A 288,358-nucleotide genomic window follows, 5' to 3' on the forward strand; every position below is an offset into this window, starting at 1 on the left:
TCCAAATTTGCTGGCATATTGAGTGCAGCACTTTCACAGCATCATCTTTCAGGATTTGAAATAGCTCCACTGGAATTCCATCACCTCCACTAGCTATGTTCTTAGTGATGCTTTCTAAGGCCCACTTGACTTCACATTCCAGGATGTCTGGCTCTAGATGAGTGATCACACCATCGTGATTATCTGGGTCATGAAGATCTTTTTTGTACCGTTCTTCTGTGTATTTTTATTCATTATTTAATATTCATTCTTTAAAAATACACATGGATCATTTATCACACTCTTTTATCACAATGCAACACAACTGGAATTTCCAGAAACAGATGATAAAAAAGAATGCAGTTGGAAATTAAAAGAAAGTTATAAAACCAGTTTGTGTGTTATCTTCCTATTTGCAGAAAAACAATATCTATATTATGCATTAGAAAAAAAGGGTTAGAAAGAAGCATTAAAAATGGTTAAGAGTGGTTATTTATGGTTTGTTTGCTTACAGGTGATTTTAATTTTTGTTTTATTTTTTCCTTTCTTTTTCTAAAAGAAAACTAAAACTTTCCGACCACACCCTCTGTCCCAGGACTAAGGGCTCTCTGCACCAGACCCTGGTCCCGACCTGTGGTGGGAAATTTTTGCTTTATTTTTGAAGAGCTTTTCTGTATTGTTAAAGTTTCCTACTTGGACTGTGTGCTGCTGCTGCTGCTGCTGCTAAGTCACTTCAGTCGTGTCCGACTCTGTGCAACTCCATAGACGGCAGCCCACCAGGCTCCCCCATCCCTGGGATTCTCCAGGCAAGAACACTGGAGTGGGTTGCCATTTCCTTCTCCAATGCATGAAAGTGAAAAAAGTGAAGTGGCTCAGTCGTATCTGACTGAGCAGCAGCAGCAGCAGCAGCAGCATCTAGAAGCCCTATTACCTTCCTTCCCTCAACACTCTTTGCATGGTTAAATTCTATGTATTCTCCATGTTTGAGCTGAATATCAAATCTTTTGGGAAGCCTTTTCTTCTCTCCTTTCCCAGACTAGGTTTGGTTTTTCTGATATTCTCAAAAGCACCCTTTCTTTTCCTTCATACTAATAATAAATTTGAAAATGTGTTTATGTGTTTACTTGATTATTGTTGGGTCTCCCTTGCTAAACTACTTGCTCCATGAGGACAATGACCACATCTAGTCTGCTCATTGCTATATGCCTAGCATCTAACATAGTGCCCAGCATGTGATAAATGCTAAGTAAATATCTGTTGAAAGAATGAATTAATGAGTGCATGAATGAATGAATCTGTACAAAGTTAACCAGAGATTATAAAACCAAAAAGGGAGGTAAAGTTCATGAAGGAGAAGGTTAATAATATGCCACAATCCTGGTTTTAACTTCCAGTTCTCTGGGTCATGGCTGAGAGGCCATGAAAAATTCTGAGAAGATAAATTTCCTTTTATCTTCTCTTTATCTACATTTGCTTTAGTGGAGGATTCCTATTTAAAGGAGAAAAGTCCTGTGAATTAGTTTAAAAACAAACAACAATGATAACGAAGTTGTTACTTCTGAAGCCAAAGGCAGTGAAGTAGGATGATTCCTGGATGGGTATAAATTACTGGATCACGTTTCATTGTCTTGAAGCTCTGTTTCATTATAAAACTGATATACTATCGCATAACCAAAGCCTGATTCAAGTTGACCTGGACATGCTCTATCTTCTCTTCCAGGGACAACTTGTACACATTGTCAGTTTGAATAATAATGGTCTTTGTAATTAGGGCCAGTACACGGGAAAAAAAGATACAATTTCCACTGACTCACTGTTGCTCTCTAGAGAAGAAAATATTGGTTACTGTTTAGGCTTATTCCAGAGTTTAAAGTTTAGGGTGTAATCTTAAATTCTTAAAATACAGTTTTTTAAAAAGATATTATGAAAGCAAAGTAGGACACTCGATTCTGTAACATCATGGACTTAAATTCACAGACACTAATTTCCTTTCAGTTAATACCACCCTCAACTCCTGCCTCCACAGAAGAAAGTCATAGTGGTAATTTCAAAGTCAAATTCTCTGCAAGAATTTAGTGTTTTAACACAACCACTTTTCCTAAAATCTCAGTCTTTTCCTTTTACTTGATCTGGTCACAAACTAGATGCTTAGTTGCTGCTGCTGCTACGTCACGTCAGTAGTGTCTGACTCTGTGCGACCCCATAGACGGCAGCAGCCCACCAGGATTCCCTGTCCCTGGGATTCTGCAGGCAAGAACACTGGAGTGGGTTGCCATTTCCTTCTTCAATGCATGAAAGTGAAAAGTGAAAGTGAAGTTGCTCAGTCGTGTCCGACTCTTAGCAACCCCATGGACTGCAGCCTACCAGGTTCCTCCATAGTTGTCTGTATAATTAAGCTTAGAAAATATCTGCTTGAGTATTTAGCTCACATCACATCATAATAGCTCACATCTTTCCATTATCTCTTTTCAAAACTTACCCCCAGGTAACTCCAGATTTCTGCAATGATGTGTGAGACTGTCACAAAAATTTTAAAATATGATTTATTCATAAATAATTCTAAAATAAACTTATGATATATAGTACAGAAGAGGCAGGGCACATTGACATAATTCATAAAATAAGTATGTCCAATTATGAATAAATATAGGAAATGAGAGATAATAGTATTTGTAAATGCGCCACATTTTCTTTGTATTCAAGCATCAAGGAATTCAACTACTAAATATAAACACAGTACCCCAAAAGGCATTGTTAATAATTAGTGCACAGAAGGAAAATATTTTAACCTAAATAGATCCAAACACTGAGAACAAGACTGAGGAAGCCGAATAACACTGTGTGTTCAAGAGTATTTCTTATTCAAGTAAAACAAGTTGTTAGTATACGGTGCATCAAACTATTTATGTGTTAGTTATGTGTGTTAGTCGCTCAGTCATGCCCGACTCTTTGTGACCCCATGGACTGCAGTCCACCAGGCTCCTCTGTCCATGAGATTTTCCAGGCAAGGATATTGGAGTGGGTTGCCATTTCCTTCTCCAGGGGATCTTCCAACCCAGGGGTCCAACCCTGGTCTCCTGCACTGCAGGCAGATTCTTCACTGACTGAGCTACAAGGGAAGTCTTATATATTTATAATCCTCTGTTACTTGTATGTTCCTGAACAATAGTGAGAGCCTAAACAAAGAACACTAGAAATCCTTTGATTAAATAAAAAAGGAAACCAATTAAACTTTTCTGGTGATAATAATGACCAATTCCTATGTTACTGATTGTATCATGGTATAATCAAATGGCTTAAGACCTTTAGACTATTGAAGTAAGTGGACCAACCATTTCATGGTCATATTTCAGTTATTTAATTGACATGTAGCAATCTAACTGGTTAACCTGTAAATTCCATCCAGCTATCACTATAAAAGTGGGATAGCTTATTAGTATGAGAAAACACTATTTCCTACTAGATTAATAGAAATGACTGTAAATGATCAGAATAGCACTAGAATTGAATATAAGCCCTTTTTTCAATATGTCAGAATAATAAAGAGAAGACAGAAAACATTAACTAATTTTCTCAAAGTTTTTTATTTTTTAATCAGTGTTATTGCCACTTTTCATCCTTGTCCATACTGTTTCAGAAGAAATTAACGAAATCCAACTCTCGTTTCATAGTCATAGTGACTTCGAGAGTCTCAGTATCAAGTATATAGAAGGCGTTGGCACTGCTGCAGTCCACAGGATGGGGAAGGGTTACCAGCAGCTTCCTGAAAAACAAAATAAAAACCTAGAACCAGTGACATCAAGAAGATACCACTTTTAATAAAGGCAATGGGAAGCAATATATATCATCACAATGTTAGGAACCAAAAAACTAGACAGTATGAATACTGTATCAAAAATATGCCTGCTGCTGCTGCTGCTAAGTCACTTCAGTCGTGTCCGACTCTGTGAGACCCCATAGACGGCAGCCCATCAGGCTCCTCCGCCCCTGGGATTCTCCAGGCAAGAACACTGAAGTGGACTGCCATTTCCTTCTCCAAAAATATGCCTAATTAACACAAATAGTATACCATTTTGGGGGGGGCCCTAAAAATCCAAGCAGCGGTTTGGACCACCCCTCAATGCAGGAGACTTAAGAGATTCGGATTTGATCCCTGGGTTGGGAAGATCCCCTGGAGGAGGGCATGGCAACCCACTCCAGTATTCTTGCCTGGAGAATCCCATGGATAGAGGAGCCTGGCAGGCTACAGTCCATAGGGTCACAAAGAGACAGACAAGATTGAAGTGCCTTAGCAAGCAAGCAAGCTTTTTTTTCTAAATTGACCTCATTTTGCATTATATAAACGTAGTCTCAGGCTATGTTTATTGGCATAGAAATAGAACCACTGCAACTTTAAGTTGTTTGGATAGGTCTGTTGCCAGTCATCCTTATGTGTAGAAGAAATGTGACTGCCTAACAGAAATCTGAAATTCGAATAGTTCTACAATAATTCTGCTAACATTACTTTAAACTGAGTCTCTACTCCAGGTGTAGTTATTGAAATTCAGGCCTGCAGTGATTTCAATACCGAATCAATGAAAGTGCTTTCTTTTGTTTGCCTCTGGTTCTTTCTATTTTACATTGACAGAAATTTCCTGTGAGAGACTGCTGAGTGTAGTTTGTAGTTTATGGCTCAGTTGCTGGATAGCTGTATGCTTCAGACGCATGGCTGGGATGAGACATCCATAAATATGTCATAGTGGTATGAATCTGAATTATGCATGGGGTCAGCACATGCTGGTATCTGAAGAAAATTAAATACATGAAGCACTTGTTACCTCACATTCTCAACAGAGAAGCCTTGAGGAGTTCTATAAAAAGTGGTCTTTTGGACTCTGAGGGAAAGGGAGAGGGTGGGCTGATTTGGGAGAATGGCATTGAAACATGTATACTATCATGTAAGAAACGAATTGCCAGTCTATATCTGATGCAGGATACAGGATGCTTGGGGCTGGTGCACGGGGATGTCCCAGAGAGATGTTATGGGGAGGGAGGTGGGAGGGGGGTTCATGTTTGGGAACGCATGTACACCCGTGGTGGATTCATGTCAATGTACGGCAAAACCAATACAGTATTGTAAAGTAAAATAAAGTAAAAATAAAAATTTAAATTAAAAAAAGTGGACAGAAAAGCTCTTTTAGGAGGTATAAGATCCAAATTGGTAAAGGAATATGGTAATTTGGGTAACTTTTAGGGGTTACTTATTGAATACTTGTACAAAGAACTAGTATTTGAAAACAAAATCCTTGAAAATCAATCTCCTCATTACTCATTTGCAAAGACCTAAATTCAGGAAACTGGGCGCATTAAGTATTTATCACACAGCTCTGGAACCTAAAGGAGAAGTTTTCTGTTACTTTTGTTCCATTCCAGATATTTGGGGTAGGAGGAACAATTCTCTCCACTTGAAGTAATGAAACCGCAATGTATTTTAATATACCCTGTAATATTTGGAACCTTAAAAAAAGTGGGTGCAAAAACCATGTAGAGTCTATCTTTTTTTTTTTTTTTTGACTGTGCCATGAAGCTTGCAGGATCTTAGTTCCCCGACCAGGGATTAAACCTGGCTCTTGGAAGTAAAAGTGCCAAGTTCTAACCACTGGACAGCCAGGGAGTTCCTGAGAGTCCATCTTTTTAAAGTTGTTTACAACATAGGTTGTACTAGAGTTAGATTTGCTTCATCCCTTATTCTACAAATGATAATATATTCACTTTTAAAAGAAAGCAAAGCTCAGTGGTGACAGTTTCATTGCACTAAGAGACAACTATAAATCAGCTGAAGAAGTTCCAATGATAATGTGCACTTCTCTGTCCAGAGAGAAATAACTTAAAAAAAAAGACAGTGGCCATTGGAATGATGCATCCATCCCTGCATTTTTGTCTAGTCCTTAGTAGCATAGCTTCACATACAAAAATTTTGAGTAGAAACTGTTTAACTTATTTAGGCTCTTAAAAGAAGGAAAGTATTATTTGTTGAGTGAATGAATAAATGAATGAAAAGCAAATAGGTCACTACAAAATGATATTTGAATAACTAGTATAGGTCACTACTATAATAAAATATGAATGAACATTTAAACCCAATCTCTCTGCCTTTACATTGAAAAATATTTGCTTTTTAAGAAGCTAAAGTTTAGTCACTGATCAAATGTTTATCCAGTGTTAAATGGATAACCAACAAGGTCCTACTGTGTAGCACAGGGAGCTCTGCTCAATGTTATGTGGTACCCTGGATAGGAGAGGAGTTTGGAGGAGAATGGATACATGCATATGTTTGGCTGAGTCCTTTTGCTGTCCACCTAGAACTATCACAACATTGTTAACTGGCTATACTCCAATACAAAATAAAAAGTAAAAAAAAAAGTCTCTCCAGTGTTGCTTTTCTTTAGAAATTATTTAAATGCAAATAATAATATATGAAAGTTAAAACAAAAAAATTATCTATACAGTGAATTCTAGTTTAGAGACTTACATGCTTACATTTATATTAGAGAATTCAAGTTGATGTTTCTTGCCAAGAGATTTAAATATACAACAACCTTGTTCTGTGCATTATCACATAATGCACATTTTATTTTATGTAGTTTATGAATTATTTGATTTACATATCTGGGCTTAAAAAAGATATGGCCTTTTTAAGGTTTCCTGTTGGAGACATAACTATTTTCAAAGAAAGCAGAAACAGCTACTGAGCTGCAATTCACTATTCCATTTAGAAAACTTTTTTTAGGTGTTTATGCCTTTGAATATCAGTCAATTCAATCTAAATCAAAGGAGCACAGCAAAGGTGAGATAATCTAAAGTAACACACAACCAGAAATTAACTCATATTTATCTTTAGAATGTGTTTTTATTATCACATTCAAGGAATTCATTGAAGATATTCTTAGAATCCATCTTAAAAAATAATGAAACCCCATATGAAGATAAAGTCTGGAGATTTTGAGACATTATACAATTTCCCCTATCTTTCCTCCTTTCTGTCTACCCTGTTGGGAATCTATATGCCAAAACAACAAGTGTTTTAAAATGAAGGATTCAGCAAACATTTCTTTTCATTTTATAATGCTAAAAATCTGGGTTTTATTCATAATTTCAATGCAACTGACTCTCAATAGACTGATATCTAGTCAATTTAGTTAAAATAATTCCGCTCATTTTCCCTTATAGGTACATGAACAGAATGTCCACTGTTATGCTTTTTGAAACCAGTAAGCATAGTGTTACAGGGTGTCAAAGTTAGAAACTAAAGAAAGTAGACGTGAATATCGGCAAACTCAAAGCAAGACACATTTCCAATAACACAAGTTCAGATAATAACAGGGCTCCAAAGAATGTTCGAGTTTTTAGGAAAAGTGATAAGAATTTTAATTCTCTCTTCTATCTTAATTAATGACCTTTTTCTTAACAGACAGTACTTTTATGTGCTGAGCATTTAATATATAAGTACTGTATGATCCAAATGACCTACTGCAGCCCACATTCTATTTGGAAAAATATCTCTGTGTGAGTCTTTCATTTAGGGGCTTTGAAAGATATCTGGAATGACAGCATAGCCAGAGCAGCTGCCTAAAGATTGATGGAGGCAGTGAGAACCTCTATGGGAATGGAAATTAACTCCATGGTGTGTAGATGTGTCTGTGCTTTTAACAAGTGCACAAATATCATGGAAGATTGACTGCTCATTTAACCAACTTCCCTTGCAAAGGTTGTGTGGAAAGAGTAAATGTGTGTATAGCATGTAATGAAAAAATTACTATACTCCTTGATGTCAATGGTGAAAAAAGGAATGTGATTTTCATAACATGAGACAACTTTTGAGTAAATACATTTAAAAAATTACATTAAGTAAGGAGAAAATATTTGATATGCATTCCTCTGTAGGTCATTTGTGGTTAAATTCCTCTATTATAGAAATCAAGGTTAAGCTATGCATGTACATTGGTGTGTTTACACATAGAAGTCTTTTGTAGCAGAGATCTAATTTTGTTATTTTCTCAAAGCCCTATGATTAATAGAGAAGAACTATAGGTACTGACAAGGGAAGGAAGATAATATGCTAGCATCTGACTGCTCCCCACACCCATTTTGAAATGTCTATGAGTTAACAGAGAAAGGACCACTGCAGTCAACCAAGTGTGCTAACTGCTATACATCCAGCTGAAAAGTGAACAAAGCAGTGAGATATTCAGATATTTTATCTAGCACATGCCAGGTTCTATCAATTCCTTCCTTATATAGTTAGTTTTGAGAGACAGGGTTGATTTATCCAGGTTTCAGGGTAAACATTTTATCAGAATTTTATCTTATATATTGTATTTGGGGAACATGATTTGAACTTGTATAATAACAAGACTATTTTTGAAAATATCAAGTGTTTAATTGAATTATTCCATTATCATCTGCATTAATTTAAAATGTATTCATGCAACTTGAGGATCCAGTGATAAATTAACTGTTAGATTTTTGTTTTAAGTAATAGATAAGATTTTCACTGATTTTTAGATGAATATAATCAACCTTAGAGCCCCACAATATCTAAAATGTTTAAAGATTGCTTCTTTCATGCCATCACTGTACCAAAATATCACACACAAGACTTACAACTTAAAGAGATTTTCACCTCTAGCTATTTTTCATCACAGATAAGCAAACTGTATCTGAATGTCAGGACTATATTTTGGTGGCATCAACCTACTCCAAATCTATGCATGCAAAGTGGTAAAAAAAAATCTAGGTATTTACAAATATATTTACGTTTATATTAACCAGATCAAACATCTGAATGATTAACTGACTTTTTCACTTTTCTTCGGACTTTGGGGGTGATACAAAATAACTACATACACTTTTATAAAGGATATTGACTAAAGATTCATTAATATTATAACATTCATTATTCTAGCTCCAAGTTTTACTCACTTATTTGGAGTACGGAGGTCAAGGATCGTCTCCTGAATGTCAACTTTAATATCAGCAGGGTTGGTGTTTGGTAGTTTAATTTTCACCTGAAGGAAAAAGTGAGAAGAAAAATACTGTTGTCTTGAAGAACAATTTGAAGAGTCCAATAAAATAAGAGGGAATGAGAACTAAAATTTATTTAAATGCCGACTATGTACCAGACTCTGCTCTTTTAACAATCTTGAGAAGCAGTGTTTATTATCTTCATTTTACAGATGGAGAAACCAAGATACAGAGAAGTTTAGTGAGTGAACCAAGGCAACCATCTGTAATTTGACTAAGATTATCTGTCTTCAAAGTTATTATTGAAACACTTTGGTTACATGCCAGTACCTTCATTCCTTGAAGGTGCATGCTAGTACACCTGCTAGAGCTGGGAACCTTCCACTGCCTTTATATCATTGAGTATTTTGTATAAAAAATGGTTAGTTCTCATGTTGGGTGTGGGTTGGTGATGCTATGTTGTAGTCTCCTGGCATGAACTCCCATGCCACATTTCCTAGAGAAATGTAGGAGTCCAGAAAACTTGCTAACATAACAAAAGAGAAACAACAATATGACCACTACTCAAAAAATGAGACTATTTATTGATTTAGTAAGATTTCAGTCAAAACTGTCTCATCTCAATTACCACATGGCCCAGCAATTCAACTCCTGAGTGTATATATATATATATATATATATATATATATATATATATATATGTCTGTGTGTGTATTCAACAGCATTAAAAACAACCACTCAAACAAAAATAAATACATAATGTTTTTGTTCAGGGCAGCATTATTCACAATAGCCAAAAGGCATAAAAAACCCAAATGCGCATGAACCGATGAATGGTAAACAAAATGTAGTCTATCACTACCGTGGAGTATTATTCAGCCATAAAATGGAATGAAATACTAGTACATGAATGATCCTTGAAAACATTAAGCTAAAAAGTCACATATTGTAGGATTCTAGTTATCTGGAATATTCAGAATAGGCAAATCTATAGAGAATGAAAACAGATCAGTGGTTACTGGAGGGACTGGGGAAGGAGAAAAGAGGTGTGACAAAAGGATTTCCTTTTGGGTTGATGAAAATGTTCTTGAATTAGATACTGGTGATGGTTGTGCAACATTCTGAGCACCCTACATGTCACTAATGGTAAATTGTATATTATGTGCATTTTATCACAATACAAGTCTCATCTCTAACTCTTAATTCATTCTCTTTTCAATAGAAGTTGATCTCTGTCTCTCTCGGCATATAGTTTTCTCAAACAACTTTAAGTTAAATTATGAAGTCTTCACTAATATGAGCTAGAAGACTTGAAATTATGAACATCTGTTAAGTTCAGAGCTGGAATAGCAAGGATAAAAGCAACACATTAAGAAGGAAATACCTATCAAATAAATAGTGGGAAAAATCAGAATTTCTTCAGTTCAGTTCAGTTCAGTTCGGTTCAGTTGCTCAGTCATGTCCGACTCTGCGACCCCGTGAATCACAGCACGCCAGGCCTCCCTGTCCATCACCAGCTCCCGGAGTTCACTCACTCACGTCCATCGACTCAGTGATGCCATCCAGCCATCTCATCCTCTGTCGTCCCCTTCTCCTCCTGCCCCCAATCCCTCCCAGCATCAAAGTCTTTTCCAATGAGTCAACTCTTCTCATGAGGTGGCCAAAGTACTGGAGTTTCAGCTTTAGCATCATTCCTTCCAAAGAACACCCAGGACTGATCTTCAGAATGCACTGGTTGGATCTCCTTGCAGTCCAAGGGACTCTCAAGAGTCTTCTCCAACACCACCACAGTTCAAAAGCATCAATTCTTCGGCGCTCAGCTTTCTTCACAGTCCAACTCTCACATCCATGCATGACTACTGGAAAAACCATAACCTTGACTAGACGGACCTTTGTTGGCAAAGTAATGTCTCTGCTTTTGCATATGCTATCTAGGTTGGTCATAAGTTTTCTTCCAAGGAGTAAGCGTCTTTTAATTTCATGGCTGCAGTCACCATCTGCACTGATTTTGGAGCCCCCAAAATAAAGTCTGACACTGTTTCCACTGTTTCCCCATCTATTTCCCATAAAGTGATAGGACCGGATGCCATGATCTTCGTTTTTGGAATGTTGAGCTTTAAGCCAACTTTTTCGCTCTTCTCTTTCACTTTCATCAGGAGGCTTTTTAGTTCCTCTTCATTTTCTGCCTTAAGGGTGGTGTCATCTGCATATCTGAGGTTATTGATATTTCTTCCGGCAATCTTGATTCCAGCTTGCGCTTCTTCCATCTCAGCGTTTCTCATGATGTACTCTGCATAGAAGTTAAATAAGCAAGGTGACAATATACAACCTTGACGTACTCCTTTTCCTATTTGGAACCAGTCTGTTGTTCCATGTCCAGTTCTAACTGTTGCTTCCTGACCTGCATACAGATTTCTCAAGAGGCAGGTCAGGTATTCCCATCTCTTTCAGAAGTTTCCAGAGTTTATTGTGATCCACACAGTCAAAGGCTTTGGCATAGTCAATAAAGAAGAAACAGATGTTTTTCTGGAACTCTCTTGCTTTTTCAATGGTCCAGCGGATGTTGGCAATTTGATCTCTGGTTCCTCTGCCTTTTCTAAAAGCAGCTTGAACATCTGGAAGTTCACAGTTCACATATTGCTGAAGCCTGGCTTGGAGAATTTTGAGCATCACTTTACTAGCATATGAGATGAGTGCAATTGTGCGGTAGTTGGAGCACTCTTTGGCATTGCCTTTCTTTGGGATTGGAATTAAAGCTGACCTTTTCCAGTCCTGTGGCCACTGTTGAGTTTTCCAAATTTGCCTGCATACTGAGTGCAGCACTTTCACAGCATCATCTTTCAGGATTTTAAATAGCTCAACTGGAATGCCATCACCTCCACTAGCTTTGTTCATAGCGGTGCTTTCTAAGGCCCACTTGACTTCACATTCCAGGATGTCTGGCTCTAGATGAGTGATCACACCATCGTGATTATCTGGGTCGTGAAGATCTTTCTTGTACAGTTCTTCTGTGTATTCTTGCCACCTCTTCTTAATATCTTCTGCTTCTGTTAGGTCCATACCATTTCTGTCCTTTATCGAGCCTATCTTTGCATGAAATGTTCCCTTGGTATCTCTAATTTTCTTGAAAAGATCTCTAGTCTTTCCCATTCTGTTGTTTTCCTCTATTTATTTGCATTGATTGCTGAGGAAGGCTTTCTTATCTCTTCTTGCTATTCTTTGGAACTCTGCATTCAGATGCTTATATCTTTCCTTTTCTACTTTGCTTTTCACTTCTCTTCTTTTCACAGCTATTTGTAAGGCCTCCTCAGACAGCCATTTTGCTTTTTTGCATTTCTTTTCCATGGGGATGGTCTTGATCCCTGTCTCCTGTACAATGTCACGAACCTCCGTCCATAGTTCATCAGGCACTCTATCTATCAGATCTAGTCCCTTAAATCTATTTCTCACTTCCACTGTACAAGAAGCTTAAAATTGGCAATAGTGTTTTCACAATATAAAGTATGTGAATAAATACATGTCTGCGAGTTATATTTTACTTTATTAAATCTGTATATAAACAAACATTTGTAAATAGAACTCTAGAGATCCTACCATCTAAATGTATCCTTTGGTTCATATTTTCATTAAACAAAGAATTACCTCCTAATTTATATTTTGAAAATCAAATCTAAAATAGAGATGCTTTTAATGAGAGAAACAGAACATTTCTCAAAGAGGTAGTTATAGGGGCTCAAATTAAATGTGCAGTCTATTGGACCAGAAAGACCAATTTTTACCACAATATCATTCAGATAGGATAGTTGGGTTGAGATGTTCTTTAGTTGCCAGATGACTCATTTCACTTGGACTCAGAAATATAAAAATTTTTCTTTAGTTTGAAATGTTTATATCTTTCAAGGTAAAAGATTATTTCCCCAGGGTTGAAATGACATTTGAGTTTTAAAAAAATGACTTACATGAAATTTTGATGCAACTTTTGGGTAGAAACTTCAAAGTGGTTCTTAAAATTGTTTGCAAGTCTAGTTAAGGGTAATTCAGAAACAACTCAGTAATTTTTCCTTTTGAGGAAATTAAAATTGTGTACTAAAATGGCTTCACAGGAGAGACAAGAGAAAGAACAAATTAAGTGGACTGGTACACATTAATATCTCATAAAGTAGAAGATTCAGTGAAGAGTCAACAGAAAGACTCCTCCTGAAACATGAATCAGACTTCTTCAAAAATACTTTTAATGAATACCTGGAAAATAGTCATGGCTATTATTGACTTAGAACTGACTGTACCAAGACCTAACGTGTCCAGTATTAGTAAACACAGTATTTCACTGACCAAAGGAATTGATGTTCCTTTCTTTACATAGGATACAAATTGAATTCATTAAAAAATTATTTTAATAGGTAACTAAGGAAAACTGATAAAAATTTCATTGGCAAATTTTCGACCTTTTGGGAGATCAACCTTTGGAGTCAAATTTGGGCTTGAATTCTGGTTCTGTCACCTATTGTTAGGGTGTTGCAAAACTAATTGTGGTTTCAGACTGAATTTTAAGTCATTATAACTAGGCTCAAACTCATCTTTATTAATCAAAATAAGGACCATTACAATCAACTCATTTTTGCCAACAAGAAATAAGTTGATTTAATCCTGTAGCATAAAAATCCATGCTTTGAGATTTGACAAACTCTTGGAAAACATTTTCTACATCCTACTGGTTGTGGAAGCATATTCCCTGAAAAAAACTGTCAAGATGCTTGAAGAAGTGGTAGTCAGTTGGCAAGAAGTCAGGGGAATATGTCAGATGAGGCAAAACTTCATAGCCCAATTCGTTCAACTTTTGAAGTGCTGGTTGTGTGACATGCAGTCAGGCATTGTCGTGAAGAATTGGGCCTTTTCTGTTGACCAATGCCACCTTCAGATGTTGCGATTTTCAGTGCATCTCATTGATTTCCTCTGAGCATACTTCTCAGATGTAATGGTTTTGCCGGATTCAGAAAGATGGATCAGGCTGGCAGCAGACCACCAGTGACCATGATCTTTTTTTGGTGGAAGTTTGGCTTTGGGAAGTGATTTGGAGCTTCTTCTTGGTCCAACCACTGAGCTGGTCATTGCCAGTTTGTCATATAAAATTCACTTTTTGTCACACGCCACAATCCGATTGAGAAATGGTTTGTTGTTGCAAAGAATAAGAGAAGACAACACGACAAAATGATTTTTTTATTTGCAATCAGCTCATGAGACACCCACTTATCAAGCTTTTTAACCTTTCCAATTTGCTTCAAATGCTCAACGACCGTAGAATGGTCGATGTTGATTTCTTCAGCAACATCTTGTGTAGCTGTAAGAGGATCGGCTTCAATGATCCTTTCAATTGGTTGCTGTCAAATTCTGAAGGGTGGCCACTATGTTCCTCATCTTCAAGGCTCTCATCGCCTTTGCAAAACTTCTTGAACCACCAGTGCACTGTACATTCATTAGCAATTCCTGGGCCAAATGTACCATTCACATCGTGAGTTGTCTCTGATGCTTTATGACTCATTTTCAACTCAAATATGAAAATCGCTTGAATTTGCTTTTTGTCTAACATTATTCCCATAGTCCAAAATTAATATAAAATAAACATTAAGTAATAAGTCATTTCCCTGGGTCTTTAAGATTCCCTGGAGAAGGGCATGGCAAGCCACTCCTGTATTCTTGCTTGGAGAATCCCCATGGACAGAGGAGCCTGGTGAGCTGCAGTCCATGTGGTCACAAAGTCATTAGCAAAAAAAGCATAAAGTGAGAAATGCACATTGAAATGATGTACAACATAACCACATTTATTAAGAATGTATTTTAACATCAAATGGCAACTTTCAACAATGCAAAAACTGCAGTTATGTTTGTACCAACCTAATAGTTACTGTTTATTAGTTATCTATTGTGGTATAACCAAAACCAATTATACATCCTCCCTCCTTAATTTATGACTCAAAAACAACAATAAACATTTATTATCTTATATATATTCCATAGGTTAGGAATTCAGAAGTGGCTTAGTTAGTAAGTTCTGTCTTAGGTAGGGTCTATCATGAGTTTGTGTTCAAGATATTGGCTGAGCTGCAGATATCTGAAGATTTTATTGGGGCTAGAGAATCTGCCTCCAGATGACTCACTCACATATCTGATGGCAAGAGAACTCAGTGTTAAGGGAATCACTGATCAAAACAACCTACACTGGCTAGGCACCATAGTAACCACGTGTATGAGTTATCTTACAACAGGAGGTCCTGGTAAAGAATGTGGAACTAACAAGCTACCACCAACAGGAAGAATTCAGGAAAGGTCAAAAGGAGAGAGGAGATGCTAGTTCATATGTCCTACCAACCTCCCAGAATCCTCACTGGAATCCATCTTGGCTGAGCAATACACCATTAGGAAGGACCCTGAGTCAGAATGATTGGCCAGAGACAACCCAGAAACTAACTCCATTACTATAAACCAAAGACTGTGAGCCACATGGCAGAGAAGTTCTTCTATGTTCCCTTACCCTGCTACTCTCCACCCAGGCACCCCTTCCCAATAGTCTCTTGCTTTGTCAGCATGTGTGTCTCTTCAGATAATTCATTTCCAAGCATTAGACAAGAGCCCACTCTCGGGCCCTTGAAGGAGTTCTCCTTCCTGCAACATCAGTTCTTCACCACATGGACTTCTCAATAGGACTTAGGGCCTTGACTGTCCTTATGACACAACAGCTGTCTTCTCCCCTGAGTGAATGATCCAAAAGTGTGAGACAGAAGGCATGCCTTTTTCAGAAATGTAGCCTCAGAAGTTGTATACTTTCATTTCTATAATTTCCTAGTGGTTATACAGGTCAGCCCCATTTGATGTGAGAGTGGAATACACAAAAGGAAGAATATCAGAAGGTGAGAATCATTGTGGGCCATTTCAAAGCCTGACTACCGCTGTACCCAAAACTAACTTCAGTTTACACTTCTCCTTTCCAGCCATGCGGATAAAACAGGAAAAGAGTCCACTAATTTAAAGTTTGTGAGATTCCTTCTTTCCACTTTCAGCTTGTCTTCAGGAAAGTAGTCAAAACTACTTCTTCAGGCTCTTTAGGAATTCACTTTGAGGCTTTCCTGGAAATGGGTAAATGTAGGTCAAATTGCTTACCAATTGTTTTCACTGTCATTCATTTATTCTCTCCTATGTGTTGTAACAGAGCTAGCTTAATATGCCAAAGCTTTTGGGAGTGGGGTCATTAATGTGAGTTTTCATTTTGAGGTTTAAATTTCCTCTTTATTGTCTTATTCTTATGTTAGATTTATATGACAAGATGGTTCTTAAAGACAGTATATTCCTATAATCTGTAAGTGATTAACATAGACTTTCCAGGTCCTCTAATAAGTGTCTTTGATCATATTCTAAGTTGTTTGAAAATCAAAATGAGAAAGTCAAATAGCAAGTGTTTGTTAGAAATCAACCATTTTAGGCTTTCTCCTGAACTATCACTTCCTGAATGCCAGAAGTGATACATACCTTATATATGTGACTTGACTAATCTATGAGATGTACTGAAATTTTAGTGAAGCTTAATATATACAGAACAATTTGAAATACAGCAACCACCTCCAGTATATTTGATTCTCAACAAAGAAGTTAGGACTATATGAGTTTCCATTTGAAACACAAAAATATTAGGAGATTTTCATTAACAGAAATGTTTGGTTAAGTCTCATTTTGAATTACTTCAGTGATTTAACTTCCCATTGTTTACCTATAGAAACACATGTGAGATATTTTTCCTAGTGCAACCACAGTATTTTATAAAAACTCTCAGGAGCAATGATAATCTATAGGAAAATGAAAAAAAATTAAAAGGGATAGATCCCCGTACTTTGAAACTGTATAAATATTTACCTCTGGAGAATAAAAATATGGAGGTATATGTTCTCAAAAACTAAGATATGAAACCAACAGATATCTTTTAAAAGTAGTGGATACATTTTCTATAACATTCCGGTACCATATGGCCATGTCTGTTTCATAAGATCATGAACATGATTCCTCTCCCTTCACAGGAGTCCAGAGTAAGCCCAGCTCATTCTGGAGTAAGAACACTCATCTAGAGGACCTTCATACTTCTATTGGTACCCACATTTATCCCCAAACACAGCCTCACTGCCATTATCTGTTTTGAGGCTGTTGGAACTAAATTCATTATACTTTTTATCTCTGCTGCTGCTAAGTCGCTTCAGTTGTGTCTGACTCTGTGCAACCCCATAGATGGCAGCCCACCAAGCTCCCCATCCCTGGGATTCTCCAGGCAAGAACACCGGAGTGGGTTGCCATTTCCTTCTCCAATGCATAAAAATGAAAAATGAAAGTGAAGTTGCTCAGTCGTGTCCGACTCTTAGGGACCCCATGGACTGCAGCCTACCAGGCTCCTCCATCCATGGGATTTTCCAGGCAAGAGCACTGGAGTGGGTTGCCATTGCCTTCTCCCTTTTTATCTTTATTTGTCAATAAACACAGGAAGCCTCAGATTTCTAAGTCTTTCCTTATCACCTAATAATTACCATCTGGTCTTCCTAGCTTCTATTTTGTTTCCATTTCCTACCCCTTACCAACTCATGAAACCCTTCTGTTAGATCTTCTGGAACACTAGTACAACATCCCTTATCTCATAAGCCTCTCTTAATATTCTCTGCAATTTTTCATAGTTTAACTGATGGTTTACCTTAGTTTATTTTGATGACACTGATTCCCTTATAGTCTTCTCAATTTGTGCCTGTCTTTTTTTTCCCATTCCAATTCCCGTATATCATTAGGCCTGCCCCCGCTTCCTTGCATCTTTTTAAAAATAAATCTCATGTCTTCATACTATACCACCAATTACCCTCCTTGTTGGCACCATCTACCAATTCCTGAGTCAGATCTCCTATACCTATTTTTCTAAGAATAGTTCTTTGTTCTCTATTGATATTTCTAACATTAACTAGTATCTTAAACATTGGTGATTTAAATATCCACTTAGATAACCTTTCCAGCATTCTAGCCTCACTTCCAGATGGGGAGAGATGCCTTCAAGTCTTTGTACAAATTGTCTTCTCAGTAATGTCTTCCCTGATCACAGTATTTAAAACTGCAGGCACTAGCTTCCCTAGTACATGCTATCACTTTGCCTTGCTTTTTCCCCTTCATAGCATTAATCACCTTCCAATGTAAAATACAATTTTGCATTTATTTTGTTCATTTAACTATCCCACTGAAAGTATGCTTTGTGAATACAGTGATATTTGTGTTTTGTTTATTACTATGGGATCTCAATGCTTAGAACAGTACCTGGAATATCATAGGTAATCAATAAATACGTGTTGAGTAAATGAACTTATACAAAGATGTTTCAATATTAAGAAACTGAATATACCAATAGATCAAAAGTAAAACTATCATAGATCTCCATAAACATTAAAAAGGCAATCAGAATAGAAGAACAAGTTCTTAACACACAAAACAAAAGTTACTATCAGGGTGAATGAGGAAACATCAGAAATATTCTAAAGGGGAGAAATAAGAAATAAAACCATCATTTAACTACTATTATGTAACACAGTTCTGGAGGTACTAACTCATGCAATTCAACAGGAAGGAATTAGGAGGTAATTATCACTATCTGAAGGAAGAGTGGCAGCGGCTGTGCAGTGCTGGAACTGCTGCGACTGCGTGGTGCTGGAGTGACTGTGAGGAGATACCCCACGCCAAGGGCAGAGAAGCCCCGGCAAGACGGTAGGCACTGGAGCAACTTTGAGGAGATACTCCATGTCCAGGGGCAAAGGAGAAGCTCCAGCAAGATGATAGAAGGGGTGAAATAGCATTTAGAGTTAAACCCCATACCCGCCAGAGATGCTCAGAGGGCTCAAACAAACCTTGTGCGCACCAGGACCCAGAGACACCACAGAAACCAAGACAGAACTGTGTTTGAGTGTCTCCTGTGAAGGTACGGGTCAGCAGTGGACTGCCGCAGGGGCAGGGGCTCTGGGTGCAGCAGACTTGGGCTGGGTGCAGCTGACTTGGGTATGGCATAAGACCTCTTGGAGGAGGTCACCATTAACCCCACCACAGAGTTGCCAGAACTTACACAGGACTGGGGAAACAAACTCTTGGAGAGCACAAACAGAACCTTGTGCACACCAGGACCCAGGAGAAAGGAGCAGTGACCCCAGAAGAGACTGACTCAGACTTTCCTGTGATTGTCCAGGAGTCTCTGGTGGAGGCGTGGGTTGGTGGTGGCCTGCTGCAGGGTTGGGGGCACTGAGTGTAGCAGTGAGTGCATGGGACCTTTTAAAGGAGGTCGCCATTATCTTCATTACCTCCACCACAGTTTGGTCCCAGGTAAACAACATGGAGGGAACACAGCTTCACCCATCAACAGAAAATTGGATTAAAGATTTACTGAGCATGGCCCCGCCCATCAGAACAAGACCCAGTTTCCCCCTCAGTCAGTCTCTCCCATCAGGAAGCTTGCATAAGTCTCTTATACTTCTCCATCAGACTAAAAACTACAATCAGAGAAAACTAACCAAACTGATCACATGGACCACAGCCTTATCTAATTCAATGAAACTATGAGCCATGCCATGTAGGGCCACCCAAGACGACAGGTCATGGTAGAGAGTTCTAACAAAACATGGTCCACTAGAGAAGAGAATGGGCAAACCACTTCAGTATTCTTGCCTTGAGAAGCCCATGAATGATATTAAAAGGCAAAAAGATAGGGCACTGAAAGATGAACTCCCCAGGCTGACAGGTGCCCATTATGCTACTGGAGAAGAGTGGAGAAATAACTCCAGAAAGAATGAAGAGATGGAGCCAAAGCAAAAACAACACCCAGTTGTGGATGTGACTGGTGATAGAAGTAAAATCCGATGCTGTAAAGAGCAGTATTGCATAGGAACCTGGAATGTTAGGTCCATGAATCAAGGCAAATTGGAAGGAGTCAAACAGGAGATGGCAAGAGTGAATGTTGACATTTTAGGAATCAGCGAACTAAAATGGACTGGAATGGGTGAATTTAACACAGATGACCATTACATCTACTACTGTGGGCAAGAATCCCTTAGAAGAAATGGAGTAGCCATCATAGTCAACAAAAGAGTCTGAAATGCAGTATTTGGATGCAATCTCAAAAATGACAGAATGTCTGTTCATTTCTAAGGGAAACCATTCAATATCACAGTAATCTAAGTCAATGCCCTGACCAGTAATGCTGAAGAAGCTGAAGTTGAATGGTTCTATGAAGACCTATAAGACCTTCTAGAACTAACACCCAAAAAAGGTGTCATTTTCATCATAGGGGACTGGAATGCAAAAGTAGGAAGTCAAGAAATACCTGGAGCAACAGGCAAATTGGCCTTGGAGTACAGAATGAAGCAGGCCAAAGGCTAATAGAGTTTTGCCAAGAGAACACACTGGTCATAGCAAACACCCTCTTCCAACAACAGAAGAGACGACTCTATACATGGACATCACCAGATGGTCAACATCGAAATCAGACAGTATATTCTTTATAGCCAAAGATAGAGAAGCTCTATACAGCCAGAAAAAATAAGACTGGGAGTTGACTAGTTGGCTCAGATCATGAACTCCTTATTGCCAAATTCAGACTGAAATTGAATAAAGCATGGAAAACCACTAGACCATTCAGATATGACCCAAATCAAATTCCTTACGATTATACAGTGGAACTGAGAAATAGATTCAAGGGATTGAATCTGATAGGCAAAGTGCCTGAAGAACCATGGACAGAGGTTCATGGCAATTTACAGGAGGCAGTGATCAAGACCATCCCCAAGAAAAAGAAATGCAAAAAGGCAAAATGGTTGTTTGAGGAGGCCTTATAAATAGCTGAGAAAAGAAGAGAAGCTAAAGGTAAAGAAGAAAAGGAAAGGTATATCCATTTGAATGCAGAGTTCCAAAGAATAGCAAGGAGAGATAAGAACAACTTCCTCAGTGATCAGTGTGAAGAAATAGAGGAAAACAACAGAATGGGAAAGACTAGAGATCTCTTCAAGAAAATTAGAGACACCAAGGGAACATTTCATGCAAAGATAGGCTTGATAAAGAACAGAAATGGTATGGACCTAACAGAAGCAGAAGATATTAAGAGGTGGCAAGAATACACAGAAGAACTATACAAAAAAGATCTTCATGACCCAGATAATCATGATGGTTTGATCACTCACCTAGAGCCAGACATCCTGGAGTGCAAAGTTGAGTGGGCCTTAGGAAGCATCACTATGAACAAAGCTAGTGGAGGCGATGGAATTCCAGTGGAGCTATTTCAAATCCTGAAAGATGATGCTGTGAAAGTGCTGCACTCAATATGCCAGCAAATTTGGAAAATTCAGCAGTGGCCACAGGACTGGAAAAGGTCAATTTTAATTCCAATCCCAAAGAAAGGCAATGCCAAAGAATGCTCAAACTACCACACGATTGTACTCATATCACATGCTAGTAAAGTAATTCTCAAAATTCTCCAAGACAGGCTTCAACAGTACGTGATCCATGAACTTCCAGATGTTCAAGCTAGATTTAGAAAAGGCAGAGGAACCAGAGATCAAATTGCCAACATCTGCTGGATCATGGAAAAAGCAAGAGAGTTCCAGAAAAACATCTATTTCTGCTTTATTGACTATGCCAAAGCCTTTGACTGTGTGGATCACAATAGACTGTGGAAAATTCTGAAAGAGATGGGAATACCAGACCACCTGACCTGCCTCCTACGAAATCTGTATGCAGGTCAAGAAGTAACAGTTAGAACTGGACATGGACCAACAGACTGGTTCCAAACTGAGAAAGGAGTACGTCAAGGCTGTATATTGTCACCCTGCTTATTTAACTTATATGCAGCATATATCATGAGAAACACTGGGCTGGAAGAAGCACAAACTGGAATCAAGATTGCCAGGACAAATATCAATAACCTCAGATATGCAGATGACACCACTCTTATGGCAGAAAGTGAAGAGGAACTAAAAAGCCTCTTGATGAAAGTGAAAGAGAAGAGTGAAAAAGTTGGCTTAAAACTCAACATTCCAAAAACGAAGATCATGGCATCTGGTCCCATCACTTCATGGGAAATAGATGGGGAAACAGTGGAAACAGTGTCAGACCTTTGTGTTTTTGGGCTCCAAAATCACTGCAGATGGTGACTGCAGCCATGGAATTAAAAGACACTTGCTCCATGGAAGAAAAGTTATGACCAACCTAGATAGCATATGCAAAAGCAGAGACATTACTTTGCCAACAAAGGTCCGTCTAGTCAAAGCTATGGTTTTTCCAGTAGTCATGTATGGATGTAAGAGTTGGACTATAAAGACAGCTGAGGGCCAAAGAATTGATGCTTTGAACTGTGGTGTTGGAGAAGACTCTTAAGAGTCCCTTGGACTGCAAGGAGATCCACCCGTCCATCCTAAAGGAAATCAGTCCTGAATATTCATTGGAAGGACTGATGCTGAAGCTGAAACTCCAATACTTTGGCCACCTGATGAGAATAGCTGACTCATTTGAAAAGACCCTGATGCTGGTAAAGATTGAAGGCAGGTGGAGTAGGGAAGACAGAGGATGAGATGCTGGATGGCATCACCGACTCAATGGCATAAGTTTGAGTAAACTCCAGGAGTTGGTGATGGACAGGCAGGCCTGGTATGCTGCAGTCCATGGTGTTGTAAAGATCAGACATGCCTGAGCAACTGAACTGAACTGAAGGAGGAGCCTTCCAACTGGAATGAACAGCAAGAATCAGGAAATAACATACTGAAGAAACAGAAAGAAGGCCAAGGTGGCTAGAACATAATGAACAAGGAATAAAATGTGGCATTAGATGAAACTGAAGAGTATGCAGGGGCAGATCATCTAAGACCTCAAGGATTAAGATAAAGAATTTGGATTTTGTCCTAAGTGCAATAAGAATCTATCGGGGGTTCTGAGTGAAGAAGTGATGTGATACACTTCTTTGTTTTAATTTTACTTTACAATACTGTATTGGTTTTGCCATACATCAACATGAATCCGCCACGGGTGTACACGTGTTCCCAATCCTGAACCCCCCTCCCACCTCCCTCCCCATAACATCTCTCTGGGTCATCCCAGTGCACCAGCCCCAAGCATCCTGTATCCTGCATCAAACCTAGACTGGCAATTCGTTTCTTATATGATATTATACGTTTCAATGCCATTCTCCCAAATCATCCCACCCTCTCCCTCTCCCACAGAATCCAAAAGACTGTTCTATATATCTGTGTCTCTTTTTTGTCTCACATACAGGGTTATTGTTACCATCTTTCTAAATTCCATCTATATGTGTTAGTACACTGTATTGGTGTTTTTCTTTCTGACTTACTTCACTCTGTATAATCGGCTCCAGTTTCATCCACCTCATTAGAACTGATTCAAATGTATTCTTTTTAATGGCTGAGTAATACTCCATTGTGTATATGTACCACAGCTTTCTTATCCATTCACGGCATACACACCGAGGGAACCAGAATTGAAAGAGACACGTGTACCCCAGTGTTCATCGCAGCACTGTTTATAATAGCCAGGACATGGAAGTAGCCTAGATGTGATACACTTTTTAAAAGGATTTCTCTGGACACTGTGGGAAGTTTCCAAAGGAGCAAGAGTGGGAGCAGGGAGATGAATCAAGAGAGAATCATAATGGTCCAGTTGAGAGGTGATGGTGGTTTGAAAGATGATGGTAGTTGTTGCAGTAATAACAATTAGATGGATTTAGAATATATTTTGAAACCAGAGCCAATAAGACTTGTTGATGAATTGCACATGAGGTATAAAGAAAAGAGAAATAAGGAATAATTTAAATTTTTAGCTTGTGCAATTAGGGGAATGTTGTCTTCTCTTGAGATGAGTAAGATCAATAGGAAATAAGCTTGGAGAAGAGAAGAGTTCTGTTTTGGACATGTTAGGTTTGCACTGCCTATTAAACAAGTGGGAGATGTCAAGGGAGAGGTTGGTTATAGGAATCTGAAGCTCTGAAGGAATTAAGACTACACAGATAAACAGCATTTAAAACCATGGGACTAGATAGAAATATATTAGAGAAATAATACATAGGTCTTTTTAAGAGACCTAGAGAACTTCAGGCAGGAGAAGAGCCAGTGATCTGGAAGCAAAGGAGATGAGGAATGTCCAGAGATTTTGGAGGAAAACCAGAAGAGTGAGGTCATTAAAGAGAAAAAAACGTGTTGAGAGTAAAATAGAAAGTGTCTTGCTACAGGGAACTAATGAAAAAGTGGTCAACCACAGTCTTTAAGAAATAAGAAATTCTCTACCATCTGAAAGTAGTTCTTGTTGGTGCCTTCATTTTAAAAAAGCACTCTTTAAAGTGAAATGTTTTCTGACAAAATAGACTTCATTTAGTTACAGAGTCTTAATATAAAACAATTACAAATTGAATACTGTTTGTAAAAGAGCAACATCAAATCAGCTAGAGAGATAAATGTATCGTGTTTTGAATTAGGTTTTGTGAGTAGAGAGATTAAAAGTCTATTTTAAATATAAAGTTTATTAAAATAAATACTTTTGTATTCAAACAAAGAAGGAAGGAGTAATCAACAGGGTAGAATATTGCTGAGTGGTCATTCTCATGTCTTCAACCTCTCTTTTTCTAATTTTGTCTAGGACAACTCTTCATTTTTTAGGATTGTTCCTCTTATTGCAGGATTTAGAGAATCCCTGGCCCCTGAGTACTAAAGGTCAATAACATCCTGTAGCCAAAAATGCCTTTACCCATTTCTGTGTGTATGCTAGTCATGTCCAACTCCTTCCAACCCCATGGACTGCAGCCTTGCCAGGTTCCTCTGTTCATGGAATTTTCCAGACAAGAACACTGGAGTGGGTTGCCATTTCCTGCTCCAGGGGATCTTCCCCACCCAGGGATCAAACCCGAGTCTCTTGCATCTGTTGCCTTGGCAGGCAGATTCTTTACCACTGAGCCACCCGAGTAGCCCCTACCCAATTCTAGAAGTCCCCTAAAGGCCTGTACCATGACTACTTCTTTATGGTTTGTTCATTAAGTCTAATGTCACATAGTAGTCACTCAATAAATATTACATGAGTAAGTGAATGGATTCCTGTCATTAACTGAAAAATATTCTTTTAAAAATCCCTAAACCAGGCCTCCTCTTCACCACCCATCTCCTCTCTTTCCTCCCTTTCACTGGTAAACTGTCTCAAAGAATAATCTACATTTACTGCCTTCTCTTCCTCATTTCTTCTCCGCTTCTCAGCTTTCTGCAACCCAGTGTTAACCCCTATCATGCCTCTGAAGCTGTTCTCTTTCAAAAATCACCAAAGACTTCTTAATCCTGCTTTACTTCTCTGCAGCAATAGATACTATTATGGTTTTCACCATCTTTGCATATCCTTTTCTGTTCCTTTCCTTTATCCATCCCTCAAATATTTATATTTTCTATGGTCTATCTGTGAATCCACTTGCATGGATTCAGAAGGTTCTTCCAGTTCTGGTTCAAGAATTCTGGAACATATAATTAAAATATTTGATAAAACCTCCTCCAAATGACATAATCAAAATAAAATTACTGATTTTGCTACCAAGTAATATATATAGGACATCTTTCACCCTTATTTAATCCATGACCTTAAGACCATCTCAAACTCCCTCCCCCCCGCCATCTCTCTCTCAATCTATCTATACCTTTCTCATTACAGGGGACTTTTTTTTTTTATTACATACTGCAGCTTATGGGATCTTCCCTAACCAAGGATCAAACTTGCATTCCCTGCAGTGGGAATGAGGAGTCTTAACTAGTGGACCAGTAGGGAAGTCTTATAGGGGACTTTTATTTTCAACTCTACTAATTTTGGTATTATTTAAAACTTTAAATATATATAATTTCCATCATGAGATATATATTAAGTCTATACAGTTAGTTTAGCTATTAAGGAGGTATTCATCCCCCTACCATCATTGTGGAAAAATATTATGATATTAACCATAATGTATGTATATTACTGAAAGAAGTATTAGAACTTTAATTGAAGGTTTACTGTGCTGCCTGGAGCTGATAATGAGGAATTATATTACAGCTTAAATATCTTTCTCCTTGCCACACAGTCTGATATGTAACCAATCAAGTAAAGTTAGCATAATCAGAAAGCCTAGAAAAAAAGATGTCCATTCTCCAGAATTTTAAATGGAAAGGAGAATCCATTCCATTATCAAGCAGCCAAATCTATTTATTTATAAGAAGTAAATGAAAATAACTGTTTTAACCTTAAGAGAGAAATCAGGCTTTGAGAAGCATACCATTCAAAAAACAAGTGAATTCTCAGAGGATGTGCAGACACTTTGCTCAGAATGATTGCTAGCTCTTTCTGAGATGAATACGTGTGATAAACATGTGACTCCTGATTGTGTCTGCCAGATGGTGACTGACTCCCATCCTATCCCTGACTTCCACTCCATTCCCAGTTAGATTTAGAGATGGAGTAAGGCTCATATCCCAGTGAGGAGGTGACAATGAAAAATAAAAACAGGCTTAATGGCTTGTTTTCAAAGTCACATCAGCATGTTTCCTTATCAATAGAGATCCATTATAGTAGGAGCACCAAAATATTATATATCCATTGCAGCTCAAAAAGAATATGAAGCCATCTGCTGGCTTGTCCCTGCTCCTAGAACAAATGGTGGGCCATTTGGCAGAAAATCAAGAAACTTAGTCATTCATTTTTGGATTTTAAAGATAGTGCGCTGTTAAACACCCATGGGTGAAGATGGAAATCTGCTGACCTACCACTCCACTGCACCCATCCTCATTCCTGCAATTAACAGTCCTATGGGGAGGCCTCCTTACACATCTTTAATATCTAAAATTCATTTTTCACACTCCCCAGCTGACACCCAAGAAGTCAGGTACCACAGACATCCCTGTTTGTCAGAGGTAGGCAGGCTCCCATTCTTCTCACCTTGTTTCTATGACAGTTTCCTGGCTTCTCCATCATCGTTTGTATCTCCAAAGCCATGCCACAATTCCAACCTTTGATGGACAGGGAGGCCTGGTGTGCTGCGATTCATGGGGTTCCAAAGAGTCAGACACGACTGAGCGACTGAACTGAACTGAACGTCTCAGTTTTCAATACCTAGCCTGGAAACTGACTGAGAATTTACAATGTCTGTTTGAACTTTGTCTCTGATTATTGAGGCTTCCCAAGGGGCATCTATTCTGTCTTCAATTAGTCCCATTTCTGCAAGTTTCCTAGTATCCCCCTCCATACTTATCCCTCTCCAAACACACATACTTACTACTTAAAAACAGTTCTACTTCATTCCAAGCCAGAAACAAAGCCAGCAAGCAGTCTGTGGTAGTATATTCTAACCCCTACAGAGAACAAACACCAATCTGAAAATCAACATCTCTAGTTTCTATCTTTGAATTCCATACATATTTGTATTTCAAACTCAGTATAGCCCAAACTTAATATTTTTGTTCTAGAACTTTGTCTTCTTTCTCTTGCACTCCATGCCCGATCCCTAAAAAACAAATAAAACCACCCTTTCTTTACTCTCATTCCAGAAGTAATACAGAGTAGTTATAAAAAATATAGAAAATTCAGATGAGCAAATATGAATTAAAATAACATAAGCCTGCTATCCAGATATAAACCACTTTACCTTCCCATATCTTGATTAATGCCATCACCATTCACCCAGTCACCCAAGCTAGAAATCTGACTCTTGTTTCTCCCTTACACATCACATTCGACCACTTTCTAAATACTATCAATACTACAATTGAGAGCTTCCCTGGTGGCTCAGTGGTAAAGAATCCGCCTGCCTATGCAGGAGACACAGTCCGATCCCTGTCTGGTAAGATCCCACATGCTGCAGAGCAATGAAGCCCACACGCCACAACTACTGAAGCCTGCCCACTTAGAGCCCACACTCTGCTACAAGAGAAGCCACCTCAGTGAGAAGCCTGCACACTGCAATGAAGAATAGCCCCTGCTATCTAATAGTAGCAACTATTAAAAAAAAAAAGCCCACGTGGCAACAAAGACCCTGCACAGCCATAAATTAATTAATTCAAAAAATACTACAATTGATCCTTGAACAACATTGAGTTTGAACTGTGCGGGTCCACTTATCTGTACATACATACTATAGGACTACACATCTGCAGTTGGTCGAATCCATGGGTGCAGACTGACAGATGTAGAGGGCCAACTATAAAGTCAGAACTAGATTTTTGACTGTATGGAGTGTAGGCACCCCAAACCCCCACATTGTTCAAGAGTCAACTGTATCTCAAAAATGTCTACTGACACCATTTTTTCCTCTCTGTCCCCACAGCCATAGTCCAGGCTCTTATTTCTCTTACCTGAACTAGTGCAATTGACTATCAGCTGGTTTTCCTATCACCATTCTCCCAAACTCACACTCATCTGTTACCATGCTGCTGCTGCTGCTGCTAAGTCACTTCAGTCGTGTCTGACTCTGCGCAACCCCATAGACGGCAGCCTACCAGGCTCCCCCGTCCCTGGGATTCTGCGGGCGAAAACACTGGAGTGGGTTGCCATTTCCTTCTCCAATGCATGCAAGTGAAAAGTGAAAGTGAAGCCGCTCAGTTGTGCCCGACTCTTCATGACCCCATAGACTGTAGCCTACCAGGCTCCTCCGTCCATAATCTCCACCAAATTCTCCACCATAATCTTCCAAAATAGAGTTTTTCTGAAATATACATCTACTCATTTAACTCACCCACTTTAAAACATCTAAGAACTCTAAATCCCACAGTAAGCCCAAATTTCATGGCATCTGAGTCTGCTCAGGCTACCAAAACAAAGTACTATAGGCTGGAAGTCTGAGTATGCCAGACATACCAGCATGATTGGCTTCTGGTGAGAGCTCTCTTTCTGGCTTATAAGATGGCTACCTTTTCGTTATTCTCACATGGCAGGGATAGAAAGCAAGCAGAGAAAGTGCTCTGGTGTCTCTTTTATAAGAGCACTAATATCATCATGATGGCCCTACCCATGTGACCTCATCTAAACCTAGTTACCTGCCAAAGGCTCTAATCTCTGAATACCATCACGTTGGGAGTTAGGGTTTCAAGATACAAATTGGGGGGGGGGCACAATTCAGTCTGTAACATATGGTATGATATTCAAAGTCTTTTACAACTAGCTCTAAGCTGGGTATTCTGTTTTATTACTCCAAGCCAAAGAATTCTGGGGCTCGAAGACCATTGCAAATAGTTCTCTAAACACATTGTATATTATACTCTCACAGCACTACACCTTTGTTCACTCTATTTACGCTTCTTAGACAGCTCCAACCTGGCAAACCATTATGTCCCTCAAATGTCATCAGATGCCACCTGTATTGTGAAGTCTACCTGAATTTCCTGTTTTTTGTACCCAGATCACTTTGCATACACTTCTATTAAATTCAAACTGGGCCTAGTTTCAAACTGTACTTCTGCCAGAGTCTAAATGCATGACCTTAAGCAAGTTACTTAACTTCCTTGTGCTTCAGGAACTGTATTTATAAAACAGGAATAATAGCACTTATTTCATCAAGTTTTGGTGTGAAGATTAATGAGTTACTATGTGCAAAGTTCTTAGGGAAATGCCTGGCACATAGTAAGCATTGTATCAATTGTTTGTTATTATATCATGTTAAGTAAAAACAATCAGGATAAAAACTTTTATTTACGGACTGCAAATGTAGGGAAATGGCTCCACTATGGCACTCTGGCAATCTTGCACTATTCACATAGGCCATGTAGGCAAGGCTCAGCTGCAGTCTGCCCGAGGTCTTGGCAGAACATCCTGTAATTGATCTTGGAGCATGAGAAGACAGGTGGTCTTGTGAGGAGCTATCTCAAGGCTGTTTCTTATCTGTCTTTCTACTTTGTGGGAAACTCCCTATCTTACAGGAGGCTGTCATGAGGTTCCAACAAAGCAAAGGACTTTCCACCTCCCTTTCCCTGGGTATAGATGCAGGCTATAAAACAGCTTAGCTGCAGTCTAGAGTTGGTTCTTCAGCAAGAGTGTCTCACTACTCATGTTACCTGTCATCAGGCTCCTGTAGTTCACTGTCGTCCTGCGGGGCAAAGGGACATGGGGATCTGACACCCGCTGATTCTGCTTATGCCATTTGTGTAAATCATAAACTATATATTTTGGGGCTTATTTCCTTATTGGATGGATCTATGAAAATCTGTGCTGCTTATGGACTGTTTGATCTCTTAACAGTAATCACCTGGAGAGAAGGAGAACCTTATATTTATTTTGTTTAACACTGCATGTCAAGTATCTGGCCTACAGTAAATGCTCAAGAAGTATGTGTTGAATTTTAAAAATTACAGAAAACAATGATAAATATGTATGCAATAATATGTATCAAATCCACTATAGTAGAAGTCTTGTGGGGAGGAATGGAGAGTATAGAAGATAAAAGATAAAATATGATTTAAGATAAAATAAAATAGAAGGATTCTACTCATGAGGATTAAAGAAAAACATGCATGCCATCTAGGAGAAAAGGCCCTCTAGACTCCCTTACGTTAGTATAAGAGACCTTGTAAGCTTGACCTTATTTTCTCAACTGTAATATAAGGAGGAAATCCTAAATCAACATCTTTCAAACTGTGTTCCAAAGAGCCCCAATTTTTCTCCTAGGAGCTGTGTCATGGATGATAGTACCCTTTTAACTAAGGCAGCAGTATTTGTTTCATATGTTTGGCTTTCTCATAGAATTTTGCTTGAAGAAAAGGGTTGGCAACCCAAAACAAAACAAACATGCAAACCACTGGCCTAGTTCTAGCTCTAAAATTAATGTACAGCATGATGATAATAGTTGATAATGCTGTATTGAATACTGGGAAATTGCTAAGAGAGTAGACTTAAGGTGCTCTCACCACACACACACACACATACACAAATGGTAGGCAAGGAGATGGTATGTTAATTAGCCTGGCTGTAGGAATCATTTCACTATGTCTATATATATCAAATCAACATATTATATGCTTTAAATATACACAATTTTTATTTTAAAATAAGATGCCTAAATATAGATTAAGGCAAGGGAAGCTTAGTAGCTACAAACTCAGAATTGGAGCAGCAGGCATAATTTGGATAATGGAACTCTCTGGTTGGGGTTAGAAGGAAAGGATGGAAGGTTTGCTGAAAACATACATATTCCTAACTCTGATTTTTGTTTAGGACTCACTCTTTGATTTAGGACTCATAAATGTTGCTTTCTTATAAGGAGTCTGGAGAGGGTAAAGGAAAGGTGGTTCTTATAAATTTTTAAAACCCAAATCAGTCCTTGTATTTAAATAGATTGTTTATGGTCCTATTATTGGGTTGGCCAAAAAGTTCATTCAGGTTTGTCTGCAAGATGATGGAAAACACGAACGAACTTTTTGGACAACCCAGTACCTTCCTCAGCTTTAGCAAAGGGCTTCTTCTTTAAGTCTCTGTGTCAGATTGTTACACAGAGATCAGATCCAGGCCCCAAACATCATATTTAGCTAATCCTAAGGTGCTATTTTCCTCACATTTTTATGTTTCTGTTATTGGGATGAATCACACAATCAATGTTCATATTTAATGCGGTAGTATACCTATTTTTCCTTTGTTGCTAAACAAATAGCATATCTACAATTTGATGATGTCTTACAGTTGAGAAAATGTCATATTATTAAAAGAAATACTAAGCTTAAAATTTGTGCAAGAAATATTTGAGATGAGATCATCAACCTCTGCAGTCACAGCCTTCCCAGAGGGGTTAAGTAATGACAGTGGGTGTCATCATAAAATTCAAGCTACAGATTGTTTTTTTTTTTTCTTTTTTGAGAGCTTACCAATACACCACTGTCCACAATTATTCTTTATTCTTGCTTACACTCAATGCTTACCCAAATAGGCCATGCTGTTTCATGCCTGGATACCTTGCCATGTGCTCTTTCTTCTGCTTGGAATGCTCTTCTTGGAATGTTGTCCATTGGAGAAATCCTATCCACCCAATGTTGATCCCTTTCTACTTTGTCACCACATACCTGGTAAATGCCTCTAAATACGTACTTACCACACTGAACTACAATGATTTATTAGGTTTCCATTCCCTTAACTGTAAATTCCTTGATGGTAATTGACTGTTTATTATTTGTCTTTGCATCCCTAATACTTAAGGACAGTGCCTAATAAGCAGTAGTATTCAGTAACTATTGAAAGATTGAATGTATGAATAAAAAGAATGCTATACATGTGGTAAAGTGCCATAGCATGAACAAATATTTCATTTGTTGCTGGCATGCAAAGGTATTCATTTCTTGTGCAAACCTTCTGGACTCCTGGTAAAATTACAGTCGTCAACACAGAGCATAATTGTTACTAATAAAATGAGTTAATTTATGCTAGTTTTATTTCTCCAATCGATTATAAGATCATTAGAGGGGGAAATCGAGTCTTTTTCTACATACCTGTTTCAGATAAACTATACACTCCTATTCTGAGGTGTGATTTAGTTTCCAAGATTTTTCACTCAGAATACCTTTATTATTGATGCTAGTCAGGACTGGAAAAGGTCAGTTTTCATTCCAATCCCAAAGAAAGGCAAGGCCAAAGAATGCTCAAACTACTGCACAATTGCACTCATCTCACATGCTAGTAAAGTAAGGCTCAAAATTCTCCAAGCCAGGCTTCAGCAATACGTGAACTGTGAACTTCCAGATGTTCAAGCTGGTTTTAGAAAAGGCAGAGGAACCAGAGATCAAATTTCCAACATACATTGGATCATTGAAAATGCAAGAGAGTTCCAGAAAAATATCTATTTCTGCTTTATTGACTACGCCAATGCCTTTGACTGTGTGGATCACAATAAACTCTGGAAACTTCTGAAAGAGATGGGAATACCAGACCACCTGACCTGCCTCTTAAGAAACCTTTATGCAAGTCAGGAAGCAACAGTTAGAACTGGACATGGAACAACAGACTGGTTCCAAATAGGAAAAGGAGTATGTCAAGGCTGTATATTGTCACCCTGCTTATTTAACGTCTATGCAGAGTACATCATGAGAAACGTTGGGCTGGAAGAAGCACAATCTGGAATCAAGATTGCCAGGAGAAATATCAATAACCTCAGATATGCAGATGACACTACCCTTAAGGCAGAAAGTGAAGAGGAACTAAAAAGCCTCTTGATGAAAGTGAAAGAGGAGAGTGGAAAAGTTGGCTTAAAGCTCAACATTCAGAAAACGAAAATCATGGCATCCAGTTCCATCACTTCATGGGAAAAAGATGGGGAAACAGTGGAAACAGTGTCAGACTTTATTTTGGGGGCTCCAAAATCACTGCAGATGGTGATTGCAGCCATGAAATTAAAAGACGCATACTCCTTGGAAGAAAAGTTATGACCAACCTAGATAGTATATTCAAAAGCAGAGACATTACTTTACCAACAAAGGTCCCTGTAGTCAAGGCTATGGTTTTTCCAGTAGTCATGTATGGATGTGAGAGCTGGACTGTGAAGAAGGCTGAGCGCCGAAGAATTGATGCGTTTGAACTGTGGTGTTGGAGAAGACTCTTGAGAGTCCCTTGGACTGCAAGGAGATCCAACCAGTCCATTCTGAAGGAGATCAGCCCTGGGTGTTCTTTGGAAGGAATGATGCTAAAGCTGAAACTCCAGTACTCTGGCCACCTCATGAGAAGAGTTGACTCATTGGAAAAGACTTTGATGCTGGGAGGGATTGGGGGCAGGAGGAGAAGGGGACGACAGAGGATGAGATGGCTGGATGGCATCACCGACTCAATGGACGTGAGTCTGAGTGAACTCCGGGAGTTGGTGATGGACAGGGAGGCCTGTCATGCTTCAGTTCATGGGGTTACAAAGAGTCGGACACGACTGAGTGACTGAACTGAACTGAACTGAGCAATTTTCATGAGAGAAATAGAAAGGCTCAAAACAGTTTTATTTATTTAGGGCCTAAAATTTCTTTAGAGTTTAGAGTAATTTGCAATATCAAACATCAAAAACATAATCTTACAGTCATTTAAGAGAGAGAAATTTGAATATTAGTGGTAAAACCCTGGGAGCTAATTACTTCAAGATCACTTGAAACCTAACTCATTAGAGTTTGAAAAATCTCCTGAGGTCCTTAAAGATGCTATTCCCATTATGTTTTTGATCCAATTGAATGTCTTAGATTTTGTTAATAAGAGAAAACCTGAAATTTATGCAAAAGAGAATCCATTTACCATTTGCTTAAGGAAAAATATTAAGCATCTCCTATGGGCACTTCAGTATTCTATGTCAGAGTATTGTAAGAGAGGGATGGGAAAATACAGATGCACAGCCTCTACTCTCAAAAAATAAACTCCCAGCACCAAACATCAGAATTACTAGTGTATGTTGCCAAAGTGAGTTGCATATCACACTCTTGGTTAGATCCAGTAAGGTAGTCTCACTGATATCACTGGTATCGCCATTGTTACAGAAAAACAAACATCCTTTGCTTGGCAAAGGATGCTCTCCAACATGCTGTACATCATTCAGATAAGGGAGCAAAGCAACAATTTGGATGTCTTTTTAGAGTGTTAAGTCGGTAGTTCAGATCCAAAATTTAAGGGGAAAAAAAAATCTCCTTTTACATTCCCTAATGTAAGCTGAGTCATTAAAAGATACAGATATAAGAGATAAGACAGATTCAGGGAAGGACATATTTCATTCTGATTGACTGTCAACTCATCAGAAATTAATAACCAATCAGTTGGTATGGATAGGACAGAACTAGGATGAAAGAAAATTCAGTCTAGATTGGGTGGTGTTATTAAGCTAGAAATAGTGTGTTACATCATATGATTCTATTTATTTGTAAATCTTATCCACATGTGTAAACTTATTTTATTTTGTACATGTTTACCAATTTTAAACAAACAGTCTATTCTATTATTCCCTTAGTGCCTCAGACATAGCAACCACTATTTCTAAAGGGCTTACAGCCTTGAATAAGTCAATTTAACTATAATGGTCATATGGAAAATGGGGAAGAGGGGAGAGGCTTACCACTAGATCCTTGCAGCATGCAGTTGACGCATCCTTTCTGGTCAATCCTAGGAACATATCTTCTGTTCCCACCTGCTGTTTGAATACAATTTCATATCTGAAAAAAAGCCAGTGATATAGAGACTCAAATGAAAGAGCAATTTCCTGTCACAGAGCAGAAAACTAGAAACTTATGAGGACATATTATTACAAAAAATAAAAGGACAAAATAAATAAAGTGCTTGCAGTTTTTCAGGCATGTAGCATAACATAAAGAAAATAGAAGTCAGAAATTTAGTCAAAAACACCTAAAACTGTAAAGCAGGATTTATGCTGTATATACTTAATTGTCTAAAAATAAAATTTAACTGTTTCAGAGCTATATAAACAGTAGAAATAGAAGGAAAAAGGACGGTCCTTTCCTGGAAAACAATGGCTCAGAAGAATAGTGGGCCCATAATCCAGAGTTTCATGAATAGAAAGAAACCTTCTGCCAAATTTAAGCCACAGATTAGAGTGAGAAAAATCCAGGCTTAGTACTCTTTCTGTCATTAACTGTGTGATCTTGGTCAAATCACAAACTCATGTGGTCTCAGCTTCTGGATTTGTACAATTTATGGAAAGGGGTGAGTTTGAACTAAATGATCTCTTATTTAGATCTCTTAATTGTCTTTTCCACCTCAAAAATTCTGCAGTAGAAATACTGATCATGTAGACAGCACAGCTACAACTACAGTGTTTAGAATCTATAGAATCCTTAGTTCAAGGAATGATTTTCCTGGTATTTTACCTCACACAAGACAATCCACAAAACTTTCCTAGGCCCCAAATTTTGGACCCTAGGGATACAGTGGTTTATAGAAACCCCCAGCCATAAATGAACCCTATCTTTTTAGATGGAATGAAGTAAGCAAACATTTACATATAATCTTATCTGTTTAATTCTACTCTAATGAAGAAAAGGCAAATCTCTGGATAGAAAGACTAAAGGACGACATTGAACTTCTGACCACTTGTGAACCGGAATACCCAAGGATGAAAGAGGGATTTCTCTGAGTTGGAATAGGACTAAGAGTAAACAGCATTTTGAGATGGAACACTTTTTTCTTAATAGACTATAACAGCTCCCAGGTATTTACACAGGTGAAACCAGGTTAAAACAAAACAGAAAGATATTGATCTACATGCCCTGGACTCCCACATGGATTTGCTCTGGCTGTTGCCCTTCCCCTCATCTCCAGATGCAATTTTCCAGCTGCCTTCTATATATATTTGCCTGAAGGTCCCACGGCACCTCACGATCCACACACCAAACTCCAACTCCCACCAGTTCTACTTCACTACATTCCCAATCGCAGTTAATGGCTTCACTCTTTACCCAGTCACCCAAGCGACTAATCTCAGCATCATCTTTGATGTTCTCCTCTTATTCATCATATATAATCAAGTACCAAATCTTCCTTCAAATATCTCTCAGATAAATACCCTCACATTTCTCTCTAAGGTCAGTGACTTAGCTCAGCTTCTTCTTATTTTTATTTGGTAACTTGTGATGCTTCTTTTGTGATCTGCCTGTTCCCATTCTATATCCATTTTGTTCTTTATCAACTAGGACATTTTGAAATGTATTTGCATAAGATAGAAAGGAAAGATTAAAAAATCTTATAAAGCAATTTTCTTCATATCCTTACTGGAGTTCTTTTTCATTTAAAGTTTCGAGGGATATTCTTTTGACAGAACATCAAACATCAGGATGAAAAGTAAAAATTTACTCAGATTTGGAGCTTGCCACATATGGCTGTTTGACATTCACTAAACTATATGACAAACGAATGATTTAATTCTTACCTTTCACAGGAATGTGTGGGCACTGTATAAACATAACCTGGGATTCGCTCCCTTGATATTTAAGATGCAGACGGAAATGTTTTAAAATCCCCCTTTGATTTCTCTTTTTATGAGATTTACTTTTTTTTAAACATTGTTTATTTGAAAGTTGACTACTTTTTTCCAGTTAATTATCTGCAGCCTCCCACTGCTTCTATTTTCAGAACTGAGGTAGAAGATAGAAGCATAGTTTTTTTTTTTTTAATATTGGACACAGTTTTATAGTCGGAATTAAAAAATTTCTCAGATCACTTACCATAAAAGTTTTCAATAAAATTTAAAGTACATTGTAATTCAATAAGTATTGCTTTTGTTTTTCAAGCTATTCTAAATATTCAACCAAGATTTTATTTTAAAATACATATATTTAAAGCTTAGTGTAATCATTAATTTCAATTATGTATGTAAACATACTTTAATCTTAAAAGAATGAGTGATTTCATTTATTAGTATGCAAGGCTTTTTATGATAATTCTAAAATTCATATTTATGATTCTTACTGAAAAGGCTAGAAAGCAAGTCTTTAATCCTGCCTGCAAAATATACTAAACACAATACTAAAATAAGTAGTAAATAAGTCCAGGTAAAAGCTGATAATTGGTGGGAGAACACAGCATTTTACTCAGATTATGGAACACTGAGTAATTAAAAGCAAGTCTTTGACACAAAAACATGGCATAATAATTTAGTTTGTATGAATGCTTGTAATTTAACGGGCTGGTTTTACCCACTGGTACTTAAACACTATACAACTAAATGATCCTAAATATAAATTTATAATGGAAGTGACTGTATTTTTCATCTTTTGCTAGATAATAACGAAAGAAAGGTATTATGTTTTATTGTTTCTGCACTAGAAGGAAAAAAATAATCAATTACACATGCCTTCTGTGTGTCACCATAGTTTTACCTTTTATGTGGTAGAAATTACTTTGTGAATCTTGTCAAAAATAGAACAGCATTAGATGACACATCTAAAACTCCCAAACATGTACCTGACTTCATTTGACTTACTCTGGAGTATCTCTAACATCCCATACATCATGATGCTCTGCTCCTTCCGAAACTTCCTCTGGATTCCAGATTTCTTCACAATTTTCACTACTAGTTTGAGGGATGACTGTGAAGAAAGGGGAGATAAAGCTGAACCTCCTGCTCCTTTTACCCCTTGAAATTCCTCCTGTCCTTCTTCACATTAAATTTGGGATCACTGAAGTGAAACATTTTCTTTTTGTAATCACTAGCTTGTTTTTTGGTCAAAGGAAGTTAAATTAGTAACAGTTGACTTAAAGTTTTTAATTAACATACAACCAATACATTGAAGAGTTGTAATAATATATGTAGAAAATTTGGAAAAGATATATAAGCAAAAGAGAAGAAAATAAAATAATCTACAATCCAACCACTCATAGATAGTCAATGATAGCATTTTGGTGTATATCTTCCTAGTCTCTCTCTGTATACGTGTATATACACACATCTCTCTATATCTACAAATATATATATACACACACATATATGTGTATGCTGCTGCTAAGTCACTTCAGTCGTGTCCGACTCTTAGCGACCCCATGGACTGCAGCCCACCAGGCTCCTCCATCCATGGGATTTTTCTAGGCAAGAGTACTGGAGTGGGATGCCATTGCCTTCTCTGATATATGTGTATATACACATATAAAACATATAATATATAAATATTTAATACATAAAATAACATTGAATATAAAATATATATTACATATGTAATATATTGCACAACATATATGCAAATAAATATTATGCTGTTTTTCAGAAACAAATAGGATCATATGTAAAATATTTTTATATCAAAGAACAAATAAAACAAGCAATCAAGATGATTTGGGTAGAAATATTTTATCTTGTACTAAGCTATATTATTGAAGGCAGGAGAAGGGGACAACAGAGATGGTTGGATGGCATCACCAACTCAATGGACATGACTTTGAGCAAGCTCTGGAAGTTGGTGATGGACAGGGAAGCCTGGCAAGCTGTAGTCCTTGGGGTGGCAAAGAGTCAGACACGACTGAGCAACTGAACTGCATGCAAGCCTGACATAATTCTTTAAAAATTCTATCAGTGAAAGAAATTGAAAACAGTTGAGACAATGATTGTTTTTAATCCAGTATTTTCCTCATGTAGACGTGAGCTCTAAAGAAAATGTCTTTTACTTGTCTTTTATGTCAAACTGAGCATGTTCCTGGGTTTCTACATGTTATATTCGAATGTTTAAAAGTAAATAAGCATGCGAAATCCTAGCTTGAATTTGTTCCAACTATTGGGGCAGCAAATGGCAACCCACATTAGGTGCAGAACAGTATTTTGAGTCTTTCAAGCATTCCCAGAAATGTACCTGGTTGTCAGGTTTTCAGTTCTGCCAGTTCTTTTCAAATGATCTGTGTCTATCCAACATGGGCTTTGTAAAGCATAATTACAGTTTTATATATAAAGTTTTACGTATGACTCATTGTTCTCAGAATTTCGGGATTATTAGACGTAACATTATAAGAAATACAGGCAGCACAGAAATACATCCAAATTTGAACTAGTCTTCTATGAAGTGAATATCTCTTGAATAAGGCAAATATACCCTTGAGTATGTAGAATAATAACTAGTGAAATTTAAAAATTGTCCACTCAGACATCATTTTAGTCATTATTTTAAACATTTTTCCAGACAAAATTTTTTACAATTACCTAAGTACTTCATTTCCTTTCCCAGTCTACCCTCTGGTAACACGACCAATAGAATTAGAACTTTCTAGATTTTCTAAGTTGTGTAAAATGTTCAACTCTGTGAAAATGTACAAGCCAAAACACAAGTAAAACATCCAAAAAATATCTATTCTAGTTTATTGGACCCATGACTTTATAAGTCACCCTATGGGCTTTAATTTTTTTCAACATTAGATGAAATCTTGTGGTTATTTGTTTTATTGTGTTTTCCAGAAGACTATTAGTTCAAAGGGGGAAATGACTCTATTTTGATCTCCATTATAGTCTCAGAGATGACCATACTACTTGGTACATAATAGGCTCTCAACAAATATTTATTTAATGAATTAATGAGTGAATTCTGTGAAACTGCCAGAATACAGCAGCATAGAAGGTGAAGAAGCTAAGCATCTTGGTAACTAGACCCTAAATAATTTTTAAAAAGTTCTCTAACCACATGGACTTTCTTGTTTTTCCATCTCAGGAAACATGCCCCAAAATGTGAATAACTCAAGGCAAATTAACTTCAATTACTAGAAAAACAACTTACCTGCAACATAGAGTAAAAACTGCACCTTTATATGTAAATAGCTGTTCATCATCCCTACAATTATTTGAGTTAATCTTTGATAAGTGCTAGTGTTAGCATTACTCTCCCTATAATTTTGCTCCCAAAGAAGAGAGTATACTGATTATATTGATCTATATGCTATACTTCTTATAGCATAACTTACCTTCATGCTCTTCTGTTTTTGGTGGTCCAATATTTCCAGGTCCCATGGCTCCCATTGCTGATGAACTATTTAACTGGAGGAGAAGAAAAAAGTCCAATGTTCTATAATTACTACTTGTATAACTTATATGACCAGTAATACTTTAATTTGATAAGCTTTCCAGGTACAATTTCATTGAGCTACCCAGTTTAATTATCCATTGTTGTTATACAACCAAGAGACAGATATCAAGTATTATTTTAAATGTGTTTTCCTTGTCCTTTCGAAAAGCACTTGGTTTAATAGACCCTAAGGTAGAATTGATCTTTGATCAGAATAAATCCCCAGTTTTAGCCCAGTGAATCATGTATTTCTGGGGATAGGGGGATGAGCGACATTCATCTCTTTGAAGATTATAACCAAGCATTAGTATAACATGGATTTTGGATTTTTGGCGGTTGTCTAGTCATAGTTAGATGGGGAACAGAAGGATGGGAAAGTTTTATAGAAATGGAAACAAACAACTAAATAGAGTCCAACTATTTAGACATCAAACAACTCATTTAAAAGTCTTAATAGCTTTTACTTCTTTCCACCGTGGGTATGAAATACTTCATCTCACCACCTCATGATACTAAATGAGTGAATTTAAACAGCAATCCCAAAGTGTCAAACACATGATGAACCACTTCAGTCTTCAGGCAAATTCAGATTTACTTTGCCGTCTTCTGCACAAGCATACATATCCCCCAACACACAGCTTACAGGACTGCCTCTGGCTCACCAGTAGAATAGTTTTCTTTTTTCAACTAAGTATAACACACATTCAGTTCAGTTCAGTTGCTTAGGCGTTTCTGAATCTTTGCGACCTCACAGACTGCAGCATACCAGGCTTCCCTGTCCATCACCAACTCCTGGAGCTTATTCAAACTCATGTCCATCCAGTCGGTGATGCCATACAACCATTTCATCCTCTGTCGTCCCCTTCTCCTCCCGCCTTCAATCCTTCCCAGCATCAGGGTCTTTTCCAATGAGTCAGTTCTTCACATCAAGTGGCCAAAATATTGGCGTTTCAGCTTCAGCATCAGTCCTTCCAATGAATATTCAGGACTGATTTCCTTTAGGATGGAATGGTTGGATCCCCTTGCAGTCCAAGAGACTCTCAAAAGTCTTCTCCAACACTACAGTTCAAAAGCATCAATTCTTCAGCGCTCAGCTTTCTTTATAGTCCAACTCTCACATCCAAACATGACTACTGGAAAAACCATAGCTTTGACTAGATGGATCTTTGTTGGCAAAGTGATGTCTCTGCTTTTTAATATGCTGTCTAGGTTGGTCATAGCTTTTCTTCCAAGGAGCAATTGTCTTTTAATTTCATGGCTTCAGTCACCATCTGCAGTGATTTGGAGCCCCCCAAAATAAAGTTTCTCACTGTTTCCATTATTTCCCCATCTATTTGCCATAACACACATTACACCTTCAATATACCGGAAACCACTTCATTGGTCCCTCTCAGGAGTTCTTCGATATTTCAAGAAAATCCCAAATTTTTTACTAATTGTTCTTGCTGATGTCAGATTCTGTGGCTCCAATTCACTCCGTTGCTGGCAGTCAAAACTTCTTATCACTTGGCCCTGGCCAACCAGCACCTCTAACTCTTCCTTTCCAGGATCCTGCCCTTATCTCCCAAGCTTTCAGACAAGTACAAAAGTTAAAATGTCCTGTTTGGGCAAGAGAAATAGGGTTTGTCCTTGAAAGCTGGTGGAAAATCTCACCTGTCTTTATTATGCTAAATTATTCCAACAGCTGTAGGTTATTAGTTATAAATTAATCTATAACATTTCAACAGTTTCTCAGGCAGTAACTATTCCTTTCCAGAGAGTTGCTTCAAAAGTGCTATGTCTGTGGTTAAGGTGTTGTTGTTTAGTTGCTAAATTGTGTGATTCTTTGCTCCTCTGTCCATGAGATTCTCCAGGCAAGAATACTGGAGTAGGTTGCCATTTCTTCCTCCAGGGGATCTTCCTGACCCAGGGATTGAACCCACATCTCTTGTGTCTCCTGCACTGCAGGCAGATTCTTTACTACTAAGCCACCAGGGAAGACCTTAAGGTGTTACAAGCATTTTAATGTGCAACTCCCAAGATAATTTTCTGTACTTTTTTTTTCTTTTAAATCACTAAAGTCATATAAAATTGCAGTGCTTTTCTTAAGTTATTAATCACCAGAATACAAATAATACTAATAGTCAATCAGGGTAAAGAATTTTTTGGAACATGAGGGCCTCTTGTTTTGTTGAGTGCTTCCTTCCATAGCAAATAAAAATCCATAGAAATAAAAACTTGAACATTCCCGACAAAAATTGGTATGCCCTCTATGAACACTGATGATTGGATCAGTATATCAGAACAGAGGGGGAGTTTAAGTTGATTAACCTAATGAAAATAAATAATTAAAAATAAAATTTTCACTTGAAAAGATGGATCAGGATAATAAAAAAACAGTAAAACCACCTGGCAATTGTTTTTATAAGATTATCATTTTGGCCTCTACCATGAATCTACATCCAATTATCTGAGCAATTTATCACTGCAATTCATGCCACCCTGCAATATGTAAGAGAGTTAGAACATCCTTGGTATGTTATCTGTGCAAAGTGGTGAACCTTATTTCCCAAGGTCTTAAAATCCCCTTGTGAGTTTAAAAGATAACAGACATATTCTTTCCCAATCTCCTATATTCTTAACAATTCATGGTGAGGATAGTGTAAATAAACCAATGTGTATGCAACAGTTCTAAATGCTGTTTACAGTAAATGTATTTTCAAAAACACATCACTCTTGTAATCATTCTGCAGTTCCCAAGATTAATGCATGTTAAAAAATGAAAAGCTATTTCTCTCCTGGAAAATTTAATAGTTCATTAGAAACATTAATTATTCTCCCACTGTTCTGATACTCCAATTCTATATCCTCTAATGATATCTGTACTGTGGCGTCTGAATGACCAATTATCTCAAAATTGCTTATAACCCAGATATACAGAATTGTACATTATTATAGTAATTTTCCTCTATAAATTGTACAATTTGGTAAAATGATTCTAGTCTCTTTATTCTCATAAGCACTCATCTTTCCCCTGAAAATGCCTCTAGTTGCAAATAAACATCACCATGCATAAATGCCAAAGGAAACAGGCTTTGTAACCAGAATAAATTCTTATCTATGAATCTGTTCCAGTTACAAGTTCCATTTCACTTTATTCAAGATCACTATTTCTCAAGCACTGACTATACTTTTTCTATATGGCATAACCTTACCTTTCCCGGGATGTACCACTCTATCTCAGCTAAGGTAGCAAAAATGAGTTTGCCTTCCCAACTTATTGGTATATTGCTCTTAACTTTTTCTTCTGTGTCTTATTTGTTGTATATCTTCAATGCTGTTACTAATGACCTGATTTTTCTTTCTTTGGCCTCTACTAAGAATTTTCCCTGATTAAAACTTCTTGGTTACTAATTCTGGTTCCAAGCCAACTCAGTTCCCCTCCTCTACAAATTTTATTTCCATCTGCAAGTCTTACTTGCCCTGTTCCACCTAACTTCTTCCTGGAGGGTAGAAGCTCAATCCAGTGTCAACCTGAACCATTGAATTGGCTGCCTATTTAGATTATACTACTTGTTTTTCCACACTATGGGAAAAAAGAATTTGGGGAGGAGAAAATTGATATGTATGTTCATGGGAGATGGTTTATTCATGGTAAACTGGCCATGATAACAAAGAACATTAAAATAATTTAAAGCAAATTGATATATTCTTCTATACTAGGAGACTTCTGCCTTCAAACAAATTTTGTGTGCCTTCACATTGGCAGTCTGATAGTCAAAGTTTGCTAATATCCACGGAGATGGAGAATGGAGAGCAAGGGGTTACATGGAAGTATTTTGAGTATTCTGAGCATACTGGCAGTGAGTGTGAAATAGTCAAAGGTCAATTCATGCAACTCTCCTACCCAAAATGAAGCCCATCTTGCTGCTGCAAGACACCCCGAGGTTCCCTTTCCTGACCCCAAATGCTATTTGGCTAACTAGATTCCGCAGCTCTATCTGAGCATGCAGCCGGAAGCCAATTTTAATAGGCTGAAGCTAGTTTGTCCCATTATTTGGCTCAAAATATTTTCTGTTCTGCTTTCATGTGTAGACAAATCAAAAAAATTAAGGGTTTGGGGGGTTTAATTAATACTGCCTAATTAAAATTATTTGCTTTATAGAAATAGTTGTCTAGGCTTAAAAATCCTAGCTACCACTCTTTGCATTGGTTGTCAAGCATTCTCTGGCCATAAATATAAATGACAAACATTTTGAAATGTGGCTATTGCTACCATAGTTACAGAACTATTTTCCTATTCAGTGTTCAGGTAGTTTAGAAAAAATATAATTATGTTTGCTAGAAATGTACTAGAGGTTATACTCTCATGCATAATGAGCCCTGCAACCTCCTGTGAATGTATTAGATGACACAGCCCTGCTCCCACAGCAAGGTTGGAACAAGTTGTTCAAATACAGTTTCACGACTTGGTGTGATCAGAACTAATTTATCTGTAAGTATACGACCACCTGTCCGGACTCAAAGTCATCCTCTTCAGGATAAAGTAGCTTAGAGAGAGCCTGTAATGCTGAAACTGAAGACATTGTTTCAAAATCCATATTTTCTGTTTCCATATTTTCAGATTCCATATTCTGAGGAAGAAGATAATCAGAAAGAGGTATTTTAGTTTTCTATTTTATTTAAGACATGAAGATTTTTCTAAATTGTCCTATCTCCCTTCTTTCCCTGGGTCGCTCCATTCTCTTATTCCTCCTTGAAAGTCCTTGTAAACTGCTTCAAATATATATATTATGCTGACTCACAGACTCACAGGGCAGCAAGTAGACAGAAGTATTCAGCTTGCTTTATTAAAACTTCATGCTCAATCTAACAAGCATTTCTTGAGCACCTACATAGTGGTTCTCAGGTTTTAGTGTGCTTAAGAATCACTGGGGAGTTAACTAAAATGCACATTCTTAAACTCTACCTCTAGAGAAAGGGTATGTCAGTGTCATGTAGAATGTACATCATTATTTAGAAATGTACTTATATAGACTACCTTTTTACCTTATCTCTTTTATGCTGTCTAAGCTGTATATTCTATTTAGTGAACTGAAAAGGATGTTTGCTGGGGTGAATGTCTCAAGGAAAGTTACTCATTTCACACTTTCGCCTCAGGCAGCCCTGTACTTTCTGTTATTTAAAATTTTAATCAACCCTTGATGATGCCTCGCATTATACGGCTGTTTGAGGCCTCTAGTGAGTTGGTTCATTAACTTTAGTGAAAGTTCATGGAAATAAATTTTCTCTTGATTATAATAGTGATACTATGTATGTCTGTTGTGGAAATTTTAGGAAATAATACATTAAAAGTAGAAATAAGACAATCACAAATACCTGTACTCCTATCAACCAGACATCAGTCTTTTAAAATACTCTCTACCATTGTATTTAGAGTAGGAGTTCAGGATTTTTAAAAATCTTGAAAGTGTCAGACTCTAATGAAAAACCTGAATAAAGACTGTAGAATTAGGTTTATTATTAGTGATTTGGGCATAAATATAATAGGAATCTTTTCTACACTTCTGCTGATATTTTTCAAACATTATTCTATAAAATTAATTCATAGGAAAAATTTCTTTAGCACTTATATTAAATGATCCATTAAAATGTTTCTATTGTGCATAGAAAAGTAATATACAAGGATTCTCAAAAGAGTGCTGGTACAATCTCCTGGCAAAATCAACTGTATGTAATGGCAGTTTACAAATCTATTGTTTTACTCTTATGTTTTACCATTATTATGACTTTCCTTTTTAACAGGAAAACTGATCTGAATACTTATTGGAGATGTCAAGGGTATGAAACAAATGTTAAATAACTCTGTACATCTAGCATAGAGGCAAGTATATCACAGTGGTTAAGAGTAAGGGCTCTGGAGTCATGCTGCCTAGGTATGTATCTATCATTTACTTCCTAGCCTGCGACTCTGGACACATCATTTAATCTCTCTATACCTCATTTTCCTTATCTATAAAATGGGAATGATAATAGTGCTACTTCATAGGGTTGTTACAAGCATTAAGTAGCTTAATACACATAAAAGAGCTGGGAAAAGTGCCTGGCACATAGCAAGTACTCAATACATGTTAGCTATTATTGGTTCTTTAAAATTTTAATTTTGCTGGGCAGGAATATCATTTCTAATAATGATGTCAAATACCTTAATAATAAAACTCATTACACTGAAAACTCATTAAATTGGAAAAAGTGAAATAAGAGGCAATAAAACAATCTTCTCTCACAGTATGGTCTGGTAGTCTGCTATGGAAATGAATAATTGACACATTAAATTAAATGAAGAGGCTCCTGTTTATATTTTTAAAGTCCTAGCTGATTATATGTCCATTAAATATTTACTTAACATCAAAAGCAAAAAGTTTACTGAAATATTTTCTACCTTAGACAACGAAAGGGAAAAATGGATCCAGATATCAGATGCAATGATATAAGTGGTATTTTGAGTTGAGATTGTACAATGAGACTTTAAAAAAAAAAACAAATATAGCAGAAATTGCTTTATTATTCCAGCATTATCTGCCTCACAGTATTGTTGTGATGGCTATATTATGCAATGTGGGTGAAAGAGTTTGCTAAACTATGAAAAGCTTTCTAAAAATATCATTATTATTTGGTACATAGTGCCAGCACCACAGGTACACAATGATGAGGATTGCTAGAGATCAACGGTGGGCTGGTGAGAGAGGAAGAAACTGGAACCAGCAGAGCTAATCCAGAAGAAGGGCATTCAGAAGTCCCAAATACAGCATCTGAGATAGCAATGAGAACTGCTATTCATGCATACTCATCAGCTTGGCAGTGACATGGCAGCAAGAGTTTCAGGACATGAACAGTGTTTCAGCAGAAAGGTTGAATAGCCATGATTACAGCGAGGTCTATTTAGGTAAAGCAGGACCCTGGTCCACAGGTAGGGGTACAGGAGGCAGGGTGGGGTTCTTGAGGTGGGAGTTGGAAGCCAGAGAAAGGTTCAGAATATGGTAGGGTTCAACATTACAGCTAGAAAAGAGAAGAGGAACCAGACACTCCATCAGAGGCTTTCTAATGTCCCAGGAGAGGTTATGAAGGAAGGCTGCAGTTCATTAGGTACATTGGATACTGTATTTAGGAAAAGCAGATTAATTCTAAATGCGCATCAGTGGGGAAGTACCTCTGGCCTTGTTCTCATTTGGTGAGAAACAGAGCAGTGTGGGCAATGGGAAGCTACACCTGGAAGCTGAGTGTCTTCAGTAACTAGAGCTGGCATGTAGTCAGCAGTTGGCGAATACTGAACAAAGCATGATTAAATTCATACAAAAGTTGATTTCCTAGTCATCTTGGAAGGTTATACATTGATGGAAGTTATGCTATCAATGCTCAAAATATTTTGGAATTGCCTTCATATGTATCACCAAAAAAAACCAGGTGTCGTTATGGTATCACTCCACATCAGATTTGTCTCCAAGTGATTTCTAGCTATATCTAGATATCACATCTACTTTCAAACTATGAAGATCTGATATTTGAGGATATTCAAAAGAATGAGCTACAAGCCTTAAGGCGATTCTAAAAGAGTAGTTTCAAAGGTAATTTTAGCAATAACAACAGCATTATAATAAGTGGATAGTCTCCCAAAGCGACTGCTTTGAAGGGAATACCACTCCTTGGGATGTAATACAAATCACAATAATTTTTAATAATGCTCTTTATATATGAAGTATATTAGGAATCAGACTTCTTAAATTCCAAATCATGCTGGCATAGAATGGCATATATTCATACTTAGATAGATTGTAGTAGAAATATCATAATGAAGTTGGCATGCCAGCAAAAATAATTTTTACCATAGCAACTATAACAATCACCTATAAGCACAAAATAATAAACCATGACAAGCTTCTCGATATTGTATTCCAACAAACAAAAGAATCAGCACTATTAATCAAAGAACTAAAAGTGTCTAAAGAGAAAAACAAGAATTTGAATTGTTAGAAAACTATATTCTAAGTTCAATGGAAATGAAGATTCTACTAGCTTTTTTTGAAGTCTAACAAATCAAGAATAATTCATTAAGCTATTAAAAACCTATTGTAATTCATTTGATACAAATAGATCACACTGGAAAAATTAGAGCAAGATGCCTTTTTATGAGTTATGCACTGTTATTTATTTGTAGGACTATCTTTTATTTGTAAATTTGATATAAAGTTCATTTTGAGCCTGGCAATCAAGGACCTTCAGGATATAACCCCAGCCTAATTTTCTGCCTTTCCTTCCTATTATTCTCCTACACGTAATCTGCATTCTGTTAAAAACTGAACTTCTAATTAAACATACCCTATAATCTCCTGCCTTTGTACTTTGGAATGTATTCTTCCTTTTGCTTACAGTAGTGAGAGCATAGTGATTTTTCTGGCATTGCCACTTAAACAGTCCAGGAATAAATTTAAGGCCAGTTTAACTAGGAATTTCATTTAAAAAATATATTGCTAAATGTTTTCTTTGAAGTTTGGTTATATAGAAAATAAATTTTCTAGACCTCTCCCCCTTTTGTTTTCTCTCACTCGCTTTTCGGAGAAGGCAATGGCACCCCACTCCAGTGCTCTTGCCTGGAAAATCCCATGGACGGAGGAGCCTGGTGGGCTGCAGTCCATGGGGTAGCGAAGAGTCAGACACAGCTGAGCGACTTCACTTTCATGCATTGGAAAAGGAAATGGCAACCGACTCCAGTATTCTTGCCTGGAGAATCCCAGGGACAGAGGCACCTGGTCGGCTGCCGTCTATGAGGTCACACAGAGTCGGACACGACTGAAGTGACTTAAGCAGCTGCAGCAGCAGTAGCAGCACTCTTTTGCTGGCCAGTTCCAGTGACAGGGTTTTCTAGACAGTACCTTTCATTTTTCCCACATCAACTTGAAACCTTAGGGCCTTCACAGGTAATGGGGGGATCTCTCTTGTTACTAGCCACAGTGAGCTAAAGGGGCAGAGTTTTAATTACAATGCTTCAGTATAAGCTCTTTAACCAAAATATTGGAGCCATTTAGGGACTAAACAAGATCAAATAGGATTACTCCAGACTGATAGTACTGAAACAATAATATCGATAACTTGAGATTAGACTGTAGTTAAGAGGGCTGGGGTCATGCTTCCTTTTTATTTTTACCTTTTATTTCTTTTTATTTTTACAGTGTCAATAGGAATGGCTCTCTGACTTGAACTAATCGCAGGAAAGTTTAGGTTAAATTGGTGAAAACTCTGAACTACACACTATTCAAAAAGAAATGATATCTTATTGATTCAAGTTTATATAGCAAATAAAATTAGAGTAATAAACACCAAATATTATCATTTGGGAACCTGTTTAATAGGTTAACACATATCCCCATGCAGAGTGCTGTTTACAGCTGAATGATTTGAAAGTATTAAAAATTCGTTTACTCTCTTAAAATTGGCATATCTTCTGCAATTTTATTTACATAGTGCCTTATTTAATGATTCCTGTATTAAAATTCTTCCAAAAAACACAAAAGTAAGCATCATTGCTGCCTATGTCTGAGTTAAATTATAATGTACTGGTTAACTGGGTTTTTTTTTTTTTTTTTTTTACATTTTTGACAACTATACACTTCAATGCTTCCCTATTTTTGTTTTCCTTCTTTTTTGGCTGCACTATGCCTGTGCATGCTTTAGGAACTTCCCGACCAGTGATGGAACTGGTGACCCCTTCAGTGAGAGCATGGAATCTTAACCACTGAACCACCAGGGAAGTCCCTCCCCGACTATTAAAACTAATTCATTTTGACTTTGTTTTTAAAATACCAAGAATAATTTTCTTATTTTAGGTCTCTAACTTTCACTGCCATCAAGTGTACTAAGTCGGAAGTAACTATGGGGACTTAACAGAGTTTTAATTACAATTTAAAAATATTTAATGGAAGATGATTTTTGAAAGTACCTGGGATATTTCATAAACATTAAGGTCAAAAAATGAGCTGCTTGATTTACTATTTCCTATATCCACTATTTTTTATTTTAGCCAAACTTAATACACTTGCCAATAATTTTTGTTGTTGTTTCTGTCCCATTCCCATACTTCACCTTTATCTGAAAAGTTGATATGGCTCATTGTCCTTTAGTACTTTTAAATTTTCTCCCCAAGTCAACAGGTCTGTTTTATTCATTTCTTCAGGAAATAGTCTCTGTTCTGAATCAAAGCTCTTAGGAGGAATGACCCCTAACTCTCGGCTCAAACTCTATTCTCGACCCTCACCCAGATTTTTTTTTTGTCACAGTCTGTTACCTTTTGATGCGAACAGTTCAACAACAATATAATGCTATCTCAATCAGCCCTTGGTGAGTAGCAGGTTTGGTAGGTACAAGTAGTCTTTTACACACCACGCTCCAGACCCCCAAGTGCCGTCTGACCGCTTCTCACTCAACTGATCTGACCAACATTCCTTAGAGCTCTCAGGCCACAGCATTCACATTCCCTCACACAGGGCATTGTCCACGTAGCAAGGGACAGTCTGAACAGCAAAATATCCCCTAAAAATATATCGCAACCAAGCATGCTGGTCCAAGATAAATCATGCCTATACGTGTAAAACAAAAAGTACACTGGCTGCTCCAACTTGGAGCACCCAGATCTACCTACAAGGAAAAAGTTTTCACTCTCAGATTAGCGATACAACCATTAAGTGCGTGTGAGTGTCTAAAGACGTGGGTAAGGCGTCACAGGCTCATTTTGGCCTTCTGACATTCAAGAAGCATCCATCCCTTGTCTAGTAAAACTGGCTCATATCACTCACATTCTAATAGACTGAGTTTTGTTAAAGCTGAATGCTGCTTCTAGCACCAAAGGCTGGGGGGATTTAGAACAAGACTGTTTTATCTGCAACTTGTGGCGTTTGCGGGGTATCTCAGCGCCGTTAGTATTTAGAGGCCTCCCTAGTTTCTCGGATAGCTAAGGTATCTGAGGACCCCGTCTTTTCCCCTCCTAAGGGTCAGGTTTCCTCACCTGTGTCACTTTTGGGGTGGCTCTCTTGGCTCCGAAAAGAAACCGCGGAGAGCTCTGCGTCGCTCTGTTGCCTGGGTAACAACTTTGTTTCCCAACTCCCCCAACCCCCACCTCCGGGTTCCCGCTTGACTTTGCTGGCCAATCATAGAGGAGTCTTCTTTGACCCCTCGTGGGAATCAACCAATCGGAGCCCGTGCCAGTTGGGGTCCGTAACCGCCCTTTCTAATTAACTAGGTCTACCCCTTTAAGCGTCGGTCTCTGTGAGCGTAGCTCCAGAGGGGACGCGCCCACTGTGGAGACCGGTTTTTTCCGGCCCCAGAAGGCCCCGACCCCGCCTCTCGCAGTCTCAGCCGCTTCACGATTTACTTCGAAGTGCCACCAGGGTAAGTTTGCAGGGTTTCGTTTGTTCCGGGCATCAGCCAGTTCCCTCCTTACTTTTTTCCTGAGCGTGAATTCTAGGTCGGACTGCTTGTTCTCCCGCCGATCTGGAGCAGGGGGACGGAAGGGTGGGCACGGTGGCCCGGGGATAGAGATTTTGCTGCGGATTCACTCGCGCTCTCCACGCCCCCTTTCTGGCCAGTGTTAGAGACGCGTGTTGTGAGTAACATCCCAACTTAAAACGTTTGTGTGTGTTTGTGTGTATGTGTGTGTAGGGTGGGATCGCATTCCCCCCTCCCACCTCCTGTGGTGTGCAAGCCTTCGGGATCCGGAGCCACAATGGGGAGCGCCTCTTCTGCTGCCCTGAGGCTACTAGAGGGCAGGAGCTACGTGTTGGTCCCACTCCCTGGAACGTCGCGGGACTCCGTGCCCCCGCGTTTCCCGCCTTGGAGTGGAGAAACGCAGGCGTTCCGCGGGTTTGTCATTGCTTGACTATCGGAGTGTTTGCCCTTCGTCTAGAAGTTCCGTTGTGACCCTCGTTTCTCCAGAGTCCTGTGGTTTGTTTAGCTCAATAAATATTTCCAGTGTTCGGAAACGACCGGCTGTGTTCGCTAGTGGGTCGCTTCATACAGTATTTGTGTGTTGTAAACGAGGAGAAACAGTGGAAACAGAGTCAGACTTTATTTATTTATTTATTTATTTATTTATTGGCTCCAAAATCACTGCAGATGGTGATTGCAGCCATGAAATTAAAAGACGCTTACTCCTTGGAAGAAAAGTTATGACCAACCTAGATAGTATATTCAAAAGCAGAGACATTACTTTGCCGACTAAGGTCCGTCTAGTCAAGGCTATGGTTTTTCCTGTGGTCATGTATGGATGTGAGAGTTGGACTGTGGAGAAGGCTGAGCGCTGAAGAATTGATGCCTTTGAACTGTGGGGTTGGAGAAGACTCTTGAGAGTCCCTTGGACTGCAAGGAGATCCAACCAGTCCATTCTGAAGGAGATCAGCCCTGGGTGTTCTTTGGAAGGAATGATGCTAAAGCTGAAACTCCAGCACTTTGGCCACCTCATGTGAAGAGTTGCCTCATTGGAAAAGACTCTGATGCTGGGAGGGATTGGGGGCAGGAGGAGAAGGGGACGACCGAGGATGAGATGGCTGGATGGCATCACGGACACTCGATGGACATGAGTCTGAGTGAACTCCGGGAGTTGGTGATGGACAGGGAGGCCTGGCTGCTGCGATTCATGGGGTCCGCAAAGAGTCGGACACGAAGGAGCCTGAGAGACTGAACTGAACGGAACTGAACTGAACTGAGGAGAGATAGGGCGGCTTTAATGAATGGTTACTGTTGGTTTTCCAGGGCTTGGAATTCAGTTATAAATTAACTAAATTGTTTTCCTTCTTTCTGCTCTCTGGTAAATAGTAAAGCTTGAGTAATTTGTCTATTCTACTTGTTATTACCACAGAAAACAAAAAGTGAACGTAGAACATTTAAGTTTTGGCTAAATTTTTGGCTTTTTGGCCAAGTTCAGTTCAGTTCAGTTCAGTCGCTCAGTCGTGTCCGACTCTGCGACTCCATGAACCTCAGCACGCCACACCTCCCTGTCCATCACCAACTCGCGGAGTTCACCCAGACTCACGTCCATCCAGCCATCCAGCCATCTCATCCTCTGTCTTTCCCTTCTCCTCCTGCCCCCAATCCCTCCCAGCATCACAGTCTTTTCCAATGAGTCAACTCTTCGCATGAAGTGGCCAAAGTACTGGAGCTTCAGCTTTAGCATTATTCCTTCCAAAGAAATCCCAGGGCTGATCTCCTTCAGAATGGACTGGTTGGATCTCCTTGCAGTCCAAGGGACTCTCAAGAGTCTTCTCCAACACCATAGTTTAAAAGCATCAATTCTTCAGCACTCAGCCTTCTTCACAGTTCAACTCTCACATCCATACATGACCACAAAGGAAAACATAGCCTTGACTAGTCAGACCTTGGAGAGGGGAATGGCAACCCACTCCAGTATTCTTGCCTGGAGAATCCCATGGATGGAGGAGCCTGGTAGGCTACAATTCACAGGGTTGCAAAGAGTCAGACACGACTGAGCGACTTCACCTTGACTAGATGGACCTTAGTCGGCAAACTAATGTCTCTGCTTTTGAATATACTATCTAGGTTGGTCATAATTTTTCTTCCAAGGAGTAAGCATCTTAATTTCATGGCTGCAGTCACCATCTGCACTGATTTTGGAGCCCCCAAAATAAAGTCTGACACTGTTTCCACTGTTTCCCCATCTATTTCCCATGAAGTGATGGGACCGGATGCCATGATCTTCGTTTTCGGGATGTTGAGCTTTAAGCCAACTTTTTCGCTCTCCTCTTTCACTTTCATCAAGAGGCTTTTTGGCTCCTCTTAACTTTCTGCCATAAGGGTGGTGTCATCTGCATATCTGAGGTTATTGATATTTCTCCTGGCAATCTTGATTCCAGATTGTGTTTCTTCCAGTCCAGCGTTTCTCATGATGTACTCTGCATATAAGTTAAATAAGCAGGGTGACAATATACAGTCTTGACATACTCCTTTTCCTATTTGGAACCAGTCTGTTGTTCCATGTCCAGTTCTAACTGTTGCTTCCTGACCTGCATACAGATTTCTCAAGAGGCAGGTCAGGTGGTCTGGTATTCCCATCTCTCTCAGAATTTTCCACAGTTTTTTGTGATCCACACAGTCAAAGGCTTTGGCATAGTCAATAAAGCAGAAATAGATGTTTTTCTGGAACTCTGTTGCTTTTTCCATGATCCAGTGGATGTTGGCAATTTGATCTCTGGTTCCTCTACCTTTTCTAAAACCAGCTTGAACATCTGGAAGTTCATGGTTCAAGTATTGCTGAAGCCTGGCTTGGAGAATTTTGAGAATTACTTTACTAGCATGTGAGATGAGTGCAATTGTGCGGTAGTTGGAGCATTCTTTGGCATTGCCTTTCTTTGGGATTGGAATGAAAACTGAGCTTTTCCAGTCCTGTGGCCACTGCTGAGTTTTCCAAATTTGCTGGCATATTGAGTGCAGCACTTTCACAGCATCATCTTTCAGGATTTGAAAGAGCTCAACTGGAATTCCATCACCTCCACTAGCTTTGTTCGTAGTGATGCTTTCTAGAGCCCACTTGACTTCACATTCCAGGATATCTAGCTCTAGATGAGTGATCACACCATCATGACTATCTGGGTCGTGAAGATCTTTCTTGTACAGTTCTTCTGTGTATTCTTGCCACCTCTTCTTAATATCTTCTGCTTCTGTTAGGTCCAGACCATTTATGTACTTTATCGAGCCCATCTTTGCCTATACCGTAATTCCCTTTATTACTGTAGGTGATCGGAGTTGAAGTATATTAAATATTAATTAACTCAGATACTTGTGGAGCTAAAGTTATGTAAGCTATGATGTCTCTTCTTTCATGATTGCTTTTATCTTTCTTATTCTCCCTCCAACATGGAGCAGGGGGACTGAAGGGTTGGCTCGGTGGCCAGGGGGGTAAGGAGATTTTGCTGAGGTTTCTTTTTTTTTTTAATTTAAATATATTTTAGTTGGAGGCTAATTACTCTACAATATTGTATTGGTTTTGCCATACATCAATATGAATCCGCCACAGGTGTACACGTGTTCCAATCCTGAACCCGCCTCCCACCTCCCTCCCCGTACCATTCCTCTGGGTCATCCCAGTGCACCAGCCCCAAGCATCCTGTATCCTGCATCAAACCTGGACTGGCGATTCATTTCTTATATGATATTATACATGTTTCAGTGCCATTCTCCCAAATTTTCCCACCCTTGCCCTCTCCCACAGAGTCCAAAAGACTGTTCTATATATCTTTGTCTCTTTTGCTGTCTTGCATATAGGGTTATCATTACCATCTTTCTAAATTCCATATATATGCGTTACTATACTGTATTGGTGTTTTTCTTTCTGGCTTACTTCACTCTGTATAATCGGCTCCAGTTTCATCCATCTCATCAGAACTGATTCAAATGAATTCTTTTTAACAGCTGAGTAATACTCCATTGTGTATATGTACCACAGCTTTCTTATCCATTCATCTGCTGATGGACATCTAGGTTGTTTCCATGTCCTGGCTATTATAAACAGTGCTGCGATGAACATTGGGGTACATGTGTCTCTTTCCATTCTGGTTTCCTTAGTGTGTATGCCCAGCAGTGGGATTGCTGGGTCATAAGGTAGTTCTATTTGCAATTTTTTAAGGAATCTCCACACTGTTCTCCATAGTGGCTGTACTAGTTTGCATTCCCACCAACAGTGTAGGAGGGTTCCCTTTTCTCCACACCCTCTCCAGCATTTATTGCTTGCAGATTTTTGGATCTCAGACATTCTGACTGGTGTGAAGTGGTACCTCATTGTGGTCTTGATTTGAATTTCTCTAATAATGAGTGATGTTGAGCATCTTTTCATGTGTTTGTTAGCCATTCGTATGTCTTCTTTGGAGAAATGTCTATTTAGTTCTTTGGCCCATTTTTTGATTGGTCGTTTATTTTTCTGGAATTGAGCTTCAGGAGTTGCTTGTATATTTTTGAGATTAGTTGTTTGTCAGTTGCTTCATTTGCTATTATTTTCTCCCATTCTGAAGGCTGTCTTTTCACCTTGCTTAGAGTTTCCTTTGTTGTGCAGAAGCTTTTAATTTTAATTACATCCCATTTGTTTATTTTTGCTTTTATTTCCACTATTCTGGGAGGTGGGTCATAGAGGATCTTGCTGTGATTTATGTCGGAGAGTGTTTTGCCTATGTTCTCCTCTGGAGTTTTATAGTTTCTGGTCTTATGTTTAGATCTTTAATCCATTTTGAGTTTATTTTTGTGTATGGTGTTAGAAAGTGTTCTAGTTTCATTCTTTTACAAGTGGTTGACCAGTTTTCCCAGCACCACTTGTTAAAGAGATTGTCTTTAATCCATTGTATATTCTTGCCTCCTTTGTCAAAGAAAAGGTGTCCACAGGTGCATGGATTTATCTCTGGGCTTTCTATTTTGTTCCATTGATCTATATTTCTGTCTTTGTGCCAGTACCATACTGTCTTGATGACTGTGGCTTTGTAGTAGAGCCTGAAGTCAGGCAAGTTGATTCCTCCAGTTCCATTCTTCTTTCTCAAGATTGCTTTGGCTATTCAAGGTTTTTTGTATTTTCATACAAACTGTGAAGTTATTTGGTCTAGCTCTGTGAAAAATAACATTGGTAGCTTGATAGGGATTGCATTGAATCTATAGATTGTTTTGGGTAGTATAATCATTTTCACTCTATTGATTCTTCTGATCCATGAACATGGTACATTTCTCCATCTATTAGTGTCCTCTTTGATTTCTTTCACCAGTGTTTTGTAGTTTTACATATATAGGTCTTTAGTTTCTTTAGGTAGATATATTCCTAAGTATTTTATTCTTTTCGTTGCAATGGTGAATGGAATTGTTTCCTTAATTTCTCTTTCTATTTTCTCATTATTAATGTATAGGAATGCAAGGGACTTCTGTGTGTTGATTTTATATCCTGCACCTTTATTATATTCACTGATTAGCTCTAGTAATTTTCTGGTGGAGTCTTTAGGGTTTTCTATGTAGAGGATCATGTCATCTGCAAACAGAGTTTTACGTCTTCTTTTCCAATTTGGATTCCTTTTATTTCTTTTTCTGCTCTGATTGCTGTGGCCAAAACTTCCAAATCTATGTTGAACAGTAGTGGTGAGAGTGGGCACCCTTGTCTTGTTCCTGACTTTAGGAGAAATGCTTTCAACTTTTCACCATTGAGGATAATGTTTGCTGTGGGTTTGTCATATATAGCTTTTATTATGTTGAGGAATGTTCCTTCTATTCCTGCTTTCTGGAGAGTTTTTATCGTAAATGGATGTTGAATTTTGTCAAAGGCTTTCTCTGCATCGATTGAGATAATCATATGGCTTCTATTTTTTAATTTGTTAATGTGGGTATTACATTGATTGGTTGGCAGATATGAAGAATCCTTGCATCCGTGGGATAAAGCCCACTTGGTCATGATGTATGATCTTTTTAATGTGCTGTTGGATTCTGATTGCTAGAATTTTGTTAAGGATTTTTACATCTATATTCATCAGTGATATTGGCCTGTAGTTTTCTCTTTTTTCTGGCATCTTTGTCAGGTTTTGGTATTAGGGTGATGGTGGCCTCATAGAATGAGTTTGGAAGTTTCCCTTCCTCTGCAATTTTCTGGAAGAGTTTGAGTAGGATAGGTGTTATCTTTTCTGTACATTTTTGGTAGAATTCAGCTGTGAAGCCGTGTGGACCTAGGCTTTTGTTTGCTGGAGGATTTCTGATTACAATTTCAATTTCCGTGCTTGTGATGGGTCTGTTAAGATTTTCTATTTCTTCCTGGTTCAGTTTTGGAAAGTTGTACTTTTCTAAGAATTTGTCCATTTCTTCCAAGTTGTCCATTTTGTTGGCATATAATTGCTGATAGCAGTCTCTTATATCCTTTGTATTTCTGTGTTGTCTGTTGTGATCTCTCCATTTTCATTTCGAATTTTATTGATTTTTTTCTCCCTTTGTTTCTTGATGAGTCTGGCTAATGGTTTTTCAGTTTTATTTATCCTTTCAAAGAACCAGCTTTTGGCTTTGTTCATTTTTGCTATGGTCTCTTTTGTTTCTTTTGCATTTATTTTTGCCCTAATTTTTCAAATTTCTTTCCTTCTACTAACCCTGGGATTCTTCATTTCTTCCTTTTCTGGTTGCTTTAGGTGTAGAGTTAGGTTATTTATTTGACTTTTTTCTTGTTTCTTGAGGTATGCCTGTAACTTTCCCCTAAGCACTGCTTTTACAGTTGCTGCGGTTTCACTTACGCTTCCCACGTCCCCTTTCTGCCCGGTGTTAACAGGTGTGTGTTGTGGAATTCTGGAAAAATTCTCTGAAACTTCCAATTTTATATGTGTGTGTGTATGTATATATATTTAAATGTGGACCACTACCCACTAATGAATTATCATTCACAGTTTGAAAACTCTATTCTTAGATCATTGGTTTTCAAACTTTTGTGTGTTTAGGAATTATTTACGTTGTTTGTTACAAATGCAGGTTTCCCTGGCTTACTACAGGAACTGGCTCTTTCCCTCTGTGGTGGGCTCCCCGCAAAGGTTCATATAGCAAATATAAAGTGCTGGGCAAGGCACCAGATGCACAAATATTTAATAAATAATATTTTTCTTCTTGGGAAACAAATGCTATTTATGTTTAAGGCTATAACTGTCTCTTCATTTTGCCCCTGCAAGGTTGAATCCATCAGTTCAGTTCAGTTGCTCAGTCGTGTCCGACTCTTTGCTACCCCATGGACTGCAGCATGCCAGCCTTCCCTGTCCATCCCCAACTCCCGGAACTTGGAAATTATTCAAATTCATGTCCATCCAGTTGGTGATGCCATGCATCTATCTCATCTTCTGTCGTCCCCTTTTCCTCCTGCCCTCAATCTTTCCCAGCATCAGGGTCTTTTCAAATGAGTCAGTTCTTCCCATCAAGTAGCCAAAGTATTCGAGTTTCAGCTTCAGCATCAGTCCTTCCAATGAATATTCAGGACTGATTTCCTTTAGGATTGACTGGTTTGATCTCCTTGCAGTCCAAGGGACTCTAAAGAGTCTCCAGCACCACAGTTCAAAAGCATCAATTCTTTGGCACTCAGCTTTCTTTGTAGTCCAACTCTCACATCCATACATGACTATTGGAAAAACCATAGCTTTGACTAGACAGACCTTTCTTGGCAAAGTAATGTCTCTGCTTTTTAATATGCTGTCTAGGCTGGTCATAACTTTCCTTCCAATGAGTAAGCGTCTTTTAACTTTATGGCTGCAGTCACCATCTGCAGTGATTTTGGAACCCCCAAAAGCAACGTCTCTCACTGTTTCCATTGTTTCCTCATCTACTTGTCATGAAGTCATGGGACCGGACACCATGATCTTAGTTTTCTGAACGTTGAGTTTTAAGCCAACTTTTTCACTCTCCCTTTTCACTTTCATCAAGAGGCCCTTTAGTTCTTCACTTTCTGCCATAAGGGTGGTGTCATCTGCATATATGAGGTTATTGATATTTCTCCCGGCAATCTTGATTCCAGCTTGTACTTCTTCCAGCCCAGCATTTCTCATGATGTACTCTGCATAGAAGTTAAATAAGCAGGGTGACAATATACAGCTTTGAAATACTCCTTTCCCAATTTGGAACCAATCTGTTGTTCCATGTCGGGTTCTAACTGTTACTTCTTGACCTGCATACAGATTTCTCAGGAGGCAGGTCAGGTGGTGTGGTATTCCCATTTCTTTAAGAATTTTCACAGTTTGTTGTTATCCATACAGTCAAAGGCTTTGGCGTAGTCAATAAACCAAAAGTAGATGTTTTTTTCTGGAACTCTCTTGCTTTTTCAATGATCCAGCGGCCTTTTCTCAGTCTAGCTTGAACATTTGAAGTTCACAGTGCATGTAATGTTGAGGCCTGGCTTGGAGAATTTTGAGCATTACTTTGCTAGCATGTGAGATGAGTGCAGTTGTGCGGTAGTTTGAACATTGTTTGGCATTGCCTTTTTTTCTGGCTTTGACTGCTAGTTTGGTCTTAAAGTAGGGAAACTTGAGAGATTCAAAAGATAAAAAAGACAACTAAATGTTTTTCTGTGACTTATAGGTGTTACAAAGCGATATAATTTAGCTAATTCTAATTATTTTATAATATATAAACTGTTTTAAAACACTAATTAAATAATTTATTAAGCCAGAAGTAGAAGAAATTAAAGATGAAAGATTTCCCTCAATTCTATTACCAAGATAGAACTGATATTTCTGTTTCTTTCCTATTTTATCCAAATGTATTGATTTTTTTTGCACGATCTTAATTCCTGTTTATACAATGCTTTGTTCCTTTTATTTAATACAGTTCTGGGAATTTTTTCTGTGTTATTTATAGTCCTCATGTTTTTAATTATTGATGGCACCTTGATATTCCATAAAGTGAGATGTCCATAATTTACTCAGCCTAAACTAAGCCAACAGCAGAAGATTTAGTTCTGATTATTCCATGTTATTGATAACACTGTAAAGTCTTGGCTATTTAAAACCATATGTATAACTTTTACCTTCCATACACTCAAGAGGAATCCTAACAGGAAGGCCAGTGATCTGGACCTGAACTGTGAGTTTTTGCCCTGTTGAATGTATGGATTTGCCCATCTATGTTTCTATGTGCTGGAGTAGCCGTTATCAACCAGGATATTCATTATATGCATGAGTTAGGTTGAATGTATTTTAAAACTAATAAATATGGACATTTTTAAAAGGATACACTTTAAGAAAATATATGAATCAAAGCAGATTCAAGTGCCATAATAACAGTCATGGTGATTAGCTTTCTTTTTGAATATCTTTTTCAAAGATTATTTGAGTGTGTATTCATTTGTAATTTAAATTTTTATAAAGGAATCAATTAAGTTGACTGGGAGAATAAAATCTATAATTGGTCTGTATTATTAACACATTCCCTGTTTTCAAAGCATACAAACTGTCTTGTTTTCTGTCATTCTAAAACATTAACTAGCCCCACTTTCTAAAGTTGTAAAATATTTCAAACAAAAAAGTACAGATTGTTATACATTATCATCCATGTACTACCAAAGATTTAGCAAGTGTTAACCTTTTGCTATATTTTCATTAGGCACTGTTTTTTTTAAAGAACCAAACATTACACTAAAATTAAACATAAAGCTAAAACACTACCTCTTTGTACCCCTTCCCAGCCACATTTCCTTCCCATCCCAGAGATATTTGTTCTTCTGAAGTTATTAAATATTTTTCCTTGTTTTTAAGTGCTCTCAAACATAGATGACCATAATTGATTTGTAATATATTGTTTGTATGTCCTTTAACATTTACAAAAACAGTCTACTGTGTTTATTCTTCTGCAAATTTTTTAAGGTCAACATTGTTTTTGAGATTTATCTGATATTTATCAGATTTATACTGATAAATGTAGGTAAAGTTAGGTATCTGGGGGGAGGATAGATTGGTAGATTGGGATTGACTTATACACACACTACTATATATAAAAGATAACAAGAACCTGTTCTATATACAGCACAGGGAAATCTATTTGGTGCTCTGTAATGACCTGTATCAGAGAAGGCAATGGCACCCCACTCCAGTACTCTTGCCTGGAAAGTCCCGTGGATGGAGGAGGCGCGTGGCCTCAGTCCATGGCGTTGCTAAGAGTCGGACACGACTGAGCAAGTGACTTCACTTTCACTTTTCACTTTCATGCATTGGAGAAGGAAATGGCAACCCACCCCAGTGTTCTTGCCTGGAGAATCCCAGGGTCGGGGGAGCCTAGTGGGCTGCTGTCTATGGGGTCACACAGAGTCGGACACGACTGAAACAACTTAGCAGCAGCAGCAGCAGCAGCAGCAGCAATGACCTGTATGCTTCCCTGGTGGCTCAGAGGTTAAAGCATCTGCCTGCAATGCGGGAAACTTGGCCTTGATCACTGGGTCAGGAAGATTCCCTGGAGAGGGAAATGGCAACCCACTCCAGTATTCTTGCCTGGAGAATCCCATGGATGGAGGAGCCTGGTGGGCTACAGTCCAAGAGGTCGCAAAGAGTAGGACAGGACTGAGTGACTTCACTTTCACTTTCACTAATGACCTGTATAGGGTTCCCAGGTAGTGCTAGTGGTAAATAACTTGCAGGTTTGATCCCTGGGTTGGGAAGATTACCTGGAGGAGGGCATGGCAACCGACGGCAGTATTCTTGCCTGGGAAATCCCATGGACAGAGGAGCCTGGCGGGCTACAGTCCATAGCATCACAAAGAGTTGGACACCACTGAAGCGAGAAATCTGTATGCAGGTCAGGAAGCAACAGTTAGAACTGGACATGGAACAACAGACTGGTTCCAAATAGGAAAAGGAGTACATCAAGGCTGTATATTGTCACCCTGCTTATTTAGCTTATATGCAGAGTACATCATGAGAAACGCTGGACTGGAAGAAACACAAGCTGGAATCAACATTGCCAGGAAAAATATCAATAACCTCCGATATGCAGATGACACTACCCTTATGGCAGAAAGTGAAGAGGAACTAAAAAGCCTCTTGATGAAAGTGAAAGAGGAGAGTGAAAAAGTTGGCTCAAAGCTCAACATCCCGAAAACGAAGATCATGGCATCCGGTCCCATCACTTCATGGGAAATAGATGGGGAAACAGTGGAAACAGTGTCAGACTTTATTTTGGGGGCTCCAAAATCAGTGCAGATGGTGACTGCAGCCATGAAATTAAAAGACTTTACTCCTTGGAAGAAAAGTCATGACCAACCTAGATAGTATATTCAAAAGCAGAGACATTACTTTGCCGACTAAGGTCCGTCTAGTTAAGGCTATGGTTTTTCCTGTGGTCATGTATGGATGTGAGAGTTGGACTGTGAAGAAGGCAGAGTGCCGAAGAATTGATGCTTTTGAACTGTGGTGTTGGAGAAGACTCTTGAGAGTCCCTTGGACTGCAAGGAGATCCAACCAGTGCATTCTGAAGGAGATCAGTCCTGGGATTTCTCTGGAAGGAATGATGCTAAAGCTGAAACTCCAGTACTTTGGCCACCTCATGGGAAGAGCTGACTCATTGGAAAAGACACTGATGCTGGGAGGGATTGAACTGAACTGAACTGAAGTGACTTAGCTCGCAAGGACCTATATGGGAAAGGACTCTGAAAGAGAGTAGATATATATACACTATCAGTTCAGTTCAGTCACTCAGTCATGTCCGACTCTTTGCGACCCCAGGAATCGCAGCACACCAAGCCTCCCTGTCCATCACCAACTCCCGGAGTTCACTCAGACTCACGTCCATCGAGTCAGTGATGCCATCCTGCCATCTCATCCTCTGTCGTCCCCTTCTCCTCCTGCCCCCAATCCCTCCCAGCATCAGAATCTTTTCCAATGAGACAACTCTTCTCATGAGGTGGCCAAAGTACTGGAGTTTCAGCTTTAGCATCATTCCTTCCAGAGAAATCCCTGGGCTGATCTCCTTCAGAATGGACTGGTTGGATCTCCTTGCAGTCCAAGGGACTCTCAAGAGTCTTCTCCAACACCACACTTCAAAAGCATCAATTCTTCGGCACTCTGCCTTCTTCACAGTCCAACTCTCACATCCATACATGACCACAGGAAAAACCAAAGCCTTGACTAGACGGACCTTAGTCGGCGAAGTAATGTCTTTGCTTTTGAATATACTATCTATGTTGGTCATAACTTTTCTTCCAAGGAGTAAGCGTCTTTTAATTTCATGGCTGCAGTCACCATCTGCACTGATTTTGGAGCCCCCAACATAAAGTCTGACACTGTTTCCACTGTTTCCCCATCTATTTCCCATGAAGTGATGGGACTGGATGCCATGATCTTCGTTTTCGGGATGTTGAGCTTTAGGCCAACTTTTTCGCTCTCCTCTTTCACTTTCATCAAGAGGCTTTTTGGCTCCTCTTCGTGATGCTGGGAGGGATTGGGGGCAGGAGGAGAAGGGGACGACAGAGGATGAGATGGACGTTGAGTCTGACTGAACTCCAGGAGATGGTGATGGACAGGGAGGCCTGGCGTGCTGCAATTCATGGGGTCACAAAGAGTCGGACACAACTGAGCGACTGAACTGAACTGAACTGAATAATAATGAGAGATTTAAAACACTTTTGTCAGAAACTGGTTAAGCAAAATAGATTAAAAAAAATTTTTTAAGTACAAGGATGTGACAGATATATGATCTTAATGAGATGGAAGGGAAATAATCTCTAACTCCAAATTCTTAATGACAAAGAGACATTTTTAATCCAAAGGTGATTTTCATTTATTTTATTTTTCAAATTCCTAAGGAAGAGAATATTTGAATGTACATGCTACGTTAAATAGAGAAATTCTAATAACAAAGTAACTCTTAAACTACTTCCAAATGAAAAGAAAGTCCAGAAATGCCAGAGCACAGAAAAATTCCACCCTTTGATGGCTACCAGAAGTTTTAATTTGATCTACAGTATCACATTGATGACAGTACCCAGTCTGAAAGGATCAGTTTCTATGACAGTAGCAGAACAATGGTTTGACAACAGTAGTTTTTCTGTCAGCATTTGTAATGTTACCATATACTTGCATATCATAAATATGTATATATAATCATATAACATGATAATGTAATATTATAATTTATAACATAATGCCTATTCCCAACAGAATAGAATAGGGAATAGAAGACTAAATCCATGAGGACTTCCCTGTCAGTCTAGTGGTTAAGACTGCACTTTCAGTACAAGGGACACAGGTTTGATCTCTGGTCAGAGAACTGATTCTACATGCTGGCCAACAAAAGAGAAAAATAGAAAATACAGCAAGGGCCCTTATTCTGTACAGAATACCTTTCTTTCTATTCCTTTCAGGACTGAGTTATTACATCATTGAAATCACCCTTTGGAGCTCACATTTTAAAAGTTTAAAGTTTTGATATGTGTATGACATAAAAATAAGCATGTCATATTAACACATTTAGATAAATTTTGTCCCTCAGAGTTCCCCTTGGGTGGGTATTCACTTGTAACACTAACACTACTCAAGATACTGTGTTTCATCAATTTTAAGAGGTACAGTTTTCCCTATTTTAACATCTCTGAAATTGAAATGAGTCTTAACAGTTGATGGTATCTTACAATCCCTTTTGGCTTGGTGGCAGTTGTGAATGTCATAGTTGTTTCCATATGCACATGTAATATCAGCACATTTAGGATCAAAACCTGCATAATGGTTGGCTTCAGTGAAAATCCCAGAGAAAATAGGCAATCGCCTGAAACTCCTAGAAACAAGTGGTTGTGGGGAGTCAATGGAGAAGATGGTTAATCAAGTTTAGTTATTGATTATGATGAAGTGGAAGACAAAAGGAAGGTAGTCTACATACTGGCAAAGCTGGCTTGAAAGCAGAGCAAAAATGGCTTTTAGTTCTTTTGTGAGTTCTTTTAAGAATTGCTGCAGCAACAATGCTCCTGGTGGCACCGAAGACCTCAAGAAATTTGAGTTAAAAATTGTATTCTGAATATTTTTCTTAATGTATGCACATTTGATTAAATCCATGTCTACACTGAAAGGAGCTCTTTCAAAAAGTGTGAAAATTTTAAATGATAAGAAATTGTGACAGGTTGGTATATTTTTTTTTCCTTTTTACTGGTGCATAAAGTAATGGGGCTCTTAAATTTGATGAAGTATTTTTGATAATAATTTCTTAGAATAGCCTTTAAGAGCTATTGTGTAAAAATTGTTAGTCACATCCTATTTTATAAATTTTGACTGAGATAGAGTTATAAGTACACAGTGATTTTATCCTTACATTTTTAAGGATATTTAGAGATATTATTTCATCTTTTTCTAACATTTATGTTTGCTAATGAAGAGCCTGCTGTCAACCTGGTTGTTACTCCTTATTAGGTAAGTGTTTTTTTTTCTCTTTAGTAACTTTCAGATTTTTTTTCTATACTTAATATTCTAGGGTTTCACTGTAAAGGCTGTGTGTGTGTATGGGAGGGGTTACTTTCTTGCACTTGGTGGGTCTAAACGTGAGCGCTCATTTTTGTTTAGTTCTAGCAAACTCATTTATTAACTCTGAATATTGTCTCTGCCATTCTGTTATTTTCCTTCTGACATTCCTTCTGGGTATATATTGAAACTTCTCTTTTATATTCTCATTATCTCTTTATCTCTCTCTTCTTTCCCATCACTTTATCTGCCCTGTGTTCTGGCAGGTTTCTTCTGTTCTCTCTTCCTGTTTAATGATTTATTTTTCCTCTTCAGTTATGTCTAGTCTACTATTTAAACCTGTCCTTTGAACCATTTTATTGCTAATACTGTAACCATTTCTTGGATATCTCCATGGTCCTTTTTCACGTTTACTTGTTTGTTTTTATGGATATTATTTCTTTCTTGAGCTCCTTGAACATATAAAACATCTTAATATGCCATTCATATTGCTCTATTATCTCTAATTCCTTAGATGAGAATTTCCTCAATTTTCGGGTCTATAGACTACTTACTTAGATGTTTTGTAGTCCTTTTTTTTTTTTAGCTTATTATAGCTTTTTTTTTTAGTTTTTTTTATTTTTTTAATTTAAAAATCTTTTAATTCTTACATGTGTTCCCAAACATGAACCCCCCTCCCACCTCCCTCCCCATAACATCTCTCTGGGTCATCCCCGTGCACCAGCCCCAAGCATGCTGTGTGCTGCGTCAGACATAAACTGGCGATTCAATTCTTACATGATAGTATACATGATAGAATGCCATTCTCCCAAATCATCCCACCCTCTCCCTCTCCCTCTGAGTCCAAAAGTCCGTTATACACAGCTGTGTCTTTTTTCCTGTCTTGCATACAGGGTCGTCATTGCCATCTTTCGAAAATCCATATATATGTGTTAGTATACTGTATTGGTGTTTTTCTTTCTGGCTTACTTCACTCTGTATAATCGGCTCCAGTTTCATCCATCTCATCAGAACTGATTCAAATGAATTCTTTTTAACGGCTGAGTAATACTCCATTGTGTATATGTACCACAGCTTTCTTATCCATTCATCTGCTGATGGACATCTAGGTTGTTTCCATGTCCTGGCTATTATAAACAGTGCTGCGATGAACATTGGGGTACATGTGTCTCTTTCCATTCTGGTTTCCTTGGTGTGTATGCCCAGCGGTGGGATTGCTGGGTCATAAGGTAGTTCTATTTGCAATTTTTAAAGGAATCTCCACACTGTTCTCCATAGTGGCTGTACTAGTTTGCATTCCCACCAACAGTGTAGGAGGGTTCCCTTTTCTCCACACCCTCTCCAGCATTTATTGCTTGCAGATTTTTGGATCGCAGCCATTCTGACTGGTGTGAAGTGGTACCTCATTGTGGTTTTGATTTGCATTTCTCTGATAATGAGTGATGTTGAGCATCTTTTCATGTGTTTGTTAGCCATCCGTATGTAGTCCTTTTTAAATATAAATTTATTTATTTTAATTGGAGACTAATTACATTATTGTATTGGTTTTGCCATATATTGAAGATGAATCTGCTATGGGTGTACATGTGTTCCCCATCCTGAAACCCCCTCCCACCTCCCTCCCCATACCATCCCTCTGGGTCATCCCAGTGCACCATCCTCAAGCGTCCTGTATCATGCATTGAACCTGGACTGGTGATTCATTTCACATATAATATTAGACATGTTTCAATGCCATTCTCCCAAATCATCCCACCCTCTCCCTCTCCCACAGAGTCCATAAGACTGTTCTATACATCTATGTCTCTTTTGCTGTCTCACATACAGGGTTATTGTTACCATCTTTCTAAATTCCATATATATGCGTTAGTATACTGTATTGGTGTTTTTCTTTCTGGCTTACTTCACTCTGTATAATAGGCTCCAGTTTCATCCAACTCATTAGAACTGACTCAGAGGTATTCTTTTTAATGGCTGAGTAATACTCCATTGTGTATATGTACCACAGCTTTCTTATCCATTCATCTGCTGATGGACATCTAGGTTGCTTCCATGTCCTGGCTAGTATAAACAGTGCTGCGATGAACATTGGGGTACATGTGTCTCTTTCAGTTCTGGTTTCCTCAGTGTGTATGCCCAGCAGTGGGATTGCTGGGTCATAAGGCAGTTCTATTTCCAGTTTTTTAAGGAATCTCCACACTGTTCTCCATAGTGGCTGTACTAGTTTGCATTCCCACCAACAGTGTAAGAGGGTTCCCTTTTCTCCACACCCTCTCCAGCATTTATTGCTTGTAGACTTTTGGATAGCACCCATTCTGACTGGCGTGAAATGATACCTCATTGTGGTCTTGATTTGAATTTCTCTGATAATGAGTGATGTTGAGCATCTTTTCATGTGTTTGTTAGCCATCTGTATGTCTTCTTGGGAGAAATGTCTGTTTAGTCCTTTGGCCCATTTTTTGATTGGTTGTTTATTTTTCTGGAATTGAGCTTCAGGAGTTGCTTGTATATTTTTGAGATTAGTTGTTTGTCAGTTGCTTCATTTGCTATTATTTTCTCCCATTCTGAAGGCTGTCTTTTCACCTTGCTTAGAGTTTCCTTTGTTGTGCAGAAGCTTTTAATTTTAATTAGATCCCATTTGTTTATTTTTGCTTTTATTTCCAGTATTCTGTGAGGTGGGTCATAGAAGATCGTGCTGTGATTTATGTTGGAGAGTGTTTTGCCTATGTTCTCCTCTAGGAGTTTTATAGTTTCTGGTCTTACATTTAGATCTTTAATCCATTTTGAGTTTATTTTTGTGTATGGTGTTAGAAAGTGTTCTAGTTTCATTCTTTTACAAGTGGTTGACCAGTTTTCCCAGCACCACTTGTTAAAGAGATTGTCTTTAATCCATTGTATATTCTTACCTCCCTTGTCAAAGAGAAGGTGTCCATAGGTGTGTGGATTTATCTTTGGGGTTTGTCTTTTGTTCCATTGATCTATATTTCTGTCTTTGTGCCAATACCGTATTGTCTTGATGACTGTGGCTTTGTAGTAGAGCCTGAAGTCAGGCAGGTTGATTCCTCTAGTTCCATTCTTCTTTCTCAAGATTGCTTTGGCTATTCAAGTTTTTTTTTGTGTGTTTCCATACAAATCTTGAAATTATTTGTTCTAGCTCTGTGAAAAATACCGTTGGTAGCTTGATAGGGATTGCATTGAATCTATAGATTGCTTTGGGTAGTATAATCATTTTCACTCTATTGATTCTTCTGATCCATGAACATGGTATATTTCTCCACCTATTAGTGTCCTCTTTGATTTCTTTCACCAGTGTTTTATAGTTTTTTATATATAGGTCTTTAGTTTCTTTGGGTAGATATATTCCTAAGTATTTTATTCTTTTCGTTGCAATGGTGAATGGAATTGTTTCCTTAATTTCTCTTTCTATTTTCTCATTATTCGTGTATAGGAATGCAAGGGTTGCTGTGTGTTAACTTTATATCCTGCAACTTTACTCTATTCATTGATTAGCTCTTGTAGTTTTCTGGTGGAGTCTTTAGGGTTTTCTATGTAGAGGATCATGTCATCTGCAAACAGTGAGAGTTTTGCTTCTTCTTTTCCAATTTGGATTCCTTTTATTTCTTTTTCTGCTCTGATTGCTGTGGCCAAAACTTCCAAATCTATGTTGAACAGTAGCGGTGAGAGTGGGCACCCTTGTCTTGTTCCTGACTTTAGGGGAAATGCTTTCAACTTTTCACCATTGAGGATAATGTTTGCTGTGGGTTTGTCATATATAGCTTTTATTATGTTGAGGAATGTTCCTTCTATTCCTGCTTTCTGGAGAGTTTTTATCATAAATGGATGTCGAATTTTGTCAAAGGCTTTCTCTGCATCTATTGAGATAATCATATGGCTTTTATTTTTTAATTTGTTAATGTGGTTAATTACATTGATTGATTTGAGGATATTGAAGAATCCTTGCATCCCTGAGATAAAGACCACTTGGTCATGATGGATGGTCTTTTTAATGTGCTGTTGGATTCTTATTGCTAGAATTTTGTTAAGGATAGTCTTTGTCTTTGAGTTAATTTTCTCAGGGCTTTTTGGATTATGAAAGTAGAGACACAGGAAGTGGAGATACCTCTGGTAAGTGATGTCATGCACAACCTGCTTGGGCCCTGAAAGTTTCATCAGCTCCTAACTAGTGTTTATGCTAACATCTTAGTTTGAAGTTTCCACACCACAAAGGTAAATTGAATTCAGGCCGTCTGTGTATATCTTCTGTATCAGCTTGGGGTTCCTATGTGTCTCCATTGCCTTTTCCATCCTTCTATACAGATTTCCCAGATTTAAGCTTCACCACGGCTCTGTTGATTGAAGATCCTGTGACCTTATGCTGCGGCCTCAGATTTACCCTCAGTCTAGCATAATTCCAGTTTTTAGGGCACATATTCATTCAAGTCACCCCCTTGGATTAAGCAGCTTCAGCTTCTGCTCATAGATATGAATTCCCTGTCTGGCACCTGGAAATTTGTCTTTCTTTCTTTAAAAACTCTGCTTTGTATTTTTAAATGTCTTTTAGTAAGTGCATTTAAACTGATACTTCATGGAGTTTGGAGTATGAGAGAGTTGATTCCAGTGTGGATCCTAAAAGTCTCCTTGATATCTCTAGAATTTTTCTTTTTCCATTCCTCTCTTACTCTCATTTAGGGTTTAGAGTCAGGTGCTGGTTTATTTTTGGAGGAACTGGTACCCCTACAGTTTGGTTTACTTCTGGCTCTGCAAAGACAACCACTTCAGCTACAGGGTTTGCTTTCTCTACTACTGGTATAGGAAGATTTAACTTGGGGACTCCATTCCAAACAGTTTCATCTTCTACCAACCTGTTGTCATTCAGTAACACAACTCCAGCTAGGCAGAATACAGGATTCAGCTTTGGAGTACCAGTTGCGTCAACTCCTATCCCAGTAGGAACTTGATTTTCCTTAGGGTAAGAAGAGGAATATGATTCTTTTAGTAGCTACAAAGGTAATTATCTTTGAAAGACAAACTTTCAATTCAGAGTGTAGAGAGAGGGTAAAGGGATGGTATGGCATTTCTAAGTCAATTATTAGGAATTATGTCACTCATTCCCAAGATAGCCCTATGTATTGAAGTCATTTCTGATTTGAGACACAAGGCACATTGAATTCTGATCTGTAGTATCCTTTCATTTAATGTGAGCCATAGGAAGAGTACTCACTGGTTTTGAACATATATCATCTTGAAATTAGACTGCTTCCTTGTTAAATGTTTCTCTCTAGAGATATCTTTGTCTATTGATCATTGTAATGACCTTGGATATACATTCTTCCTTCCTGCATCTCAGAATTTTTAAAGGGAGCATTTTTTAAAATGACTTTCTATGTAAATTCAGTTGGATTCAGCCCTTTCTTTCAGTAATACCTGATAGCCTGATGAAAACTGTAGTATTCCTGCTGGAATTCTCCTCTATACTGTTAGTTATCTAATAACTTGTAATTGAGTTAAATAACCTTCCTTAGGATGGGTAATTTAAATACTGAAGCACTTTTTTTCATGGGTCATGGAATACATTTAAAGTTTTCTAGAAACTCTATTAGAGGTATGCCTCTTGTATGACTTCATGATTCAGTGTCTAAAACAAAAAATTACATTTTTAATAAAATCTGTCAGACTCATAGAAGGAGTGTAAGTTCTTTTGTTACTACTGAAAATAAACATTTCTTCCCCATTAAAACCTTTAAATCTTTTAGTTTACCTTAAAGTAGACCAAATTAGGTAACCTTTATCTGTGGATGAACAGATAGGGAGCTCTGTACATGTATTCCTGTATTAGTATCTGGTTGTCTTTCCTTCTGTATTGAGATTAAATAACCGATAGAGTAAAATCTTATAAAATGTTCATATTTAAAACTTAATTTGGAAGGGAGAACAACATGGTGGAGGAGTAGGTGAAAGTGGAATACATCTCTCTCCACAGATACATCAGAAATAAACCTTCAGACACAGAAGTGCATGAAGAACACCAGCTGAGAGAGGACAGGAGTACCTGACCAGCAGAAAAGAATATATAGACCCATGCAAAACTTGGTAGGATGAAGGAACTAGGGGGAAAAACAGGAGTGTTAGTAGGACTAGACGTGCCCTTGGCAGGTGGGGGAACTGAAGCAGGGGTCCGATCCCCACAGCGGGGCAACTGTCTGAGTCAGAGGAGAAGCATTTAAGGCTGAGAGTGAAATAGCTGATCTGTGGCACCCTAAATGGAAGGAGAATCAGACAGTCCTTGCTGAAGCCATACATATCCCAGATGGCACAGTGGCTGGGAGCTGGAGTTTAGGGATTGTGGAGCAATCCTAGGGAGAGGGCTGCTGTTGACTGTGGAGAGATGGATTGAGGGGATGTGAGGGAGGAGATCGTGTTGGGAAATGCCTTTGGAGGAAAGCCAGGCAGCCATGGAAGCAAGGCGATACTGCTAAGTCACGCATGGGAGTGGAGCCATCACCATAGGGGGAGCTTAACCTTTCTCCCCCAACAGGCCAGCACTGGCAGTTGAACAATGGAGAGGCTGGCCCATCAAATGCCTGACACAACCTGTAGGGTTGCTTCAGTAGTGTTCGACTCTTTGCGACCCTGTAGACTGTGGCCTCAGGGAAGGCAATGGCAACCCACTCCAGTACTCTTGCCTGGAAAATCCCATGGACTGTGGAGCCTGGTGGGCTGCAGTCCATGAGGTATCTAGGAGTCAGACATGACTGAGCGACTTCACTTTCACTTTTCACTTTCATGCATTGGAGAAGGAAATGGCAACCCACTCCAGTGTTCTTGCCTGGAGAATCCCAGGGACTGTGGAGCCTGGTGGGCTGCCATCTATGGAGTTGCACAGAGTTGGACACGACTGAAGTGACTTAGCAGCAGCAGCAGCAGCAGACTGTGGCTTGCCAGGCTTCTCTCTCAGGAATGTGGGTTCTCCAGGTAAGAATACTCTAGCGTATTGGCCATTACTGGTTGCCATACCCTTTTAGAGCACTATATTCCTTGCTGCCCTAGCTGCCAACTCCCCTGAGGACTTGGTGCTGCCAGAACCCCTGCAACCCAAGCAACTGCACCACCTCCACACCTGGCCTGCACAGAGGCAAACTGAAGTCTTCCAGGGCAGCCTCAGGAGCAAATACCAGTGGATGACCCACATACAGAGGTGGAAATAAACCACAGTTGAAACCCAGGGTCAGTGTGACTAAGGAAGAAGACCCAACACCCTCACACCAGCTGTGTCAGTTCATTCGTGTCCAACTCTTTGCATCCTCACGAATTGCAGCATGCCAGGCCTCCCTGTCCATCACCAACTCCTGGAGTCCACCCAAACCCATGTCCATTGAGTCGGTGATGCCATCCAGCCATCTTATCCTCTGTCGTCCCCTTCTCCTCCTGCTCTCAATCTTTCCCAGCATCAGGGTCTTTTCAAATGAGTCAGCTCTTTGCATCAGGTGGCCAAAGTATTGAAGTTTCAACTTCAACATCAGTCCTTCCAATGAACACCCAGGACTCATCTCCCTGAGGATGGAGTGATTGGATCTCTTTGCAGTCCAAGGGACTCTCAAGAGTCTTGTTCAACACCACAGTTCAAAAGCATCAATTTTTCTGTGCTCAGCTTTCTTTATAGTCCAACTCTCACATCCATTCATGACCACTGGAAAAACCATAGCCTTGACTAGATGGACCTTTGTTGACAAAGTAATGTCTCTGCTTTTGAATATGCTGTCTAGGTTGGTCATAACTTTCCTTCCAAGGAGTAAGTGTCTTTTGATTTCATGGCTGCAATCACCATCTGCAGTGATTTTGGAGCCCAGAAAAATAAAGTCAGCCACTGTTTCCCCATCTATTTCCCATGAAGTGATGGGACCCAATGCCATGATCTTAGTTTTCTGAATGTTGAATTTTAAGCCAGCTTTTTCACTCTCCCCTTTCACTTTCATCAAGAGCTCTTTAGTTCTTCACTTTCTGCCATAAGGGTGGTGTCATCTGTATATCTGAGGATATTGGTATTTCTCCTGGCAGTCTTGATTCCAGCTTGTGCTTCCTCCAGCCCAGAGTTTCTCATGATGTACTCTGCATGTAAGTTAAATAAGCAGGGTGACAAGATACAGCCATGACGTACTCCTTTTCCTATTTGGAACCAGTCTGTTGTTCCATGTCCAGTTCTAACTGTTGCTTCCTGACCTGCATACAGATTTCTCAAGAGGCCTGTCAGGTGGTCTGGTATTCCCATCTCTTGAAGGATTTTCTGCAGTTTGTTGTGATCTACACAGTCAATGGCTTTAGCATACTCAATGAAGCAGAAGTAAATATTTTTCTGAAATTCTCTTGCTTTTTCTCTAATCCAGCTGATTTTGACAATTTGATGTCTCTGCCTTTTCTAAAACCAGCTTGAACATCTGGAAGTTCATGGTTCATGTATTGCTGAAGCCTGTCTTGGAGAATTTTAAGCATCACTTTACTAGCATATGAGATGAGTGCAATTGTGCTGTAGTTTGAGCATTCTTTGGCACTGCCTTTCTTTGGAATTGGAATGAAAACTGACTTTTTCCAGTCCTGTGGCCACTGCTGAGTTTTCCAAATTTGCTGGCATATTGAGTGTAGCACTTTCACAGCATCATCTTTTAGGATTTTAAATAGCTCAACTGGAATTCGATCACCTCCACTGGCTTTGTTCATAGTGATGCTTCCTAAGGCCCTCTTGACTTCACATTCCAGGATGTCTGGCTCTAGGTGAGTGATCACACCATCGTGATTATCTGGGTCATGAAGATCTTTTTTGTATAGTTCTTCCGTGTATTCTTGCTGTATAAGCTACAGATTAAATCCACACGATCAACTAGGCAGACTCTGTGTCTATGGAATATATAAAATATCATTGAGAGCTCCCACAAAAGAGAACACACTAGTTCTGATAGCTGTGGACATTGGAGGCAAGAACACAGAGGAGTAGGACAAGAACAGAATCTGAACTCCCCCTGCCACAGCAGGTCCAGAGATCAGCACAATGTTAGATGGTATCCTAGGGAGGTAAACCGGACTGTGACTCCCAGCGAGGGAAAGGAGTCTGACAGTAGTGGCTCAAGAAAAACATTTATTATTCTTATGTTTTGACTTGTTTTATTGATTTATTTGGAATTTTTTCCTCCCCTCTCACCACTGTAATTTTCAATTTTATTGGCTCTATGAAATCTAATTAAGCTTTTGAGCTTTCTTTTTTTCTGTTTTTTTTTTTTTCCCCCTCAGTCACATTTTTTATTGTTGTTATAAACCTCTGCCTCTATCTTTTGCAGTTCTAGGGACTTTTTTGGTTCCCCCCCCTCTCTTTTTTAATTTTAATTTTTAAGTTTTTAAACCTATTATTTCTTCTGCATTTATTCCCTTGTTTGCTTTTCCTACTGTTCGTTTCCCCTTGCAGTTACTCTTTAATATATATAAATCTTCTTTATCTACCACTATTTAACTTTACATATCTATTCTTTCTTTCTTTTCTTTTTTTCCTTTAGTCTCAACATATTTGTTAGTTTTATTTTCATTGCTTTATTCCCCAGTTGACACCTTGCTTTAGTTTTGTTTTCCAGTTTGTGCTTAGTTAGTCTTGTTCTTCACTGGTAAATATAATTTTTGATTTCCTTTGTTTGCCATGTCAATCTATTATACTTTATTTTTGTTGGTCTCTTTTGACTTTGCTCATGGGTGTATATGTATATGTGTATGTTCCATTATTTTAATTGTTATTTGCCTCATTTGTAAATGTCATTTATCTGGGGTTCATCTTTGGTTTCTCATTTTTGGATATTTGTTTTAATTTCACTTGATGCCATAACAAACCACACTTGGAATCTTCATTCCTGACAAGATCAAGCCCTGAGCCTTTGGAGTGGGAGCACTGACTCTAAGACCCTAGACTTCAGAGAACTAACCCTAGGAGGGTATCAAATAGTGAGAACTCACACACAGGAAACCGCTGGAATACAAGACCTGGCATCACTCAACCACCAATAGCACTCTGTGAAGGACGCTTCATCTAAACAGCAAACAAAACAAAAATACAAACCCAATCATCAGCAGATGGGATTACCACCTGACTCAGCATTGCCCATCAGAGAAAAAACAAATGAATAAATAAAAACCCAGCTTACACAAACCACTGGACCAAGCTTAGTAAGGCAGAAACCAAAAGGAAGAAAGAATTCAACCTTGAAGTCTGGGAAAAGGAGACCTCAAACACAATAAGTTAAAAAAAATAATGAAAAGGCAGAGAAATACTACACAAATGAAGGAACAAACTAGAAACACAGAATTCCAAATAAATGAAGAGGAAATAGGCAAACTACCTGAAAAAGAATTCAGAATAATGATAATAAAGATGATAAAAAAAACCTTGAATGCAAAATGGAGAAAATGTGAGAATCAATTAACAAAAACTTAGGAGAATTAAGGTATAAACCGGAAGAGACAAACAACACACTTAGTGAAATTAAAAATACTCTAGAAGGAATCAATAGCAGAATATCTGAAGCAGACAAATGAATCAGTGAGCTGGAAGATAAAATGGTGGAAATAACTTATGAAGAGCAGAATAAAATAACAAGAGTGAAAAGAACAGAGAATATTCTCAGAGACCTCTGGGATAATATCAAACACACCAACATTCGAATTATAGGGGTCCCAGAAGAAGAAGAGAAAAAGAAAGGGTATGATAAATTTTTTTAAGAGATTATAGTTGAAAATTTCCCCAACATGGAAAAAGAAATAGTCAATCAAGTCCAAGAGGCACAAAGAGTCCCATACAGGATAAATCCAAGGAGAAACATGCCAAGACACATATTAATCAAACTAACAAAGACTAAACACAAAGAAAGAATATTAAAAGCAGCAAGGGAGAAGGAACAATAAACATACAAGGGAAACCCCATACACTTAACAGCTGATCTTTCAGCAGAAACTCTGCAGGCCAGAAGGGAATGGCAGGATATATTTAAAGTACTGGAAGGGAAAAAATCTACAACCAAGGTTACTGTATCCTGGAAGGATCTCATTCAGAATTGATGGAGAAATAAAAAGCTTTTCAGACAAGCAAAAGTTAAGAGAATTCAGTACCACCAAACCAGCTTTACAACAAATGTTAAAGGGACTTAGTCAAGAAATACAAGAGAAGAAAAAAGATCTACAAAATCAACCCCAAACAGTTAAGAAAATGGCAATAGGAACATATATATCAATAATTACTTTAAATGTAAACAGATTAAATGCTCCAACCAAAAGACACAGACTGGCTGGCTGGTTAAAAAAAATAAGACCCATATATATGCTGTCTACAAGAAACCCACTTCAGACCTCAAGACACATACAAACTAAAAGTGAGAGGATGGAAAAATATATTCCATGCAAATGGGAAGCAAAATAAAGCTGTAATAGCAATCCTCATATCAGACAAAATAGACCTTAAAGTAAAGATTACAAAAGATAAGGAAGGACAGTACATAATGATCAAGGGATCAATCCAAGAGGAAGACATAACAATTGTAAATATCTATGCACCCAACATAGGAGCACCTCAATACATAACACAAACACTACAGACATAAAAGGAGAAATTGACAGTAACACAATAATAGTAGGAGACTTTAACACCCCACTCACACCAATAGACAGATCATCAAAACAGAAAATTAATAAGGAAACACAAGTCTTAAATGATACATTAAATGAAGTGGATCTCATTGATATCTTTAGGACATTCCATCCAAATGCAGAAGAATACACCTTCTCGAGTGCACATGGAGCATTCTCTAGATAGACCACATCTTGGATCACATATCAAGCTTCAGTAAATTTAACAAAATTGAAATCATATTAAGCATCTTCTCCAACCACAACACTATGAGACTAGATATCAATTACAAGGAAAAAAGTGTAAGAAACATAAACCATGGAGGTTAAACAACATGTTTCTAAATAACCAATAGGTTACTGAAGAAATCAAAAGGGAAATAAAAAAATTTTCTAGAAACAAATGACAATGAAAACACGACAACTCAAAACCTATGGGATACAGTGCAAGCAGTTTTAAGAGGGAAGTTTATAGCAATACAATCCTACCTCAGTAAACAAGGAAAACATCGAATAGACAAGCTAACTTTACACCTAAAACAACTGGAAAAAGAAGAATGAAAAAACCCACAAAATTAGTAGAAGGAAAGAAATAAAGATCCAAGCAGAAATAAATGAAAAATAAATAAAAGAAACAATATTAAAGATTAATCAAACTAAAAGCTAGTTTTATGAGAAGATAAACAAAATTGACAAGCCTTTAGGCAGACTCATCAGGAAAAAAGAGAAGAATCAAATCAACAAACTTAGAAATGAAAAACGAGAGGTTACACCAGACAATGCAGAAATACAAAGGATTATAAGAGACTATTATGAACAACTATATGGCAATAAAATGGATAACCTGGAAGAAATGGACAGATTCTTTGAAAAGTTCAATTTTCCAAAACTGAACCAGGAAGAAATAGAAATTATGAACAACCCAATTACAAGCACTGAAATTGAAGCTGTGATCAAAAATCTCCCCCAAAACAAAAGCCCAGGACCAGATGGCTTCATAGGAGAATTCTATCAAACATTTAGAGAAGAGCTAATGCCTATCCTTCTAAACTTCTTTCAAACAATTGCAGAGGAAGGAACATTTCCAAACTCATTCTACGAGGCCACCATCACCCTGATACCAAAACCAGACAAAGACAACACACAAAAAAGAAAACTACAGGCCAATATCACTAACGACCATAGAAGTAAAAATGGTCAACAAAATTTTAGCAAACAGAATTCAGTTACATGTCAAAAAGCTCATACACCATGATCAAGTTGGGTTATTCCAGGTCTGCAAGGATTCTTCAATATATGCAAACCAGTCAACATGATAACACCATATAAACAAACTGAAAGATAAAAATCATATGATCATCTCAATAGATGCAGAAAAAGCCTTTGACAAAATTCAGCACCCATTTATGATTAAAACTCTTCAAAAAATGGGCATAGAAGGAACCTACTTCAACATAGTAAAGGGTATATATGATAAGCCTATAGCAAACATTATTCTCAATGGTGAGAAACTGAAAGTATTCCCCCTAAGATCAAGAACAAGACAAGGATATCCACTTGTGCCACTATTATTCAGCATAGTTCTGGAAGACATAGCTACAGCAGTCAGAGAAAAAAAAAAACAAATAAAAGGAATCCAGATTGGAAAAAAAGAAGTAAAACTCTCACTGTTAGCAGATGACATGGTACTGTACCTAGAAAACCATAAAGACAGTATCAGAAAATGACTAGAGCTAATCAGGGAATTTAGCAAAGTTGCAGGATACAAAATCAATACCCAGAAATCACTTGCATTTCTATATACAAACAATGAAAAATCAGAAAGAGAAATTAAGGCATCAATCCCATTCACCATTGCAACAAAAAGAATTAAATATCTAGGAATAAACTTACCTAAGGAGACAAAAGGACTGTACACAGAAAATTATAAGACACTAATGGAAGAAATCAAAGACCACATAAACAGATAGAGAGATATTTCATGTTCCTGTGTAGGAAGAATCAATATTGTGAAAATAACTATACTACCAAAAGCAATCTGCAAATTCAACATGATCCCTATTAAATTACCAATGGCATTTTTCACAGAACTAGAACAAAAAATTTCACAATTCACATGGAAATACAAAAGACCCCAAATAGCCAAAGCAGTCTTGAGAAAGAAGAATAGAGCTGGAGGAATCAACCTTCCTGCCTTCAGATTATACTACAAAGCTATAGTCATCAAGACAGTATGGTACTGGCACAAAAACAGAAACAGAGACCAAGGGAACAAGATAGAAAGCTAAGAAATAAACCCATGCACCTATTGGTACCTTATTTTTGACAAAGGAGGAAAGAATATACAACAGGGCAAAGACAGCCTCTTCAATAAATGGTGCTGGGAAAAGTGGACAGCTACATGTAAAAGAATGAAATTAGAACACTTCCTAACACCAGACACAAAGATAAACTCAAAATGGATTAAAAACCTAAATGTAAGACCAGAAACTATAAACAACTCTTAGAGGAAACATAGGCAGAGCACTCGATGACATAAATCAAAGCAAGATCCTCTATTGACCCACCTCCTAGAGTAATGGAAATAAAAACAAAAGTAAACAAGCGGGACCTGATTAAACTGAAAAGCCTTTGCACAGCAAAGGAAACTCTAAGCAAGGTGAAAAGACAACCCTCAGAATGGGAGAAAATAATAGCAAATGAAACAACTGACAAAGGATTCATTTCCAAAATATACAAGCAGCTCATACAACTCAATGCCAGAAAAACAAACAACCCAACCAAACAGTGGGGAAAAGACCTAAATAGACATTTCTCCAAAGAAGACATACAGATGGTTAACAAACAGATGAAAAGATGCTCAACACTGCTCATGATTAAAGAAATGCAAATCAAAACCACAATGAGATATCACCTCACACAGGTCAGAATGGCCATCATCAAAAAGTCTACAAACAATAAATGCTGGAGAGGGTGTGGAGAAAAGGGAACACTCTTGCACGGTTGGTGGGAATTGGTGGGAATGTAAGTTGATACAGCCACTATGGAAGATGGTATGGAGATTCCTTTAAAAACAAGGAATAAAACCACCGTATGACCAGCATTCCCACTCGTAGGCATATATCCTGAGGAAACCAGGGGTAAAAAAGACACACATATCCTAGTGTTCATTGCAGCACAATTTACAATAGCTAGAACATGGAAGCCACCTAGATGTCCATCGACAGATGAATGGATAAAGAAGCTGTGGTACTTATACACGATGGAATATTAATAAGTATAAAAAGGAACACAATTTGAGTCAGGTCTGCTGAGGTGGATGAACCTAGAACCTATTATACAGAGTAAAGTGAGTCAGAAAGAGAAAGAGAAATATCATATTCTAACGCACATATACGGAATCTAGAAAAATGGTACAGAAGAATTTATTTACAGGGCAGCAATGGAGAAACTACTGCAGATGGTGACTGCAGCCATGAAATTAAAAGATGCTTAGTCCTTGGAAGAAAAGTTGTGACCAACCTAGATAGCATATTAAAAAGCAGAGAGATTACTTTGCCAACAAACGTCTGTCTAGTCAAGGCTATGGTTTTTCCAGTGGTCATGTATGGATGTGAGAATTGGACTGAAGAAAGCTGAGCGCTGAAGAATTGATGCTTTTGAACTGTGGTGTTGGATTAAGACTCTTGAGAGTCCCTTGGACTGCAAGGAGATCCAACCAGTGCATTCTGAAGGAGATCAGCCCTGGGTGTTCTTTGGAAGGAATGATGCTAACGCTGAAACTCCAGTACTTTGGCCACCTCATGTGAAGAGCTGACTCATTGGAAAAGACCCGGATACTGGGAGGGATTGGGGGCAGGAGGAGAAGGGGATGACAGAGGATGAGATGGCTGGATGGCATCACCGACTCGATGGACGAGAGTCTTGGTGAACTCCGGGAGTTGGTGATGGACAGGGAGGCCTGGCGTGCTGCGATTCATGGGGTAGCAAAGAGTCGGACACGACTGAGCGACTGAACTGAACTGAACTGAATGGAGAAACAGACATAGAGAATAGATTTATGGACATGGGGAGAGGGGAGGAGAGGGTGAGATGTATGGAAAGAGTAACATGGAAACTATATTACCATATGTAAAATAGATAGCCAACAGGAATTTGCTGTATGGCTCAGGAAAGTCAAACAGGGGCTCTGTATCACCTACAGGGGTGGGATGGGGAGGGAGATGGGAGGGAGGTTCAAAAGGGAGGGGATATTTATATACCCATGTCTGAGTCATGTTGAGGTTTGATAGAAAACAAAATTCTATAAAGCAATTATCCTTCAATTAAAAAAAAATGACAGGAGCTATGCTATCTAGCTGCCATTTAATGTGTCAGAGAACTGCTTTATTTTTTAAAAATTATTTATTTATGGGTGTGCTGAGTCTTTGTAGCTATGCCTGGGCTTTCTCGGCTTTCTCTTGTTGCAAGGACGGGGCTACTCTTCATTGCAATGTGCCAACTTCTCATTGCAGTGGTTTCCCTTGTTTTTGGAGCATGGCTCTCAGAGCACATGGGATTTAGTAGTTGTGTCATGTGGGCCCAGTAGTTGCAGTTCCCCGGCTCTAGAGTAGGGGCTCAGTAGTTGTGGCCTACAGGCTTAGTTTCTCTTTAGCATGTGGGATCTTCCCAGACCAGGGATCAAACCCATGTCTCCTGCATTGGCAGGCAGATTTTTAACTGCTAGACGACCAAGGAAGTCCAGAGAACTATTATATTAATTTTTGTCCTTTTTTCTATTTAGAATAAATGCACAAAAACTAAATAGGCAACACGGTTTTCACACAACCTACAGTAATTATAGGGGCTTTTAGGCTGGGTGAAGTGAATTGAAATGAAAGTCACTCTGTCGTGTCCGACTCTTTGCACCCCCATGGACTATACAGTCCATGGAGTTCTCTAGGCCAGAATACTGGAGTAGGTAGCCTTTCCATTCTCCAGAGGAAAAGCTTCCCTACCCAGGGATCAAACCCAGGTCTTCTGCCTTGCAGGCAGATTCCTTACCAGCAGAGCCACAAGGGAAGCCCAAGAATACTGGAGTGGGTAGCCTATCTCTTCTCCAGCAGGTCTTCCCGACCCAGGAATCAAATCTGGGTTTTGTGGCTCACCTGGTATAGAATCTGTCTGCAGTGTGGGAGACATGGGTTCAATCCCTGGATTCGGAAGATCCCCTGGAGAAGGGAAAGGCTACCCACTCCGGTATTCTGGCCTAGAGAATTCCATGGACTGTATAGTCCATGGGGTCACAAAGAGTCAGACATGACTGAGTGACTTTCACTTAGGCTGGGTGCCAGCATCCATACTAGTACTATAACAAGCAGAGCCCTATCACCCCAGCTAACAGCATCCACTCCTTTTGCTTTTGGCCCTGCTAGCTCTGTTACTCAGTTACTCAGTGTGCAGCTGCAACAGGCTTCTTTTTCACATTGGTGGAAGTGCACTGCAGACTGGTTGCACCAGTTTCAATATAGTCTTGATGAAGAATGCAGCATTTGCAGGATTACTCTTCACTCCTGCTACATGGGCATCTAGTGGAACAATTGCTACATAATCAATTGCTCTTTTCAACCATAGTGTTCAGTCCACTGGTAGGGTTTGAACTGTGCTGTCTAATGGAGAAGCACAATATTGGATAATGGAGAAGAAGATTGATTTTGAGATTCTAATTTGATTGACTCATCCAAATATGATTTCCTTCCCTTGTTGGAGATTAGTAGTATTGAAAAATGTGATAGAAATTAAATCTAAACTACTACTTCTGATTTTGCAGTTTTAGGTTTAGAACCAAGGAATGTTTGAGGGGGAAAGTTACAACCATCTGAGAATGAGTAGTCTAGAGTCTAGACAAATTGGCTTCTAGTAATAATAGTTACCCTGAAATGTTTTGTTCAACTTGCTTAATGCTTGTATTTACCAAGTATATATTTTTTCACAATCTGTTGCTGTGTTCTGTTTTACTTTATAAAAATGAAACTTCCTAAATGACATTTATCAGGAGGTACAATAGAACAGAAAAGAACATTTTTTGCAGTAGTATAAAATTTTAGAGAACATTAAAATAATGATGCAATAATAAAGTGAGTTATATGGCATAGTTGGGAGATGGTAAAATATTTAGGCTAGTAGAGACATCTTACATGCATGGGTTATAGTTTCTAGGTAAGTAGAATTCAGTAAAATACATTTAACCTAACTGGAAATTAATGAGAAGACATTTAAGATCTTGCTAAAGCAAAATGCAATTAATAGAGTACTGATTTATAAGCCATATAAGCATGGTCTTATTGTAGATGCCTCAGATATTTTTTTTTCTCACCAACATTATTTGACAATTTATTCTTTCTTTTTTTTCCCAGTAGACTGTGAAATTTTCCAGTTTTTATTTTTTATTTTTATATTTTTACTTTACAATATTGTATTGGTTTTGACATACATCAACATGAATCCGCCACAGGTGTACACGTGTTCCCCATCCTGAACCCCCCTCCCTCCTCCCTCCCTGTACCATCCCTCTGGGTCATCCCAGTGCACCAGCCCCGAGCATCCTGTATCCTGCATCGAACCTGGACTGGTGATTCGTTTCACATATGATAATATACATGTTTCAATGCCATTGTCCAAAACCATCCCGCCCTTGCCCTCTCCCCCAGAGTCCAAAAGACTGTTCTATACATCTGTGTCTCTTTTGCTGTCTCGCATACAGGGTTATCGTTACCATCTTTCTAAATTCCATATATATGCGTTAGTATACTGTATTGGTGTTTGTTTTTTTTTTTTTTCTGGCTTACTTCACTCTGTATAACTGGCTCCAGTTTCATCCACCTCATTAGAACTGATTCAAATGTATTCTTTTTAATGGCTGAGTAATACTCCATTGTGTGTATGTACCACAGCTTTCTTATCCATTCATCTGCTGATGGACATCTAGGTTGTTTCCGTGTCCTGCTGAGTGAGATATTTAAGCATTTTACTTTATGGTATATTTTATTAAATTACATATTCATAGTCATGATTTCAGAGCTTTTAGAATCAACCAAAAAGGTAAAGTATTTTTACAATTATAGGTAATAGAGAAATAGCTTATTTATAATTTGTAATAATTGTATAAGAAGTATTTTCATACCTGTGATTTCTGTTGGTGACAAAAATCACAGGTACTGCTAACCTTTGTAATTTGTTGCCTACCTTTATAATTAAGGGAAATGCTCAATTTCTGATAGACATTAGTGAAGAGAGATGTAATTCCCCTCCCCCCAAAATAATTATTTTCCCCCATTTGTTTGTTTTATTTTTCTTAGAATTTTATGGATATTAAAAGATTTTAAATTTTTTAATTAAGCTTTTTATTTTGATATAATTATAGATTCTCATGCAGTTGAATGAAAAAATACAGAGATCCCACCCACATCCTCTTTGTCCATTTTCTTCTGGTGGTAACATATTGCAAAACTACAGTACAGTATCACAACCAGGATGTTGATATTGGTAGTCAAGATATAGAATAGTTCTTCTCACTACTAGGATTCCCCATTTTACCCTTTGATAGCAACACCTGCTTTTCTACTGCTCCCATACTCTTTAATCCTGGCAGCCATTAATCAGTTCTCCATTACTATAATTTTGTCATTGCAAAAATGTTGTATGGGGCTTCTGTGGTGGTGCAGTGGATAAGAATCCACCTGCCAATGCAGGGGACACGGGTTCGATCCCTGGTCCAAAAGATTCCACATGTCACAGAGCAACTAAGCCTGTGTGCACCACAACTACTGAGCCCATGCTCTAGAGCCTATGAGCCACAACTACTGAGCCCCCACATGCCCTAAATACTGAAGCCCATGAGCCTAGAGCCTGTGCTCTGCAACAAGAGAAGCCACCTTAGTGAGAAGCCTGCACACCACAACAGAGAGTAGCCCCCACTCGCCACAACTAGAGAAAGCCCCCACACAGCAAGGAAGACCCAGTGCAACCAAAAATAATAAATAAATTTTAAAATGTTGTATGAATGGAATCATATGGCATAAAATCTTTGGGGAATGGCTTTTTTCACTCAGTGTACTTTTCTTTAGATCATCCAGATTGTTATATGTGTGTTTTTTGTTTTATTGCTTCATGGTGTTCCATGGTATGGATGGACCTCAGTTTGTGTAACTATTTGTCATTCAAATAATTTTTCCTCTATAGATCAGATGCTGTTTTTCTCTTGCTGTTTTCAATATTTCTTCTTTGTCTTTAATTTTCAGAAATTTAATTATTATTAAGTGTCTTGGTGTGGATTCCTATCATTCTGTCATCAAATTCACCAATCTAGGATATCCCCTCTAGTTGACTGCTGAGTCCTTTTGCTTAGCTTTAACTTTGTATTTTGCTTATTGGTTATCTGGTTATCTCAAATTCCACTTGGCTCTTTTTTCTGTCTTCTGTTTCTCTCTAGAGATTTTTATTTCTTCTTCTTCTTTTTTTTTTTTTTTGCTAAGGCTATTTTTTCTTGTGTTTTAAGTGTGTTCGTAATTTCTTTTTGATGCATTTTTATCATGGATGCTTTAACATTTGTCATCTTGGTATTGTCTTTTAAAACTCTATCTGAGATCTTTCTGGTTCTTGGTAGGATGAGTGATTTTTAACTGAAACCTGGACATATTATATTATGAGACTCTAAATCAGATAGAAGATTTTTGCTTTAGCTGGGTTTATTTGACATGAGAAAGAAGGGTTTCACTGTGTTACTGTGAGGTGGGAGTAGAACTTTGTTTTCCCCAGTTCATCTCCATTGCTACACGAGGCAAAGGTCTGCTAGTTCCTGCTGGGCGGCAGTGGGAGTTCCTGCTTCTGATGTGGTTTCCCCTGACACTGTGAGGACATGGTTCATTAACTGCTGGCAGAAATGACATCCTGGCTCCCTACTTGACCTCCTCTGATACTATCCTGGCTGGGATGTTGAGACATCTCATTGTAGCTTCACAGTGGCAGAAGTTTAGACTCCTCACTTGCTGTTCTCTGGGATAGGTAGGTTGTGGGGCCACATTTTTTTCCTGTGGTATTTGGTTACTGGAGAGTGGTTATTCTCTACAAGTTTTCTTATTGGTCTGTCTCTTTCTTTGTCTTTTGTCTAAAGAGCAGGCTTCTGTTGGGTTTTGTTTTTCTATACCCATTGTTGTTTCTTGCGGGCCAGCCTATTCGACTCCATGCCTGGGAAGTATGAGACAGAAAGAAAACCTATGGAATTCGTTACCACAATGTTTCTTGGGTCTCAAGATCCCTAGCTGATTTGCCTTCTTCTCTCCACCTTTCAGGGTTTTCTTGTTTGTTTTATATATAATGTCCAGGGGTTTTAGCTGTATGTAGGAAGAGGAATAGGGAAAAGTACATTTTTCTGGAAATGGAAATCCTTAAGATTTAAATTTTCATGTTTTCAAATCTCTCATTTTTCTGAATTTCTCTCTCTGGACTTCTTTGTATAGACATTTTTCATCTTAAGATTTAATTCTTTTTGTTCTTTTATGGTTTATATTTTTAGGAATTTCCTGCCTCCCTATTGATTACTTGAACATTTTTAGGAATCTGATTTTTTTCTAAATGATCAGTGAATTAAACCATTTTATTTCATTAAATAGCCTTTCTTTCGCTACTGATTTAAGATGCTGCCTTCCTCATACACCAAATTATTATATATGGTTAGTTCTGCTTCTGGGTGTCCTATTTTGTTCTATTGATTTGTCCTTTCTTGTTCTAGTATCACCATTTTGTTATTGTAGCAAGTGCCACTGTCTTGTAAGGTATGGCCACCTTCCCCTATTCTGTTAAAAAAAATCATGCTTACTTTCTGTGGTCAACAATTTATTAAGATAGTTGATATTTTCCCGTGTTCATAAACATGAAGACATTAAAGCTGATTTTCTTATCCTTATAATACTAGATGGAGAAAATTGTGATATTGAACTCTTCCTCTTGTCCAGTGGAGGTGATTTTCACCCCCTCTCCCAGAGGATGTTTGGCATTATCTGGAGACAATCTTTTAAAATAATATTTCTTTCTTTCTTTTTGGCCACGTCGAGTCTTATTTGGGGCCCTGGGGCTTCTCTGTAATTATGGGATGCGAGCTTAGCTGCCAGAGAAGGCAATGGCACCCCACTCCAGCACTCTTGCCTGGAAAATTCCATGGATGGAGGAGCCTGGTGGGCCGTAGTCCATGGGGTCGCTAAGAGTTGGACATGACTGAGCGAATTCACTTTCACTTTTCACATTCATGCATTGGAGAAGGAAATGGCAACCCACTCCAGTGTTCTTGCCTGGAGAATCCCAGGGACGGGGGAGCCTGGTGGGCTGCCATCTATGGGGTCGCACAGAGTCGGACACGACTGAAGCAACTTAGCAGCAGCAGCAGCAGCAGCAGCAGCAGCAGCAGCAGAGCTTAGCTGCCATGCTGCATATGGTATCTCAGGCCCATGACCAGGGATCAAAACTCTCGTCCCCTGCATTGGAAGGTGAATTCTTAACCAGTGGACCACCAGGGAGGTCCCTCTGGAAACATTTTTGGTTTTCCAAACTGTGTAAGTGTTTTCTGCGTCTAGTGGGTAAAGCCCAGGGATTCTGCTAAATATTTCACAGTGCACATAAAGGAACTTTTTACTGTCTTCGACACACGACACTTTTGACACCAAATATGTAGGGGTTCTTCCTGTACCAACTAATTCTCTCAACTCTCCAGACACCAGCTGGATATTCTACAGTTCAGTTATGACACTCACCACCTCAAAGAACTCTGGAAAACACTTGACTTACAATTTCTGGTTCAGAAATGCTGCAGTTTAGGAGCAGCCAAATAGAGAGATGCTGTAAGGCTCAGTATGGGGAGCAGCACAGATCTTTCGTGTCCTCTCCAGGCACCAACACCCTCCTAGCACCTACACCAACCCAGAAGCTCTCCAAACCCCTTCTTTTAGGGTTTTTATGGAGGTTCCATTATGTTGGCATGAATGATTAAATATTTTGCCTCTGATGATTAAACTCAGTCTCCAGTTCCTCTCCTCTCCAGGGAGGTCAGAGGGTTAGGCTAAAAGTTCCAACCCTCTAATCACTGTGTTGGTTCCTCTGGTAACCAGCCTCTAAGCCTGAGGGGCTTTCTAAAGTTCACCTCATTAACATAAATCAGGTGTGGTTGAAACCTTTATTGCTCTTGGAGCTGTTTCTGGAATTGTGAAGAAAACTCAAATAAGCCTCTGTCTCTCTCCTTACTTAGGAAGTTACAAGGGGTTTAGGATCTTTGTCTCAGAAAGGGGACAAAACCAAATATACATGCCTTATATCTTACCATGGGACAGCCCTCTGCCATAAAGAATTATTGGGTCCAATGTCACCAGTGCCATGTTGAAAAACTCTCCTCTAGTCCTGTGATTAGGAAAATGAGACTTTGTTTTTTAAAAGAAGAGCTATTGGTTTTGCATTATTTATTTTGTAACTGGCCCGTATTACTGAAACCTCTTCAATAAAGAGTGAGGCTTTAGCTTGAAAGCAAGTCATATTAAATGGCATTTGTTTCCTTAGTTACCTCTGGGTATGTGATTTAAGGTCAGGCTCCTGAAATTATACCAGTATCTGAGACACATGATCAACATTTTAAAATATGGGCATAAATCAAGTGTAAATTTAATTAGTGCTAGTGAAGAGGTTTCAGTAATGCAGCCAGTTACAAAATAAATAATGCAAAAAACAATAGCTTTCCCATGTTTAAACAGTAGTTATTGGGAATTATAATGGAGGAAGTTCCCATTAACAATTTCAACCAAAAGTATGAAGTACCTAAGAGTGAACTTAAAAAACTGTGCATAACCTATATGAAGATGACCATAAAAGTTCACTGAGGCATATAAGAAAAGATATGAATAAATGAAGAATACACGGACTCAATAGTATGAGCATGTCATTTAGCTCCAAATTAATTGATGCATTTAATATGATTCTTATAAAACCACAGTGGGAATCTTTGGGGGAAGAAAAGGAAGGAGGGTCTCGACAAGATCCTGAAGTTTAAATGGAGGGGATAAATACATGAGATTAGTCATCTCCTGTTTTTTAAGGAAAGTAATGATAGCTTGCTTGCAGTAAAACATGAAAATATATTGTAAGTTTGTTATCTGACTGTAAATTTAAAATAATATAAAAATAAATGAGTTTTAGTGCTTCAATAATTGGAAATCTCTTGTAGAACAAGGATAGAAAGAAAAATCAGTGAAAAATTTTAAAGTACAGAATCAAACCTGGGTTTATGAAGATGACATTTCCATTCTGGAGAGAGAAGATGGAATAGTGAATAAATGAATTGCAGTAGCAGGCTAGCCAGGTGATTTGGGGGAAACGGGTTATGTTTTGCCTAAAGAGATTAACTGAAAGAAATACTAGGTGAATTAAAGCTAGAAAATGAAACCATAAATATTTAAATTGTATAAATATGAATATGAAAATGTATAAATAATAATTGTTGGGTTGGAGAGAAGACCACTTATTGAAGTATAATTTAAAAATATATAACACAGTCAGTCAAATGGTTCAAGAATAAGACTATAAACATAGTATAAATAAGTTTACTGACCCCCATCTACCTTGTATCACTCCCTTCCCCTCCCCCCGTCTATTCAGCTAACCACTGTAATTGTATATATCCTTCCAAAGTTTCTTTATGGCTTTGCTAGCAAATAAAAATATATATTCTTAACCCTCTGCTTGTTTTAAAAATATAAATAATAGTATATTCTACATATTGTACCTTGCTTTTTAAACTTAATGCTTTATACACTTATTTTAAACATTTTGTAGCTCTTTCCACATCAGTCAATATATGAAGAGCTTCCTCAGAATTTTTATAGCATCATACATTGTCTGCATGTGCTATAGTTTATCTAGCCCCTTGCTGGTGGGTGTTTGGGTTGTTTCCTCTTTTGCTAATATAAACAGTGGTGCAATGGATATCATTTTACATGTCATTTTACAAATGTATATCTTTGTAGATAAATTTCCAAAAGAAGTATTACTGGTTCAAAAGATAGATGCATTTGTACTTTTTAAAACATTGGCCACTTATTTTCCATAGGGATTATACCAGTTTACACTCCCATTAGAAATCACAGAAGTTGCCCCTTTCTTCACAGTGTCCTCAAACAGTGTATTACTAGTTTTTTTAAAAATTTCTTCCCATATATTAGGTAAAATTGTTCTTAATGTAGATATAATTTGTGATTTTCTCCTAAAAATGAGGTTGAACATTTCATATGTTTGAAGGAATTTTGAAACATGATATGGAGCCATAAACCATAAAGGAGAAAACAGTGGAAAGATTTGACTACATAAAAAATAAAAACAAAATAAGAAAAGCAAATGACAAACTGGGGTTGGGAAGTACTTGCAACATTTGACTAAATAGATAAAAATCAGTAATAAGAAGATATTAATCCAGTGAGAAAATGGGCAGATGATATGAATAGGCAATTTTGAATGAAGAAATTAAAGTAACCATTAAATCCATGATAAAAATTTAGTCTCACTGATAGGTATTGAATTATAAATATTAAAACACCTTTGTGATAATTGGTTATTTCTTTAAAAGTATATATGTTATACATGTGGTGCTTCTCTTAAATGAAATATAGGGATATTCTATGATATACATTTTATTTATTATATTTTTAAATAATGCAATGCTACCATTTAAATTTTTTTCTTTTTATTATTTTATTGAAGGATAATTGCTTTAGAGAATTTTGCTGTTTTCTGTCAAACCTCAATATGAATCAGCCATAGGTATACATATATCCTCTCCCTTTTGAACCTCCCTCCTACCTCCCTCTCCATTCCACTGCTCTAGGTTGATACAGAGCCCCTGTTTGAGTTTCCTGAGCCATACAGCAAATTACTGTTGGCTATCTATTTTACATATGGTAATATAAATTTCCATGTTACTCTTTCCATACATCTCACCCTCTGCTCCCCTCTCCCCATGTCCATAACTCTATTCTCTATGTCAGTTTCTCCATTGCTGCCCTGTAAATAAATTCTTCTGTACCATTTTTCTAGATTCCGTATATGTGCGTTAGAATATGATATTTCTCTTTCTCTTTCTGACTCACTTTACTCTGTATAATAGGTTCTAGGTTCATCCACCTCAGCAGAGCTGACTCAAATGTGTTCCTTTTTATACTTATTAATATTCCATTGTGTATAAGTACCACAGCTTCTTTATCCATTCATCTGTCAATGGACATGTAGGTGGCTTCCATGTTCTAGCTATTGTAAATAGTGCTGCAATGAACACTAGGATATGTGTGTCTTTTTTACCCCTGGTTTCCTCAGGATATATGCCTACGAGTGGGAATGCTGGTCATACAGTGGTTTTATTCCTTGTTTTTAAAGGAATCTCCATACCATCTTCCATAGTGGCTGTATCAACTTACATTCCCACCAATTCCCACCAACCGTGCAAGAGTGTTCCCTTTTCTCCACACCCTCTCCAGCATTTATTGTTTGTAGACTTTTTGATGATGGCCATTCTGACCTGTGTGAGGTGATATCTCATTGTGGTTTTGATTTGCATTTCTTTAATCATGAGCAGTGTTGAGCATCTTTTCATCTGTTTGTTAACCATCTGTATGTCTTCTTTGGAGAAATGTCTATTTAGGTCTTTTCCCCACTGTTTGGTTGGGTTGTTTGTTTTTCTGGCATTGAGTTGTATGAGCTGCTTGTATATTTTGGAAATGAATCCTTTGTCAGTTGTTTCATTTGCTATTATTTTCTCCCATTCTGAGGGTTGTCTTTTCACCTTGCTTAGAGTTTCCTTTGCTGTGCAAAGGCTTTTCAGTTTAATCAGGTCCCGCTTGTTTACTTTTGTTTTTATTTCCATTACTCTAGGAGGTGGGTCAATAGAGGATCTTGCTTTGATTTATGTCATCGAGTGCTCTGCCTATGTTTCCTCTAAGAGTTGTTTATAGTTTCTGGTCTTACATTTAGGTTTTTAATCCATTTTGAGTTTATCTTTGTGTCTGGTGTTAGGAAGTGTTCTAATTTCATTCTTTTACATGTAGCTGTCCACTTTTCCCAGCACCATTTATTGAAGAGGCTGTCTTTGCCCTGTTGTATATTCTTTCCTCCTTTGTCAAAAATAAGGTACCAATAGGTGCATGGGTTTATTTCTGGGCTTTCTATCTTGTTCCCTTGGTCTCTGTTTCTGTTTTTGTGCCAGTACCATACTGTCTTGATGACTGTAGCTTTGTAGTATAATCTGAAGGCAGGAAGGTTGATTCCTCCAGCTCTATTCTTCTTTCTCAAGACTGCTTTGGCTATTTGGGGTCTTTTGTATTTCCATGTGAATTGTGAAATTTTTTGTTCTAGTTCTGTGAAAAATGCCATTGGTAATTTAATAGAGATCATATTGAATTTGTAGATTGCTTTTGGTAGTATAGTCATTTTCACAATATTGATTCTTGTTACACAGGAACATGGAATATCTCTCCATTTTTAAAAATTAATCTGTTTATTTTAATTGGAGGCTAATTACTTCACAGTATTGTAGTGGTTTTTGCCATACATTGACATGAATCAGCCATGGGTGTACATGGGTCCCCCATCTTGAATCGCCCCTCCCACCTCCCTCCCCATCCCATCCCTCAGGGTTGTCCCAGTGCACCAGCTTTGAGTGCCTGTTTCATGTATTGAACTTAGACTGGTGATCCATTTCCCATATGGTAATATACATGTTTCAATGCTATTCTCTCAAATCATCCCACCCTTGCCTTCTCCCACAGAGTCCAAAAGTCTGTTCTTTATATCTGTGTCTCTTTTGCTATTTTGTATATAGGGTCATCATTACCATCTTTCTAAATTCCATATATATGTATTAATAGACTGTATTGGTGTTTTTCTTTCTAACTTACTTCACTCTGTATAATAGGCTTCAGGTTTTTTAATCTATTTATTTGGCTGCACTAGGTCTTAGTTGTGGCACCCAGGATCTTAGTTGCTGCATGTAGGATCTAGTTTCCTGACCAGGGTTTGACCCCAGGCCCCTCACATTGGAGACTCAGAGTCTTAGTCACTAGGCCACCAGGGAAATTCCCCATGATAGTTGGAGGTAGTAGGTAATGTTACCAATTCCTTCCCAGTATCTCCTCCCTGTCCCCAAACCCCCAGTGGCCTTACATGTTTTAGATAGCAGGTCTTATTTATTGTCATGAATTGTTTAACAGTTGGATATAGGCAGCAACAGATTCAAATAAAGTTACTTATTAAAACATTTTTTCCCTTTGAAAAGGAAGAAGAATATCTGTAATTATGTATTGAAGTCTGGAAATGGTTGGTTCAGTTCAGCATAAATATTTATTGAGCACTTAGTATCCTGTGCCCTGTGCAGTGATCTATAGTGAGGATGAAAAGATAAACTGTTTTCTGTTAAGCAGTTAATCTTATTTGTGTCTTTATGTACTTGATTTCTCAAACTTTATTTCCTTTATAGTTTTTATTTTAAATTTTCAAACAAGCAGCCAAGTAATGTTTTCTGAAATTTTATTCCAGACTTCTATTTATTATTTTTTCTCACAGACTTATAGTATAATTCACATACCACATAATTTACCCATTTAGAGCACACAGTTGATTGTTTTTTAGGATATTCACAGAGTTATGCAGTCATTACTGAAGTCTGTTTTACATTTTCATCATCCACCGAAGAAACACCATGCACACTAGCAGTCACTGCCCATTCTTTCTTCACCCCAGTTCTGGCAACCACAAATCTGCTTTCTGTCTCTCTAGACTGCTCTGTTTTGGACATTTCATATAAATAGAATCATACAATATATGGTATTTTGTGATTAGCCTGAGCATGTTTTCAAGGCTCATCCATGTTTTAGCATATATCAATACTTATTTTCCTTTTTATGGCCAAATAAAATTCCATTGTATTAATATACCACATTTTATTCATCGTCTCATCAGTTGATATTCATTTGGATTGATTTCTTTCATCTTTTGTTAAGAATAATGCTTCTGTGAACATTCATATACATATTTAAGTGTGGATCTATATTATCATATCTTTTGATTGTGTTCCTAGGAGTGGAATTATTGGGTCATATGGTAACTTTATGTTGAACACTTTGAGAAAATGCCATGCAGTTTTATTGAAGAGATTACACTGTTTTACATTCCTATCAACATTGCATGAGATTTCCAATTTCTCCATCTCCTTGCCAACACTTGATATTATCTTTTTTACTTTAGCCACTGTTTTTTATTTTTTGATGTGAAAGTTGCTCAGTTGTATCTGACTCTATGCAACCCCATGGACTATACAGTTCATGGAATTCTCTAGGCCAGAATACTGGAGTGGGTAGCCTTTCCCTTCTTCAGGGGATCTTCCCAACCCAGGTATTGAACTTAGGTCTCCTGTACTGCAGGTGGATTCTTTACCAGCTGAGCCACAAGGGAAGCCCTTAGCCATTCTAGTTGCTATGACATAGTATCTCACTGTGGTTTTGAGTTGCAAGTCCCTAATGACTGATGACATTAAGTATGATTTCAAGTGTTAGGTGGCCATTTGTACCAACAACTTTGCATCTTTATGACCATTCTTGTTTAGTCACCATCTTCTTCTGACCACAGCCTGGAAAGGATCTCTACATTTAAGGATTCATGTCCTTAGTTTTGCTTACCTGGATAATCCAGGATAAACTCCCTATATCACGTTACTTAACTAATTTGACCACTACCTCATCTATAAAATCTCTTTTGTCAAAAAAGGTAAAGTGTTCACAGTCTCTGGGTATTAGGATGTGACCATCTTTGGGGGACCATTTTTCTGTCTACCACACCATCTTAACAATATAAAATTTTCTGATCTATGCACATGAGATCTTTCCATTTTTTTAGGATGTCTTTCTTTCAGTAATATTTTTTGTTTTTCTGGATACAAGGCTTGTACTTCTTTTGTTAGGGTTGTTCATAACTATTTTATTCAGTTTGAATAATCATAAATGAAATACTCTTAATTTCATTTTTGGATTGTTCATTGATAGTATATAGAATTGTAATTTATTTTTATATTGATCTTGTATCCTGTAACTCTGCAGAACTTGTTTATTGTTCTAACGGATTTTTTATGGATTACTTAGGTTGTTATGTATTTGTGATCATATCATCTGTTAATAGAGATAATTTTATTTCTTCTTTGCAATCTGTTTGCCTTTGTTTTCTTGCTTAATTGTTGTGGCAAAAACTTCCTATGTATTGTTGAAGTGGTAAGAGCAGACATCCTTGTTTTGTTTTTGGTGGCAGTGGAAAAGTATTCTGTCTTTCACTGTTAAGAATGATGTTAGCTATAAGTTTTTCATAAATATCCTTAATCACATGTAAGAAGCTCCCTTCTTTTTCTAGTTTGTTGAGTGTTTTCATCATGAAAATGTGTTGGATTTTCTCAAATGCTTTTTCTGCTTCTATTGAGATGATCATGTATTTTTAAAATAATGAGATAATTAAGGTATAATTCATATATTTTAAAATTCACCCTTTTGAAATGTACAATTCAGTGTTTTTTTAAAATGTATTCACAGAGTGTGTAACTATCACTGCTATGTAATTCAAGAACATTCTCATCATCCCAAGAAGAAACCCTGTAACCATTAGCAGTCACTCCTCATTACCCTCTCCTCCCAGCTCCTGATAACTAACTACTATTATACTTTCTGTCTATGGATTTTCCTTTCCTGGACATTTCATATAAATAGAATCATACAATATGTAACCTTCTGTGTTTGAAAGTGAAAGTGTTAGTCGCTCAGTTGTGTCTGACTCTTTGTGACCCCATGGACTGTAGCCACCAGGCTTCTCTGTCCATGGGGATTTCTAAACAAGAATACTGAATGGGTTGCCATTTCCTTCTCCAGGGCAATCTTCCCAACTCAGGGATCCAACCCAGGTCTCGTGCATTGCAGGCAGATTCTTTACCATCTGAGCCACCAAGCCCAAGTATTCTTGCCTGGGAAATCCCATGGACAGAGGAGCCTGGTGGGCTACAGTCCATGGGGTTGCAAAGAGTTGAACACAACGGAGTGACTGAGCACACATGTGGATGTAACCCACCAGGCTTCTCTCAGTGGGATTCTCTAGGCAAGAATACTAGAGTGGGTTGCGATTTCCTTCTTCCAGGGATCTTCCTGACCCAGGGATTGAACTCACATCTTCTGCACTGGCAGACAGATTCTTTACCACTGAGTCACCGGGAAGCCAATACTAAGCAGTACTGTTGAACTGTTTTTTGAATCAGGATTTTACTATGTCATGACAGGACTTCCCTGGTGGCTGAGACGGTAAAGTGTCTGTCTACAATGCAGGAGACCCGGGTTCGATCCCTGGGTCAGGAAGATCCACTGGAGAAGGAAATGGCAATCCACTCTAGTACTATTGCCTAGAAAATCCCATGGACAGAGGAGCCTGGTAGGCTACAGTCCATGGGGTTGCAGAGTCAGACACGACTGAGCGACTTCACTTTTACTATGTCATACTTATTAATTTTCCTTGCTTTGTTGTTACTTAAAGTTTGTTATAGTGGTGTTACTTGTTAAAAATGATTTTGACTTTTTCTTTTTGCTTGTTACTTTAATTTAGGGTTACTCCAGCATCTACTTTTGCTGCCACTGCTAGTTCAAACACCATGCTATTTATCCCGTTTTCAGATTCTTCTACCTGCACTGCTGCTACTGGGCCCTCATGTAAGTTACTAGTTGCAAAGAAAATACTATTATTTTGTATTAGGCCATTTAACTCAATTTGCCAGTATAAGCTATGGATCTCCGACACCTCATAAGTTATCATTATGCTCGACCCCATCTGTAGTTGCTGATATCAGTAGTAGCTTTGCTTAAGAACCTAATTGTCATGGCTTCCATTGTGAATTTTATATTAACATGATTATTACAGCTTAACATGATGATTTTAAGCATATAATTCATTAACATTGTAATGTTTTGAAACAATTTCTTGAAGATAATGGGAATAGGAAGAGTGGGAGTTTTGCCAAGTATGTCTGAATGGTAGAAGTCTTATTATCCTTGTGAATCAGATAAAATGGGAAACAAATGTTGGAGCCTTGCTGTATTTTCTTCTTCTATATAGACCAGGTTTGTGATCCTTACATTTTACCTATAAGAAGTGTTACATGACAAAAGGATCAGCTGTAGTTTTGTACTTTATGACACTGTGAGATGTCTCCTGTTCTCTCCTCTTAAAGATGAACACCTGGATGCTTTGAGCTAAGAAGTGGGACATTAATTATCTCATAACCCAACTTCTTTGCTACACATCTTCCATTAGTAGAGTAATAACAAATGTTGAGAATATTGAATTCTGTATATATCTTAGGTAATTATTTTTTATAGGTCCACATAAACTGCTGGTGCTTTGGAGGCATCTACACAGTGCCATGATATTAACCATTAGACTTTGTTACTATAATCCTAGCAGGAATACGGTCCTTCCAAAGCTCTGTTATAGCAAAATTGTCACCATTTCTGGTAATAAAACTTGCCAGGAATTCCTAATACCTAGTTCAGCATGAAAAATGGTGGCTTGCCATCCCCATCATCTTGTGCAGTTGGCATAGGTGAACATTGGTTGAAATTGCAGGTTACCACTTGAGTTGTATTTTCTTCTAAGTAGGCATGATTTTAATCTTGAGACATGACTGAGATTCTGGAAACCTCTTGATATATAATATCTTTCTCAAGTATAATAGATGTTGTGAATATGATACTATCTGAGGTTGGGAGTTAGAATTATTGAATGAATTCCATTTTCAAAGTCTTGACTTCTGACCTTTGATAGGTTTTTTTTCCTTTCCTGTCCTTAATGTCCTTGCCTACAAAATTAAAAGAAATCTTAACCACAGTATTTTTTAAAATTAACTTTAATGAGGAGGTATAGTCTACATGTCATAAAATTATTTTAAGTGTGTATTTCAGTGATTTTTAATAAATTTACTGAATTGTATAACTATCACAATAATCCAGTTTTAGAACATTTGTATCATCCCAGTAAGATCTCTCAGCCCCGGACAACTACTGATCTATTTTTTGTCTCTGTCTATGCCTTTTCTGCACTTTTCATATAAATGGGTTGACTATAGATTTTTTAAGTTTAGCCAAAGTTACTAAAGGACTCCTCAGATGAAAAATACTCTATATAAATTCTTCATTCACTATTTTTGATTAAAAGGGTAATAGGCAGTATTATGTTATTCTCTACAGTTGGTGCCCCAGTAACTTCAGCTGGAATGTTTGGTGATACATCTTTGGGATTTGGATTAAGTTTCTCTGGAGCATATGGAGCAGCTGCTGTTGCATCTAGTAAGACTTTACAATTATTGGGATGTATTTGGATGCTCATTAGAAATGTAACAATAGTAAGTAGGTTGTATTCCTTAGTTTCTAGGATTCAGTTGGTTTTGATCATCTCATCAGAGTATCCAAAAGGTACATCAATGTTGAGAACTGTCGAAGAGTGGAAGGAGATAGTTGATACCAATGATATTACTTCTTTTAGATGACTACAATCAGAGCTGCTATCAAACTCTTGTCAACTTTGAAGCTTAAACATTTTTATTATTGATCATACTGTTTAAAGTGACCCAATATATTGGGATTCCTAGTTTTAGTCTCTAAAAATTAATCTAAGATTTGACCTGTGTTGATCCTCTCCTCAAGTTAATTACAAGAGTTTCTGTAGATGTATCCTAAATTTATTTCTGCCAGTTAGGTACTAGTTAGGTTGTAAATTAAAGAAAACTTAGTTATCCATTAGTGAAAGTGTTAGTTGTTCAGTCGTGTCCTTCTCTTTGCAACCCCAAGGACTGTAGCCCACCAGGCTCTTCTGTCCATGGAATTCTCCAGGTAGGAATACTTAAGTGGGTAGCCATTTGCTCCTCCAGGGGATCTTCCCAACCCAGGAATCAAACACAGGTCTCCTGCATTGCAGGCAGATTCTTTACCACCTGAGTCACCAGGGAAGCCCTTAGTTATCCATTGCCTATTACCTATAGTTATCCACTGACTTACCTATTGTGAGCTGGGTGGTTAGAGATCAGTTACTACTTAAACCTACCATTTAAGTTAGACTCCACTGTAGGGAAGTGTTGTTTGTTTTCACTTTAAAAAGTTTACTTAGGGCTGAAATGAATCTTTCTTCAAACCTGTCGTAAGCTAAAAGTCAGCCCCTCTGAAGTTTAAAGTAATTATTCGTAAATGGAGATGTGCACCATCTTTTGCATGACCAACACTTAACTGAGTTTCTGCTGTGTATTTGGCTAACCGGCCATCCTATGAGCATTATGAAGGGTATGGCTTGAGAACTTTTTAAGTTACTGTATTTGCAAAAAAAAATGTAACATAGTTTCCCATATAAAATGCTGAACAAAATTTGATTCTTTCAATACTGGGTTGAGTCAGTGAAGTATGAATTTGCAAGCTCTTTGGTGACTCTGCCATACCTCACCCCCACCTAAGTCTTCAAATTCCTTCCTGCATACTGGCACCTCTGCTACAAGCCCATGTATCTACCATTGCCTTGTGTACTTAGCCCACCTTCCATCAGATATGTTTCAACTCAGTACACCCAGCCCAGAGTTGTTTTTTTTCCCCTACTCACCTTTCTTTCTCCCCAAGTATATTTACTTGCTCAGATTCATCTCACAGATTAGCCCTGTAGGGCAGCTCTCAGATATCTGTGTCTGTAAATCTATCACCATTTGGGATTGTTTTCTGTCCTAGATATAATCAGCAAGTTTTAAGAGAAGCTTGTTTGTTGTCAGTCTCATCTTTTGCATGAGTCTTAAGGAAGTGAATCTAAAGTGAGTCTTAAGAAATGAGTCTAATGCTGTCCATTCCTAGCATGGAATAAGATACATAGTTGTTGATCAGACAGGATAGGAAAATTTAATTGTAGGGTCTTTTAAAGGATGGTCTCACTATTTTAGGCTTCCCAGGTGGTGCAGTGGTAAAGAATCCAGCTGCCAGTGCAGGAAATGCAGGAGACGTGGTTCAATCCCTGGGTCAGGAAGATCTCCTGGAGGAGGAAATGGCAACCCACTTCAGTATTCCTGCCTGGAGGATACCATGGACAGGGGAGCCTGGTGGATTACAATCCATGGGATGTCAAAGAGTTAGACACTACTGAGCACACTGAGCATAGCACATTGAGCACTCACTTTCTTATTTATTGATTTTTAAGATTATCAGAATAAGATTTATTTAAATGCAAATCCAAATTTTTATGTAATTATTTTCTATTATTTATAGAACCGTGCTTTCTCTTTAGTACACAGATAACATGGAGTTGACTTGTATTTAGTTTTGACCAGAGTTGTAACTTGTAAAATCAGACTGTGATAGAACCTTTATTCTCAAAACTATTGCTTCTTTTGGAATTAGTTGAAATATTATTGTTATTTAATATTGTCTACTATGACAGAGCTAATTTATACCTTTTAAAAATACCATAAAAATAAGGAATAAAATACTATATAAAAAAGTTTAAAATAATCATGCCATTTTTTATGACTTTATAAAAAAAGTTTAAAATTATCATACTATTTTTTATGATTTGATTCCTTTGTGTTTAGACTGACAGGTATTAATTTTCCTGAAGGTATCACACAGCATCTTTGGAGAGGCATTGATTTATGTTAATTTCTTTGTTTAGTGGTAGTGATGGTAGTTGCTTTTCTAAATATTACAGAAACCATACACACATGCATACATACATATATCACACCCTCTAGAGGGAACAGTATGGTTCTTTCCTTAACAGTCTTTTTTCCAAACACACACAAACATACATTAAATGTGTGTTTTTTTTAATGGGATACACACACTTAATCTTAGAATTTGCCATTTTCTTAAGTATATATTATCTTTGGACATCTGTCCATGTCAGGAAATGCTGACTTAAAAAAAAAAAAAACTTCTTTGGGTGAAGATAAACTCCTTTACAAGAAAGACTTGTGTTTTTCTTAATGGTTTATCTGTTTTTCTGTCTTGAATGTAGTAATTACACAATGTTAGAATGATTAATCAGTAAAGGGAGCAGTCTTGTCATTAATTTTCAGCATTTCTGAGGAAGGAATTCTTTTCAGATCAGATTTTTTATTCTTAGATGAAGAATGTGATGACATGTGTCAGTAAAGAATGCTACGTGGAATCTAGTCTGTAGTCTCTGCAGTGTTTTAAGTGATGATGACTCCAGGGATCTTTGGTATTTGGGTATGATCTTCTCTTGCCCATTCTACTTTCTAACACAAAGAATGGGGGAATTGTTGTAAGGATCCTTGTGGCCAAAAAGGAAATGAAATCTTGTGGAAAGCTAATACACATATTATCATGGCGATGAACTTTAAGGAAATTGGGATTTAGAAGTTGTTTTAAAGTCAGCTTTAGGGACCTCCTGAATTTAATGTTGCATTTCTGTTTTATTGACTATGCCAAAGCCTTTGACTGTGTGGATCACAATAAACTGTGGAAAATTCTGAAAGAGATGGGAGTACCAGACCACCTAACCTGCCTGTTGAGAAATACGGCAAGGCTATATATTGTCACCGTGCTTATTTAACTTACATGCAGAGTACATCATGAGAAACGCTGGACTGGAAGAAACACAAGCTGGAATCAAGATTGCCGGGAGAAATATCAATAACCTCAGATATGCAAATGACACCACCCTTATGGCAGAAAGTGAAGAGGAACTAAGGGGCCTCTTGATGAAGGTGAAAGAGGAGAGTGAAAAAGTTGTCTTAAAGCTCACATTCAGAAAACTAAGATCATGGCATCCAGTCCCATCACTTCATGGGAAATAGATGGGGAAACAGTAGAAACAGTGTCAGACTTTATTTTTGGGGGCTCCAAAATCACTGCAGATGGTGATTGCAGCCATGAAATTAAAAGACTTTACTCCTTGGAAGAAAAGTTATGACCAACCTAGATAGTATATTCAAAAGCAGAGACATTACTTTGCCGACTAAGGTCCGTCTAGTCAAGGCTATGGTTTTTCCAGTAGTCATGTATGGATGTGAGAGTTGGACTGTGAAGAAGGCTGAGTGCTGAAGAATTGATGCTTTTGAACTGTGGTGTTGGAGAAGACTCTTGAGAGTCCCTTGGACTGCAAGGAGATCCAACCAGTCCATTCTAAAGGAGATCAGCCCTGGGTGTTCTTTGGAAGGAATGATGGTGAAGCTGAAACTCCAGTACTTTGGCTACCTCATGCGAAGAGTTGCCTCATTGGAAAAGACTCTGATCCTGGGAGGGATTGGGGGCAGGGGGAAAAGGAGATGACAGAGGATGAGATGGCTGGATGGCATCACTGACTCGATGGAAGTGAATCTGAGTGAACTCTGGGAGATGGTGATGGACAGGGAGGCCTGGCGTGCTGCGATTCATGGGGTCACAGAGAGTCGGACACGACTGAGCAACTAAACTGAATTGAAACATAATTTAGCCATTCTCCTTTTGTCTTTTTTAAAATATTTTTTTAACTTCTTTTTGGTTTCTTTACCCCTTTTTCTGCCTTACTGTTTTAGCTTATTTTTAATTTTGACTTGTTCATGACTCTTTAATTTTACTTCATGTTTTCCCTCTGTCAGTCCTTTCAGCTCCCCTCTGTCTATTGTCTGATTCTTTCTACATGTTTGAAAATGTTTCCAAATTTCTGCTTAGAGTCTGATGCTTTCCATATTTCTGGAAATACTTCCGTATTTTTACCTGCCATCTGATTCTTTCCAGAGTTCTAAATTTTTGAAAATGAGATTCTGACCCATCTTTTATCCCTGTTTGGCTAGAGCTTTTTGTGCCAGACCCTCTCATAGGCTGCCAGTAACGTAGATGCCCACCCTTGTGAACTAGGATCAAAGGATAGAGTTTTAGTAACTCTATCCTTCCCCATGTTTATTGCCCACTTCTCTTCTACCTGTAGTTCTCTCTTGGTTTTCTGAATTTTTATGGCAGTTTTGGTTCTTTCTTACACAATGAGCACTTAACAATGCACAAAAAAGTGTGGCTTTTAACTATAATACTGGCTAAGATGTATGCCAACTATGAGCTATGGTGTAGAGAAGCAGCAGTCTTCCCTACTGATAGGAATGCAAATTGGCAATATCTTTTTGACAGGGGAATTTGGAAAGAAATAATTATAATTTAGAGCATGCTGACCCTTTGGTCTAGCAATTTCATTTCTAGGATTAATTACACAGATATATTCAAGTAAGTATGCAAGGTTAGAGATGTACAGAGATTTTGTGTAAGATTACAATTATTCTTTTCTTCAAAGTTTAGCAGAACTTACCAGTGAGGTTGGATGTGAGAGTTGGACTGTGAAGAAAGCTGAGCGCCAAAGAATTGATGCTTTTGGACTGTGGTGTTGGAGAAGACTCTTGAGAGTCCCTTGGACCTCAAGGAGATCCAACCAATCCATTCTGAAAGAGATCAGCCCTGGGATTTCTTTGGAAGGAATGATGCTAAAGCTGAAACTCCAGTACTTTGGCCACCTCATGCGAAGAATTGACTCATTGGAAAAGACCCTGATGCTGGGAAGGATTGGGGGCAAGAGGAGAAGGGGAAGACAGAGGATGAGATGGCTGGATGGCATCACCGATGCGATGGACATGAGTTTGAGTGAACTCCGGTAGTTGGTGATGGACAGGGAAGCCTGGCATGCTGCGATTCATGGGGTTGCAAAGAGTCGGACACGACTGAACGACTGAACTGAACTGAACCAGTGAGGTTATCTGGGTCTGGAGTTTTCTTTATGGAAGAGTTTAGAGGATTGATTCAATTTCTTTAATGGTTATAGGTCTGGTTAGGTTATAAATTTTATTTTTCTACATATTTATCCAAGATTTTCAGTTTTTAGCAGGAAGGTTAATCCAGATAACTGGCCTGCCATATAACAATGTTGAGTTAAAACCCATTACAACTTTGAATTCAAATTCACATTAAAAAGCACTTCTATGGGTTTTTTTATCCTGAATGATCAAGTGCTGAGTTTTAAAATTTCTTACTTATTAACATTATACACTTTATTTTCCAGCTACAGCATCAACCACCACTACCACCACTGTTACCACCACTACCACTACTACCACCACTAGTAGCTTTACCTTGAATCTAAAACCACTGACATCATTTGGGATTAATAACACTGTTCCAGTCAGCATTACATCTATACCTTTTACTCCGACTGTTAAGTAAGTATTCATTTGAAAATCTGTATCAGTTTCATTTTACTTGTCATACACAAGACAGTTTGCTTGTATATCAGAATAGTGTTTGAAAGTTAGGTAAACGACTCAGAGTCAAGGAGCAGTTAGAGAAAGGCTTTCTGTTTCTTAGAAGTTGAACAACTAAAAGGATACTTTTGTCTTCTGAATATCACTATAATATAATTATTACTGTTCTGAATAATAGGTAATAGTTATTATGTGATTACTATATGTTGAGCAATATGGCAGTGCTTTACACACACATCATATCATTTAACCCTGACAATAACTTTATGAGTTAGGTACTATTTTGTTCTCACTTTATAGATGAGGAAACTAGAGCACATTAGGATTTTATAATCTGCCTCTGGCCATATACTTGGTAATGGTTGAGCCAGGATTAAAATTCAGGCAGTTGAGCTCTAGAGCCTGAATTCTTATAATTTATGCCAGTTTGGAAATAATTTGTTTCCAGTTTGGGGCTATTATGAATAGAACTGCTATGAACATTTGTGTACAGGATTTTGGTGAACCTGGGCTTCCCTGGTAGCTCCGATGGTAAAGAATCTTCCTGCAATGCAGGAGACCCAGGTTCAATCCCTGGATCGGGAAGATCCCCTGAAGAAAGGAATGACTACCCATTCCGGTATTCTTGCCTGGAGAATTCCATGGACAGGGGATCCTTTGGGGCTATGGTCCATGGGGTTGCAAAGAGTCGGACATGACCAAACAACTAACACTTTTGGTGAACCTAAGTCTCATTTCTCTGTACAGCCAATCTGTACAGTTACTGGGTGGTATGGCAGTTGCAAGTTTAGTTTTTAAGGAAATTGCTATAAATCTTTTCCAGAGTGGCTGTGCCATTTTACCTCTCCAACAACAATGTATAAGAGATCCAGCTTGTCCATATTCTCACCAGGATTTGGTGTTGTCACTTTTTTTTTCATTTTTGTTGTTCAGTTGCTCAGTTGTGTCTGACTCTTTGCCACCCTATGGACTGCAGCATGCCAGGTTACCCTGTCTTTCACTCTTTCCCAGAGTTTGCTCAAACTCATGTCCATTGAGTTGGTGATGCCATCCAGCCGTCTTATCCTCTGTTGCCCTCTTCTTCTCCTACCCTCAATCTTTACCAGCATCGGGGTCTTTTCCAGTAGTCAACTCTGCATCAGATGGCCAAAGCATTGGAGCTTCAGCTTCCAGTATCAGTCCTTCCAATGAATATTCAAGGTTGATTTTCTTTAGGATTGACTTGTTTGATCTCTGCAGTCCAAGGGACTCTCAAGAGTCTTCTCCAGCTCATAGTAGTTTTAATATGCATTCCCCTGATGACTAATGATGTTGGACATCTTTTCATATGTTTATTTCCCATCTGCATATTCTCTCTGATGAAGTGTCTGTTCATACCTTTTGTCCATTTCTACTTGAATTTTTATTTACTGAGTTTTGAGAATTTTATGTATTCTAGATACCTGCCCTTTGTCAGATATGTGGTTTATGAACAGTTTTTCTAACTCTGTAATTTATCTTTTCATCTTTTAAAGAGTGTTTCACCAAATAAAACTTAATTGACAAGGTCTGATTTATCAATTTTTCCTTTAATGAGTTGTGCTTTTAGTGTCAAGTTTAAGAACTCTTGCCTAGATTCCAAAGATTTTCTCCTAATTTTTTTCTGAAAGATTTAGTTTTACATTTGCTGTATTTCCTTAGGATAACTTCCAGAGACTTTGAATGGTTGTTTTTGAAATAATCTTTACCAGTTTTGGTGGTTTTGTTAGGGAGCAGGTCGGGGAAATGCCTGTAAAATGTGATATTTTTTTCTCTAAGTTATTCTGTGTTATACTTTTAAAAATCTGATCATACTTTGGAAAGTATGATCATCCAATCATACTGTATCCTTCTTTTTAGTGCAATCATAACTCCTGTGATGACATATGGTCAGCTGGATGGTCTGGTAAACAAATGGAACCTTGAGTTAGAGGATCAAGAGAAACACTTTCTTCACCAGGCCACCGTGGTCAATGCTTGGGACTATACATTGATGGAGAATGGTGAGAAGGTAAGAAGATGTTCTCATTAATTTACCTGCATTGTACAAGTATTTTCTGATGAACACAGGAAAATAGACCCATGTTTCATGGTTAATTTTTCCTTTCAATATTAGTGATAAATTTAAAAATATTTTCCTTAGGTAATAAGTGCCCTGAGTTAGGAACTCTTTCATACTTGAAGTGTATATTACAAAATAAATATTGCCTTACAGTTACAATATAAATTCAAATATTTATACTATTATGTTCTTATTTTCCTTTATAGATAACTGCTTTACATGGAGAAGTAGAAAAAGTGAAACTGGATCAGAAAAGGTAGAACCTTAGCTTCCCTAGGTTGGAAGATTAAAGATCTATTTCTTTGTCTAGTGGTTTTTCCTTGTTATAGTTTATTGACATTTATTTTGTCACTCCAGATTCCTTTCATCAGCCCTTATATTGACTTTTCAGGCTGGAACAAGAATTGGATTTTATCTTATCACAACAAAAGGAACTGGAAGATCTCTTGATCCCGTTGGAGGAGTCTCTAAAGGACCATAGTGTGTCTGTTTATCCACAGTATATAGATGAGCATGAGAAGACGTAAGTAACTAAATAAAGATTGAGGAATAGAGCAGGTCTTAGCTACTAAACAAAGATAAAAATGATTTTGAAGGCAGGGAATAAAAATTGGGAGAAAAGTGCAAGTTCTGGTAGTTGCCATTTATCAACTTATTTGACTGCTATTTATGTTTTCAGGATGCTTGAAAATGAAGTAGTCAGTTTTGTTTTGTAACATTTTGTAAACTGTTATTAATCTCAGGGTTAGACATGACCACTGTAAAGTTTTTATATTTGTCAAGTTTGTTCTTAAATTAGAAATACAAATTTTATGTGTGTGGTATCATGATATTATGGAATATTTATGACCTCCTATTTATACTGACTCTTTTAAACCTAATGTTCATGCAATTGCTTCAGTGATAAATCCATTTCTTATTTTAAAGGAAATTTATTAATCTAGGGGCAGACTGTGTGGCTTTTAAACATTGAATGGTTTTGTCGATGTCTTAGATTTTATTTTATTTTATTTGTGTGTGATTTGGTCTTTACCTTTGGTCAATATATTGCCAATATTCCCACAGTAACATTATTTCTTTAGAACTGAGATTAATCAGGCCAAATTAAAAAATTTTATTAGAAGAACATGTATGAATGTGCTACATAAACTAAATCTGGTTGATTTTATGAATGGCTTATTAGTGAGTTAAGACTGAGCTTATTTTTTAAAACCTTGCAAGTTAACTTTTTGTAGATGTATTAAATGTGGTAAGTACAGCTAATCTGTATGAACTCTAGCTCTCTGTTTCTTCTATTGTATTTCAGCCTTTGTGAATCTTTCATTTCATTTCACTGATTATCCTATGCATTCTATCATTTTCTTGGAAAGAGTTACATTTTCAGCCATGTGAGCCTACCTGTAGGTTGAAGAAACATTCAGTTCAGTTCAGTTCAGTCGCTGAGTCATGTCCAACTCTTTGCCACCCCATGAATCACAGCACGCCAGGCCTCCCTGTCCATCACCAACTCCCGGAGTTCACTCAAACTCATGTCCATCGAGTTGGTGATGCCATCCAGCCATCTCATCCTCTGTCGTCCCCTTCTCCTCCTGCCCCCAATCCCTCCCAGCATCAGGGTCTTTTCCAATGAGTCGGTTCTTCACATCAGATGACCAAAGTATTGGAGTTTAAGCTTCAGCATCATTCCTCCCAGTGAACACCCAGGACTGATCTCCTTTAGAATGGACTGTTTGGATCTCCTTGCAGTCCAAGGGACTCTCAAGAGTCTTCAACACCACAGTTCAAAGCATCAATTCTTCAGCGCTCAGCTTTCTTCACAGTCCAACTCTCACATCTATACATGACCACTGGAAAAACCATAGCCTTGACTAGACGGACGTTTGTTGGCAAAATAATCTCTCTGCTTTTTAATATGCTATCTAGCTTGGTTATAACTTTCCTTTCAAGGAGTAAGCATCTTTTAATTTCATGCCTGCAGTGATTTTGGAGCCCAAAAAAATAAAGTCTGACACTGTTTCCACTGTTTCCCCATCTATTTGCCATGAAGTGATGGGACCAGATGCCATGATCTTAGTTTTCTGAATGTTGAGCTTTAAGCCAACTTTCTCACTCTCCTCTTTCACTTTCATCAAGAGGCTTTTTAGTTCCTCTTCACTTTCTGCCATAAGGGTGGTGTCATCTGCATATCTGAGGTTATTGATATTTCTCTCAGCAATCTTGATTCCAGTCTGTGCTTCCCCATCCCAGTGTTTCTCATGATGTACTGTGCATATAAGTTAAATAAGCAGGATGAGAATATACAGCCTTGACGTACTCCTTTTCCTATTTGGAACTAGTCTGTTGTTCCATGTCTAGTTCTAACTGTTGCTTTCTGACCTGCATATTCTTTCTGATTGTTTTTAGGTAGTCAGATTTATATTACATTGGAATCTTTACTAGAATCTTCAACAATCTAGGCAGCCAATTATCTATAAGTACTTTGGGACAGAAAGGCAGTAGTTACAAATAAATCTAACTGAATTATTTAGTTTTTATAGACAAATGTCCGTCTAGTCCAGACTATGGTTTTTCCAGTAGTCATGTATGGATGTGAGAGATAGACTATAAAGAAAGCTGAGTGCTGAAGAATTGATGCTTTTGAACCTTGGTGTTGGAGAAGACTATTGGGAGTTCCTTGGACTGCAAGGAGATCCAACCATTCCATCCTAAAGGAAATCAGTCCTAAATATTCATTGGAAGGACTGATGCTGAAGCTGAAACTCCTATACTTTGGCCACTTGATGGGAAGAACTGACTCATTTGAAAAGACTCTAATGCTGGGAAAGATTGAGGGTGGGAGGAGAAGGGGACAACAGAGGATGAGATGGTTGGATGGCATCACCGACTCAATGGACATGAGCTTGGGTAAACTCCGGGAGTTGGTGATGGACAGGGAGGCCTGGTGTGCTGCAGTCCATGGAGACGCAAAGAGTCGGACACGACTGAGCAACTGAACTGAACTAAACTGATAGACATTGAAAAATCCTCTGCTCACTTTAAATCTCATAAACATTTTCATTGACTAGGTTAACTGTGTGTTTGTACATGCACAAATACTTGGGGTGGAAATCTTTAGAATTTAGCCAACTAATTGATTTGTTGTGAACTCAACAGATTTTTCTGACTTTGATTGTTATGAATCTCATTTCTTAAAATATCTTTTCTTGAATGATGGAGTATATTTGTATGAGATTTTACTTTGAAAATGTATGTATTCAAACTTGTTGCAGACATCTCAGCATTTCTTAAAATCACTAAACACCAAAATAACTTCTCATAAAACTAAGTAACCTATGGATTTATTCTGATATCTAATAGGTGAGGTAATGGGTGACTATAAAAGTGGCAATGTGCATAAAAGCCTTCATCTATGTAGTCTTTTTAGAATATGGTCGTGAATGCTACATCCATAAAAATGTGCTGTTAGTCATAACTGAGACACAGTGAGAAGGTAGGGGAACGAGGGCAGATTCAATTGGCAGTATCATTCTTTGTATGTCAGTAACAGTGCATAGTGGAGAAAACATTTTTTTGTTAATCCCTTTATTTTACCTTCCTTTTCAGTTACAAGTTAGCAGAAAATGTAGATGCTCAGATGAAACAAATGACCCAAGATCTCAAGGACATCACTGAGTACCTGAATATATTTGAAAGTCCTGCTGACTCTACTGACCCGGTGTGTTAACTGCTTTATCTATTTAGACAACCAAAATTTAGTATGAAGTTAGCATTCTCTTGTTCCTTTGCCTAGTCACCTTCTCCTGTCCTCTGTAGTGTTCCTTACGTGCCTCCAGAGGTACGAAGTTTTGGGTGTAGTTAGTGGAGCAGGAAATGTTCAGGAGCACAAAAAGGTTGTGAGGGTTTTTTTTTTATTATTTTCAGGAGGGTAAAAAAATTACTGATCTCCCAAAATTTGGGGGTTTTCTCTCTGTTCTTCCAATAAGTATGTCTCTATTCTAATTTTTCTATTCACTTACTCATTAGCTAGTTTATTTGTCCTTTTACATATTCATCTACATGGTGATATAATTGTGAGTGTATGTGTGTATATATACATATACATGTTTTGAGTCTTGTAGGTATATCCAGGCAATCCTTAATTTATAATTAGGTTATATTTCAAAAGTTCAAAAAGTCAACTACTCAAGACTTACAGTATATTTTTCCAGAGAATATTTAAGTATAGTTATTAGGTTTCCACCTGCCTTGTGGAATCCTAGTTAACTCATAATGTAAATTTATTATAACATGAGAAAATACAGCTGAGGCTCTTTTTCTTTTTTAAAATATAAATTTATTTATTTTAATTGGAGGCTAATTACAATATTGCATTGGTTTGCCATACATCAGCATAAATCTGCCACAGGTGTACATGTGTTCCCCAGCCTGAACCCCCCTCCCACCTCCCTCCCCATACCATCCCTCTGGGTCATCCCAGTGCACCAGCTCCAAGCATCGAGTATCATGCATTGAACCTGGACTGGCGATTCGTTTCACATATGATATTATACATGTTTTAATGCCATTGTCCAAAATCATCCCGCTCTCACCCTCTCCCAGAGTCCAAAAGACTGTTCTATACATCTGTGTCTCTTTTGCTGTCTCGCATACAGGGTTATCGTTACCATCTTTCTAAATTCCATATATATGCATTAGTATACTGTTTTTCTTTCTGGCTTACTTCACTCTGTATAGTCGGCTTCAGTTTCATCCACCTCATTAGAACTGATTCAAATGTATTCTGTTTAATGGCTGAGTAATACTCCATTGTGTATATGTACCACAGCTTTCTTATCCATTTATCTGCTGATGGACATCTAGGTTGCTTCCATGTCCTGGCTATTATAAACAGTGCTGCGATGAACATTGGGGTACATGTGTCTCTTTCAATTCTGGTTTATTTTTCTGGAATTGAGCTACATAAGTTGCTTGTATATTTTTGAGGTTAATTCTTTGCCAGTTGCTTCATTTGCTATTATTTTCTCCTATTCTGAAGGCTGTCTTTTCACCTTGCTTATAATTTCCTTTGTTGTGCAGAAGCTTTTAATTAGGTCCCATTTGTTTATTTTCACTTTTATTTCCAATATTCTGGAAGGTGGATCATAGAGGATCCTGCTGTGATTTATGTTGGAGAGTGTTTGGCCTATGTTCTCCTCTAGGAGTTTTATAGTTTCTGGTCTTACGTTTAGATCTTTAATCCATTTTGAGTTTATTTTTGTGTATGGTGTTAGAAAGTGATCTAGTTTCATTCTTTTACAAGTGGTTGACCAGTTTTCCCAGCACCACTTGTTAAAGAAATTGTCTTTTCTCCATTGTTTATTCTTGCCTCCTTTGTCAAATATAAGGTATCCATAGGTGCATGGATTTATCTCTGGGCTTTCTGTTTTGTTCCATTGATCTATATTTCTGTCTTTGTGCCAGTACCATACTGTCTTGAAGACTGTGGCTTTGTAGTAGAGCCTGAAGTCAGGCAAGTTGATTCCTCCAGTTCCATTCTTCTTTCTCAAGATTGCTTTGGCTATTCGAGGTTTTTTTGTATTTCCATACAAATTGTGAAGTCATTTGTTGTAGCTCTGTGAAAAATAACATTGGTAGCTTGATAGGGATTGCATTGAATCTATAGATTGCTTTGAGTAGTATAATCATTTTCACTCTATTGATTCTCCTGATCCATGAACATGGTATATTTTTCCATCTATTAGTGTCCTCTTTGATTTCTTTCACCAGTGTTTTATAGTTTTCTATCTATAGGTCTTTTGTTTCTTTAGGTAGATATATTGTTCTTTTCGTTGCAATGGTGAATGGAATTGTTTCCTTAATTTCATATTTTCTCATTATTAGTGTATAGGAATGCAAGGAATTTCTGTGTGTTGATTTTATATTCTGAAACTTTACTATATTCATTGATTAGCTCTAGTAATTTTCTGGTGGAGTCTTTAGGGTTTTCTATGTAGAGGATCATGTCATCTGCAAACAGTGAGTTTTACTTCTTCTTTTCCAATCTGTATTCCTTTTATTTCTTTTTCTGCTGTGATTGCTGTGGCCAAAACTTCCAAAACTATGTTGAATAGTAGTGGTGAAAGTGGGCGCCCTTGTCTTGTTCCTGAGTTTAGGGGAAATGCTTTCAATTTTTCGCCATTGAGGTTAATGTTTGCTGTGGGTTTGTCATATATAGCTTTTATTATGTTGAGGAATGTTCCTTCTATTCCTGCTTTCTGGAGAGTTTTTATCATAAATGGATGTTGAATTTTGTCAAAGGCTTTCTCTGCTTCTATTGAGATAATCATATGGCTTTTATTTTTCAATTTGTTAATGTGGGTATTACATTGATTGATTGGCAGATACTGAAGAATCCTTGCATCCCTGGGATAAAGCCCACTTGGTCATGATGTATGATCTTTTCAATGTGTTGTTGGATTCTGATGGCTAGAATTTTGTTAAGGATTTTTGCATATATGTTCGTCAGTGATATTGGCCTGTAGTTTTCTTTTTTTGTGTGGCATCTTTGTCAGGTTTTGGTATTAGGGTGATGGTGGCCTCGTAGACTGAGTTTGGAACTCTGCAATTTTCTGGAAGAGTTTGTGTAGGATAGGTGTTAGCTCTTCTCGAAATTTTTGGTAGAATTCATCTGTGAAGCCGTCTGGACCTGGGCTTTTGTTTGCTGGAAGATTTCTGATTACAGTTTCAATTTCCATGCTTGTGATGGGTCTGTTAAGATTTTCTATTTCTTCCTGGTTCAGTTTTGGAAAGTTGTACTTTTCTAAGAATTTGTCCATTTCTTCCACGTTATCCATTTTATTTGCATATAATAACTGATAGTACTCTCTTATGATCCTTTGTATTTCTGTGTTGTCTGTTGTGATCTCTCCATTCTCATTTCTAATGTTATTGATTTGATTTTCCTTCCTTTGTTTTGATGAGTCTGGCTAATGGTTTGTCGATTTTATTTATCCTTTCAAGGAACCAGCTTTTGGCTTTGTTGATTTTTGCTATGCTCCCTTTTGTTTCTTTTGCATTTATTTCTGCCCTAATTTTTAAGATTTCTTTCCCTCTATTAACCCTGGGATTCTTCATTTCTTCCTTTTCTAGTTGCTTTAAGTGTAGAATTAGGTTATTTATTTGACTTTTTTCTTGTTTCTTGAGGTATGCCTGTATTGCTATGAACCTTCCACTTAGCACTGCTTTTACAGTGTCCCACAGGTTTTGGGTTGTTGTGTTTTCATTTTCATTCGTTTCTATGCATATTTTGATTTCTTTTTTTATTTCTTCTGTGATTTTTTGTTTATGCAGCAGCATGTTGTTCAGCCTCCATATGTTGGCATTTTTAATAGTTTTTCTCCTGTAATTGAGGTCTAGTCTTACTGCATTGTGGTCAGAAAGGATGCTTGGAATGATTTCAGAATTTTTGAATTTACCAAGGCTAGATTTATGGCCCAGGATGTGATCTGTCCTGGAGAAGGTTCCGTGTGCGCTTGAGAAAAAGGTGAAATTAATTGTTTTGGGGTAAAATGTCCTATAGATATCAATTAGGTCTACTTGGTCTATTGTATCACTTATAGTTTGTGTTTCTCTGTTAATTTTCTGTTTAGTTGATTTATCCATAGGTGTGAGTGGGGTATTAAAGTCTCCCACTATTATTGCGTTACTGTTAATTTCCCCTTTCATACTTGTTAGCATTTGTCTTACATATTGCGGTGCTCCTATGTTGGGTGCATATATATTTATAATCGTTATATCTTCTTCTTGGATTGATCCTTTGATCATTATGTAGTGTCCTTCTTTGTCTCTTTACACAGCCTTTGTTTTAAAGTCTATTTTATCTGATATGAGTATTGCTACTCCTGCTATCTTTTGGTCTCTATTTGTGTAGAATATTTTTCCAGCCCTTCACTTCCAGTCTGTATGTGTCCCCTGTTTTGAGGTGGGTCTCTTGTAGACAACATATATAGGGGTCTTGGTTTTGTATCCATTCAGCCAGTCTTTGTCTTTTGGTTGGGGCATTCAACCCATTTACATTTAAGATAATTGTTGATAAGTATGATCCCGTTGCCATTTACTTTGTTGTTTTGGGCTTGAGTTTATACACCCTTTCTGTGATTCCTGTCTAGAGAAGATCCTTTAGCATTTGTTGGAGAGCTGGTTTGGTGGTGCTGAATTCTCTCAGCTTTTGCTTGTCTGTAAAGCTTTTGATTTCTCCTTCATCTTTGAATGAGATCCTTGCTGGGTAGAGTAATCTGGGCCGTAGGTTATTTTCTTTCATCACTTTAAGTATGTCTTGCCATTCCCTCCTGGGAACTCCCTGAAGAGTTTCTATTGAAAGATCAGCTGTTATCCTTATGGGAATCCCCTTGTGTGTTATTTGTTGTTTTTCCCTTGCTACTTTTAATATTTGTTCTAATATTTTAATATTTGTTCTTTGTGTTTGATGTTTGTTAATTTGATTAATATGTGTCTTGGGGTGTTTCACCTTGGGTTTATCCTGTTTGGGACTCTCTGGGTTTCTTGGACTTGGATGATAATTTCCTTCCCCATTTTAGAGAAGTTTTCAACTATTATCTCCTCAAGTATTTTCTCACGGTCTTTCTTTTTGTCTTCTTCTTCTGGGACTCCTATGATTTGAATGTTGGGGCATTTAACATTGTCCCAGAGGTCTCTGAGATTGTCCTCATTTCTTTTAATTCGTTTTTCTTTTTTTCTCTCTGATTCATTTATTTCTACCATTCTATCTTCTACCTCACTAAATCCTATCTTCTGCCTCCATTATTCTACTGTTTGTTCCCCCAGAGTGTTTTTGATCCCATTTATTGTATTATTCATTATATATTGACTTTTTTATTTCTTCTAGGTCCTTGTTAAATGTTTCTTGCATCTTCTCAATCCTTGTCTCCAGGCTGTTTATCTGTGATTCCATTTTGTTTTCAAGATTTTGGATCATTTTCACTATTGTTATTCGGAATTCTTTATTTGGTAGATTCCCTATTTCTTCCTCTTTTGTTTGGTTTGGTGGGCATTTATCCTGTTCCTTTACCTGCTGGGTATTCCTCTGTCTCTTCATCTTGTTTATATTGCTGTGTTTGGGGTGGCCTTTCTGTATTGTGGCAGTTTATGGAGTTCTCTTTATTGTGGAGTTTCCTTGCTGTGAGTGGGGTTGTACGGGTGGCTTGTCAAGGTTTCCTGGTTAGGGAAGCTTGTTTCGCTGTTCTGGTTGATGGAGCTGGATTTCTTCTCTCTGGAGTGCAATGAAGTGTCCAGTAATGAGTTATGAGATGTCAATGGGTTTGGAGTGACTTTGGGCAGCTTGTATATTGAAGCTCAGGGCTGTGTTCCTATGTTGCTGGAGAATTTGCATGGTATGTCTTGCTCTGGAACTTGTTGGCCCTTGGGTGGTGCTTGGTTTCAGTGTAGGTATGGCGGTGTTTGATGAGCTCCTGTCGATTAATGTTCCCTGGAGTCAGGAGTTCTCTGGTATTCTCAGGATTTGGAATTAAGCCTCCTGCTTCTGGTTTTCAGTCTTATTCTTACAGTAGCCTCAAGACTTCTCCATCTATATAGCACCATTGATAAAACATCTAGGTTAAAGATGAAAAGTTTCTCCACAGTGAGAGACACCCAGAGAGGTTCACAAAGTTACATGGAGAAGAGAAGAGGAAGGAGGGAGGTAGAGGTGACCTGAATGAGATGAGGTGGAATCAAAAGAGGAGAGAGCAAGCTAGCCAGCAATCACTTCCTTATGTGCACTCCACCGTCTGGACTGCTCAGAGATGTTCACGGAGTTATACAGAGAAGAGAAGAGGGAGGAAGGAGACAGAGGTGACCAGGAGGATAAGGGGGGAATCAAAAGGAGAGAGACAGATCCAGCCAGTAATCAGTTCCCTAAGTGTTCTCCACCGTCCGGCACACACAAAGAGATTCACAGAGTTGGGTAGAGAAGAGAAGGGGGAGGGAGGAGATAGAGGCGACCTGGTGGAGAAAAAGGAGAGTCCAAAGGGGGAGAGCACAGTCAAGCTAGTAATGTCACTCCCAAGTAAAAATGGGTACTGAAGATGGGGTTCTTAAAGGTACAGAATTGATAACAAATACCAAAAAGCCAAGATTAAAAGTCTAGAGTAGAAGTTGGATTTTCAAAAATACAATATTAACAAAAAATAAAACAAAGTCACAAAAATTATAATATATATATGTGAAGTTTGCTTTAAAAAATAGGGTCTCTTTTTTTTGCAAAGTAACAGTAGGTTATAAAAATGAAAATTAAAAGAGTAATAGAGGACTTAAAAATAAAAAAAACTTTTAAAAAACTGAAAATTAAAGAATGATAGTAAAAATAGTAAAAATATATCTAGGACTTTCTCTGGTGTTGTTGTGGGCAGTGTGAGGTCAGTTCATTTTCGGATAGTTCCTTTATCTGTCTTATATTTCTCAAGATCCATAGGCCCCTTCCTATGTAGTCAGTACTAACTACAGGGTTGTTTTTTTTTTTTTAATTTTTATTTTTACTTTATTTTACTTTAAAATACTGTATTGGTTTTGCCATACATTGACATGAATCTGCACAGGTGTACATGCGATCCCAAACATGAACCCCCCTCCCACCTCCCTCCCCATAACATCTCTCTGGGTCATTCCCATGCACCAGCCCCAAGCATGCTGTATCCTGCATCGGACATAGACTGGCGATTCGATTCTTACCTGATAGTATACATGTTTCAATGCCATTCTCCCAAATCATCCCACCCTCTCCCTCTCCCTCTGAGTCCAAAAGTCCGCTATACACATCTGTGTTTTGCTGTCTTGCATATAGGGTCATCATTGCCATCTTTCTAAATGCCATATATATGTGTTAGTATACTGTATTGGTGTTTTTCCTTCTGGCTTACTTCACTCTGTATAATCGGCTCCAGTTTCATCCATCTCATCAGAACTGATTCAAACGTATTCTTTTTAATGGCTGAGTAATACTCCATTGTGTATATGTACCACAGCTTTCTTATCCATTCATCTGCTGATGGACATCTAGGTTGTTTCCATGTCCTGGCTATTATAAACAGTGTTGTGATGAACATTGGGGTACATGTGTCTCTTTCAATTCTGGTTTCCTCGGTGTGTATGCCCAGCAGTGGGATTGTTGGGTCATAAGGCAATTCTATTTGCAATTTTTTAAGGAATCTCCACACTGTTCTCCATAGTGGCTGTACTAGTTTGCATTCCCACCAACAGTGTAATATAGATCAATGGAACAAAATAGAAAGCCCAGAGATAAATCCACACACATATGGACACCTTATCTTTGACAAAGGAGGCAAGAATATACAATGGAGTAAAGACAATTTCTTTAACAAGTGGTGCTGGGAAAACTGGTCAACCACTTGTAAAAGAATGAAACTAGATCACTTTCTAACACCACACACAAAAAGAAACTCAAAATGGATTAAAGATCTAAATGTAAGACCAGAAACTATAAAACTCCTAGAGGAGAACATAGGCAAAAAACTCTCCAACATACATCACAGCAGGATCCTCTGTGACCCACCTCCCAGAATTCTGGAAATAAAAGCAAAAGTAAACAAATGGGATCTAATTAAAATTAAAAGCTTCTGCACAACAAAGGAAAATATAAGCAACGTGAAAAGATAGCCTTCTGAATGGGAGAAAATAATAGTAAATGAAGCAACTGACAAACATCTAATCTCAAAAATATACAAGCAACTTATGTAGCTCAATTCCAGAAAAATAAACGACTCAATCAAAAAATGGGCCAAAGAACTAAATAGACATTTCTCCAAAGAAGACATATAGATGGCTAACAAACACATGAAAAGATGCCCAACATCACTCATTATTAGAGAAATGCAAATCAAAACCACAATGAGGTACCACTTCACACCAGTCAGAATGTCTGCGATCCAAAAATCTGTAAGCAATAAATGCTGGAGAGGGTGTGGAGAAAAGGGAGCCCTCCTACACTGTTGGTGGGAATGCAAACTAGTAGAGCCACTATGGAGAACAGTGTGGAGATTCCTTAAAAAATTACAGGGTTTTAATCTATTGCTCCTGTCACTTCCAAGGAGGTTCCCTCAGTTTTAGCTTCTGTTTGCTGGTCTCTTCGGTGTCTAATTTCCGCCCTGACACAAGGGGGCAGTGGTGGACACTATTTTAGGCTTACTTGTTCAGTCGTGCTGTGGGGAGGGAGGGATGAGAAAACACTAGAATTTTATTCAAGTCTTGGATTTGAATAATCTAAGTCTTGGACCCTTTTGTAGAATGTCAAGGGTGGACTTAATGATCTTGAATTTTGCTCCAACTATAAAAATTTTCTATTCTCTACTTCAAGTGAATCTAAAATTGAACAAAAACAAATATAAATTAGTCTGAGTTTGCACATGCTACCATCTTCCTGCAAGAGTTAACATTATAGACTTTCTTTTTAGTGAAAGATTAGATCACCATTGTGATTCCAAAATTCAAGATTGTTTTGTCATAGAACTTTGATGCATAAATAAATACATATAGATTTAGACAGAAGGCAGAGCTGATGTCTTCTCTCTATCTTGAATTAATGTAAGATAAGTGTTCTAAACAGAGTATGTGAAAGGAAACTGTAATCTTATCCTTATCCTTTATCTCTACTAAGCCTTGGATTGTTTTATTTTGTTTTAGTAGTAGGGAGTAAATGATTTGAGTCTTGCATTTCTGTTTTTCCTGGCAAGAGTGATTGAGATGTTTAAGATGAGTGAATGCAAGGATAATTGCTTCTTGATAGCAGAACAAAAGAAGCAAGAAATCAGCAACAATTCATCTCTTTTCTCAGATAGCATAAATCACTGGACAGGAAGCAGAGAAAACATTTGCTGAACAATAAAATTCTTGTAGATAATTAATTGTAACCAGATCAACAAAACCTTATTACTGTAGGCCAATACCCTAGGGTAGAAAAATAAGCAAGTATGTTCAACAATATTCACAGTGACGGGATTTACTTGTTTATTTTTACCATTTTCAGGGGGACATAGGAAAGACCACTTACTTTTTGGAATTTTTATTAAACAAGTCTATATTATGGTATATGATATTCAGCCATAGATTTTTATAAAATTTCATTGGTCCTGCTACAAATTTTATTTCTGTTTGTTATATTAATATACAGTAAATCTGTTATTTTTATTACATACCACTTAAGTGTGGTAACATTTTCGTTTCTCCTTGTTTTTCAATATTATCCTGGACTTTGCCAGAATATTTGTCTATTTGTCAAAAGTATTCTAACATTTTTAAAAGGATTAGTATTTTTGTTACAAAATAAATACATATGCTTATTCAATGTGTTAAGCTTAGAAAATATGAGAATCTGTAAAGAAAATTAAATCCCCTGTGTTACCAGTATTCTGCTAATATATTAGTATATTTCTTTCAAGTATTTTTGCTATACAGGTAAAAATACTAATTTTCTTTTAAATAGTATTGGAAACACATCTATATAAGGTTTTGGATTCTGTCTTCATTTAATATTCTTTCATGGTATTTTCCCCAAATTTTAACCATTCTTTGAAAATATGCTTATAATAACTGCATTAGAGATGACTTCAATCATTTTTTATTGATGGAGATATTGTTGCAAAATTTTACTATTATGAAATTAACCTGGTGTATGTTTAGATTTCATTATTTCTTCTGGTCAGATTTCTAGAAGTAGAGTATACTGAGTTAAAAGGTAAGACTTTGATATGAAAGTCACTCAATCATGTCTTATTCTTTGTGACCCCATGGACTGAATTCTCTAAGCCAGAATACTGGAGTAGATAGCCTGTCCCTTCTCCAGAGGATCTTCCCGACCCAGGAATTGAACTGGGGTCTCTCTCATTGCAGGCAGATTCTTTACCAACTGAGCTACCAGGGAAACCCTGATAGCTCAGGGTTTGATATATATTTATAAATATAAATATTTGATATATATACATATATGTCAGACTTCTGATGTTTATATAATATATATTTTTTGATATATATCATAGTTTGATATATATATGACTTAGATATATATTGCAAAAATTTACATTTTGAAGGGCTGGGTCAGTTTATATTATCATAGGCTGTGTATGAATGTACCTATTTTCCACACACACTTGACAACTGAATAGTACCATTTATTAAAAATTGATGATTTGGAAATCTTGCTGTTTGCAATAACATAAATGGACCTTGAGAGCACTATGCAAAGTAAAATAAGTCAGTTCAGTTCAGTTCAGTTCAGTCGTTCAGTCGTGTCCGACTCTTTGACAAATACCATACAATCTCGCTTATATATGGAATTTGAAAACAAAAAAACTAAAACTAAACCAAGCTCATACATACCCGGAACAGATTGGTGATTGCCAGAGGATGGAGGTGAGTGATGGGCAAAATGGCTGAAGGGAGTCAAAAGGTACAAACTTCTAGTTACAAAATGAAAAAACCATGGTAACTATAGTTAATAATACTGTATTACATATTTGAAAATTGCTAAAAGAATGGATTGGAAAAGCCTTTATCACAAGAAAAAAATTTTTGTAACTGTATGGTGAATGTTAACTAGACTTAATGTGGTAGTCATTCCATAATATATATGAATATCAAATCATTATTGTATATACCTGAAACTAACAAAATGTTATAGGTATCAATTATACCTCAATTTAAAAAGTTATTTTGGTTGATAAAAGGTCATATTTTTAGAGTTTTATATGAATTTCTTGTTTTGTCAAATGTCTCTTAAGGTTCTTTACTTATTTTTGTACTATAGAAGTTAGGTGTTTTTTTTTGCTGAATTGTAGGAATTGAATTCTTGACAGTTGAAATAGATTGAACTAATATATGAACATTATAAATATAAAATAGCAAAAAACCCATGCAATTAATACTTAGCATATTCTCAGTAAATTTCTTATCAGAAGAAATGTAAGTAACTTCCCTAATTTCATTTTTATGTTTATTTTTGTTTACCATATCAGAATAATCATAATCTAAGAATCCTTTGTGGTTTTTTTATGTGTTTGTTTGTTTTTCCAGTTTTTCAAATTTAATTTTTTAGTTGAAGGATGATTGCTTTACAGAACAGTTTTTTAAATTTAATTTTATTTTTTGGTCATTCAAAAATTTTATTTTATTTTAATATAAAATTATTTATTTTAATTGGAGGCTAATTACTTTACAATATTGTGATGGTTTTGCCATACATCAACATGAATCAGCCTCGGGTGCACATGTGTTCCCCATCCAGAACCCCCCTCCCACCTACCTCCCTATCCCATCCCCCAGGGTCATCCCAGTGCACCAGCCCTGAGCATCCTGTCTCATGCATTGAACCTGGACTGGTGATCCGCTTCACATATGATAATGTACACGTTTCAAAGCTACCCTCTTAAATCATCCCACCCTCGCCTTTTCCCACAGAGTCCAAAAGACTGTTCTTTACATCTGTGTCTCTTTTGCTGTCTCGTATATAGGGTCATCGTTACCATCTTTCTAAATTCCATATATAAGCATTAGTATATGTATTGCTGTTTTTCTTTTTGACTTGCTTCACTCTGTGTAATAGGCTCCAGTTTCACCCACCTCATTAGAACTTACTCAAATGCATTCCTGTGTGTTTTTAGCTCCAGTGGATCTGCAGAATTCTGAATGTTCATTTGGACTGTCTACAGTGGATTAATCATACTTCAGGTGGGAGTTTATTTGTACCCCAAGTTATCTGTAAGTAGAAAATGTGATACAGGTCAGGTTTTGTGCACCATGACCACACTCAAATAAGAGCTCAGTTGTAAGAGTACTATTTAACACATGTTATGTCTGTATTAATTCTGAAGAACTGTAATTGCTTATTTTTATAAAATGAAACATAGGAAGGATAAACTAGAAACTAATGAAAATAGGGGGTGTTTAGGAATGGGGTGGAGGAGGTAGAAATGGAAACAGGACTTTCCTGGATATGCCTTTTTATACAGTTTTGGCTTCTGGACCATGTAAAAATTTAAATATTCAAAAATTAAAATTAAGCCAAAACTGAATACAAAATGAAACCAAACAAACCTGTGTAACTAATTTATAACATAAATATGCAGTTCAGATAACTTTTGTACATTGTGTTTTTGATGGTACATCCTTTCTAGAAAGTAATCTTAATGATAAAAAGAATTTCAAAGAAATCTTAAACTTTCTTAATAAGTTTATCATTAGTTTCAGGATGATGCTATATATTACATATGCATGTGGTATAATGATATTTCAACCGTTGTAAATATGTGTATGCTTGCTAAGTCACTTCAGTCGTGTCTGACTCTTTGCAACCCTATGGACTGAAGCCCGCCTGGCTCCTTTATCCATGGGATTCTCCAGGCAAGAATACTGGAGTGGATTGCCATACCCTCCTCCAGGAGATCTTCCTGAACCAGGGATCAAACCCACATCTCTTACATCCCTAGCATTGGTAGGCTGGTAGTGCCTCCTGGGAAGCCCATCATTATAAATATAGTAGAAAGCAAATGCACACATTTGTTAATAATAGAAACCAAGATTTTCATTAAAAGATAAAGCAGAAATAAGATATTTTTCTTTCATATTTTGTTATAAATTTGAATTGCAAACATCAGTACAAATTACTGTTCCCTTTTTCTATACATGGAAAGGGCCAAGAAGCAATGATATACCCTGATAGCAGTGAGCACATCTAGCACCTAGATCTTGGTTTCTAAATACCATTACCATTAAAATGAACCAAGGCTTCTTAGAGAAATATCTGATCTCAGGTCTTACACAGGGAAAGTACAGGGTGAGTTTGGCACTTTTTATGCCAGAAAACAAAGATTATTCAAAAACTAATGAGATATTCAGGACACGAGATGGCACTTTAATGGGCTTATACTGGCCAAATCAGGTTTCAACATTAAAAAAGAATAATGACAGTGATGTATTATAATACACTGAGGGAGAAAAACCTCATGAGACCATAGTGATATTCCCAAAAAAGACAGAGACAGAGAGAAATGGGAGATTCAGTGAAGAGTCTTTATAGAAGCATGGGAGCTAATAATTGTAGAAGGAATGATTATACAGCTAATAATTGTAAAAGAAATAGGGAACCACCATTTAAAACATTTTCAAAAGAATACTTTCAGTAAGGTTTCCATGATGTTGAATACTCTACCTCATTTATATTTAAACTGTCAGTCATTTCTTGGCCAAATCTATAAATATATATATATATATATAGACAGGAAATGGATCAAATATAGATTACAAGTTACTGAGTGATTTTTAAGTTTATTTAGGTATAATTTATGTACTCAATTTATATGCAGTCATTTTAATTGTACAATTTAATGAGAAAGTTACCATTTTGTAGCCCTGGCTTATTGATTGATTCTGGCAAGGGTCATCAAGGAATGCTAAAACCACTTAGTAATGCTAAAACTACCCATTATTTAAAAATTACAAAGGAGAAAATGTACCTTTGCAACAGTGCTGTCTGACAAGTACCACTTTCATCAAGTGATCAAATTTAATATCACTAGTATTGTAATAAATTGACATTGTGTACTTCTTGATCTGACATGAGAAGTGCATAATATCCCATATGTAGTATTCTTATTAAAAATGTTTAACCTGAATCTAATGATAAGAAGATAATCAGACATTCTATGGACAATATATTCTGAAAGATAATTGACTTCAACTCTTGAAAAATCAGTCATGGGTATCTAGAATGTTCAAAACAAAAAAGATTAAGGGGATTGTTATAGATTAGAAGAGATATAACAATCAAGTCTACCATGTTAACTTTGATTAGATACTGGATCAAAGCCAAGAAGACATTATTTAGAACTTTTAGGGAAACTGAGTATGAACTGCACATTAAATATTAAGGGATTTTTTATTTTCCTATGTGTGTTATTATGGTTATGCAAGAAAATATTTTTACTCTTAGAAGCTGCATGCTACATTTAGAGAATAAAATTAGCTGCATACTAATTTTATTTCAAGTGGTTCAACCAAAATCATTTGTGAAGAGAAAAAGATGGAAAAATTTGTGGCAAAATGGTAACAGTGGGTTAACCTAGGAAAAAGGTATTTAAATTGGTGACTTTTACTATTCTCTCAGCTTTTCAATAAATTTAAAGTAAAAACTGGTGGGAAATGATTGTCATAGACCTTTGACTAAATATGGAATATATTGAGACATCAGTAATTGAGACAAATGGGAGCTAATTAACCAATTTACTATTGGTAAACTAAATAGCTAGTTACTATTTTTAAAGATGTGGTATGAAAATAATACAGATCTTCTTATTTGGCTTTATATATTCCTCATTCTCTGCATTAATAGAGGTCATCAACCATGAACTTCTGCTTCTTTCCCTTCCAAATATACCTATATCGTCATCATCCATGTTTACTTCCTTCTTTCCTGTGTTAAAAGAAAATTGTCCTATTTTATTCTAAACTATGGTTTGAATCATCAGAGGGAGGATAAATTCTATATTGCTTTAGTTTGTGGTTCAGCTGGTAAAGAATCCACCTGTGGGATTGCAGTGTGGGAGACCTGGGTTCAATCCCTGGGCTGGGAAGATCCACCAGAGAAGGGAAAGGCCACCCACCTCAGTATACCCACTCCAGTATTCTGGCCTGGAGAATTCCATGGAATGTACAGTCCATCGGGTCGCAAAGAGTCAGATAAGACTGAGCAATTTTCACTTTAGTATTAATTACCTGATGGGGAGAGGTTTCTGAATCAGATAGATATGGATTCAAGTCAAGGGGTGTGTGTGTGTGCATGCTCAGTCGTGTCCAGCTCTTTGTGACCCCATGGACCTGCCAGGCTCCTCTGTCCGTGAGATTTTCCAGGCAAGAATACTGGAGTGGGTTGCTATTTCCTACTCCAGGGGATCTTCCCAACCCAGGGATATAACCCCCATCTCTTGCATCTCCCGCATTGGTAGGCAGATTCTTTACCACTATGCCACCTGGAAGCCCTCAAGTCAAGGTATTACCACTTAATAGTTGTGTGACCTTAATTGTAACTCAGTTTCTCTGAGTCTATTTCCTCATTTTAAAAATGAGTAATATTTATCTTTTAGGGCTTTTGTAAGGATTAAAAGAAGCAACATTGAAGTTTTCTTAAGCAGTGCCTGTTCCATGACTGGTGGTCGGTAAATGATAGTGACAGAACTGGTTGTCAGAGTTTGCTGTGGGTGGAGATGGGTTGGGAGAGAAAGACCAAAAGGGTCATATGGTTCAAAAGGTAGCTATTAAATTGAGTCTAGAGAAGGCAGTTCCACATATTATCATTGAAAACCACTTATCTAGAGAAGTGGTTAAGAACAGCTGTGATGTGGAAGCATGTGGGTGGCCAGAGAACACTGAGGAATGAGATCATACAAAGTTTGACTCAGTAGTATTCCTGTCTGTTGCATATTTTCCTACAGTGAGCAGTGCTTCTTGGATGGAGTTGGGGGGATGTCAAAATGTAGTTAGGTAAAGAAAGATTATAATGATTTTTTCCTCTTAGCTGGGATCCTCTTTGTCATAAACGAAATCTCAAGGCTCTCAGCCACTGTTTTCCTACTAATAAAATTAAGGTTGTTAGTGCTACCAAGAACTTACTGTATTATGTAAATGAAGGAACTGTGGTTCAGAGAGGTTAAACGACTTCCCTAAGAACCCACAGTTAATTAGTGGCAGACCTCAGACCAGAATAATAATCAGAATAGTATTCTTTCTATTGGTATGCTCTTAAAACAATTCTGTGGGCATGACTGGATATAAAAACAAATCCCAATCATTTACTTAACAGTAGAGGACATGGGTTTTCAAAATATAATGGTAGTACTTGGGTAGGATGTAAATTCTAGTGGTCTGGGTAAAGCTTCAGTCAACACAGTAAAAAAAAAAAAAAAAAAGGTAAGACAATAGAGAGTAATGATTACTTGGAGTTACTTTTCTGCTAAAGTTGAGTTGAGCTGAAGAGGCAATGAGAGCTCATACAGGTTCTCAAATGAGATGGAGAGGCCATGATAATGGAAAAAAGCCTAGAGATTCTTGATACTGTGGGCTCCTTTTTTCTGTTCCCTCAAGAAACCTTTCTTTTTCATATCAGGAAAAGATATGATCAGAGAATGGAGAGTGGCAGGATTTAATTATGCTAAGAGGGTTTTTTTTTTTTTTTTGGTGGTGGTGGTGGTGGTTTATTTTACTTCTTAATAATTAATGGCATCATGTCTGCTGAAATGGTCTGTGGATTAAGAAATTTAAAGGTTAAACTTTTCAATGAATCTCTTTATTCACATCCAAATAATAGTTTTTAAAAAACCCAAAACATATGTTAACAATAGAAATTAAAAAATTGTAAACAGAAATCTCTAACTGGCAGGTTTATCTTAAAAATATTTTAAAGCTGAAATCTATATTTTGAAACATTTCTGGGAAATATTTTTAGGATTTGGTATCTTTAGTGACAGTACAGAATTTTTTTCTGCTATGAAACATAACTGTTGTGCTATATATTTAACTTAAAAATCAGTTTATCTTTAAAAGCTATTTGAAAATCACACATTACGCTTTATATAAATAAATTACATAGAACTTCCTTTAAATTACATAGAACTTCACTGATGGACCCAAACCAGGAAGAGGTAAGTATAAGAGTTTTGAGTGAGAGAGTGGCTTCCCAGGTGGCTCAGTGGTAAAGAACCCACCTGCCCAGTGCAGAAGACACAGGTGACACAATTTCGATCCCTGGGTCAGGAAGATCCTTTGGATGAGGAAGTGGCACCCACTCCAGTATTCTTGCCTGGAAAATCCCATGGACAGAGGAGCCTGGCGGGCTACAGTCTATGAGACACAAATAGTTGGACACAACTGAGTGACTGAGCACACTGAACATATATGCTGCTATTGTTGTTCAGTTGCAAAGTCGTGTCTGACTCTTTGCAACCACATGGACTGCAGCATGCCAGGCTTCCCTGTCCTTCACTATCTCCTGGAATTTGCTCTAACTCATGTCCATTGAGTCGGTGAGGCCATCCAACCATTTTGTCCTCTGTCATCCCCTTCTCCTCTTGCCCTCAATCTTTCCCAGCATCAGGGTCTTTTCCAATGAGTTGGCTCTTCTCATCAGGTGGCCAGAGTATTGGAGGTTCAGCTTTAGCATCAGTCCTTCCAGTGAATATTCAGTGTTGATTTCCTTTAGGATTGACTGGTTTGATTTCCTTGCCATCCAGAAGACTCTAATGAGTCTTCTCCAGCACCACAGTTTGAAAGCTTCAGTTCTTCAGCACTCAGCCTTCTTTATGGTTCAACTCTCACATCGTACAGGACTACTGGAAAAACCATAGATTTGACTAGACGGACCTTTGTCAGCAAAGGGATGTCTCTGCGTTTTAATACACTGTCTGGTTTTGTCATAACTTTTCTTCCAGTTTTTTCAAATTTGATATTTATCTATTTTAGAAACATTTTCTATGCCTCTTTTCCTCATGATTAATATAGCTAACTGAAAATTAATAGTAACTATAATCAAATACTGGTTCCTTCTCTTGTCTTTCTCTTTGTGAAAACTTATGTCATTATTTCAAGATTGGCTTGATGGCAGTGCTGCAGTCACACATCTGTCTTCTCAATTGGCAGTCACTGAAACTGCAGCAGCTCCAGCTCTGCTGGGACCACTTATGACAGGGTTGGCAATCAATCTGAGCGAACTTGTTATTCATTTTAAATGTATGAAGCTACTTCTTTTAGAGCAGGTAGGTAGGGCTGAAGGTTAGGTGTTTTGTATTTCTTCATATAACTAACCTTGTCTTGTCTGTTAATATTTATCAAACACCATAATAAAGAGACAGGCAGTGGAAAATCTTATGCTTGTCATTATTTGAAAGTTCCTTGAGTATTTTGATGGCATTTGCTTCTTTCATGAAGTGTCGCAGAGCTTTATGATGATAATAAGTGACTAAAACATATTTTACCCATAATCATTGTATTTTCTCATGGATTACCCCATAATTATTTAATAGTTGCTCACAACATTGAGACTGCTATTTATGACAGAAAGGGAAGAATCTTTAGAGTAACTAAAATGCCATAAGGAGTTTTGTGATATTTCTCCAATATAGTTCTATTAGCACTGATCTGTGAACACCTTAATTATTTATTTTTGACATAAAACATATTTGTTCATCTAGCATGATTCTACTATCTTACATAAAATACCCTCAGGATCATTTTAGAGAAGCAACTTTTTGTGGTATGTCATAATCATACTTCACTTTTACCCAATATTAGCAGTTATTGTTTGAGAGATTATTTTAAATTGGATTTTTCAGGTCTGGGCATGTTTTTATCTTTTTTAAAAAATTGAGGTATATTTGACATGGAGCATTATATTAGTTTCAGATGTACCACATGATTCAATATTTGTACACATTACCAAATGATCACCACGACGTCTAGTTAACATCCATCTCCTTACACAGTTACCAAAACATTTTTTTCTTGAGATGAAAACTTTTAAGATCTGCTCTCTTAGTAACTTTCAAGTATGCAATACAGTATTAGTAACTATCCTGGAGAAGGAAATGGCAGTGCATTCCAGTATTCTAGCCTGGAAAATCCCATGGACAGAGAAGCCTGGTGGGCTGCAGTCCATGGGCTCGCAGAGTTGGATGTGACTGAGCACTCATGCATACATGCACTAACTATAGTTACCATGCTGTGTTTTTTAAGAAGCTTTGGCCCAGATAAGGAATGGTTAAAAATTTTTTTATTAATTACTTTTAGCCCTCTCATATCTGAAGCATATCTGATGCTGAGATACCAAAAGACACCTTTGAATTCCAATCAAAGTGTCTTTTTCCTATTTCATCTTCTAGAGCAGAATCTGATTTACAGATTGAGCTGGTTTCTTTTACCTCTTTTTCTGAAATTCCTTGAGAAATCTTGGTGACACATTAGTTGATTGATGAGATCATCTCTTGTGTTCTGGAGTATAATGTTCCACTTAACATTTTAACGCAAAACTATACTGTGTGTCTATAGACATTGCCCCTCTTACTAGGGAGCTACTCTTTTCTTTTTAATTTCTTTTTACTTTATTTTACTTTACAGTACTGTATTGGGAGCTACTTTACTTTACAGTACTGTAGGGAGCTACTCTTAAGAGGTGGTACACTTTATATTGGATGGCTTACAGTCCTTCTGGAGTCTGTGAACCAGAACTGTATAGCCTTCAGGTAACTGATTTAGTCAGTCTGAGTCAGTAAAATTCTCAGAAGAATATATTAATTTGGATTTGGGAAAAACAGCCTCTAGAGAGAATAAGGAAATGGCAACCCACTCCAGTATACTTACCTGGAGAATCCCATGGACGGAGGAGCCTGGTAGGCTACACTCCACGGGGTCGCAAAGAGTTGGACACGACTGAGCGACTTCACTTTCACTTTCAGATACTTCAGAGGTGGAAGCTCTTGATCTGTCAGAGATGTGGCAACAACACAAAGACTCACTTTAAAGGTCTCTTTAAGCTCATCAGAGACAGCTACTTACTTGCTTCTTCCCATTGCCTATTAATTGAAAGGTATTTTATATCTTTCCATTGTTTAATGAGCTACCCACTCATCTCTGTTCCCCATTACAGACAAAATAGATTTATTGTCACACGATTTCTCCCTGATTCTGAAGAATTTCTTGTAGGTTAGATTAGAGTACTAAGATTAAAAATGATCAAGTCTTCAGCTCCTGTTAGCAGAGACTGCATGATCGTTAACATTCTCAGAGCTCGTCTTCCCAAACTTCTTTTCTATATGTAAATCCAGATTTGAAATACACTCAATACATCTGCAAAATTAGATTTCCACTAATCCTCCTTGTGTACATTTTGTGCCCAAGTGAATTTCCTCAAGCTGGAGCGTTTCCCCAGATGAATTATATGTAACATCATTTAAATCACTCCCAAATAGCAGAATTTATATTGTTTGTGAGATTTACAGATTTTTCTCCAAAGCAATTTTCTTCCTGTTAATGACTAAAAACTATAAATATACTGGAGCCTTGCTATAATGCAGTTTAGGGGCCCACACTCTATGGCTACCTCATCTATGAGGTACTTTATTTGTATGGTACTTTATCTATAAAGTGGCCTGGTAGTATTTCACCAATGAAATCTCCCCAGTTGGAGTTTAGATAGGACTGCCCTATTTTGAGCACTCAGTATGTGAAGGAATAACAAATAATGTTATGTTGTGATGTTAGTTAGTATATTTTATTTAAAATTTTCATAGCATTTGACATACAGATGCATTGTAATAGAAAAAGCATTCTTAGATGGGCGTATGAAGATATGAGTCCTGTTATCAATTTTCATTACTTTTGGCTTTTGGGAAGCCACTGAGCGTTCTGGAGTTTTCAGTTATTCTCTTCATCCTAAGCTGTTGTGGGAATCAAATAAGGTAATATGCATAGGAATTTTGCTCAAGTGCTGTATAATGGAAAGTATTCTTTTATTTTTTTTTTAGTTTTTTATTTTTTAAATTTTAAAATCTTTAATTCTTACATGCGTTCCCAAACATGAACCCCCCTCCCACCTCCCTCCCCACAACATCTCTCTGGGTCATCCCCATGCACCAGCCTCAAGCATGCTGCACCCTGCGTCAGACATAGACTGGCGATTCAATGGAAAGTATTCTTTTCGATGCAAGTCAAAACCACAGAGTAGTGATTCTCAATGCAAAGCACCTACTATGTGTCAGGGTGTTCTCTTAAATCGGTGTAGGAGATATAAATATCAATGGCATACATCCCTGCCTTGAAAAGTTTTAAAGTGCAAGTGTGGGGTCAGTAAAGAAAGAGAAATCTATCTTCTGTTGGTTTCCTAGAAGAGCTAGAATTTGAAGTGAGACTTGAAGACTAAGTAACATTTCAACAGGATGACTGTCTGAGGACCACTTTAAATGTAATAATTCTACTATTTTTCTCCCACCCTGGCCTCCAAGAATTCACAATACCGTTACATCTTTTGTTTTTATTCCTTTTCTTGAAATATATTTTTATTTAATTTTGAATAAGCAGTAGTGCTATATATAAGCAGACTGTGTTATCATCATCACCATAATGTATCACTGATAAGATCAGGATGAGAATTCTCATGGCAGAGTTGAGAGCTTTGTACATCCCTATAAACACTCTTCTTTCCATCAGGCCATAGTTAGCACTAAGGATTCAAGTGTATTTATTCTGAGTGTTACTTTAGTTCAGTTCAGTCGCTCAGTCGTGTCCGAATCTTTGTGACCCCAGGAATCTCAGCACGCCAGGCCTCCCTGTCCATCACCATCTCCCGGAGTTCACTCAGACTCATGTCCATCGAGTCAGTGATGCCATCCAGCCATCTCATCCTCTGTCGTCCCCTTCTCCTCATGCCCCCAATCCTTCCCAGCATCAGAGTCTTTTCCAATGAGGCAACTCTTCACATGAGGTGGCCAAAGTACTGGAGCTTCAGCTTTAGCATCATTCCTTCCAAAGAAATCCCAGGGCTGATCTCCTTCAGAATGGACTTGTTGGATCTCCTTGCAGTCCATGGGACTCTCAAGAGTCTTCTCCAACACCACAGTTCAAAAGCATCAATTCTTCGGGGCTCAGCCTTCTTCACAGTCCAACTCTCACATCCATGCATGACCACAGGAAAAACCATAGCCTTGACTAGACGGACCTTAGTCGGCAAAGTAATGTCTCTGCTTTTGAATATACTGTCTAGGTTGGTCATAACTTTTCTTCCAAGGAGTAAGTGTCTTTTAATTTAATGGCTGCAGTCACCATCTGCACTGATTTTGGAGCCCCCCAAAAATAAAGTCTGACACTGTTTCCCCATCTATTTCCCATGAAGTGATGGGACCAGATGCCATGATCTTCGTTTTCTGAATGTTGAGCTTTAAGCCAACTTTTTCACTCTCCTCCTTCACTTTCATCAAGAGGCTTTTTAGTTCCTCTTCACTTTCTGCCATAAGGGTGGGGTCATCTGCATATCTGAGGTTATTGATATTTCTCCCAGCAATCTTGATTCCAGCTTGTGTTTCTTCCAGTCCAGCGTTTCTCATGATGTACTCTGCATAGAAGTTAAATAAGCAGGGTGACAATATATAGCCGTGACGTACTCCTTTTCCTATTTGGAACCAGTCTGTTGTTCCATGTCCAGTTCTAACTGTTGCTTCCTGACCTGCATACAGATTTCTCAAGAGGCAGGTCAGGTGGTCTGGTATTCCCATCTCTTTCAGAATTTTCCACAGTTGATTGGGATCCACACAGTCAAAGGCTTTGGCATAGTCAATAAAGCAGAAATAGATGTTTTTCTGGAACTCTCTTGCTTTTTCCATGATCCAGTGGATGTTGGCAATTTGATCTCTGGCTCCTCTGCCTTTTCTAAATCCAGCTTGAACGTTAGGGAGTTCACGGTTCACGTATTGCTGAAGCCTGGCTTGGAGAATTTTGAGCATTACTTAGTAGCATATGAGATGAGTGCAATTGTGTGGTAGTTTGAGCATTCTTTGGCATTGCCTTTCTTTGAAATTGGAATGAAAACTGACCTTTTCCAGTCCTGTGGCCACTGCTGAGTTTTCCAAATTTGCTGGCAGATTGAGTGCAGCACTTTCACAGCATCATCTTTCAGGATTTGAAACACCTCAACTGGAATTCCATCACCTCCACTCGTTTTGTTCATAGTGATGCTTTCTAAGGCCCACTTCACTTCACTTGCCAAGATGTCTGGCTCTAGATTAGTGATCACATCATCATGATTATCTGGATCATGAAGATCTTTTTTGTACAGTTCTTCTGTGTATTCTTGCCACCTCTTCTTAATATCTTCTGCTTCTGTTAGGTCCATACCATTTCTGTCCTTTATCGAGCCCATCTTTGCATGAAATGTTCCCTTGGTATCTCTAATTTTCTTGAAGAGATCTCTAGTCTTTCCCATTCTGATCTTTTCCTCTATTTCTTTGCATTGATCGCTGAAGAAGGCTTTCTTATCTCTTCTTGCTATTCTTTGGAACTCTGCATTCAGATGCTTATATCTTTCCTTTTCTCCTTTGCTTTTCACCTCTCTTCTTTTCACAGCTATTTGTAAGGCCTCCCCAGACAGCCATTTTGCTTTTTTGCCTTTCTTTCCCATGGGGATGGTCTTGATCCCTGTCTCCTGTACAATGTCACGAACCTCATTCCATAGTTCATCAGGCACCTTATCTATCAGATCTAGGCCCTTAAATCTATTTCTCTCTTCAACTGTATAATCATAAGGGATTTGATTTTGGTCATACCTGAATGGTCTAGCGATTTTCCCTACTTTCTTCAATTTAAGTCTGAATTTGGTAATGAAGAGTTCATGATCTGAGCCACAGTCAGCTCCTGGTCTTGTTTTTGTTGACTGTATAGAGCTTCTCCATCTTTGGCTGCAAAGAATATAATCAGTCTGATTTCGGTGTTGACCATCTGGTGATGTCCATGTGTAGAGTCTTCTCTTGTGTTGTTGGAAGAGGGTGTTTGCTATGACCAGTGCATTTTCTTGGCAAAACTGTATTAGTCTTTGCCCTGCTTCATTCCGCATTCCAAGGCCAAATTTGCCTGTTACTCCAGGTGTTTCTTGACTTCCTACTTTTGCATTCCAGTCCCCTATAATGAAAAGGACATCTTGTTTGGGTGTTAGTTCTAAAAGGTCTTGTAGGTCTTCATAGAACCATTCAACTTCAGTTTCTTCAGTGTTACTGGTTGGGGCATAGACTTGGATAACTGTGATATTGAATGGTTTACCTTGGAGACAAACAGAGATCATTCTGTCATTTTTGAGATTGCATCCAAGTACTACATTTCAAACTCTTTTGTTGATCATGATGGCTACTCCATTTCTTCTGAGGGATTCCTGCCCACAGTAGTAGATATAATGGTCATCTGAGTTAAATTCACCCATTCCAGTCCATTTTAGTTTGCTGATTCCTATAATGTCGACATTCACCCTTGCCATCTCTTGTTTGACCATTTCCAATTTGCCTTGATTCATGAACCTGACATTCCAGGTTCCTATGCAATATTGCTCTTTACAGCATCGAATCTTGCTTCTATCACCAGTCACATCCACAGCTGGGTATTGTTTTTGCTTTGGCTCCATCCCTTCATTCTTTCTGGAGTTATTTCTCCACTGATCTCCAGTAACATATTGGGCACCTAATGACCTGGGGAGTTCCTCTTTCAGTATCCTATCATTTTGCCTTTTCCTACTGTTCATGGAGTTCTCAAGGCAAGAATACTGAAGTGGCTTGCCATTCCCTTCTCCAGTGGACCACATTCTGTTACTTTAGTTTCAGTAACCTGGGAATCTTCTTAAAAGTACCAATGACAAGTAGGAGGATAGTGTTCTCTCTCTCTCTTTTTCTCCCTTCTTCCCTCTCTCTCTTTCTTCCTCTCTCCCTCCACCTCTCTTCCTCTTCCTACCTCCTTCTTCTTTTTGAATGAGAAGTAAATCTTAATTAGGTTAAGCTCCTGAGATTTCAAGTTTTCTTTTAAACAGCAGCCTAACCTAGTATATCGGAGAAGGCAATGGCACCCCACTCCAGTACTCTTGCGCCTGGAAAATCCCATGGATGAAGGAGCCTGGTAGGCTGCAGTCCATGGGGTCGCTAAGAGTCGGACACGTCTGAGCGACTTCACTTTCACTTTTCACTTTCCTGCATTGGAGAAGGAAATGGCAACCCACTCCAGTGTTCTTGCCTGGAGAATCCCAGGGACGGGGGAGTCTGGTGGGCTGCCGTCTCTGGGGTCACACAGAGTCGGACACGACTGAAGCGACTTAGCAGCAGTAGCAGCAACCTAGTATATACTACAGTAACTAAAAACCTTTAAATGTGCCTTTGGCTTAGCAATCGTACAGCAGTGAAGAAACCCACATTGGAAACTGAAAAGATGGCCAACCATACTAAGCAGTGAGAATAAATTTGTTAAAGCAGTTTGTTGCCTCACAAAAATTTGGGGTCATATTATGTGCCTAATCAGCAGTCACTTCTAGAGGAAGTTGGGACTCAAAATCTTATTTGTGTGTCTTAGTCTTTTCCACTAATGAGATTTTTACTGAGCTAGTTGTGGATTCACATATAACATAGAAATAATATAGGTAATGAAGAAATAATGTAGAGTTCCTATTTCTTGTTACCTAGTTTTCCCCAGTGATAACATCTTACAAAACTGTAGTACTATATCACAACTGGGATATTAATATCAATAAAATCTGTCTTGTTCAAATTTCCACAGTTTTACTTGTGTGTGTTTGTTTAGTTATAAACAACTTTATATCCACAACCATAGTCAAAATGCAGAATAATTCTATCACCACAAGAATTCCTCATATTCCCCTTTTATTGCCACACCCACCTCTAATCCCCCTAATTGATGCTCCCCAGTTCTTGGCAACCACTAATCTAATCTCCCTTTCTAAATTTTGTGATTGTATAATACTATATAAAATGAAATCATATAGCATGGAAAATTTAGGGGCTGGATTTTTATCATTCAGCTTAGTTCCCCAGAGATTCATCTAAATTTCTATGTATATTATATATCAATGATTTGATCCTTTTAGTTGCTCAGTACTTTTCCATGGTTTGGATGTACTACAATTTGCTTACACATTCACCTGTTATAGTACATCTTAGATGTTCTCAGTTTGGGGCTACTTATGAGTACAGCTTCTATCAATGTTTATGTACAGAGTCTGATGTGAACATAAGTTTTCATTTCTCTGGGATAGATGCCCAAGAGTGCAGTTGCTAGGTCATGTGGTAGTTGAGTGTTTAATTTTGTAACAAACTGTTACACTGTTTTCCAGAGAGACTGTACCATTTTTTACATGCCCACCAGTGATGTACAAGTGATCTAATTTGTCTGTGTCCTAAACATTTGGTACTTTCACTATTTTTTTTTCATTTTAGCCATTCCGATAGATGTGTAGTGATATCATTGAAATTTTAATTTGCATTTTCCTGATGACTAATGATGTTGAACATCTTTTTCATGTGCTTATTTGTCATGAGCATATCCTTTTTGATGAAATGTCAGTTTTCATCTTTTGTCCATTTTCTAATTGGATTTTTAAAAATTAATTGCAGTTGTTATTTGTAATGACATAGACCATATAGCAACCCAAATATCCATCAATAGGAGCATGCATAAATAAGTTGATGTTGTATTTGTTCAGTGGGATATTGTACAAGAACTTAAAAATTCACATGAACAAACTTAACTTACATCAACATAGGTTAATTTTAAAAACATAATGTGTGAAATGTGCAAGTTGAAGAATTATGTGTAGAATAGAATATCTATTGTATCAAATATAAAAGACTTCTGAATCACATTGTGTAATTTTTATGAAGATATATATATATTTAGCAAAATATAGTACCATTGCTGGCAATATTTAACCACAAATTCAAGTCTGTGATTATGGCAGGAAAGGTAAGAGGTATATGGTATGATTGTGGGGAGTTACACAAAGGGCATCATCACTAGCTGGAATCTCATTTTATTAAAAACAGGAAAAGAAATAAAGTTATCAGGGTAAGATAAAATAAACCTTTATGTGGGATATATCCGTATTTATTATATCATTACTTTTGTACTATGTGTCATTAAAATATTTTAAAATAAGAATGCACTTTTTAAAAATAATAAATTAATACCAATATGTAACTATATTTCAACTTTATATTTGTTTATTTATTTAGAACATTATGAAGCTTGATTAGATGATTAATTTGGTTACTGAGAATTATATATTGTTGGTTACTATTTTTTTAAACTTTTTTTCTTGTATTGGGGTATAGCTGATTAACAATGTTGTGATAGTTTCAGGTAAACAGCAAAGGAACTCAGCCATGCATATACATGTATCCATTCTCCCCCAAATCCCCTCCCCATCCAGGCTGCCACATAACATTGACCAGAGTTCCATGTGCTATACAGTAGGTCCTTGTTGGTTATCCCTAACTGGATTTTTTTAACTGTTGTTTTGAGAGGTTATTGTGTATTCCAGCTACTACTAGTCCTTTGCTAGCTACATGGTTTGCAGATATTTTCTCCTACTCTGTAGCTTGTCTATTCTTAACAGAGTTGTTCATAGTACGAAAGTTTTACAATTAAGTCCAGTTTATCAGTTTTTCCTTTTATGAATCATGCTTTTGGTGTCAAGTCTAAGAGCTTTTTGTGTAGTCCTATATCCCCCCCCCCAATTTTCTACTGATTTTTTCCTACAAGTTTTATTGTTTTATATTTTACATTTAAGGCTATGATCCTTTTTGAGTTAATTTTTGTATAAGATGAGAGGTTTAGGTCAACTTTTTTTCCCTTTATGGAAAATTTTCCCTTGTCAAATTGTTTCTTGGAATTTCTGTTCCATAGATCTATGTCTTTCCCTCCACCAATGCCACACTCTCTTCATTAATGTAGCTATATAGTAAGCCTTAATATCTTGGAGACTGATATTATTTTTCTCCATCAAGGTTGTTTTAGCTATTTTAATTTGTTTGCATTTCTATAAAAGTTTGCTGGGCTATGATTTGATAGGGATTACATTAAATTTATATCATTATGAGCTACCAGGGGCTTCCATGGTAGCTCGGATGGTAAAGAATCCGCCTGCAATGCAGGAGACCCGAGTTCTTTCCCTGGGTTGGGAAGATCTCCTGTAAGAGGGCATGACAACTCATTCCAGTATTCTTGCTTGGAGAATCTCCATGGACAGGGGAGCCTGGTGGGCTACAGTCCATGGGGTTACAAAGAGTCGAGCACAACTGAGTGACTAAGCACACACACATTATAGATCAGTTTGAGGGGAAATGGACATCTTTCCCATGTAGAGTCTTCTCATGCATGAACATAGTATGTCTAAATATTTATTTAGGTCTTCTGTGATTTCTTTTATCAGCATTTTGTAATTTTCAGCACTCACATCATGTATATGTTTTGGTTTTGTTAGACTTATACTTCAGTGTTTCATTTTATTTGTAGTGATTATAAATGATACTGTGTTTTAAATTCTGGTTTCCACATGTTCATTTTTAGTACATAAAATCACAATTTTTAATGTTGATCTTGTATAGTTGCTGAATTCACTTCTTAGATCTAAGAGTTTGATTTGGGGAGTTTTGTTTTTTGTTTTTGATTCCTTGGGGTTTTCTAAGGAGGTAGTTACATCGTCTGCAAAAAGGGACAGTTTTATTTCTTTCTTTCCAATTGGTATGCTATTTCTTTCTTTTTCTTGCATTGCACTGGCTAGAGCTTCAGTACCATGTTGAATAAGAGTGATGAGAGTGAACGTTTTTGCCTTGCCTCTGAGTTTAGTCTTTCACTAGAAGTATATGATTTTAGCTATAGGTTTTTTAATAGATGCTTTTTTAAATCAAATTGAGTTAATTCCACTCTTTTCCTGACTTCTTTTTAATCACTAATTTTTATCATTCATGAATATTGGATTTTGTCAATGTTTTTTCTACACCAATCGATATAATCATATGATTTTTCTTCTTTAACTTGTTGATATGGTGGATTACACTGACATATTCTTTAAAAATATTTATTTATTTGACTATATCAGATCTTAGTTGCAGTACACAGGATCTCTGTTGGGCTCCAGAACATGCAGGTTCAGTAGTTGCCATGTGTGGGCTTAGCTGCCTCTGCAACATGTAGGGTCTTAGTTCCCTGACCAGAGATCAAACTTGCATCCTTACATTGCAAGGCAGATTCTTAACCACTGAACAACTAAGGAAGTCCCTACATTGACACAGTTTTGAACATCAAATGAATCAGCCTTACATTTATGGAATAAATTCTACTTGGTCCTAGTTTTTAGTTCCTTTTATATATTATTGGATTTGGCTTGCTAGAATTTTCTTGAGGATCTTTAAGTGTTTGAGAGATTTAAAAAATTTTATTTTACATTGGAATATAATTAATTTACAATGTTGTATTAGGTTCGGGTGTACAGCAAAGTGATTCAGTTATATATATCCATATATCCATTCTTCTTCGGATTATTTTCCCGTATATGTTACTACAGAGTATTGAGTAGAGTTCCCTGTGTTATACATAGGTCCTTATTGATTATCTGTCTTTTATATAGTAGTGTGTATATCTTAATCCCAATCTCTTAATTTATCCCCCTCCATCTCTCTGGTGAGAGATTTTTAAATGTTCATGAGAGATGTTGATCTGTAGTTTTCTCCTTTTTTATACTGTCATTTTTAGTTTTGTTATTAGGATAATACTGGCCTCTGTTTTTAGAAGCATTTATGAACTGTTCTTGATTTTTCTTTAGGTATTTAGTATAATTCTCCAGTGAAACCACCTGGGCCTGGATATTTCTTTTGGGAAAGCTTTTTACATACAAAGTCAATTTCTTTAATGCTTCTAGGTCTATTCAGATTAGCTTGGTTGAATTTCCATAAGTTGTGGTTAGGTCTATTCAGATTAGCTTGGTTGAATTTTCATAAGTTGTGGTTATTATAATTTGTGGTGCACTTCAACTAGGTCATTTAATTTATAAGCATAAAGTTGTTCATAGGATTTTTATCCTTTTATTGGCTGTGGGGTCTGTAGTGATATACCCTGTTATATTTCTATATTGGTGATTTGTGTTCTCTAATTTATTTTTTTCTATCTTGGTAAAGGTTTATCAGTTTTACTGACTATTTTTCTGAAGAATTAAGCTGCTTGTTTCATTGCTTTTACTCAGTAGTGTTCCTGGTTTCAATTTCATTGATAACTGGTCTTATCTTCATTATTTCCTTCCTTTTGCTTGCTTTGGGTTCATTTTACTCTTTTTCAGTTTTCTGGAATTAGGAAGTTAGATTTTCATTTGCAACCTCTCCTTGTTTCTAAAAGTATTCTCTTCTAAGACTTTCCTGATAATCAGCATTTTTGAAACCTCAGTTGTCATCTCTAACCGTCAGTTTCACTAATGTTTCTCTGACTGTCTGTTCTAACGCTTCATGTTTAACATCTGCACGTAAGATATCCCATGGCACCTCAAATTAAACTTGTATAAAACTAAGCTCATTATTTTCACTCTCTCCTGGGCCTCTCAGGTCTGTAACTCCTACTTTTCTTTTTTTCAGTTGATTGCTGCTATTTATTCAGGACTTAAGGTAGGCTGATTAAATTTCATTCAGTTGAATCAGTTCGGTTGCTCAGTCATGTCCTACTCTTTATGACCCCATGGACTGCAGTGTGCCATGCTTCCCGGTCCATTGCCAACTCCCAGAGCTTGCTCAAACTCATGTCCATTGAGTCAATGATGCCATCCAACCATCTCATCCTCTGTCATCCCCTTCTCCTCCCACCTTCAATCTTTCCCAGCATCAGGGTCTTTTCCAGTGAGTCAGTTCTTTGCATCATGTGGCCAAAGTATTGAAGTTTCAGCTTCAGCATCAGTCCTTCCAATGAATGTTCAGGGCTGATTTCCTTTAAGATGGACTGGGTGTATCTCCTTGTAGTCCAAGGGACTCTCAAGAGTCTTCTCCAACACCACAGTTAAAAGCATCAATTCTTTGGTGCTCAACTGTCTTTATAGTCCAACTCTCACATCCATCCATGACTACTGGAAAGATCATAGCTTCAACTAGATGGACCTTTGTTGGCAAAGTCATATCTCTTCTTTTTAATATGCTGTCTAGGTTGTTCATAGCTTCTCTTCCAAGGAGCAAGCATCTTTTAATTTCATAGCTGCAATCACCACCTGCAGTGATTTTGGAGCCCCCAAAAATAACATCTCTGACTGTTTCCATTGTATCCCCATCTATTTACCATGAAGTGATGGGACTGGATGCCATGATCTTAGTTTTCTGAATGTTGAGCTTTAAGCCAACTTTTTCACTCTCCTCTTTCACTTTCATCAAGAGGCTATTTAGTTCCTCTTCATTTTCTGCCATCAGGGTGTTGTCATCTGCATATCTGAGGTTATGGATATTTCTCCCGGCAATCTTAATTCCAGCTTGTGCTTCCTCCAGCCCAGAGTTTCTCATGATGTATACTCCACATATAAGTTAAATAAGCAGGGTGACAATATACAGCCTTGACATACTCCTTTCCAAATTTGGAACCAGTCTGTTGTTCCATGTCCAATTCTAACTGTTACTTCTTGACCTGCATACAGATTTCTCAGGAGGCAGGTCAGGTGGTTTGGTATTCCCATCTCTTTAAGAATTTTCTACAGTTTATTGTGATCCGCACAGTCAAAGGCTTTGGCAAAATCAGTAAAGCAGAAGTAGATGTTTTTCTGGAACTGTCTTGTTTTTTTTTTATGATCCAACAGATGTTGGCAATTTGATCTCTGGCTCCTCTGCCTTTTCTAAATCCAGCTTGTAACATCTCAAAGTTCATGGTTCACTTACTGTTGAAGCCTGGCTTGGAGAATTTTGAGCATTACTTTACTAGCATGTGAGATGAGTGCAATTGTGCGGTAGTTTGGACAATCTTTGGCATTGCCTTTCTTTGAAATTGGAATGAAAACTGACCTTTACCAGTCCTGTGGCCACTGCTGAGTTTTCCAAATTTGCTGGCATATTGAGTGCAGCACTTTCACAGCATCATCTTTTAGAATTTGAAATAGGTCAACTGGAATTCCATCACCTCCACTAGCTTTGTTTGTAGTGATGCTTCCTAAGACTCACTTGACTTCACAATCCAGGATGTCTGGCTCTTGGTGAGTGATCACACTATCATGGTTATCAGGGTCATGAAGATCTTTTTTGTACAGTTCTTCTGTGTATTCTTGCCACCTCTTCTTAATATCTTCTGCTTCTGTTAGGTCCAGACCATTTCTGTCCTTTATTGTGCCCATCTTTGCATGAAATATTTGGTATCTCTAATTTTCTGGAAGAGATCTCTAGTCTTTCCCATTCTCTTTTTCCTCTATTTCTTTGCATTGATCACTGAGGAAGGCTTTCTTATCTCCCCTTGCTATTTTTTGGAACTCTGCATTCAAATGGGTATATCTTTACTTTTCTCCTTTGCCTTTAGTGTCTCTTCTTTTCTCAGCTGTTTGTAAGGCCTTCTCAGACAACCATTTTGCCTTTTTGCGTTTCTTTTTCTTGGAGATGGTCTTGATCACTGCCTCCTGTATAATGTCATGAATGTCCATCCATAGTTCTTCAGGTACTCCGTCTATCAGATCTAACCCCTTGAATCTATCTATCACTTCCACTGTATAATCATGAGGGATATGATTTAGATCATACCTGTATGGTCTAGTGGTCTTACCCACTTTCTTCAGTTTAAGTCTGAATTTGACAATAAGGAGTTCATGATCTGAGCCACACTCAGCTCCCAGTTTTGTTTTTGCTGACTGTTTAGAGCTTCTCCACTTTTGGCTGCAGAGAATATAATCAATCTGATTTCCATATTGACCATCTGGTGATGTCCATGTGTGGAGTCGTCTGTTGTGTTGTTGGAAGACAGTGTTTTTTATGACCAATGCATTCTTTTGGCAAAACTGTGTTTGCCTTTGCCCTGCTTCATTTTGTACTCCAAGCCCAAATTTTCTTGTTACTCCAGGTATCTCTTGACTTCCTACTTTTGCATTCCAGTCCCCTATAATGAAAAGGACATCTTTTGGGTGTTAGTTCTAGAAGGTCTTGTAGGTATTCATAGAACCATTCAACTTCAGCTTCTTCAACATTACTGGTTAGGGCATAGACTTGGATTGAGTATTGATATTCAGCAATGAGCAAACCTATGTTTCTTGTGTCTCCTGCACTGGCAGGTGGATTCTTTACTGCTCAGCCACCAGGGAAGCCCATTGATGATTATACTTTTTTAAATAGCTCTTGAATCTTTTCTTTTAAGTAGATTTCTGTTACTGCCTTATTTAAGGTCTTCTTCATCTCCTACCTTAAAAATAGAGCAGTTTTATTAGGTTTATGAAAAATATCAGCTCTTTGTCCACATCACATTTCCCATTCCCCAGAAACATATTCATTGTTTTAGCTGTTTTTTAAAAAAGCATTTCTATATCTGTAAAAACTGTATATACTATTGCTTTGTAGTTTTTCCATTTTAGGCCTTCTGTACTGACTTCCTAAAGTGAGAGGTGAGGATTTAACTCTTTTTACCACACCCATTTCCTTCTCTTTATCCATGTGTAATATATATTAATAAAATATGAATGTAATATGCAATTATCTATATATATATATAGATAATTATGCAATACATATAATATATGTGGGGCTTCCCTGGTGGCTCTAATGGTAAAGAATCTGCCTGCGATGCAGGAAACCCCGGTTTGATTCCTGGGTTGGGAAGATCTCCTGGAGAAGGGAATGGCAACCCACTACAGTATTCTTGCCTGGAGAATTCTATGGACAGAGGATCCTGGTGGGTTGCAATCCATGTGGTCACAAAGAGTCAGACATGACTGAGCTACTAACACCACCTTTCATAATATATATAATATATATATCCACCATGGGTATATGGTGTGTATTTTTATCCCCTCCCGCCCCCCACCCCATCCCACCTTTCTAGATGATCACAAAGTACCAGGCTGGGCTCCCTGTGTTATACAGCAGCTTCCCACTAGCTATCTGTTTTACACATGATAGTATATACATGTAAATGCTAGTTTCTCAATTGATCTTACCTTCTCCTCCTTCCCCCACTGTGTCCACATGTCTGTTCTCTATGTCTCCGTCTCTATTCCTGCCCTGCAAATAGGTTCATCAGTAGTATTTTTCTAGATTCCATATATATACATTAATATATGATATTTGTTTTTCTAACTTACTTTGCTCTGTATAACAGGGTTTAAGTTCATCCACCTCATTACAACTGACTCACATTCATTCCTTTTTATGACTGAGTAATATTCCATTGTATATGTGTACCACATCTTCTTCATCCATTCATCTGTCAATGAACATCTGGGTTGCTTCCATGTCCTAGCTGTTGTAAATAGTTCACCACCACTTTGAATTACCTTTTCCTGCTGATTCCAAATCCTTTCTAGAGTTCAGATGTTACAGTTTTCAAAATTTTGTTCTTGTCTACTTTCTTACATCTTTGTCCTTGTGGTTTTGTGCTTTTATGTTTTTCTTCTTCTTTTTTTAATCTCCTTACTGCCATTTCACAAGTGTTTTGGAATGCAGCAGCAGTAAATGCATATGTTTACATCTTTAATTAGTCTTTTATTGGTCTCATTTTCCCAGTGTTACCCCAACCCAATTCACTTTTACACAACTGCCAGATTGATTTTGATATAATGATACTCTCTGCTAATCATGTCTTCAGTACTTCCCATTGCTGTATATTTTTTATTTGCATAATATACAGGGTGCCATGTATAATCTAGCCCGTACCTATTTTTCAGCCTCATCTTTTGTTTGCAGCATTACTTTTTAAAATTGAAGTATAGTTTATTTACAATATTGTGTTAGTTTCAGGAATACAGCATAATGATTCAGGTATCTTGCAGGTTATATTCCATTATAGGTTATTATAAAATATTGAGTATGGTTTCCTGTGTATGCAGTAAATCCTCACTGCTTAACTGTTTTATGTATAGTGGATTGTATCTGTTAATCTCATACCCATAATTTGTCCCTCCTTTCCTTTCCACTTTGGTAACCATAAGTTTGTTTTCTATGTGTGTAAGTAATATTTATGGTTTTGCAAACACTCAGTATTCATTTATCCATATTTTTAGATATTTAATTAATTCTCCCAGCATACCCCACCCCATCATTGTCTGCCTGGTAATTGCTACCATGTCAAATCATCTCTTCTATGAAGCCTTCCTTGACTCCTATTTTTAATAGCTTGTTCTACATACAATAATGTCAACATTTATCATACACTGTTATAGTTATTTATTCACATATTTACCTTCATTACCAGAATTTGAGCTTCTTGATGGTTTTATCCTAGTTATTTCTCTATCTTCGGAACTTAGCATTGTCTGAGATGAACTTGAGCTTCCCTGGTAGTTCAGACAGTAAAGCGTCTGCCTGCAGTGCAGGAGACCTGGGTTCAATCCCCGGGTCAGGAGGATCCCCTGAAGAAGGAAATGGAAAGCCATTCCAGTACTCTTGCCTGGAAAATTCCATGGATGGAGGAACGTGGTAGGCTACAGTCCATGAGATTGCAAAGAGTCATACATGACTGAGCAACTTCACTGGTTCACCGGAGATGAACTTGGGGGCCTTTATATATGTTTTTAATTTATTTGTCCCCTGATATTTACACAGCACACTGTACTCAGTCTTTGATGGTAAAACAGATACAGAGGTAACAGACATGTGTACATGAATATTATACCTTATTATTAAATAGTCTGCATTTTAATGGTTGTTAAATTTTACATTATAAGGATACACTATTATTTGACTAGTACCTGTTGTTACATATTAGTTAATGTTTCTAGCTTTTTGCTTTTTTAAATTGTGCTTCGGTGAGCCCCAATGTAGGTAAATTTTAGGATATACCCATGGTTATTAGACGTAGATAAAGTTCTTAGAAGTTAAAATGCTGAATTAGAAGTAATATTTGGCTTTTGACTTATGGTTCTTTCCAAGTAAGTTGCCCTAATTATATTTTCACCACCAATTCATTGTTGTTGTTCAGTCACTAAGTCGTGTCCTACTCTTTGCGACCCCATGAACAGCAGCATGCCAGGCTTCCCTGTCCTTCACTATCTTCTGGAGTTTGCTCAAACTCATATCCATTGAATCAATGATACCATTCAACCGTCTCATCCTCTGTCATCCACTTTTCCCCCTGCCTTCAAACTCTCCCAGCATCAGGGTCTTTTCCAGTGAGTCAGTTCTTCACATCAGGTGGCCAAAGTATTGGAGCTTCAGCCAGCATTAGTCCTTTCAATAAATATTCAGGGTTGATTTCCCTTAGGATTGACTGGTTTTACCTCCTTGCTGTCCAAGGGACTCTCTCAATAGTCTTCTCCAGCATCACAATTCAAAAGCATCAATTCTTTGGTGCTCATCCTTCTTTATGGTCTAATTCTCACATCCATACAGTTAATTAGGTACCCATTTTTCTGCACCTGAAATCATCATCACTACCACCATCATCATTGTTATCATTCCTTGCTCAGAGTTATAGATGAAAATAATATTTCCCTTGTTTAATTTACATTCCTGTCATTATTAATGAGGTTGAGTCTTTTAAAAATGTTTATAAACAATTTCCTAGGAAACTTTATTTCCTAAGTTGCCTATTTGTGTCTTTTGATCATTTTTTGTCAGATTATTTTTTCCTTTAATACCCCAATTGTTTTTCTAAAAGGAGACTAAAAGGTATACTATAGTAGTGTTTATGAGAATACTTTGATTCTGTTGATAGTGAATTTAATAGCATTTATGACACCACCCTTATGGCAGAAAGTGAAGAAGAACTAAAAAGCCTCTTGATGAAAGTGAAAGAGGACTGTGGCTTTGTAGTAGAGCCTGAAGTCAGGCAAGTTGATTCCTCCAGTTCCATTCTTCTTTCTCAAGATTGCTTTGGCTATTCGAGGTTTTTTGTATTTCCATACAAATCTTGAAATTATTTGTTCTAGTTCTGTGAAAAATGTGGCTGGTAGCTTGATAGGGATTGCATTGAATTTGTAAATTGCTTTGGGTAGTATACTCATTTTCACTATATTGATTCTTCCAATCCATGAACATGGTATATTTCTCCATCTATTAGTGTCCTCTTTGATTTCTTTCATCAGTGTTTTATAGTTTTCTATATATAGGTCTTTAGTTTCTTTAGGTAGATATATTCCTAAGTATTTTATTCTTTTTGTTGCAATGGTGAATGGAATTGTTTCCTTAATTTCTTTTTCTACTTTCTCATTATTCGTGTATAGGAATGCAAGGGATTTCTGTGTGTTGATTTTATATCCTGCAACTTTACTATATTCATTGATGAGCTCTAGTAATTTTCTGGTGGAGTCTTTAGGGTTTTCCATGTAGAGGATCATGTCATCTGCAAACAGTGAGAGTTTTACTTCTTCTTTTCCAATTTGGATTCCTTTTATTTCTTTTTCTGCTCTGATTGCTGTGGCCAAAACTTCCAGAACTATGTTGAACAGTAGCGGTGAAAGTGGACACCCTTGTCTTGTTCCTGACTTTAGGGGAAATGCTTTCAATTTTTCACCATTGAGGATAATGTTTGCTGTGGGTTTGTCATAGATAGCTTTTATTATGTTGAGGTATGTTCCTTCTATTCCTGCTTTCTGTAGAGTTTTTATCATAAATGGATGTTGAATTTTGTCAAAGGCCTTCTCTGCATCTATTGAGATAATCATATGGTTTTTATTTTTCAATTTGTTAATGTGGTGAATTACATTGATTGATTTGCGGATATTGAAGAATCCTTGCATCCCTGGGATAAAGCCCACTTGGTCATGGTGTATGATCTTTTTAATGTGTTGTTGGATTCTGATTGCTAGAATTTTGTTGAGGATTTTTGCATCTATGTTCATCAGAGATATTGGCCTGTAGTTTTCTTTTTTTGTGACATCTTTGTCAGGTTTTGGTATTAGGGTGATGGGGGCCTCATAGAATGAGTTTGGAAGTTTACCTTCCTCTGCAATTTTCTGGAAGAGTTTGAGTAGGATAGGTGTTAGCTCTTCTCAAAATTTTTGGTAGAATTCAGCTGTGAAGCCATCTGGACCTGGGCTTTTGTTTGCTGGAAGATTTCTGATTACAGTATCAATTTCCGTGCTTGTGATGGGTCTGTTAAGATTTTCTATTTCTTCCTGGTTCAGTTTTGGAAAATTGTACTTTTCTAAGAATTTGTCCATTTCTTCCATGTTGTCCATTTTATTGGCATACAACTGCTGATAGTAGTCTCTTATGATCCTTTGTATTTCTGTGTTGTCTGTTGTGATCTCTCCATTTTCATTTCTAATTTTATTGATTTGATTTTTCTCTCTTTGCTTCTTGATGAGTCTGGCTAATGGTTTGTCAATTTTATTTATCCTTTCAAAGAACCAGCTTTTGGCTTTGTTGATTTTTGCTATGGTCTCTTTTGTTTCTTTTGCATTTATTTCTGCCCTAATTTTTAAGATTTCTTTCCTTCTACTAACTCTGGGGTTCTCCAACTCTTCCTTTTCTAGTTGCTTTAGTTGTAGAGTTAGGTTGTTTATTTGACTTTTTTCTTGCTTCTTGAGGTATGCCTGAATTGCTATGAACTTTCCTCTTAGCACTGCTTTTATAGTGTCCCACAGGTTTTGGTTTGTTGTGTTTTCATTTTCATTAGTTTCTATGCATATTTTGATTTCTTTTTTGATTTCTTCTGTGATTTGTTGGTTATTCAGAAGTGTGTTGTTCAACCTCCATATGTTGGAATTTTTAATAGTTTTTCTCCTGTAATTGAGATCTAATCTTAATGCATTATGGTCAGAAAAGATGACTTCAGGCTCTACTACAAAGCCACAGTCATCAAGACAGTATGGTACTGGCACAAAGACAGACATATAGATCAATGGAACAAAATAGAAAGCCCAGAGATAAATCCACACACATATGGACACCTTATCTTTGACAAAGGAGGCAAGAATATACAATGGAGTAAAGACAATCTCTTTAACAAGTGGTGCTGGGAAAACTGGTCAACCACTTGTAAAAGAATGAAACTAGATCACTTTCTAACACCGCACACAAAAATAAACTCAAAATGGATTAAAGATCTAAATGTAAGATCAGAAACTATAAAACTCCTAGAGGAGAACATAGGCAAAACACTCTCAGACATAAATCACAGCAGGATCCTCTATGATCCACCTCCCAGAATGCTGGAAATAAAAGCAAAAATAAACAAATGGGATCTAATTAAAATTAAAAGCTTCTGCACAACAAAGGAAAATATAAGCAAGGTGAAAAGACAGCCTTCTGAATGGGAGAAAATAATAGCTAATGAAGCAACTGACAAACAACTAATCTCAAAAATATACAAGCAACTTCTGCAGCTCAACTCCAGAAAAATAAACGACCCTATCAAAAAATGGGCCAAAGAACTAAATAGACATTTCTCCAAAGAAGACATACGGATGGCTAACAAACACATGAAAAGATGCTCAACATCACTCATTATTAGAGAAATGCAAATCAAAACCACAATGAGGTACCACTTCACACCAGTCAGAATGGCTGCGATCCAAAAATCTGCAAGCAATAAATGCTGGAGAGGGTGTGGAGAAAAGGGAACCCTCCTACACTGTTGGTGGGAATGCAAACTAGTACAGCCACTATGGAGAACAGTGTGGAGATTCCTTAAAAAATTGCAAATAGAACTACCTTATGACCCAGCAATACACACCGAGGAAACCAGAATTGAAAGAGACACATGTACCCCAATGTTCATCGCAGCACTGTTTATAATAGCCAGGACATGGAAACAACCTAGATGTCCATCAGCAGATGAATGGATAAGAAAGCTGTGGTACATATACACAATGGAGTATTTCTCAGCCGTTAAAAAGAATTCATTTGAATCAGTTCTGATGAGATGGATGAAACTGGAGCCGATTATACAGAGTGAAGTAAGCCAGAAAGAAAAACACCAATACAGTATACTAACACATATATATGGAATTTAGGAAGATGGCAATGACGACCCTGTATGCAAGACAGGGAAAGAGACACAGCTGTGTATAACGGACTTTTGGACTCAGAGGGAGAGGGAGAGGGTGGGATGATTTGGGAGAATGACATTCTAACATGTATACTATCATGTGAATTGAATCGCCAGTCTATGTCTGACGCAGGATGCAGCATGCTTGGGGCTGGTGCATGGGGATGACCCAGAAAGATGTTATGGGGAGGGAGGTGGGAGGGGGGTTCATGTTTGGGAATGCATGTAAGAATTAAAGAATTTAAAATGTAAAAAATAAAAAACTAAAAATAAAAAAAAATAAAATAAAATAAATAAAATGCATTCAAAAAAAAAAAGTGAAAGAGGAGAGTGAAAAAGTTGGCTTAAAGCTCAACATTCAGAAAACTAAGATCATGGCATCCAGTCCCATCACTTCATGGGAAATAGATGGGGAAACAGTGGAAACAATGTCAGATTTTATTTTGGGGGGCTCCAAAATCACTGCAGATGGTGACTGCAGCCATGAAATTAAAAGACGCTTACTCCTTGGAATAAAAGTTGTGACCAACCTAGATAGCATATTCAAAAGCAGAGACATTACTTTGCCAACAAAGGTCCGTCTAGTCAAGACTATGGTTTTTCCACTGATCATGTATGGATGTGAGAGTTCGATTGTGAAGAAAGCTGAGCACCAAAGAATTGATGCTTTTGAACTGTGGTGTTGGAGAAGACTCTTGAGAGTCCCTTGGACTGCAAGGAAATCCAACCAGTCCATTCTAAAGGAGATCAGTCCTGGGTGTTCTTTGGAAGGAATGATGGTGAAGCTGAAACTCCAGTACTTTGGCCACCTCGTGCGAAGAGTTGACTCATTGGAAAAGACTCTGATGCTGGGAGGGATTGGGGGCAGGAGGAGAAGAGGACGACAGAGGATGAGATGGCTGGATGGCATCACTGACTCGATGGACGTGAGTCTGAGTGAACTCCGGGAGTTGGTGATGGACAGGGAGGCCTGGCGTGCTGAGGTGCATGGGGTCGCAAAGAGTCGGACATGACTGAGCGAATGAACTGAACTGAACTGAATAATATTTATATGTATAACTTAAAAGTAATTACAGTAGAAGGCTATGCTTGTGTTTATTGACCAAATTGCTAATTTTCATAAATTTCTATGAAAATCTTGCAATTTTTATCTGAAATATTTGCAAGTAGACTAAGTAAGGTAAAGAAAACGTCTGTCCCTAAGCAGAATGGAGCTAGCTGGAAGCAGTTTTACCAGAACCTTTTTTGGGGAAGTCATTTTTAAGAAATATTTTAAGCACACAAATATGCTGTCTTAAACAATAACTGTTTAATAGAGGCCTGTGCAAACATCACACCATCCACTTTTAGAACATTTCCATTACCTCTAAAAGTTTTCTCTAGCTTGTTTGTCGTTAATCCCTATTCCTACTCTGAACCCTAGGCAGGTACTTATTTACTTTCTGTCTTTACTGATTTGCCTTTTCTGGAGAGTTTAATTAAATGGAATCATATTATATGTGATTTTCTGTCTGACCTAATTTTTCCAGGTTCATCTGTGTTGTAGCATATCTCTGTATTGTATTCCTCTTTGTTGCTGTGTAGTATTCCAGTGTATGGACATATCATATCTTGTTTATCCATTCATTGGTTGTTTGAAGTTTGTGTTTTGTCTTCCAAATATAATTTTAGCTCTTAGTAGTCCACCTTGTTCATAGTTAGAGGTAGGAGTTCAACTTCATTTCCATGTAGACATGCAGTTGTCCTTGTATTATCTGTTGAAGACTATGCTTCCTCCATTGAATTATCTTGGCACCTTTGTTAAAAATGAATTGACCATAAATATAAGATTTTTTCTGGCCATTTTTTCTGTTCCATTGATCTCTATGGCTATCCTATGATAATACCATACTGTCTTGATTACCATTGCTTTGTAATAAGTTTTAAAACTGGGTGATATAATTCCTGTAATTTATTATTCTATTTCAGATTATTTTAGCTGTTTTGGGTCTTTTGTCTTTCCATGTAAACTTTAAAGCTTGTTTATTTCTACAAAAAATAGCCTGCTGGAATTTTCATAGGCATTGCATTGAATTTGTAGATCAATTTGTGGAGAATTGACATCTTAAAACTATTGAGTCTTTCAGTCCATGAACATGGAATATCTTTTCATTTTTTTAGATCTTCTTAGTTTCTCTTAGCAGTGATTTATAGTTTTTATTGTACAAGTCTTATAGTTCATTTGCTGTTTATTCCTAAATTTATCTTTAATTTATTTATTCCTGAGTATTTTAATTCTTTTTATGCTATTGTGAATGGAGTTGTTTTATTAATTTCAATTTCATATTGTTCAGTACAGTTCCTTTGTAATAATGGCAAATGTGTATGGTGTATTTCCCATCAAATTTCAACTATTACTAGCATTTTACTTCTAGTATAGCACATAATTTAATAGGCCTGCAGCAGTAAAAGAATCTGCCTGCAATGCAGGAGTCACAGGAGACTCAGGTTTGATTCCCGGGTTGAAAAGATCCCCTGGAGGAAGAAGCAGCTACCTACTCCAGTATTCTTGCCTGGGAAATCCCATGGACAGAAGCGCCTGGTGGGCTACAGTCTATAGAATCACAAAGAGTTGGACACCACTGTAATGGCTTAGCATGCACACATGCAGGGACTAATCACTGATGCATACATGGGACCATTACTCTGGGTGGTTAAGTGCCTAGGTACAGTTTTTGCCCTTAAAGAATGACACTTCTGAAAAATATGAAGTATGTTAATACAGAAATAGTCTTGAGAATTCAATTTGAAAACATGACAAAATATTTATGGTAAGGCTTTCTTAATAATGCTGACTTGTGTTTCTCAACATTTCATTGATTTTTAAAAATGTTTATAAATTTACTCCTTTGCATTTAATATATATCAATCAGCAAATTAAGTAGATTGTGCTTATGTTGACACTTCTGGCCTCAAGTTAATGATTTGTTGTAGTGCTCATTTGTGCTTTTATCACGTTGAAAAATGTTATTTAGGGGGAAAAATTGCACCCTGCAGTTTGTTATTTCAACAGAAAGGAGATGTTTTTTGCCAGACTGTTTTCCTAGCCTTTCAGTAGACAACCATCATTTAAATCACTCGTTCTTAAAAGATGTGATCTTATAGTGCCTGTATGTCATAAGATAAAATGAGGTATTATACTTCAAAAACTCTGTAACATCTGTTCTTTTCCAATTGGCTGAAGAAAATTAAAGTATAGTGCTCTACATTTTTTAGTTTTTCTCTTGTAAAATTTGTCTTAAATTTTTGGGCCCAGTTATTGCATATCAGCCAGTGAGCATTAATGAACACTAAAACAAATGACCATATTTATTTATGCACAATAATAGAAAAACTCAGATTATCACACTTACTTCAACAGCTTATTTTTACTACAGAAAGTTACTGTTTTATATTGTAAAACTAATGGTATTTTGTGTTGCTCTGCTCTGAGCAAATTTAAGGACCACCAAGTTAAATTAATCATTAGAATGAAATAGAAATATGAAGCTACTCAGTGTACTAATTTGCTTATAGGCAACAAAGATCTACACATTCAATTTCATGGCCATCCTGTATGGCACTTCTAGGCTGTAATGAGTAAAAAGCAGTTAACACTTCTCTTCAGCAAAACATAAATATCAGGATAGACCATAATTTCCATGAAAGCTAGGGAGAGAAAATCAAGAACACTCTTGTCCAGTAGTTTCCTACCAGATAGACACATGTTTTTCTCTTAATACTTAACACTATTAAAATTGATATGTAAAATTTTATCAATCATATGTTGAAGGGAGAATTAAGTTATTATGTTCCTGGGATATTTCTACCTCTGAGTAATGTTGTGTGCCTTTTCCCCTTGTAGATATGCTGCAGAGGAAGGTAGAAGAGGTAACACAAATCCTAGAGGATCATCACTGGGAAGAATACAACGTCAAGATGGCTTTTGATTAAATGACCCTATTTTGAGCAGGCTGTTTTTGGATTATACATTACCTTCAAATTTTGATGGTGTTCATTAGAATAGTATTTACAGCTACTATTCCCTCTTTGGTACAATCAAGTATGCATGTATTTTTTCCACTTAAATATTATGTTATTTGAAAATGATACTGTAGTTTGGCTTTTAGTATTAGCAAATCAAAACTTTATCAGCTCTTCTGTCTAGGCAGCAACCTCTTTGATGTTGACCCTGTGTGTGTAATTAATTCATGGCTTACTCTCCTAGATACCATATCTTACTGCCAGTATGCATTGTCCTTTTCACTCCAGCCAGATCATAGAGTAATGTTTGCCCAAAAATAGATGCCAGCCAGTCTTTACTGGGTGCTTGTTAACACTCAGCATATAGTGTTAGCTACTGTGAAGTCTCTGTCCTCAAAGGCACTTACTGTCTCCTTTGAGATACAATTAATGCCTTCTGTATGAAAATAGTATAGATAATACAAGAAAGTGTGTTATGAATTACAGAAAGTATGCTATAGAAATTCAGAGAAGTGGGACTTCCCTAGTGATCCAGTGGCTCAGTCTCTGTACTCCCAATGCAAGGGGCCCAGGTTTGATCCCTGGTCAGGGAACTAGATCCCACATGCTACAGCTAAGTTCACATGCCACAACTAAAGAGTTCACATGCCAAAATTGAAAGTCCTTGCATGCCACAACTAAAGATCCTGCCTGCCTTAACTGAGACCCAGCTCAGCCAAATAAATAAATACATTAAAAGAGTTTCAGAGAAGGGAGGAAAAGTTAGAGTGGATTTAGGGCTTGAATTAGGCTATTTTTAAAGGTTCAGGCAATTTATTTTTAATGTGCAAATAATCTGGCATTTTACTTGATTTTAGCATGTGATGAATACTTTTGGGGTTTATGTATTTATTTGTTTTTCAAGAAAAAGCCTTGTTCTTAGCTTCTGATTTCTTGTGTTTCGTGTTTTACCTGTCATAAATAAAGGTGATGCTCTGAAAAACAAAATAAACTACTTAAAAAGTTTTTGAATGACTAGTGCTAGTTGCTTGTCATTACTGCACTGAATTTCTGTTGTACTGACTGAACATGACCATTCTGAGGGAGACATATTATAGAAAGAGAATATTTTTGAAATGAATATTAGCGATTTAATTCATCTTATGAGTAAGCCAAATATCAATACTTACATGGCCTCTTTTTTTTCCTATCCACACTTCTCAAAGTAGCAGCTTCTAATCAGATAAGTTTTTATTACCTCTCAAAGTTATAGAATATGAAAAAATTCAGAGGCCATTTAATTTTATGGATGATTTCTGTAGGTATACAGCTTTTGAGTATAATCTTGAGTAATCTTTAATGTTTGAGTACAATATTATTACTACTGTACCCTATATAACATTTTCTGTATTTTTTTGGCAATTCAACTCTTGTAGTCTGTGAATACATTGTTTCACATTCAGGAAAGAGAACATAATATATAGAAGAAAACACTGGGTTTATTCTTGTCCCTGCTTAATTAACTGGACAGATACTTTCATTTGAAGAATTATCTTTTGTCTACAACATAATAGAGTTGGACCATATGAAAGTTTTCTCAACTGGAATAAACTAGTTTTCACTTCTCTTAAGTTTTGTGGTTCCTTTATATCTTTTCACTACCAGTACATGCTTACTATAAAACTTCCTCAGTAAAATAAAGATGGGGCTATAGTTTTCCTGTTGACTTTGCATTGAGAGGACATAAAAGAGGCAAGTGAATGGCAAGTGACTTCTAAATCAGTGCAGTTACACTGTAAGCTTACTGGTGGATCTCTGTACTGTTTGGAGCCTTAGACTCAATCATCTTTAAGGTTACTTCTGACGGTGGTTCTAATATGTATCTAAAAGACGTGGCTTCCCTGATAGCTCCGTTGGTAAAGAATCTGCCTGAAATGCAGGAGACCCCGGTTCGATTCCTGGGTCGAGAAGATCCCCTGGAGAGGGATAGGCTACCCACTCCAGTATTCTTGGGCTTCTCTATGACTCAGCTGGTAAAGAATCCACCTGCAATGTGGGAGACCTGGATTCGATCCCTGGGTTGGAAAGATCCCCTGGAGAAGGGAAAGGCTACCCTACCCAGTCCAGTATTCTGGCCTAGAGAATTCCGTGGACTGTATAGTCCATGGGGTTGCAAAGAGTCAGACATGACTGAGTGACTTATACTTTCACTTTTTCACTAACATGTCTAAAAGATGTGACATTGTTGAGCAGACATGAATTACAAGATCAGAAATAACCTATTTGTGCCAGTAATTTTAAGTCTACATTTTTGTTAGGTACTGGATTCTTGAGACCCCTCCACCCCCCAACCTTTGTTAAAGACCAGCTGTATTAGCTGAAGGAGAATTCTTAAATTTGTCATGCTGACACTTTCCCAGTGCTTATCTACTTTTTTTTTTGTCCTTTGAAAAAGATGCTATATTTGTTCTCTCTATAATGGCATTTATGCTATCTAATTTGGAGAATTTGAAAGACATGCACAATTGTTTACTCTTAATATTAGATGAGTGATGTTCTCCCTCTTCAAGAGAAGATTTTTGGTTTTAGCATCTTCTTTCATATCTGGAAATTATAATTGCTTCATAATATATTCATCAAAAGTGTGTTGTGAACAAAGCACCTAAAAGGGACAAAGCCTGAAAATATGTCTATGTTAAGGAGGAACTTCTGGCTTAATTAAACTAACCTTGTTAAATTGTCAGAAAGATAAATGAGGCATATTTTTCAGCTTGTCATAAATTCTTCTGGGGTGAATTTGTGAAATTACCTCATGATAAGATCTCTGTGCCCATGAATAACATCTAGAAATCTCAAAGCTTTTTATATACTGTCCGATATCCTTATGAACTGGAGAGAGGATGCTATGGGAAATGGAATAGCTATTATTCCACAGTTAATAAATTTGGCAGAGCTAGAAATAGCCCAGTTTTCCTTCTAGTGCAATTTTCTAAGTGTTTGTCCCTTGGTACCTACCACTAAACTGGCTACAATTATACACAGGTACATAGAGCACTTCCTTTTGACCTTGCTTTCTAGTAATTCTACCTCGTATATGTCTTTTTAGCCATTCATTCTCCACTCATCCCACCTAGTGGACTTGTAATGTAGTGTGTATCACTTCAGTACCAATAGGATATATGTTTTATTAGAAGTTGTGTACAAGTCTGGTGTGGTTGTCAGTGTAGTATTTGTTCCACCCTTTGCTACCTTCCCAGGGGACAGATACACTAGCAACCTTGGTGTGTTTTTCCATTTCGTCCTTTATCACTGTGTCAACTGGACAGCTTGGTTGAGCAGCAGAATTCAGCCCCACCACCAAATAAAATTTACCTGGTGTGGACTATTATATGACCCACACTGTTTTTGCTTAGATTCCAACCCTGTTCTGTGCCAAAGCCACAAAAGGGCATGTTAGAGCTGTATCCATTTACCTGTGTGCTTTAGAAGCACAGTTTTTGCATATGCCAGGTTTTTCTTGGTGGATAAGACAGCAGTAAAGAATCTGCCTGTAATGCAGGAGACTGGGATTTGATCCCTGGGACAAGAAGATCCCCTGGAGAAGGGAATGTCTACCCACTCTAGTATTCATACCTGGAGAATCCCATGGATATAGGAGCCTGGCAGGATACGGTCCATGGGGTCACAGAGTTGGACACAACTGAGCAACTAATACACAAGGCCAGGTTTTGGATAACTCTAGTATTTGCCATGACAGTCTCATCTTTTAGAAATTCTCAGGATAGGAAGTATGTCTTCCTTTTCCTCAAGGTATTCTACTGCATATACAAGCAAGGACACACAAGATAGGTTGCCTAGTATAGAATTCTGTATTCCTCCACTTAGTTTTAGTGTTTACATTATATATAACTTAGTATATTTGTCACAGCTAATGAACCTTACTATTAACTAAAGTGCATAGTTTGTTCATATTTCCTTATTTTTTATTCAGGGCTCTTTTTCTGTTCCAGAATCCCATCCAAGATACCACATTACATTTAGTTATCATGTCCCTTTGATTCCTTTAGCTATGACAAGGACTTTTAATGGTTTGGTGACCTCGACAATTTGGAGGTGACTTTCACTTTTCACTTTCATGCATTGGAGAAGGAAATGGCAACCCACTCCAGTGTTCTTGCCTGGAGAATCCCAGGGGCGGGGGAGCCTCATGGGCTGCCGTCTCTGGGGTCGCACAGAGTCGGACACAACTCAAGCGACTTAGCAGCAGCAGCAGCAGAGGTCAGATATTTCATAGTCCATGTACTTTGAAATTTACATGTCACTTATGAGTGAGATTAAACGTTTTTCTTTTCACATACTTAAGGACATAGTGGAGAAGGAAATGGCAACCCACTCCAGTATTCTTGCCTGGGAAATCCCACGGAGAGGAGCCTGGCAGGGTACAGTCCATAGTGCAAGAATTTGACACGACTTAGCAACTAAACCACCACCACCAAGGATATATGTATTTCCATTTCTAGAAACTAGGAACCCATTATCTTAACTAGTATGCTCTACCAGTCTCTTGAGTTATCTTAATTATCAATAAAAATATTCATGGGCTTGAATATATGTGGTTGTCTGATTCTCAGGAAGTACAATGTCTTGTAAGCCTCTGTTAGAGACAGAGGTGAACCATTGGTGCTAGTGATGTGGTCACTCTGATCACTCTGGCTAGACTGCAGAGGGTGGACCAGATACTCGACTGGAAGTAGCAAGTAGGCAGGATGTGGGATAAGAAGTCCTTGAAAGCAGAAGCAGGGTTGATAGGGACACGTTCGAAGAAAATTAGAAGAGCCAGGATCTGGTGATACTGGATGAGAGTTAAGAAGTCAAAGGCGACTCCTAGGTTTATGAGCTGGATATTTTGGGTGTTATATTTAACCTATACGAGAAATCCAAGAGAAATACTCGGGCAATTTACAATATATCGCTTACTGAGTACGGGCTTTCGATTTCTAGCTCCGCAAGACTACAATTCCCAGAACACCGCGCTCCACCACAATCCCCTTCGAGTCGGCCGCGCAGAGTTCTGGGACTTGAAGTCCGCGGCCTGTTTTACCCAAGTTAGATCTAGGGGCCTGTGGAAACATGAAGAGGTAAGGGGTTGTCTGAGAACAGACCGCGAAGGGCGCTCTGTTCTACCTTTTGACTTTTCTAATGGCTTTTGTTACTTTGGGTTTGGGGTATGTCACGTTCTGAGGATAGGGTTTTGTGTGAGCGGGAAGACAGAGGAGGAGGGAAAAGGGGAGACGGGCTGGACAGGCCTGTAGGGCGAAGTTCAGGAAGGGCCGCCGCCGCTGCCGGTCCCCGTAGGGATGCCCTCCTGGCACAGGCACCTAGGCAACGGCGCTGGCCCCGGGACAGATGCTGTGGCTCCTTTCTGTTTCAGACCGACCCACTCAGGTAAAAGGGTCTTGATCGATTTATGAAACCAGTCTGTGCCGTAGAAACCTGGGCCAGATCCTGTCCCGCGCGACCTCCTCTCCATCCTCAGAAATGGGCTCAGGGTGGGCGCGTTAATGTGCAGTGTTTGTGTTTATAGCGGATTTTTTCGGGCTCAGAGACCGTTTAGTACTTTCAGACCTGGAAGTAAGCAAGTGATACTTTGTTTCTACAAATTTGGAAGCAAAGTACCAAACCCGTATCCATCTATTGTAAGAAAAGAAAGGCACCGCTGCGAGCAGTTCCCCCTACCGGTTCTGCAGGAAATGGCAGCTTTAACGTGGCTGATCTTTGTTGAAAGCCTGTACTTGCAATCGATGACTGACGGTACACGAAACCTTTTTTAAGGCTCCTTATCAAATTAGTTTTGTATTCATTCTGCAAGTAGAATAATCACTGGAATAAGGTGGTGCATTTAAATTCTTACAGGTATGATGCTCTCCTGCACCGTTAGTTTCTGCATCTTTAAAAAAAAAGTAGTTTCTGATTTTCCCTGCTTCAAAATGCCTTAAAAATTGTTTATAATATCTCTCATACATGCAAAATTATGAATATATACAGGTTAAATAATAATAATAGAGTCGTCATCACTACAATAGAACATTACCAGTATCAGAAGTCTGCTTGTATGCTCCTGAGTGTTTCTCTTCCCTCCCTATCCAGTATTTTGCCTTAATCATTTCTTTGCTTTTTCTTTTTAAATAGTTTTGCCACATATGAATTTATATCTAAACAAAATGTCGCTAGTGTTATTCCATTTTCAACTCTATATAGACACATATTGTATGAATTTTTCTGGCACTATTTTCACTCTACATTTCTTTTTGAAATTTATGTGTGCTGATGTATTTAGCTATGATTTATTCATTTCAAAGCCACTTCAAATTTAGCAAGAACTTTCAGAATTCTAAATAGTAAGGAAATATTAAGATACTTGAAAGGAATTTTTTTTTAAAACCCTGGACCTATGGATCTTTTAAAATTTCCCAAAGTTGTTATAAGTCTTTCTAGAGTATGAGAATTTTCTTTATAATTATGAGAGATACATCTGCTGCTGCTGCTAAATCACTTCAGTCGTGTCCGACTCTGCGACCCCATAGACGGCAGCCCATGAGGCTCTGCCGTCCCTGGGAGTCTCCAGGCAAGAACACTGGAGTGGGTTGCCATTTCCTTCTCTAGTGCATGAAAGTAAAAAGTGAAAGTGAAGTCGCTCAGTCGTGTCTGACTCTTAGCAACCCCATGGACTGCAGCCTACCAGGCTTCTCCATCCATGGGATTTTCCAGGCAAGGGTACTGGAGTGGGATGCCATTGCCTTCTCTAATACATCTTCTAGGTCTCATCATAACCCCAATAGTAAAGGGCTAAGAAAGGTATTTAGTATTTATTTTCCTCATCGAGCTAACTCACTTAGCTTTTTTTCTTTTAAAATCTGTTCTTGCACACTTAAATGGTCCTGCTATTTCTTTATGCTCAGAGTTCTTCATTATTTAGCATTACCTAGATATCCACACAGTAGTGCTTAAGCTATAAAATGTTATGATCCCCTTCACCTTTGCTTCTATACTCTCTCTTTTGGGGATCTCCTCTCTCACAGCTCCACATCCTGACAATACAGATGACTCAAGATTTCCATGTGCAGCCTCAGACTCTAATCTATACAACACTTCTTCTCTCTCTCACTTTCCTTCTAGCCAATATCACCTTCTGTCACCTCAGGCTCAGTATGTCTTTGAAGCATTCCTGATACTTCATACTGGTATTTCAATTGTAATAGTTAGTTGACTCAACATGGCTAAAAGAAGAATGACTTCCCTTTCCCAAACCATTTACTCCATCTGGAACTTCCTCTTTAGTTCATTGGTCCCATCGCTCAGTTACACAGCTTGAAATTTGGGGTTGTTTTTTATTTCTTCCTTACCCCTATGTTCAAAAGGCCTTTCTCATTTAAGTCTTCTTTTCTATTGTCACTATTAGCACACCACTTTGAACTTTCATCATCTCACGTTTGATAAATTATATACTTTCCTAACTAGTTCTTCTGGTTTTGTTCTTACTAATCCATAAGGCTTATTATAACCACGTTCATTTTCCTAAACCATCGCTTATACCATGTCACTTAACTGCCTAATAAATTGCCTTCTAATACCTGTACATTAAGTTTGAGACCTCTTAGTTGGTGTATCTAAGGCCATTGACAGTCTAACTATCCTTCCAACATGATCTCCCAAGGTTGCCATACATGAATGCCAGATAAATGTCTTATTATCCCCCAGAACATACTTCTGTCTCTTCATGCTCTCTCTCCCTGTTCTTTCCTTCATCACACAGTCTTTCAAATGCCAGTGTAAGAATTACCTTTCCAAAGTTTTCATTTACTACCTTGCCTCCCAGTTATTTCTTCTGTGAACTCCTACTGATTTGGCATATGCTTCTTTATATCGTTCTTCTCTTCTTTCTTTCTTTCTCTCTTCTTCTCTCTGTCACTCTCTCCCTGTGCTTTTCATTCTCCCTCCCTCCCTCTCTCCTGCTCTGCCCTCACCCCCAGGCACCTGCATACAACACATCCATATCTATTACTTTTCCCTAAATAAATTGCAGGCTTCTTAATGAGAGGGACTGTGTCTTGCATATCTTTGACTCCATCAGTACCCAGCAGAGTGCATTCATTGTGTATAAACAGGTACTTAGTTAATGTTTGTGGAATGAGTGATAAAGGGCAACAAATAGAGAAGTATCTTTGAACAAATGGGATCACTAATGGTAGATAATATAGCTAAAGAATATATTTTGAGATTCAGTGTCTCTTCTACTTTCCATATATATCCTTGTATCTATTCCAGGGTAAATAGCTGTGTCAAGAGTGATGAGCATGTCCTGGAGGAGTTGGAAACAGAAGGGGAGAGGCAGCTGAAAAGCCTCCTTCAGCATCAACTGGATACCTCTGTCTCCATTGAGGAGTAGGTATTGATTTTGCAAAAAGAGTATAATAGACCCTCAGCTCCAGGTGACAGATACCTCTTCAAGTCTGGGTGGAAGACTCCTCTCTTACCCCTCTTTCCTTGGCAGATTTCTACTGATTAGTCAGGGTTTTACTTCTGTGTCTCTTCTAGGAAGTCTTCCATATCCCACTCTGTCTGGGCTGAGTACCATTCCTGTGTCTTCCTTTAACATTCATAGTACTTCTCATCCAGTAACGTTATTGCCTGCTTACTTGCCTCTCTTCTACAGTTCCTTGCACAAAGCAGAAACTGTTGTCTTTTTTACTGTTAAATCCGCAGTACCTGGCACAGTGTCTGATGCATAGTAAGTGCTCAGTAAATATTTGGTTCAGTCATTTGTTAGTCCTGGACTACTGGTGGAATTCCATGTCATTGTAGTAGTGCTTTAACCTAGAAATAGGATGTAAGAGAGAAATTGCCCCTGAGTTTCACTGTGCCTTATAATGGCAAGCCCCATTTCTGTGCATTGTGGTAACTTCAAGATGTTCTTACTCTCTTCCTGCTTGTTTTGCAGATGTGTATCTAAGAAAGAGAGCTTTGCTCCTGGTACTATGTATAAGCCCTTTGGGAAGGAAGCAGCTGGGACTATGACTTTGTCCCAGTTCCAGACATTGCATGAGAAGGACCAGGAGACTGCTTCTCTCAGGGAACTGGGGCTTAATGAAACAGAAATCTTGATTTGGAAGAGCCATGTTTCAGGTGAAAAGGTGAGTGGGGCAATTTTTTTTCTAGAGAATAAAAAGGGCAATTTCTTCATTTGATATTGAGAACCTTTTCATTTTGAGTTATCAAAACACTGAGCTTGTATCTAAATCTTCTTTGGTTTTTAAGGTAAGGACCTTGGTAAAAGAGACGCTGCTCCTTGACTTTTTTTTTTAACAAATGGGATTTTATTTTTTAATTTTATTTATTTTTGGCTGTACTATGTGGCTTATGGGATCTTACTTCCACAATCAGGGATTGAACCTGTACCCTCAGTAGTTAGTAGTAATTAGCACAGAGTCCTAACCACTGGACAACCAGGGAATTCCCGCTCCTTGACTTCCTTGCTGACATATCTGTAAAAGACCATTTTGGGGCCCTGATCATTTTCTTTCTTGTTTAAGGTATCAGATTGTCACTTTCAGGGTGTGTTCTCTGTGATATATGCCATCTCATTTCTCCTGTTTCAGAGAGCGAGACTTAGGGCAACCCCTGAAGCAATACAGAACCGTCTTCAAGATATTGAGGAAAGGATCTCAGAGCGTCAGCGCATCCTTTGCCTGCCACAGAGATTTGCAAAGAGCAAACAGCTGACCCGGCGAGAAATGGAAATAGAAAATTCTTTATTTCAGGGAGCTGATCGTCACTCTTTCCTCAAGGCTCTTTATCACCAAGGTATGTGATCACCACTGACTTGATACACTCTTTCACTGGCAGAAAGATTTAACATCAGGGCCTTAACTATGAAGAGTTAGTGGAGGGAGTGGGGGAAAGATGAACTATTGCTACTCTTGAGGAAGGTATATATAGTCCCATGAGAAAGACAAATATGTACCTAGTTAGTTACAGTACACCCTGGAAATTGCTATTGTAGAGATGTAAACAAAATGCTGAGGGGACCTAAGACATAGAGCATCTAAGTCTAGTTGGGGGAGTCAGGAGTTTACATTTGTACTTGTACCAAGTCTTGATGGATCAACAGGCATTTGTCAGCAAATAGTAGGAAGAGAACGTTGTGGATAGTAGGTGAGTAGGAACAAGATTGTGAAAGAACCTGGTGTGTCTAGGGAACAGTGAAAAGTTCATTGTGGCAGGATGTGTAGGACATGGTGAGGACTGGCAGAAGATGACACTGAAAAGGTAGGTGAGGCTAGATTGTGAAGGGTCCTGAGGTGGAACTATAAATTAGCACAAAATATACAGATAAATGTGTGTCTTAGCCAGAAAGAGTGGATTTAACAGAGAAGTTTTGCTAGGCACTGTGGAAGGTATGCAGAAGTTTAAGAAATGACTTCTTGACTTTGTGCCAGTTGGAATCTAGTTGGAGAAAGTGCACAGCATTTAGTAACAAGGCTAGATACAGTTGTTAAGTGCTGTAGGAGTTCAGAGAAGGGAAAGGTCACCGTGCATTGATGTGACTAAATATGGCCTCTCAGAGGAGATAAGATTTAAATGTTCTTTTAATACTACCAAGTCTTCAGGAAGGAGAGGGAGGGGCATTTCACTTGTAGCAGATGTCATGAGCAAAGTCACGTTTGGAGGTATTGTGAGAGACAAAGTTAAAAAGATGGCTAAAATTTTTGAACTTTATTTGGCAAGTATAGATCTACATGGAGTTAGTTATTCAGTTAGTCATTTTGGGTATAGTTAAGGTCTTTGAACCAGGAGTAACATGATAAAAGCAGTATCTGAACTTGATGAATCTGGTGGCCAGTAAATCAAATACACAAGTGGGAGAACTGGAAGCAGGGAAAACAATTTAGGAGTAATCGCAGTCATTTCTTCAGGAAGAGCTGCACTAGGATGATGGCAAAGAAATTGGAAAGAGAAGTAGGTATGGTTATAAGAGACATTACAAAAGAACAATTGGTAAATCTTGTTGACTGAGAACGAAGATTAGTGGAGAGGCCTGTGTCAAAGATATCCCAGGTGTTTCAAGGCTGTGTGACTTAACAGTTGGCAAAATTAAGAAAGCCTTTATGGGGAAATTTTGAGGAAAGATGATGAGTTTGATTTTAAACATGTTAAATTTTTGAGACTGCAGGATCATCCAGTGCAGATATTGAGGAGGCTGTTGGAAATGTAGCAGTGAAATTCCAGGGAGAGGGCAGAACTAGATCCATAGAATCAGGACTCCTCTATGCTTAGACAATAAAGTCAATAGAATGAATGAATGGTTTGTTAGAGATAGAGAGACCATAGACATGGAAGAACAGTGGTGAAGGAAGGAATGAAGAAACAGCTTTTGTGGAGAGACATTATAGCTTGCTGATCAAGAACATGGGCTGTGGAGACAGACTGCTGGGAACATCCTGGCTCCCCCACTTACTATCTAAAGATGTGGGGCAAGTTACCATACTGTGCTTGATTTCCTTCAAGAGAATATTAATAGTAGCTGTATTGTAGGGTTGTTAGGATTAAGAGAGGTAATACATGTAAATCACTTAAAGCAGTACCTGGTATTTGGGGTGGGTGGGTAGTGTATGAATCTGTTCTGTTTCCTATCTTTGAAACTCCTTGCTTTACACCTTCACAGCATACCACAAAAAGACAAGTGCAGACAAGTACATGACCTCAATGAAGAGGAAGATAAAATTAGGCACAAAAGGCAAGTCGAGAGTTTTCTTACAGTGTTAGATTTAGGAATGTAACCTAGGGTCCCAGACTTCTAAGTTGAGTTCTTATTTAATTTCATATTCAGTATATGAAAATGTTTATAGGACATGATCCACAGGGAGCATATTATCCTGATACAGAATATTAAAGAGAGGAGTTAGAAGTTTAAAGCTTTAACATTTAGTGTTGTTGATTTTTTTCTCTATACCTTTTAAGTTATTGTACCAGACATAAAATGACCTTAATGTCTTTTTGATCCTATTTCATAATCCTGAATATTTTTAATCAGTAAAGTATAACTATTGATGATGATATAGTAGCTAATATTTTATTTTTGAAATGAACTTACAATAAAATTGCCTGTTTATTTGGGGGGGGAGGTGTGTATACAATTCTGTGAATTGTAAATCATGTTAATCACATAGATTCATGTAACCACTACCACAATCAGGATAGAGAACAGCTCCATCACCCTCAAACTCCTTCATACTATCCATTGAAGTCACTCCCAATTCCACTCATAATCTCTGGCAGTCAATCACTGATCTATTCTCCATCACTGTGATTTTGTCTTTTAGAGAATGTCGTACAAATAGAATCATACGAAATGTAATCTTTTGAGAGTGACTTCTTTCATGCAGTGTAGTGCTTTTGAGATTCATCTAAGTTGTGTGTATCAGTAGTTCATTTTTCCTGAGTAGCATTCCATTGTATGAATGTTCCAAAGTTTGTCTATCCACTCACCCATCAAGTGCATTTGGGCTGTTTCCAGGTTATGGTGATTATGAATAATACTGATATGAATATTCTTGTACAGGCTTTTGTGTGAACATAAAATTTTTATTTCTCTAAGGTAAATATCTAGGAGTGGGATTACTGGGTCATATGGTAAGTGTTTGTTTAACTTTATAAGAAACTGCCAAACCATTTTCAAGAGTGGCTGAACCATTTTGCATTTTCACCAGCAATGTATGAGAGTTCCAATTGCTCTACATCTTTGTCAGCATTTGGTATTGTTAGTATTTATTTTAGTTATTCTAATAGTTGTGAAGTGGTATCTCATTGTAGTTTTAATTTGCATTTCCTTAATGGCTAATGATATTAAACATCTTTTCATATGCTTATGTGCCATCCTTATATCCTGTTTGCTGAAGTGTCTGTTCAAATCTTTTGCTGTTTTTCATTTAGTTGTTTATTTTTTCCTGTTGACTTTTGAGAGTTCTTTATATAGTCAAAACACAATTCTCTGTTGGATATATGATTTACAGATATTTTATCCCAGTGTGCAGCTTGTCTTTTCATTCTCTTAACAGTGTCTTCTACAGAGCAAACTTTCTTTTATTGTGGTAAAATATACCTAACATAAAATGGACCATTCTAACTATTTTTTAAGTGTACAGTTCTGTGGCATTAAGTATATTCACATTGTTCTGCAGCCATCATCGCCATCCATCTCCAGAACTTATTCATCTTCCCAAACTGAAACTCTGTACCCATTAAACACTAACTCCCCATTCTCCCCTTGCCTTATCTTCTGCCAGCCACCATTCTGCTCTCTCTATGAATTTGAATATTCTAGGTACCTCATGTAAACAGAATCATACAGTTTTTGTCTTTTTGTGTCTGGCTTATTTCACTTAGCATCCATATTACAGCATGTATCAGAATTTCCTCCCTTATATTTTATTGTATGTATCTACTACATTTTGTTAATCTATTCATCTGTCAGTGGGCACTTATGTAATTTCTGTCTTTTGGCTATTGTGAATAATGCTGCTGTGAACCTGGATGTACAACAGTCTGTTCCAGTCCCTGCTTTCATTCTTTTGAATATGTTAAGTGGAATTGCTGGATTATATGGTAATTCTATGTTTAATCTTTTGAGAAACCACCATACTGTTTGCCATAGAGACTATACTGTTTTAAATTCATACCAGCAATGTACAAGGATGTCTTTTGCCCGTTTTTAAATGGGTTGTTTGTTGTTAAGTTGCAGGGGTTCTTTATGTATTCTGGATATTACTCCCTTTTCAGATATATGATTTGCAAATATTTTCTCCTATTCTATGGGTTGCCTTCTTATTCTGTCAATAGTATCCTTTGATGCACAAAAGTTTTTATTTTTGATAAAGTCCAGTTTGTCTATTTTTTTGTTCCCTGTGCTTTTGGTGTTATATCCAGTAAATCTTGCCAAGTCTAATGTCATAAACTGTTTTTCTGATGTTATCTTCAAAAGTTTTATAGTTTTGGCTCTTATGTTTAGGTCTTTGATCCATTTTGAGTTAACTTCATATATAAAGGGTCCAACTTCATTTTTTGCATGTTTGATATCCAGCTTTTCCAGTACTACTTGTTGAAATGACTGCCTTTCCTCATTGAATGGTCTTGGCACACTCTCTGAAAATCATTTAAGTGTAAATGAAAGAGTATATTTCCAGACTCCATTCTATTCCATTGGTATATATGTCTGTCTTTATGTTAGTACCACACTTTTTAAACTACTATAGATTTATAGTAAACTTTGAAATCAGAAAGTATGAGACCTCCAACTTTGCTCTTCTTTTTCACAATTGTTTTTATTGTTTGAGTCCCTTGAGATTCCATACGAATTTTAGGATAGATTTTTCAATTTCCTTTTTTTCTGCCATGCCACATGGTTTGTGGGATCTTAGTTCCCTTACCAGGGATCAAACCCAGGCCCACAGCAGGGAAAGCACCAAGTCTTTAACCACTGGACTGCCAGGGGATTCCCAGATTTTTCTATTTCTGCAAAAAACATCATTGAGATTTTGATAGTATTGCTTTGAGTTTGTATATCACTTTGGGTGGTACTGACAACAATACTTAATCTTCAGTCCATGAGCACAGAATGTCTTTGTATTTATTCATGTCTTTCAGCAAAATTTCGTAGTTTTCAGTATGCAAATTTTTTGCTTCAGAGCAAATATTTTAAATTTTGATGCAATCCAGTTTATCAATTTTTTCTTTTATGGATTGTGCTTTTTTATGTCTAAAAACACTAGATTTTATGAAAAAGGGTTTATTCCTTTATTTTCTTCTAACAGTTTTATAATTGTATATCTTACATTTAAGTCTATGATCCACTTTGACTTAATGTTTATATAAGGTGTGAGGTTTATGTTAAGGTTCACTTTTTTGCTTGTGAATATCAGATTATCCAGTACTAATTGTTGAAAAGAGTGTTCTTTCTCCATTTACTTGTCTTTGCATTTTTGTCAGAAATCTATTGGCCATTATTTGTCTTAATAATTAACATCATAGTTAATGGTGAAAGATTGAAATTGTCCTTCCAATACCAAGAATAAGACAAGGATGTCCACTCTCGCCACTTCTGTTTACAGTGAAATGAAATTAGAAGCCAATAATAGATGGACATTTTACAAATATGTGGAAATTATTTAACGCTCTACCAAATAACCAAGGATCAAAAATAAGTTGCAAGGGACATTAGAAAATACTTTGAGATGAATGAAAACAAAATATACAAAAACTTCAGGAATGCAGTAGAAGAGGTACTCAAGGGGCTATTTAAAGCTGTAAATGCCTATATTAATAAAGAGGAAAAACCTCAAATTTATAACCTAAATTTCCACCTCAAGAAACTACAAAAATTTGTCCAAACTGACTGGATATATGATACCAAGAGTAAATGGTAAACTATAGACTTGGAGTAATTATGATGTGTCAGTGTAGGCTCATCAGTTGTAACAAATGTCCCACTCTGGTGGGAGGTAATGAGGGAGACTAAGCATGTGTGGGATCAGGGGAATAGGTGGGAAATCTCTAACTTCCCCTCAATTTTGCTGTGAAGCTACAGCTACTCTAAAAAAATTGAAGTTTAATGAAAAAAGCTACAAAAAGAAGGCAAATAAACCCATATCTAACTTAAGGAGCGAAAGAAAGATTAGAGCAAAAATAAATGAAAAATGAATAAAAAATAGAGAAAATCAAGAAAACGAAAAGTTGGCTCAATGGAAAAGGCAATAGAATTCACAGTCCTTTACCTAAACTTACCAAGGAAAAAAGGGAGACTCAAATTTCTTGTATTCTGCTTTACTTTCTTTTTTGCATCGAGTATCTTTTTCTATCCTTTTACTTTCAACTTTTTAAAAAACCAAAGTGTCTCTTGTAGTCAGCAAATAGTTATTTAGATCATGTTTTTTTTTAAATCCCTGCTTCCAATTATGTAGAGTGTTAATTTATATTTAATGCATTTAAGTGGAGTCTGTTGATAAGGTAGGTTCTACATCTGCCATTCTGCTATTTATTTTTGATATGTCTGTATCTTTTCATTCCTCTATTACTCCATTTATTCCTTCATGTTAAATAAGCTTTTACACTGTGTCATCTTAATTAACTTGTTGCTTCTTTTACTATTTTTGTTACTCTTTTAGTAATTTGCCCTGGGGATTATAATTAACACCTTAGCTTGAATAATTTTGTTTGTATTATTGCCAACTTAATTTCAATAATGTTCAAAAACTTCATTCTCATTTACTTCTGTTCTGTCCTTTCTCCTTTGTACTAATTGTCATACAAATGACACCTTTCTAGATTTTAAGCCTACCAACAGCGTTTTATAATTATTGCTTTATGCGGTTATCTTTTAATCTTTTAAGTCAGATGGAACAACAACAACAAAAAAGAGTACAGGGATAAAAACGTTTATACTGTCTTTAATGTTTACCTATGTAGTCAACTTTACTAATGTCCTTTCTTTGGGTAAATTTGAGTTACTATTTAGTGTCCATTTATTTCAGTCTAAAAGACTCCCTGTAGTTTTTCTTATAGGACAGATCATCTTGTAGTGAACTCTGTTTATCTTGGGATGTTTTAATTTCTCCTTTAGTGTTACATTATAGTTTTTTGCTGGACATTGAATTTTTGTTTGGCAATCTTCTTCTTTTAGCAGATCAAATGTATCATCTCAACTGCCTTTTGGCCCCTTCTAATCTCTATTGAGAAGTCAACTATTAATCTCAGGACCCCTTGTCCATGGTGAACTTCTTCTTACTGCTTTCAAGATCTGTTCTTCATCTTCTACTTTTGACAGTTTGACTTGTCTAAGTGTCTCTTTGGACAGACTCCACATAGGTATCTTCGAATTCATCCTACTTGGAGTCTGTTGAAGTTCCATGATGAATGGATTAGTGTTTTTCATCAATTTGGGAAAGCTTTTGACCATTAACTCTGCAAATATTCTTTCTGTTTCTTCTTCTTCTGAGAGTCCATTATGCATGTGTTGGTATGCTTGCTTGTCTCCCATAGGTTCCCAAGGCTCTGTTGTCTTTCTTTCTGCTCCTCAAATTTAGTAAGCTTCCTCAGATTATGTAGTTGACATATCTTCAGGTGTGATGATTCTGCTGTCAATTCACATCCCCTGTTGAGCCCCTCTAGTGTATTTTTCATCTCAGTTATACTGCTTGAAAATTTCTATTTGATTCCTTATTATAATTTCTATCTTTATTTTTATTCTCTATTTGGTGAGATATTCTGAAACATTCTTTAGTTCTTTATACATGGTTTCCTTTGTTTGAATAACTTATAATAATGATTTAAAGTTTTTTTTGTTTTTTTTTTTCTGAGAAGCCCAGTGTGCTTTCTCAGGAGAGTTTCTATCAACTGTTTCTTTTTTCCTGTGTATGGATCATACTTTCTTGGTTTTAAGGCGGGGGGTGTTTTGTTTTGTTTTGGTTTTTTTCAATGCCTTTGTCATCTCAGGCTGCTATAACAAAGTACCAAACTGGGTGACCTATAAACAACAGAGATGTATTTCTCACAGTTCTAGAGGCTGGAAATCTAGGATCAAGGTTCCATTATGGTCTAGTTCCAATAAGAACCCTCTTATGGGTTTCAGACTGCTGAATTCTTACTGGATCCTCACCTGGTAGAGAGCAGAGAGAGGAAGCAAGCTCTCTGATGACTCTTACAAGGGCATTAATCCCATACATGAGGGTTCCACTCTTAGGACCTTATCTAATCCTAATTACTACTAAGCATCCCCACTTCCTGTTGCTATCATATTGAAGGGTGGGGATTCAACATATGAATTCGAGGGGGCACAAATATTCAGTCCCTTACAGTCTTATAATTTTATTGTTGAAAATTAGACATTTAAAATAATATTATGTGACAACTCTGAAAAGCCAATCAACCCCTCCCCATCCGGGGTTTGTTGGTTGCTATTTGTTTGTTTAGTGATGTTCCTGGACCAATTCTGTCAATTTTTAATTCTTTGTCATGTAAAGTCACTGAAGTCTGTGTCCAGTTAGCATAGTGAGCCACTAATGATTGGAGAGAGTTTTTCTTAAATGTCTTAAACCAAAAAGCATATGGGCCTTTATCAAGGAGCTCTGTGTGGGTGTGTTAAGTTACTCTTTCTGTGCTCAGGGAAGCAGTTTGCAACTCTGTCTTAGACTTCACTTCCTGCTTATGCTGAGCCTCAAGATCAGTTAGAAGTGAGAGATTAGTGACTTCTGAGGCCCTCACTTTCCTTGGCATACACTTACACATTGCACATATATCTCGTTGTGACTTTGATTTGCATTTCCCTGATGATTAATGATGGTGAGCACCTTTTCATGTACCTATACAAATGTTGGCCATTTGTATATCTGCTGTGGAGAAATGTCTATTCAAATACTTTGTCCGTTTTTTAATCAGGTTTTATTTTTATGTCATTGAGTTGTAGGTATTTCCTATACGTTTTGGATATTAACCCCTTAACAAATATGTAGTTTGCAAATACAGTTGACTCTTGAACAACATAGGGGCTGGGGGCACTGACACTCCAAGCAATCAAAAATCCATGTATAACTTTATAATCAGTATTCTGTATCCATGGTTTCACATCTATAGATTAAATCAACCACAAATTTTGTAGTACTGTAGTGTATATTTACTGCAAAAAGAAAATCTGCATTAAGTGGACCTGTACAGTTCAAACTGGTGGTGTTCAAGGGTCTACTGTATATTCTCCCATTCTATAAGTTTCCTTTTTACTCTATTCTTTCTTTTGCTGTGATAAAGCTTTTTAGTTTGATGTAGTCCCACTTCTCTATTTTTGCTTTCATTACCTGTGTTTTAGAGGTTATATTGCCAACACTAATGTCAAGAGGGTTTCTCCCTATGTTTTCAATAGGAGTTTTAGAATTCAGGTCTTATGTTTAAGTCTTTAATCCATTTTGAATTGAGTTTTGTGATGGTAAGGGTACAGTTTCACTTTTTTTGCATGTAGATATAGACTTCCCTGGTGGCTCAGATGGTTAAGTGTCTGTCTACAATGTGGGAGACCCAGGTTTGATCCCTGGGTCAGGAAGATCCGCTGGAGAAGGAAATGGCAATCCACTCCAGTACTATTGCCTGGAAAATCCCATGGACAGAGGAGCCTGGTAGGCTACAGTCCATTGGTCACAAGAGTCAGACACAACTGAGTGACTTCACTTTCACTTTCATATACTTTTCCCAGCACCATTTGTTGAAGAGACTATCCTCCCTGATTGTGTTTTCTTGGCACCCTTGTCAAAGATCAGTTGACTATACATGTGTAGTTTATTTCTGGGCTCTCTATTCTTTTCCACTGGTTCACATATCTGTCTTTAAGCCACTAACATATTGTTTCAGTTGCTATAGCTTTGTAATCTATTTTGAAATCAGTGTGATCCTTATTCCCTATGTTTCCTTTTAAGTTTTGTTTGTTTGTCAGCCTTCTCTTAGCTCTAGCTGGTAATGCCACTCAAGTACCTGCAGGGTTAAATAAGCTCCACTGATTGCTCTTGACATGATCTAGGTATGAACCAAGTCAAAGACAAACCCTCAGAATATAGCTTTTCAGTTCAATTCAGTCGCTCAGTCATGTTCAGCTCTTTACGACCGCATGGACTGCAGCACACCAGGCTTCCCTGTCCATCACCAACTCCCAGAGCTTGCTCAAATTCATGTCCATCGAGTCGGTGATGCTATCCAACCATCTCATCCTCTGTCGTCCCCTTTTCCTCCTGCCTTCAAACTCTCCCAGCATCAGGGTCTTTTCCAGTGAGTTAGTTCTTCACATCAGGTGGCCAAAGTACTGGAGCTTCAGCTTTAGCAGCAGTCCTTCCAATGAATATTCAGGACTGATTTCCTTTAGGATTGACTGGTTTGATCTCTTTGCAATCCGAGGGACTCTCAAGAGTCTTCTCCAACACCACAGTTCAAAGGCATCAGTTCTTGGTGCTCAGCTTTCTTTATAGTCTAATTCTCACGTCTGTACATGACTATTGGAAAAACCATAGCTTTGACTAGATGGACCTTTGTTGGCAAAGTAATGTCTCTGTTTTTCAATATGCTGTCTAGTTTTGTCATAGCTTTTCTTCCAAGGAGTAAGCGTCTTAATTTCATGGCTGCAATCACCATCTGCAGTGATTTTGGAGCCCAAAAAAGTAAAGTCTCTCACTGTTTCCATGGTTTCCCCATCTATTTGTCCTGAAGTGATGGGACCAGATGCCATGATCTTAGTTTTTTGAATGTTGAGTTTCAAGCCAGCTTTTTCACTCTCTTCTTTCACTTTCATCAAGAGGCTCCTCAGTTCCTCTTCACTTTCTGCCATAAGGATAATGTCATCTGCATATCTGAAGTTATTGATATTTCTCCTGGAAATCCTGATTCCAGCTTGTGATTCATCCAGCCTGGCATTTCTCCTGATGTACTCTGCATAAGAAGTTAAATAAGCAGGGTGATAATATACAGCCTTGATGTACTCCTTTGCCAATTTGGAACCAGTCTGTTGTTCCATGTCCAGTTCTAACTGTTGCTTCTTGACCTGCATACAGATTTCTCAGAAGGCAGGTAAGGTGGTCTGGTATTCCTCTCTTTAAGAATTTTCCACAGTTTATTGTGATCCACACAGTCAAAGGCCTTGATGTAGTCAATAAAGCAGAAGTAGAAGAAAGTCAAATAGTGATGTTTCTCTGAGGATGGAAGCTCTGGAACTGCTCTGCTTCCTTCAATGTAAGTTAGGCTAATGCTTTTCACAACTATCATAGTAGCTGCTGAAAAACTGGAGAGAGGGAAATGGGATTATGGAAAGTTAAAATACAACAAATCTTACTGTTCTTACTGCAAATCAGCTGTTTTTCTTGAATACTGTTCCTCGTATTGTCATAAGCCTTTATTTAATTTCCAGACTTACCAAAAGTTTTATTTTGACTTTTCCCAGTGTTCTTTTTGCTTTTATGGAGCAGCAGATTTTCAGAGGTCTTTACTCCAACATTCCAGAATTACTTTCCATTTTACTTTTATCCTATTTATATTATATTTGAAAGTGAGTTTCATATTTTGAAAAAAAAAAAACAAGTTTCTTATAGAATGTAATTGGATCCTTTTTTTCACTTCTTTATTGAGTTATAACTATTGAATGGTTCATAGTAAATTTACAGAATTGTTCAACCATCACTACAATTGAATTTTAGAACATTTTCATCACCCCAGAGATTGTTCTCAGTTACTATTTTTACTCCCAACCCAGAGAGCCACTAATCTACTGCCTATCCGTATGGATTTGCCTATTCCAGACATTTCCTATAAATGGAATCACATAATATAATCATATCATATAATATATGGCCTTCTTTAACTTAACACAGTGTTTTAATTATTTCTAGAACTAGTATTTTTCCCAGTACTGAGGGATTTCCCAGTTCTGAAGGACTTTGTGTGCAAGCCAAGGACATCATCAACAGTCAACCAAGCAATTAACTCCATTGTAGCCTTCACTCCCTGCTTGCACAGAAACTCAGTATTAGTCAGTGGTGAGAGCTCAGGGATTTTTCAGGTCTTTCCTGAGTACACACAAAGCTCTGGCCATGTGGACAGCTCTGTGCATGCGCATGGCCTTCTAGATTCTTCAAAATATGTCAGGGCCCCTAACGACGTTTTATACTCTAGGATTTCCTGCTAAGCATATTGGTAACCTATTGTTTGTCTCAACTCCACCACCTCAGCTAGCCACAAAATTCAGTAAGTGTCTGATTGTTTTTGACAGAAGTTCTCAGGAGAAAGGCTGTTAGCACTGGATGAACTTTGAGCCAGGTCAGATAAAGAGAACATTGCTTGTGAGATTTACTAGATAGATCAAGTAATGACAGTTCTCTGGGAATGGGGCTTTGAAGGAACTCCAACTCTGTTTTCCTTCTTTAGTGGTTTTCTCTGTGACATAGGGTTGTTGGTTTTCCAGGTTACTACAGACCTGGGGAAAAACAATGAGGAAAAGGCAAGTTAAAATGCTATAAAACTTATTATTCTTACTGATATTCAGCTATTTTTCTTCAATAAATGTTTCCCAGATTACTACAAGCCTTTGATTAATTTTCAGAGTTCTGAAAACAAGTTGATTTTGACAGTTTCTGTCAGTGTTCTCCTTTAAGAGATTCTTAACTCTGCCATTTTCACTGATACCACCTTTCTTAATAGCATTTTCTGAAGCTTGAGAGTTTGTGATTTTGATGAAGTGTAATTTTTTTATGACTTCTGCTTTTGATCTTGTAACTAAGATTTTCTAACCCAGGATCATAAAGATTTTCTTCATATGTGTTCTTCTAGAAGATATATAGTTTTAGGTCATACATTTACGTCTATGAACCATTTTGAATTAATTTCTGAATTACACATAGGGTGTAAGATTGTGTGTGTGTACATGCTCAGTTGTGTCCTACTCTTTGTGACCCCTTGGACTGTAGCCCACAAGGCTCCTCTGTGCATGGGAATTCTCAGACAAGAATACTAGAGTGGGTTGCCATTTCTTTCTCCAGGGGATCTTCCCAACCCAGGGGTCAAACCCACATCTCCTGAATTGCAGGCAGATTCTTTACCACTGAGTCACCGGGAAGCCTGGTGTAAGGTTAGGGTTACATTAATCTCTTTGCATATGTATGTCCAATAGTCCTGCCACTTTTCGTTGAAAAGATGATCCTTTCCAAATTAAACTATCGTGGTACTTTTTAAAGAAAATCAATTAACCACAAATTTATGGGTTTTTAAACTTTTTGTCCTTATTCCTCTACTTTCTTTACCCTGTTTACTTTTCAGCAGTTTGATTATGATTATGCTGTGTCTGGACATGAGTTCTTTGTTATTTCAAGTTCTAAATTTCTTATCTATTACAACTTTTGCTTTGTAGTTTTCACCGTTGTCATGTACTCTGTGTAGTCTCTCTAGTTTTATAGCTACATTCAGTGGGAGAGGCAAGGTGAAGTACCTTACCTGGAGAGAGAAGGTGAAGAATCTTACCTGGAGAGAGAATTCCTAATGGCTAATAATTTTGAGGACTTATTTGTACTAGTCCTTGTGCTTAGCATTTTGCACATTAACTCATTTAAACCTTACAGTAGCCCTATAAGATAGTATCTATATTACAGATAATGAAATAGAACTTCTGAAAGAATGAATTTCTCAAGGTCAATTATTAAGTAACCAGGCTAGAACTTAAATCTAGCTCTGTTCAGTTCAGTTCAGTTCAGTTCAGTTGCTCAGTCATGTCCGACTCTTTGCAATCCCATGAATCGTAGCACGCCAGGCCTCCCTGTCCATCACCAACTCCCAGAGTTCACTCAGACTCACGTCCATCGAGTCCGTGATGCCATCCAGCCATCTCATCCTCGGTCTTCCCCTTCTCCTGCCCCCAATCCCTCCCAGCATCAGAGTCTTTTCCAATGAGTCAATTCTTCTCATGAGGTGGCCAAAGTACTGGAGTTTCAGCTTTAGCATCATTCCTTCCAAAGAAATCCCAGGGTTGATCTCCTTGCAGTCCAGGGGACATACAAGAGTCTTCTCCAACACCACAGTTCAAACGCATCAATTCTTCGGCGCTCAGCCTTCTTCACAGTCCAACTCTCACATCCATACATGACCACAGGAAAAACCATAGCCTTGACTAGACGGACCTTAGTCGGCAAAGTAATGTCTCTGCTTTTGAATATACTATCTAGATTGGTCATAAAGCTCTGTTCTTAACATGGAAGTCTGTGCTCTTGATCATGGTATTTGTATACATGATTTTAAAAGATTTTTTGTTGTTTTTTTTTAAGTGTGATTTTACTGTATCTTGAAATAACACTGTATTTAAGTAATACATATCCCATTTTCTAACCTTAAATCAGTGGAAAAACAACATATAGTCTCCCTAGAAATATACTTCTTCTGAAATCTTAAACTCCAGTATACTACTCATAATCATAACCTTTCGCTTATCCTTCTGGCTCTCACAACTCTCTTAACAATCATTTTACCATTCCTTCAACCCTGTTAAAATCTCCAGCTCCTTGACCTTTGTTTTCCTCCCAATCTGTCATCCCCTTCCTGTTTCCTCTTCCTTTCACATCTCCCTTAGACTCCATCATGCATTATTTACCCAAGTTCTTGCCACTGAGTCATTTTCCTTGCTTCTTTTTTTGTGCATCATACCCACCCAGCAAATCCTCAACCCTGAATCAATCCAACTGATTACCTTCTTTATTGTTGCATGATGGATTTTGAGCACTACTAGAGAAAAGTAGTATAACTCTGTTGATTAGTACCTCTTCAAATTCCTCATCTCTGGTATCATCTAGAGCCTTCTTACTTGTTGGCAATGTCTCCTAGTCTCTGGTCAGCTCTCTCTTTCATTCCTTAAAAATACTATTTTAGATCCTCATTACTATTTCCTATCCTACTGCTATTTCATTATTTTTAGCAGGTAATCTTCTTTTCCTATATCAAAGGAAACAATGCCATCAGTAAGAACCTTCATCTACTTTCTGCCTGACTGCTAACTTCTGTATCCTAGCTATCATTTTCTTCCATTTCAGCTCAGTGCTGAGGACATCCTTCCTGCCAAAGGTTACTATTTATTCCTTTGTGCTAGATCCTCTCCCTTTTATCTCCCCAGGGACCTCAGTCAGCTATCCCCAATATTACTTCTTTCCTTTCAAGAATTTCATATGATTGGTACCATTTGCCAGTGTCCATGGTGTACATACTCCTACTGGGAACTATCTTTTAAAAAGTGATAAAAACAAAAAAATGCCCTTCAGTTGTTTTGCTACTTGAGCAAATAATACATTTAGATTCCCTCCCTTCACTGTATACCGTAACAAGTAGCAATTGGTTTAAATAATGGAATATAAAACTTGAAGCCCAGAAAAGATAGGGCGAAAGTACATATGTTAATATTTTTAATATCCAAATGGGAAAATATTTTTCCAGTATTTAATGAAAAATTTTAAACCCACAGAAAGATTGAAAGAATTTTATCACAAACACCCAGTGATGGCTATCTAGATTATATCATTAATATTTTACTGATTTATCACATCTGTCTATCCATCTATTAAACCATCTTACTTTATTGATTTATTTAAATGGATCACCAATGTAAACACATGTACCCCTAAATATGTCAGTATATATATTGCTAGCTAAAAATGTATATTAACATTTTTTTCTTTTGATGTAAAATTTCCATGCAATGAAATGCACAAACCTTAAGTATTCATTTGCTGACTTTTGACTTGTGTATACATCTTTGTAGTGATGTATGGGCAAATATTTAGCAGCCAGCTCTCTAGGAAAAAAGATTCTTATCTGTATTATTTGCGAGTTCATGATATACATATTCCTACAATGGCCAGTTTCAAGGTACTGATGTGTTATCATACAATCATTGGACCGACCATGTTCAACATACCTGTATCTGTGTGACCTAACACATAAAATGTTACCATCACCCCCAGAAAGTTTCATCATACTTCTTCTCAGTAACTCCCACTCCACTTCCCAGAAGCAACTAGTATTTTGATTTTTTTCCATTATAGGTTAGTTTTGCCTGTTATAGAACTTCAGATAGCTGTAACCATACACTTATATTCTTTGCATAAGATTCCTTTAACTTACACAATGTTATAATGTATAATGTTTTTGAGATTCATTGATACTGTGTATATCAATAATTTTGCCTTCTCTCTATGAAGCAAAACTTCTTGGAAGAGTTTTCTAAAATCACTGTTAGTTTTCTAATGCTGCCATAACAAATCTAGTGGCTTAGAACAACAGAGATTTATCCTCTTATGGTGGCTAGAAGTCTGAAATCAAGGTGTTGACAAGGCTTTGCTCTTTCCTAAGGTTCTAGAAGAGGATCCTTCTTCATCTCTTCTAGCTTCTGGTGATTGCCAGCATTCCTTGGTGTTCCAAAAGCATCATTGTAGTCTCTGCCTCTGTTATAACGTGACAATCTCCTTGTGTGTCTGTGTTTCTGTGTCTGCACATGCTTAGTGCTCAGTCACATCCGACTCTTTGTGACCGCCTGGACTGTAGCCCGTCAGGCTCCTCTGTCCATGGCATTTCCCAAGCAAGAATACTGGAGTGGGTTGCAATTTCCTCCTGCAGGGGATCTTCCTGACCCAGGGATCAAACCTGAGTCTCCTGCTTGGCAGATGAATTCTTTACCTCTGTGAGCCACCTGGGAAGCCATGTCTTTACATAGTATTCTTATTAAGGACACTAGTCTTTGGATTTAGGATCCATCCTAATCCAGTATGGCCTATGTTAACTAATTACATCTGTCAACCCCCTATTTCTGAATAAAGTCACATATTGAGAAGCTGAATGGACATGAATTTTGAGGGTTTACTATTCAACCCAGTATAATCAGCCCTCTGGCCTCCTCCATGAATTCATATCTGTCTTACCTGCAAATACATTCACCTCCTCACAACATCCCCTAAAGTCTTAACCTATTTCAGCATCAAGTCTAAGTCCCAAACCTCATCTAAATATTAACTTAAAAAGTCTGAAATCTCATTATTTAATTCATCTAAATCAGGTGTTGGTGGACTCTGAGTATGTTCCATCGGCAAAATTCCCTTCTGTCCAGAGACCTATGAAACTAGGCAATGGTGAGACAGGCGTAGGGTAGGCATTCCCATTCTGAAAGGGCAGAAAGGAAAGAATAAAGGGGTTACTGTTTTAAAGCAAGTTAGCAGCCCAACAGGGAAAATTCCATTAGATTTCAAGGCCTAAGAGTAATGTTTTGGCTTCAGGGCCCTGTCCTGTGGTCACCAGGGGTAGCCTTGCTCTCTGGGTACTCTGGGACAGCTCCATCATCTTAGCCTACCAGGCCAGCTGCAGCCCCACCCTCTCTGGCTTTTGTGGCTTCATTTTACCTTCCTTCATTTTAGCTTCTCTCTGTCACTTTTACGTCAGGCTGGCACTGTTTCTGCTCATATAAAATCCTTATAAACCTTCTTGGTTTCTTGTGTATGTCAAGAGAGCCACACTATTACATATGAGGATTCTTGACAGATCCTTTCTGGATAACCCCTTGTCTGTTCCTGGCTTCTGCTGAAAAGGTTGACTGGATCCAGGAGTCACATACATAATCTCTTCAGTGAAAGATTGTCTAAAGTTTGTCTAGCCACATACCACATACCGCATACCTTTTTCTAGGGCTATCTAGATTGATTCAGAATTCTCCAAATCATCAAGTTCTGAATTTCTTTTTAAACAGGTACTTACTCAATTTAACTCACTCCTCTCTTATTTTACAATTATCAGTGAGAAACCAGGCTACATCTCCCCCACTTTGCTTGGAAATCTCTTCAGCTAAATATAGAAGAGATACCCCACGTCCAAGATAAGAGAAACCCAAGTAAGATGGTAGGCGCTGAGAGAGGGCATCAGAGGGCAGACAGACTGAAACCACGATCACAGACAACTAGCCAATCTGATCACATGGACCACAGCCTTGTCTAACTCAAAGAAACTAAGCCATGCCATGTAGGGCCACCCAAGACAGAAGGGTCATGGTGGGGAGGTCTGACAGAATGTGGTCCACTAGAGAAGAGAATGGTAAATCACTTCAGTATTCTTGCCTTGAGAACCCCAAGAACAGTATGAAAAGGCAAAAAGATAGGACACTGAAAGATGAACTCCCCAGGTCGGTAGGTGCCCAATATGTTACTGGAGATCAGTGGAGAAATAACTCCAGAAAGAATGAAGGAATGGAGCCAAAGCAAAACAACACCCAGATGTGGATGTGACTGGTGATAGAAGCAGGTTCGATCCTGTAAAGAGCAATATTGCATAGGAACCTGGAATGTTAGGTCCATGAATCAAGGCAAATTGGAAGTGGTCAAACAGGAGATGGCAAGAAGGAACGTCGACATTCTAGGAATCAGCGAACTAAGATGGACTGGAATGGATGAATTTAACTCAGATGACCATTATATCTATTACTGTGGGCAGGAATCCCTTAGAAGAAATGGAGTGGCCATCATAGTCAACAAAACAGTCCAAAATGCAGTACTTAGGTGCAATCTCAAAAACAACAGAATGATCTCTGTTCATTTCCAAGGCAAAGCATTCAATATCAAGTAATCCAAGTCTATGCCCCAACCAGTAACTCTGTAGAAGCTGAAGTTGAACAGTTCTATGAAGACTTACAAGACACTTTAGAACTAACACCCCAAAAAAGATGTCCTTTTCATTATAGGGGACTGGAATGCAAAAGTAGGAAGTCAAGAAACACCTGGAGTAACAGGAAAATTTTGCCTTGGAGTACAGAATGAAGCAGGGCATTTGCCAAGAGAACACACTGGTCATAGCAAACACCCTCTTCCAACAACACAAGAGGAGACTCTACACATGGATATCACCAGATGGTCAACACCGAAATCAGTTTGATTATATTCTTTGCAGCCAAAAGTGGAGAAGCTCTATACAGTCAGCAAAAACAAGACAAGGAGCTGACTGTGACTCAGATCATGAACTCCTTATTGTCAAATTCAGACTTAAATTGAAGAAAGTGGGAAAAACCACTAGGCCATTCAGGTATGACCTAAATCAAATCCCTTATGACTACACAGTGGAAATGAGAAATAGATTTAAGGGACTAGATCTGATAGATAGAGTGCCTGATGAACTATGGACGGAGGTTCGTGACATTGTACAGGAGACAGGGATCAAGACCATCCCCAAGAAAAAGAAATGCAAAAATGCAAAATGGCTTCCTGATGAGCCCTTACAAATAGCTGTGAAAAGAAGAGAAGCAAAAAGCAAAGGAGAAAAGGAAAGATATACCCATTTGAATGCAGAGTTCCGAAGAATACCAAGGAGAGATAAGAAAGCTTTCCTCAGCGATCAATGCAAAGAAATAGAGGAAAACAATAGAATGTGAAAGACTAGGGATCTCTTCAAGAAAATTAGAGATACCAAGGGAACATTTCATGCAAAGATAGGCTCAATAAAGGACAGAAATGATATGGACGTAAGAGATGCAGTAGATATTAAGAAGAGGTGGCAAGAATACACAGAAGAACTGTACAAAAAAGATCTTCATGACCCAGATAATCACGATGGTGTGACCACTCACACTCACCAAGAGCCAGACATCCTGGAATGTAAAGTCAAGTGGGCCTTTGGAAGCATCACTACAAACAAAACTAGTGGAAGTGATGGAATTCCAGTTGAACTATTTCACATCCTGAAAGATGATACTGTGAACGTTTTGCATGCAATATGTCCGCAAATTTGAAAAACTCAGTAGTGGCCTCAGGACTGGAAAAGGTCAGTTTTCATTCCAATCCCAAAGAAAGGCAATGCCAAAGAATGCTGAAACTACCACATGATTGCACTCATCTCACATGCTAGCAAAGTAATCCTCAAAATTCTCCAAGACAGGCTTCAACAGTACATGAACTGTGAACTTCCAGATGTTCAAGCTGGATTTAGAAAAGGCAGAGGAACCAGAGATCAAATTGCCAGCATCTGCTGGATCATCAAAAAAGCAAGAGAGTTCCAGAAAAAAACATCTATTTCTGCTTTATTGACTATGCCAAAGACTCTGACTGTGTGGATCACGATAAACTGTGGAAAATTCTGAAAAAGATGGGAATACCAGACCACCTGACCTGCCTCTTGAGAAACCTGTATGCAGGACAGGAAGCAACAGTTAGAACTGGACATGGAACAACAGACTGGTTCCAAATAGGAAAAGGAGTACGTCAAGGCTGTATATTGTCACCCTGCTTATTTAACTTCTATGCAGAGTACATCATGAGAAATACTGGGCTGGAGGAAGCACAAGGTTGAATCAAGATTGCCAGGAGAAATATCAATATCCTCAGATATGCAGATGACACCACCCTTATGGCAGAAAGTGAAGAAGAACTAAAGAGCCTCTTGATGAAAGTGAAAGAGGAGAGTGAAAAAGTTGTCTTAAAGCTCAACATTCAGAAAACTAAGATCATGGCATCTGGTCCCATCGCTTCATGTCAAATAGATGGTGAAACAGTGGCTGACTATTTTTCTGGGCTCCAAAAATCACTGCAGATGGTGATTGCAGCCATGAAATTAAAAGACGCTTACTCTTTGGAAGGAAAGTTATGACCAATCTAGACAACATATTAAAAAGCAGAGACATTACTTTGCCAACAAAGGTCCGTCTAGTCAAGGCTATGGTTTTCCCAATAGTCATGTATGGATGTGAGAGTTGGACTATAAAGAAAGCTGATTGCCAAAAAGTTGATGCTTTTGAACTGTGGTGTTGGCGAAGACTCTTGAGATTCCCTTGGACTGCAAGGAGATCCAATCAGTCCATTCTAAAGGAGATCAGTCCTGGGTGTTCATTGGTAGGACTGATGTTGAAACTGAAACTCCAGTAGTTTGGCCACCTGATGTGAAGAGCTGACTCATGTGAAAAGACCCTGATGCTGGGAAAGATTGAGGGCAGGAGGAGAAGGGGACGACAGAGGATGAGATGGTTGGATTGCATCACCGACACAATGGATATGGGTTTGGATGGACTCCGGGAGTTGGTGATGGACAGGGAGGCCTGGCATGCTGCAGTTCATGCTGTTGCAAAGATTCGGACAGGACTGAGCAACTGAACTGAACTGAACTAAAATATGCAAGTTTATCACTTAAATTAAACTTTCTACCCAGCACCTGAACTCAATTCAGCCAAGTTTCTGCCACTTTATAACAAAGATCGCCTTTCTTTCAGTGTTCAATAGCATGTTCATCATTTCCTTCTAAGGCTTTACCAGCAGTACTTTTAATGTTCATATCTCTAACAAAATTTTGTTCATGATGATATTGGTGTTCTCTAAGATGATAGAAGTTGATAGAAGTTTTCTTTACTGTCCTCTTTACTTCCTTCTGAGCACTCACCAGAACTAGAATTAGCATTCATTTTTCTACCAATGGTCCCTTCAAAGTAACCGAGCTTTTACTATCACCTCAAAAATTCTTCCAACCTCTACCCATTACCCAATTTCAAAATCACTTCTACAGTTTTAGGTGTCAGTTTCCCAGGACTGCTTTAACAAAATACCACAAACTGGATGGCTTAAAACAACAGAAATTTATTCTTTCACAGTTCTGGAGGCTAGTTCAAATCAAAGGTGGCAAGGTTGGCTTCTTCTGGAGGCTGTGAGGATGAATCTGCTCGACACCTCTCTCCTAGCTTCTAGTGGTTGCTGACAGTTCTTGGCTTCTAGATGTTTCACCTGTCCATGCTCCTATCATCATATGATATTCTGCTTGTGTTTCTGTGTCTTCACATGGTCTTCTTAAAAGGACATAAGTCATTGAATTTAGGGCCCACTCTAATCCACCATGACCTCATCTTACCTAATTATATATGCAAATACCCTATTTCCAAATAAGATTACATCCTCAGATTCTGGACATGTGGATGTTTCCATTTGTGGTGATGTAAGTATCCGTGCTGCTACTGTGATCATTCTTGTATATGTATCTTGGGACACATGCAGGAGTTTTTGGGGCTCTAAGAGTGGAGTTAAGGCGTGAAGAGTTTACATATCTTCAGCTTTAATAGATGTAAACTCTTTTATGAAGGAATTGTCCCAAGTTAAAATTCCACCAACCATGTGTGAAGGTTCAGATTGCTCCATATCTTTGTCCATGCTAGGTATTGTCAGACTCTAATAGGTATTTGCTTGCATTTTATTATAGTCTTTTTCCCTTTCTGAACACTTAGCATTCATTTATATTACTTTTTATTTTCTTAATCTTTAGTAAAGTGTTATTTTCCATGCTTTCTATTTTTAAAATTTTAAATGTGGAGAAAAATCGAAGGAATAGTACATCTGTACCCCTCACCTACATTTAACAACTGTTGGTATTTTGCCACATTTGCTTTATATCTCTGTTCATCTGCATGAGAATGGTGTATAGGTGTATGTGTGGTTTGTTTATTGCTTAACTATTTGAAAATAAGAGACATTAAGTTTTACTCCTAAATACTTCGTTATGTATCTCCTAAGAACACATCCTCCTATGTTATCACAGTATTATGGTCACTCTTAAGATATTTAGCACTGTTGAAATAATATTATCTAAAAGTTTATAATTAGATTTCTCAATTTTAAATCCAGGATGCAGTCAGGGATCACATATTACATTTAGTTTGCTTAAGGACAGTTTCCCTGACTGTGCGTGTATGTGTATGTGCATGCAAGTGACTTTCTGTCTGTGTGTCTGGTTTTCAGGACATTGATATTTTTCAGGAGTCTAGGTCTATGTTGTTTGTTTCAACTGATTTTAATTTTATTCTCTTGATATCTAATGAGGTCAGAAACCTTCTCAGACATTTATTGACCATTCAGATGGCCTCCTTTGTGAAATGGCTCTTTAGTTTTTTTGCCCATTTAGGAAATGTAGAAATGTCTTTTTCCTGCATGAATATCTTTCCATCTGTTTGTATCTGTGTTGAGATGCAGTCTCTTTTCTTTTTTAAAAACTTTTTAAAATTTTATATTGGAATATAGCTGATTAACTATGTTGTGATAGTTTCAGGTGGACAGCAAAGAGACTCAGCCATACATATACATGTATCCATTCTCCCCCAAATTCCCATCCTATCCAGGCTGCCACATAACATTGAGCAGAGTTCCCTGTGCTATACCTTGTTGGTTATTCATTTTAAATATAGCAATGTGTATAACTAGTGAGGATTTACTGTGCAGCACAGGGAACTCTGCTCAATGTTATGTGGCAGCCTGGATAGGATGGGAATTTGGGGGAGAATGGATACGTGTATATGTATATGTATATATATGGCTGAGTCTCTTTGCTGTCCACCTGAAACTTTCACAACATAGTTAATTGGCTATACTCCAATACAAAATAAAAAGTTCAAAAATAAGTAAGTAAAGTGATGTGTACATGTTTATCCCAAACTAACTAAATATTCAGATGCAGTCTTATTTCAGAGGTCACTAAGCATATATCAAAAGAATAGTTCATTGGTGGGAATGCAAACTAGTACAGCCACTATGGAGAACAGTGTGGAGATTCCTTAAAAAATTGAGAATAGAACTGCCTTATGACCCAGCAATCCCACTGCTGGGCATACACACCGAGGAAACCAGAATTGAAAGAGACACGTGTACCCCAGTGTTCATTGCAGCACTGTTTATAATAGCCAGGACATGGAAACAACCTAGATGTCCATCAGCAGATGAATGGATAAGAAAGCTGTGGTACGTATACACAATGGAGCATTACTCAGCCATTAAAAAGAATACTTTTGAATTAGTTCTAATGAGGTGGATGAAACTGGAGCCTATTATACAGAGTGAAGCCAGAAAGTAAAACACCAATACAGTATACCAACACATATATATGAAATTTAGAAAGATGATAATGATAACCCTCTATGCGAGATAGCAAAAGAGACACAGATGTATAGAATGGACTTTTAGACTCTGTGGGAGAGGGAGAGGGTGGGATGATTTGGGAGAATGGCATTGAAACATGTATACTATCAGGTAAGAAACGAATCGCCAGTCTATGTTCGATACAGGATACAGGATGCTTGGGGCTGGTGCACGGGGATGATCCAGAGAGATGATATGGGGTGGGAGGTGGGAGGGGGGATTCAGGATTGGGAGCTCATGTACACCCGTGGCTGATTCATGTCAATGTATGGCAAAACCAATACAGTATTGTAAAGCAAAATAAAGTAAAAATAATTTAAAATAAAAACAAACAAACAATAGTTCAACCCCAAAGCCCTAGGATGTGTATAGCAGATCTCAGTGATTACTACTTACTTCAGTACTGCTATAGAGAAGAGGATGTTAGAAACGTGTTGTGATTATATGTCATGAATAGTCCATCTCCAAATTTCATCTCTAATCTTATATGGATTTCTTATAAATTTGTACAAGTTCTTTATCATTTTGCATACTTACTTTTTGTTAACTTATATCTATTCCCATTCTTTGGCTTTTCATTTCACTGCCTTTATGGTATCTTTTGATGAATCAAAAGTTCTTCATTTTTATGTAATATAATTTATTAATTTCTCATTTCTCCTTAGTGCTTTTGTATTTTGATTAATCAATCCTTCCCTACATAAACTCAGGAAGATACTGTCCTTTATTCTAAAAGCTTTATGATTTTTTCTTTTCACATTTAAGTCATTAAATTGATTAATTAATATTTATAGTATGAAATAAGGATTCCAGTTTCTTTCTTTTTTTCATATAGATAACCCTCTATCCCAACACCATACATTGAAAATATTGTCCCTGCACTGTTATAGTATTTCTAGCTCTGTTATATGTCAGGTATTCATATATGCCTGGGTGTTCTTCTGGGTTCCTTTGATCTTTTTAAATTTTACAGAATCAGTATCATAAGTTTAGCTTTTTTATGTCTTGATACCTTGTATAGCAGAAGGACAATTTCTTCTACCTTGTTCTTCAAAAAAGTTTTATCTACTTTTGACACTTTGCTTTTCCATGGAAATGTTAGAATCAGCTCATCAAGTTACACGCGCACACACACACACACGTGCGCGCACATGCACACATTTACAAACATATACTCTCTCTGATGTGATTTTGATATTTATAATATGTATCTTCAAATCTTGGAATGTAAATATGATATATCTTTTCATCCATTCAATTGTTCTTTAATTTTTCAGTATATTTTCTTTATTCTGTTTCTTATAACATTTTATGAAACTGATTAGTTTTTCTTAATTTTAAAGCAGCTTTTGTTGTTGTTTAATCGCTGAATTGTGATCTCAACTCTTTGGGACCCCATGGGCTGCAGCACGCCAGGTTTCCCTGTCCTTCACTATTTCCTGGAGTTTGCTCAAACTCATGTCCATTGATTCGATGATGCCATCCAATCATCTCATCCTCTGCCTCCCTCTTCTTTTGCCTTCAATCTTTCCAGCATCAGAGTCTTTTCCAAACAGTCTCCTCTATTCATCAGGTGGCCAAAGTATTGGAGGTTCAGCTTTAGCCTCAGTCCTTCCAATGAATATCCAGGGTTGATTTCCTTTAGGATGGACTGGTTTGACCTCTTTGCAGTCCAAGGGACTCTCAGGAGTCTTCTCTAGCACCACGATTTGAAAGCATTAATTCTTCAGTGCTCGGTCTTCTTTATGGTCCAGCTATCACATCTCTACATGACTACTGGGAAAACCATAGCTTTGACTAGACAGACCTTTGTCAGCAAAATGATGTCTCCGCTTTTTAATATATGATGTCTAGGTTTGTCATAACTTTCCTTCCAAGGAAGCATTTTTTTTCATTTCATGACTTCAGTCACCATCCTCAGTGATTTTGGACCCCAGGAAAATAAAATCTGTCACTGTTTCCACTTTTTCCCTTTCTATTTGCCATGAAATGATGAGAGCTGATGCCATGATCTTAGTTTTTTGAATGTTGAGTTTTAAGTCAACTTTTTCACTCTCCTCTTTCATTCTCATCAAGAGGCCCTTACACCCCCCATAAAGAGGTATAAGGCAGGTAAGGTAGTCTGGTATTCCCATCTCTTTAAGAGTTTTCCACAGTTTGTTATGATGCACACAGTCAAAGGCTTTAGCGTAGTCAACAAAACAGAGGTAGATGTTTTTCTGGAATTTCCTTGTTTTCTCTATGATCCAGCGAATGTTGGCAGTTTGATCTCTGGTTCCTCTGCCTTTTTGAAACCCAGCTTGTACATCTGGAAGTTCTCAGTTCATGTACTACTGAAACCTAGCTTGAAGGATTCTTTTTTTTTTTTTAGTTTACAATATTGTATTGGTTTTGCCATACATCAACATGAATCCGCCATGGGTGTACACGTGTTCCCCATCCTGAACCCCCCTCCCAACTCCCTCCCTGTACCATCCCTCTGGGTCATCCCAGTACACCAGCCCCAAGCATCCTGTATCCTGCATCGAACCTGGACTGGCGATTCATTTCTTATATGATATTATACATGTTTCAATGCCATTCTCCCAAATCATCCCACCCTCTCCCTCTCCCTCCCACAGAGTCCAAAAGACTGTTCTATACATCTGTGTCTCTTTTGCTGTCTTGCATAGAAGGTTATCATTACCGTCTTTCTAAATTCCATATATATGTGTTAGTATACTGTATTGGTGTTTTACTTTCTGGCTTACTTCACTCTGTATAATAGGCTCAATGGAGTATTACTTGGCCATTAACAGGGATACATTTGAATCAGTTCTAATGAGGTGGATGAAACTGGAGCCTATTATACAGAGTGAAGTAAGCTTGAAGGATTTTGAGCATAACCTTACTAGCACGCAAAATGGGCACAGTTGTGTGGTAGTTTGAACATTCTTTGCCACTGCCCTTCTGTGGGATTGGAATGAAAACTGACCTTTTCTAGTCCTGTGACCATTGCTGAATTTTCCAAATTTGCTGACGTATTGAGTGAAGCACTTTAACAGCATCATCTTTTAGTATTTGAAATAGCTCAGCTGGAATTCCATCACCTCCACTAGCTTTGTAGTAATGCTTCCTAAGTCCCACTTGACTTCACATTCCAGGATGTCTGCCTCTAGGTGAGTGACCACACCATTGTGGTTATCCTGGTCATTAAGACCTTTTTTCATATAGTTTCTTCTGTGTATTCAATTTACATATGATGAAATTCACCTACTGTGTTCAATTAGGTACTTTTTATTAAGTTTATTGAATAGTACAGTCATTACTACATCCAGTTTTAGGACTTTTCCTTGACTTTGCAAAATTCCCTTGAACTGATTTGTAGTAAATAAATTCCCATGTCTACCCTATATCTTTGTCTCTATGAATATATCATTTCTAAATATTTTGTATAAATAAAATCTTACAATATTTGATGTTTGACATTTTGCTTCTTTCAGGTGGCATGATATTTTTGAAGTTTGCTCATGTTGTAGCATGTATCATTAATTCATTCCTTTTTATTGCTAAATAGTTTTCCATTGTATAGATATATCACTTTTTGTTTATCCCTTCACCACTTGATGACACCAAGTTGTTTCCACCTTGGGGCTATTGTGAACAATGCTATAAACATTTATTTGCAAGTTTTTGTGTGGATATGTTTTCATTTCTCTTGAGTGAATATTTTCTGGGTCAAACTCTATGTACAAATGTTTAAGAAACTGCCAAATGGTTTTCCAATGTGAAAGTATCATTTTACCTTCTCATCAGTGATGTATGAGCATTCCTACGTCTCTATATCCTTGCCAACAATTGTTATTGCATATTTTTAAATCAGCTCTTCTTGTTGGTGTGCACTGGTATCTAATTTTAGTTTTATTTTTAATTTCTATAATAAATAATCTTGATGCTATTTCATGTGTTTATGAGCCATTTATATGTCTTTTTTGATGAAATGTCTATTTAAATCTTTTACCCAGGTTGGTTTTTTTTGCTTTTTTAATTATAAATTTATTTGTTTTAATTGAAGGATAATTGCTTTATAGAATTTTGTTGTTTTCTTTCAAACTTCAATATGAATCAGCCATAGGTATACATATATCCCCTCCCTTTTGAACCTCCTTCCCATCTCCCTCCCCATCCCACCCCTCCAGGGTGATACAAAGCCCTGTTTGAGTTTCCTGAGCCATACAGCAAATTCCTGTTGGCTATCTATTTTACATATGGTAATGTAAGTTTCCACGTTACTCTTCCCATACATCTCACCCTCTCCTCCCCTCTCCCCACGTCAGTAAGTCTATTCTCTATGTCTGTTTTTCCATTGCTGCCCAGTAGATAAATTCTTCTGTACCATTTTTCTAGATTACATATATATGTGTTAGAATGATATATATCTTTCTCTTTCTGACTTACTTCACTCTGTATAATAGGCTCCAGGTTCATCCACCTCATTAGAACTGACTCAAACGTGTTCCTTTTTATGGCTGAGTAGTATTCCCTCATGTATATGTACCACAGCTTCTTTATCCATTCATCTGTCGATAGATATCTAGGTTGCTTCCATGTTCTAGCTATTGTAGATAGTGCTGTAGTGAACAATGGGATACATGTGTCTTTTTCAATTTTGGTTTCCTCAGGGTATATGCCTAGGAGTGGGATTGCTGGGTCATATGGTTGTTTTATTCCCAGTTTTTTAAGGACTCTCCATACTGTGTTCCATAATGGCTGTATCGATTTATATTCCCACCAACAGTGCAAAGGGTTCCCTTTTCTCCACACCCTTTCCAGCATTTATTGTTTGTAGACTTTTTGATGATGGCCATTCTGACTGGTGTGAGGTGATATCTCATTGTAGTTTCAATTTGCATTTCTCTAATAATGAGCAATGTTGAGCATCTTTTCATGTGTTAGCCATCTGTATGTCTTCTTTGGAGAAATGTCTGTTTAGGTCTTTTTCCTCCTTTTTGACTGGGTTGTTTGTTTTTCTGACATTGAGTTGTATGAGCTGCTTATATATTTTAGAAATTAATCCTTTTGTCAGTTGTTTCATTTGCTATTATTTTCTCCCATTCTGAGGGTTGTCTTTTCACCTTGCTTATAGTTTCCTTTGCTGTGCCAAAGCTTTTAAGTTTAATCAAGTCCCACTTGATTGTTTTTATTTTTATTGTTTTTATTTTGTTTTTATTTCCATTACTCTAGGAGGTGGGTCATAGAGGATCTTGCTTTGATTTGTGTCATTGAGTCTTCTGCCTAAGTTTTCCTCTAAGAGTTTTATAGTTTCTGTAAATCTTTTAGCCAGTTTTTGATTGGGTTGTTTGCTTTCTTAGTATTGAGTGGTAAAGGTTCTTTGTATATTCTGAATGCAAGTCTTTTACAAGATATATGCTTTGCAAATATTTTCTTCTAGTCTATTTCTTTTTATTTTCTTAATAATGTATTTTGAAGAACAAATTTTTAAAATTTTAACAAAGTTCAATTTATTGTTCTTTTATGACTTATGCTTTTGGTATTGTATCTAAGAAATCTTTGCTGAATTCAAGGTCAGAAAGAGATTCTCCTGTTTTCCTCTAGAATATTTATAGTTTTAGCCTTTATAGTTATATTTATTATCTATTTTAAGTTCATTTTTCTGTGTTAAGATAAAGGATCGAAGTTCATATTTTATGTTTGAATATCCAGTTGTCCCAGCATTGTTTATTATAAAGATTATTATTTCCCCATTGAATTGTCCCTGCACTTTTGCAGAAAAATGGTGATGGTGGTTTAGTCCCTAAGTCATGTCCAACTCTTGCAACCCCGTGGACTATAGCCACCAGGCTCCTCTCTCCGTGGGATTTCCCAGACAAGAATACTGGAGTGGGTTGCTATTTCCTTCTCCAGGGTACCTTCCTGACCCAGGGATTGAACCTGGGTCTCCTGCAGTGCAAGCAGATTATTTACTGACTGAGACACCAAGGAAGATTTTTTTGTAGAAAAATCAGTTGATCAAAAATATAAGTGTTTATTTCTGGACACTCAGTTTGGTTTCCTTGATGTATATGCCAATATATATGCCTGTCCTTACACTCTGAACCTCCTTACCCTTATAGTAGTTTCAAAATCAGATAGTATAATTCCTCCAATTTTGTTTCTCTTTCTCAAAATTGCTTTGGTTATTCTAGGTCCTTTATATTTCCATGTAAATTTAGAAGGAGCTTGTCAATTTTTCTACAAAAAAAAAAAAAGGCCTGCTGGAATTTTTATAAGGACTGTACTGAATCTGTAATTCAATTTTGGGGAATTTCCATTTTAATAATATTGAATATTCTAATCCATGAATATGGAAGGTATCTTCCCTTATTTTGATTTTCTATAATTTATTTCAGTAATAGTGAGAGCAGACATCCTTGCCTTGTTCCCAGTCTTAGGGGGAAAACATTCAGTTTTTAACCATTAACTATGATCTTACCTCTAGATTTTTTATGCATGCCTTTAGAAATATATTACTTTCTTATGGATGCTGTAACTAATTACCATAAATTTAACAGCTTAAAGCAACACAGAATTTTTCTCTTACAGTTGTAGAGGTCAGGTCCTAAAGTCAAGATGTTCACAGGGCTGTATTCCTGCTGGGGTTCTCTAGGGGAGCCTTTTTCAGCTTCTGGAATCCACCTGCATTTCTTGGTTCATGGCCCCTTCCTCACATTACTCTTACCTCTACTTCCATCCTACATCTCCTACTGTTTCTGACCCTTCTTCCTCCTTCTTGTAAGGACCCTTATAATTTAGGGCCCACCTCCACAATCAGTGACAATCACATCTGCAGAGTCCCTTTTACCATGAGACATTTTCAAAGATCCCAGGGTGCAGGGTGCAGATATCTTTGGTGCCTACCCCATGCAAGTTGAAGAGGTTCCCTTCTATTCCTAGTTATTTGAGAGTTTTTTAAAAATCATGAATGTGTGTTAGATTTCGTTTACTGCTTTTTCTGCACTTACTGTAGTGAGTATGTGGTTTAAAGTTTTAGTCTGTTAATATGATGTTTTATTAACTGCTCTTTATATGTAAAAACAATCTTTCATTCCTGGGATAAACCCACTTACAAGTATATCATTATAATCATTTTTATATGTTGCTGGATTAGGCTTGCTAATATTTTATTGAGGATTTTTCGTCTATTTTCATGAGAGATATTGGCCTATGATTTTTCTTTGCTTGTGGTATCTTTTTAAATTTTGGTTTCAGTGTACTAATGACATAATAGATAAGTTGGAAAATATTACCTCCTCCTTTATTTTCTGAAAATGTACAGGATTGATGTTATTTCTTAAATATTTGGTAGAATTCACCAGTGAAACCATCTGAATCTGGACTTTTCTTTGTGAGCAGTTTGTTGACCACTAATTCAAGCTCTCTTATTATAAGGTTTTCAGCTATTCTTTTTCTTCTTAAGACTGCTTTGGTAATTCATATCTTCCTAGGAATTTGTTCACTCATCTAAGCTTTCTCATTTGTTGGCCTAAAGTTATATATAATTTTCCCTTTTAATTGTTTCTATTGGTATAGGATCAGTAATGATGCCTCCCTTTTAATTCTTGACTTTAGTCATTTTTGTCTTCCTTATTTTCTTGGTTTGTCTAGCTAAGAATTTGCCATTTTGTTAATCTTTACAAAGAACCAGCTTTTGGTTTCACTGATTTTTCTCCTGTTTTCTGTTGCACTGATTCTGTAATCTGCAATCTGTAAAATTGCCACTGACATGTGGTATTAGTATTCTTTTTTATTTTTTGCCAATATGGTATTCCCTTCTTAATTAGTATTTCCCTGAATTCTGATATTGAGCCAAAATTTGCTGACTTTTGTTGTAATATAGGATTTTATTATATAAACTTGCTACAGTTTTATAATTGATTCTTCTTAGATGGACATTTATATTTTTACTCATTTCAGGCTATTATAAATAGTACTGATCTAAATATTCTTATTATTGTACCTTGTTGCACTATGCTCAAATTCTTCTAGGAGATATTTGTAGAAGTGGAATTGATGGATCATATTATGAGCATATTCAGTGTCAGTAGATAATGTTATAGTGATTTGCACATTCCTACCAGCAATGTATTTGCTCCACAACTTCACTGACCTGTGATATTAGTATTCTTTTTTATTTTTTGCCAATATGATATTCCCTTCTTAATTAGTATTTCCCTGAATTCTGATATTGAGCATGTTCCTTGTATTTATTAGCAAATGTATTTCCTCTTTTGCAAGGCACCTTTTTCTGTCTTTTGCCCATTTTCCTAGTGATTCTCTTCTTTATCAATTATTTGTACAACAAATATCTTTCCTCATTCTGTGAGTTTTTTCTTTAGGATATTTTTGATGAACAGAAACTTTTAATTTTAATGTAGTTGAATTTGTCAATATATTCCTTAATAGTTACTGCTTTTTAGGTCTTAAGAAATCCTTTCATAAGTATTCTTATACCTTGCTGGTGGAAATACAGAATAATACAGTTCTTACAGAGTGAAATTTAGAAATACATAGAGAGAAATTTGTTATACATTTACCCTTTATCTCAGCAGTGCCGGTTCTTAGAATCAATTTTAAAGACATACTGAGAAAATACAAAATCCTGTATGCACAGGCTGTTTGTCAGGGCATTATTCACAGTAGCAGTAAAGACTGGAAACAACACCAGCGTGCATCAGTAGGGGAGTAGTTGAATAAACTCTTGTACATCCACACAGTGAAGTACTATGCAGCTATAAGAAGGAAAGGGAAGAGCTCTATACATTAACATGGAATTATTACCAAGATATATTGTTAAGTGCAAAGAAGTAAGTTGTAGAACAGTGTTTATAGTAAGTTACCTTTTATATAGGAGAAGGGAATATACTGAATTATATATATCAACCTACTCCAGTATTCTTACTTGGGAAATCCCGTGGACAGAGAAGCCTGGTGGGCTACAGTCCGTGGGTTGCAAGAGTTGGACATGACTGACCAACTAAACAAAAACATAAATACACACACGTGTGTGTGTGCATGTGTTATGTGTTTGTGCCTATTTACTTATATTTCAAAAAAATAACAATGGAACCATAAAGCCAAAACTAGTAAAATTATTATTTATGGAGAAGGAAAGGAGTGGGATGAAGTTTACAGAGATGGAAAGCGAGACTTCTTTGAAGGTACTGTATAATAAAGTTTTCATTTTAGTGAAGTGAAAGTGAAAGTGAAAGTTGCTTAGTCATGTCTGACTCTTTGTGACCCCATGGAATTCTCCAGGCCAGAATACTGGAGTGGGTAGCCTTTGCCTTCTCCAGGGGATCTTCCCAACCCAGGGACTGAACCCAGGTCTCCCGCATTGCAGGTGAATTCTTTACCACCTAAGCCACAAGGCAAGCCAAAGAATACTAGAGTGGGTAGCCTATCCCTTCTCCAGCAGTTCTTCCCAACCCAAGAATCAAACTGGGGTCCCCTGCATTACAGGCAGATTCTTTACCAACTGAGCTATGAGGGAAGCCCTCATTTTCATTTTAGACCCATGTAAATGTTTTGCATAATTTTAAAAATTAATCAAAAGGGAAAAACTAAATCCCTAAAATTTATAAACAGCCTGAAGCAAATTAGCCTAACTATGAATAAAGTTGGTATCATAACCATACAGAGAAAATGATTTAAAAGAATATTTGCATATTCCTAATGAGATATAATTTAAGGAAAAAAGTAACTGCAAAGAATTTTAAAACTATATTCAGTAGTTTTATTGTTGATAATCATATTAGTATTGTTATTGACATTTTAAAATTCTATATGTTGTAGGAAATAGCTAATAAATAATTTTGTTAATATCATTAGGAGCCAGTATCCTAAGCACATGTGAGAGAGATACAAGTCAAAAATCATGGACTTGAGTAATAATCTTATAATCTTAATTTGAAGTAGAAATACTAGTATACAGGGGGCCACAAACTAGAGGCGCCTAAAAGGCAAGAACTGGCCTTTTTCTGCCTGCCTATCTGCTGTGTGACCCAGGGCAGCTCAATACCCTTTTTGGGCCTCCAGGATCCCGGCTATAAAAAGAGGGGCTGGCAAAAGATGGCAGTAGTGGTAAAGAACCCTCCTGCTAATGTAGGAGGTAAGAGACACAGGTTCGATTCCTGAGTCAGGAAGATCCCCTGGAGAAGGGCATGGCAACCTACTCCATTGTTCTCATCTGGAGAATCCCATGGACAGAGGAGTCTGGCGGGCTGCAGTCCATAGCATTGCAAAGAGTCAGACATGAATGAAGCAACTTGGCATGGCAAAGTGACCTCCACCAACTTCCCTGGTAGTCCTTTGGCTAAGACTCCATGCTTCCAATGCAGGGGTCCTGGGTTCAATCCCTGGTCAGGGAACTAGATCCCACATACCTCAACTGAAAGATCCTGCATGCCTCAAATAAGACCCAATGCAGCAAGTAAATAAATTGATTAATTTAAAAGAAAAAAAAAAAGAAAAAAAAAAGAAATACTAGTATAAATTTATGGTTTATCTTTCATAAAAATTTTCCTACCTTGTCCACTGAAAAAGGCCTAGAAGCAACAACAACTCAACATTTATGAACAGATTTAGCAACATATTGTTGTTTCTAAATACTATTTCACATTAACAGGAGCCAGTGGTCCTTAGAGAAATATTTCAATTTTGAGTCAGGAAATAGGTAAGATGAACTTAAGGTATCTTGCTATGCCAGAAAGCTAGAAAGCAGTACAGGAGCCAATTTTAAGGGACTTTCACTGATCCTAGGGCTTCCCCAGTAGTTCAGCAATAAAGAATCTGCCTGTAATGCAAGATCCTCAGGAGACATGGGTTCAATCCCTGGGTGGGGAAGATTTCCTGGAGGAGGGCATGGCAACCCACTCCAGTATTCTTGCCTGGAGAATCCCCATGGACAGAGGAGCCTGGCAGGCTACATTCCATAGGGCTGTAAAGAGTTGGACACAACTAAAGCAACTTTGCATGCATGCACTGATCCTAAGTGGAATAACTTGATCACTAAAAAGAATGACTACATTTAATCGAAACACATCAAATATATGAAAATACATGTCTCACAATTATACTAAAAACATAATCATTGGTCACCATTGGACTACTTTAAAGTACCAACTCATTAAACTCTTATAGTTGAAAAATAATGGGAAACAAATCAAGCATTTCCCTACTTTTCCTATATGAACTTATGTAGCAAAGCCAAATAGATGATGATAAGTCCATTATAGGGTTCCAAATAATTAATACAGAAGAAATAATAGAAATAATAAGTACAAAATAAATAATAGAATTAGGGGAGCCCCACTTTACAACTCTTAATAAATTAATGTATTTAAGCAATGGTCATCAATGGATGCAAACCTCTTAGTTAAAAAGCAAATGGGAAAACTTCATAATGAAAGGATCAGACCAAAAGCACCTGAATCTACTGATCAATTTTAACATCACTAGAAATGGGACCACTGAACATTATGTGCCTAACGATATAGTGTAATAGGAAATACACATCTATATAGTATATGGAGGATTCTTGCCTAAAAATATTGAACTCAAATCTAGACCAACAATATCCCAGAAAACTTTTTACAATAATGTAAATGGTCTTTATTCTGCCCAGAATGATATCTAGTAGCCACATGTGCTTGTTGAACATTTGATATTCGTAGTTTAACAGAGGAACTAACATTTAAAAAATTAATTTAAATAGACTCATGTGGCTAGTGGCCACATGGTAGCATAGCTCTAGATTTGACTACCAGTTTGTAAGAAATGGAGGGGATTGAGGAACAAATTAAATAATAGCATGAGGAACAACCAATTAAATTCATTTGTTTTGAACAAATGATGTGGCTTCTCTAAAGAATAAGTGGGATTGGGGGAAAAAAGATTTGAGGGCTGAGAAGGAAGGAAAGCTCTGTGTGTGTGTGTGTGTGTGTGTGTGTATGTGTGTGTGTGTGTGTGTTAATGAGGCTTTAAAGACATAACAGCCAATGTCTGGTTTAGATCTTGAACCAAGTGTAAAAAGACATCTTTGAGAAAATCAGGGCTATTTGAATATGAATTCAGTAGTAGATAATGGTAAGGAATTATTATTAATTTTGTGAAGTATGATAATGCTATACTAGTTACATTTTTTTCAAATGCCTTTATCAATTAGATGCATGTACTTGCATGACCCTGAGAGTGAGCACCTCAAATTTTGGACCCCAGATGCCTCACTTGCCTCACCATAGTCCCAGGCTTGCCCAAAATGCACTGTAATAATATAGCTATATATTATTGTCATTTTCACAGGTTGTAAATACCTGCCCCAGCAGAGTTTCATTATCTGAGATTCAAGATTTAATTTTTATTAATTTGTCAAAGGTTGTTTTGGTAGGCTTTGTAGAACTTCCGTATCTCTTTGTCTTGATCCAGATGAACCCCAAAAGAAGAACAAAGGTGATCCCATGAACAAGCTGGAAAGTTTTTACCAAGAGATGATAATGAAAAAGCGTCTTGAAGAGTTCCAACTAATGAGAGGTGAACCCTTTGCTTCCCACTCACTGGTCTCAGCTACATCAGTGGGAGATAGTGGCACAGCTGAGAACCCGTCATTACTCCAGGACAAGGGAAAACAGGCAGCACAGGGTAAAGGTCCCAGTCTCCATGTGGCAAAAGTTATTGATAATTCACCTGAGCAGTGTTGGACTGGGCCTAAGAAGCTGACGCAGCCAATAGAATTTGTCCCAGAAGATGAGATCCAGAGAAATCGTTTGTCAGAGGAAGAGATCCGAAAAATTCCTATGTTTTCTTCATATAATCCAGGGGAGCCAAACAAGGTATAGGCCAAACCAAGAAAAAAAATGGGTTGTTTTCATTTTTATTAATCTCTACTTAAAGTAATACTTTTGTATTAGCTTTGATTATACCAAAGAATCATGACATAGGCACAGTGATTGTGTTTTTCTTTGACCTTTGCTATTAATTCTCTGCTATATAAGTAGCTCTGACTATATAAGTAGCATATTTCCTATGATGTTCATTGTGGTTTTCTAACGTCGTAAGCTATCCTTAGAATTTTATTTAAAAAACAAGAATTTTAAAGAAATCTTGATCAGACTCTAGTCCATGCCCACTAGAAACCCTCAACTAAAGAAAAACTCATAGGCCCACCATATCTAGTAGCCATGTGCCTGGTTGTGAGTAGGGTTTGCTGTACCACATGAGTTTTCTCTTCAGAATGCTCCACCTGGCTTTCATATGACATATGACTTAAATTGCTGGTAGCTTAGCAGCAAAGTGAAAGCACAGGGCCTCTAAGCCTTGAGGAATTGGCAAATATCTAAGAAAAGTTGTAAATAATCCTCATTTGGTTGATCAGATCATTATGTCACATTCATAGTATGTGTTACATCCAGAATTGAAAATTTCATTATCATGTCACTCAAAAAAGCAACACAAGCCCCTGGAGCATATACTTGTGTTCAATTTAAAAAAAAAAACAGAAGAATAATGTTAGCTTCTGGCTGTCCCTAAATTTTTAAAAAGGTGTTGTCGAGGATTATTAAGCAGTTTCCTTTGAGTGATTACATTTCTAATATATTCTTGATGTTCAAGGGTAGCTGGATTTTTATTTATTTTTTATTATGAAAATTATTAATTATGAAAAGTTACAGAGAATAATATAGCAAGAACCTTTGTACCTAACCAACTCTCTTTACCAATTCTTGCCTTTTTTTTTTTTCCCTTGGCCGCGCCACACGACTTGTGGGATCTTAGTTCTCTGACCAGGATTGAACCCAGGCCCTTGGCAGTGAGAGTGCGGAACCCTAACCACTGGATTACCTGGGAATTCCCTATCAATTCTTAACAATTTCCATATTTGGTTGATTTTTAAAAATAAGGCCTTACAGAGACACCTGGAAACCTTCATGTATCCCTCACCACTCCCATTCCCCTTTCTCTTTTCCAGTGGTAACCACTATCCTGTGTTTGCCATTTATCATTCCCACGCATGTTTTATACTTTTACTATAGTAAATCTGTATATTCATAAACAACATGTAATTTTATTTATTTTTAAACTATCCTTCTACAACTTGCTTTTTGACTCAATATACATGTTTTTAAAATTTATTTCTAAAGATGTAAGGAACTGTATAGTATTCCATTGTAGAAAGATACTATAATTTATTTGTCCATTCTCCTGAAGATTTTTTCTTTTCTTTTTTTTCCATTAGAGACAGTTCTGCAACAAATACTATTGTACACATCTCCTGTTGCACATGTACAGGAGTTTCTCTAGGACAGTTTTACAAACTTTAGATTACTATTAGTAGGTCACAAGCAGCAATTTTTTAAAGAAATAGAAAATATCAAAGTGCATAGAGTAGTAAGGATTTATTGTTTTTTGAAGCTTTTGTTTATTGTGCTTTTGTGTGTGATATGTGTGTGGGCCAGAATATAAAATGCATTTCTTCCTATAGATCTCAGTCAAAAGGGCCAGAAAAACATTGCTCTATTGCAGTGATTCTCAAACATTAGCATGTACCAGAATCCTCTGGAAGGCTTGTTAAAACACAGATTGCTGGGTTCTGCCCCTAGAATTTTTTGTTCTGTACATCTGGAGTAGGACCTGAGAATTTGCATTTCCAAGTTCCCAGGAGATACTGATGATGCTGCTGGACTGAGTGACGTTTTAAGAATCACTGTTCTAGGTTATATATCTAGGAGTGGAATCACGGTAATATAGGATACATATATTTTCACCTCCATGAGCAGACTTTAAGAAATCTCTTTCATATCTTTGCTAAGACTTTAAAATATTTGACTTTTTATTTTGGCCAGTCTGATATATTCGAAAGGTATCTTGTGGTTTTAATTTCAATGTTCCTGATTTCCAATGAAGTTTTGCATGTATTCATACATTCATTAGCCTTTCAGGAACCGTCTGTGAATTGCCTGTTCTGTTTCTTTCCCATTATTTATTTAATTTTTAATATTATTTATAGATTTTGATTATTTAGGTTTTAGTATTACCTATAGATTTTATTTTAGAATTCTAGATACAAACCTTTGCTGCACCAGGTGAGTAGCTTGTATTTTTAACATTGTTTCTGATATCTTTTGTTAAGCAGAAGTCTTTCATTTTGACGTAATTAAATCATCAGTATTTTTTTGATGGTTTGTGCTTTTTGAGCTCTTTGAAGGAAATCTTTCTCTATAAATCAGTAAGAAAGAGACAAGCAATCCAATAAAAATGACCAGAAGATATGAACAGGCAGTTCAAAGGGGAGAAAACACAAATGACCAGTTAACATATAAAGTCAACCTTAATAATCAGAGAAATGCAAAGTAAAACTACAATGAGATACTATATAATATCATTTAATACTTTTTTTATATTTGGCATACATTTAAAGGCCTGACAATGCCAAGTACTGGTGAATGTATGGAACAGTAAGAATTCTTTAATATACTGCTGGGTGAATATAAATGAGTATAACCACTTTGAAGAACATTGTGGCAATACTCAGTAAAATGAAAGATGCTCAACACTGTAGGTCAGTAATCCCACTTCTTGGTATCTATCCTAGGGAAACTTTTACACATGCACATTAGGAGATGTTATAAGGATGCTCATAGTAGCATTGATTGTGAACAACATGCATGTTCATAAGCAAGAGAATGGATAAAGCATGGTGAATTCATAAAATAGAATATGATATGGAAGAAACAATGAATGAAACAGAACTACAGGTATCAACATGGATGAAACAATGTTGAATGAAAAATGTTTTGTTTGAGACTTTGGGTTTCAGTGCCAACATGTAAACTGCTTAGAAGTCATCACTGCTGTCTTACAGCAGGAAGAACAGCTGAACAGACTGAAAAATCAATGACTTTTCTTGGATTCATCAGAGATTTGAAGTCAGAGAGCAAACTGCAACCATGAAATCTGGAGAGACAGGCAATTACAAAGAATCACTTCCCAGATCTGCTTATCAGAAGCAGAAAGCACTGAGCCATAAATTGGTAGGAACACTTAAGTGGTAACTTTGACAAATTGCAGGAAACAGAGTATAGATTAGTGTTTGAGTAATAAACTTCTGGGGGCCACAGTCTAAGGGGGCCCCCACATTTTCATGACTTTTACCTACAGGAACCCCACTGGGTTCTCAATGTAAAGAGCCAAGAATAAGTCTTCTGTTTCTGGCATGTTGATAGGAAAAGGAATCAACTTGAAATACATCCAGAGCGTCTACCTAACAAAGAGCTATCCAGAAAGTAAAACAACTTAACCAAAGCCTTCTCTAGTGTGGGAGAAAGGAAGTTACTGAACTCCAGGCCCCTCTAGTCTTACTGTGTCATCTACAAGAAAGAGAATAAAAGCTATGAAATATTTGTGAAGGTTACAGGCTGGATACATGGGCACAGTAAATGCCTGAGACTTAATTATAAGATGCAGAATGTTTTCCCATACCATGCACCTTACTACCACATCAACAGGTCTTCAGTATGATAACTATGAATTATAGCTGAAGAACCTGCAAGGCTCAAACTCTAAAATGTTTTTAGGGAAACTCAAAGAAAACAAGGGAGATAATCAAGGATATTAGAGGAAACTGAAAAACCTCTGACACCTACAGTTAAAGCAAACATTAAACATAGCCCAACTTCTAGCCAGATTAACATAAAACCTCACATGAAGGGCCTGTTTATCTCAGTTTCTACTGTGTTACATATAATGTAACAAAAAAGAAATGATTTTTTGCTTTCAACAACAACAAAAAAATGATACGGCTTACCAAAAGATAAATCACAGTCTCAAGAGATAAAACCAACATCAGAACCAAGCTCAGATATGACACAGGTTTTTAAAAAATAGCTATAACTAATATGCTAATGAGTCTGCTAGAAATAGTTTACAACATGCAAGAACAAATGGATAATATAAGCAGACAGATAGAAACTCTAGAAAGAAATGTAAGAAATCAAAAACAGTGTAACAGAAATGATGCCTTTGGGAGTTCCCTGTGGCCTAGTGGTTAGGATTCTGGGATTTCATTGCCAGGTTCAATCCCTGGTCAGGGAACCGAGATTCTGTAAACCATGTGGCATGGCCAAAACACACACACACACACACACACACACACACACACACACACACACACACACACACACAAAACAATGCCTTTGATAGGCTTATCAGCAAACTGGATACAGGCAAGGAAAGCTTGAGTTAGTAGCTTGCTGCTGCTGCTAAGCCACTTCAGTCGTGTCTGACTCTGTGCGAACCCATAGACGGCAGCCCACCAGGCTCCCCCATCCCTGGGATTCTCCAGGCAAGAACACTGGAGTGGGTTGCCATTTCCTTCTCCAATGCATGAAAGTGAAAAGTGAAAGTGAAGTTGCTCAGTCATGTCCGACCCTCAGCGACCCCATGGACCACAGCTTTCCAGGCTCCTCCATCCATGGGATTTTCCAGGCAAGATTACTGGAGTGGGATGCCATTGCCTTCTCCGGTTAGTAGCTTGAAAACATGTCAGTAGGAACCTTCCAAACTGAAATGCAAAGATTGAAAAAAAAAAAGACTTTAAAAATGTAACAGAATATCCAAGAACAATTTCAAAAGGTGTACCACGTATATTATTGGAATAGTGGAAGAAGAAAGGAGCAGAAGGGGAAAAAAAGAAATATTTGAAGTAAGAATGACTGAGAATTTTCCAAAATTAATGACAGACACTGCACTACAGATCCAGGATCCAAGCAAAGACAAAGTAGGATAAATAGCACCCCCCCAAAAAAACACCTAAGCATATCATGTTCAAACACAGAAAACTGAAGACCAAGAGAAAATCTTGGAAACTGCCAGAGAAAAACTCTTTACCAATAGAGAAATAAAGATAATAATTACATTGAATTTCTCCTCAGAAATCATGCAAGCAAGAAGAGAGTGGAGTAAAATATTTAAAGTAATGAAAGGGAGAAATACCTACCTATAATTCAGTATCTAGGAAAAACAGTCATTCAAAAGTGGAGGAAAAATAAAGACTATCAAAGAAAAACTGAGGGAACTTGTCACCAGGAAACCTGCCTTACAAGAGATATTTCTGTTTAGAAGTTCTCCAGAGAGAAGGAAAAATTATATATGTCAGAAAATAAGATCTCTATAAAGAAAGGAAGAGTGTAGGAGAAAGGATACATGAAGGTGAAATAGAATTTTTAATTTCCTATTTTTAAATGATCTGAAAGATAACTGTTCCAAGTAGTAATAGCAACATGATAGGTAATTAGAGGATATGAATAAATGTAATGGATGGCAGAAATGATAGAATGAAGGATGGAAAGAAGGAATTTTATTTGGTGTGTATAACTGTTACAGGGTATCTCCACTATCTGTCAAGTGGTATCATATTATGTGATAGTGGACTTAGTTTTACAGCTATATTGCAAACTCTAAGGTATTTTACTAATAATTATAAAAAGATATAATTGATACACTAAAAGAGAGCAGAAAATATCCATTCACTACAGTCTTTTCCAGAAAATAGAAGCAGAAGAAATACTTTCTTACTGACTTTGAAACCAGCCTTAGGTTAATACCAAAATCAGATAAAGATATTACAGTAAAGAAGGACCATGAACCAATATCTCTTTTGAGCATAGATGCAAAAGTCCTAAATGGAGTAGTCCCCTATTATCTTTAGGAGATACATTCCAAGACCCCCAGTGGATGCTTGAAACGACAGATTGTACTGAAACTTAGTTTTGTTTTTGTTTTTTTCTTATATACGGATGTGAGAGTTGGACCATAAAGATGGCTGAGTACCAAAGAATTGATGCTTTTGAAATGTGGTGCTAGAGAATACTCTTGAGAGTCCCTTGGACTGCAAGGAGATCAAATCAGTCAATCCTAAAGGAAATCAACCCTAAAAATTCATTGGAAGGACTGATGCTGAAGCTCTAATACTTTGGTCATTTAATGTGAAGAGCCAACACATTGGAAAAGACCCAGAAGCTGGGAAAGATGAGGGCATGAGGAGAAGGAGGCAACAGAAGATGAGATGGTTGGATGGCATCATTGACTCAATGGATATGAGTTTGAGCAAACTCCCGGAGATGGTGAAGGACAAGGAAGCCTGGCGTGCTGCAGTCCATGAGTTCATGACAAGTCAGACTTGACTGAGCGACTGAGCAACAGTACCTACCTATGAAAAATTTTAATTTATGGAATATCCAAATTGCCAGCATCTCTACTCTTGAGCTTTGTGGCCATTATTAACTGATAGATTACTTAAGCATAAGCACTGCAATACTGTGATGGTTGATCTGATAACCAAGATGGCTACTTAATGGGGCATACAGGGTGGATATGCTGAACAAAGGCATGATTCATGTCCTGGGTGGGACAGAGCAGGATAGAGTGGGATGGTACAAGATTTCATCATACTACTTAGAACGGTGTACAGTTTAAAACTTATGTATTGTTTATTTCTGGAATTTTCCATTTAATATTTTCAGACCATAGTTGACCTTTGTAACTGAAACCACAAAAATTGAAACTGGATAAAGGGGGACTATTGTATTAGGAAAATCAAAATATTTTTATTAAAAAATGAAATATTAGGAAATCAAATCCTACAATATATCACTATTAAATGGGATTTCTTCCAGATATCCAAGACTGATTCAACTTTTGAAAACCAATTAATGTAATCCACCACACCAACAGACTAAAGAAGAAAAATATTATTTCAGTTGATGTAGAAAAGGCATTTGACAAAATACAAACACCCATTAATGACACGAACTCTCAGCAAACTAGGAATAGAGGGGAACATTTTCAACTTGGTAAAGTATATCAACAAAACCCCACAGCTAACATCATACTTAATGGTGAAAGCCTGAGTGTTTTCCCCTTTGATCAGAAACAATACAAGTATGTCCCCTCTTTCAATTTCTTTTCATCTCTGTATTGGAAATTCTAGCTAGTGCAAAAAGAGAAGGAAAGGAAATTAAAAAGCACACGGATTGGGAAAGAAAAAATAAAACGATCTTTGTTAACAGGTGACATGTATGTCTTTGTAGAAAATTCCAATCTATCAACAAGAACATGAAGCAATTACTGGAACTAAGGAGTATATGAAAGTTGGAGGATATAAGATTTGTATTTGAAAATCAATTGCTTTCCTGTATACCAAGAAATGAACCATTAAAATTGAAATAAAAAGCACAACACCCTTTATAATACCACCACAAAATAGTGAAATACTAAGGTACAAACCTAACAAAATATGTGTAGGATCTACATGCAGAAAAATATAAAACCCTGGTGAAAAATTAAAGACATAAATAAATGCAGAGATATCCTCTGTTCATAGATTGGAACAGTCCCAGAAAAATCCCCAGCAAGCTATTATGTGGATATAGGCACACTAATTCTAAGTTTATATGAAAAGAGAAAATATCTAGAATGCTCAACACAATACTGAAGAAGAACAAAGTTGAAAGACTGATGTTACCTAACTTTAAGGCTAACTACAATCAAGTAGTTTGATGCTGGTTGAAAACAAAATAAATTGAGTAAAATAAAGACTCCAGAAATAAACTTTCACAAATATAGTGAACTGATCTTTGATAAGGGAGCAAAGGCAACTCAATGGAGAAAGGATAATCTTTTCTAACAAATTTTGTTAGAACAACTGGATATCTACCTGCAAAAAAAAAAAAAACACAAAAAAAGCTAGACACAGAGTATACATTCTTCAAAAAATTAACTCAGACTGGATTATAGATTTAAATGTAAAACATAATATTATGAATCTTCTAGAAGAAAACAAAATTTAAGTGACATTGTGTTTGGTGATGTATTTATAGGTATAACACCGAAAGCATGATTTATGAGACAAAAAATTGATAAATCCTACTTTATTAAAATTATAAACTTTGCTATATGAAAGATGCTTTTAAGAGAAGCAAAAGACAAACCACAGACTGAAAGAAAATATTTGCAAAACACATGTCTCATAAAGTACTTATATGCAAAATACAACAAAGAACTCCTAACACTCACCAGTAGTAAAACAAACTACCCAATTTAAAAATGAGCAAAGGAACAGACACCTTGCCAGAGAAGTTATATACATGTCAAATAGGCATATGAAAAGAAGCTCATCATCATTTGTCACCTGGAAATTGCAAAATAGAATAATAATGAGATGCCATTACACACCTATTAGAATGGCTAAAATTGACAATACCAAATACTATTGAGGATGCTAAACAACAGGAACTTTTATTCATTGCTCTTATGCAAAATGGCACAACCTCTTTGGAAGATAGTTTGGCAGTATCTTACCAAGTTAAACATGCTTTGCCATACAATCCAGTAATGAAGTTCCTAGTCATTTGCTCAATTGATTTAAAAACTTACATTCATACAAAAACCAGCATGTGACTGTTAACAGCAGTTTTATTCATAATTACCAGAAACTGGAAGCAATCAAGGTGTCCTTCAGTAGATGAGTGGATACATTCATCTGTGCTACATCTATACAATGGGATATAATTCAGCAATAAAAAGAAATAATCTGCCAAGTCACAAAAAGACAGGGGGACTATAAATGCTTATTAATAAGTGAAGGAAGCCAGTTTGAAAAGACTACATATTGTATGATTTCAATTATATGACATTCTTAAAAACACAAGACTGTAGGAACAGTAAACAATGGTTGCCAGGACTTCAGGAGGAGTAGAGAAGAGAGGAATGGGTAAACACAGGATTTTTAGGGCAGTATAAATTTTCTGTATGATAGTATAATAGTGGATGTGAGAAATGCATTTGTCAAAATCCATGAAACTGTACAGCATAAAGAATGACCCTTAATATAAATATTTAAAAAAAATCATTTAGGAGATTGAGTAACCCCTGGAAAGAATGCAGACTGTGATGAGAATTTAACTATTACAAATATATAACAGAACTTCAATGAAGGAATGGGAGAAAAGATGCTGAGCATGTGGTAGTGCAAGAAAGTAAGCAGGTGCTCAAAATAAGGTAAAAATATTGTTGGGGATATGTCAAAGGCACACAGGAGCCAACTGAGAGTTTCCAATAACTAAAGATAGAACAGTTTGTATAAAAAGTAAGTAAATTAATATTGGATTATAACCCAAAGTATAGAATATCTGTGAGTCAATACTGATAATAAAATCATTGAGTGAATCAATAAATGAGGGAGAGGAGACAAATATCAAATGAAGAATTTGAAGCAACCTAGATGTCCATTGGCAGACGAATGAATAAGAAAGTTGTGGTATATATATGCAATGGAATATTACTGAGTTATTAAAAAGAATGCATTTGAGTCAGTTAATAATGTAGATGAAACTGGAGCCTATTATACAAAGTGAAAGAAAAGCACCAATACAGTATAACATATATAAAATTTAGAAAGATGTTAACAACGACCCTATGTGCAAGAGAGCAAAAGAGACAGAGATATAAAGAACAGACTTTTGGACTCTATGGGAGAAGGCGAGGGTGGGATGATTTGAGAGAATAGCATTGATAATGCTATTGGTAATATGGTGTATTACCATATGTGAATCAGATCACCAGCCCAAGTTTGATGCATGAAGCAGGGCTCTCAAAGCAGATGCACTGGGACAACCTAGAGGGATGGGATGGGGAGGGAGGTGGGAGGGAGGAGGGGGGTTCGGGATGGGTGGACACATGTACACCAGGGGCTGATTCATGTCAATGTGTGGTAAAAACCACCACAAAATTGTAACTACCCTCCAATTAAAATTAATTAATTAATTTAAAAAAATAGTTTATGTACTAGCAGATTCTCTGCCTCAAGGAAAGGAAGCATAACTCCCAACCACTTAATTTTGAGCTACTCTTAGTGACTTCTTTCCAAAGAGTACAGTTTGGAAATACAGGGAAAAAAAATCATGTTACAGTGTAGAAACCTAACAAACACTGCCCTAGTCAGGCAATCAAAGCAAAGGTCAGTCATAAATCATGTTGATAGTATGTATGCTTGATATAATGTGATCAGAGTTGCTTCTTTTTCTCTATAGTCTTCCTTCTAGTAATCCATAACCAGAATATAACCATGAGAAAACAGCAGAAAATTTCTAGTAATGGAACATCCTATAAAATATCTGACCAGTACTCCTCAAAAATGTCAAGATCATTAAAAACAAGAAAAGTTTGAGAAACTGCCACAGCAAAGAGGAGGCTAAAGACATATGAAAAATAAATGTACTATGATACCCTGGATGAAGTCCTGGAACACAAAATGGATGTTAGAGGAAAACTAAGGAAATCTAAATAAGCTGTGGACTTTATTGTTTTCTGTTTTGGGGGTTGGTTTTTTTTGTTTGTTTGTTTGTTTTTTTTGGAGTATAATTGCTTTACAATGTTGTGTTGGTTTCTGCTATACAACATGAATCAGCTGTAAGTACATATATATCCTATTCCTGTTGAGCTTCCCTGCCACCCCAAATCCCATCCCACCCTTCTAGGTCATCACAGAACACTGGGCTGAGTTTCCTGTGTTATACAGCAGCTTCCCACTAGCTATCTGTTTTACACATGGTAGCATATATAATGGCACCCCACTCCAGTACTCTAGCCTGGAAAATCCCATGGCCGGAGGAGCCTGGAGGGCTACAGTCCGTGTTGTCACTAAGAGTCGGACACAACTGAGCGACTTCACTTTCACTTTTCACTTTCATGCATTGGAGAAGGAAATGGCAACCCACTCCAGTGTTCTTGCCTGGAGAATCCCAGGGACGGGGGAGCCTGGTGGGCTGCCGTCTATGGGGTCGCACAGAGTCAGACACGACTGAAGCGACTTAGCAGCAGCAGCAGCAGTAGCAGTGTATATATGTCAATCCAACTCTCCCAGTTCATCTTACCTTCCCCTTCCTCTGCTGTGTCCACATGTCCATTCTCTATATCTGTATCTCTATTCCTGCCCTGCAAATAAGCTCATCTGTACCATCTTTCTAGATTCCGTACATATACATTAATATCCGATATTTGTTTTTCTCTTTCTGACTTACTCTGTATCACAGACTCTAGGTCCATCCACATCACTACAAATGACCCAGTTTCATTCCTTTTTATAGCTAAGTACCACATTTGTATCCATTTATCTGTCAATGGGCATTTAGGTTGCCTTCATGTCCTGGCTATTGTAAATAGTGCTGCAGTGAACATTGAGGGTACATGTGCCTTTTTGCATTATAGTTTTTTCAGGGTATATGCCCAGTAGTGGGATTGCTGGATCATATGGTAGTTCTGTTTTCTGTTGTTTAGGGAACCTCCATACTGTTCTCCATAGTGTTTGTATCAATTTATATTCCTACCAACAGTGCAAGAGGGTTCCCTTTTCTCCACACCTTCTCCAGCATTTATTGTTTGTAGATTTTTTTGATGATCATTCTGATCAGTGTGAGGTGACATATCACTGTAGTTTTGATTTGCATATCTCTAATAATGAGTGATGTTGAGCATCAAACAACTAGCAGGATAGGAACCCATTATCAGACAGGCTGCATAAAGTCATACTAAGCTCACAGACACCCTGAAGCACACCAACTGACATGGCCCTGCCCATCAGAGGGACAAGATCCAACCTTCACCCACCAGAACAAAGGCACCAGTTCCCCACCACCACCAGGAAGCCTACCCAAACCACTGGACCAACCTCACCCACTTTGGGCAGACACCAGAAGCAAGAGGAACTATGACCCTGAAGCCTGTGGAAAGGAGACCCCAAACACAGTAAGTTAAACAAAATAAGGAGACAGAGAAATATGTTGCAGACAAAGGAGCAAGGTAAAAACCCACAAGACCAAATAAATGAAGAGTAAATAGGCAATCTACCTGAAAAAGAATTTAGAATAATGATAGTAAAGGTGGGAATATAATGGAGAAAAATACAAGAAATATTTAACAAGGACCTAGAAGAATTAAAGAACAAACAATGATGAACAGTACAATACTGAAATTAAACATACACTAAAATGAATCAATAGCAGATAGAGGAAGATCAAATAAGTGAGCTGGAAGATAGAATGGTAGAAATAATTGCCAAGGAACAGAATCAAGAAAAAAGAATGAAAAGAATTGAAGACAGTCTCAGAGATGTCTGGGACAACATTAAATGCAGCAACATTTGAATTATAGGGGTCCCAGAAGAAGAAAGAGAAAGAGTCTGATAAAATATTTGAAGAGATTATAGTCAAAAACTCCCTAATATGAGAAAGGAAATAGTCAATCAAATCCAGGAAGCACAGAGTCCCAAACAGGACTTTAGTTAATAGTAATATACCAATATTTATTTATTTATTTTAAGAAATGTACTGTAATAGTGTAAGATGTTAATTATAAGAGAAACTGGGTGTGGGGTATATGGGAATTCTTTGTACTATCCCCTCAATTTTTCTATAAATCTAAAACTTTTAAAAATAAAGTGTATTTTTAAAAAATTTAAACAGGTAGATGCAGAAGAATGCATGCAGTATAACACCATTTATATAAAGTTCAAAACATATAAAACAATAATTGCAGAGGAATACCGGGAAGAGTTTCATCCTCTATTATCACTTAGTTTCTGTTTTTCTCTTTCACAGAAATATTTATCTTGTTTTTGAGCCTAGTTTTGTCTTTGTGTGTATCTTTGTATATATGAATATGTATGTATGTTGTAGATATATACATACATGTATAACCATGTATATTGTATGTATGTATGCATACATATATGTATATTTTGGGAGCAGAGATGATGCATCTATGCAAGAAGTGACCAAGCTATCTTGACCAGATGTCCTCTTGATTTTTTAAAAATGTTCATGTTAAAGGCAATAATCTTAGTATGGATCTTTCCTACTTGGTGAGAAACTTGCAAAATATTTCACATACCTCTCCCTTTCTATGGTTATCTAATTTAATGATATTTTTATAATGAGTATTTCAGAGCCAAAACTAGATCACCTGAAATTACTCAAGTGAATCACCAGTCAGTTATTCTATGCCCTTGCCTTTAAGAGTATAGTTAAATGCTAAATATGTGAATATCCAGCTTGTAAAGGGTTTGAGACATAAAGAGTCTACTGCTTATTGCAATGTTCAACGTATTTACTCATACATTTCAGTGGATAAGTCACTTAAGCTGGCTCTGTTTTCTAGCTCTTTGCTTTTGCTGCTCCTATCTGAATTTTTTCTCAAGTTTTTTTAAGTTATAAAATAAGTAACTTATGCATCTCTTTTTCCTCCAGTGTAGTAAAATACATGTAACCTCAGATCTACCTTTAACAGTATTTCAAGTGTATATTACAGTATTGTAAACTATAGGCATAATGTTTTGCAGCATATCTCTAGAACTTTTTCATCTTGCATGACGGAACTTTATACCCGCTGAACAGCAACTCCCCATTTCCTCATCCTCTCAAGTTTTGGCAACTACTATTCTATTTTCTGCTTCAGTGAGTTTAACTACAATAGATACCATATAAAGTGAAATTATGCAGTACTTTTTCTTCTGTGACTGGCTTATTTCAGCATAGTGCCCTCAAAGCTCATCTACGTCATAGCATATTTCAAGGTTTCCTTCCTTTTTTCTAGCCAAATCATATTCCATTGTATGTATATGCCACATTTGTTGTTGTTGTTGTTTTAATTCACTCATCTGTGATGAACATTTAGGTTGCTTCCACCTCTTGGCTATTGTGAACAGTGCTGCAATAAACACGTGAGTTCAGATATCTCTTCAAAATTCTGATTGTAATTATTTTGGATAAATAACTGGAAGTGGGACTCTTGAATCATATGGTAGTTCTATTTTTAATTCTTTGAGGAACCTCCATACTGTTCTGTATAGCAGCTGCACCATTTTCCATTCCTTCCAAAAGTGCACAAAGATTCAATTTCTCTCCATCCTCATCAACACTTATTTTATGTATGTGTTCTTTGAAGAATTGCCTATTTATGTCATTTGCCCATTTTTTCAGGTTATTTGTCTTTTTGCTATGGAGTTTTTGTATTTAATTATATATTTTAGATACCAACCTCTAATCAGATATATGGTTTCCAAGTATTTCCTCCCATTCTGTAGGTTGCCTTTTCACTTTAGACTGTGTTCCTTTGCTGCGCCGAAGTGTTTTAGTGATACAGTACCACTTTACCTTTGCTTTTGTTACCTGTGCTTCTGCTGTAATATCGAAGAAATCATTGCCAAGGCCAGGATCATGAGGTTCCCCCCTATGCTATCTTCTAGAAGTTTTAGAGTTTCAGACCTTATGTTTAAATCTTTAATCCAATTTGAGCTGATTTTTGTGGATGATATAAATGAGGCCAGTTTTATACTTTTGCATGTGGATATCAACTTTTCCCAACACTTTTGGTCAAAGGGACTATCCTTTCCCCATTGTGTATTCTTGCCCCACCCCCCTGCCATTAATCAGTTGACTGTATATGTGTGGATTTATTTCTGGGCTTTATATTCTCTTCTGTTAGTCTACATGTCTATGTTTATGCCAGTATCATACTGTTTTGATTACTATAGATTTGTAACATATTTTGAAATTAAGAAATGTGAGGCCTCCCCAGTTTTGTTCTTTCTTCTCAAGATTGCTTGGCTGTTTAAGGTTCCCCTCTCATTCCTTATGAATCTTAGGGTTGTTTTTGTATTTCTACAAAAAATGTCATTGGGATTTTTATAGGAATTACATTAAATCTATAAACTGATTTGGATAGTATGTGCATTTCAATAATTTATTCTTCCAGTCCATGAACATGAGACATCTTTTCATTTATTTATGTTGTCTTAAATCTCTTTGAGTAGTGTATTGTGGTTTTCAGTATATAAGTCCTTCACTTCCTTGGTTAAGTTTTTTCTTTTTAACTGAAGTATGTTTGACATTATAAAAAAGCTGTGCGTATTTAATGTATGCATTTTGTTGGGTTTGAAGGTACATATACACCATGAAACAATCACCAATACAATGCCCTAAACTTAACCATTACCTCCAGAAATTTCCTCCCTCCAGTTTTTCTTTTGATAAGAACATTTAACATAAGATCTATCCTTTTAACAAAATTTTAATTATCAAATACAGTATTGTTAACTATCTATGCTATGCTATATGATAGAGCTATAGGATTTATTCATGTTGCATATGTAAAACTATATACCCTTTGATGAACACTTCCTTAGTTACCCCTCTTCCTAGCCCCTGGTAAGCGTGATTCTACTCTCTGCTTCTATGAGTTTGACTACTTTAGATTCCTGATATAAGTGGGATCATGTAGTATTTTTTCTTCTGTTTCTGGTTGATTGCACTTAGCAGGTCTTCCAAGTTCACCTCAGTTCAGTTCAGTTCAATTCAGTTCAGTCGCTCAGTCGTGTCCGACTCTTTGTGACCTCATGAATCGCAGCACACCAGCCCTCCCTGTCCATCAACAACTCCCGGAGTTCACTCAGACTCACCTATGTTGCAGCAAATGACAAGATTTTTTTCATTTTTAAGGCTAGATAATATCCTTTTGTATTTATATACCATATTTCCTTTATCCCTTCATCTCGCAACGGACATTTAGATTGTTCCCATGTCTTTGCTTTTGTGAAGAATGCTGCGGTGAATATGGGAATGCAGATTTTTCTTCCAGATTTTTATTCCAGTCCTTTTAGATATATAGCCAAAAGTGGGATTGCTGGATTATATGAGTTCTAGTTTAAATTTTTTAATGATATTCCAACTGTTTTCCATTGTGGTTGTAACAGCTTAAACATTCCCACCAACATTGCATAAGGGATAAAATTTCTCCACATCCTAAATAAAAATTTCTCCACATCCTCACCAGCACATCTCTTTTTTTTTTCGCTTTTGAGTTTCAGGAGTCCCTTATACATTTTGGGCTTCCCACGTGGTGCTATTGGTGAAGAACCCGCCTGCAAATGCAGGAGAAAGAGACACGGATTAGATGTTAACCCTTTATTAGATATATGATTTGAAAATACTTTCTCCCATTTTGTAGGTCCCCCTTTAACTTTACTGATTGTTTTCTTTGCTACGAATATGGGTTTGAGTTAATGACACTTGTCTGTTTGCTTTTGTTCGCTGTGCTTTTGATATCATATCTAACAAATTATTGCCAAGGCCAATGGTCAAGAAGATTTTTCTGTTTTCTTCTAGGAGTTTTGGAGTATCACATCTTATTTTTTAAGTATTTAATATTTTTAGTTGGGTTTTATGTATGGTGTAAGAGAAGCATCTAATTTCATTTTTTGTCCTGGATATCCAGTTTTCCAAACACCATTTATTAAAGAGACTGTTTTTTCCCCATGTGTATTTTTGCCCTCCTTGTCTAACATCAGCTTACCATAAATGTGTGGTTAACTTCTAGGCCCTCTATTCTAGTCCATTGGTCAATATGTACTTTTTTATGCCAGTACCTTACTGTTTTGATTACTGTAGTTTGAAATCAGGATATATGACACATACTACTTTGTTCTTCTTCCTCAAGATTGCTTTGTCTATTCATGGTCTCTTGTGGTTCATATGAATTTTAGGATATTTTTATTTCCATAAAAATCATCATTGGTATTTTGATAAGAATTGCATTGAATCTGTAGATTGCTTTGATTAGTATTATATTTTGACAGTATTAATATTTCTAATCCTTGAGTATGGGATGTCTTTCCATTTATTTCTCTTCATTAATTTCTTTTTTATATATTTTTTTACTGAAATATAGTTAATTTACAATGTTGTGTTAGTTTCTAGTGTATAACAAAGTGATTCAGTTTTATCTATATATAAAACAACTTTTATATTTATATTATATATATATAATTTTTAGGTTATTTTCCATTATGGTTTGTTGCAAGATATCAAATATAGTTTCCTGTGCTGTATAGTAGAATCTTGTTGTTTATCTTTTTTATATATAGTAGTTTCTACCTGCTAATCCCAAACTCCTAGTTTATCCTTCCTCCCTGCCTTTTCTCTTTGATAACCATAAGTTTGTTTTCTATGTCTGTGAGTCTATCTCTGTCTTGTGATTTGTATCATATTTTAGATTCCACATGTAAGTGATATCATATAATATTTTTATTTCTCTATCTGACCTACTTCACCTGCTATGACAATCTCTTGTTCCATCCATGTTGCCACAAATGGTATTATTTCATTATTTTTTATGGCTAAGTAGTATTCCACTGTATGTATTAATATATACCACATCTTCTTCCCATTCATCTGTTGATGGATATTTAGTTTGCTTCCATATCTTGGCTAATATATAAAGTACTACTATGAGCATTGAGGTGCATGTATCTTTTTGAATTAGAGTTTTCTCCAGATGTATGCCCAAGAGTGGGATTGCTGGATCATATGGCAACTCTACTTTTAGTTTTTTAAGGAACCTCTGTAATGTTCTTCATATACACCAATCTACATTCCCACCAACAGTGTAAGAGGATTTTCTTTTCTCTACATACTCCAGCATTTATTATTTGTAGACTTTTTGTTGAAGTCATCCTGACCAGTGACATGATACCATATTGTAGTTTTGATTTGCATTTCTCTAATTAGCAGTGTTGAACATCTTTTCATGTGCTCATTGGCTATCCGTATGTCTTCTTTGGTGAAATATGTATTTAGATCTTCTGCCCATTTTTTGATTGGGTTGTTTTTTTTGTTATTGAGGTTTATGAGCTGCATGTATATGTTTTAAATTAACCCTTTGTTGGCCACATCTTTTGCAAATATTTTCTCCCAGTATGTAGGTTGTCTTTTAGTTTTGTTTATGGTTTCCTTTGCTGTACAAAAGCTTCTAAGTTTGATTAGGTTCCATTTGTTTATTTTTGCTTGTATTTCTATTGCCTTCAGAGACTGACCTAAGAAAACATTGGCACGTTTTATGCCAGAGAATGTTTGCCTGTATTCTCTTCTAGAAGTTTTGTGGTGTCCTGTCTTATATGTAAATCTTAAAGCCATTTTGAGTTTTTTGTGTGTATGGTGTGAGGGGGTGTTCTAACTTTATTGATTTATATATGGCTGTCCAACTTTTCCAACACTACTTGCTGAAGAGACTATCTTTTCTCCATTGTATAGCTTGCCTCCTTTATTGAAGATTAATTGACTGTAGGTGTGTGGGTTTATTTCTGGACGTATTCTGTTCTGTTAATCTAGATGTATGTTTTTGTGCCAGTACCACTCTTTTGATTACTGTAGCTTTCTAATTGTCTGAAGTCTTGGAGAGTTACGCCTTCTGCTTTGTTCTTTATCTTCAGGATTATTTTGCCAATTCTGGGTCTTTTTTTGTTCATCATAAATATTAGACTTATTTTTTCTAGTCTGTGAAAAACATCATGGGTAATTTGATAGGGATGCATTAAACCTGTAGATTGCTTTGGGTACTATGGCCATTTTAACCATATTAATTGTTCCAATCCAAGAATATGGTGTATCTTCCCATTTCTTAAAATCATCTTCTGGTTCTTTTATCAGTGTTTACAGTTTTCAGCATATAAGTCTTTCACTTCCTTGGTCAAATTTTATTCCAAAGTATTTGATTTTTGTGCAATCTTAAAAGGATTATTTTTTTCTATTTTCCCTTTCTGATATTTTTATTGTAAAGAAATGGAACAGGATTCTGTAAGTTAATCTTGTATCCTGCTACTTTGCTGAATTTGCTTATCGATTCTTTTTTTTAATTTAAATTTATTTATTTTAATTGGAGGCTAATTACTTTTCTTATATCTTGCTAATTTGCTGAATTTGCTTAGTAGATTTTGTGTGGAGTCTTTCAGTTCAGTTCAGTTCAGTCGCTCAGTTGTTTCTGACTCTTTGCAACCCCATGAACCACAGTACACCAGGCCTCCCTGTCCATCACCAACTCCCAGAGTTCCCCCAAACCCATGTCCATTGAGTCAGTGATGCCATCCAACCATCTAATTCTCTGTCATTTTCAAATGAGTCAGCTCTTCTCATCAGGTGGCCTAAGTATTGGAGTTTCAGCTTCAACATCAGTGCTACCAGTGAACACCCAGGACTAATCTCCTTTGGGATGGACTGGTTGGATCTCCTTGCAGTCCAAGGGACTCTCAAGAGTCTTCTCCAACACCACAGTTCAAAAACATCTATTCTTCAGTGCTCAGTTTTCTTTGTAGTCCAACTCTCACATCCATACATGACCACTGGGAAAACCATAGCCTTGACTAAACGGACCTTTGTTGGCAAAGTAATGTCTCTGCTTTTCAATATGCTGTCTAGGTTGGTCATAACTTTCCTTCCAATGAGTAAGTTTCTTTCAATTTCATGGCTGCAATCACCATCTGCAGTGATTTTGGAGTCCAGAAAAATAAAGTCAGCCACTGTTTCCCCATCTATTTGCCATGAAATGATGGGCCCCAATGCCATGATCTTAGTTTTCTGAATGTTAAGCTTTAAGGCAACTTTTTCACTCTCCTCTTTCACTTTTATCAAGAGGTTCTTTACTTCTTCCTTAGTGTCTGCTATAAGAGTAGATTCTTTAGGGTTTTCTATATATAGTATGTCATCTGTATATAATGGCAATTTTACCTCTTCTCTTCCATTTTTGGATACCTTTTATTTCCTTTTCTTGTTTTTTTGCTATGGCTAGAATACTATGTTGATTAGAAATGGTAATAGTGGGCATCATTGTCTTGTTCCAGATTTTAATAGGAAGGCTTTCAGCTTTTCACTATTGAGCAATGGCTGTGGGTTTGTCATAAATAGCTTTTACAGTATGTCCCCTACGTGCGAACCTTCAAGTTGCAAACTCTCAAAGATGTGAAAGTGTGTATCATCAATGTCAGGTGGGAGTGAAATTGTAACTTGGCCTCCATCTCCTATTTCTGATGATCCTTCAGCTCTTCCATCTCCCAGCTCTTCTCCCTCCTCCAGTCAGTAACACTTCTTGCCTGTTCACTCAATGCCAGCCCCTATATGCCAGCTATTGTACTGTACTACTGTACTTTTCAAGGTACTGTATTATAATATTAAAGATACCTTCTTTATTTTTTCTGCTTGTTTTTTATGTATTATTTGTGTGAAAAGTATTGTAAACCTATTACAATACAGTACTATATAACCAGTTGTGTTAAGTTGGGTACCTGGGCTAACTTTGTTGGACTTATGAACAAATTGGACTTATAATTGTGCTCTTAGAACAGAACTCATTTGTATGTAGGTGACTTACTGTATTATGTTGAGATATGTTCTCTCTAAACCCACTTTGATAAAGAGTTTTTTTTATCATGAATGGATGCTGAATTTTATCAAATGCTTTTCTGCATCTATTGAGATGACTATGTGAGTTTTATCTTTTCTTACGCTGATGTGATGTATCACACTGAATGATTTACATATGTTGAACCATCCTTATGACCCTGGGATAAATCCTACTTGATCATGGTATATGATCTTTTTTTATGTGTTGTTGGATTTGGTTTGCTAACATTTAGTTAAGGATTTTTTGCATCCGTATTCATCAAAGATGAATGTAATTTTCTTTTTTGGTAGTGTTTTTGTCTGGATTTGGTATCAGAGTAATAGTGGCTTCATAGAATGACTTTGGTAGTATTCCTTCCTCTTCAGTCTTTTGGAAGAGTTTGAGAAGAATCGATATAAGTACTTTGTATGTTTGGTAGAATTCCCCAGTGAAGACATCCAGTCCTGAACTTCTGTTTGCAGGAAGGTTTTTTGTTGTTGTTGTTTTTTAATTACAGATTCTATTTCACTTCTAGTGATTGGTGTGTTCAAACTATCTATTTTTGATTCAGTTTTGGTGGGCTGTATGTTTCTAGAACTTATCCATTTCTTCTAGCTTGTCCAGTTTGTTAGCAAATAACTGTTCATAGTATTCTCATGGTTTCTTTGGCATTTCTGCAATATCAGTTGTTATTTCTCCTCATTTAATTGGGGCCTTCCCTCTTAGTGAGCATGGCCAGAGATTTGTCAATTTTTGTTTACCTTTTCAATTCTTGTTTTCATTCATTTTTTTTCTATTTTTATCTCTATTTTATTAATTTCCTCCCTGATTTTTATTATTTACTTCCTTCTGTTGACTTTAGATTGTTCTTTTTCTAATTCTTTTAGATGGTAGTTTAGGTTGTTTATTTGATATTTTTCTTGTTTTTTTTTTTTGTTTGTTTTTTTGTTTTTTTTTTTTAGGAATACCTTTATCACTATGAAGTTCCCTCTTTGGACTACCTTTTCTGCAATGGGTTGAGTTTTCATTGTCATTTGTCTCAAGATATTTTTTAATTTCCTCTTTGATTACACTGTTAACCTATTAGTTTCTTTAGTAGCATGTTGTTATGTTTCCATGTAATCTTTTTTCCTCATTTCTCTTTCTGTGGCTGATTTCTAGTTTCATGCTATTGTAGTCAAAAAGATGCTTGAAATAATCCTTGGCCTCTTTAATTTCTTGAGGCCTATTTTGTGTCCTAGTTTGTGGGCTATTACAGAGAGTATTTTATGTGCACTTGAAAAGAATGTGTATTCTGGGTTTATTTTTAACTTAATGTCCTGAAAATAGCAATTAAGTCTAGCTATTCTATTGTGTCATTTAGTATCTCTGTTGCCTTACTGATTTTCTGTCTGGAAGATCTGTCCATTGATGTCTATTGAAATGATTTGTGATTTTTATCCTTCATTCTATTAATATGCTATATGATATTGATTGATTTTCATATGTTGAACCATCCTTGCACCCAGGGATAAATCACATTTGGCCATGATCCTTTTAATGTGCTTTTAAATTCAGTTTACTACTTTTCTGTTAAGAATTTTTACATGTATATTCATCACAGATATTAGCCTATAGTTTTCATTTCTTATAATATCTTTTTCTGTTTTGGGTCATGTTAATGCTGGCCTGATAAAATTAGTTTGGGAGTGTTCCTGCCTCTTCAAATTTTTGGAAGAATTTTAGGAGGATTGGTATTAATTCTTTAAATATTTGGTAGAATTCACCTGTGAAGCCGTCTGGTCCTGGGCTTATCTTTGTTGGGAGATTTTTGATTACTGAATAATTGTATTGCTAGTTATAAGTTTATTCAGATTTTCTGTTTCTTCATGATTTCATCTTGGTAGGTTTATGTTTCTAGGAATTTATCGTTTTCTCTAGATTATCCAATTTGTTGGCATATAATTGTCAGAGTAGTCTCTCATAATCCTTTTTTATTTCTGTGGCATCAGTTGTAAAGTCTCCTCTTTCACTTCGAATTTTATATGAGTCTTCTCTTTTTTCTTAGCCTAGCTAAAAGTAGTCAATTTGGTTGATCTTTTTAAAAAACAGCTCTTAGTTTGGTTGATTTTTTTCTATTATTTTCCTAATCTCTATTTCAGTTATTTCTGTGTAATCTTTATCATTTCTGTCCAATAACTTTGAGCTTAGTTTGGGGTTTTTTTCCTAGCTCCTTGAAATGCAAAGTAGTTTGAGAGCTTTCCCCTTGTTTATTATAGGCATTTAATGCTATATACTTCCTTTTTAGTATTGACCTAGTTGCATTCCATAAATTTTGGTATGTTGTAGTTTCATATTCCTTTGTATCAAGGTATTTTCTAATTTACCTTTTGATTTCTTCTTTGACCCATTGGTTGGTCTACATTATGTTGTTTAGTTTCCACATATTTGTGAATTTTCTAGTTTTTCTTTTGCTACTGAAAGTGAGGTTTGAAATCTCCTACTAGTGTTGTGTTGCTATTTATAGCCCCCTTCAGTTTTCTCAATGTTTGCTCATATATTTAAGTGCTCTGATATTGTGTGCATATATATTTATAGTCATTATATCTTCCTGGTAAACTGACCCTTTTATCATTATATAATGTCCTTTTTTGTCTCTTTTGAAAAATTTTGACTTAAAGTCTATTTTATCTTGCTTAAACATGGCCAACCTTATTCTTTTTTGGTTGCAATTTGTGTGGAATTTCTCTTTTTATCCTTTCTTTTCCAGCCTGTGTATGGCCTTAAATCTAAAGTGAGTTTCTTGTAGACAGCACTTAGTCACATTTTGTTTTTTGTTTGTTTAACCACTCTATGTCTTTGACTAGGGAGTTTAATCCATTTATATGTAAAGTAATTATTGATAGAGAGGATTTACTATTGCCATTTATTAGTTGTTTTCTTTTTATAGCCCTTGTTGCTAATATTTTGGTAGTGACTTGCCTTTTTCCTTTCTCATTTTGTGTGCCTTCTATAGGTATTTTGACTATGATTACACAAGTACTTACTTAAAACACCTTGTAATAATCTATTTTAAGCCAGTGAGAACTTAAGTTACATCACATTTAAGAGCTCTTTTTGTTTATTTTCTTGAATGTTTCTTTTTAAAGAGAGCATTTCATTCCTAATAGATGGAATATTTTCTCTTCTTTCTCTGAGGATATTAGTGATGGCTCTTTGAAGGTTTTTTTTTCCTCCTTGCATAGTTTCTGTTTTCTCCCACTTGCTTTTATTTATTTTTTTTGTTCTGTCTCTTTCACATTAGTTGCTTTTCTCAGATGCCTGATAATTTCTGCTCGTATTTATGAGTAGGAGCCAAAAACGGGTTGGAAGCTCTGATCAAATGAGTGATCCTTATTGAATTTAAGCTTCTCTTAAAGTCATCTGGCTCGTTCATTTGTTGGAGAAATTCCCCATTCTAAATCAGCATTTTTAGACCTTTCCTTTTGGGGCTGATTAGATTTCCCAGAGAAGACTTCAGAACTCTCACTTGGGGAGGGTACCACCAGCATTGTAGGAGCCAAATGAAGGAAAGTGTTTTGGATATCCCCATCATTCAGAATACAGCATTTCTCTTAAAGCCTAGTTTTCAGGAACAGTGTTCACATCCTCAATGGTGTCTAACATTCCCCATGTTCAGAGAATGAACCTCCAGTATACAGCAGGATTGGGAGTGGTCTTTACCCAGTAGCATTTTGTAGGGGAGAGTGTTTAAAGATATAATCTAATTTTTTAAGGAACTTTTAACATACCTACCTTATCTTAACTCCAGCTGTTTATATCCATTTCCAGAGACACTAGAATATATCAGTTCCTTAAATGTTTCAGGATTCTTAGATGTAGATTGGGTTAGTTCTTGGTTTCCCCACTGCTGATTTAAGATTCAGCTTTCTCGAGTATGCTTGTTCAGTTATTTTACAGCTTCCAGAATATTGTTGCTATTGCCTCATTTCCTTGTTCTTCCTTACTTTTTTTTAAAAGTCCCTATAGTTTTAAAGTTTTTTGGAGGGATTGAAATTAGATGCATGTATTCAATGCACCACCTTTATCTGAAACTAAGTCCTTCCACAATGAAATAGTTAGTTGCCTTATCTCCCTAATGTGATATTTCTGTTGATCCTTGGTTTGTATTAGGTGTTATACCTGAAGAACCTTAGCCCTCGGGTGACTGAAAGAGATCTAGTCTCATTATTCGCTCGGTTCCAGGAAAAGAAAGGACCTCCAATTCAATTCCGAATGATGACTGGACGAATGAGGGGACAGGCTTTTATCACTTTTCCCAGTAAGTAGCTTCATCTGGATAATTACTCAGTTATGGCTGAGTCACTAATAAGTTCATTAGCAACTACATATGCCCTTTTTAATTTAAATATAGCCCACAAAAGAAGCACGTAAGAGGAAGGGAATTAAGGAAAACATGTTCTTTTTTTTTTCTATTCTCCCTGCTGTGTTTCCTCTCCTTATTTGACAGTGCACCACCACCTTACACCATTGTCCTCTCTTTTCCCCAGTCTTGGCACTTCCTACTCACTGTATCAAAATTTGCCTTCCCTCTGCTAAAAGTAATATTTTTAGTCCAAATTATAATTACATTAATTGTTAATATATTGATATTCTTATCAGAACACATAGTTACATTATGCTCTATTCCTTTGGGAGTAAGACTGCAAGCTATTGTGATATTATGCTATATTATGCTAATTTATTAGTAATTCATAATTAACTAGTGGGTGATATATTGTTCAATTGTTGTTTGCATCCTAATACATGACTTCAGTATTCTAAACCGTAGGGAAGATTAATATAGGCATGTCTCAGGGATACTGCAGATTCAATTCCAGACTACTGCAATAAGGTGAATTATCTCAATAAAGTGACTTGCATGAATTTTTTGTTTTCCTAGTACATATAAAAGTTATTATTACACTATCAGATGCAGATTATCACCATAGACTGGGAGAAAGGGTGCATGTATGCATGCGCTGTCACTCAGTTGTGTCTGACTCTTGGCAACCCCATGGACTGTAGCCCACCAAGCTCCTCTCTCCATGGAATTTTCCAGGCAAGAATAGTGGAATGGGTTGCCATTTCCTCCTCCATGGGATCTTCCCAATGCAAGGATCAAACCCACGTCTCCTGTATCTCCTGCAGGCAGATTCTTTACCTCTGAGCCACCTGGGAAGCCTTGTGTTTATACTATACTGTAGTATATTAAGTGAGCAGTAGCATTTTGTCCAAAAAACAATGTACATACCTTAATTTAAAAATACTTTCTTAGTAAAAAAATACTATCATCTAACAGTTCGGGGTTGCTAAAACCCTTCAATTTGGAAAAAACACATTATCTGCAAAGCATAATAAAACAAAGTGTAATTAAACAAGTTGTATCTCTATAGGAATTCCAGTTTCTATGACAGACCAGACTATCTTTCTTTTTTGGTGGAGGCTAGGTAGGAACTGTGCCTTTTATTATCCCTAAACTATCATAATTTATATATTGCATAGTAATGTATTTAAAGGCGAGTGCTTTTGCACATGAGCAATGCCAAATTCCCCTGCAGTCTTCTTATACAGCATTGTACCATCTTTCTTATCTCATTGAACGTTTTTGGATCCTCAGCTCTAGTGATTTTCAGTCTTTTCAAGTGTAAGAACCCTTTTAAACTTAAAATATTAATTCATGTACCCCCATCTAATATGATCCATTAGTTGAAAAATATATAATAAAAAGGCTTTATACACTAAGTACTTTTAAATAAATAGCTGTTTTACTAGTTATGAATATATTTGAAAATTTGTAGAGCATACATATAAGACATAAATTGGTTCAATCTAAAACCATTGCTTGTCTACTTAGAATTTGACAGACTCTGGGCAATAAGTCCATTCCTTCCTAATTTCCCACATCTAGACTCTGAGACCCATAAATTAAATCCTCCTGCTATACCCTATATACTCTTACACCTCAAGCTTCCATATGCCTACAGGGATTCTTAAACTTATCCAAATGAGGGCTCTGACAACCACTCTCTAATCAAAAGGAAAAGTATTAATAGGAAAATGTCCCCAGTACCATAATAACTTCTTTTGTGTTTTCTATTTTGAAAATTATTTCATTCTCTTAGCACCTATAATGTGTTATCTAAGATATAGATTTGTGTATTATTAGATATGGCTTAGCCCTCTTTAGCACACTGTCTGTATCCTTGTTTTGTTTCGTTTTGTTTTTTTTTTTTTACCTATATCCTTGAATTAGGAGACACTCTCAAGCATCCTTTTTAAGATTCTATTGTAATTATTCTTAGCCATTAGTTTAATCTTGCTGAGTTATACAAATTTGGGATTGTGGAAAACACAATAAACTCAAATAACTACATGGCCTTATAACCTACATTGTACTCCAAGGCAAAACAACATAAACTAGACTTGGAATAAAATTGAATTATTAAGCCATACATAAACTGGTGGTTTTTCTTTCTCTTTTAGATACAGAAATAGCATGGCAAGCATTGCGTCTAGTAAATGGATATAAGCTACGTGGGAAAATATTGGTGATAGAATTTGGAAAGAACAAAAAGCAACGGCCGGATCTCCAGGCTGCTTCCTTAATATCATCCACTACAGATAATACTACTGAAATCAGTGGCAGTTAGAAGATACAAAAACTGTGAGTCCCAGGAGGTCTTTTTTACATCAGAATTTAGGATCTAGGGTTTGTGTATAGATAGCAGTTTGTTTGGAATTGAAGAAGAGAAACTGAGGGAGAGAAAGCAAAATTAAGACAATCCCTTTCAGCTTTTGGAAAGCATTGGCAGAATACATTTTCTATAATCAAAGATTATCTAGGATAGACAATATAATATAGAGTATAGAGGGTTGGGTATAAAGAGTATCATTTTCTCAGGATAAATTACAGTAGATTACTTCCAAGGATTTTTTAAATCATTGTAATTTATATGAGGTCTTATATATTTGTCCCTAGAGATGACATTCTTTCTAAGACTGCCTCATATATATATATATATATATATATATATATAACTTAAAAAAACTAATTAAATATCTAGAGCCCACTTGTCCCTAATTTTATTCACCTAGTAAATAAGTGACCAGGGGCCTAAACATTGGCAAATGCTGTTGAATTAGACCTTCAGCAGTAACAGTAGGTAGTTTTCATAGGTTAGTCAGCAAATACTTAATGCACACTTCCCTATTAAGTTATCAGTATCTTCAAAAAGCTATTCATTTTTTCTAATGAAAGAATTTAGATAAAAACATTAATGTTCTCACAATTATTTACACTAGCTACCATTGAATAATGATTGAATTCAAAGCAATAAGCATTGAATCATTGTCAGTACATGTTAGGGATTAAATATATGAATTTTAGAAGAGGAACATACTAGCAAAGAATACCAAAGGAGGGTAGAAAGAAAGAGCTTTCTAGAAGAGAGGCAGCCAGCCCCAAGTCCCCCAGTTGTTTGTTTATAGTTGCTGGAGAATAGAAAAATGACATGATATAGAGGAAGTAGTATAAACTTTGAAATCAGACCTGTTTGAACTCCACAGCCATATTTAACCACTCTATGACTTTGGCAAGTCATTAAATCTGAGCCTCAATTTTTTTCATCTATAAAAATGAGGATAGTAATATTACTTCATTGGGTTGTGATGATTAAATGTGATCGTATCCAGGATGAAGATCAGAAAGAAAAAAGAATGAAAACATAACAGAGTATACAACCATTAAGCACTCTTATGTACTTATAATGGGAATATCAGAGAAAGAAAGGAGCAGAAAAAAATATTCCAATAAATAATGGCTGTAAACACCTCAAATTTGATAAGAAACATTATCTACACATCCAAGAGATCTCAATGAATTGCAATAAAATAAACAAGAAATCCACAAACACACCACAATAAGAATGCTAAAACCCAAAGATGAAACTTTGAAAGCAAAATGAGATAGATGAAGCATCATTTACAAGGAAACTTCAATAACAGATGACTTCTCATCAGAAACAAAGGAGGTGGCAGTGGGAAAACTTACTCAAAGTGATGAAATGAAAAAGAACTATCAACATAGATTCCATATTCAATAAAACTGTTTTTCAAGAATGAAGATGAAATAAAGACATTCCCACACAGTCAAAAACTGGAAGAATATGTTGCTGTCAGACCTAACTAGCAGGAAATATCAAAGGAAGTTCTTCAGGTAGAAAGCAGGTGACCTCAGACAGTAATTTGAATCTGCACATACAAAAAATTAGCACTGGTAAAGGTAATTGTGTAATTATAAAAGATAGTCAAAATACATTTTTCTTTCTTAATTGATTTTAAAAGCTATTTTATCAAGCAATATATATGTAATTGCATTATTAGATCTATTACATATAAAACTAGTATATTTACCAATAGCAAGACAAAGGTAGAAACAAAGCTGTATTGAATTAATGACTCCAGGTGGTAACTCAAATCCATAGGAACAAATGAAAGAAACAAGAAATAGGCAATAAGAAGGTTAATATAAAAAATCTATAAATAATATGCTTGCTCTTTCTTCTGTCAGCTTCTTTAAAAGACATAAAATTATACTAAGTAATAAGTATAATGACATATTAATGGGTTTATATCATGTAGAGATAACACTACTAACAATAATATCATGAAAAATGAGAAAAGGAATAGGTTTACATAGGAATAAGGTTTTTATATCTCATTGGAATTTAGTTAGTATATAGCTAAAGCCAGTTAAGATGTGTATGGTAAACCCTAGAGCAACCACTAACAAAATAGCTAAAAATATTTAGTAAAAATATTAAATACACTTAAATGTCTTATTAGAAAATGTCTAATGCAAAAGAAAGTAAAAAGGAATGGAGAAATAAAAACTTGAGACATAAGTATGAATGGATTAAACAATCTAGTCAAAAGGCAGAGATCATCAAATGGGAAAAACAAACAAGACTTACCTCTATGCTATTTATTGTAGTCACACTTTAGATTCAAAGATACAGATTGAAGGTTAAAGGATAGAAATACAGGCAAATGGCAATTATAAGAAAGCTGGAGTGGCTATACTATTATCTAAAGTCTATTTAAACTGAGCTTTAAAGCAAAAAAATTGTTGTAGATAGTGACATCTATTATAAACACATATGCATCTAACAACAGAGTACCAAAATACATGAATCAAAAGCTGAAATGAATGGAGAAATATAAAAGTATACAACAAAAAGTGGGGGATTAAGTATCCCATTTTCATTAATAACTAGACAGGATTATGAACAAAGGAATAGAAGACTTGAATAATGCTATAAATCAACTAGACCTTAAAGATACTTATAGAACACTTCACCTAACAAGAGCAGAACACACATTCTTCTCAAATACACATGAAACATATCCAGGATGGGCCATATCACATTTTGTTGTTGTTGTTCAGTCACTCATTCTTGCCCAACTCTTTGCAACCCCATGGACTGTAACACACCAGACATCCCTGTCATTCTCTGTCTCCCAGAATTTGCTCAAATACATGCCCATTGAGTCAGTGATGCCATCCAACCATCTCATCCTCTGTGACCCACTTCTCCTCCTGCCCTCAATCTTTCCCATCATCAGGGTCTTTTCAAATGAGTTGGTTCTTCACATCAGGTGGCCAAAGTGTTGGAGCTTCAGCATCAGTTCTTCCAATGAATATTCAGGGTTGATTTCCTTTAGGATTGACTGATTCGATATCCTTGTAGTCCAAGGGACTTGCAAGAGTCTTCTGCAGCACCACGGTTTGAAAGCATCTGTTCTTCAGCACTCAGCCTTCTTTATGGTCCAGCTCTCACATCCAAACATGACTACTAGAAAAATCATAGCTGTATCACATACCATAAAATAAATCACGGTAAATTAAAGTGGATCAAACTATGCAAAGTATGTTCTCTGACCACATACAATGAAACTTCTGTTAGAAATCAATAACAGAAAGTCAGGAGACACAAATAGGAATTAGATACACTCTTAAATGACCAATATGTCAAAGAAGGAATTACAAGGTTAATTTGAGATGAGTGAAAGTAAACATCAGTTCAGTTCAGTTCAGTCGCTCAGTCGTGTCCGACTCTTTGCGACCCCATGAATCGCAGCACGCCAGGCCTCCCTGTCCATCACCATCTCCCAGAGTTCACTCAGATTCACGTCCATCGAGTCAGTGATGCCATCCAGCCATCTCATCCTCTGTCGTCCCCTTCTCCTCCTGCCCCCAATCCCTCCCAGCATCAGAGTCTTTTCCAATGAGTCAACTCTTTGCACGAGGTGGCCAAAGTACTGGATTTCAGCTTTAGCATCAGTCCTTCCAAAGAACACCCAGGACGGATCTCCTTCAGAATGGACTGGTTGGATCTCCTTGCAGTCCAAGGGACTCTCAAAAGTCTTCTCCAACACCACAGTTCAAAAGCATCAATTCTTCAGCGCTCAGCCTTCTTCACAGTCCAACTCTCAACATCCATACACAACCACAGGAAAAACCATAGCCTTGACTAGACGGACCTTAGTCGGCAAAGTAATGTCTCTGCTTTTGAATATACTATCTAGGTTGGTGATAACTTTTCTTCCAAGGAGTAAGCGTCTTAATTTCATGGCTGCAGTCACCATCTGCAGTGATTTTGGAGCCCCCAAAAAATAAAGTCTGACACTGTTTCCACTGTTTCCCCATCTATTTCCCATGAAGTGATGGGACTGGTTGCCATGATCTTCGTTTTCTGAATGTTGAACTTTAAGCCAACTTTTTCACTCTCCTCTTTCACTTTCATCAAGAGGCTTTTTAGTTCCTCTTCACTTTCTGCCATAAGGGTGGTGTCATCTGCATATCTGAGGTTATTGATATTTCTCCCAGCAATCTTGATTCCAGCTTGTGTTTCTTCCAGTCCAGCGTTTCTCATGATGTACTCTGCATAGACGTTAAATAAGCAAGGTGACAATATACAGCCTTGACGTACTCCTTTTCCTACTTGGAACAAGTCTGTTGTTCCATGTCCAGTTCTAACTGTTGCTTCCTGACCTGCATACAGATTTCTCAAGAGGAAGGTCAGGTGGTCTGATATTCCCATCTCTTTCAGAATTTTCCACAGTTGATTGTGATCCACACAGCCAAAGGCTTTGGCATAGTCAATAAAGCAGAAATAGATGTGTTTCTGGAACTCTCTTGGTTTTTCCATGATCCAGCGGATGTTGGCAATTTGATCTCTGGTTCCTCTGCCTTCTCTAAAACCAGCTTGAACATCAGGACGTTCACGGTTCACGTATTGCTGAAGCCTGGCTTGGAGAATTTTGAGCATTACTTTACTAGCTTGTGAGATGAGTGCAATTGTGCGGTAGTTTGAGCATTCTTTGGCATTGCCTTTCTTTGGGATTGGAATGAAAACTGATCTTTTCCAGTCCTGTGGCCACTGCTGAGTTTTCCAAATTTGCTGGCATATTGAGTGCAGCACTTTCACAGCATCATCTTTCAGGATTTGAAACAGCTCAACTGGAATTCCATCACCTCCACTAACTTTGTTCGTAGTGATGCTTTCTAAGACCCACTTGACTTCACATTCCAGGATGTCTGGCTCTAGATGAGTGATCACACCATCGTGATTATCTGGATCGTGAAGATCTTTTTTGTACAGTTCTTCTGTGTATTCTTGCCACCTCTTCTTAATATCTTCTGCTTCTTGTTAGGTCCATACCATTTTTGTCCATTATCGAGCCCATCTTTGCATGAAATGTTCCCTTGGTATCTCTAATTTTCTTGAAGAGATCTCTAGTCTTTCCCATTCTGTTCTTTTCCTCTGTTTCTAAAACTTATGGAATGTACCTAAAGCAATGCTTGGAGAAAACTTTATAAGTGTAAATGCTTGTAATTAAAAAGAAGAAATATCACATATCAATAACCTCACTTTGTACAAAGAGAAGAAAACTAGCTAGAAAAAGCAGAAGGAAGGAAATATGAAAGATTAGATAAGTAAATGGCATAGAGAATAAAAAGTTAATGAAACCAGAAGTTGGCTCTATGTAAAGACCAACAAAATTTAAAAAAAAAGACTCAAATTGCTAGGATCAGAAATGAAGGAGGGAAACATTACTACAAATCTTATAGAAATTTAAAGAAAATTATGAAGGAACATCATGAACAATTTTATGCCAATAGATTAGATAACTTATTTGTAATACATTCCTAGAAAGACACAAATTACTGAAACCAATTGTTGAGAAAGGGAGAACAAAGAACTCTGAAAATACCTATAATAAGAGGTTAATTAAAACTTTTTAAGTACCCAAAAAGAAAAGCATAAACATAAATGGATTCTCAGATTAATTCTCACAAACATTAAAGAAGAATTAATACAAATTCTTCAAAAATTCTTCCAAAAAGTAGAAGAGGAGTGAACATATCTGGTAAATATGCTATAATATGAAAGGATGCTGAAAACATGCTAAATGAAAGCAGCTATTCCAAAAGACTGTATATTATATGATTCCAAATATATAGTGACAGAAAGTAGATTGGTGGTTGCTTAGGGCTGGGGGCAATAGCTGAAGTGTATAGGGTTTCTTTAGGACTTGATGAAAATGTTCTAAAATTGATTGTGATGATGATTGTACAACTTGTTTATTATAGTACAAACCATGAATTATATACTTTAAATGGGTGAATTTGATGATATCCAAATTATATTTTAATAAAGTCACACACACAGAAATAGTGGGTACAACCTAAATGTCCATCAATGTGAGAATGGATAAATTATGATGCATCCATTTAGTGGAATACTATACAGCTGTTAAAATAATGGAGGTATATCTATTAATGCATTCTGATCTGTATAGTGTCTAGGATTTTGTAATAAGTTAAAAAGTAATATATATGTATCTGTGAATACTTTTTTATAAACAAAAGCATTTGTATATATATGATATATGTATATATAGATATTTCTGAATAAACTTAGGAAAAACCTGGGAAATATACATACCAAATTATAAACCTTTCAGAGATGTGATTGGATAGACTGAAAAGGGACTTTTGCTTTATAAAATTTTTAAAGTGTGATTTGGGCTAATTTTTACTTTTTTCAGTGTTTTTTAATAAAGAAAAATTTAATACTCTGCCAATGACTTGCATTCCAGAATATTTGTCAGGCCTGCTCTGAGGATATCATCTAACTATACTCAGGAAAAACATCTATTCCTTTGATAAACTGCTCACTTTGGATTAACTCCAATTTTAAATATAAAGGACAAGAAGTAAGTTATCCTGGTATAACCTTTTGCACACGTTACCCAGGAGCATACTTCTAAGGAGGACTTTTCAGAAGAAACTTCTTCCTGTTGTATAAAATCTCACCTCTGCCCTTTACTAGACCTACAGACCATTAACAATAAGGGAAAATATAAACAGGGAATGTCCCTCAACTGGTGTGTAGATAAACTGTGGTATACCCATACAAGGGAATCCTACTCAGCAATAAAAACTATGATGAGCTATATGATATATGCAACAGCTTGGATAGAGTTCAAATGCATTTTGCTAAGTAAAAGGGCCAAACTCAAAAGGCTACTTACTGTTAGATTCCATTTATATAACATTCTGAAAAGGACAAAACTGTGGGAACAGAACAAGTCAGTGGATGATGGGTTAAAAATAAAGAGACTGATTACAAAATGGTAGCACAAGGAATTTGTTTAATAATGGAAATTTTCTGTATCTTGATTATAATTACATGAGTGTATGCATTTGTGATAACTCCTAGAATTGTACACCAGAATGGATGAATTTTACTGTATGTAAATGTTCAAATAAATGTAACTTTTAATGGAGGAAAGAAAGTTTCTTAAAATCATTTCCATAAAATATTATTCCTATTCTGTTTTTGTATTACTATTGAAAACTTAAAGCCACTTGACTACTATTCCTTATTTTCTGCCTACAGGTCAGCAGAAATCATTTTTAAAAATCTATATACACATAAACACACTAACCCACCATAAAAAAAAAATCAAAGGTCAAACTGGGAAATAATTTGCCACACACAAAAGCTAATTTCTTCAATATAGAATTCATATAGTTTTCTTAGTATACTAAAGTTAGTAATCCAATTAAAAAGTGGGTAAACAAAAAGAAAATTTATAGAGAAACAAATATAAATGATAAACAGAAAATTTAGAATGTTCAGAGTACTAATACAAATTAGGACAATTAGCTCTCTTTTTTGTTTTTTGTTGTTGTTTTGGCCATGCCGTGTGGCTTGTGGGATCTTAGTTCCCCAACTAGGGATTGAACCTGGGCCCTCCACTGTGAAAGCACGGAATCCTAACTACTAGACTGCCAGGAAATTTACAATTAGCTCTTTTTTAAAAAGCCTTTTTCGATTTATAGAAAAGTCAAATAGCAAAAGAGTTCCCATACATCCTTCACTTAGCTCCCCCAATGTTAACATCTTACATAACCATAGAAAAGTTAACTAAGAAAATAATATTGATGCAGTAATATTAACTAATGTGCAGACCTTATTTGATTTTTTCCATCTGTCCAACTAATGTCATTTTATGATCTAGGATCTCACATTGCACTTTGTTATCGTGTATCCTTAATCTGTTCCTAACTGTGACAGTTCTCATTGGTCAGTTATTTTGTAGAATGTCCCTAATTGGGGTTTCTCTGATATTTTGTCATGATTAGATTGATGTTATGCATATTTGGTAAGGATACCACAGAAATGATGTTATGTCCTTTTTAGTACCAGTATCACTCTGATATCTGATGCTGACATGTCTTAATACTGGTGACATGTAACCTTGATCACCTGGTTAAGGTAATGTCTGCTATACTTCACTGTAAAGTTAATATTTTCCTCATTAGAATTAATAAATACCTTATAGGAAGATATATTGAAACCATTCAAACATTGTTTTCTCATTGAGAGGGTAACAGGCAGGAAGGCCAGGGGTCTCAAAATGGAGGAAATAGCCTGCAAGTGTCAGACATTTTTATCTCTCTTAAGCGACAGGAGGCGGAGAAGGCAATAGCACCCCATTCCAGTACTCTTGCCTGGAAAATCTCATAGATGAAGGAGCCTGGTAGGCTGCAGCCCATGGGGTCGCTAAGAGTCGAACACAACTGAATGACTTCACTTTCACTTTTCACTTTCATGCATTGGAGAAGGAAATTGCAACCCACTCCAGTGTTCTTGCCTGGAGAGTCCGTCCCAGTGATGGCGGAGCCTGGTGGGCTGCCATCTATGGGGTCACCCAGAGTCGGACACAACTGATGTGACTTAGCAGCAGCAGCAGCAGCAAGTGTCAGGAGGAAACAAACTAGTGATATTTTTTTCTTCTCTATACAAATTTAAAAGGAGGTTTCTCTTAAAATACTGTGTTGCCATAATGACACCTGGTTTCACCTGAAGTTAACTATTATCGAACCTTGAGATAACCAATGCATTTTCCTTATGGACATGTTTGCCTTAAGCTATGTTAATGTACTATGCATTTACCCCAAACTCTGTCTTCAAGTTGATTCCACCTAATGGCTCAGAACCTACTTGACAAACCAGTATGTTATACTCAGATATTGTTCCCCTAATCTTTGTAAACAAAACTATTTGTATGGTGATCTGCCCTTCTACAAGATTCAAGTTAATCATCTTATGGCCCAGGATGAACCATTGGATGCCAAGATTATCCCAAAATGCATCTTATGGGTGAGGGGCCTGGTGCCATTCTGAGTTTTAAGACATTCCTTTCTTTCATTAACAGACTGCTAGTGACTATATAACATCCAGCTGAAGACTAGCAGGGGGGTACTCCTTCTGTCCCCTTCTGATGCCTATGTCAGAAGCTTTCTCTATCTCCTTTATACTTTAATAAAACTTTATTACACAAAAGCTCTGAGCGATCAAGCCTCATCTCTGGCCCTGGATTGAATTCTTCTCCGGAGGCCAAGAATCCCGGCGTCTTTTCATTCAGCAACAACCTTTCATCATCATACTTTTGCCCACTAAGTTTAGCTTTCATCAGTGATTCTTATAATGACAATTAACTACTGTGGTGTTTACCTAATGGTGATTTTCTATTTCTTCTATTTCATCTGTTTTTATTAATTGAAATTCTAAAAAAAAAAAAAGAAATTCTATGAGGAAGATGACCCTCCTTGCCCATTTATTCACATATTTACTTATAGCAGTGTAGACTAATGGATGTTTATTTTATGACTTATAACCTAATGCTATCATTGTTTTGTTGTTCAAATTGTTCCAGCTTTGGCCATTGGGAGCTTCTACGTTATTTTGATGTCTCCATTTTTTGACTACTTTATTTTCTGGCACTATAAGATTTTCCAGGTTCATCTTGTGTATTCCCTACCCCAGTACTAGAATCAAACATTTCTATATGGTTCCCTAGTTCCTTTTATTGGAAAAAAAGTGGTATTTAGAAACCAAGATCTGCACACTATGTGTTCTGTTTCTACAACCTTCAGAAAGTCAATATTGTAAAGATTGATAACATTATATGTTTCCAAGGATATGGAAAATAGACACTCATATACATTGGATGGATGTATAAATAAGTATAATCTTTTCAGAGGACAATTGGCAATATCTTTTAAAATTTTAATTGTGAAGATCTAGAAAATCTAATTCTAGAAGTCCATTATACATAAATACTTATAAATATGTTCAAATATTATATATATGTATATATATATATATATATATATATATATATATATATATATATACACACACAAGAATGTTCAAACTACCAAAAAACTGCACTCATCTCATATGGTAGCAAAGAAATGCTCAAAATTCTCCAAGCTAGACTTCAATAGTACGTGACCCAAGAGCTTCAGATGTTAAAGCTGGATTTAGAAAAGGCAGAGGAACCAGAAATCAAATTGCAAACATCCCTCGGATCATAGAAAAAGCAAGAGAGTTCCATAAGAACATCAACTGCTTCATTGACTATGCTAAAGCCTTTGTGTGGATCACAACAAATTGTGGAAAATTCTTAAAGAGATGGAAATATTAGACCACCTTACCTGCCTCCTGAGAAATCTGTATGCAGGTCAGGAAGCAACAGTTAGAACTGGACATGGAACAATGAACTGGTTCCAAATTGGGAAAGGAGTACCTTAAGGATGTATATTGTCACCTTCCTTATTTAACTTATATGCAGAGTACATATTGTGAAATGCCAGACTGGATGAAGCACAAACTGGAATCAAGATTGCAGGGAGAAATATCAATAACTTCAGATATGCAGATGACACCACCCTTATGGCATAAAGTGAAAAGGAACTAAAGAGCCTCTTGATGAAGTGAAAGAGGTGAGTAAAAAAGTTGGCTTAAAACTCAGCATTCAAAAAATTAAGGTCATGGCGTCTGGTCTCATCACTTCATGGCAAATAGATGGGGAAACAGTAGAAACAGGGACAGACTTTATTTTGGGGGGCTCCAAAATCACTGTGCATGGTGACTGCAGTGAAATTAAAAGACATTTGCTCCTTGGAAGAAAAGCTTTGACAAACCTAAACATCATATTATAAAGCAGAGACATTGCTTTACCAACAAAGCTATAGTTTTTCCAGTAGTCATGTATGAATGTCAGAGTTGGACTGTAAAGAAAGCTGAGGGCCAAAGAATTGATGCTTTTGAGCTGTGGTGTTGGAGAAGACTCTTGAGAGTCCCTTGGACAGCAAGGAGATCCAACCAGTCCATCCTAATGGAAATCAGTCCTGAATATTCATTGGAAGGACTGATGCTAAAGCTCCGATACTTTGGCCACCTGATGCAAAGAACTGACTCATTGGAAAAGACTCTGATGCTGGGAAAGACTGAAGGCCGGAGGAAAAGGAGCTGAAAGAGGATGAGATGGTTGGATGGCATCACCGACTCGATGGACATGAGTTTGAGCAAGCTCCAGGAGTTGGTGATGGACAGGGAAGCCTGGAGTACTGCTGTCCATGGGCTCACAAAGAGCCAGACAGGACTGAGTGACTGAACTGAATATACACAAGAATATTTGTTGCAGCATTGTAATAACAAAAATCTGCAAACAAAAGTTCCTTGATAGGGGAATTATTAGTTAAGTAATTAAATTGTGGCACAACCGTATGATAAAGTATCATGTTGGCATTAAAAGGAATGAGACTGTTCTATATATATTGATGTGGACCTTTGTTTCTTATTTCATTGTGTAAATAAAAGCAATCAGATGATGGCTTCATCTTTTTATCACCAAATTTACTGTCTACTTATATTTGTGCCTACATTCTAGCATCCTCCATTCACTGTACAACAGTGTAGTTAAGAGTGTGGAATCTAATGCCACGTTCAAATACTGACTATAATTTACTGGCCGTGTGGCTTTGAACAAGTTAATCTTGCTATGCCTTAGTTTTTTATTTTTAAAATTAATATTGGTAATAATAGTATCTTGGAGAAGGAAATGGCAACCCACTCCAGTATTCTTGCCTGGGAAATCCCATGGACAGAAGAGCCTGTTGGGCTACAGTCCATGGGGTCACAAAAGAGTCAGACACAACTTAGCGACTTAACAACAACAATAATAGTATCTACCCCATAGGGTTGTTTTGAGGACTACATGAATACCTATAAGGTATTGGAATTGTATTTGGTACATACTGTGAGTTCAATAAATGAAAGATTATTATTTACATCCCCTTTGTTTGTACTTTGGATTCCAGTTCTCTCATTTCTCAAGTCTTATGTGCATGTGTGCTCAGTCGCTTCAGTCATGTCTGACTCTTTGAGACCCTAGGAACTGTAGCCCACCAGGCCCCCTCTGTCCATGGGATTCTCCAGGCAGGTATACTGGAGTGGGTTGCCATGCCCTCCTCCAGGGGATCTTCCCTACCCAGGGATAGATCCCATGTCTCCTGCATTGCAGGTAGATTCTTTACCGCTGAGCCACTGGGGAAGCTCACTTCTCAAGGCTTAACACATGTATTTATACTCTCTGTCTCACCAGTCTATTATTTCCATCAGCATATATATATATGGTATATTATGTCCCATTTATTTTTAAAAAATTACAACCAAGCTATTGCTCCTTTTCTCTATTCCACTCAGCACAGTTTCTTGAAGTTCTCTATAAAGTCATTGTCTCCACTTTCATTTTCCCCTAAATTTGCTTCAGTAACACACCATTCTTTACTAGGTCTTTGGTAACACCTCTCCCATCCATCTTGCCAAATCAGTGGTAATTTATGTCCTCATCTCAACTGCTCATCTACATCCAATGCAGTTTACCACTCTCTCTTTCTTGAAACACTCTATTCTCTTTTTTAAAAATATATTCAGGTATACAGCATTATAATTTGATATCTGTATATACTACAAAATGATCACCACGAGTCTAGTTACCATCCACCACCATACAGTTGACTTCCTTCAGTTTCACTCACCCCTCCAGGCCCCTTCCCCTCTGAGATTAGATAGATTCCCACTAATCTCATCTATGAATTTTTGTTTTATTTTGTTTGTTCGTTTGTATCCTTTCTTTAGATTACACATATGAATGAAATCATACAGTATTTCTGTTTCTCCATCTGACTTACTTCACTTAGCATAAGATCTTCAAGGTCCACCCACATTGTCACAAATGGCAGGATGTCTTTTTTGTAGCTGGCTAATATTCCATTCTGTGTATATACTACATCTTCCTTAACCATTCATCCATTGATGGACACTTAGGTTGTTACCATATCTTGGCTATTGTAAATAATGCTTCAGTGAACACAGGGGTGCATTTATCTTTTTTAATTACTGTTTTCATGTTTTCATTCCACTCAGAAGTGGAATATATTCATAAGTATTTGAAGAACCTCCATACAGTTTTCCATAGTGACTGTACCAATTTACAGTCCCACAAAGAGTATACAAAGGTTCCTTTTTCTACACATCCTCTCCAACATTTCTTATTTCTTGTCTTTTCAATAATAGCCATTCTAACAGTTCTGAGGTGATATCTCATTTTGGTTTTGATTTGGATATCCCTAATAATTAGTGATATTGAATATCTCTTAATGTGCCTGTTGGCCATCTCTATGTCTTTGGAATATGGTCTATTTAGATCCTTTGCCCATTTTTAATTGGGTTGTTTTTTGTTGTTGTTGAGTTATATGAATTCTTTTTGGATACTAACTCTTTATTGGCTATATGATTTGCAAATATCTACTCCCATTCATTAGGTTGCATTTTCATTTTGATGATGGTTTGCTTCACTGTGCAGAAGCTTTTTAGATTAATGTAATCCTTTGTTTATTTTTGCTTGTTTCCGTTTTATTTGGAGTCCGATCCACAGAAACATTACTAAGACTGGTGTCAGTGAAGTTACCATCTATGTTTTCTTCTAGGAATTTTATGGTCTCAGGTATTGCATTCAAGTCTTTAATCCATTTTGAGTTAGTTTTTGTGTATGATGTAAGATAGTGGTTCAGTTTAATTCTTTTGCATGTGGTTGTCCAGATTTCCTATGGCAGAGACTATCATTTCTCCTATGTATATTTCTTGATCCTTTGTTGCAGATTAATTGTTCACATACCTGTGGGTTCATTTCCAATCTCTCACTTCTGTTCCACTAATCTGTGTCTGTGTTTTTGTGCCAATACCATACTGTGTTGATTACTGTAATTTTGTAGGATAGTTTAAAATCAGGGAGAGTAATAGCTCCAGTTTCATTCTTCCCTCTTAAGACATTTTAGCTATTTGGGATATTTTGTGATTCCATATAAATTTTTAGAATTTTTTTGTTCTAGTTCTGTAAAACATGCCATTAGAAATTTGAAAGGGATATCATTGAATCTGTAGATTGTTTTGGGTGGTATGGTCATTTTAACAATACTAAGTCTACCAGTTTGTGATAATCAAATATCTTTTCCGTTTATTTGTGACTCTTCAATTTCTTTCATTGGTGTTTTATACTTTTCAGTGTACAGGACTTTCGTCTCCTTGGTTAAATTTTTCCTGTGTTTTTTATTCTTCTTAATGCAAATTGCCAACATCTGCTGGATCATTGACTATGCCAAAGCCTTTGACTGTGTGGATCAAAATAAACTGTGGAAAATTCTGAAAGAGATGGGAATACCAGACCACCTGACCTGCCTCTTGAGAAACCTATATGCAGGTCAGGAAGCAACAGTTAGAACTGGACTTGGACCAGAAAACTGGTTCCAAATAGGAAAAGGAATACATCAAGGCTGTATATTTTCACCCTGCTTATTTAACTTACATGCAGAGTACATCATGAGAAACGCTGGGCTGGAAGAAGTACAAGCTGGAATCAACATTGCCGGGAGAAATATCAATAACCTCAGATATGCAGATGACACCACCCTTATGGCAGAAAGTGAAGAGGAACTAAAAAGCCTCTTGATGAAAGTGAAAGAGGACAGTTAAAAAGTTGACTTAAAGCTCAACATTCAGAAAATGAAGATCATGGCATCTGGTCCTATCACTTCATGGAAAATACATGGGAAACAGTGGAAACAGTGTCAGACTTCATTTTGGGGGGCTCCAAAATCACTGTAGATGGTGACTGCAGCCATGAAATTAAAAGACACTTTCTCCTTGGAAGGGAAGTTATGACCAACCTAGACAGCATATTGAAAAGCAGAGACGTTACTTTGCTAAGGTCTGTCTACTCAAGGCTATGGTTTTTCCTGTGGTCATGTATGGATGTGAGAGTTGGACTGTGAAGAAAGCTGAGCACCAAAGAATTGATGCTTTTGAATGGTGGCATTGGAGAAGACTCTTGAGAGTCCCTTGGACTGCAAGGAGATCCAGCCAGTCCATTCTGAAGGAGATCTGTCCTGGGTGTTCTTTGGAAGGACTGATGCTAAAGCTGAATCTCCAGTACTTTGGCCACCTCATGTGAAGAGTTGACTCATTGGGAAAGACTCTGATGCTGAGAGGGATTGGGGGCAGGAGGAGAAGGGGACGACAGAGGATGAGATGGCTGGATGACATCACTGACTCAATGGACATGAGTTTGGATGAACTCCAGAAGTTGGTGATGGACAGGGAGGCCTGGCATGCTGCGATTCATGGGGTCTCAAAGAGTTGGACATGACTGAGCGACTGAACTGAACTGAACTGAAGGCAATTGTAAATAAGATTGTTTCCTTCACTTGTCTTTCTGATAGTTCATTATTATTATATAGAAACACTGCAGATTTTTGTATATTGATATTTTATCCTGTGACTTTACTGAATTCATTTATTAGTTCTAACAGTGTTTTGGTGGAATCTTTAGGATCCTCGCCATATAGTTATCATGTCATCTACAAATAGTGACAGCTTTATTTCTTCTTTCCCAATTTGGATGCTTTTAATTTATTTTTGTTGCCTAATTGCTGTGGCTAAAACTTCCAATACTACATTGAATGAAAGTAGCCAGAGTGAGTTTCTTTGTCTTGTTTCTGAACTCAGAAAACTTCCAGCTTTTCACCATTGAGTATGATATTAGCTGTTATTATATATGGTGCTTATTACTTTGAGTTATAGTCCATCTATACCTACAACTTTGTTGAGAGTTTTTTTTTAAATCATAAATGGATGTTTAATTTTGTTAAATGCTTTTTCTGCATCTATTGAGATGATTGTTATTTTTATCCTTCATTTTGTTAATGGGATATATCATGTTGATTGATTTGCAAATGTTGAACCATCCTTGCATCCCTAGAATTAATTCCACATGATTGTGGCATATGATCCTTTTAAAGTACTGCTGGATTTGGTTTGCTAATATTTTGTTGAGGATTTTGCATATATGTTCATCAGGGATGTTGGCCTGTCATTTTCTTTTGTGTGTGTATTCTTGTCTGGTTTTGGTGTCAGTATAATGCTGGTTTTGCAAAATGTGCTTATAAGGTTTTTCTCCCGTTCAGTTTTTTGGAAGAGTTTGAGAAACATAGGTATTAAATTTAACTTGAATGTTTTTTAGAAGTCAGCAGTGAAACTATCTGGTCCTGGGTTTTTGTTTGTTGGAAGTTTTCTGATAATTATTTCCATCTCATTACTAGTAATTCATCTATTCAGATTTTCTATTTCTTCATAATTCAGTCTTGGAGTACTGTATTCTTCTAGGAATTTATCCATTTATTCTAGTTTATTCAATACATTGGCATATAATTGCTTATAGTAGTCTCTTGTCATGTTTTGTATTTCTGTGATATCAACTGTAACTTCTCTTTCTTTCCTGATGTATTTGAGTCCTCTTTTTTTTTCTTGGTTAGTCTAGCTAAAGGTTTGTTGATTTTGTTAATCTTTTCAAAGAACAAGCTCTTAGTTTCATTGATCTTTTCTACATTTGTTTTTTAGTCTATATTTCATTTATTTCCACTCTGATCTTTATTATTTCCTTCCTTCTAATTCTGGGCTTCTTTTGTTATTATTCTTCTAGTTCCTTTAGTTATAAAGTTAGATTATTTATTTGGGATTTTTCTTGTTTCTTGAGGTAGTCCTGCATTGCTATAACCAGGGAAGCCCTATTTTATTCATACCTTTAGTAATTATTGTAATTTTAGTTAATTTTATTGCTTTTGACTTTTAACCTTTATGCTTGCTTTATAAATGATTGATCCACTACCTTTATTATATATTTACCATTTCCAGTGAGATTTTTACAATTATATGATTCCTGGTTAGTGTCATTTCTTTTTCAGCTTAAAGAAATCCCTTTAACATGTCATAAAGGGCCAGTTTAGTGGTGATGAACTCTTTTAACTTTTGCTTATCTGGGGAACTCTTGATCTCTTCTTTAATTCTGAATGATAATCTTTCCAGGTAGAGAATTCTTGGTTGGGAGTGTTTTTTGTTTTTTAATTTTCCTCTCAGCACTTTGAAATATGTCATGCCAGTCCCTTCTAGCCTGTACAGTTTCTGCTTATAAATATGCAGATAGCCTTATGGGGTTTCCCTGTACATGACAAGTTATTTTTTCTATTGCTAATTTTAGTATTCCTTCTCTATCCTTAACTTTTCCAGTGTACCTTGGTGTATGTTTCTTTATGTTCATCGTATTTTGAGTTCTCTGCTCTTCCTGGATCTGGCTGTCTGTTTCCCTCCCCAGACTTGGAAATTTATTAGCCACTGTTTCTTCAAATAATTTTTTGTCCCTCTATTTCTCTCTTCTCCTTCTGAGATTTCTATAATGTGAATGTTATTCTTGATGTTGCCCCTAAGGTCCCTTAATGTACCTTTACTTTTTTAAATTATTTTTTCTTTTTGCGTCTCTATCTGGGTGAGTTCCATTGTCTTGTCTTCCAGCTCACTGACTGGTTCTTCTACATCATCCAGTCTGCTATTGAACCCCTCCAGTGTATTTTTCATTTCAGTTATAACTTCTGTTTGGTACTTTCTTATATTTTCTATCTCTTTGCTGAAGTTCTTACTGTGTTCATCTATTCTTCTCCCATATTTGATGAGCATCTTTATGACCATTACTTTGAACAATTATATCAGGTAGATTGCTTTTCTCCATTTAATTTAACCAATTTTTTGAGATTCATCTTGGTCTTTCTATTGGAACGTATTCCTCTATCTCCTCATTTGGCCTAATTATCTGTATTTGTTTCTATGTATTATGTAAATCATGGCTTCTCATGTGGCTCAGTGGTAAAGAATCCACTTGCCAATTCAGAAGATGTGAGTTTGATCCCTGGGTTGGGAAGATCCCCTGGAGAAGGAAATGGCAACCCACTCCAGTATTCTTGCCTGGGAAATCCCATGGGCAGAGGAACCTGGTAAGTTACAGTCTGTAGGGTCCCAAGAGTTGGACGTGACTTTAGCATCTAAACACAACAATTATGTAAATCAGCTGTATCTTCCAGTCTTGAAGGAGTGGCCTTATTTAAGATATGTCGTATGGAGCTCAGAGGCACAATTTCACCTGGCCACCAGACCCAGGCACTGAAGTAGGGTCTCTTATGTGGGCTGAATACACTCTCCTTTCTTGGCAAGGATGCAGCTACTGCTGCAGTCTCTAGGTGGGTGAAGTTGGTCCCTGGAATTACTGCGAAACCTGATTGCAGCTGCAAGAGTACACTGGTGGACACAGATACCCCCAGATTGGCTGCAGGACCTGGCTGTGGCTACTGCATGCACTGGTTGGCATGAATATGACTTGGTTGACTGTGAGGCCTAACTAAGGTGCATGGGTAGGTGGGGCTCTTAACTGGATGTGCCCATTTGTGCTCACAGTATAATTAACTGGATGTGCCCATTTGTGCTCACAGTATAAAAGAAAAACTTCATAATGGTGTCCACCAGCACTGGCATTAGCAAGATAGCCTGAGATCACATCAATTGCTTCTTCCAATGTACAATTTCCCACATAGCATCCCAGCTAATTTATGTCTTTCTGGAAGATACTTAAAGATTAGTAAATGTGTCCCTTTTACTTAGGATCCATGCAATTTTTGTTTATTTATTTATTTTTGTTGAATGAGTCTGTACAGGGGCCTTTAAGAGAGGATTCTCCATTCCCTATAGTTTTATTTTTTCCTGGACCTAGTTCTCATTGATTTTCAAAGCCAGATGTTTGAGGGGCTCATCTGTCTTGGGCAGGATCTAGCAGTTGGGGTACCTGGTGTGGAGCTCAAATCCCTTGCTCCCCTGGCAAATGATATGTATTTTTGTGATCACTCCTGATTGTGAATCAACCATGGATATAATGTGCTTTTATCCTTGGCAAGAACACATCTTTGTCTTTTCTGTCCATCTCAATGCTGTCTTTTGATGCTTTGTTGTGAAGGCTCTGATTACTTAGTTTTCAGGTCCTTTTCTGGAGGAACTATCCATATGCAGTTGCAGATTTGTTGTGTCCATGTGATGAGGTGAGCTCAGAATCTTCCTATGACATGATCTTGAACCCTTTCCTCTGAAACACTAGTGTCTTAACTTCTATACACCACAATCCTGGTTTACTTCCTACTTCATTGATAAATTCTCTGTCTCCTTTATGACCCATTCTCTGCTTCTTTAAATATTATACTGCCCCAGGTCTCCCTCCCTAACCTGTTCTTTTCTGACTTTTTTTCTCTCCTTGAAGGCTCTCAACTAGTTTCATGACTTATACTACTATCTATAGGCTTATGACTCACATATCTACTGTTTACTTCCAGCTTGGACCTGTCTATTGAGCTATAGATTCTTATATCCATATCTTATATGGATATTCTTATATCCATATCTTATATCCCTGATAAGGCTATCTGAATGTCTAAAGCTATCTCAAATGTAACATGTCCAAAATAGAAGAATATTTACTTCCCCCAATGAAAGCTTAGAACAACCAGGGTGTTGCTTGATGAAGAAGGAGGCTGCTGAGTTCTAGTAAGAGAGTGTTATGACATTTTTCCTACCTGCCCCCAATCAACAGCTCACTGATAATTATGGAATGGTGAGCTTATGGGTGCCAAAATGAGAAATGCAAAACTTTTTCTCAAAGAGTTGTGGTTTGGGGTTTTGACTGCCTGATTGCTCACCAAGAGATCAGCTAAGGGACTTGCCTGTGTTTTGCCATCCCCTGCCTCCAAACTCTCAAGACTGGAGTCACCGCTTGGGTGGTGATTTTTCATAATTTAAAAAAAAACTGTAGTAAAATATACATAACATAAAATATGCCATCTTAATCATTTTTAAGTGTATGGTTCAGTGCCATTCAATAAATGAATGAATGAATGAATGAAGTCGCTCACTCATGTCTGACTCTTTGCGACCCCATGGACTGTAGCCTACCAGGCTCCTCTGTCCATGGGATTTTCCAGGCAATGGTACTGGAGTGGATTGCCATTTCCTCCAGCGGATCTTCCCAACCCAGGGATTGAACCTGGGTCTCCCACATTGTAGACAGACGCTTTACTGTCTGAGCCACCAGCACATTCATATTTTGGGGAGCATCACCACCATCAATCTCCAGAACTCTTTTCATTTTGCAAAACTGAAGTTCTATAAACAGTAATTCCCCATTCCTCCCTCCAAACAACCGCTGGCAACCACCATTCTAATTTATATCTCTATGAATTTGACAAGCCTAAGTAATTCATACAAGTGGAATAATACAGTATTTGCATTTTTATGACTGGCTTATTTCATTTAGCATAATGTCCTCAAGCTTCATCCATGTTCTGACATACATCAGAATTTCCTTCCTTCTTTAAAACTAAATAATATTCCATTGTATGTATATGCCATATTATGCTTATACACTCTTCCATCAATAGACATTTGCATCACTTCCATCTTTTAGCTATTGTGAATAATGCTGCTGCTGCTATGAACATGAGTGTACAAATATCTCTTCAAGGTTCAGCTTTAAATTTGGGGAATATATTCCCAGAAGATGAATCACTGAATTATATGATAATTCATTTTTAACTTTTTGAGGAACCAACAGGTCTCCTCAGTGGCTGTACCATTTTACATTCCCATGAACAGGGTACTAGTGTTCCAGTTTCTCCACTTCCTTGCCAATCCAATACTTGTTATTCTTTTTCTTTTTAAAAATATTTGTCAATCTAGCTGGTGTAAGATAGCATCTCATTGTTGTTTTTATTTTGAGTGGCAATTTTATAAAACATATAAAAGCATATGGTAGAACTTCCCTGGTGGCACAGTGGATAAGAATCTGCCTGCCAATGCAGGGAACATGGGTTCAATCCCTGGTCCAGGAGGATTCCAGACGTCACAGAGCAACTGAGCCCGTGTGCCACTGCTACTGAGCTTGCATGCCACAACTACTGAGACTGTGTGACACAACTAATGAACCCTGCATGCCCTAGAGCCTGTGGTCCACAAGAGAAGCACTGCAGTGAGAAGCCTGCACATCACAACTAGAGAAAGCCCATGCAAAGCAACAAAGACCCAGCACAGCCGAAAAAATTAAAATTTAAAAAAATTTTAAAAGTGTATGGTAGCTGTAGCTGCTTGAGGCAAGGTTGGATAGAAGGTACAACTCAGGAGGAGGGATAGTACTTTGAAAGTTCCTACATATACTGAGGGATCTAGAAGACCATGCATGTTCAGTAATAAACACGTGCTCAGGAAAGACTACAGAAACCCTAAGATGTCACCTTTGGCTGATATTTACTCTGTGTAAATGGGAAATAAAAACTAAGGCAGAGTTGTAAATACCGTTGCTAAGCATTGAAGGAGGACACCAACCTAGAGTCAATTTATAAAGACCAAGGCACTATTTTTATTTGGTTTGCTTTTTTGCTCTAGATATTTAAGGAAATCACTAAGCTAACAGAACAGAGCCTTCAGTGACCACATACAACAAACACAGTCATTATAAAAATATCTTAGAAAAGTCACTACATAAACAACTGCTACTGCTGCTGCTGCTGCTGCTGCTAAGTCACTTCAGTCGTGTCTGACTCTGTGCGACCCCATAGACGGCAGCCCACCAGGCCCCCCTGTCCCTGGGATTCTCCAGGCAAGAACACTGGAGTGGGTTGCCATTTCCTTCTCCAGTGCATGAAAGTGAAAAGTGAAAGCGAAGTCACTCAGTTGTGTCTGACTCTTAGCGACCCCATGGACTGCAGACTACCAGGCTCCTCCATCCATGGGATTTTCCAGGCAAGAGTACTGGAGTGGGGTGCCATTGCCTTCTCTGATACAAATAACTAACACATCACAAATGGCAACAACAAATTATGGTAAGGACAGATAATCTATTATTTAGGGTTGTAATGTTATACTTTCCAAAATATCCATTTTTCAACAAAAATTATGAGATATGCAAAGAAATAAGAAACTGGGGTCAACAGGAAAAATATATTACAAACTACCCCTGAGGAAGCCCAGAAATTGGACTTACTACTCAAAGCCTTTAAAATAACAATCTTTTTTTTAAGACTAAGATTTTTTTGATGCAGACCATTTTTAAAGTCTTTATTAAATTCGTTGCAATATTGCTTCTTTTTTATGTTTTGGTTTTATGGCCTTGAGGCATGTGGGATCTTAGTTACCCAACAAGGGATTGAACCCATACCCCCTGCATTGGAAGGTGAAGTCTTAACCACTGTACTGCCAGGGAAGTCCATAAAATACCACTCTTAAATATGCTCAAAAAGCTAAGGGAAACAATGCACAAAGAAACAAAGGAAACAGATAGAACAATGTCTCACCAAATAGATAATATGAAAATGGATAAATTATAAAGGTAAATCTGGAGCTGAAAAAGTAAAACCACTAAAGGGGTTCAACAGCATTTATGAGCAGGCTGAAGAAAGAATCAGTAATTTCAAGACATAATGGTTGAAATCATACAGGCTAGGTGCAGAAAGAAAGAAAGAAAGAAAGGAGAAAAATGAACAGAGGTAGAAAAGCCTAGGTAGAAAAAAGAGGAAAATCTACCAAAAGGGAAGGCTCTGTAAAAATTTTGCTCTTAAGACTTTTAATTATAACTAAGCTGTCACAGTGGCTGCATGATGGCACAGGAGCGGCCGAGAGGAGCTACCCCACGTCCAAGGTAAGGAGCAGTGGCTGCACTTTGCTGGAGCAGCCCTGAAGAGATACTCCACGTCCAATGTAAGAGAAACCCAAGTAAAACGGTAGGGCAGACAGACTGAAACCACAATCACAGACAACTAGCCAATCTGATCACACGGACCAAGCTTGTCTAACTCAATGAAACCAAGTCATGTTGTGTGGGGCCACCCAAAATGGAGGGGTCATGGTGGGGAGGTCTGACAGAATGTGGTCCACTAGAGGAGGGAATGGCAAACCACTACAGTATTCTTGCCTTGAGAACCCCAAGAACAGTATGAAAAGGCAGAAAGACAGGACACTGAAAGATGAACTCCCCAGGTCGGTAGGTGCCCAGTATGCTACTGGAGATCAGTGGAGAAATAACTCCAGATACAATGAAGGGATGGAGCCAAAGCAAAAACAACACCCAGTTGTGGATGTGACTGGTGATAGAAGTGAGGCCTGATGCTGTAAGGAGCAATATAGCATAGGAACCTGGAATGTTAGGTCTATGAATCAAGGCAAATTGGAAGTGGTCAAACAGGAGATGGCAAGAAGGAATGTTGACATTCTAGGAATCAGCAAACTAAGATGGACTGGAATGGTGAATTTAACTCAGATGACCATTATATCTACTACTGTGGGCAGGAATCCCTCAGAAGAAGTGGAGTAGCCATCATAGTCAACAAAAGAGTCCAAAATGCAGTACTTGGATGCAGTCTCAAAAATGACAGAATGATCTCTGTTCGTTTCCAAGGCAAACCATTCAATATCACAGTAATCCAAGTCTATGTCCCGAACAGTAATGCTGAAGAAGCTGAATTTGAACGGTTCTATGAAGACCTACAAGACTTTCTAAAACTAACACCCAATAAAGATGTCCTTTTCATTATAGGGGACTGGAATGCAAAAGTAGGAAGTCAAAAAACACCTGGAGTAACAGGCAAATTTGGCCTTGGAGTACAGGATGAAGCAGGGCAAAGGCTAATAGAGTTTTGCCAAGAGAACACACTGATCATCACAAACACGCTCTTCTAACAACACAAGAGAAGACTCTACACATGGACATCACCAGATGGTCAACACCAAAATCAGATTGATTATATTCTTTGCAGCCAAAGTAGGAGAAGCTCTATACATTCAGCAAAAACAACACTGGGGGCTGACTGTGGCTCAGATCATGAACTCCTTATTGCCAAATTCAGACTGAAATTGAAGAAAGTAGGGAAAACCACTAGACCATTCAGGTATGACCTAAATCAAATCCCTTATGATTGTACAGTGGAAGTGAGAAATAGGGACTAGATTTGATAGAGTGGCTGATGAACTATGGACGGAGTTTCGTGACATTGTACAGGAGACAGGAATCAAGACCATCCCCAAGGAAAAGAAATGCAAAAAAGCAAAATGGCTGTCTGAGGAGGCCTTACAAATAGCTGTGAAAAGAAGAGAAGTGAAAAACAAAGGGAGGAAAGAAATACCAATTTGAATGCAGAGTTCCAAAAAATAGCAAGGAGAGATAAGAAAGCCTTCCTCGGTGACCAATGCAAAGAAAGGAAAACAATAGAATAGGAAAGATTAGAGATCTCTTCAAGAAAATTAGAGATACCAAGGGAATATTTCATGCAAAGATGGGTTCAATAAAGGACATAAATGGTAGGAACCTAACAGAAGCAGAAGATATTAAGAAGAGGTGGCAAGAATACACAGAAGAACTGTACAAAAAAGATCTTCAAGATCCAGATAATCATGATGGTGTGATCACTCACCTAGAGCCAGTCATCGTGGAATGTGAAGTCAAGTGGACTTTGGGAAGTATCACTGTGAACAAAGTTAGTGGAGGTGATGGAATTCCAGTTGAGCTATTCCAAATCCTAAAAGATGATGCAATGAAAGTGCTGCACTCAATATGCCAGCAAATTTGGAAAACTCAGCAGTGGCCACAGGACTGGAAAAGATCAGTTTTCATTCCAATCCCAAAGAAAGGCAATGCCAAAGAATGCTCAAACTACTGCACAATTGCACTCATCTCACATGCTAGTAAAGTAATGCTCAAAATTCTCCAAGCCAGGCTTCAGCAGTACATGAACTGTGAACTTCCAGATGTTCAAGCTGGATTTAGAAAAGACAGAGGAACATGAGATCAAATTGCCAACATCTGCTGCATCATGGAAAAAGCAAGAGAGTTCCAGAAAAACATATATTTCTGCTCTATTGACATGTCAATGCCTTTGACTGTGTGAATCACAATCAACTGTGGAAAATTCTGAAAGAGATGGAAATACCAGGTCACCTGACCTGCCTCTTGAGAAACCTGTATGCAGGTCAGGAAGCAAAAGATAGAACTGGACATGGAACAACAGACTGGTTCCAAATAGGAAAAGGAGTATGTCAAGGCTGTCTATTGTCACCCTGCTTATTTAACATATATATTTATATTTATATGTATATGTACATATATATGTATATATAACATATATATTTAACATATATGAGAAACACTGGGCTGGATGAAGCACAAGCTGGAATCAAGATTGCTGGGAGAAATATCAATATACTCAGATATGCAGATGACACCATCCTTATGGCAGAAAGTGAAGAAGAACTAAAGAGCCTCTTGATGAAAGTGAAAGAGGAGAATGAAAAAGTTGGCTTATAGCTCAACATTCAGAAAACGAAGATCATGGCATCTGGTCCCATCATTTCATGGCAAATAGATGGGGAAACAGTGGAACCAGTGGCTGACTTTATGTTTTTGAACTCCAAAACCACTGCAGATGGTGACTGCAGCCATGAAATTAAAAGATGCTTACTCCTTGGAAGGAAAGTTATGACCAACCTAGACAGCATATTCAAAAGCAGAGACATTACTTTGCCAACAAAGGTCCATCTAGTCAAGGCTATGGTTTTTCCAGTGGTCATGTATGGATGTGAGAGTTGGACTATAAAGAAAGCTGAGCGCCGAAGAATTGATGCTTTTGAACTGTGATGTTGAAGACCCTTGAGAATCCCTTGGACTGCAAGGAGATCCAACCAGTCCATCCTAAAGGAAATCAGTCCTGGGTGTTCATTGGTGGGACTGATGTTGAAGCTGAAACTCCAGTATTTTGGCCACCTGATGCAAAAAGCTGACTCATTTGAAAAGACCCTGATGTTGGGAAAGATTGAGGGCAGGAGGTAAAGGGGACGACAGAGCATGAAATGGTTAGATGACATCACCGACTCATTGGACATGAATTTGAGTGAACTCCGGGTGGTGGTAATGGACAGGGAGGCGTGGCGTGCTGTGGTTCATGGGGTCACAAAGAATCGGACACAACTGAGTGACCAAATTGAAGCAGAATTATAACTAAGCAGGGCTCCCCTGATAGCTCAGCTGGTAAAGAATCCACCTGCAATGCAAGAGACCCCAGTTTGATTCCTGGCATGGGAAGATCTCCTGAAGAAGGGTTTGGCTCCCCACTCCAGTATTATTGGCCTTCTCTGGTGGCTCAGATGGTAAAGAATCCCCCTGGAATGCAGGAGACCTGGGTTTGATCCTTGGGTTGGGAAGATTCCTTGGAGAAGGGAATGGCTACCCACTCTAGTATTCCAGCTTGGAGAATTCCATGGACTGTATAGTCCATGGTGTTGCAAAGAGTCAAAGATGACTGAGAGACTTTCACTCACTTGCTCAAACAGAATTATAACCACAATAATGCTAACCTAGCTCAGTTCCTAATTGGTTTGAGATGATTAGCTCTTTACTCACTTCCCTGACAAAGAAAAGACCTTATCCTCTTTGGGAGGAAAAACAAAATTTGGCATGAGACTCTATGGTGATTTTAGGCACATGTTGAGCATACAGAGAATTATGAGGCACATAAAGACATAGGACAGTGTGACCCATATCAAGAGGAAAAACAGTCAATAGAAGTAGACCCACTGTAATCTGGATGTTGCATCCACTCGTACATGCTACAACATGGCTGTACCTGAAAACATTATGCTAAGTGAAAGAAGCATGACACAAAAGATCATAGCATTTGATTATACATGTTTGAAATGCCCAGAATAGATAAATACATAGAGACAGAAAACATATCGGTGGTTGCTAGGGTCTAGGAGAAAAGGAGAATGGGGAGTGACTAATTTATGAAGTTTTATTTGAGGTGATTAAAAAGTTTTGAAACTAAAGATAGTGATATCACATCATTGTGAGTGTACTAAATTCCACTGAACTAGCACCTTAAAATTGTGTTTCTATATATCATGTCAATTAAAACAAATAATTTCTCAAACGGGTTTATTAGCAGGCAGATGAGAGGAATCAGTTCAGTCACTCAGTCTTGTTCAACTCCTTGTGACCCCATGGACTGCAGTGTGCCAGGCTACCCTGTCCATCACCAACTCCTGGAGCTTGCTCAAACTCATGTCCATCGAGTCAGTGATGCCATCCAACCATCTTATCCTCGGTTGTCACCTTCTCCTCCTGCCTTCAATCTTTCCCAGCATCGGGGTCTTTTCCAATGAGTCAGTTCTTCACATCAGGTGGCCAAAGTATTGGAGCTTCAGCTTCAGCATCAGTCCTTCCAATGAATATTCAGGACTTATTTCCTTTAGGATGTACTGGTTGAATCTCCTTTCAGTCCAAGGGACTCTCAAGAGTCTTCTCCAACACCACAGTTCAAAAGCATCAATTCTTCTGTGCTCAGCTTTCTTTATATTCCAACTCTCTCACATCCATACATGACTACTGGGAAAACCATAGCCTGGACTATATGGACCTTTGTTGACAAAGTAATGTCTCTGCTATCTAGTTTGGTCATAACTTTTCTTCCAAGGAGCAAGCATCTTTTAATTTCATGGCTTCAGTCACCATCTGCAGTGATTTTGGAGGCCAAGAAAATAAAGCCTGTCACTGTTTCCATTGTTTCCCCATCTATTTGCCATGAAGTGATGGGACCAAATGCCATGATCTTAGTTTTCTGAATGTTGAGCTTTAAGCCAACTTTTTCACTCTCCTCTTTCACTTTCATCAAGAGGTTCTTTAGTTCTACTTTGCTTTTTGCCATAAGGGTGGTGTCATTTGCCTATCTGAGGTTATTGATATTTCTCCTGGCAATCTTGATGAGAGGAATAGTGAACTTAAAATCAGTCCAATAAAAGCAAATATTGTGTATTAACACATATATATGGAATCTAGCAAAATTGTACCGATAAGCCTATTTGCAGGGCAAGAATAGAGATACAGACTAGTGGACACAATGGGGGAAGTAGAGGGTGGGACGAATTGAGAAAGTAGCTTTGAAACATACACATTGCCATATGTAAAATAGATAGCTAGCAGAAAGTTGCTGTATAACAGGAAGCTCAACCCGGTGCTCTATGACAATCTAGAGGGGTGGATGGCAGCAGGAGTGAGCAGGAGGTTCAAGAGGGAGGGCATATATTTATACTTATGATTGGTTCATGTTGTTGCATGGCAGAAACCAACACTATATTGTAAATCAATTATCCTCCAATTAAAAATAAATTTTAAAAAATCAATTCAATAGAAATGATTCAGATTTAAACATGAAAAAAATGGTGGAAAGAAGAGGGAAAAAAGCATAATAAATTCATGGTAGATTGTTGGGCAGTTTAATATGTGTGTAATTAAAATCCCAGGAGGAGAGGAGCATGAGAATGAGGCAGGAAAAAAAAAGAATTGATCAATCCCAATGATCAAATGACGTAGTGATAATACTCTCCCCTGAAGCTAAGCAGTGGCCGAGAGTTGAACCCACAGCCATTCTGTTTTTCACTTTCAGTACAGTATTCATTATATTACATGAGATATTCAACACTGTTCTAAAATAGGTTTTGTGTTAGATGATTTTGCTCAACTATAATTTAATATAAATGTTCTGAAAGCATTAAAGGTAGACGAGGCCACGCTATGATTTTCAGTAGGTTAGGTGTATTAAATGCATTTTTCCGTATGGTATTTCAATTTATGATATCCTTATCTGTATGGAACCCCATCATAAGTTGAGGAAGATCTATAAAAATTTATTATTTAAGATAACAATAATATCAGTGCCTTGTGGTCAAATGCATATAGAAGTGAAATATATGATAAGAGACCAAATAATAGGAGCAGATAAATGGATCTTTACTGTTGTATAATTTTTGCATTTGTCATAAAGTGGCAACATGCTAATTTAAGGTAAACTAATAATAAATCAAGGACACGTGATGTAATCTCTAACCCTCTGTAGCAAGAATTCTAAACCCTGTCACTCTCTGGTAGCTCTTTGTTGTGGGGGTTCTGTTGTGTACTGCAAGACTTTTAACTTTAAGAGTTTTAGCCTCTACCCAGTAGACGCCACTAGCACCCCTGCTACAAAGTGTGATCACCAAAAATATCTCCAGACACTGCAAAAAGTATCTCCAGACATAGGAGCAAAATCACCCCTGAATGTCTATAATAACAACTGAAAACACTAGAAAATGATATAAACAAAATAGCATAAGAAGAAGAAACGTGATTAATCCAAGGTAAGTCAGGATAAGAAGGGCAAAGAAACAATGGACAGATGAAACAAACAGAAAATAATAAAAATGCAACTGCATTATTAATTACATTCATATAAACAAACTTAATGCTATTTACCAGAAACATTTTACATATAAAGATACAAACAGATTGAAAGTTAAAGGATGGAAAAAATACCATGCAAACACCACCACCACCAACAAAGCTGTCATGGTTATATTAATGTCAGACAAAATAGTCTTTAAGGCAAGAGGTATTACTGGAGATAAAGAGGCACATTTTGTAATGACAAAAATGTTAATTCAAAAGGAAGACAACAGTCCTCATTCTATGAGGTAGATACTATATTTTTATTATTCCAATTTTTATAGGTGAAGAATCTAAATCACAGAAACATTATGAGACCTACACAGTACATAATGGATTGAAAACAAGCTTCTGCTTTTAAATACTACACAGTATTCTCTGGCAAAAACAAAGATGAAATGAACCAAAACAGAAAAACAAATCATTTCTTTTCCTGATTGAAATTGAAGGATTGCAGGACCCAAGGAACAATGTCACTTTTCTATATTTCTTTAGAGAAGCAGAGCGATTTCCTCACAAAGGCATTAATGACTTAAATTTAAACTTCAACCAAAATGAGGTCTTGGGATCTCGTTTCAGTTGTGAAAGTAACAGAAAAATGTTCTATGATACCATATCCTAAGTGTGTGTATTCAGCACAGCTGTGGTCTAGGATCCCCATAGAACTCTTCAAGCTACTTCCAAAAATCAAGTTCAATCATCACTTTTTAGATTGCTGTAAAATAAAGCGGGAACTTTCTTTTTCCATTACTACTCAAACTGTTTCAACAAAGCAAGTCCTATACTCCTGAGAGGGAAGCATAGAAAGGATATGAGTGAAATTTAATTTTCTCAGAAAAGTAAATAAAAAAATACATTTCCAGTAAGTCATATCCCTCTGTTCTCTGGGAAATAACATTTTCAGTGTCTGAATCTCCTGAAAGAGGCTCTGGACAGGTTGCAAAGCCACTAATCTTCAGAGAGTCATTTGGTCCTTGGCATAATTTTTCTACATTTAAAATGTATTATTAGTTATTTTATTATAGAACTAGTACATACCTGGAAAGGGAAAAACAAACTTTAATGTGGAGAACCTTGAGAAATACCACTTTAACCAAGAGATCAATGTTAACATCAGCAGTGATAAAGCATGTTGATTTTATCATGTACTCTTATCTAATGCAAAGGAGACATATCACTTCTGTAGTATTAAAAAAAAAACACCTCATAACCCTAGTCTAATCATGATTAAAATAGCAGATAAACACAAACTAAGGGGCATCCTACAAAATATCTGCCCAGTACTTCTCAAAACTGTCAAGGTCATGAAAAACAAGGGAAGTGTTACAAACCAGAGCTGACTAAGGAGACATGGCAACTAAATGCAATGTGGCATGCTGCATTAGATCCTGGAAAGGAAAAACAAAATTAGTAGAAAAACTGGTAAATTATTATTTAAGTCTGAGGTTCAGTACCCTTGTTGCATTCCTAATTTTGATAAATATGCCATGGTAATGTAAGATGATCACATTAAGAGAAACGGAAACGGTGTACAGGAAACTGCAACTTTTCTGTGAATCTAAAATTATTCTGAAATAAACAGTGTATTTTAAACTGTACTACGTGACTGTGGTGGAAAGAAAAAAATGAAAGAATAAAAAAGCAAAAGAATGAAATGGGACACAGGAGGGAGGGAGGGAAGGAAGGAAGGCAGAAAAGAACAAAACAATAACAAATGTAAAAAGTAAATAATGTAAAAGGCAAACAATTATATAAAAGTTTTTGTGTATAATTCCAAACCTTTCTTCCATACACTGAGGCATATTCAGGTAATATGGTTTTTTATACAAAGAAAGATGCATGTCTTATAACTTGATTTTTCACTTAATATATAAGGACTGTATTTCCATTAATTCATACATTGATTTAGTCAGCAAATATATAGTGACTATTTTCCTGATGCTGGGAAAGGTTGAAGGCAAAAGGAGAAAGGGAGAGGCAGAGGATGAGATGGTTAGATAGCATCACCGACTCAATGGGCATGAATTTCCACAAACTCTGGGAAGTAGTGGAGGACAGAGGAGCCTGGCATGTTGCAGTCCATGGGTTTGCAAAGAGTCAGACATGACTTAGCAACTGAACAACAACAGCAAATTATTCAAGAGGAGAAAGTATGTGAATATGGCTTTTAGCATTTCCTGAAGGTATTCTGCAAGTCATGAGAGGTATCAGAGAAAGAAAAGAGACGAGTTGAGTACATAGTGAGTATTTTTTAAGACTGAATCTTTGACAAAGGATTCAGAGGGAGGGACAGATATTATTTGATGTGCCCAGATTCCTTACATATGAAGACACTTCTACAGCCTAAAGTCTAGTCATTTCACATGAAAATCTAGACCTGTTCTTGGGATGGTTGGTGGGGAAACAATTTAGCCTCTTATGAATTATGAGGGATGAAAGATCTAGGATTATAGCTATTGCCAGTGTTAAGTCCACCTGAAAGTGAGACTCAGTTTCCTATTTGAAAAATAGAATGCTTGATTTTAAAATGAGCTCTTACCCAGAGTATGTTTACATTGTGCCTTTTCAGATGTACTGCTGATCTAGATGTACGGCTGATGAATGCCAAGCTAAGTGATGTTGGCAGTAGCACTAATAAAATTTAATTTCATTATTCAATAGAGTATTTTCTATAGATCTGGGCCTAAGACTAAGATATTGATGACTCATAAATGAGTCTCTCATAGCACATACCAACAGATTATTTAGACTATCTCCAATGAACGGTTCGGGGCAATCTGTAGCTCTCAAAGTACAGGACACTTGAGTGAAAAATTGCCAAAAGCTTGGGGCTGCTGCCTCCAGAGATCTATGGTGGTGAGCAACTCTATAGTCATGGCAGTTTGTGTCAATGTCCCAACTAAGAGTAAGTCCTGAAGGAAAGGACAATGGACAAAATGCAACTTAAAATGGTACATGCATGCTCAGTTGTTCTGTCATGTTCAACTCTTTGGACCAGAGTCCTCCAGGCTCCTCTGTCCATGGGATTCTCCAGGCAAGAATACTAGAATGGGTTGTCATGCCCTACTGCAGGGGATCTTCCCAACCCAGGCATTGAACCTGCCTCTCTTATGTCTCCTGCATTGGCAAGCGGGTTCTTTACCACTAGTGCCACCTGGGAAGCCCTAAAATGATGAGTTAAAGGAAAAGCCAAAGGTCTCCCAGGAGAAACTTACATAAACTCTCTCTGCTTATAAATACTTTTGTTTGAAGAATAGCATAAATGAGTGCTACTTAATGAAATACTACAAGTGTCACGACTGAGCAATTAACACTAACACTACTATCCTGTGCAAGGACAAGGGAAACAATTGGTTATACCTCAAGAATGCTATTTATTTCTGAGGTTGTTAGAGTTTCTCATGATGGCATTAGCTGTTTGGGAAAGGAAAGAACTGTAGACATAGGATCTAGTTTGGGGCTGAAAATAACTAAGGGCACCAGAGTCAAATGTGAAACTTCTCTCTGCATTTGGTGTAAAATGTTGCCACCTCTTCTGCCATGGGAGTATACGACCGGCAGCCGGGAACCCAGAAGAGGGCTCCCTCACATCTGTTCTCAGTTGCTCAGTCGTGTCCAACTCCTTGTGACCCTATGAACTATAGCTTGTCAGGCTTCCCTGTCCATGGGATTTTCCAGGCAAGAATACTGGAGTGGGTTGCCATTTTCTCCTCCAGGGCATCTTCCTGACCCAGGGATCAAACCCATGTCTCCTGCATCTCCTGCATTAACAGGTGGATTCTTTACCACTGAGCCACCATGCTGACACCTTTCCAGCCTCTAGAACTTTTGAAACATCAGAAGTCTGAAATCAGTTTTGCTGCACTAAAGTCAAAACATTGACAGGACAAGGATCCCAGTCCCATAGCTGCAAGGAACTAAATTCTGCCAGCGGTGAGCTTGGAAGAGGATTATAAGCCTTGGATGAGAAAGCAGCACAGACCGACATGCTGATTGCAGTATTGTGGGACCCTGAAAGGAGGATTTGGTCAAGATGCACTTGACTAAAGACCCATGGAAATTGTGAGTGAATAAACTAGTAAGGGGAAAAAAAATGTGTGGGTTGTTTTTTTTTTTTTTTAATGTTGCCAACACAGCAGCTTCCCTGGAAGTCATTCAAAGCCAAATACTCTTTGAGTTGGTAAGTGTCACTTATTTACTGTACCCTGAATACCAAAACGGAGCACAATAAAATGCATCCCCAAAGAGACAAATCTTATTCTTAGCCAATCAGCCACGTGCCTAGAATCCACAATGTGTAAGAAAGGTTTCCCCTTGCAGGAGAACTTAAAGTAACTTTTCCAGCACTAAGCAGCTCATCCTGCCAGCTCTACTACACGTGTGTGTTGAATCTTTGTCTTGATTCTTGGAGCCACTCATGTAGTCACCTTTCTCCTAGAGAATCTCTTCCCTTTGGGGAGTATTAGTTCTTCCCCCATTACTCCACAGGTCCCTCCTGCTCTTAAACCTCTTTGCTTTCATCTTCTGTGTCCACCTTCTGTTTGCTTCAGTCTTTAATCCAGGTTGTTTGTCATTTGTTCCATCTAGTTCTCTCTAAAAAATGGAAAAATCTTTAAATCCATGGAGAAGAAAGATAGGATGAAGGAAGCCACTCTGATCCATCTGGCATGTGAACATAACTTCTATGAGTTATTATGTTAACAGAGCCCCAGTCTCTTTAGTCTATTTATTGTTGCATTTCAAATAGCACTCTTTTATTATCTTATTTCCTGTGTATTTGTGTCCACACACCCACCCCCCCCACACACACACACAACACATACATCATTCTAAGAAAGGATCAAGTAAATCAAATGATTGTAAGTTGTACTGTTGTGAAATGATAATGGAAAATTTGTGCTGGTTGAAGCTAGTGTAATGAGCTCCCTGTTCACTCTCCACAACTCAGAATCCATTTATCTCCATCATAAACTAGGAGAGGTTTTTGTTTTGCTTTGTTTTGATTATCGGGAGAGGAACCAAAAGAGATGAAGAAAGAGGATAGAGGTGATGATACAGAACATATCTCCAGCCCTGTGGACAGAGTGACCTCTTGTGGTTATAGAGGGTGAGAAAGCTAGAAAAATTGAAGAAAGATTCTGGGGAATTCCCTGGTGGTCCAGGGGTTAGAACTTGGTGCTTTCACTGCCAGGCCCCGGTTTGATCCCTGGTTGGGGAACTACAATTCCACAAGCCAGGGAGCTCACGACCCCTTCCCTCCCCAAAAAAAGGCTCTGAAATTCTGGGTACTAACAAGTCAGCTTTAGAACACAGACAATGCAGTATAACACAGAGTAAGGAGGCTCTTTCCTTCGCCTCTTCAGGGGACCCTGTACAGGTCTGGCACAACAAATATTGGGCATTTTAGAAGCATCCCAGGTGGCACAAGAGGTAAAGAAACCGCCTGCTTATGAAGGAGACCTGGGTTTGATCCCTGGGTGGGGAAGATTCCTTGGAGGATGACATGGCAACCCACTCCAGCATTCTTGCCTGGAGAATATCATGGACAAAGGAGCCTGGTGGGCTACAGTCCATGGGGTCACAGGGTCAGAAATGACTTAGTGACTGAACAATAATAACAACAACCATGTTGTTATCAAAAGAAATGAACCTACAACTTGAAAGTGGCCCTTTCTCCTTAAAGGCCTCTACCTTGAAGTTGTCCTGGAAGATGTCATAGTATCTGTCTTTCTCGCTCTCAGCTGGTGGACATGAAAGTAGTTCTTGAGGATAAAAGAAATTCAGGAGTCATACAAGATCAGGAGAAAAGCTTTAAAAGGATCAGAAAGAATGTATTGCTCAGGCAGGTGCAGAAGGCTATAAATTCAATGAAAAAGGATTTTATTTACAAGATTAATGATACAAACCAACTGGCATTAAGCACATAGAAAGGAAGTAGAGGAAACCAAGACAATTTGATGACAGCAGCTCACTGTGTAATCCCGTATGATTCAAGTGACAAATAGACTGAGGGATTAGATCTGATAGACAGAGTGCCTGGAGAACTATGGATGGAGATTGATGACATTGTACAGGAGGCAGGGATCAAGACCATCCCCAAGAAAAAGAAATGCAAAAAGGCAAAATGGTTGTCTGCCTTACAAGTAGCTATGAAAAGAAGAGAAGCGAAAGGCAAAGGAGAAAAGGAAAGATGTACCCATTTGAATGCAGAGTTCCAAAGAAGAGCAAAGAGAGATAAGAAAGACTTCCTCAGTGATCAATGCAAAGAAATAAAGAAAAACAACATAATGGGAAAGACTAGAGATCTCCTCAAGAAAATGAGAGATACCAAGGAAATATTTCATGCAAATATGTGCACAATAAAGGACAAAAATTGTATGGACCTAACAGAAGCAGAAGATATTAAGAAGATGTGGCAAGACTACACAGAAGAACTGTACAAAAAAAGATCTTCATGACCTAGATAATCATGATGCTGTGGTCACTCACCTAGAGCCAGACATCCTGGAATGCAAAGTCAAGTGAGCCTTAGGAAGCATCACTATGAACAAAGCTAGTGGAGGTGATGGAATTCCAGTGGAGCTATTTCAAATTCTAAAAGATGATGCTGTGAAAGTGCTGCACTCGATATGCCAGCAAATTTGGAAAACTCAGCAGTGGCCACAGGACTAGAAAAGGTCAGTTTTCATTCCAATCCCAAAGAAAGGCAATGCCAAAGAATGCTCAAACTACCACACAATTGCACTCATCTCACACGCTAGTAAAGTAATGCTCAAAATTCTCCAAGCCAGCCTTCAGCAATACGTAACCGTGAACTTCCAGATGTTCAAGCTGGTTTTACAAAAGGCAGAGGAACCAGAGATCAAATTGCCAACATCTGCTGGATCGTCAAAAAAGCAAGAGAGTTCCAGAAAAACATCTATTTCTGCTTTATTGACTATGCCAAAGCCTTTGACTGTGTGGATCACAATAAACGGGGGAAACTTCTGAAAGAGATGGGAATACCAGACCACCTGACCTGCCTCTTGAAAAACCTGTATGCAGGTCAGGAAGCAATAGTTAGAACTGGACTTGGACCAGCAAACTGGTTCCAAATAGGAAAAGGAGTAAGTCAAGGCTGTATATTGTCACCCTGCTTATTTAACTTATATGCAGAGTACATCATGAGAAATGCTGGACTGGAAGAAACACAAGCTGGAATCAAGATTGCCGGGAGAAATATCAATAACCTCAGATATGCAGATGACACCACCCTTATGACAGAAAGTGAAGAGGAACTAAAAAGCCTCTTGATGAAAGTGAAAGTAGAGAGTGAAAAAGTTGGCTTAAATCTCAACATTCAGAAAATGAAGATTGTGACATCTGGTCCCATCACTTCATGGGAAATAGACGGGGAAACAGTGGAAACAGTGGCTGGCTTTATTTTGGGGGACTCCAAAATCACTGCAGATGGTGACTGCAGCCATGAAATTGAAAGACGCTTACTCCTTGGAAGAAAAGTTATGACCAACCTAGATAGCATATTGAAAAGCAGAGACACTACTTTGCCAACAAAGGTCCATCTAGTCAAGGCTATGGTTTTTCCTGTGGTCATGTATGGATGTGAGAGTTGGACTGTGAGGAAAGCTGAGTGCTGAAGAATTGATGCTTTTGAACTGTGGTGTTGGAGAAGACTCTTGAGAGTCCCTTGGACTGCAAGGAAATCCAACCAGTCCATTGTGAAGGAGATCAGCCCTGGGATTTCTTTGGGAGGACTGATGCTAAAGCTGAAGCTTCAGTACTTTGGCCACCTCATGCGAAGAGTTGACTCATTGGAAAAGACTCTGATGCTGGGAGGGATTGGGGGCAGGAGGAGAAGGGGATGCCAGAGGATGAGATGGCTGGATGGCATCACTGAGTTGATGGACATGAGTCTGAGTGAACTCTGGGAGTTGGTGATGGACAGGGAGGCCTGGCGTGCTGTGATTCATGGGGTCTCAAAGAGTCAGACACGACAGAGTGACTGAACTGAAAATCACTGCAAATGGTGACTGCAGCCATGAAATTAAAAGATTCTTGCTCCTTGAAAGAAAAGTTATGACCAACCTAGACAGCATATTAAGAAGCAGAGACATTACTTTGTCAACAAAGGTCCATTTAGTCAAAGCTATGATTTTTCCAGTAGTCATGTATGGATGTCGAGTTGGACTATAAAGAAAGCTGAGCACAGAAAAATTGATGCTTTTGAACTGTGGTGTTGGAGAAGACTCTTGAGAGTCCCTTGGACTCCAAGGAGAACCAACCAGTCTATCCTAAAGGAAACCAGTCCTGCATATCATTGGAAGGACTAATGCTGAAGCTGACACGCCAATACTTTGGTCATCTGATGTGAAGAACCGACTCATTGGGAAAGACTCTGATGCTGGGAAATATTGAAGGTGGGAGGAGAAGGGGACGACAGAGAATGAGTTGGTTGGATGGCATCACCGACTCAATGGACATGAGTTTGAGTAAACTCCAGGAGTTGGTGATGGACAGGGAGGTCTGGCGTGCTGCAGTCCATGGGGTTGCAGAGTTGGACACAATTGAGCAACTGAACCGAACTGTTCACTGTGTGCTTGAAAAGTAGCCAAGAGGAGCTTAAGGGGGACAATTCTAGGTCCAAATTGTTGTAAGGTGGTTACTAGGCTTCCCAGCTAGGGCTAATGGTAAAGAATTCACCTGCAATGAAGAGCCGCAGGAGACAGACGTTGGATCCCTAGGTCAGGAAGATCATCTGGAGGAAGGCATGGAAACCCATTCCAGTATTCTTGCCTAGAGAATCTCATGGACAGAGGAGTCTGGTGAGTTACAATCCATAGGGTACTGCAAAAAGTCAGACATATCTGAAGCAACTTAGCACACACATGCACACATAAGGTGCATACATAATGCAATTGTGGAAATTACATAGCACAATTGTGTATGGAGCAAGTGGAGAAAAGAGTATAAAGTCAGAAAAGAGCCGTGTCCATTGGGGAAAGAGAAAGTTACCTTATAAATACCATGTGTTATTGGACTGCATTCTCTGCTGTAGGAAAAAGCAAAAAAACAGCTCTGAAAAATTGCTGTAACATACACACAAATAATTGTGACTAGTTGTACTTGAAATTATACACCCTATAAAGTGTGGTATAAAAGAGTTTCAAGTGCCAAATTATTCCCAAGGAACACTAGGCTCATTAGAGCAAACAACTTTTCAAACCCTGAATGTGATCTCTATCACTTAGCTATTTGTTAGGCTGTGATTTCTATTTCTAAATAATCATTGTACACAGATGGACAGGGTAAACATGGAATCAGTACAATAAGTTGCCTGTCTTATAAACCGGAAAAGAGAATATTTATTTCATTTTGATGTTTTAAGTTTCTCTGGTGGTTAGAAAAATTGACTTTACTGAAATTCTAATTGTTTAAAAATATAAACATATATGTACCTACCAGGTCAGATATCTTAGTTTATACTGACTACTTCTAGGTAAATTATATAAGAAAAGCCCCTAAATGTTATGTGCGTGCCTGTGTGCTCAGGTGATAAGTCATGTCCGACTCTTTGCGACCCCATGGACTGTAGCCCATCAGGCTCCTCTGTCCATGGACTTTTCCAGGCAAGAATACTTGCGCGGGTTGCCATTTCCTCCTCCAGGGCATCTTCCTGACCCAGGGATCAAACCTGCATCTCCTGTGTCTCCTGCATTGGCAGGTGGATTCTTGAGCCACTGGGGAAGCCCAAACATTGTGTACAGCAAGGTAAAGAAAAAGAAATGTTCATAATCATTTCTCAGTGGTAAAACTTAGAAATTGGTGGTCTCTCCCTGTAGAATTCTGCCTTTCCAAACAGAGTTTAGTTTAAAAGACATGAATGTAATCTAACTTTTGTGCTGAAAGAGAATAGTCCCTGTGGTGCTTAAGTACTCTGTTTCTTGCTGTGGAATACTCTTCACAAAGACCTAGATCAAGTATGACTAATCGATAACATTTTGATGAGGGTAATTTACTCCTGGTAACCTCCTGTTACAAATATCTGAGTAAGAGATTCCTGCTTCTTACCACATTGTGTAACTCCAGTTCAATGGCAGGTGTACATATATGTGTCAAGGCAAATACCCCCTCATGTACTAGTCTTGATGTATTTGGATATTTTCTGCAGGTGTCTGCAGATGGCATATTTAAATATTTAATGACTCATGTTCTAAGGAGCAATACTTTAAGACATCACCACCTGATCAATTTATTTATAGGCTATTCATTATTCGTCGACTTGATCTCATCTACATATTTGCAATGATCAGCATATATATGTCCCACAGAAAATGTTCACAAACTAAAAGTTATTTTTGTGGGTTTATATTAAGATAGATGTTGTAGAAATCAGCCCTTTTCCAATGGGAAGGCAATCTGACTAATGAAGGCAAAATCTCTCCAAGTGAAGAGAACAGTGTCATCAGACACTTAAAAACAATGAAGTTCATTTAATTGACTTTTGTGTTTAAAAGCAATTGAGTTCATGGAATAATAAGCTTTAAAAAATATTCAGTTGAAGTTTTTCATTACTTTTAACTTAGTGTTTCTCCACACTAAACACAATTGAAAATATGTCTAATTTTTTTCTCAAGAAAGAACAAAATAAATTTTGTCCCTTTTAATCTATGAATTTATATGAAGTCAAGTAGGTTGAACTAGCCAATTTGCAAATGGGACATTTCTTTCAGGTAGGGCTTAATATTCACACATTATTTCTCCTGTTGAGTAATTCCATGATACTCCTTGCTACAGTTCATTAGACTTCAAGTATTATTGTTGATCTGTGCTTCCTCCTTCAGCATCAGTAGCCCTTGAATTACCTGTTAGGTCCTTGGAGGACTCTTAGGTTTATAGCAGGGTCAGGAGAAAACTGTATGGGAGCCAAAGCAATATACAGATGAAAGAACTTCCTCCCTACAAGGGAATATGCGGTTCTGTTTCACCCAGAAGGAAGGAGGAAATAGGTCTGGTTGGAGTTTTCACAGTAATAAGGGAGGGACCATTCAGAAATCTGCTGCTGTACTAAAATAAATAATTCCTCTGTTGCTATGGCTTTATAATTTATCCAACAAACATCTAGAGAGATATCAACATGTTCCAAAAAAGCTTAGACATGTTTTTAAAAGTTTTATATTTATTCGTAAGGGAGATTTTGGTGTATTACATATGCCAATGTTTTATGTTATCCTAATGCCTTCAGAGACTCTGCTTAGAGTTAGTAAGCCTTCTGATATGGTTTTAATTCAAGTTCCAATAAAAGTGTTTTCCCCTTTTCTGTGATCATGACTGAAGCCAGGGAAAAATGATGTCTGGATGCACACACACACACACACACACATTCACACATGCACACAAGGGAATCAAGGGAACATGATTCTCCATTTTGATAATACCAAGGAGTTCTGACAGCTTTGAGATTTTCTCATTTGACTCTTAAGAGTGTTTTCTGACCACTGGAGTACACTTTTAAAGGCTCTGGCAGTAACACACATGTAAATAGATGGGGCCTATTTAAAAAGGTCATTGGAAATTTCCTTCCAAGTGTAATTTTAGAGGCCATTTCATTCATTCATTGGTTCATTCAAAGGAAAAGAATTATGTAAAACCCCATGAGGTGCTGGAGACAATAATGGTCAATAATACAGACTTTGGCCCCAAAAGTCACTCAGACTAGTTGGCAAGATGAAGTAAACACTCAATTTAAAATATATATATATTTTTTATTTATTTGGCTGTGCTGGGTCTTAGTTGTGGCATGCAAAGTCCTTGTTGCGGAATGTGGGATCTAGTTCCCTGATGAATGCAGGCCCCCTGCATTGGGAGAATGGAGTCTTAGCCACTGGACCACCAGCAAAGTCCCTAAACCCTTGATTTTAATACAGTATGATAATTACCAAAATAGTGATGAGATGAATGAATTAGAAATTACATTAGGAATCCTCTTAGGAGCTTGAAGATGAGCTATTTGGAATCCCTCTCTCCTCAGCGAGAAGGACTGCACATGACCTCAACTTTCCCCAAAGGCCTCTAGGTATTGAGAAACTGGCATTACCAGCAGCTTCTAGGGAAACTGACACCTAAGCTCAGATCATTTGGTGTAAGATCTTGAGCTCTTTTTGCTCTTCTGATAAGGCTGCTCCCTCACAAGCTCTATAAAAAGGGATAGCAACAGGGGCCTGATTTGTTTTCCTAGAGCACAGACCCAAGTTGTCTAACTGCATCTGGCCTTAGAACAGCTCTCCCCAGGATTTCAGTAGAACAGGGAACTGTGTGGCTACTCCTTGTGGCCACCTGAGTGCTGTGTGTATGGCATGTGAGAGTTCAATGGAAGCAATTAGAAGTTCCCACTCTGTATGGGTCATGCATGCTTCTCAGAGGCAGTGATGTCTAAAATTAAGCCATCAGGATGAGAAGTTACTTAGGTAAAGAGGAGGAAAAGCAAGATGAGAACACCTCAGGCAGAAGGAACACCAGGCTGGCAGACTTGAAGATGAACAAGTTAGTGTCTTAGAGAAGGAGACACTGGTTCAGCATGGCAGAACTATCTTGAGAAGAATGAAGAAAGATGAGGCCTCAGAGGTTAGCAAAGGATGAATATGAATTAAGTCATAGCAAAGATTTGGGAGTATACCTTAAAAGCAGTGAGAGTGTGACTGTACGTTTTTAAGAAGGAAATGATCTTGATCAAAATTATGCTTTAGAGGGTCATCCCTGGGGGTCCAGTGGCTAATACTCCATGCTCCCAGTCTAGTGGGCCCAAGGTTCGATCCCTGGTCAGGGAACTAGTTGCATGCTGCAACTAAGAATTTTCATGCCACAACTAAGACCCAGTGCAGCCAAATACATAAAAATATTTTTTTGTTTAATACTATTTAAAGAACACTATGCTTTAAATAGACCACTCTGTCTCAAATATGGAGAATGGATTAAGAGGAACTAGATAGGCAATCTGATTGCTTATATAGTCATTCAGTAAATGTGTATTGAGCACCTACTAGGTGCTAGACATTGTTCTAGACTCTGAAGATATGGAAGTGTAGAACAAAGAGAAGATCCTTGTATTCATGGAGCTTCTTACATTCTAGCAAACCATCAACAAATAAATGAAAAGGGAAAAAAATTTAAGTTGCAATAAGTGATAAGTAATACGTTAAAATAAAGCAGTGTGATTGAAAGTGGGCTTAGAGCTGAGTGGCAGGAAGGAACCAGCAAAGTGAAAATCAAGGTAAAAGCATTCCAGGTGAAGAGAATGGCTAGAGTAAAAATGGGTGCCATCGGACATGTCTAGAAAGACCCATATGAATTAATAAATATAGAATCATGTAGAATAGTGACTGGTACATATTAAACACCATTTCAGTATTATCTGTTACTGCGGTGATGATGATGATTATTAAGTTTTACTAAACTTTAACATAAATATGAAAATAAGCCTGAACTATTGTATGCTCAATTGACAACATATTTGCTAACTGACAAGTGATGAAGAAACAGAACAACCCACACACAGAATCCTCCTTGTGCTTTCTTCTGTCACTACCTGCCCCACGGGTAACAACCAGCCTGGCTTCTAATAATTCAAATGGGTTCTGCTCGTTTTTGTACTTTGTCAAAGTGAAATAATACAGGTTGTGCTTTTTTGCATCTGCTTTTTCAGCTCAATGTCACTTCTAAAAGTCATCCATGTTTTGGATATAGTTGCATGTTTTCCAGTTTCATTACTATAAACTATCCTATTGAAAACGAAGATCATGACATCTGGTCCCATCACTTGATGGGAAATAGATGGGGAAACAGTGGAAACAGTGGCTGACTTTATTTTGAGGGGCTCCCAAATCACTGCAGATGGTGACTGCAGCCATGAAATTAAAAGATGCTTACTCCTTGGAAGAAAAGTTATGACCAACCTAGATAGCATATTCAAAAGCAGAGACATTACTTTGCCAACAAAGGTCCGTCTAGTCAAGGCTATGGTTTTTCCAGTAGTCATGTGTGGATGTGAGAGTTGGACTGTGAAGAAAGCTGAGTGCTGAAGAATTGATGCTTTTGAACTGTGGTGTTGGAGAAGACTCTTGAGAGTCCCACGGACTGCAAGGAGATCCAACCAATCCATCCTAAAAGAGATCAGTCCTGGGTGTTCTTTGGAAGGAATGATGCTAAAGCTGAAACTCCAGTACTTTGGCCACCTCATGCGAAGAGTTGACTCATTGGAAAAGACTCTGATGCTGGGAGGGATTGGGGGCATGAGGAGAAGGGGACGCCAGAGGATGAGATGGCTGGATGGCATCACCGACTCAATGGACGTGAGTCTGAGTGAACTCTGGGAGTTGGTGATGGACAGGGAGGCCTGGTGTGCTGCAATTCATGGTGTCGCAAAGAGTTGGACACAACTGAGCGAGTGAAGTGAACTGAACTGAACTGATCCTATTGTGTAAATATACAACAATCTGTATTTTTGCTCTACTGTTTAATTTTATTTTTAAAATTATTTTATGAATTATCAAAATATCACTAGGTAAAGAAACGGCTTAAAGTGGATATCTGTTTTGCACTGTAAACCTTTCCATTTTATTAATTTTTAACATATGCATACATTACCTCTACATATTTATTAATAGTTGAAGAAGTAGCTACCACTTTACACTTTACCCCTGAATAATGCAGGGGTCAGGGGCACTGACCCTCTACACAGTTGAAAATCCATGTACAACTTATGTTTGTCCCTCCCTCTATGTGGTTCCTCTATATCTGTGGTTCCACATCCGTGGATTCAACTAACTGCAGATCATGCAATACTGTAGTATTTACTACTGAAAAAAAATCCACATAAAAGTGAACCTGTTCAGTTCAAATCCGTGTTGTTCAAGGATCAACTGTATATTTATTCCTTCATTTTAAAAAATTTATCAATTTTACATAATATGATATTACAATCATATCATTCTGAGTCTGTGAATGATGACGATTTAAGTCAATAACCCTGTTCTTAATTTTAGTGTTTTATTATTTTTGGTCTTTGTAAACTAAATAATACACTTGAATTTTCCTATCTAATTTTTTTTTCCCACTCTGTGAAATAAAGATATTGGTACCCAGGCTCCTACCTCACTTTCACCATCCTGATACATACCAGCTTACCGTCTTGGAAAAATTAACATTATATTCTGTTTTATAACCAGGTTAAGTCTGCCATGCTTTGTCTATGTGTTGATTCTAAAGTTTAAAAACAAAAACCCACCTACCACTTCTTCAAGCATCTCAACAACTTTTTACAGGCAAAATGCTTCCACAACCAGCAGGAGGCAGAAAATGCTTTCCAAGAGTTTGTCTATCCCGAAGCATAGATTTTTATGCTACAGAAATAAACAAACTCATTTCTCATTGGCAAAAAAGTGTTGATTGTAATATTTCCTACTTTGATTAACAAAGATGTGTTTGAGCCTATAAAAATAACTAAAAACCAAACCCAACATTACATAATGATAACTACCTGAATACTCATCACTTATAGGTTGAGGGGTTTGCCGGGTTATATTCTTATTTATGCAGGTCCAGTATTAATCCCATGTCCAGTTTCCCCATTGCCCAAAATGATGCAGTATACTTGGACACCTTTCTGGGTTTTCCTATAGTTTCTAGTTGCTTTACTCACTTTCAAAGAATCTAAAAAAAATTCCAAGAAGAACTTTAGGGCCCTGGTCCATAAATTCAGCTCAGTATATTCCCCAGAAATCCCCTCTATATTTTTAGTTTTATAAATTCTCAGCCAAGTGCTTGTTCCAGATAAATTCTATAGAGACTATTGATGTGAGTCTGAGTCTAATATGTATGCCTTATCATTCCCGCAGAGTTGCTGTGTGCCTTTGCATGTTTGAGTTGATGATATATCCTCAGTTCTTTGCTTGAAATTCACTTATTAATGGAGCCAACTTTATGACTCAGCAGTTTCCTCAGAGGCTCAGAGTCAGCCAGGTCCCAGCAACAGTCTGTGTCCTGGAGAAAGTTGCTGGCTTGCTTTCTTCCTGCTCAAAATTGAGCTCTGGGGCTTCTCAGACTGGTCATGTTTGTCATCCTTTTCCTAGTACTTCATCCAGCTGAAAAAGGCTGTTCTCTGTGGGCTTTTATCAGTTGGATTTCCAGAATGAAATGAAGCTGAACTTACTACCAATCCTACAGTAAAGTGGGCTATGATACCTCGGGGTATCTGCATCCTGAGAACAAAAGAACTTGATCTCTTTGACTTGTCCAGTCATCAAATCTTCAGGTAGATGTGGACTGTTTATTTAACGCTTGATGTGGGATATCAGAAAAAAAAATGGAAACCCAGAATTTTGCCACTCCATAAAAATAATGGTAAAAATGACAAAAGCCATCAGAACTGACATTTTAGGAAATCTTGAAACCGACAGTAGGTTTTCAGCAACATGGGGAGTACTTATTCAAGAAAAACAGCTGATTCTCAGTAACAATAGCATGTTTCATGGTGTTTTAATTTGCTTTAGTTTTATCCCCATTCTCCAACAGAGGATAACTTTGAAAATATCAGCCCATGTTCCCAATACCAGAAGGAGCAGAATGGACTACATTTACAAAGAATTTATTCTTCACAGCTAAAAAGTGAAAACAACCCAAATGTCTATCAACTGATAAATGGATTAACAAAATGTGGCACATTTATACAATGGAATATTACTCAGCCACAAAAAGGAATGAGGTAATGATGCATGCTACAACACAAATTAAACTTAAAAATAGTGTGCTAAATAAAAGAACCCAGATACAAAAGGTCATATATTATATTACTCTACTTATATAAAATGTCCAGACAAGGCAAATCCATAAGGTTTCTAGAGAATGAGGGGAGAGGGAATTGGGAATGAGGTAAGATGTTTCTTTCTACAGTGATGGTAATGTTTTAGAATTAGATAGTACTGGGAATTTCCTGGTGGTCCAGTGGTTGGGGGGGGTGCTCTCACTGCTGTGGCCCCAGATTTGACCCCTGGTTGGAGAACTAAGGTCCTGCAAGATGTGTGGCCTCGCCAAAATAAAGAAGGAATTTAGACAGTAGTGATGATTGCACAGGCTTCCCAGTGGTGCTAATGGTAAAGAACCCATCTGCCAATGAAGGTTAGACATAAGAAACACAAGTTCAATCCTTGGGTCGGGAAGATCCCTAGAGGAAGGCACAGCAACCCACTCCACTATTATTCCCTGGAGAATCCCATGGACAGAGGAGCCTGGCGGGCTACAGTCCACTGGGATGCACAGAGCTGGACACAACTGAAGTGACTGAGCATGCAGCACAATGATTGCACAGCATTGTGAAAATGAGTTTTTAACAATGTACACATTAAAATGATGGATTTGATGCTATTTGAATATCAATGTGAAACTTACTCTTTCTCAAAATATAAAAATTAAAAAACAATTATTCAAAAAGCTTGAGGTGATCCACAACTTCCCTATGCCCCTACCAACTATAGCTTTATGATTTGGTCAGCTTCAGAATTCCTATTAAAGTTGGAGTAAGTAGAGGCATTGTCTGTAAAAGTGGCTAAGATATTAACATGTGGAAGGGTGGGGGCCCCATTACCTAGGAGAGCTGGTTTGGGTCACATGCAAGCCATCATCATGGGCTGTTCTCATTGAACTTGAGATCAATTTTAAGAGTTATAAAGATCTTGGACACAGTCTTCCAAGAGGAATGGGAAAAGCCAGTGTCACATAGTGTCAACATAGTGTCAGTGTTGAGGAACCGCTAACATCTTGAATTCCATGAAACAAACAATAATGATGGAAAATAACCTACAATTAGTTGATGTATGTGACTGAATTCTAAGTAGGTTCCTAATATGAATATGAAGTGGAAAGAAAGAAGAGGAAGTCTACAGTCTTGATCTGAATGATTTCCTTCTTGTTTCATGGCCATAATTGTGCACGAGTATAAGTGGTGCCCTACAGCTCTGGATACCTTTCATGTGCCAGACACTAGGAAATACGCTTTAGTAAATACAGAAAGTAGTACTATTATTCTTATTATACTTTTATAATGAGTCTCAAAGAAGTCAAAAAGATCCAGGATAGGCACACAAAGCCCATGTTCCCAAACTCTTCCCCAAACCATCCCCAGGGGTGCCTGTCTGCTAACTAACTCAATCAGGCTCTCATGAACATCTTAGACTGAATTGCCAGGTTTGTTGGCATTCAGACACTGAATAGAGACAGTTCCTCTGGGAACCTGGTTGCAGTCCCTTCAGAGGTGTTGCACAGCTGTGCAGGCCTTTGGAGCAAAACCAGTTCCCACATCAAGGTCAATTCCTCTTGTGAACAGAAGGTAAACCTAGACAGAGGTTCCCAAAGGAACCGTGGGTTCAAGTGAAAGACTTTTAAGGAAAAGTCATAGGTTCAGACAGTGGATACTGGAAAGGAAGAACAGATTTGGATCTGAGAAAGTTATAGGGAACTCAAGAGCAGAATATCCAGGTTCTGTAGTCCAGACCTCAGCCAAAAGGATGGGATTTGAATCCTGGCTCTGCATGCATCCTTATGTGTGCCTGCTCCGCTGTATCCAACTCTTTGCAACCCTATGGACTGTGGCCCACTAGGCTCCTCTCTCCATGGAATTCTCCAGGCAAGAATACTGGAGTGGGCTGCCATTTTTCCTTCTCCAGAGGATCTTCCCGACCCGGGGATCAAATCTGCGTCTACCCGCGTCTCCTGCACTGAGGTGAATTCTTTACCACTGAGCCTTTGGGGAAGTCCATGTATCCTGATAGCCAGCCACTGGCTTGATTGAGCCTGTTCCCTTGGTTCTAATCAAATAAAAGGGGGTTTCTCAGGTGGCACAGTGGTAAAGAATCTACCTGCCAATATAGGAGACACAGGTTCAATCCCTGGGTCACAAACCATTCAATATCACGGTAATCCAAGTCTATGGCCTGACCAGTAATGCTGAAGAAGCTGAAGTTGAACAGTTCTATGAAGACCTTCTAGAACTAACACCCAAAAAAGATGTCCCTTTTATTATAGGGGACTGGAATGCAAAAGTAGGAAGTCAAGAAACACCTGGGGTAACAGGCAAATTTGGCCTTGAAATGCGGAATGAAGCAGGGCAAAGGCTAATAGAGTTCTGCCAAAAGAACACACTGGTCATAGCAAACATCCTCTTCCAACAACACAAGAGAAGACTACACATGGATATCACCAGATGGTCAACACTGAAATCAGACTGATTATATTCTTTGCAGCCACAGATGGAGAAGCTCTATACAGTCAACAAAAACAAGACCAGGAGCTGACTATGGCTCAGATCATGAACTCCTTATTACCAAATTCAGACTTAAATTGAAGAAAGTGGAGAAAACCACTAGACCATTCAGGTATGACCTAAATCAAATCCCAAATTCAACTGACTATACAATGGAAGTGAGAAATAGATTTAAGGGACTAGATCTGATAGACAGAGTGCCTGATGAAATATGGACGGAGGTTCGTGACATTGTACAGGAGACAAGAATCAAGACCATCCCCAAGAAAAAGAAATGCAAAAAAGCAAAATGGCTGTCTGAGAGGGCCTTACAAATAGCTGTGAAAAGAAGGGAAGTGAAAAGCAAAGGAGAAAAGGAAAGATATACTCATTTGAATGCAGAGTTCCAAAGAATAGCAAGGAGAGATAAGAAAGCCTACCTCAGTGATCAATGCAAAGAAATAGAGGAAAACAATAGAATGGGAAAGACTAGAGATCTCTTCAAGAAAATTAGAAATACCAAGGGAACTTCATGAAAAGATGCTCTCAATAAAGGACAGATATGGTAGGGACCTAACAGAAGCAGAAGATATTAAGAAGTGGCAAGAATACACAGAACTGTACAAAAAAGATATTCACAACCCAGGTAGTCACGATGGTGTGATCACTCACCTAGAGTCAGACATCCTGGAATGTGAAGTCAAGTGAGCCTTAGGAAGCATCACTATGAACAAAGCTAGTGGAGGTGATGGAATTCCAGTGGAGCTATTTCAAATCTTAAAAATGACACTGTAAAAGTGCTGTACTCAATATGCCAACAAATTTGGAAAACTCAGCAGTGGCCACAGGACTGGAAAAGGTCAGTTTTCATTCCAATCCCAAAGAAAGGCAATGCCAAAGAATGCCCAAACTACCATAAAATTGCACTAATCACATACACTAGTAAAGTAATGCTCAAAATTCTCCAAGCCAGGCTTCAGCAATACATGAACCGTGAACTTCCAGATGTTCAAGCTGGATTTAGAAAAGACAGAGGAACCAGAGATCAAATTGCCAACATCCATTGGATCATAGAAACAGCAAGAGAGTTCCAGAAAAACATCTATTTCTGCTCTATTGACTATGCCAATGCCTTTGACTGTGTGGGTCACAATAAACTGTGGAAAATTCTGAAAGAGATGGGAATACCAGACCACCTGACCTGCCTATGAGAAACCTGTATGCAGGTCAGGAAGCAACAGTTAGAACTGGACATGGAACAACAGACTGGTTCCAAATAGGAAAAGGAGTATGTCAAGGCTGTATATTGTCACCCTGCTTATTTAACTTACATGCAGAGTACATCATGAGAAACACTGGGCTGGATGAAGCACAAGCTGGAATCAAGATTGCCGGGAGAAATATCAATAACCTCAGATATGCAGATGACACCACCCTTATGGCAGAAAGTGAAGAAGAACTAAAGAGCCTCTTGATGAAAGTGAAAGAGGAGAGTGAAAAAGTTGGCTTAAAGCTCAACATTCAGAAAACGAAGATCATGGCATCTAGTCCCATCACTTCATGGGAAATAGATGGGGAAACAGTGGAAACAGTAGCTGACTATTTTTCTGGGCTCCAAAATCACTGCAGATGGTGTTTGCAACCATGAAATTGAAAGAAACTTACTCATTGGAAGGAAAGTTATGACCAACCTAGAAAGCATATTAAAAAGCAGAGACATTACTTTGCCAACAAAGGTCCGTCTAGTCAAGGCTATGGTTTTTCCAGTGGTCATGTATGGATGTGAGAGTTGTGCTATACAGAAAGCTGAGTGCTGAAGAATTGATGCTTTTGAACTGTGGTGTTGGAGAAGACTCTTGAGAGTCTCTTGGACTGCAAGGAGATCCAATCAGTTCATCCTAAAGGAGATAATCCTTGGTGTTCATTGGAAGGAATGACGCTAAAGCTGAAACTCTAATACTTTGTCCACCTCATGTGAAGAGCTGACTCATTTGAAAAGATCTTGATGCTGGGAAAGACTGAAGGCAGGAGAAGGGGATGACAGAGGATGATATGGTTGGATAGCATCACCAACTCGATGGACATGGGTTTGGATGGACTCTGGGAGTTGGTGATGGACAGGGCGCTGCAGTTCATGGGGTCGCAAAGAGTCAGACGTGACTGAGTGACTTTCACTTCACTTCACTTCACTTCAATTAGGAATATAATCTGGAGAAGAGAATGGCAATCCACTCCAGTATTCTTACCTGGAGAATTCCATGGACAGGAGACTAGCAGGCTACAGAGTCAGACAGGACTGAGTGGCCAACACTTGATTAGGAATAAACTGACAGGGGGCTCTAGTGGTAAAGAACCCACCTGCCAGTTTAGATGTAAGACATGCCAGTTCGATCCCTGGGTCAGAAATATCCTCTGAAGAAGGGAATGGAAATTCACTCCAGTATTCTTGCCCGGAGAATCCATCGACAGAGGAACCTGGTGGGCTATGGTTCATAGGGTCACAGAGTCAGACATCACTGAAGCGACTTAGGGCAGAACGACTACTAGACTGTTAGATTTGGAGATGATTTGCTGAAGACCTGCATCTCCCTACTGATCAACAGGGATACTATGGCTTGTAGTAGGTGGCCAGTGACGAGTCCCTATTTCTATCAGGAGCACCATGTGTGTCTTCCAAAGCTACATGTTTTGTTGGAAAGTATACTTTGTCAAAGGGCTTCCCAGGTGGCTCAGTAGTAAAGAACCTATTTTCCAATGCAGGATATGCGAGTTTGATCCCTGGGTCAGGTAGATCTCCTGGAGAAGGAAATGGCAACACACTCCAGTATTCTTGCCTGGAAAATCCCATGGACAGTGCAGCCTGGCAGGCTACAGTCCACAGGGTCACCAAAGAGTCAGACACGACTGAGCGAGTAAGAACTCGTGCATACTTTGTCAAAATAAAAAGAGTCGTTCTTCCCTAAAGAATCCCATGTAGACTCCCAGAATTGAGATCCAAATATATTTGTTATAATACCTGCTGTATTTGTAATACCCCCTTAATATATAAAAATTCTCAGGACTTCCCTGGCAGTCCAGTGGTTAAGAATCTGAGCTTCCAATGAACTGGGTGAGAGTTCGATCCGTGGTCAGGGTACTAAGATCTCACATACCACATGGCCAAAAAATTTTTAAATGATAATTAAAATTTAAAAAATAACATATATACATATATAAATTTTAAAATCTCCCAATGAAATGAATCTTTGCTATAAAAAATAGACATTAGGGCATCATTAGATCCTGTGCTCCTCTGTATGGAAACCCTTTGAATACATCAAGAGAACAGTGAAGCTAGTCATAGTAAGGTAGGATGAAAATGCCTTCTACTAACAGATTTCAGTCAAGAAGAAATCTACACTTTCACACTTGGGTAAATTTAGAGAATATAAGGCTGAGAACAAGTTAAGGCCGTGACAAACATTTTAAATAGGGAAGGCTTTTAGTGTATGAGTGATAATAAGCATGCGAGTTAATCATGTGGGATATTTGGAGTTAGAAAATTTGAGTGGAATTCCTTCCTTCAACTCTTCCCAGCTATGTGAACTTGAGCATTAAGTTAGTGAACCTAAGTCTCAATTTTCTCACCTGTAAACTCATTAGATTTTTCCTCTTGAATACTCCAATGGCATCTTGCACTGCTTTCATTTTAGAATTGATCTCACTGTGTTTTAATTACCTAGTGACTTGTTTGCATTCCTCACTGTTTCACAGTGGCATCCCCTGTCTATAATCTAGAGATTATATGTACACTCCTACAATTCTAATTACTGAGCCTTAGGGACTGCTAACCTCTAGAGGTGTAATTGCTGAGTCTTAGGGAATGCTTATCAGGAGTTTCTGAGTGGCTCTCTAAAGTAGTTGAACCAATTTACACTCCCACAGAAGTGTGTGAGTTCCTACTTCCCAACATTGTCACCACACTTGATGTTATCAGACATTGATTTTTTCAATGATGACTGTAAAATGAGCAATTGTTTTAATATGAATTTACCTGATTACTAGTAAGGTTGAATAGTTTTATTATGCTTCTTGTCCAGTTGGGTTCTTCTTCTATGAAGTGCCAAATTACATCCTTGGATCATTCTTCTATCGGACTATATGTCTTGTTGATTTGTTGCCACTCTTTTCAAAAATTAATTAATTAATTAATTTGGCTGTGCTGGATCTTAGATGCAGCACACAGGGTCTTCAATCTTTGTTGTGGCATGTGGAACTTTTTTTTTAGTTGTTGCATACAGGATCTTTAGTTGCAGCATGCAGAATCTTTAGTTGTGGCATGTGGGATCTAGTTCCTGGAAAAGGATAGAATCTGGGCCCCTTGCATTGGGAGCTTGGAGTCTTAGCCCCTGGACCACCAAGGAAATCCCCTGTTGCCACTCTTTATATACTCTGTGCATAACCTTATTCTGTGATTTTAGAAACGTTTAGTATCTCCGTGTGCGTCTTGCCTTTTAACTTTTTATGATGTCTTTTAAATCATTTACATCAAATGGCATTTATTAAATCAGTATTCTATTTGAACACTGATGCACAAGCATTTGAAACAAATCATAACAGGTTTAAATGATGGTTACAAGTAGTTAATTTGGCTCAGGTGGCTCAGTGGTAAAGAAGCCACCAATGCAGGAGACACAGGAGAGCCGAGTTCGATCCCTGGGTCAAGAAGATCCCTTGGAGGAAAAAATGGCAACCCACTCCAGTATTCTTGCCTGGAAAATTCCGTGGACAGAGGAGTCTGGCGGGCTGCAGTCCATGGAATCGCAAAGAGTCGGACATGACTGAGCGATTGAGCACACACAAGGAATTAATTAAAGGTTAGGAGCACTAGGGGAATTCTTATCTTTACCTCCTTGAGTGTTGGGAGACTGAGAATTACTTCAAAGCAAAAATGCAATTATCCTAAGGAATTTCCTTGACCTTCAAAATCTAGTGAGCAGATGCTTATTTTTAAAAATTAAAAAGACAACACCAAATGCTTGCAAGTATATGAAACAACAATAACTCTCATTTATTGCTGCTAGGAATGCAAAGTGGTACAGCCAATTTGGAAGACAATTTGGTGGTTTCTTACAAAACTAAACATACTCTTACCAAATGATCCAGTAATCATGCTTTTTGGTATTTACCCAAATGAGTTGAAAACTTATGTCCACATAAGAACCTACACATGGATATTTATAGCAGTTTTATTCATAATTGCCAAAATTATGAAGTAACCAGGAGGCCTTTCAATAAAAGAATGGATAAACAAATTGTAGTACATCCATATATGGAAAATTATTCAGTGATAAAAAGAAATGAGCTATCAAGTTGATAAAAATATGGAGGAATCTTAAACAGATATTTCCGAGTTTAAAAGGCCAGTCTGTAAATTTACATGCTGTATGATTACATGACTTTTTGGAAAAAGAAAAACTATAGAGACAGTAAAAAGAACAACAGTTGTCTAGAATTCATAGGGAATAAGGAGGAATGAATAAGTGGAGTACAGGGACTTTTAGGACTGTAAATCTATTCTGTGTGATACTGTAATTGTGGATAATGACATTAGGCTTTTGCCAAAACCAACAGAGATTTACAATGCAAAGAGTCAACCTGAATGGATGCAAATTTTAAAAATTACTTATAGGGACTTCCCTGGTGGTCCAATTGTTAAGACTCTGCACTTCCAGTGCAGGGTGCATTCAATCCCTGTTCAGAGAATGAGATCGTGCATGCTGCAACTAAGACCTGTCACAGCCAAATTAAAAAAAATAATAAAAATCACTTATAAATTCCGTAAATCCCCCCAAAGAATGCAGACTGTGACAAGAGAATCTAACTGTATTACAAGTGTATAAATAACTTCTCTGTTGGGGAGCGGGTGGGAGAAGAGGTGCTAACCTAAATAACTGTAAAACTTAATGGAGTCTGCAAGACTGTTACCGCCAAAATCTTGGCTTTCTCTGCCCACTGAAGCAGAATTAAAAAAAATACAGAGACAGTGTTTGGAGGAAATAGAAAGATGGCTTTAAACTTCAGCTGGCTGATGCGAGAACACAGCAGGCTAGTGGCTCAAGAACTGTGCCCCTCTTCCTAGGGGAACCAAGAGACTTTATATGGCCTGGATCTTGAGGTCTTAGGGTAAATGATAAGGCTGAAAGTAATGAAGGTTTTCCATTCTTCTTCTTGCTTGCTTTGTTTCGAAACAGTCATAGCTGGCATCACATAGCCTGGTAGTTGGGTCCATTTGTCTCTGGTTTATTGTACTGTGGCCTTCTTTCTGAAATACAAAATCTACGAAGGGTGGTCTGCAAAGGGAGCACAGTGAAGGTACAGGATGTAATTAGCATAGAGTTAAAGGGTAACAGGTGCAGGATGTAACTCATGCAGAGTTAGAGGGTGATAGATGCAGGATGTAATTTACATAGTGTTAAAGGGTGATAGGTTGGCTTCTAGTTATAGACACTACAGATTAGTAACAGTTAAAGTAAAACTAGGAGCTATCAGGCCTGTTAAATGTTTTCTTTGTCTTCTTTGTTCTTAGGAAAGGGAAAGAAAAGAAAGAAAAACTCATTCCTTAGAGAAAAATTCATTCCTCTTTTTTTTCTTTCACTTGCAACAAGATTAAAGGCAAAATGGACTGCGCATATGTTCTGAACTCTAGAAAATAAGTTCTTTACTATCAGGAATGAGTTAACAATTCTGAAAGTGATATACATGTATCTGAAAATGAACAGTTAAGTGAATAGATGGCAAATGGTGGGAACCAGATTGCTCACTGTTGGAGTGAAAATTTACAGATAATCAGGTGGAGTATTTTAGAATGACCTATGTCATGTGATAATGGAATTAGAGCTGGCAACATCAATAATAATTTCTGTTTAATTTAATATAAATACAGTTGGTTACATATAAATATATCTATAGATATTGTATGTGCCATTATAAAGTCTGGTCATGTAAGAATCATCAGTAGATGCTAAATCTAGGGGTACTTTTCAAGACAAACAGGACATATGCATGGTCTTAAAGGATTTCTCTGCAGAATGTTTCAGTTGCAAGGGGAGAACCGTTGTGTGGAAATCAGACAGCAGTTAAACCAGTTGATCATAATTAACATCACCACTGAGCATCAGATGAACGTTTTGTTCCTCTAGATGCAATACTCTGAACACACGTTCAGTTCAGTTCAGTTCAGTTCAGTCGCTCAGTTGTGTCCGACTCTTTGCAACCCCATGAATTGTAGCACGTCAGGCTTCCCTGTCTATCACCAACTCCAGGAGTTCACTCAGACTCACGTCCATCAAGTCAGTGATGCCATCCAGCCATCTCATCCTCAGTCATCCCCTTCTCCTCCTGCCCCCAATCCCTCCCAGCATCAGAGTCTTTTCCAATGAGTCAACTCTTCGCATGAGGTGGCCAAAGTACTGGAGCTTCAGCTTTAGCATCATTCCTTCCAAAGAAATCCCAGGGCTGGTCTCCTTCAGAATGGACTGGTTGGATTTCCTTGCAGTCCAAGGGACTCTCAAGAGTCTTATTCACTTATGTAGTATTTCAGCAAAGTATGCATAACCTGAACCCAATTAGGAGGAAATATCTGATAAACCCCAAATAAGGAATATTTTATTTCTAAAAAGTGAGGAGGGAGAGATCATATTCCAAAACAATTGAATGTCACACAAAAAAAGAAAGAAAAATGAGAATGTTCCAGGCTGAAAGAGTCTAGAGACATGACAAAGAAATACATCACCTGACCCTAGACTAGATATTGTATGGGAGGGAAATTATGGTTATAAAGATAAAGAACATCATTGTGTTAATTTACAGAATTGAAATTCAAATGGTAGATTAGATGTTGCATTGATGTTAATTTTTTTAAAGTTGATAACTGTATTGTGATTATGTCAGATACTATTCCTGTTCTTGGGAAATACACTCTGAAGTATTTGGAGGTAGAATCATAATGTATGCGACTTTCATATAACTGAGAGGAAAAAGCCATATATGCCTTATTTTCTGCTACATAATACTTCACACTCATCTTGCATATGGCCTGCTCAAACCCTGCCATTTTCCCAAAGATCCCTGGTTACCTGTAATGGGAAAATTTATTGGAGACAAAGATGAGGCTGTTAGGTCTGTTCTTTGCAACTGGTGTGTCTTTGCTTCTAAATTCTTTCAGTAGTTAGTAGTAGGAAATATTAATATGCATATACACAGATACATATATATGTACACATGCATAGATGTTGGAGAAGGCAATGGCACCCCACTTCAGTACTCTTGCCTGGGAAATCCCATGGACAGAGGAACCTGGTAGGCTGCGGTCCATGGGGTCGCGAAGAGTCAGACACTACTGAGCAACTTCCCTTTCACTTTTCACTTTCCTGCATTGGAGAAGGAAATGACAACCCACTCCAGTGTTCTTGACTGGAGAATCCCAGGGACGGGGAGCCTGGTGGGCTGCCGTCTATGGGGTCACACAGAGTCAGACACGACTGAAGTGACTTAGCAGAGAGCAGAGATGCATAGATGTGCATTTTTTTTCCTTCTTTCTTGGCTATACCAAGAGGCATGGGGGATCTTAGTTCCCTGACCAGGGACTGAATCCTCACCCCTGCATTGGAAGTGTAGAGTCTTAACCACTGAACCTCTGGGGAAGTCCCATAGATCTATTTTCATGCTAACGCTTTCAATTCCACTACATCCCAACAGGGTTCTTTTTCTTGCCTATCTCATTCCACATTTACAAATATGAATTTGGCAATAAGGAGTTCATGATCTGAGCGAAATTCAGACTTATAAAAACTCTTAGTAAATTCAGAATAAGGGGAACTTCCTCAACTTGATAAAGAATGTCTTGTGGACACAGCTATTATCATACTTGATGGAGAGAAACTTGAATCTTTCCCACTAAGGTCAAATAAAAGGCAAAGGTGAGATGTCCCATCTCACCACTCCTTTTCAACATTGTACTGGGCGTTCTAGCTAATGCAATAAAACAAGAAAAGGAAATAAAAGGTAAACAGATTGGAGAAGAAGATAAATTGTTTTTTATTTCACAGATGACATGATCATATATGTAGAAAATTCCAAAGAATTGGCCACCACCACAATAACAAAACACACAAAGAAACCCCACAGACCTCTGAAAATAATAAGCAATTATAGCAAAGTTGCAGAATATGAGATTGATGTACAAAAGTCAAATGCTTTCCTATATAACAGCCGTGAACAAGATTAATTTGAAACTGAAAAACAATACCATTTACATCGGTAAATGTATTTGGCAACCCACTCCAATATTCTTGCCTGAAGAATCCCAAAGACAGAGGAGTTTGGTGGGCTACAGTCCATGGGGTCACAGAGAGTCAGACACAACTGAGCAGGTGATTCTGATTCTGTTGTTGTTTAGTGGCTAAATCGTGTCTGACCTTTTACGACCCCATGGACTATAGCCCACGAGGCTCCTCTGTCTATGGGATTTCCCAAGCAAGAATGCTGGAGTGGACTTCCATTTCCTTCTCCAGGGGATCTTCCTGATTCAAGGGTTGAAACTGCGTCTCCTGCCTCTTCTGCATTGCAAGCAGATTCTTTACCACTGAGCCACCAGGGAAGCCCCACCATTTACATTGTTATTGTTCAGTCAGTAAGTCATGTCTGACTCTTTGCAACCCTGTGGACTGCAGCACACCATGCTTCTCTATCCTTCACTATCTCCCTGAGTTTGCTCAAATTCATGTCCATTGAGTAGGTAATGCTATCTAGCCATCTCATCCTCTGCTGCCCTCTTCTTTTGCCTTCAATCTTTCCCAGCATCAGGGTCTTTTCTGGTGAGTCTACTCTTTGCATCAGGTGGCCAAAGTATTGGAGCTTCAGTTTTAGCATCAGTCTTTTCAATGAATATTCAGGGTTGATTTCCTTTAGGATTGATAAGTTTGATCTACTGGCAGTCCAAGGCTTCCTTGGTAGCTCAGCTGGTAAAGAATCCACCTGCAATGCAGATTCGATTCCTGGGTTGGAAAGTTCCCCTAGATAGGCTACCCACTCCGGTATTCTTGGGCTTCCTTGGTGACTCAGATGGCAAAGAATCTCCCTGCAATGTGGGAGACTGGGTTCCATCCCTGGGTTGGGAAGATCCCTTGGAGAAGGGCATGACAACCCACTCCAGTATTCTTACCTGGAGAATTCCATGAACAAAGAAGCCTGGCAGGCTACAGTCCATGGAGTCGCAAAAAGTCAGACACAACTGAGTGACTAAGCACAGCACAGCAGTTCCAGTCCAAGGGGCTCTTTGTGACCCCATGGACTGTGGTCCACCAGGCTCCTCTGTTCATGGAATTCTCCAGGCAAGAATACTGGGATGGGTGGCCATTCCCTTCCCCAGGGGATCTTCCTGACCCAGGGATTGAACCCAGGTCTCCTGCATTGCAGGCAGATTCTTCACCGCCTGAGCCATCAGGGAAGATCACCATTTACATTAACATCCCTTAAAGAGAAATACTTAGTCTTACCAGTCTAACAAAATATGTATAAGATCTATATGAAGAAAACTACAAAACTCTGATGAACGAATCAAAGAAGCCCAAAATAAATGAAGAGATATGCCATGATCGGTATTTCAAGATTCAGTATTGTCAAGATGTCAGTTCTTTCCAACTTGATTTGTAGATTCAATGCAATATCAATCAAAATTGCAATCTTATATTGTGGATATCAACAAATTGAGTCTAAAGTTCATATTCAGAGACAAAAGATCCAGACTATTTGAAATTATATTGAAGGAGAACAAAACTGGAGGACTAACACTACCTGACTTCTAGACTTAGTATTAAAGGTA

At 37.6% G+C, this 288,358-nt stretch overlaps 3 protein-coding genes across 9 annotated transcripts; 2 read left to right on the forward strand and 1 right to left on the reverse strand.

Annotated features, from left to right (window-relative positions):
• Positions 1-2,508: 2,508 nt before the first annotated feature.
• On the reverse strand, positions 2,509-51,666 carry DNAAF6 (dynein axonemal assembly factor 6). The gene is made up of 7 exons (XM_070292158.1): positions 51,550-51,666; positions 45,005-45,127; positions 40,414-40,486; positions 37,961-38,066; positions 35,081-35,177; positions 8,941-9,026; positions 2,509-3,742 (listed from the first exon to the last, which is right to left on the reverse strand). The coding sequence occupies exons 2-7, from the start codon at positions 45,122-45,124 to the stop codon at positions 3,613-3,615; spliced, it is 612 nt and encodes a 203-aa protein (XP_070148259.1). The 5' UTR covers positions 45,125-45,127; positions 51,550-51,666; the 3' UTR covers positions 2,509-3,612.
• A 76-nt stretch (positions 51,667-51,742) lies between these two features.
• NUP62CL (nucleoporin 62 C-terminal like) lies at positions 51,743-156,261 on the forward strand. Of its 3 annotated transcripts, none has more exons than XM_070292155.1 (10): positions 51,743-51,932; positions 97,796-97,899; positions 99,433-99,531; positions 105,257-105,413; positions 107,334-107,484; positions 107,742-107,791; positions 107,927-108,058; positions 111,139-111,250; positions 123,201-123,267; positions 155,138-156,261. In XM_070292155.1, exons 2-10 carry the CDS (start codon positions 97,842-97,844, stop codon positions 155,224-155,226), a joined length of 915 nt encoding a protein of 304 aa, XP_070148256.1. In that variant the 5' UTR covers positions 51,743-51,932; positions 97,796-97,841; the 3' UTR covers positions 155,227-156,261. The 3 variants fall into 3 exon arrangements, with proteins under 3 accessions (XP_070148256.1, XP_070148258.1, XP_070148257.1); XM_070292156.1 differs by having other exon boundaries at positions 51,924-52,146; XM_070292157.1 differs by lacking the exon at positions 123,201-123,267 and having other exon boundaries at positions 51,782-51,932.
• Positions 156,262-160,309: 4,048 nt separating this feature from the next.
• On the forward strand, positions 160,310-235,925 carry RBM41 (RNA binding motif protein 41). Of its 5 annotated transcripts, none has more exons than XM_070292160.1 (9): positions 160,310-160,373; positions 163,561-163,677; positions 164,234-164,426; positions 164,892-165,096; positions 166,958-167,029; positions 201,213-201,616; positions 226,194-226,341; positions 228,546-228,726; positions 235,227-235,925. In XM_070292160.1, the coding sequence occupies exons 1-8, from the start codon at positions 160,366-160,368 to the stop codon at positions 228,710-228,712; spliced, it is 1,314 nt and encodes a 437-aa protein (XP_070148261.1). In that variant the 5' UTR covers positions 160,310-160,365; the 3' UTR covers positions 228,713-228,726; positions 235,227-235,925. The 5 variants fall into 5 exon arrangements, with proteins under 5 accessions (XP_070148261.1, XP_070148262.1, XP_070148263.1 ...); XM_070292161.1 differs by lacking the exon at positions 235,227-235,925 and adding an exon at positions 229,755-230,935; XM_070292162.1 differs by lacking the exon at positions 235,227-235,925 and adding an exon at positions 229,755-230,935 and having other exon boundaries at positions 226,266-226,341.
• The last annotated feature ends 52,433 nt before the right edge of the window (positions 235,926-288,358 follow it).

The sequence above is a fragment of the Ovis canadensis genome, chromosome X (assembly GCF_042477335.2).
Source record: "Ovis canadensis isolate MfBH-ARS-UI-01 breed Bighorn chromosome X, ARS-UI_OviCan_v2, whole genome shotgun sequence".
NCBI lineage: Eukaryota > Metazoa > Chordata > Mammalia > Artiodactyla > Bovidae > Ovis > Ovis canadensis.

Excerpts from the sequence above, each read along its gene's own strand:
- RBM41 (XM_070292160.1), top strand. Across the intron at positions 167,030-201,212 it reads GATAAAATTAGGCACAAAAG|ATGAACCCCAAAAGAAGAAC; the intron begins GCAAGTCGAGAG and ends GTCTTGATCCAG. Across the intron at positions 201,617-226,193 it reads ATCCAGGGGAGCCAAACAAG|GTGTTATACCTGAAGAACCT; the intron begins GTATAGGCCAAA and ends GGTTTGTATTAG.
- NUP62CL (XM_070292155.1), top strand. The coding sequence starts at position 97,842 with ATGCTATTTATCCCGTTTTCAGATTCTTCTACCTGCACTGCTGCTACT. Across the intron at positions 97,900-99,432 it reads TGCTGCTACTGGGCCCTCAT|TTGGTGCCCCAGTAACTTCA; the intron begins GTAAGTTACTAG and ends TATTCTCTACAG. Across the intron at positions 105,414-107,333 it reads CCTTTTACTCCGACTGTTAA|TGCAATCATAACTCCTGTGA; the intron begins GTAAGTATTCAT and ends CCTTCTTTTTAG.
- DNAAF6 (XM_070292158.1), bottom strand. The coding sequence starts at position 45,124 with ATGGAATCTGAAAATATGGAAACAGAAAATATGGATTTTGAAACAATG. Across the intron at positions 40,487-45,004 it reads ATGACTTTGAGTCCGGACAG|TTAAATAGTTCATCAGCAAT; the intron begins GTGGTCGTATAC and ends CTTCTCCTCCAG. Across the intron at positions 9,027-35,080 it reads CATGCTGCAAGGATCTAGTG|GTGAAAATTAAACTACCAAA; the intron begins GTAAGCCTCTCC and ends TTTTTCCTTCAG.